This window comes from Python bivittatus, unplaced genomic scaffold (genome assembly GCF_059951505.1).
Source record: "Python bivittatus isolate LINGU-HERP-01145 unplaced genomic scaffold, Pbiv_v1 ctg000020_np1212, whole genome shotgun sequence".
In the NCBI taxonomy this organism is placed as follows: Eukaryota; Metazoa; Chordata; class Lepidosauria; order Squamata; family Pythonidae; genus Python; species Python bivittatus.
In genome coordinates, this window is record NW_028277030.1 from 25844023 (window position 1) to 26121375 (window position 277353).

Consider the following 277353-nt stretch of genomic DNA (forward strand, 5'->3'; position numbering starts at 1 on the left):
TGCATGTCAGTTGACATATTTGGAATTGCAAGTGAACAGCTTTATGATTCCCATATAATGAACAGAAATGTTGTTAGGGAATGTAATTACTGCCCTCTAGTGGGAAATGAGAACTAAAATGCAATTTAATCGTCTTGGATGTAGGATGGCCAACCACTTTTTAGGATATGCTAAATAGCATCTATACACAGCGAGTAGAACTATGCAACTCCTAAAAATTATGAATAAGATACAAGCAGCAGCTATCTATCACAGATTGTCAGTTTGGAATTCTGTAGATCTCATTCCATTACCAATTACTTCGGAACAGATACATCATTATTTTTCTACTAACCTCAGTTGGACGCAGAAATGCAAGATTTCTGAATATTCTAAGAAATCTTCATTTGCTATACATGCTATGCTTTTGTTAATTGGGTGCTAGGAGGATACAAAGCACCATTCTTCGGTGCTACTGCATTAAATAGATATAACATATTGCTGCATAATGAATTTTGAAAATTGTACAATTATGTCAACACTCTTCAAATCTTTGAAAAGATGTCAGACAGAAAATCAAAACATGTTCTTGCTCATTCCAGAGTGCCAGACATGGAATAATGGATTAAAGTCAAAAGAAAGAAAATTATGACTTATTAGGAAAACAAACAAATGTCAGCACTGTAAGAGCAGTTGGTAGTAGGTTCCCTTCACTAGATGTGTTCAGACACAAAGCATCTTTGGATTTCTGCACTAAGCAGGGGTTGGATTCAATAGCTTCTCCTGACTCTATAAGTTTATCACTCCAGAGTCCAGCCAGCCAGCCAAGACAGCAGCTGCATGGACATTCACTCTGAGTTGGTAATTCAGTTCAGCTTTAATGCCACTAACAGCCTAGTAAGGCTGCAGCACACAGAAATAGATGCAAAACTTCAGGCTTGACTTCAAAGTTCCATTCAATTACAGAAGACAAAAGGCTTGGATTTTTTCATATTTACACATTTATTATTATTTTGCTGTACAGATGCAGGAGCGCAGCTCTGCCTCCCAAGTTTTCATTAGTGACCATTTAAACATGATGCATACAAACAACTGGGTCCAAGCAATTTCAATTTCTTCAGGCTTTCATATTAATTTCAACATTCCATACGAAGCTGAACGTATTTCATATGAACATCCACATAATGCAGGGCATACCTTTTTACAGTCTTATTTCTTGTACTCTATTTTTCTTGTACAAAACATTTCCTCTTCCAGATTTTTATGTTTTACTCCGTGTTCAGTGCAACTTTGGGGCAACTGTTGTGCATTTCTAAATACATTTCTTCAATTCCAAAGAGCTATCTTTTGAAAGAGCAGTAAAAGTAACCTAATGCTGAATGCCACTTCTATTCATTGCGCTGCAGAAGAGGACACTTGCACACATGAAATAAATTATGGCAGCTACTACATATGGACTCACAAACCCTACATTAGAAGACAAACCTAAGTCACTTTTGTAAAACCTAACTTAAGTCTGACTTACTTAAATAGAGTTCTTTTTTTATTTTTTGCGTAACTGTCACATTTCCAGGGTGAATAAACCCTGGATCTGATTTAGAGGGATAAGGGAAAGATGTTAATTTATTCTTCACTTCTGTGCCATTGGAAATGCCTGAGACAGGAAACAAGTTCTCAGGTGGAGAATCCACAATTCCATTCTCTTTTCTCTTAAATTTAAGAGGAACACCTGTTATCTCTGCATTGGTCCATAGCGATTTAAATCTTGGAAAATCCATGAAGCTGAAGCTTAGAAATCAAATTCTTCACTTTTATTAGCCCTCTTCATGTGATTCACTGTAAAAGTTAAAATTAACACACACACTATTTTAGAATAGCAACATATACTGAAGAAGCATTTAACCATGATAATGCAATAATCTCAATATACTTATATACATATATATCTATCATACTAGTTCCATTCAGGTGAGCAATGTTATGAAAGTACAGAATAAGGCACGTGATTATAAGGAAAAGCAGGAGATAAAAAATAAAATAAAATAAATGGAAATTTTCTGCTTCTGCTTCTTCTATAATGATTATTATTAATTCGATTTGTATGGCTGCCCATCTCATCTGAGTGACTCTAGGTGGATGATCCAGTCCACATTCATTCTCTCTATATGACCAAACCATCTTTCGTATTGGTCACTCACTTTTGTATCCAATCTCCCTCCCTCCCTCCATCATCCATTCATTTTTGATCTTCTCTGTTTTACTTAAGCATCTCCCTCCCACTGCATTCAACTTTCTCTGAAGTTTCTCCTGATAACCCACTCTCACTTTTTTAAATGGGTAGAAGCTACTCTCATGCACAACCCTCTTTGCCTCTTAATATGTATGCATATATTTAGCCACAGGATATAATATAGAAACTCTTACTTTAGGTGCAACTAAATAATGTGATGTGCATGGATAATGAACATACAATTAAACTGTATCATATGTTTTCAAGCAAACAAATCACTAGTTTTATGACTAAAAGGTTAGATGGGATGACCATATATTCAATAATAAGGATATCGTTCTGTTATGCAATAGAGCAAGTCCATCTGTAGAGTTAATGTCCCATAGAATTTAGCAGTTGGTTTGATTAATGAAAACTCTTTATGAGAGCTCAAGTTTCCTGACCATCCCTTAACAATTGTCAGGCCTAGCCCAAGGAACTCCAAGAGACAATGCAAATTCAGTTCAGCTATGTTTATTAGCTACAACCTCTAGCAAGAATCTTCCCAGACTGAAACCCCATCTCCCAAGTCAGCCAGCCACAACAGTGTGAATTCCTCAGGGAGGTGCCAGTCTCTTCCTCTTGTATCTCCCATGCTCCTCCAGCGAGCTAAGAAAATGTTTATCTCCCTGAGCCTGGCCTTCATAATTCCATTCCATCACAACAATGGACCTTGGGAAGACCTATTGACAATCCAATGATATCATATAAATTATATAGTGTTATCTTCTTTGTAGTAATGGTTATAAGTAGCTAGTACTAGAAAAGTTCAATTCAACCTTTGTTTCCAACTTAGGTTTTTTTTAAACTGACAGAATTATATCACACTACATGTGATTCCAATTCAATCTCAAAAAAAAGCAAAATGGTCTAGTTATGAATAGCTAATATAAGCATTTTTCTCCTTTGTAGGATTTCTGTCAGTGTGAATCACATCTTAACCATTTTACTAGAAAAAAAGTTGCTGGAATATTAACCATTAGAATAAAAGGGGTTGGATTTGGCCTTGGAATTCATGCCTACTCTTTCTTTATACAGCTCAGAAGGCTGTCATTAGTTTAAAATTATCTAATCCCTGAGTCCACCAGGATTCAGGTAGGACACAAACATGAATAAATGAAAAAATCATCACAATAAATATTATGGATGCCATCTTAAACCATGTCTATCAGAAAAGTTCCACTGAACTCAATTCTGACTTACATTATAATAAATATGTTTAAGAATGCACTCCATTTTTCTTTAACTCTTTAGTTCATCATAAATGGCAAAGATTCACACTAGTTTGGAAAGCAAGATTTTCATGTTGCAGAAATTAGGGTGGTTTCTGTTTAAAATGCTTAAATGTTTAAAAACTAACCTGTTTCCCTGAAAATTGACATACATACATACATAAAAAATATAGTATCAAATGATGTTTGCACAATGCAGCAGCACTGAATAGGGAGGATTTGGATAATTTTTTCAATTCCTGATGAGTGAAGATGATTATGACTTTATGCAGATTGTTGGCATAAGCCATAGTACAGAACATAACAATAACAGAACAAGTTAAAGATAAGCATATTCAAGAGAGATGTGTGATCATCCATCAACCACTTCATTTGTTTGTTTGATTCAATGAAAAATCAAAGCTCCAGAGAAATCCAAGGGATTTTAGGTCCCCAAACTTGAAACTGAAATTCCTCAGCAAACATCTGAACTTCAACTCTTCAGAAGGTTTAGCCTAGGGCTCACTTTCTTCTTGGCATAAGGCTCCCTGGTTTGAGCCTATTTCTTTGCACACATCTCTACTGATCACCTCTTTTCAGTTCAGTGCCGATATTCTTCCCTCTCTTTAGTTACCATTTTTTTCTCCCCTACTCCATGTTTAGCATTTTCTACATTATTTAATATGAATCAGTTTTTATTCTGCTTTCAAGTCCTTAACCTTTCTGTCTTCCTGTATGGTATTTACCTCCATCATCAGCAAATCAGCCTATTTGCTTTCGCATGAAAGTTGATCTGTATTTTCTGAAGCTTCAGCATCTGGATTGTCTAACGACACTTCACATAAGTAAACGTCAATGGGGCCTTTTGTGCTTCTTACATGTACTTCTATGCAGTCCTGAAAAATACCATTATTTTTTAATGATTAAAAAACAAACTACAGCATGACAAATATTTAAAGAGATGAAGTGTGTATAGTTTTAATTGTATTTCAAAACTCAAAGGATGCCAGCATATTCACAAGAAAGAGTTAAATTCCCCAGAATGCAATAAGAATTTCCAGGTAACCACTTCAGGAAGAGCCCCAAATATCTTATGTTGCTAATTTATATCCCTCTTTGAACACTGAAACTGGCAATGGGGATGTATGTGTCTCCCAGTTTCTTGTTGCTTAAGATGTGGGACCAAGTCATTTTCATTCACATTCAACCCCAGAAGAATTTCTGAACATTACAGTTTGATCCCAGTGAAAATCATCTCAGATACGTTCCCTTCAAACTTCAGGATAAGGTATTTCAGAGTGAGAGACCAAGAATACATGTAATATCTCTTCATTTCTATGTAGAAGAAAATGGCAGCCTAAACTATAGTTAAATTTTCAACCAGTATCTTAATTTGCTAACATATGTTACAAAATTGTTTAAAAACTTTTGAATAAATCTCCTTCTGTAGCATTTAAAATAAGAATGGAAACGTCACTGTTGATCTTTGGAAGTACATCTTTTGTACAGCTATTCATTCAATCACATCCCAATAATTTCAAATCAAGTCAAGATGTACCTACTTCTTTAGGAGGGGGTACTTCCATTTTGGTTCCTTCTGGAGCCTTGATTGCAATAATAATCTGTTCTTGAAATGTCTGAATATTATGAATATCTTGATAGGTGACATAAGCTAATGTATGCAATAGTTAAGAAATTTTAACAGCAGTAGTAGAAGGTATGGTTTAATTTGAATATAAACAATTACATGACTATTAAAACATTACACTTATTACACAAAACCTAATTATCGATTAATTCTAGCAACTCAGAGTATTGGTCAATGCCAAGGAAAAAGGATATCTTGCATTTTCTTTATTGTCTGTTAAGTCAAACAACTGATGAGCACAATCCTTGATTAATTCATCCAATGCTTCTTCCATTGTTGTCAAATCACAGAGTTCATCTCTTAACTTCTGTTGCTCCGGTGTCCGTTTAGTAATTTGCTTAATATCTGAACCACTAATTAAAAAAAAAAAAGCACAGAAGCTTTAAAGTTTAACCTTTAAAGGTATAGGCAGCATTACATCATTTATCAACACCAAAAGCATTTCTAATGAGACCATAAATAATATTAACTTCTAGAATCAAGTACCTATGGCAGCTATACATTTCACAGGATTAGGAATGCATATTAATAGCCTAATCTTGTGCAGACCTAAGCAGTGTAAACTCACTGACATCCTTATTAGATCAGGTTGTGTAAGTTGTATATACGTTGCTGCGTACACTGTTACATGATACAAGATCTTTGCAAGTATTTTATTAATAGTATTCACATACAAGAAGCTCAGTATCATTAATGGAGATTCTTCCCACTTGAGATTGCATTGCCTAAGAGCTGAAGCAAGGAAGTGTCTCAATAGTTTAATATTCATAATATTATGATGCTTAGCCCAAGCTCAAGATCGTTACATATATTATTGTAGGAATCCTTAGATCAATCCTGTATCCTTGTATCCATGACAGAGGTAGTGAACAAGACTATTAGCTTATAATAAAGAGTTTGTATCCAACAAGACTCCAAGTCGTATCGCATACTCTTAATTTTAATGTTGTTTGAAATAATGTTTTTTTGCCATACGACTCACATAATGTTTAATTACCCAGGATCTCAAGTATGAAAGTTAGAAAAAAGAATCAACTTACACCCACTGTATAAGATTCTTGGATCTTTTCTGAACAAGATGTATTCCATCCAATACATTTGTGATATCATATACTCTTCGTTTCCGTACTCCTAGCAAACGAGATACCTCATTCAAATCAAGGACTCCTTCTGGAGCAGCTTTGACAAGATCCATGAATCTTCTGGTCAGCTGAACCAGAGATCCATCATAACGGGGCTTTCTGCCTTTCATTGATTCTGTATAGGTTTAAATAACGGTTCAGATTAACCCATTGTAACAAGGAAAACTTCTCACATTTGTCATCAAGAGCTCTTAAGCTAATCACCCTAGCTAACACAAGCCAGTTCAGTAATTAAACATATTTGCATTTGATTGCCTTTAAAAAGTCCATTCCTTAAACCAGACACATTATCTTTTAGATTATAAACCAGAAATTCAAAAGGAAACATGCATGCATGCATATGCGTATATATATAAAAAACAATGCTTGCAATTACTGGGAAACATGATCTTGTACTGTGCTGTTTTACCAATAGGTACTGCTCATCTACATTCCTGATCCAGTTCTACCATAATACAACATCATGACCAAGTCCCAAGTTCATTTCCTCCCTTCTTCATATGCAGTTGTAAGGAAGTCAGATCTGCTTTTCAACAAACCACATTTCCCTGTTGAAACATCTCAATGCAAATTGGATTTTAAAGATTAATATACAATTGAGACCAGAAGTCTTCTTCTTAGGACTGAGGGACAAACAGTTGGAAAAAAATCATGGAACATTGTTTTTGTATATAAGCACAGCAAGATTATTGTATGCACAAAGATGGAAAGATTCGGCAATACCTACAGTGGAGGAATGGTTGGTGAAGATGACAGAACTTGCCTAGATGGCCAAACTGACTTGTTTGATCAGAAAAAAGACAGTATCTACATTTATTGCTGACTGAAAACCCCTTATGGACTTTTTGTATCAAACAGAAAAAAATGAACTTATAATTTATGGTTTTCATGATTAAATAAGATAGATTACAGAAAGAAGAGGTCCATGATGTAACTTTAGAGAAAGAGATAAATTTATAATTGTACTTATAACTACTGCAAAAAAGATTGGAAGCCACTTTTTGTATCTTTTGTCTTTCTTTTCTATTTTTCTTTTACTTTTTCTTTCTTGCAAATTTAGCTTTCTTTGATTTCTTTTTTTTCCCTTTCTTACTCTATATTAGTTTGTATTGGTTTTTACCTTTGTTTTAAAAACTTATATATGTATATGTATGTATGTATGTATGTATGTATATATATATATAAACATGTCAGTACAAACTGTGGATTCAGATACTAGCTTACTCTGAAACAATAAACAATAATTATTCAGAATATTTTTTTAAGAAGCGGTTTTAAAAAAAAAGCTTCCCGTTTGAATAACATAGACATGTCTAACATAATATCCCATTTGAACGACTGGAATATGAATCTCTCATTATAAAGATTTTTATCCAAACTTTTCCTAGGTTTACCATTCCCCATCCTGCCTTGCTTTTTCAAGAAACAATTTCATATAGTTTGGACTTCCACCACAGCTCATTCTGTAGTGTGGGGCCACCGAAGAATGCTAATACATGAGAGGTATCAGGGTACTGTCTCTACTGAAGGCCTGAACTGGTGCCACTGGCAATGTTACTATGGGCAAGAGTGGACACCGCTCTCATTATTGGTCCATTCTGCATTTTTCAAATATAAGTTTCCTTTCTTACTCTGGGCTGCCTGAGTGAAGGATAGAGTGGCTGCTGTACAAGCACAGGAGTACTCTCGCATGATTCAACACAAAAGCGACAGCCTAGACACCTCATTCTGCCCTACATCGACAAAAGTGCTCTGCTTCGGACAAAGCAAGGAAAGCTGTTTCTCCACTTCATCAGAACAGTTTTCTCCTGGCAGGAGAAATGGATGATAGCAGACGACAAGGCTTAGCTAACTTGGCATAGAAGCACATCATCCAGCTCCCGTTGCTCAATGTTTAGGGCTGTCCAGCTGCAGCAATATTCACTTCCAGCTCTTTATTTTTTAAATATTTACGATTATGTTCACATGGATACAATTCTGAATATGTTAATGTAACTTATAAGATAACAATTTATCAACTTAAAATATTTTCTCCAGAAAATAAATGTTAATGAGAAAATAAAGAATAACTTTAAATTTTTGTAAAGGATCCACCCTCATTGTTTTATAGCTAGCAGAAACTAACTGTACCTTATCTTCATTTTCAATTTTAGTATGTGCCTATGAAGAGTATAGTATTTAACAGTGAAAAAGAATGATGTAGTATGCAAATTCAATCAACACTACTGATCTTGTGATAGTTTGGTTATGTGAAAACTCTTACAGCACGTGTAATGATGTGTTTGGTAGATATACAGATTTTAAAGAAAGACAGCATAACACTATTTCCCTTGACATAATTGTTCTATTAGAGAAAAATAAGAAGTTTGGTTTTTGATCAAGAAAAACTTGGTTAGGCAGCCAATTATAAATGTCTACATAGGAAGATAAATATCTAGTGTCCCCAAAAAGATTATCACTCCCATTTATACATTTTGCTTTTACCTCCTAACTGGATGACTTCCAGAAAGACAGAAGCAATAAATTGTTGGCTGTACGCCACCCAGAGTCACGTTCAGTGATATGGGCAGTCTTATAAACTTATTAATAAAATAAAATAAGAAAGGCACCACTTTGCAGATCTTGAACTGTCATGTTTCTCACTGGGCTGGAGTATCCAAGCCATTTCATTTCATTAACACAAAATGCTTACCTCTTGCTAGGTAAGAGGTAAACAAAAACTGGGGTTGGGGTAAGAAAAGAGGGTAACTCCTCCCTTAGCATCTCCCACGGTGCTAAAGATTTAAGTGGAGGTTAAAAAAAAAAAAAACATCCACAACCAGGGCCGTCGTTCATTAAAAGGCTCCACAATATCAAGCAAGCAACCTGCGCACTGCAAATACCAAGAACAAACAGAAGCAACACGTCCAACATTTTTCGACGTCTTGGAATCAGACAGGCTAACGCAAACCGATGCGTTTTACAGCAGTATTTTTGTTATGCCGGCCCAAAAGCGCCCGCCCTTTCCCACTGGTCCGAGGACCGCGGAGGCTTGGACGCTACTATGAACCTTCAGACGAACTCGGTAACCTTAAGAAACGGCGAGTGGGGTTAAAGGTGCAGCCCGACCCCGGGACTCCCCCTCCTAACCTCATTCTTGAGTCCTTTAAAAGGGAAGCGGAAGGGTCCCGCCGTTTAAAGCGCCTCGTTCCAGCGAGACGGAGCTGCTCCTTCAGTCCTCTTCTTCCTTCCTTCCTTCTCCAACCTTCCCCCAAGGGGGGGGGGGCTCTATTCTATTGCTTCCTCAGCCCCGCTCCCCCGCCCTCTGCTCCCCCAACTCGCGCGCAGAGCCGGCCATCTTGCTTAGTTATCCCACCCGCGCGAAGCATTTCCCCCAGAAGCCCCGCAGGCCACCAAACTGCTTCGGCCCACCCGCTGCCTCACTCACTTGCGGCAAATCCACGGACCGCGACAGGAACGGGAGCTGCTGCCGCAGCCGCTGCAGCTACTCTGGGTCCCGGCTCCGGCGGAAAGCGAGAGCAGCCATCTTGGCCCAGCCTCTCCCTCCAGTAGCGGCCTGCTAGAAAGAGAGCTGCCGTACTTTCTCCCCGTCAAGAGTGGGAACAGCAAAGCGCCACCCGCGTCTCCACCTTCTCGGTGGAGCCGCCTCGGCTGCCGCTTTAGAACCTTGCTTGTGCCGCGCCGCTTCCCCGGAATCCAGGCGGAAGTCCCGGTTCTCCAGGTAAAAATTCGAAGGGGGCCAATGCGATGCTCCGGGGCGTTAACACCGGCGCAAAGCAGAACCTTCCTCTTTTCAGGGCAAAGCAGGAAGAACTGAAGGCACCTCTGTCAGCATTGATCTTTTGCTCAGGCTGAGTAAAGGAGCCGGAGAGGGCAGAAGGAGGGCGCTCTGTGCGCTCTGCAATCGGGAGGATGGTCTGCTCAGGCCCCTCGGCTGCCGCCGCCTGCAGGACTCTTTAAAGGTCTCAGAGTCGAGGGCGGCTAGTTCTCCGCAATCAGTCAGCGCTGGAGAAGAGAAACTTTGCTCTCGGTACAGGATTGGGAGATTAGAATCGAAGAATAGGCAACAATGGAAAAACAGAAGGTGTATCTTCACAGCAGAGGTTTAGCCAAATTCAGGCAGGAATGGTTCCCTTATATACAACGTATCACACAGCTACTTGACACTTAGAATATGGGGGTTTGCTGACTCAGCTTGTCATGTGAATACAACCAAAGTGGGGCTGCCCAGCTCACATCAGAGCTCCTTTTCCTATGCTGTGTGTGTGTGTGAGAGAGAGATGAAAAGGGGTGTGTGTGTGTAATCCTTAGAACTATTTTTGTTAGTGATTTTTCAAGGTAGAGAAAAGTTTCTCTTGCAAAGCATGTGAAAACCATCAAATCAACCTATACGTGCCACAATACAAATAGCGGGGTGGGCGTGGGGGGCAGAGTCTAAGAATTATTGTTTAAAAGAGCAAGCTGCAGCTAAGTAATGTATTTAGTAGGAGTGCAGTATTACAGCTGAGAAGCTGATAGAACAAGTCTAGGTGTATTTCTTTTTCCACAACAACAAAAAATAAACAGTAAAAATAGAGGTTTTTTGAATGACAAAAATAAAAGTACATAAAGAAAACGTGTGTGTGTGTGTATATATATGGATATGGATAAACGGGAGAAATACCAACATTTTAAACTTCTATATTCAATATTTCTGTTCAGAATGGCATTTATATAATGTTTTAGGAAACATTAATATGATGAATAAAAGTGACAAGGTTTGAGGAAACGTGTCCTTCATTGTAGTTATTCAAACATCTTTCATTTGGGGAGGACATCTAACACAAGGAGCCAGGTTTTTATGGCCTTATAGAAGCTTAATATATATTTGCTCTGTATTAATGATATATAAGTATTAGTTTGGAGAAACATAAAACATAGAAAACCTGACAAACTTCTAACTTTGGTTATGTATGAGTTTATAGACAGAGGAAATAAGACACATGTTCATCTTTAGGAACAAGCAAAACATTGCTTTAGAATAATTTTTCATATTCTTGTGACTTTTGGACGTGAATATTTAAAAAATATGTTTACATCTTCTTGCAGGCCCTTGCTTGGTGAATTGTGTCAATATTTTCCATTTTAAACCTATCCACAGGATAGTGTGTGTCCTGTTCTTATATGCTAAGCTGCATTGGCCATTAGTCATGGTTAAGCTCCATAGAGAGGAAGCATCCAGCAGACCCATAGAGATGAAGCACCCTCCTGGACTCAGAGAAATGATGTTTCCCTGGGTATGGTTACTCCTGAAGATCCAAATGACAACCTTCTCAATAGCCTTTCAGAGGGAATTAAGACTGAATTTTTCTGGAGAACTTTCAGGAATTGAGGAGCCTAGATGCCAGGATTTGGAGTGTGGGTTTGTTTTACTGATAGTTTGGATTTTATGCAGCCTTTTGTCAATGGTCAAGAGTTGATATGGAGACAGCAATATAAAAATACTATTAAATCAATCAGTCTGCGCCAGCTTCTATCCATCTTCCCTCTGATAAGATTCAGGGCTGGTTATTTTAGAAGACATTGCTACATGGTACACTTCTGGTTCCGTTGTTGTGTGTAGTGATATTCTTAAGCTTTTCCTTCCTATCTTGATTTACTCCTGACTACTAGTGATACATTGGAACTGTGAAGGAATGTTTGTTCTCAGATGCAGATCATACTTGTCTCTGTTCTAAATGTGGAATTTAAACCCCACTGGGCATATAAACTATCCTAGGAACCTATGAAGAATCTGGCCTTCTCATTAGACTACATCTTGCACTTAATAAATCTATTTTCAGTTAAAGTATTTTTGCCAACTAATTGTAATTAGGAATTACTAAATTACTAGTAATTATACTAAAAAGTATAATTGCCAACTAATTCCAAACTAATATTTTCTTCATTTTTGTTTGTAATTTCCTTAATAAATAACTTTAGAAAAATTGTGTTTAGAATAAAGTCAATCCCATGCCTAGGAAGTGTTTAAGTATGTAGACATAAAGTGCACTGCCCCCACAATTGTGGTTTAATGTGCCTCAGCACCAAGGCCATTGAGTGGTTCAATCTGTACCGGTTTAATGCAGGACAGTTTCAGGGCAGCAATTAGTGGATTCCCGGGCTTCCTTTCTTCTCTCACCCAGCATGACCTCCTGGTAGGAAAAACAACTACCTATTGTTCTCCATGTTATGTGGTGGGGCAGGATGAGGGGATTCAGAATAAGTGCCTGAGTGGAAGGCTTAGTTACTACTCAAGTTGCTCAAGCCAACATGGGTCTATCAGAGGTTTTGCATGGGAATGCCAATCTCTCAGGTGATAGCTACTCCCACATGCAAAAGAATTCTGGCTGATAGGTTAGTGTGGTAAAGGAGAGTGTGGAGAGAAACAGGAGATCCCCCCAGCTTCATTGTATACCTTTCATATGCTCCACTAACCTGTCAGCTGGGATACTCCTCTCTTCTTCCTCCTCCTTCTCCATGATGATGACATTAATGTTGTCTTCCAGAAGATTGATAGAGCTATGTTCAGGAAAAGCCCAAGGAGAAAGGGCAAACAGGGAAGTCTTCAAGTCTTGTCCATTTTCCCCTGCTCCATTATATCCCAAACCAACTACCGCATAGGATTTGCAATGGTGGCAGTGAGTGTCCATGGCCGGCAGCACTTGGAAGTATCCTGTGCAGTAAATCACCTCCTTCTCCTCCCCCTTCCTCTCCCCTTGAAAGATAAGGACTGCCACTTTTAGAACATAGGTAAAATGTTTGCCACTTTTCTAGAATGCCACTATACAAGTGGAAATAAGGAGCTCACTTAATGCCAGGCTGGCACTTCCCGAAGCATCGGTGAGGCATTAAATGGTCTTGCTTGCATCTCAAGCCAAAATGGCCTTAGTTGGAGCAATGCCTGGTAGTTGGAGGGGGAAAAGTATGCAGTAAATGAGATGGGTGGATCCCAGCCTCTGACCATGTCATCACCAACACTATCTCAGAGGAACTGTAAATTGTTCATACAGCAAGGTTTATATTAGAAGAAGAGTGCTGTTAAAACATCACTTTAACAGCAGAACAACTCAAGACAACTTTAGCTGTCCCTGCAACTGGCTAGGGATGAGATTCAGGTGATGTCATGAAGATTGTTCCTTAACAATGGTTAGTGAGGCTCTTCATGCTGTGGTTGGAGGGACATGAGGATGAATGCTTTGTGTGAGATGGGCAGCTATATAAATGTGATATATAAATAAATAATTTTAAAAAAACTTACACTGCATTGAGCATGTCAAAAGATGGATTGAAATTCTGAGGCAAGGTGAAGGGAGCAGTTTTGCTTGCACCTCTCGGAATAACTGGCATAGCTCACATCTGCAGGCAGAGAGCATAAGTCTGTGGTGGTAAATAATGGGGGAGATACAATGGCTGGCAGACCTACAAAAAGGGAATAAAGAACTGAGAATAGGGAATTCTGACCTTTGCAAAACCATCCAGAGTTCTACAAAGAGATCCCACCCTAGTCATCTCTTTTCTAGGCTTCCACACAGCCACTGTCCTGATCCTCAAAACTCCACCTTTTGAGCTGGTCAGCCTCTCTCCAGATGGCTGAGGAGGGGCTGCAAAAAACAGCCACCAGCTGATACCCCCTCTGCCCTCATTCTGCATGTACCAGTTTGCTTCCTAAAGGGGCCATACATTTATCTTTCCAATGCTGCAATATCAGTCTTTCGGCCATAGTAAGGGCATTGAGAATCCATTTACGTTGTCCAGATGTCAAATTCCATGTACTAGGTATATAGTTCAAAAGAATATTATCCTCTGAAAATTTTAGCTTTTGTCACACAATCCTATTTATATAGCTCACTACTTTCTTCCCAAACTTGGTTAGTATAGGACATTGTAGAAACTTATGTTTTAAAGAAGCATTTTCCTTATTACATCTCCAACAAAATGCTGTTTTTGACAATCCTTTTCTATACAAATGTAATGGAGTTCAATAAATTCTAAATATTATTTTCTGTTGTATAAGTCATAGTTTAACGTTCACTGACAATTGCTATAGAATTAAGACCCTCTCCCATTGTATAGGCAATATAGAAACCTCTAATTCTTTATTCCACTCATCCCTTAGCATCTGCATATCAAATTGATTTATTGATAACAAGTATCTATGAAAACTAATAGTAGGGTTTTTAGTTTTAAAGAATTTAACAAGTTGTTCTAATATCTCAGGTGTCTCAGAAGTTGAAAATGCTGCTGTTCCAAACAGTTGTTAACAAATGTTGTAGTGGTAAATATTGCCATTGGGTTACATCTGGTAGATGCTATTTATCTCTTAACACAGAGTATGTTAAAAATTCATCATCTATCAGTTGATCCAAAGTCAATATCCTGCTTCCCTCCAATTTTTCCATATCATCTTTTTCCCAATTTTTAAAGTTGGGTTTCCTCATAAAGTCAATTTAGGATGGGAAAAAGGGTCGAATCATTTTTTATTAGACATTTCATTCTATAGCTTTCTAACTGACAAAATTGTTTCCGGAGATACTAGAGTTCTAGCGTATTTAGATCCGAATACTGTCCATCCAACCAAAGGTGTTATATATGTATCTCCCAAAGTTGCCCAAATCAGAAAATTAACACCACTTGTTGGCTTCCAGTATTTAATACTTGACAACAGGTAAGCATGATGATATAGCTCCAGATCCAGAAGACCGAATCCTCCCTCATTAATTGATAACTGCATGTTCTGTAAAGATATTCTTGGAATTGAAGAACCCTATAGAAATTTGCTAAACAAAGAATTTACTTTCTGAAAATATTTTCCAGATATAAAAACTGGAATTCTGCTCAGAATATAAATTAACCTGGGAATAATATACATCTCTTAATATCTCCCTGAATTTTTAAGGACTTTTCCAGTGAAGGCAGTACGTTAAAAGCTCTGCCATTACTGAAGGCATTTAGGAACCTGGTAAGGAAATTTCTGAAACGATGACCCAACAGGTCATGGGTTGTCTAGTACATATACAAATGTCAGAGCCCAGGGAGCTGAACCAGGCAAGTGATTCTGGGATTTTCATGCTCACAATATATGTGGTGTTTATACGTACACATATTACTTCTGTCAGTGATAAAACTGAAGAAGAAAATTAGAGCTTTATTTCATTGCCACTTCCCCACTATTACAATTAAAAATTACAATTTACAAAGAGTGAGAAATTACCACTCTGCCTGCAAGTCCACAAAACCTGGTGTATCACCAATTATAATTTTTAATATGAGATCAGTACAACATATTAAAAGCCATGGGGAGCTATATTAGCCCTATTGAGTTTAATTTAAATCAAAATTTAATTTTTGTTCTCGTCTTACTCAGTCTTTGGCTGGTTGCCCACAGAATGGACTGTACACCCTTGATCTATTGCTCTAGCAGCTTGTGATAGGTTTTTGTGAAAGAATGGAGCATTCAGGGAAAGGATGGCATAATTTTGTAAATGCACTGATTTTAGTACTCTTTGCTTTTACCTCGGAATTAGTTCCCCATATGAGAAGTCTGAGAAGACGTAGATAGGCTAAGGTTCTTAATATGCAAAGTAAGACTCTTCAGTGCATCTGATTTAGGAGACTGTTAAAATACTAAGATATTCAGTGTCTGAATCTGGTTTGATTCATTCCAAATATCTAAATAAAATTAGCATATGGGATCCAGTGGAACTTCTGTTCCTGTTAATCTATTTTACATTATTATCTGTAATCATTTTTTTTCCATAACTGGGAAATTCTACCATATGTGTAGAATATTTCTTTTTGATATTTATAGCACCAGCATTCTATTAATATAATGGAATATATTTGTTTAAACCTCTAGGGAGGCATCTACCATCTGGTGAGAATAATGCAATAATTTTCCGTTAAGCTAACATTTGATATTTTCTTACATTTAACTCCATATTCAAGGCCCACTTATGAGAAGGGGAAGGTAGAATTTGCCAGGAGCTGAAAGCCAGGAGGAGTACTGTATTAGGACAACATAAAAAGAAAAGAAGGGAAAAGACTGAACTATAAATAATGCTTAGAGATATTCATGGAAATTGATTTTTCTTTGTTTATACTCCTATTGTATGAGTTCCTGGAGCTAATAAGAAGCAACTGGAGCAGAGCAGGCATGTTATTAATAGTGAGATCTTGGGCAAGCTCTCTTTTAGAGAATGACTGCTTTCACATGTTACCCTAAATCATATTATTTGCATTTGGATAAGTATATTGTGTGAACCTAGTTAGTTTTGTTGTATTTAGTGAACCATGGTTAAACCAACCATGGTTTGGCTAGAGGTATGAACATTAATTCTAGCCTTTGATTGATTGGTTATGTGCCATCAAATAGTTTTTTACTATTAGCAGTCACATAGATAGATTTTCTCCATGACAATCTATGCCTAACCTGTTCTTTCAAGTCTCCAATGGTGCACTCATCGCTATTGTAACTGAGCCCACCCACCTTACTGCTGTCGTCCTCTTCTCCTCTTTCCTTCTAGTATGTAGTTGGAGAGACAGAATGATTTGTGTTTCTCTTTCTAGCATGTTCCTTTTACAATTCAGGGATGCAACTGGAAATACAGGTACACTCGATGTTCTGTAATTATAGAAATTAAATATATCTTTAAATGAATTTGTTTAAAACCTGCTTAGATTGCCATAAGATAAGACTAGACTAGACTTCATTATGGTCACAGTCAGGAAAAAAAAAGCCCATGGCTAAGCATTGCATAACCATTAACTGTTAAGGCTCATACTAGGTGGAGTTTACACACTGTATAACAAAACTCAACAGCACTTAAGGACACTGAATTGTCTTTGCTGCCTAAGAGGTAATGTAAGTAAAATAAGTCAGAATGCCCTGAGAATTTTGAAGAGAGGAGAGATCAGTGGCAAAGGAGTGTCCATGTAGAATTGGCTGTATAACAAAACATGAGTTGTAGTTTTTCCTGCACCTGCATCACAGGGACACAGTGGTTTCATGAAGGGGATTTTCCTGTATTTCCCTCCAATACTGCTGTAGGGAGAGCACTAAAACAAGCCAAGGATAACGCTCTTCTGAATTCTGAACCAGTGATCTTGTCCAGGTAAGTGGCTGATTGGTATTTGAGAAACTGGTTGTTGACGACTCCATCATGGGGACCAGATGCATCATCCAACTGGCCTTCTGTGTCTAGAATCCTTTGTTTCAAAACTGAGTTAGCTTGCTTTGACCCCAATGGCAAAAGGCCATCCCAAGAAAAGCCTTGGAAGTGTAATTTCCCAGAAATGGCTTTTTTCCAGGTAGAGTCAGAATCACCTACTATAATTAAAGGGGCCAACTTAGCTGGACTAGGTAATAATTTCAGCCAAAAATTAAAGATAACAATCCAAAGGCCAGATTCAGTTCTAGTGACTTCTGCTTCTCACCAAAGCATCATACTTGGGACACAGCAAGGGACCTGGAAAATATTTCTCAGAAGTTCAGAATGAACTTTATTTCATGTTGCCATCTCACTGTATGAACCTAATTGAATCCCATGCCATAACTAGAAAAGACTCTTAACTGTAAATAACTTAAGAGCAGCCAGAATGAATTGTGCACCTGAATTAAAATAGAAGGCCGGGCTGGTTTCTGTGCCCTTTGGGATACATAGTCCTGATGGGCATTCTGGGTGCCAGAAGCTTGGAAAACCACCCCTCAGTATTTAAAGGGTGGGACTTGTTGGAGGGTGACCCCTTCTACTTGTCAGTTTGGTGACTTAGGATGTTTGGAAAATATGAGGATCTTAGACTTGGAATAGTACTATAGGTCCTTGATGCAGTGAAGTAGAAGAGTGTGCAAGACTCTTTTATGCATCTTTACTTTTTCTTGGCAATTGTTCTGAGTTCAAAACAAGAAAATAAAGCAACACTGCTAGCATAAAAGAGGAAAAGCTGTTGAAAGGGTTTAATGATTACAAAGTGCAAAAGATTCAGGACTAGCTGCTAACTTTGGACCTGAGTGCTTTATTGATATAGCAAGGAGAAAGAAACTGAAGAAAAAGGGAAAAGTTTCTTCCCTCTCTTTTCTTTCTCCCATTTTGCAAAGAAGGGAGCTTTAAACCTCCAGTTGCATATTCCTCCCAATATGATCCCTACCTTCAAAACAGTATACAGTGGGACAAAAAAGTATTTAGTCAGCCACCAATTGTGCAAGTTCTCCCACTTAAAAAGATGAGAGAGGCCTGTAATTTTCATCATAGGTATACCTCAACTATGAGAGACAAAATGGGGGGAAAAATCCAGAAAATCACTGTCTGATTTTTAAAGAATTTATTTGCAAATCCTGGTGGAAAATAAGTATTTGGTCACCTACAAACAAGCAAGATGTCTGGCTCTCACAGACCTGTAACTACTTCTTTAAGAGGCTCCTCTGTCCTCCACTCGTTACCTGTAGTAATGGCACCTGTTTGACCTTATTATCAGTATAAAAGACACCTGTCCACAACCTCAAACAGTCACACTCCAAACTCCACTATGGCCAAGACGAAAGAGCTGTTGAAGGATGCCAGAAACAAAATTGTAGACCTGCACCAGGCTGGGAAGACGGAATCTGCAATAGGCAAGCAGCTTGGTGTGAAGAAATCAACTGTGGGAGCAATAATTAGAAAATGGAAGACATACAAGACCACTGATAATCTCCCTCGATCTGGGGCTCCATGCAAGATCTCACCCTGTGGAGTCAAAATGATCACAAGAACGGTGAGTAAAAATCCCAGAACCACACGGGGGGACCTAGGGAATGACCTGCAGAGAGCTGGGACCAAAGTAACAAAGGCTACCATCAGTAACACACTACGCTGCCAGGGACTCAAATCCTGCAGTGCCAGACATGTCCCCCTGCTTAAGCCAGTACATGACTGGGCCTGTCTGAAGTTTGCTAGAGAGCATTTGGATGATCCAGAAGAGGATTGGGAGAATGTCATATGGTCAGATGAAACCAAAGTAGAACGTTTTGGTCTAAACTCAACTCGTCGTGTTTGGAGGAGAGAGAATGCTGAGTTGCATCCAAAGAACACCATACCTACTGTGAAGCATGGGGGTGGAAACATCATGCTTTGGGGCTGTTTTTCTGCAAAGGGACCAGGACGACTGATCTGTGTAAAGGAAAGAATGAATGGGGCCATGTATCGTGAGATTTTGAGTGAACACCTCCTTCCATCAGCAAGGGCATTGAAGATGAAACGTGGCTGGGTCTTTCAGCATGACAATGATCCCAAACACACCGCCCGGGCAACAAAGGAGTGGCTTCGTAAGAAGCATTTCAAGGTCCTGGAGTGGCCTAGCCAGTCTCCAGATCTCAACCCCATGGAAAACCTTTGGAGGGAGTTGAAAGTCCGTGTTGCCCAGCCACAGCCCCAAAACATCACTGCTCTAGAGGAGATCTGCATGGAGGAATGGGCCAAAATACCAGCAACAGTGTGTGAAAACCTTGTGAAGACTTACAGAAAACGTTTGACCTGTCATTGCCAACAAAGGATATATAACAAAGTATTGAGATGAACTTTTGATATTGACCAAATACTTATTTTCCACCATGATTTGCAAATAAATTCTTTAAAAATCAGACAATGTGATTTTCTGGATTTTTTTTCCCATTTTGTCTCTCATAGTTGAGGTATACCTATGATGAAAATTACAGGCCTCTCTCATCTTTTTAAGTGGGAGAACTTGCACAATTGGTGGCTGACTAAATACTATTTTGCCCCACTGTAAGTGGTTTGAAGAAGGGTGTATGAAAGCGTACATTTCTTTCTATTCCAGTGGAAAGAACCCCTTCTGACTTTGGCTTGCTTGTGTGCGTGTGAGAGAGAGACAGAGGACACATTACAGTAGAACTCAGGGAACCAAACACTGGAAATTGTTCTAAGCCTGTAATATTTGTATATACAGTGGTACCTCGGGTCACGAACTTAATTTGTTCTGTGACTCTGGTCGCGACCCGAATCAAATTTTCCCATAAGGTTCAATGTAAATATGGTTAATCCGTTCTGACCCCTATGAATTTGGTTGCCAACCGATTTTGGTCGCGACCCGAATTAAATTTTCCCATAAGGTTCAATGTAATTACGGTTAATCCGTTCTGAACCATATGTATTTTTTTTTTAAACCACAAAAATATGAAACAAAATACTGTACGAAGAGAGAGAGCGCTAACCTTGCTCGAGGCGAATTCTGGCATGGAGGACAGGAAGGTGGGTGGGGAGGCGGTTATTGCTTGGAGGGAGAGTCCCCCTCCCTACAGGAAGCCACGACCACATGTCACGGGAGGGAAAATGGCCGCGGATCCTGTTCGTCACCCGATCCAGCGTTCGCGAATGGAAGCAAAATTTTGCGAACGGTGCTGTTCGTGACCCAAACTAGTCGTGAACAGAAGCGTTCGTGACCCGAGGTACCACTGTATTTTCTGTAGCAGTTAAAGACACCAGGCTAGAAACCATGAGATGCTGAGTTTTAGTCCTGCCTTTGTCACGAAGCCAACTGGGTGACTCTGGGCCAGTCCCTCTCTCTCAGCCCTGGGAAGAAAGCAACAGAAAACCACTTCCAAAAATCTTGCCATGAAAACTGCAGAGATTAGTCCAGGTAATTGCAAAGCACTAACTAACTAACTAACTAACTGTCACCTTAGTCACATACCAGTTTATAGAGATTCTGGAAAGAGCATCTCATTCCAGAGAAAGATTATAAGATATTAAAGATACTGATATGAAGGCCAGAAAGTTATTAATTGTCAAGTAGGCCTTGGACTGGGAAAATTCCCAGCTACTGCTTTTATTCCAACAACAATAAATCATTCTTCTGGCTCATTAGTACCCTTATTTCCCCAAGTTTCTAAACATGGTTCTAAACAAGGACACAGAACCGTGTTACACACCCAGAGCTGCATTAAGATCCCTGTATGCACTCTATCAACAAATCATGCATAATAAAGTAGCAATAATGTCTTAAACATTTTTTCATTATAGGATATACAAACTTTGATTTTACTTTTACAGTAATATTTTTATTTTTTAACTTAAAACAACAATGTTGCTCTTCAACTGCAGGTTTTTTTTAATGTGGTAGATGGGGAAATATATTAAGTATATGGGAAGTAATCATATTAATTGTATTAAATTACATTAAAGTACCACTATTCGAAGTATAGTCTATAGCTAGCACACCATTCAAAAGACAACTGTGACTGCTGGGAGAAGAATTCTTGATCCTCATCCTCTGAGCAATTTGTTCTGTCATTTAGTAGATTTAGTAAAAAAAAAAAAAAAAAAAAGGTTATGTTATGAAACACAATTTAAATTGTCCCTCTTTTCTTTCAGGAGTGGGGAATCCGCACCTTTTAGAAGTTGCTTAAGTACACTGCTAAGCAGCCAGCCAGCTTGGCTAATTGTGAGGCATGCTGGGAGTTGTAGTTCACCAACGTCTAGAAGGCCTAGCTGAGCCAGCCTTAGGTGGCTGATTGCTTGCTGAATCCTGAGGCTGACAATCTGCTGGATCAGCCTCAGCCTCCTCTGAATTAGAGGAGACCATGACAGGCAGCAGTGAAGAGTTTGGGTGTTTGTATCTCTTGGCTACCATCTAGCATTCATCTGGATATTTGCAGCTGAGATGCAGAAAATAGGTGTTGAAGAGCTGGAAGTAGAGAAAGGATTATGCTATGGCAGTGTTGTCCAAACTTGGCCACTTTAAGATGAGTGGAGTTTAACTCCCAGAACCAGCCAGCTATGCTTTGCTGGCTGGGGAATTCTGGGAGTTGAAGTCCACTCATCTTAAAGTGGCCAAGTTTGGACAACACTGTGCTATGGAGATTTATGTGGGAGCTATAAACTCTCCTAAGAAATTTCTGTGAGGAGAGGAAGTGAGGGTCCAGGGCCACTGTGAAGAGAATTGCCCACCATGCATGAAAACACAAGAGCTGACTCCTTTAAAATGCATTTTTAATTACAATCTCTAAGCCAGGGATGGGCCAGTCAATTTCTAGGCCACCTGAGAAGGAGTCAACCAACCCAGTTAAAAAGGATGAGACAGCTGCAGAAACCAACCTTCCTTGCAGCCAACCTGTCTTGCAGAACAGGTGCCAAGCCCCAGGACCAGAGAGAAGGGGTGGTCCCACAGCGCACCTGTCTGACCAACTGAGGTCAAGCAGATTGTTATCCCCAACCCTGTTGCGGCAAGCCTTTTCCTCCAGGTGCCATGGATTGTCTGAACAGGAGGTCTTGTGCTGGGATAAGAGGGGAAGAAAACCTTCCAGGGCAGAGCACCTAAAACCATCTTCAGGCTATCTCAGCTGCACATGGACAATGTGATACAGGTGGTTGCATCTGTATTTGGATGGGAGGCCTCCAGAGAATACTAGGGCTTTGTGCTGAGTTGGGGAGTCAAAAAATATCTGAAAGAAAACAGTAGCCAACCACTGACATGTGTTGCCACAAAAACTAATGGAAGCATGCATCCCTATAGTCACTAGGGGGTCTCTCTGTCTCCCTCCATCTCTATTAACCAGTGGCACTAAATTTGGGGAGCCTGGCTTACATATATATCCATCTGATTCTTTTGTGAGTGGAATCTGAATCGAGCACAAGAATAGATTACATTGCCATCCTTCTAGTAGATAAAACTCTGGAAGTGAAATGCAGTTTGAAATTTAATTAGTAAGCCTGATAGACATTCCAGCCAAAAGATTAATGTACTTGTCTCTAATTTACATGTTCTGTGCACAATGTGTTACCACCTGACTTGCTCAAGGTCATATGGGACAGCCAATAAGACTATAATTCCATTCCAGATAAACATTTAAAAAGCAAGCCTTGGCAGGAAAGATTTAAAAAACAATCAAACAAGTACCCAAGCCAAATCGTGCCTTGAAATCTGCCAGTGTTGAGTCACGTGCATCATACGTCCAGGAACAAAACTATCCCCAGACCTGAATCTCTGTTAGGAATGCCCTCCTGATATCCCTGAAGACTTTTGCTCTTCTGTTTCTGTCCATCGGCAGATTGGTCTTTCCTGCTCCTGTTTCAGCAGAATGGTACCAATCTATATCTTCAAAAAAACAAACAAACCCAAAAAAACACACACACCTTTTTCAAATATAGTAATAACAATGATAACAAGTGTAAAATCCCAATTCTACATTAACTTCAGAGATGCCCTAAGGGATTCCAACAGCAGGCCATGTATTTGGGCTAATCTTTTTCTTGCTATTGAGCCCTTTTCATAATGGCTCAAAACAGGTCCAATGTTCACCATCCCAAATGGAAGATGTGAGGAAGCAATAGGGGCTGATTTTACCAAGACTTTTGCTGCTTGAGGGGACATCTGAATATAATTCAGCACGCTAAACTGAGCCCTGTCTTCATCCCCTCTCCCGCTGCATCAATTGCAATGCTATGAATACTTACCCAGGGTTAAGTCCCACTCAGTTCAGGGATATATCTGAGTAGATCAAAATAGAATTGCTTTGCCCTCCACATCTCACTCACCTTTGCTCCTGTACTGATACAATGACTCTGCCTCCTCAAGGAGTAGAGAGAATCCTCAGATTTAAATAAAAACCATTTATCCTTCAATTGGGTGTCACAGATACACCCATGTAGTTTTCATGGGAACAGCAAAGAAATAGTTAGCCACTGCCTTCTGAATTTTTTTCTTCTTTTTTTACTGCTCAGCCAAGCAAACAGCTCTGATATTCCTTGGAAGTTTCTCCTCCAGTTCTGCTTGGTGTTCAGTATAGGTAAGATCAGCCGGGCGCTGCCATGTACCAAGAGAAGACATAAAGATGGACAAAAGAAAAGATTAGAAATGAAGGAAAATAAAAGAGATGTGGCAAAGAGGGCAGGATGAAAAAAGCGAGGAAGAATCAGAGAAAAATAGACTAGTAGCAATAGAAAGGGGGAAAATGCAGAACACCCCACCAGAAAACCAGGCAGAGCCAAAAATGGGAAGGAAAGAACAGAAAACAATTAAAACAATTGTTTTTTGTGCTTTAGTGTACTTTTTCTTTTTCTCATTACCATCCTGGTTTCTCCATAGCAGTCATACAAAAGGAGAAGATGCCCCAAACAAACTGGCAGGCAAGCAAGGGTATCTTTCCATCCAGCTAGATCATGAAATTGGCTAAACTAGGTATGTATGTATGTATGTATGTATGTATGTATGTATGTATGTATGTAGCGTATGGCATACAATGCCAGGGAACCTACAATGTTTTTACACGAGGTAGATGTTCTGGCGCCAGAGTTATGCTATCACAAGGGTGGTCTACAAACCACCTGAAGATTGGTGTAAAACCCTATCCTTAAATCCTTTGCACCATAACTAAATTATGGCTAAACATAAAAGCAGCTGATGGGAGGATAGATGGGGAAAATAATAGAAAGGAAAGCTGAGCTAACTGAAGTAAATACATCTTTGAAAATGTGAGCATAATTCAGGAACCATTCTTAAACCCTCTTCCTTAGGGAATAGGTTTTCATAAGAAAAAGAAAGATTATGGGGGCAATGCTTGGTTTTCTGCCATAGAAATGTTGTGCGATCCTATTGGGCACGAAAGAGGTTGCTTTATGCATCTATGTTATTGTCTTTTCTGCTCAAGCATGTTTCTGATATGACTTTCGGCGGCAGCACTATGGATGTTTCTAAAGAAATGGGATTGGGAGAATACTTAAAATGGCTGCAAGGCCAAACTTCTCATAGCCCACGTTTCGGAAACTGGGCTGCCTATGCATGTTTCGTATTTCCTCAGAAGTACAAGCAAGCTGCAGGATGTGCTCCTAGTTCTGATTGTTCAGTTACATAGACATAGCCTATTATGTTCAAATCTGAAACATTCTATTCTATACAAATGAAAAGTTATGCTGATTTTTAGTCAGTTTGGCTTCTGGAAAGATGGCAAAGCAAGTAAGCAAAATTGTGTAGCCTATGAAAATCTGCTATTTTTCTTTCACTCCCACTTCAACACAGACACACACACCCTGCCCATAAATGAATGAATGAATGTAAAAAATCCCAAGCAAATCCAGTTTTAGCTCCTCTCATATGAGCCTGATTTCTACTTTACAGACAATAATCTATTAAGTGCCGCTGGCTGCAGAGGCAGAGCAGACAAAAATGAATCCTTTTCACTAACTTATATCCAAGCAGTTTTTGCTGACCTGTGCTGGGATTATTTCCAAGCAGCAACGTTTCTGGAAATTTATATATATTTAGAATTCAAGTAAAATTTTAACATAGTTCCTTCCAGATTACAGTTTTGCAATACCATAGTTTCCTAGAATTATGTGGATTATATACAAAGTTAATATTGTTTAAAAAATCTATTTAGAGCTAGAGGATTAAATTTTTACTCTTTTCAGATTTTTACAAATAAAGGGAAGGGCAGCAAAATAATTATTCTCAGCAGCTTCATTTCTAATCGACCTGTTCAAGGATTGCTGCTAAATATCTAAATTCACCATACTTTGTCCCAACTAATAATGTTAACTTTTTGCTTAGAGAGGCCATGTATAAATTCAGTAGAAAACTGGGACATGAAGATGTTACAACATAACATTGATAATAGAGTGATATAGTTAACTTCCTTTTCAAAATTTAGCTTTAGAGTCCAAGCATTTTGCCAGAACTACTTTAGAGCAAACGGGCAGGATGCAGCCCAAGCACACTGCAACTGGGTATGACCCCAACCAAGGATAAAGCTCTCTCCACCATTATCAGTCTCTGCCAAAGTTCTGTGAAGAAGCATTAAAAGTTGGGTACGTGTAGCTTGGAGAAGACTAAGGGAAGACATGAGAGCTGTCTTCAAATATGCAAAAGGATATTAGAAGAAAAAGGAGTAGATTTCCAATGGGCTGGATTATAATTAATGTAATGAGATTGCACAGCTGTTGTTTTTGGCAAAACTTAGGAGAAATTTTCTAACGATAAGAATAGCATAAGAGTGGAATCTCAGAAGGTGGTGAGTTTTCCTTTGTTGGAGTTCTTGAAGTAGATTTGCATCTTTCACTGAGGAACCTGTATTGAGAGAATGTGAACTACATGAATCCAAGGTCCTTTTGGTAGGTAGGCAGGCAGGCAGGGAGGCAGGAGGGCAGATCATGAACTGATAATGATTTTGGCCCAAGAACCACGAACAGCACCAGACAGTAAGTTTGACAGCCATACTTGTGTTCATGCTTTCACATCATACTTATAAATACATACACACCCTCTTTTACAGAAACCTCAGCTGATCTCAGAGGCTTTTGTCTTTTGAAGAAACGGGTCTTGTAGCTTTTGTTTTTAATAGCAGTTTGATCTACAGTTCAAGAATGAGTTTAATTCATCCCAAGAACAAATGGGTAGATTTCTGCAGATCAATTCTCTTTCAAAGGAACAAAAGCTGGCCACATTGTTTATCTGGTCCCTTGGTTATGCTTAGTTTAGAATTATTTCAGTTCTGATAAGAGTTAGCTCTTTTATTGTGCTAAGTGTAGGAGTCGTATTGTATTTTTTTGGCAAATTAATCTATGAGGTAATATGTATAACTCTGTTTTACACTATTATTTTATCTGTGTTAGTTCTAGCTAAATGCTGTTTTTGGGGGGGAAACTTCAGAGTTGTTAGAAAGCTTGCCAGATTTATAGAGCTATTCACTTGGAGGTAAGTCAACACTGCCACCAGACCACCAGGAGGAGACAAAGAAAGATAATTTGGTATTTCAAATTATGCCCTGTAAATATGGAAATTAAATGTTCTTAAGATATTATTCTGAAATCCTAAATGAGACAGTATGGATTGTATCCACGCTACCATTTGTAATACTTAATGAATTCTCCTCCTCTTCCTAGGTGGTTTCCCACTAGCATTCCAATTCAATTGGTCTGCCCTCAGGTGTTCAAAATGTCTTCTTTTGGCAGGTCTGCATCCCAAAACTAAAGGAAAGGAGAAGAAACGAAAGTGAGTAACCAACCATCTTCTTTATGTGAGAACCTGCAGCAGGAATGGGGATAGAAGGGCAATCCTTCCTCTGAACCACACCTGACCTTTCCTGTTTTTAAAAAGCCTCCTTGACATTTTTAGGAAAAGGAAATGGGGAAGAAAAAACTGCAAGATTTGCCTGTTAAGAAATACCCAGGCCAATTCAGAATGACAGCCTTTGGGAGAGATAGCCTCTGAACTCCCTTTACGTTAATGGCGAAAACATGCACAAGAACAAGGTATGGATATATGAGATTTTAGAGCAGACCAACATCAGCATGGAGATGCTTTATACAGCTCTTCTGGGCCTACCACTCTCCTTCCAGCACTGTCTAAAATACAGTGCCATGTAGAGTGTTGTTTTTTAATGAGAAATTTAATTGCAGTGTCATGTAGGTTAAGGAATCAGCTATTCTCTCTTTTTCTTCTCAGATACCCAGGTACAAGTGAGACCTAGTACAAATGAACTTTCATCTCTCAAAAATAAGGTAATATTGCTGTAAGCCACCATAAACCATACATATCTATGACCAGAAGATATCTTCTTTGAGAAACCACAATAGCTTTGGGCAAAGTGTTGCCTGATACCTTACCGCCACACTTGAATTTGCACTCAGAAATAAATCATGGACTGCCTTCAAAACACACCATTCTTCTAACACAGTGTTGTCCAAACTTGGCCACTTTACAAACATGGCTGGCTGGGGAATTCTGGGAGTTGAAGTCCACTCACCTTAAAGTGGCCAGGTTTGGACAACACTGCTCTAACATATTATAAAAGACCCTTTCCACATGCAACAAATCCAGCACTCTGATGTTGGTCCTCAGCTACAAGGCTTGGAAGCTGAGTTGATTAACCATCAGCTCACCTCCTCCTCCAGAAGAAATGCAGTGGTGACAGCTTTGGAACTGCAGAGCAGGTGGTTTTCTCATTGATGGAAACTCCTGTCTTGTTCCGCCTCCTAGCTTTTGGGATTTCCCCCTCCTGTAGTCAATATTTATTTATATTTATTTATAGTTCAAATTTAGTCACCGCCCATCTCACTCAAAGATCGACTCTGGGCAGTTGACAATAAAACAAGAATAAATACGAATTAAAATATAATAAAAAGAATGAATGAATGAATGATTGAATGAATGAATGAATGATTGATTGAATGAATGCATAAATAATTCCAAAGCATAGATGGTAAATAAGATGTTCTTGATCTACGGGAGAATCTTCACAGTGCTAACCATGAAGTTAGCACTGTGTTAGCACCGTGAAGTTGGCAGAGTCAGGTCTTTACCCCTTTCTGGAAGGCTGGGAGAATGGGGCCCCGCCTCACCTCTGGGGGAAGAATGTTCCATAGGGCAGGGGCAACGGCCAAGAAGGCTCTCTTCCTGGGTCCTGCCAGTCGACATTCTTTCATAGATGAGGTCTGTAACATGCCTTCTCTGCCTGACTGGGTGGGACAGGTCGATGTAATGGGGATGAGACAGTCCCTCAGTTAACATGGACCCATGCCAATATGCTGTGGGATCTGGCCACCATCCCCTCACCATCATCCATCTTGACTGTTCCCCCCAGCCTAACTCCCCCACCCATTAAAAAAATTAAGAATCAGGGCAGTGATGGGGTGACATGTGGTTGACCTTTTTTGGGTGCTTTCCCATTGGCCTGATGTAGGAAGTGCTGGCAGCTCAGTAGAATGGAGAGCAGCAGTGATGGTACTTGTGCATTGACACAAAACTGCCACTGAGGGCTTGAGAAGGGAAGCTGGTAGCTTCATAGAATGGCACCCTCAAATAAGTTGCTCCTATAATCTCCTATTTTATCTATTATGTCAATTGTTTTGATTGATGTGCAGTAGACCTTCATCAGATTTGCTTGGTTTGAGCTATTGTTTGGATGCAATCTCCTTCCTGACTAAAGCAAGAACTGGAAGTTCCTCATCCTAGTTGGTCCCAGTCTTAATAGTTTATAGTGAAATCAACACTATACCTTAAACAATATTTAATTTTAATATTTAGGCATGCTTATACCAATAAAACCACCATTTTAGGAGGCTGCTGGGAAAATAGTGCAGGTAGTCCTCACTTGGCGACTGCCTCATTTAGTGACCATTTGAAATTAAGATTTTTTTTCTCTAAAACATTAGCTTAGCATAATAAAATTAGCACTGAGATCATCTCTCTCATTTGATTGTTCCACATTCAGTGCCTTCATGTTTTCCATCAATACAGGTTTCTGAAGATTTAAAATTTAATTTAGATCTCTCTTGGCTTCTGTCAGTCAAATATTTCCCTTTTGTTTCATATAAAAGGTAAAATGATGCAGCTGGTACTTGAGGGGCATTGCAATTTATACTTCTTGATGGGGAATCTTTTTACTGCACTGTTTTAGTTTTCAGGAACTTTAAATGGGAAAACATGTTCTTACATGAAATTAACCCCTTCATGGATCACTGCCTTGTTGTGGTGAAGGGGCTTGCGTAACTCAGTGAAGCCATGAGCTATACCGTGCAGGGCCACCCAAGACGGACAGGTCATGACAGAGAGTTCTGACAAAATGTGGTCCACTGGAGAAGGAAATGGCAACCCACTCCAGTATCCTTGCCAAGAAAACCCCATGGACAATGTTAAAAGGCTAAAAGATATGACGCCGGAAGATGAGCCCCTCAGGTCGGAAGGTGTCCAATATGCTACTGGGGAAGAGCGGAGGGCAATTCCAAGTAGCTCCAGAAAGAGTGAAGCGGCTGGGCCAAAGCCGAAAGGACGTTCAGCTGTGGATGTATCTGGAAGCGAAAAGAAGGTCCGATGCTGTAAAGAACAATATTGTATAGGTACCTGGAATGTAAGATCTATGAACCAAGGCAAGCTGGATGTGGTCAAACATGAGATGACAAGATTGAACATCGACTTCTTGGGAATCAGCGAACTGAAATGGACGGGAATGGGTGAATTTAATTCAGGTGACCATTATATCTACTACTGTGGGCAAGAAACCCTTAGAAGAAATGGAGTTGCACTCATAGTCAATAAGAGAGTGGGAAAGGCAGTAATAGGGGACAACCTCAAAAACGACAGAATGATCTCAGTGCGTATCCAAGGCAAACCATTCAATATCACAGTCATCCAAGTCTATGCCCCAACCACTGATGCTGAAGAAGCTGAAGTTGACCGCTTCTATGAAGACCTACAACACCTTCTAGAACTAGCACCAAAAAAAGATGTCCTTTTCATCATAGGGGATTGGAATGCTAAAGTAGGAAGTCAAGGAGTAATCGGAATAACAGGCAAGTTTGGCCTTGGAGTACAAAATGAAGCAGGGCAAAGGCTAATAGAGTTCTGTCAAGAGAACAAGCTAGTCATAGCAAACACTCTTTTCCAACAACACAAGAGACGACTCTACACATGGACATCACCAGATGGTCAATACCGAAACCAGATTGATTATATACTTTGCAGCCAAAGATGAAGAAGCTCTATACAGACAGCAAAAACAAGACCAGGAGCTGACTGTGGCTCAGATCATGAGCTTCTTACTGCAAAATTTAGGCTTAAATTGAAGAATGTAGGGAAAACCACTAGACCACTCAGGTATGACTTAGATCATATTCCTTGTGAGTACACAGTGAAGGTGATGAATAGATTTAGAGGATTAGATTTGGTAGACAGAGTGCCTGAAGAACTATGGACGGAGGTCCGTAACATTGTACAGGAGGCAGCAACTAAAACCATCCCAAAGAAAAAGAAATGCAAGAAAGCAAAATGGCTGTCTGATGAGGCTTTACAAATAGCTGTGGAAAGAAGGAATGCGAAAAGCAAGGGTGAAAGGGAAAGATATAAGCAACTGAATGCAGATTTCCAGAGAATAGCAAGGAGAGATAAGAAGGCCTTCTTAAATGAACAATGCAAAGAAATCGAGGAAAACAATAGAATGGGGAAGACTAGAGATCTCTACAAGAAAATTGGAGATATGAAAGGAACGTTTAGTGCAAAGATGGGCATGATAAAGGACAAAAAAGGCAGGGACCTAACAGAAGCAGAAGAGATTAAGAAGAGGTGGCAAGAATACACAGAAGAACTATACAAGAAAGATCTTAATGTCCCTGATGTCCACGCTGGTGTGATCACTGACCTTGAGCCAGACATCCTAGAGAGTGAAGTCAAGTGGGCCTTAGGAAGCATTGCTAACAACAAAGCTAGTGGAGATGACAGTATTCCAGCTGAGTTATTTAAAATACTAAAAGATGATGGTGTTAAAGTGCTGCACTCAATATGCCAGCAAGTTTGGAAAACGCAACAGTGGCCATGGGATTGGAAAAGGTCAGTTTATGTTCCAATTCCAAAGAAGGGCAATGCCAAAGAATGCTCAAACTATCGCACAATTGCACTCATTTCACATGCTAGCAAGGTTATGCTCAAAATCCTACAAGCCAGGCTTCAGCAATACATGAACCGAGAACTACCGGATGTACAAGCTGGGTTTCGAAGAGGCAGAGGAACTAGAGATCAAATTGCCAACATTCGCTGGATCATGGAGAAAGCACGAGAGTTCCAGAAAAATATCTACTTCTGCTTCGTTGACTATGCAAAAGCCTTTGATTGTGTGGATCACAACAAACTGTGGCAAATTCTTAAAGAGATGGGAGTACCAGACCACCTTACCTGTCTCCTGAGAAATCTGTATGCGGGACAAGAAGCAACAGTTAGAACCGGTCATGGAACAACCGATTGGTTCAAAATAGGGAAAGGTGTACGAAAAGGCTGTATACTGTCACCCTGCTTATTTAACCTATATGCAGAGTACATCATGAGAAATGCCAGGCTGGAAGAATCACAAGCCGGAATTAAGATTGCAGGGAGAATCATCAACCACCTCAGATATGCAGACGATACCACCCTAATGGCAGAAAGTGAAGAAGAACTAAAGAGCCTCTTGATGAGGGTGAAGGAGGAGAGTGCGAAAGCTGGCTTGAAACTCAACATTAAAAAAACTAAGATCATGGCATCTGAACCCATCAATTCCTGGCAAATAGAAGGGGTAGAAATGGAAGCACTAACAGACTTCATTTATTTGGGCTCCAAGATCACCGCAGAAGGAGACTGCAGCCATGAAATTAAAAGACGCTTGCTCCTTGGGAGGAAAGCTATGGCAAGCCTAGATAGCATATTAAAAAGCAGAGACGTCACCTTGCCGACAAAGATCCACATAGTCAAAGCTATGGTTTTTCCAGTAGTAATGTATGGCTGTGAGAGCTGGACCATAAAGAAGGCTGAGCGCCGAAGAATTGATGCCTTTGAACTGTGGTGCTGGAGAAGACTCTTGAGAGTCCCCTGGACTGCTAGGAGGTCAAACCAGTCAATCTTAAAGGAAATCAACCCTGATTGCTCATTGGAAGGATCGATAATGAAGCTCAAGCTCAGATATTTTGGTCACCTAATGCGAAGAGAGATCTCTTTGGAGAAGACCCTGATGCTGGGAAAGATTGAAGGCAAAAGGAGAAGAGGACGGCAGAGGATGAGATGGTTAGATAGCATCACTGAAGCAATGAGCATGAAAGTGAGCAAACTCAGGGAGGCAGTGAAGGACAGGAAGGCCTGGCGCAATATGGTTCATGGGGTCACGAAGAGTCGGACACGACTTAACGACTAAACAACAACAACAACATGAAATTAAAGATTGTTGCCTTTGAGGTAATCCTAATGATTTTGATAAGGCAGAAGGTTTCTGCTGCTGCTTCATAAAGGTATAGCCACGATAACGAAGGCCACACGCATAGATCAGGATGCCTGGAACGAGCCAAGTTGATGGCCTCACTTCAGCTGAGAGTGGCTTCACCTGGCTGAGAACTGTTTGTTTCATGGGGCTGCTGCACATTAGCTGTTGCTATGACGAACCCAAACGTGCGGGTTTTTTCCCCTTGCATGGCCAAAAAAAGAACGGCGGAGCCGATTCGAGAGAAGCAACCGGGAGTTTTGGGAGACTCCCCCTCCCCTCTCCCTCGCCCTCAAAGCTTTATATGGTCTGCGTGCCATCCTGCCAGCATCACCGGAGGGACCGCCCCTGAGGCTAATCGCTCCACTTCGGCTGCTATCGCGTTGTTTTCCCTCCCTGCCTTTCCTATCAGCCGATTGGAGGCGGAGGGTGGCTGAATGAGAGCGGCACGCAGGGAGTCACCCGGTTATTTTGGATGGCCTGAGGGCAGCTTATATCTGGAGAAAGACACGCACCTATACATACATATATGATGACTTTCGCGCGTGCCGTTCCTGGAGCTCAGTCAACAAGTCCCTTGGGGGGTGGACTAAGGCGAAGCGCACAAACCAATACCAGCCTTTCCCCGCCGGAGCTCGGGGGGTTATAGCTAGTCCGGAGGAGAGCTTGCACAGATACACGAGGGAGGGCGCGAGGCGCGGGACTCCTCTCCCTGCCCCACTGCTCCTCGCCCGCCTGCCTCTTCGTGGGAATCCTACCAGCGAGGGCTTGTGGGTAACGAGGAGGAAGCCATCGCAGTAATAGTAGCCGTGTAGCAGCAGCAGCAGCCGCCGCAGCCAGAATAAATAAGGTTGTAATTGCAAAGAAAGGGGAGCGGGCGGAGAGGCAACAGCGACAGCAGCTTTAGCCACTCGTTCGGCCGAGGAAGCAGCGCCTTGCAGAGGTCAGTGCGGGGCAGCCCGCTCCCTCGCGAGAAACGCCTCCAGAGAGGGACCCAGCGAGGCGGGCCCAGCCGCTCTCCCTCCCCTCCTCCTAGCCACAGAGGAAGAGGAGGAGGGAGGAAGTCGGGCGCCGCCGCCGCCACTGCTTTCCCTCCCTCCCTTGTCTTCTCCCCGACGGGTAGTGACCTGGTGCAAAATGGCCGAGGAAGCGTGGGGGGCCCGGCTGTAACTTGCCTTCCCGCCTTGTCGGTGCAGAGAAGCCCAAGGAGAAACGGGAGGGCAGCGGCGGGAGCATCCCCAGGCGCCTTCCCTTCCCCTTCTCCCTCCAGGCGCCCACCTTCCCCCTTTCTGGGTTGTTCATGCCTGGAAAGCGGGCGGGTGGGGCAGCGGCAGCAGTGCCCGCCCCAATTGGGAGCCGAGGAGGAGGTCGTCCGCTTGCCCCTCTTTGGCTGCTCCTCCGGAGAGAGGCCTGGCCGGGTCAGGCCGGGTCTGAGCCCCTCTTTTCTCCGCCCGGCGGACTGTCTGCTTCCTTCAACCCAAGCTCAACAGGCCCTGAAGCGGAGAGCGATCGGCGGCGCTGGCGACGGCAGAGCGCCTCCGCCTGCTGCCGCTGCCTGTGTTTCCAGCCAGACGGCCGTCTCCGAGTTTGCTTTGCCGCCCGAGAACCCAGAGGGACAAAAAGCAGGCGGTGAGAGATCCGCCGCGAACGTGAGAATGAACCACCAGCGGCAGGCAACGAAAATGTCTGCCTCCCCGCCGCCGGTAGCCGGGGAAGAGCATTTGACGGGCCGGCGAAGGAAGCTGGAGTCCATGATCCGGGACCCCCGATCTCCGGTCAATGTGGAAAGTTTGTTGGTGAGTTCAGCTGATGGCGCGGGCGGGGGTGGTGGTGGCGTGATTAGAGAAAAGTGCAGAAAAAAGATCTGAGATTGAGGGCAAGCAAGGGTTCGGGAAGAACTGTATCTCCTCTGGGTGTTTGGAGCGACGTTACTTAGGAGGATGCAGCTCCCGCGTTTTCAGTGACTTGGGAAAAGAAGAGGGAATGGCTCAGTGCTTGGGTGGGAAGACGGGAGCCTGCTCCCACTTTTGCTTTGGAAGCATTGGGCGGGGAGAGGAAGATGTAACTAACCAGTACAGTTTCTCAATATGGAGAGTTTGAAGACTCTTCTGACTGGATGGCTGGAGAGAGAGTTAACTATTTCATGTACGTTTGTGTCTAAAACACAATGCCCATCCTTTGCTCTGCCCCTTCCCTGCACTTGGAGACTCTCAACACTGAAGGAATTTTTATCTGAGAGACTGGATTGAGTGGACAATAAAGAACACTTTTTTCTCACAGAAGTGTGTTTAAATGATTAAAAGGGGAAGGGGTGGTCCTACTGAAGGATTGTGCCCCTTCTCTCTCCACCCCCTGAAATAAAGTAAAATGCCATTGAGAGTATTGATAAGAGGCTAGGACTAAGAACATTATGTACAGTGAAACAGTGATTTGCACAGTGTGGGGTTGTGGAGAATTTTGGGAGTCAAAACCTAGGAGACTTTCTGAGAGTTCTTAAAATCATGGCAGGTTTTGTTCAATTATTTAGACATTGTCCATTTTAAAGCTGCTTGTATTGAGAGGTCAGTCTTTGGCACTAATTTTTCAGTGTCATCTTTGATCCTTTTTCAGTGATGCTGTAGTGAACTTGATTTCTGTTAATGGGAAACTAATGTTGACTTAACTTTTTGCATGCAGTATGAAGATACTGTTTAGAAATTATGGTCATACTTGATGAAACAGTGTATCTTGGGAAGGTAGATTCAGTAGGAATGAATAACTTTATTAGGTGCACAAAAATGAAGAGAAACTTTCTCTGTGGATTTTTGTGTACAAAGAACACTTGATTTCCACTAGAAATCTTATTAAGGAATACAGGTTTGAGATTTTTCTAGTTCTAAATGTGAAGTAATGAGAGGTAGAGTCAGCATGCTGCCTATAGTTTGAGATAGCAATGACCTCATGCCTACAGTTGCAGAAAGAGGAATGGGATTTTGTTTTTTTCCAAGAGTTTTATCCTGCAGGCATTTTTTTTAAGGGGGGGGAGAGAAGTAGCTGGAGTCATTTGTAAAAATGACTCAGTTCTGCTTGGCCAGAATACAGGAACTGACTAAACAATATGTGTATCTCTGTGCTACAGCAGTGTATGCTTGCTACAGACTCTCCAGGATAGCATTTACCAATCTGGTTCTTTCCTGTAGTGTTGGTATTATAAGGTTCAGAATTCTTACTCAGCATAAGAAGAGCCCCGCTGGGTCAGGGCAGGGCCAGTCCAGCATTTTTTTTTCCACAGTGGCCAGTCAGATGCCTTTGGGGTGCTTGCAAGCAGGAGATGGAGACATACTATTCTCCTCCCATTGTTTCCTTGCAGCTGGTATTTGGAGGCATATTTTCCCCAACTTAGAGTTAACAATGGCTCTAACAGTGGACCAAGCACTTGATTGATTTGTCCTTTATGAATATATCCAATCCTCCTTTAAAATCATCTAGGTTTGTAGCCCTCGCCATGTCTTGTGGCACTGAATTCCACAGGTTAATTACAGTGGGGCAAAAAAGTATTTAGTCAGCCACTAATTGTACAAGTTCTCCCACTTAAAAAGATGAGAGAGGCCTGTAATTTTCATCATAGGTATACCTCAACTATGAGAGACAAAATGAGAAAAAAAATCCAGAAAATCACATTGTCTGATTTTTAAAGAATTTATTTGCAAATCATGGTGGAAAATAAGTATTTGGTCACCTACAAACAAGCAAGATGTCTGGCTCTCACAGACCTGTACCTACTTCTTTAAGAGCCTCCTCTGTCCTCCCCTAGTTACCTGTAGTAATGGCACCTGTTTGACCTTGTTATCAGTATAAAAGACACCTGTCCACAACCTCAAACAGTCACACTCCAAACTCCACTATGGTCAAGATGAAAGAGCTGTTGAAGGACACCAGAAACAAAATTGTAGACCTGCACCAGGCTGGGAAGACTGAATCTGCAATAGGCAAGCAGCTTGGTGTGAAGAAATCAACTGTGGGAGCAATAATTAGAAAATGGAAGACATACAAGACCACTGATAATCTCCCTTGATCTGGGGCTCCATGCAAGATCTCACCCCGTGGGGTCAAAATGATCACAAGAATGGTGAGCAAAAATCCCAGAACCACACGGGAGGACCTAGTGAATGACCTGCAGAGAGCTGGGACCAAAGTAACAAAGGCTACCATCAGTAACACACTATGCTGCCAGGGACTCAAATCCTGCAGTGCCAGATGTGTCCCCCTGCTTAAGCCAGTACATGTCCGGGGCTGTCTGAAGTTTGCTAGAGAGCATTTGGATGATCCAGAAGAGGATTGGGAGAATGTCATATGGTCAGATGAAACCAAAGTAGAACGTTTTGGTCTAAACTCAACTCGTCGTGTTTGGAGGAGAGAGAATGCTGAGTTGCATCCAAAGAACACCATACCTACTGTGAAGCATGGGGGTGGAAACATCATGCTTTGGGGCTGTTTTTCTGCAGAGGGACCAGGACGACTGATCTGTGTAAAGGAAAGAATGAATGGGGCCATGTATCGTGAGATTTTGAGTGAACACCTCCTTCCATCAGCAAGGGCATTGAAGATGAAACGTGGCTGGTCTTTCTGCATGACAATGATCCCAAACACACCGCCCGGGCAACGAAGGAGTGGCTTCGTAAGAAGCATTTCAAGGTCCTGGAGTGGCCTAGCCAGTCTCCAGATCTCAACCCCATGGAAAACCTTTGGAGGGAGTTGAAAGTCCGTGTTGCCCAGCCACAGCCCCAAAACATCACTGCTCTAGAGGAGATCTGCATGGAGGAATGGGCCAAAATACCAGCAACAGTGTGTGAAAATCTTGTGAAGACTTACAGAAAACGTTTGACCTCTGTCATTGCCAACAAAGGATATATAACAAAGTAATGAGATGAACTTTTGATATTGACCAAATACTTATTTTCCACCATGATTTGCAAATAAATTCTTTAAAAATCAGACAATGTGATTTTCTGGATTTTTTTCCCCATTTTGTCTCTCATAGTTGAGGTATACCTATGATGAAAATTACAGGCCTCTCTCATCTTTTTAAGTGGGAGAACTTGAACAATTGGTGGCTGACTAAATACTTTTTTGCCCCACTGTATGTGCTGTATAAAGAAGCATTTTCTTGCCTTTTTAATATCCTTCCAGTCAGCTTCCCTGGATGACACCTGGTCCTAGAATTTTAAGAGAGAAGAAAAAACCTCCATGTGTCCATGCTATATTTCGCTTTATATGCCTTGATCACACACCCCTGTCCAGTCACTCTTTTTCCAAGCTAAACAGCTCCAGATTTTCTGTTTCAAAAGGAAGCTGTTCAAGCCCTCTGCTCATTTTGCATTTTTTAAACTGTTACTTCTTTTTTCAAATACAGCAACCAGAACTGCACACAATATTCTAGATGCGGGTCTAACGTACATTTGTATAAAGACATTGCAGTGTTAGCAGTTTTATTTTCAGTTGCTTTCCTAATGATCCCTAGCATGAAATTTCCCTTTTTCACAGCTGCCACAAAATGAGTTAACACATTCATTGAATTATCCTCTATGACCTTAGGATCCTTTTCCTGAATAGTTACAGACAGTTCAAACTACATCAGTGAATATGTTGAGTTAGGGTTTTGGGTACTGGTATGCATCACTTTACACTTAATCAAATTGAGCTGCATATACCATTTGGTTGACCATTCAGCCAGTTTTAAGAATCTTTCTGGAACTTTTTATAATCACTTTTGGATTTTACCACCTATCTGCAAATTTGGCAGCTAATTTTGCCAAAATCTTGCTTTTATGTCAAGATTACTTGTGGATAATATGAAGCTAAAAAGCATTAATACAAACAAGGTCCTTAAAGGGCTCCTTATTTCCCTCCATTGAGAAAATTACCCATTCTTACTCTTAATTTCTATTTTTTTAACCAGTTATTTTGTTTGTTTATTTACAAGACTTAACTTAGCAATTAGCAATCCATAGATGGACTACATCTGGTTTTCAAACAGCCTTTGACAGTGTCAACAAAGTCACCTCTATCCATTTGCTTGTTGATATTCTGAAAAATCTCTGTAAAGATGGTAAGAATTTACCTATGCAAAATCCATGCTAATTTTCCTTTACCAGAGCATATTCTTTCATATATTTACTTTGTCCTTCGTTTACCATTTCTGTCCATTTGAACAGAACAGATGTTAAGTGGACTGGCCTATAATTTCCCAAATCTCCCTTGGATCACCTTTTAAAAAGTTGTGCGTCATATTGCATACACTTTGGCACTGAGCCTGCTTGAGAGACAGGTCACGTATTTTTGCTAGATGGTCAGCAATTTCGTATTTGAGTTTTTAAGAACTCCCAGGTGGATGCCATCATGACTTGTTGATTTGTTACTATGTAATCTCTCAAAGTATTGTTGACTATTACTAAATTTTTCTCAGTTGAAACAAATTTCTGCAAAGTTAGTACAGAGGTGTCTATTATACATCTTTTTATTATAGAATAGAGACAAAGAATTCATCCAGTTTTTCGTTACCTCCGTATCCTCCTTGAGCATATCTTTCTATCCTTTGATGTCTAACTGCCCAATAACTTCTGTGACTAGTGTTCTGTGTCAATTTAGGATTTTATCATTTCTCTTTAATCTTTTTTGGAGATATGCTCCTCTAATAATAATAGTAATTCTCCTCCTTTCTTATTATCACACCTTTTCTTCCAGAATTTGGCCTCTTTTTTCTTCATTAGGATAGGCTTTCCATTTCCTGAAGGAAGCCATCTTAAATTACACAGTTTCCCAGATAGGACAAGAGAATCATGCTGGCTTCTTCCTAGACTTGGTTTACTCTTTCTTACACTGTAGCCACTTATCATGTTGGTTGGGAAAACTAATTAGGTAGTCTGAGAAAACATCAGATTCGGAGAACTTTGCTAGGGATAGTTGTTAGAAATATTTCAGAACATTTCAGTGGATTATGCTTGTACCCAGAAGAAAACAACCCTGTTACCAGCGCTATTGCATTTTGCTCTTTGAAGGAAGAACATCTACAATAAAGAGTAGATAACCAAAAAAAAAAAAAACCAGGCAAATGTTTAATTCTAAGCTGATGTTTCCTTTCAGTTCTTCTGTAGTTAGAATTGTAATTTTGTTGTGCTAAAGTATAGGGCTGTACATCATTTGAGAATGACTTCTCATTAGCATAGCATCTCTTTGCTGTTCTTTAAAGCAGTCTGATAAAGCAGTCAAACTTGAAAAAGTTGCAGCTGCTTTAAGAGGTGCATTAATGAGTTGGATCTTCAAAGCAGAGGTATCTTTTTCAGACTGGTTTGGAACTCTAAAAAAAGCTGTTTTAATGAATAGCAGAGGTGCGGTACTCATGCAAGGTCTGAAGTGTTTACTTTGAACCATTTCTGAATTGTGCACAGCCATGCTATAGTTTAAATGAGTACTGAACAATTACTTTGAAGTGATTTCACTAAGAAAAGCTGATACTTGTGTGTAAGTTTTTTTGTGCTTTTGTGAAAAATATGATACTCTGTTTACTCCATGCTTTTGAAGCAGAAGACATGATTGCAACAATTCTTGTCTAAATAAAATAGGTTAAATGTTTTTAATGACTGAGATCTTTGGATACACGTAGGGCAGAAGTTTTGATCAACATCAGCTACTTGATATCAATCAATATTTTATTATGGTCACAGACCAGAATTCTATTTGATATAGAACTGCATTGATTTTAAGGAAATTTTCAAGAAGATTCATTTTTATTGCACTCTTGTTCACAAGAGAATGTGTCCTTTAGAACAGTAATTTCATGTTTAATGTACCTTTAGTGAGCATTTAACTCATGGAATTAGAATAGAGATTGAGGAACAGTTCAGCTATGTTCTTATAAAAAGATTGCAGTGTTAGTAATGGTTAGGGAATATAAATTCCCAATCAAAAATTTGAAGTATCTCTAAAGTCACATTTGTAAAAGGAATTCATATTGGCTTTTAAGTCTGATGTTATATTTTTTGTTGCACATTTGTGGGATGTAGAGAATAGTTCAGTTCATGAAATTCTCTTACAGCTGGGAAGAGCGATGTATTACCTTGGAAAAGCTGTGATAACTGCTAAGTAAAATTACTCACTGCTTTTCTGTAAACTCTAGATCATTTAGTTAATTGAAGTCATACAATACTTTCCAGAGATTTCTAAATTTTATTTTAGTTGGTCATTTTGGAAATTGTCTGGCAGATTACAAATATTTAATGTTTGTTGTAATTAACTGGATTTGCATGTTCAAGTTAAGCGCAGAATGCATCATATTCAGCCAATGAATAAATTTTTCATTAACATGGAGCAAACTGAGGTGTTTGCTCCATGTAAATCAATCCTGGTCCAATAATTATCCAGTACTTAAAACATAAATATATTAGAGCTATAACACAGCAGATTATTAATTGTGAAAAGATTAGTTAGCCTCTGTAATGAAACAGATGAATTTATCTGTGATTAATAATACACAAATACATGGTTTGTAGAATTACTGCTTAAAATTTCTACCTTTCCAACTAGAATGCTCATGGTAGTGAGGCAGTTTTTCCAGACACTTGACAACATTATTTAAAGTGGAGAGTCCTCATAGCCTATATAAAATAAATGGATTTCCAGTTAAATATGGATACTGTGATGTGAATAAGTGTATCTTTGTACTCAGACTCCAGAAACAAAGGAGCCTTCATTGTTATTACTTGACAAGTCAATCTGCGAAAGGTTTGTAAAAGTTGATAAACTAGAGTTCAAATTTCATTTTGATTAGCAGTTTTTACAACAATGTGGTAACAGTCATGATTCACAAATATCTTGGCATATTAATAATAGTTGTAAATTATATACAGTTTAGTTCTTATTAATATTAAAACAGCAGAGAATCATTTTATTTAAAGGGAAAGATAGGCTTTTCCCTACATTAGACTGTGCCTATATGTATTTATCCACATTTGTTGAGGAATTAATGAATGAGCTCTATAGCAGTTTCCTTAATGGGAAGATTTTTACCAGTTTTCTCCATATGTTTTAGTAGCAACCAAGTCATCAAATGCTGAAGGGGAACATTTTTCTACTGAGCATTATTAGAGTGCTAGAAATAATTAATAATATTCAGCATTTAGTTGTTTGCACTCTCAAGAATGAATATTAACTCAGTGGAGTAAATTCATGGTGATTATTCTGTATATTTTTAATGATGTAAAATATACATTGAAATTGAATTATAATTATGAATCAGCATCTGCACCTGTCTTATACATATTCATTAAGCTTCTGATTATAAATATTAGGTTTATATCCTGCCTTTTCTCCAGAAGTTTGAAATAATGTACTTAGGATTTCTTGTTCCAGTTTTATCTCCACAACCACAGCCCTGCACAATAGTGAGCCTGAAAAATACTGATGGCCCATAATACAAATACTTATTTCTAGCACTCATGTAAATTGCAATTTATGAGGTGCCTGTCTTATACGCAGAATAAGAATGCACAGAATAAGAACTTGGTTACTTTTTTATGGGAGTAGAACAGTGTTCTACTCAGTATGTTAAGCTATGTTTGCACTATAAGCTGTTTCGTTTCACTGTGACTTACTCAGCCCAATTTTCTAGATTTACATAATACGTTGAACCATAAACTCATCACACAGGCTGATTTGTTAGGCTAAAATGTGTGTTGTGCAACCACAGCCATATTTAAAGTTTTTGTTGTCAGTAACAGGATAGCAACAAAAGAAGGGGGGAAAGTATCTCCATTTGTTTTTTAGATGAGTTCATTTCATGTTTAGCCATAATGTGATATGTTTTATTTTGGGTTAGAATGATACATTAACACAGCCAGTGTGGTTTGTAAGGACTCTTCATTAATCTGGAATGTGGTATTGAATGGGATGCTATAAAGTTCACTCCTGGGTCCAGTGCTTTTTAACATTTTCATTAACAATATACATGAAGGAATAGAAATATTGATTTTCAGATTTGCAAATAACACAAAACTGTGTGGGATAGCTAATAATTGAAAATGATTATTGGAAGTTAGAGAGGTTGACTTTTCAAAAGTCAGTAGATAGCAATGGATAGGAAAAACTAAATTAAATGTGCTAGTGTAGGATGTGGGAGAGTTAGCTTGTGAAAAATATTTTGTAATAATAGTCATTGCAAACTGAATATGAGTCAGCAGTGTGTTATGGCTGCTAAAATGCTAAATACCTTTTTAGAAGGCATTCTTTCAGTGCCTTCTATTCAATATTTTTTCTAATTTTTCTAATGCTACATAGAAAGGAAGTATTAAGACTTTACATTCTATCTAATATTGTCTAGATGTGTTGAACTACAACCTGCTTCTCTGCCAGTCAAGGATAGCTAGCAAGGTCAGGAACAGGCAGGTTGGAATTGATAAAATAATTTAGTCTAAGAAATCAGGAGAACAGCAGGTTGGGGATACAGTATCTATTTTAACATCTACTGGATTATATGGGCATTTTTCCATAACTTTTACTGAAATAATAGGTTAGCAGTTTCTTAAATTATGTATTAGTGCTAGATTGCTGCTGTCCTAGTGCAAAGGCTGAAATTGTGGTCTTGATTTACTTCATGAAAACATAGTACTAGATTTAAAGTTGTTTCAGGATAAATATTTATTTTAGTAAGGCTTGACAGAAGTGTGATTTCTAGTTAGATTTCAGCTAGTAAACCAGTGTTTCTCAACCTTGACAACTTTAAGATTGGCTGGCTGGCTGGGGAATTCTGGGAGTAGAAGTCCACACATCTTAAAGTTGTTAAGGTTGAGAAATACTGTAGTAAACAGTGCATGAAATCTTCAGTCAAATGTATTATGCAGTCAACGTTCAGAATTCAGAAGTCCAATTTTCATAACATTAAGAGCAATAGCTCAGTTTTGAAGCATACAGTTAAGTATCATAGTTGTGTCCCAAACAGTAAAAGGACAACAGCAATTTTGCCTTCTGTTAAAGTTAGGGTTTGATTTGCATGAGTGATTACTATATTAAATGGGAAAGAGCTACTCTAAGCTGAACACAGTAGAGTTACTATTTTGGCTCTGACTTTTAAAACAAGCCTTTATTTAACAATTTGTCTGCTAGCCATAGTTGACAAGGAGTCCCCATGTGAACAGGTAAGCAAACTGAAGGCAAACACCTAGTCTCTAATCAGCCATTCTGCTTGGTTAGTTTCTGATTAGGAAATTTGAAAAGTCTGCCTTTGGATCTGTTAATTCTTTCTTCAGCCTGCTTGGTAAAAAACATTTTTAAAAAGTAGACAACTAGTTCCTCATTCAAATGAAGCATAGCATTGACCGCAATCCTGTATTCACTTATCGGGGACTAAGCTCAAACTGAGAGAAGTGGAGGTGTTTTAAGGGGATATGTATGGATCTGTGTTTATTTACAAGGCCCATGTATATCCTGCTGAGAACTTTGAAGAACTCAATGTACAAAACAGTGCACATTTTGAAGAAACAGTGGCTTTCTAATATATTTTTTTAAAAAATACCTTGGGAATGTACACACATTTAATGGTTTACCTGCTTTATGTTTGAGATAATGAAATGTAACTGCCTTGCGGGTAAGAATCTCAACTTTCAGTTATGGCTTTGGATCACTGACGGGGAAGAAACAAGCATATTAATCTTGAAACATCAGACAAAAACACAGCAAAGTGCACAAAGAATTTAGTAGCAATAGAATGTGGTAGATTTCATATTCCCAGGTGGACTTAGTGCACTACAGTAATTACTTAGTAATTCATAGTGTTTACAAATGCAAAAGAGAGTAACAAGTGCAGTCTGGTATTTGCTAAGGCTTCACCAGGGGGCAACTCTGAATGAAAACCCTATCTTTTAATCTTGTCTTATAGTCACCAAAGCATAAAAGCATGGGCATAAGATGACAGTGGCCTGATGTATACATCACACTATTTTCTAATGTGACATTCAGTTTTGGCTTAGCAGATGATCTGAATGTAGTCATTGTGGTTAGGAAACCGTAGTTTACAGCCTGTATGTAAAGCAGAGCTAGTAGTGGCTCATTTATTATACAATGCTTAATGCTTTTAATTGTGACTTGATGAATACAACATGATGATGAAATAAAATTTCCTTCAAGTTGAGCCTGGCTCCTGGTTATTTCTTGGATAGTTCCATGCAGTTTTCTTGGCAACATTATGGAAGTGTTTTGCCATTGCTTTCTTCAGGGCCATTTTTTTGGCTTCCCAGTCTAGCCTACAGGTCTAGGATTTCCTGGTAGGTTCTCATCCAAGTATTAACCAGACCAACCCTGGTTACCTTCTGAGAATCAACCAAGGTTGGCTTGGTGCTTCCACTTGCTGAGATAATGAGTCACTTTTTGTGAGATGGGTGGTATCTAAATTTGAAATATAAATAAATAAATAATGGAAAAGTCTCCTAATTGTGCTTGACTTCTGATGACTTTTATGCGCTTTTCTTATCAACGATATGGGAAAGGTTTGGTAGTGGCATATTCTGGAATATTGTTCAGCTTCCCACCTTTGACTATAGCCTTGGCATTCCTTGATTCTTTTATCTGAGTACTAACCAGGTCTAACTCTGTTATACTTTTAATGCTCCTAGAATAATGCGAGTCTGCTAAAATGAATATGGCAATAGTGTTGGTACGGTCAGATTAGAGTAAAAGTGTAATTTGTACTGTAATTCAGAATCAAGTTGCCCTCAGAAACCTTTCTTCTCTTTCCTCTGGCTAAGAGTTCTTAAAAGCTTATGTTGCACTGTGCTCCAGTTTTTCTCTGCTCACCCTCCATGGTTAAGCCAGCATCCGTTAATAGTGGGACATAGTAGTAGGAATTAGGCACATGCTAAGTGCTCTGTTCCTGGGGGCTGAATGTCTCATTGCCTTATGAGAAAGAAGTGTTTATAGAATAATGTCCCCTTTCTTTGCTACCTATCCTTACTGTGAGAAAAAAAGAAACGTAATATTCTTACAGTGAGTTAGAATATCCTTCTCAAGGCATTTAGCTTAATGCGTGGAGGGATTCAGATAGGGAAGAGCATGGGAGTGTGCATGCTGCCCTCATCCCTTTGTCTATTTGACTGTAACATAGCCAGAAATCTGAACGTAAGCTATAAGGTTTATGTCAATGGGAATATAGCGCTCCGTGGGATCTAGATTTTGCAGAGATCTGTACTTGAGTTTCAATGCAAGTATAGCTTTCTTTCAAACCTCCAAGTGAATGAATGCATGGAGGTCAGGAAGAGAAAGGAGTGAATGCTGTGCCTTGTCCCCATTCCCTTCCCAGTCTGAAGATTTTGTTAAACAGTGGATGGGGGCTAACTTCATAAGTGTATCCAGCATGCTATCATATTTTGCTTCATTTCAAGGAAAAACAATGAATTTGTCCAGCATTTGATTTTTCTCCCTATTCTCCAGGTGGTTCATGTCAGACTCTCCCTGGCTACCAGATATCTCAGTAACCTTGCTTTCTATCAGCTGATTAAGCAAAGTGCTGTTCACATTCCATAGCATCCACATGGCAGCCTGGACAAGCCGCAGTGACGAGCGAAACAGTTGTTGGCTTAAGTCTCACAATGCTTTTGCCATTCTTTCCAGCAAGACACACTGCCAGAATTAAAGAGCTAGTCGTTGCTACCAGAGAGGGGCTGGGCTGGGGGTGCTGCGTGTGTATTCTTTATGTATTTCTGCTAAAAACAAAGTTGCAATATGAAGCCTGTATGATAATGCAGTTAGTTTTACGCAGAAAACCTGTACATTCAGTCTCAAAGAATGCCTCTGTCCTAAAGGCAGCATAGAATTAAGGCAGCTACAGATGTGTTTTTCAACTTCGGAAACAACAGTTTCTTTATTCAGTTGCATAAAGACGTTTACCACTTGTAACCAGATAACTTGCTCTACAAAGCAAGGTTAAAGATGCCTGTCTTTTTAAAGTTTTATTTTCTATCTGTCTACATCAGAATGAAAAGTGCTCTTCCCCTAGGTGTTGCAGTCACTCAGTTTTATTCGTATATATGAAACACAATTTATTTTATATTCTCTAAGTGCACTTAGGTCAAACACAAACCTACAGATGCAGCTGCTCTGGAAGCGAAATATTTCTAAAGGTAACAACAAGCCTAAAGCCCCAAAATATCATATTTGGAGTAAGGGTAACTTAGATGTTTTTCTTTGAGACGTAGTATTTTTACATGCAAGGAGTTTTTTCCTATTTTCTTTCTCCCCCCCCCCCCCAAATATCTTTAGTGGTAGAATTAGAAAAAAATTACCACTTGAATATGATGAAGATGTAATCAGATAAAAGTTGAAATTCAATTACTTTGTATCACATCAGAAGATAATTATATCGCTGATCCAAGAATACGGTTTGATAATAACCTGTCCTAACTGACCTGTCTTCCTCAATAAAAGAAAGCATAAAACAAAGAAATACTTACTGAGTAATATGGAAACAAAAACTTACCAATAGTTATTCACATGGCAAACCAACTCTCCCCCTTTAAAAAAATTGTGACTGGTGAGAAAGCTTATTTTAATTGGCTTTCTTAGGAATGTGCCATTAGTAACTTAATTAAAAGAATTAATTTGGCATTTATTTTTAAAAGCAATATTTGTGGAAGCACTGTTGGAATCAATTGCTGAAACACTATTTTAACACATAAGTAAACTGAGACTGTTTTAGCATGATGACTTACATAGTTGTAGATTGTTGACATTTGATACTTCTACTGTTTGTATAGTGGGCAAATGAAAATTATTCTGAGACTTCCTTTCTGAAAGGACAGAAGTAGTGACAATTTATACTCCTATCAGCTTCATGTTGGTAGTCTTCTGGGAAATCTGTTGGATCATTATGAACATTAATTCTGAGCTACATTCTCAGCAATATTCAGTCTGTATGAAAATGAATTTAATAGTCCACAAGAGCAATGTGATTAATATTCTAGAATTAGGACAGTTTGCGAGAGTTCATAGGAAATACAAGTAGGAATCACCTTAATTTTGAGGTGTCCTTTCACTCATTAAAATGTCATTCTGTATCCTATGGAAAAGAACAAGAGGTCTTGCTGTAAAATGCTTGATTTATTGCCTTCTGAGATCAGTTTAAGATTAAATACATTTTCCTAATGGAAAAGGAATATAACTGCCACACCACAAAACTCCTCCTCTTTCAAGATACAAGGGAAAGTTGATCTCCCCTTCGAAGTGTTCTATATTTTGGTTTGGCCACTTTGGTTGTGCCAGTTCTTGACTGAACTACCAAACCTAACTATTATTTGAATTTGTCATTTGAATTATTTATTATTCAAAGGATTGGTTAATCGAGGTTTCCGCGTCCTTATACAGGCAAGGGGACCTGCCTGTTTAGTGGCACATTTTGTGTTCAGTGTAATGAGGTAAACCAGCTGATCGTGGACACATCTAGCAATGATTTCCATGGTTTGGGTGTTTTAAAAAGTGGTACTGTGATTGCAGAAATTGTAGCCATCTGTTATCTGTGATTGATTCATATGTTTGACTTTGTACTACCAAATATTTTTTTAAATGTTCAGGAAAACATCTTCTGTGAAATAGCCCTTGAACTTTAATTAATACTCCTTTTAAGTTAAATACTGGGCATTGATTCCTTACCATGACATATTATGCTTATTTCATTCAATTCAGGGTTGGATAAGAAGAATATTGACTTTAAATTTATGTGTAAACTGTTGGACTGCTTCCAGTTGTGATGTGAGGAAGTCTGAGAGACCCAGAAAGCCTTATTTGTTCATTCTGCTTCAGGATGTGACTTTTTTAGTTTTCTCCCTTTGCTTGTTCCTGAGTCTTATGGCAGGAAAACACAAAAATAAACTGCTTGTCTTTCGCTTTCCTCTTGAAAACAGCTCTCCCAGAATTTAAGTAAACCAAATATTGATAGTTGATTACTGAAAGTTTATAGCAGTTCAAACAACGATATCAGTTTGGGGCTTTTTAAAATATGAAATTAATTAACAAGAGTATCAAAGTACTTAAAAACATTTTAAATTTTAGATTTGAACCTTAAAGTGAATTTTCAGTTAGATGTATACGTTCTTGTCTGAAGATCAGATCTCTTTCAAGTCTTTTTTGTTTTTGTTTTTTCCTACTATCTCTCTGCAATTACATAGTGAATGAGATCTTGCATGAACTGGCAGTATGTGGATGTCAATAGTTACAGTCGCCCTGCTGAGTTATTTCTGAAAGTTGCTATGTTCATTGCGCTGGAGAATAATCATTAGGAGGAAAGACGGCTCAAGTGATAACTGGCTCATATTTAGTCAGTAGCTAGATTCATATATTGCATTAAGGTATAGGTTATTCAAGCATAGTTTGTTGACTAAACCAACATTGGTTCAATTCACATGTCATGTTAAATAGGAATCATGGTTTACAAATTACAGTGGCTGAATTTATACAACATGCAAAAAGAAACTATTTTTTTTTAATTGTAGAATATGTATCAAGTTAGTATACTGTTTGCTGTTTTACTAAGAATTAGAAATGTGTGCTTAGGTTAATAGGAGGTGGTACCATTGGCTTCCTGCCTTTGTCTAAATAAAGAAAGAGGTTTTTGCTGTAACCTCTGCCCCCTTTGGGCATGCATGTGAAATCACAATGTGCATGCGAAAGGAGCAAGGCCTAGGATAAGATGCTACTTCCCTTCATTGGAGTGCTGCTGGATGAGCCGATTCAGAGATAAACTGTAAAATATATATTCCATAAATTGTAACTACTGACTGTATTTGTACATCACATGTAACTCTGTATTTTGACTTAATATACTATATAGCCATTCTTAGAAACTATGAATTATGGCTTAATATGTGTAAACTGTACCTTATTGAAATATATGAATCTGGTCACGTTTTTTCCCCATGGCTGGGTTTGTACATCATTTTTTTATTATTAAATTTATTTAGTTAGTTTATGCATGTACAATTAACAAAACAATCTTTAATCTTAAAAAATTATTTAAAAAATAAAAGTGCAAATTAAAAATGCAAACTAAAAAGGAAAAGAAAAAATCTGCCTTATATTTTATACTTATCAATAGTCACTCGTTTACTAATGAATTCACTGCTATAGTATGAACAATACAAGATACCATTATAAGATGCCACAAAATCTCTGCCATAATAACACATATTGCTGCATCCTTTGATTAGTAGAAAATATCGCCTTTTCTAAAACAGATAAATACACATTTCTGACAACCATTTCTTGACATCTGGAATAATATCACTCTTCCAGTTTCTTAATATAATTCTTTTAGCCACCCCCCTCATGCTCAATACAACCATAATGCCTGATAAACAGTCAAATTCCAGATTTTGGCATATAATTCCACATTATATTAACATATTTAACGTTTAAAGGTTTTCCCATAAATCTGCTTATATACATTAATATACTGTCCCAAAAAGATACTAAATGATCACATGATCATATGATATGGGCCAGTTTTTTGCATTTCCAGTATAAAAAATCTGATGTCCATCCTTTCAAATACATTCTTTGGAGACTCTAGTAAACTCTAAATACATCTTCATGTTTGCTATATTAGTACATTTTTGTCCAATCTAGTGGAAAATAAAAAATTGTGAAACAGTGATAATATTAGTATTCTCAAAGTGAAACTGTTTGCATTTAGTTGGGATAAACAGACTAGAAGAATGAAATTAAGATACTTAGGCTGTAGAATTGGAAGAGTACTTTGCACATTCTGTTAATTGATAACAAAAGAAATTCCAGTTTGGTGTAGATATTTGCTGAGTGGATGCCACAGACAGTAAGCCTTTTGAAAAACAAGACAAAGTTTATGTTATCCCTTTTTGATTTGAGTATATCAATGAAAAGCTCTAGTTGGTTACAATAGACTTATCTGCAAACTGTGTAAATTATTCAGCACTTAGAATATTGGGGCAATAGCTTCTGTAAATGTTCTTTAATCATTTAATTTTAACAGATGTAAGGGATTTTATCTCAGCTTGGGAGATGTTTGTTTGTTTATTTATGTATACATTTATATGGCTGCCCAACTCAAATTATGTGACTCTGGGTAGCATACAAAAGATAAAAAACTCATAAATAATAAGTGCAAAATAACAAGTACATAAAAACATACTAAGCAATAAAATGCAAAGAAAACTGAAAATTTCTACAACTCACTCACTTGGGATTCCACTCAACCTGATCCCAAAGCATTAACACTGGTGGGGTAAAATCATGTTACAGCTACCTTTAAAAATCTGGTCCTTCTAACTGTTCTAACAAACCCTGATTTTTATGTTACAGGTTGTACAGATAACTGTTCTAATAGATATCAGTTTTGAAACTCAAATGTCTTATTTTAAAATCTGTGTGCCCCAATCAAATTTTCTACATAACATGGGAATGTGCACAATGGCAGCTTTCTCCAACCATGTGCCTTTCATGTGTGTTGTGGCTACAGTACTAAGAATTCACAGTATTCAAAAGAATACTCTTTTGAGTAATAATTGACAAGAATTGGGGTAGAAGCTCCTAATGGTGCCTATAGGCATGCAAGTGTCAAAGGTCATCTTTCTGGCACCTGCCATACTCTTTATTCCACTTGCACTGACTTAGATATTTGAGATTTTATAATGAAGAAAGATAATTTGGAAGGTGGTATCAAAAGAACCTCAACTCCAGCCCCAAGAAGAGATCTGGGAGCTCATGAAAAGCTGCTGCTGGGGAGCTAGGTGGCCAGTATATCGGCAGCAACCCCAGCTTGTCAGAAGGTGGCAATTCTATGCACAGGTACTTTCATCCAGTCACATGTAGTGCCCCATCCCCACCATGCAAGTCTCATGAACAACCACAATAACCTGTTCGCTCCAGTCTCAGCAATAAAGCTGCAGCAGGCCCTGAAACCCATCCAGGCAGATTTCCAACATGGCTACATGTCCATCACTGCCCAGCCAGGTCTCATGCTGCACATTATTATTCTAGGCCCAGCCCTTTGGAGCTTTCCAAGATTGTGCCACTAAAACTGGGCTGCAAACTACCAGGTCAGAATGGCACTTTTTGTCCAAATAATAAAACATACTCAGTGCATCTTTTTATCTTATCTCTCTCAGCACAAAAAAGGTGGCTCCAGCCTTTGCAGTGACTTTGTTCCAACTACCTTTCCTCTTGGAGCTCTTTAAAAGATGCAACTTATGGCTGCAAAAGATTGCTAGGGCCTGTGATGGTGTCCTGAAAAAGATGGTGTAGTGGTTAAAGCACCAGATTAGAAACCGGGAGATGGTGAGTTCTAGTCCTGCCTAAGTGTGAAGCCCTCTGGGTGCCCTTGGGCTAATCATCTCTCTCAGCCCTAGGAAGGAGGCAAGGGCGAACCACTTCTGGAAATGTTGCCAAGAAAACTTCACGGACTTGTCCAGGCAATCTCCAGGAGTCAACACTGACTCAAAGGTGCTATCTATGTGTGTGTGTGTGTGTGTGTGCGTGCGTGTGTCTGTCTGTCTGTATAATCAAGAAATGTAATCACAACATCATGAGCTATTTTCTTGAGACACTAAAATAAGTGAGGCTTAATTTTGAGAAAAGGTATTAGAATTAGGTACAGTTTTTTGAAGACTTGCTGTGATATAAATAGTTCATCTTTCCAGCCACAAATATTTCTGTTTAAAAAGAAAGGAATAGTTTGCTCTAAAAATGATCAACTTGTGTTAAAAGTATTGGAATGGCAAACTTCCTTTTTGGAATTTAGACTATGAGTTAACTTTGGTATCTAATTCAAAAAATATTTTCCATTACATCTATTATTGAAGCTAAGAACTTCCACCGTGTTTCTCACTATCTTGAATAGGGGGAGGGATGCTGAGGGTGGGGGTAGGAATGTCCATGATTTTATGAGTTTGAAAAATATAGGTTATTTAGTGGCATTTAGCTCTTCGTTTAAGGCAGATTCCATTCCTGAAAGTTTAGATATTTAAAACTTTAGACAGAAGAATACTGTGTCAGGATATTTTTAAATGTTCTATTTGGGATCAGATTACTGATAAAAGCTACATTTTATCCCAAGGATAGAGTATACAGACTTCAGAGCAAGTTCTTTTGGATTGTTCTATTTGATTGAGAAACTTGGAAAATTTGTTAGAGATGAACAGCTAAATGCCTTACTAAGTAAAATCCTAAAGCCCTTTTGATTATCACTATCAAGCAGTATTTAAATTTTTGTTACCTATCAGAACCTTTAAAGCAGGCATTTAATTATCAACAATCACTTGATCACCACCCAAGCAGGTAGAAGATTACTTGGACCTGTTCTATTATGTAGAACAGGGGTCCAGAACCTTTTTGTCTGAGAGAGCCATGAGCGCCACATATTTTAAAATGTAATTCCGTGAGAGCCATACAATATGTTTAAAACTAAATACAAGTAAATTCCTCTGTCCATTCCTGCTGAAAAGTACGATACTCCTCTTTTTTTCTTTTAGGCATCTTCTTCAATAAAAGGGTTTCTGCAATTAGCTAGCTGACTGAGGTGAGGAGGATACCACCCCAGGTAGTGGTCCGTGGGGCAGGGCAGAGGTAATGAAGGCAGGGTAGCCAATTGTGGGTGTAGCTGGTGGGATGGACCCTTACAGGCCGTCAAGGAGGTTAGACCCAAGCCGGGGGCTCGATTTTCGGCCACTGGTGGAAAGTGGCACCGTCCCTGAAATATGTCTCGTACCTCATTGGGGCCACAAACGGGGCCAGCCCAAGATAAGGACTCGCCCAACAGAGCAGGGGCAGCGGAAGCAGGATACAAAGCGGTGCACCCGGATCGCATTCGCGTGGGCCACTGACGGGAGCTAGGCCGAAGCCGGGGCCTCGATTTGCAGCTGCCTGTGGAGGACAATGCAGCTTCAGGCCCGTTCGGCCGCGGATGCTGCGGGGCAAGGTAGGGTGAGTCCCAAGGATGCCGGATGCAGATGTGATGCGGAGGAGGGCGTGGCCTGCGCTCGGCAGATAGACGTGTTCTAAGCCTTACCCCGTTATTTTTTTTATTAAAGATTTGGCAGCGAGCCAGATGCAGCCATCAAAAGAGCCACATCTGTCTCGCGAGCCATAGGTTCCCGACCCCTGATGTAGAAGATGGTATGTTTTCCTTGTAATGTTTTATTTAGGATTATATTTTATTTATGCTTCCTTATAGTGTTCTTCTATATTCTGTCTTGAGTTTTACATATGTACAGATGGGTGAGGTGTATATTCAGATATGAATAAATAAAAGTAATATTATAGTATTTGTTGTGCAAATAAAGCAATAGCTACCGTGTTGCCTCCTCCCACAGAAAGATCTTCAGTTGAGAAATGCTTTCAGAGACTAGTTGCACAAAAGTCAAGTGACCTCTTCTAGACACAAAAAACCCACTTTAAACAAACTGACTATATTTTGAAAGAAAATCCATATATTCAGTGCCATGTCCTGGTGTGGAAACTTGCATGCACTGAACCTGAGATGCAAATCCAGAGACATTTAAACTTTTTTTTATATATATATTTGAGAATTCTGTGTGAGAATCTCTTCTGTGCCTTGCTGTTTGAATTATACCTAAGCAAATAGAGGTTTGGATCTCAGGATTTTCTTATATGAGGTGGCTGGCACTCCTTTTTACACAAAGTCATCTCCATGGCTGCAGGCCACCTGCAGATCAGTAGCAGCTTGCCCCTGAACAGGAGGAGAAGACTCCTGTTAGCATCATGTGCTGTTTGTGGGCTTCCCAGAGACATATTTTTGGTCACTGGAAAATAGGGTGCTGTATAGTGACTTTCTTAAGTTTTGCAGTTTGCTGCTGTTCTGCCACTTCCAAAAACCTCTACTACTGCTGCTTCCAGTATACAATAACTCTGAATGGTTATCGTTTGTGGTATGCTAGGAGGCTGTAGTGAAGAGGAGAGGACAACAAAACTCACTGGATGGGTGTTCTGTTCTTAGGATCCAAGCCATTGGAAATCTCTGGTGAGACACTAACATTAGTAGCATGATCCCAGTTATTCTAGAGTTTTAGCCAGAGACTTGGTGGTTGTATTTTCCCTTCTTAAAAACAGACTGGTATCTATTTGGGGGTATGTGCCCTGGTAGGTCCTCTCCCTACTGTTCTCTAAAGCTTCCTGTACCAGTGGATAGGGGTTTTGTGGTGCTATCTGAGGTAATGGGCCTTTAACAGGACAAGGCAATAGGGTTGGGCCTGTTTAGAACTTGGATGGGAGACCACCAGGAAATCCCACAACTGCACACTGGACTGAGTAGTAGAAAAGACTTGATGATTACATGGGCATATCCATGAAGTCAACAAGAATCAAGCTCAACTCAAAGGAGACATCTCTTTACAGTCTACTCAATAACCCAAGTTGTCTAGATAAAGTATGAACTTATCAAAACTAATGAATCATGGCTTCAATTTATTGATGACCATACATATAATTCTTGTATGCCTTTTCTATTTTTAGTTTTTCTTTTTCTTAATTGTTTTTCTTTTTCTTTTCTTTTTTGTATTTAGTTAATTAAAAAACATTTTTTTTAAAAAGAAAACCAGTGAAACAATAAAAACAATAAAATGCAATTCATAAGTAGCATACAAAAGTTATAAATCATAAAATGTATTATCCTTGTGTAGAAGGAGCATTTATAAAATCAAAGTAATTTATTGCCTTTTGTGTTAGTGAATGATTCTGTTCCGTAGGTGCAAGGGCAGCTGCAGATTTTGTTAGAGCCTTCATGTATAAATCAGGTAGGTAGGTAGATAGGCATCTTATGAGGCCATTAGTTTCCATCTCTCTGTACATAATCTATTCTTCCCTCAGAGGAAAGAAAACTGGATTATTTACTAGGGCTGTGTAGGGCTTCTAATTCAACTCCAGAAGGTGCTTTGGAGAGGGTGGAAGTATAAGCAAAGTACTGAATTGTAGCAACATAAAGTAATTGTGTCTGTCTGTCCTTTGGCAGCTGTACTCTGCAGCCACTATGTAATCCTGGGGAAAGGCACAGAGTGGTGCTACATTCAGCCTCCGGTGTGCTCCAGAGCACATTGTGGAGACTCACAGCAGGTAATGTTCTTGAAATCATAATCTGCAGTCTTACTACATTCCTCACATCTTTAATGCAATCAATTTACATATTTCTAGTGTGCAGAGAATTGAGGGCAAAAGAACTTCCTGTGTGTCTTCTGAAAGCATGAAATTCTCCAAGTCTCCTTTTAAGGGGCATGGCTAGACAGTAGAAAGTTTCCAGTACACAAGCACACAAACAACCCGTATGAGTAAAAACAAGTTGCTTAAAACCAGCAAAGCAACCCCTATGAGAGTAAATAGATACTACAGTTACCTTACACATTTTGATGACTGGAGATGGTGAAGCAGATGTTTTTAAAACAAAATGTTCTGGGTTTTGGATCATGAAAATCAAATTCTTGCATCATGAGTCAGTGATTGATATAGATACGTGCTTTCAAAGAAGTGTGAGTTATATGTTCAGGTTATGAGTCAGTTCAATAATTTATTATTTCTAGAAATCCTATTTAAGGATCCAGGGGAAGGATTTCTAGTAGGGTTATATGATCTAAAATAGTTGATTGCAAATGTACTTTGGATTAAGTATATGCTGCCAAAATAAGATGTGACTTTTTAAGTACTAAGATATGCAACAGAATACTTGTGCTTATATTTTTAGCAAATGATGAGTACGCTAATTTTATATATAGTAGTAAACTCAGCTTTAATTCCACAGGGATAGACGTGTGCCTTCCTGACTGCCAGTCTTTCCCAGTCCAGGATGGTTGAATGTCCATGAAGGTTTTCCGCAGGTTTTAAATGATGTTCTGAATTACAATTCTAAGTAATTCTTTCTCAGTTTGTCACTTTCTTTAAAAGAAAGTGACAGGACAAGGAAGCATTGTAGGAAATAGTTAAATAAGAAATGTTAGCAGGGAAAATGTTATTTTATTTTATTTTCTAAGAACTGCTACTGCCACATCAAATCATAGAGTGATAGTAAATACAGTTGGCAGAATTTCCCTTCTATGTAAGGATACAGGGTGTAGTAGAGTCTAGATCAATGGTAGGGAATCTAAAATTTTTGGCCACCTGTAGCCTCTAGGCCCTTATTGGTCAGATTGTGGTACCACTTATCCCTTTGATAAGCACTTGAATGTATATAACTCTAATTATCAAGGGTATTTATGAATTTAGATGAAATGGGAAAATAAGGATTTTTGAAAGCTTTGAAATAAGTCAGGATCCTGGTTTGTTTCCAATAGTACCTATAGTTTCCTTTGTCACCAGCATTGTGATCAGAATTGACTCATGCAAAGGGAGAGGCAATTCAAAAGGTGGCATCATTTTGTACATTGGAGGCATAGTCTGATGAAGCACAATGAAAAACAACAGAGAAAACTTATACATTGGCATATTTATATCAGAATAGATACAAAGTTTGCTAGTGAGCTAACCATTTGTGTTTGTGTTTATGTGCATGACATGTTCTCTATTTATTGCTTGATAACCATATTTTTGTACTGCAGCTTAAGAACTGAAAACGGAGGGGAACCTTAAGCATTTAAGAGAGTATAATATAGGCTAGATGGGTTCTGCTCACTTCAGTGGCTCGTATCTAGCCAGATCTGAGACACTGGGAAAAAAAAGCATGCAGTCTTGTTAATATCTGAAAGAAACAATCAAATCTGCTCTTCCTTTTCAAATGTTGGATAACTATATAACCAAAGGATATAATGTATAACACTCTCTCTCTATAAACATTGCTTAAAAATTACAGTAATGAAAGGTCAAAAGTTATAAAACAGCATTTCTCCTAAGCTAAAATAAATATCGGGTACAAATCAATGAGCTGAAATTCCGTTCTTTTCTGATGCCCTCCTGCTCTTATGGAAATGGGAATCTGCTTCAATTGATTTTGAAAACCTTGATGCCAGATTTAAACATTAAGTACAACTAATGGTGTTTCCAGAAAAAGAAAGAACATGGATTAATTTCTCGGAAAACATTGTTTTCTGACAGAGCGTTTATGATACAGAGCAGAGATGGACTATGAGTCACGAGCAGCCTTCCCAAGGCCACTTTGGTGTTGCTTCTAGAGGCATCATCATTCCTGCTGAATTTATTTATTACATTTTTCAACCACCCATCTCCCCCCAATGGGGGAACTCTGGGCGATTCACAACAAACATTAGAACATAAAATATATAAACATTCTGGGGGCATCACTGAAAATGTTCCATTGGTGGGCAAGGAGGACCCCTGCCCCCCTTGGCCAGACTTGTCCTGTGCAGCCAACAGTCCAGAAAGGTATTTTGGAGGCAAGCATGAGCAGCCTCTGACAGGTTGCAACTATAAGTAGAAGTAGCCTTCCCACATTGGAGGAGGAAGACTTTTTCATTCTTGCTCCTTGCTGCTTCTTCCATTATGCCCCATCTCGCCATTGCTACCAGGTGCTTACCCCTCCCCCCACTTCCAGCACATACTCTTCCTTCTGCTCACCCACATAACTCCCTAGTCGCACTTTTCCCTTTGTTATTTGTTTACCTCCATTCCTTGGTAGGGTCAGGAAAGAGCAGGGTCTTGCCTGCTTTTAAAGTTCCAGGCTTTGTGGCAGAGTGAAGCAGTTAAATAAACATTTCCCCCTTTCTTCTGAAAGGAAAAGAGAAGCACTCTGATTGCCCCGTGCACAGTCTGCATGAGAAGAGAGGGTGGCTCAGCCCGATGAGAGATAAAGCTCTTTTGGAATTTGAGTTCATTGGCTGCCAGGACATTGTTTGCCTCATAATCTTGATTCCTACTGACTCTTCTGCCAGAATCATTGAAGACTCAGTAGGGTTGCTTGCCGATTCACATTAAATGGAGTTGGATTTGGCACCCTAGATCACGTCTGTAACTTCAGTTGCTGATGTCTTGGTTTTCCATTACAGGAATCCAAGATCTACTAGCAGATTGCTGTTAGCATCTTTTGCAATTCTGTTTTGGAAAAGAGCAAGATAGTATGTTTGTATAGGAAAAGTTGAGGATTACTCTTGCTTGCATATTTCTTAATGTATTTTAAATTTTCTCAGATATATGCTTTGAATAGAAGCTTGGAAAAAAGAACAAGAGATGCTACAGATTGCATGTTTTACAACTTCCAGTGCAATGACAGTCAGAACTGAAGAATCAGACTTTTCTTTTTTTAAAAGAAATCTCTGGTAGATTTTGTTTATATCCCCAAGGAGAGAATTCTGAACCTTGGCTTGGAAATCAAATAATTCTAACTTATTCTAGTCTTGATGAACGTAACCACTTTAGGCATGTTATCTCCCATATTTTACTGAAAAAGAGTGAATACAGATCTGTAGGACTATCCTTACTGAACAAGATGCGGCTTCTTGAGAAATCCAGTAAATGGGGAAAAAATTATCTTTCAAAACCAAAGAAATATAATTTCCATAAACCTACAATTTTTCTTAATCTATTTTGTAAGTGTCAGTAATAGATCTCAAACTTAGGGTAATTAGGGCAATTCTTTTGGAATTATTTCTCTGCTTTTTTCCCTCAGTAAACTGTTTCAAGTATTAAAAGCAGTTAAAGAATCTGTAAATAGTTATTTGCTTCTTGGAACAAATTACTTTAGATAATTAAATCTTTGTGACTACTTCAGCATAGGCAGAAGATAAGTCATCTGCTTCTTGACTGTGAAAAAGAAGACAGCAGATGGACTGTGGGATGTGAGAAATAAAGACGCTTTCAAAATCTGAGTTATTTCACATATATAGTTACATCAAAATTATCATTGGTATTTTTTTTTAAGTTAATAAGTTTGTCTGTTATCCAGTATCTCTCACGCACATAAAAATATTATTCTTTGCTTTTATCACAAGCCTAATTTCAGTGTACATAGGATAGTAAAATGGACCAAAACAAATCCATGCACATGGTGCCTGAATATGTTTGCACATATTTGTTTCCCTATATCACTCTTTGTTTGAAAGCCTGCATGCTTCAGGAATCCCAGTTTTTTACTTAGTGGTAGTGGGAAGGATCTCAGAAGCAAAATGGATACATTTCTTAAAATGTTTTATATCCTATGTAATTGGTTTGTAGAAAGAAAATTATAGATGGAAAATGATTGATTGCTTACTGCTGTGAAGATAACAATGTCCTGATTAGCAATTTGAGGCCCAACGTGGTTTTGAACCAATTTCCATCAGCCCCATCCAGCACAGTTATTGGTAAGAGGTTTATGGAACTCTTTGTTGAACACAGGTTGAGTTATTCCAGTTGCCTACAGGAATAGGAGTATGTTGAAATTCTACTTTTATCTAAATTATGCAACAGGTGCATCGGAAGTGGGATTTTTGCCAACAAATTATGGATTATTTTGAATTAAACATTCTTGCAATATGATTTGAATATTTTCTAATTTATTCATTTCTGAGGTGAGATTGGCCCCATTCTTGTTTACCTTCTGGAAAGCCCTCCAAGCGTGGCTTTTCCATCAACTCTGGGGGTCCCATGGGGAGCTGGCAAGGTGGTTGTGTGATGTCAGGTGATGGTTGTTCTCTTGCTATTTTGGGTTTTTATGTTTTCTGTTTTTCTGTTTTATTTATGTTTGAGTGTTTTATGGGTTTCATTGTTATTATGTGTTGTACGCCACCCAGAGTATAATATAAATTTGTTAAATAAATAAATATTGGACCAACATTTAAATACCATAAATGCATTAATGATTTGTAATGACCATTGTAAGATATCTTCTAATATGAAATAATCTCCAGTTTTAAGCTGTAGCTTCCAACAAGTTCATCCAGGAATTTAATACTTTTGATATATTACAAGTATGGAAGTTGAAACAAATATGCTACGTATTAGGGTGTATGTTTGGGTCGGTGTATATGTCTACCTCAATATAATATAAGGTTAATTAAGTTACATTCAAAATTACAGATGGTCCTGAATGTATTAACACAGCAAGTAAAAGAACCAGCTTAGCTCTGATCATTTTTTACACATGCAGTCGAAACGCTTGACACTCTTTCCATCATATACTGTAGATAGACAGACAGACTTTCAGTTAATTTATTACTAGTTTAACCATCTCCAAAATTTATGTTGAGCCAGGGAGAAGGCTGGGTGCAGGCTTCTCTTCCTAATGTAGCTTTCTAATGACCTGAGGGATTTTTCTGGAAACACTTTTAATATTTAGGGTTGGCCATCTTGGGGCTGTTAAATTGCAGCAAATATTTTTGCACTGTTGTCTAAGCCCAGGAAGATTTCTCTCCCAAGCACAGGGGATTCCAGCAGCATAAATAAACAGAAGAGTGTAGTTCAGACATTGTGGGGACAAAAAAAGACACCTTAGCTGAGAGGTCTAAGGACATTCTTGTACATATAATTGTGCTGACCCTTTGGATGTGTTTTGTTAGATAAAGCTACTTTTAGTTTTGGCGGACTTCAAGCTATTGCAAAAAGAGACGAGAGGAAGTCAATAGTGAAATCACTTTAATAATTTATTTCCTACGTGAAGTGTTTTCTTTCTATCAGGCCTAGACAGAAGACATGTCATTTCTTGGATTAGTTATCTTTAGTATCGATGGCCTGTTGTAGTATATACTCCCTTGACCCCTGATCATTCATCGGGTTCAGAACTGTAGTACAGAAGGAGGCAATAATCCAAAAATCATTGCTTCCTAATCTTAGTGTAACTTTGGAGGTTTTGGCAGTAATTTTAAATACTTTATAACATGCCTACACAACATACAGCTTGCAGGTGGGATGTGGCCTGCCAAACAGCCTTTTGTGGCTCACCAGCGTTTTTTGAAAACTCAACAATCCTTTGCCGCCAAACATCACTGCTGCGAGAATGGATCAGCTGCTACTGCCTAGTTTTTCACAGCTATTTCTCCCCAAAAGACACACTGCTGAGCACTTCCAGCACTTCCCAAAAGTGCCATCTCCATCACCATTGCCAGCTGATCAGCATGCCAACTTTTCCTTTGTGGTCTGCAATTATTTTTAATATACAATATGAGTTGTACAGGCCTGTATTATAATGTGGGACTAAATGTCATGTAAACATGTGAAAAAGTTATATATAACTATGGTTAGGAGTACATACTGGCAATCTTATGTAACAATTATATAAATATAGATTGATCAAATATTTTTCAGGAGGGATTTAGGATTAAATTTAATTTGTTAGTCATATATTCTCCATTGATAATAGAATGTGGGGGGGAAAGTAGCAAATTGGGTTTAATTTTTATTAAGATATGTACATGAAGTTACAGGTAGTCCTTGTTTAGTGACTGCCTCATTTAGCAATGTTTTGCAGTTATGACAGTGATGAAAAAGTAACTTTACAACCATTGCTTAAAAGGTCCATCATTTTTCATAACAGTATTGTTTGAAACAAAAACATCATTCTAGGTAATACATTCATTTTTACCACAGAAATTTTTCCAAACAATGATAGTTGTAGCTCTCCCCATCTTAATAACACTTCATATTAGTCATAATAATACCAGACATTTTACTTTTTTTCTCAATCAGAAAACCAGTTTTTGCAATTAATTCTTTTTGATCTTCCATCCTCATATTTTTGTTAATATCTTCATTTTCTCCTTATTACTTTTAAAACCAGCTAATGCTTTTACTTTTATAAAATGATGTATCATTGATATATGATACCAGAAAAATTATCAAGGATGTATAAAGGTACTTCAAACCAATGTTGGAAATGTGAAAAACATGAAGGGACATTTTACCATGCATGGTAGACTTGTGATTAAACCAGAAAAATTTGGGTATACATAGATACAATGATACAAAGAATTTTAAATATTAATATTGAGAAAAAGGCAGAACTTTTTTTATTGGGACTTATGGATAGCTAATTAGAAAAGATTCATTGAAGACTGATTTTACATGTGGTAATTGCAGCAAGATTATTATATGCACAATGGTGGAGGGATACTGAAATTTCCACAGTGGAAGAATGGATTGTAAAGATGTCAGAAATGGCAGACTGACCTGTCTGGTCAGGGACAAAACAATAAATATTTTTTAAAAGACTAGAAACCTTTTATAGACTTTTTGCTGAAATTAGAAAAAAGTGATTTGATGATTGAAAAAGTATCAAATAAGAGGCTGAAGAAATTTATGTAATACCAAAGATATATGGGCTATATGAGTTTTTTATACCTATTGAAGGTCAGAAGTTGCTCGTTTTTTTCCTTCCTTCCTTCCTTCCTTCCTTCCTTCCCTCCCTCCCTCCCTCCTTCCTTCCTTTTCATTCTTTCATTTCTTGTTTTTGCACTTCCTTTTCCCCCTTTTTTTTCTTTAGGTTTTACTTAGGGAAAAATTATTAATTAAATATTGTGTGTGTGTGTGTGTGTGTAAAGTAACTTTACACCCAATCTTCGCATTTACAACCTTTGCAGGTCTGTAAAGCAAAGGAAAGCTGAAGTAAGATCATAAGCACAGTTGTGATTTCATTTAACGACCACTTCATTTAACGGCTGAGTTACCAGTGCCAATTGTCGCTAAATGAGGACTATGTGTAGTATGCATTTGAATAGGATTTAAGCAAGAGGTATGTTGAAGGAATGGGCATTTCTTTCTCTTAAAGGTGCTATACAATAGTACCAGAGTATGATTGTGTGATCCAATGAAAGAAAGGAAATAAAACCTGGAAATCAAAGGGAAAAATAAACATAATTATTAGGGCTGTGCAAAGTGCTTGCAGGGTCACTTTGCAAAGTATGTTGGTGAGAATGCAGTGTCATTGTTTGAGCCAGCTACATCTGTCAGGTGGCTAGGCATGGTTGCTTCAAGAGTTCTCCTGGGTCATTTCTGTATGCATGTTCCTATATGGCTGCTTCATTTTGTCCTGGCAGAAAGTGTTACCTGCACATCCACAGACATGTGCAAGCAACCTGGGAAAGCCTTTGAGGCGGCAGCCACACTGCCTCTGGAAAAGAATGTGTCTGCTTCACGGAGGAGCAATAGACAGTTTCAATCAGTTTGTATAAAGGCACTTTGCAGAGTGCCTTTTGAACAGTATGAACCACCCAGAACCTTTCACAATTGATATGCAAAGAAGTGGGCTCTAATCCTGACCGCAGTTATAAAATGTCATAGTATTATGAGGTAAAACTCCAAATGTAATGGCTTCCTATTTCTTGTTAATGATGAAGGTTTCTAAGTACCATTTTGAATGTGCTGAACGTTTCATAATTCATTCCTTTATATATTTAAAAGGCTTTTAAACATTTAACTCCCCCCCTAAAAAAAAATCCGAAAATGAAAAACAAAACCCCAAACCCCATCCCACACCAAAAACAAAAAACTGCCAAATGATAGATCAGAGTTGGAAAAAAGAAACAATGTTGTCTTTGTCAAGGTATAATGAATGTTATTCCATAGGGTGAGCTTCCTACTGAAAAGCCGTAGTTGTTGCTGCCCGTCAAGCCTCAGACATCTGAGGAATTTGGAACAGGGCCTTAAATTATGAATAGATCATATGATGATAAATACAGGGAAGAAGATGATCTGTAAGATACTTCAGTCCCGGATCTCCGTCCGTTTATAACTTTGAAGACACCATGCATTGTGCTCTGGAAGCAAAACTGGCAATCAGATCAATCAAATAAGTGCACGTATTTTTTTTCCTGATTACCTTGCTTCATCATTGTTCTGACAACAACACGTTGCTCTATTTACAGTGGGATAGATTTGATTTTCTTACCCTGAAAAAATTAATTATTTAAATCTAATTTTTACTTAATTGTTTAAATCACAATTTATGCACTAGTCAAGAAACTTCTGTAATAATAATTTCTAATAGTGCATTCTTGTTGTTTGTTATAACTACGTATTCTGTATTACTGAAAGAGAAATTTCATTTTTGAAAGGTAAATAACATATAAAGCAATTTATTAGATATCATTTCAGGTTAATTTAATAAAAAGTGGAATGATGATCTTAGTACTAAGCAAACAGATGCTCACTTATGAAATCAGTCCAGTTTAATTAGTTGGTATGGATGGTTGGAAAATATTTTTTCCCATGATGTGTTAGAAGAACAACCACTGCTATTTTTAAATGGTATTAATATTGTTTGTTATGGTAGCTTTCTTCATTAAAAAGTAGTTATTTTTACAAAAACAAGTGCCTGCATTTTCAGTTTTAAAAAATTTTAAATTAAAGATAGGCAATTTCAGTCAAGACAGCACAAAGAAATTAAAACATTGGCTGGCTAGTCAGCTCAATCATCATCATTTTTTTCATAGCTGAAAAGCAAAGAGAAGCTTTCCTCCTTTTTCAATTCCCAAATCCTTAATTTTGAATGAATTCAGTTATTGCAAATAAGAAATACTTTTCCTATACCAGCAGAAGAAGGTATTGCTGTTAAAGGTTGGGGATGATTTCTGCTGTAATTCTCTTTAAAGGTCATCAGAATTATTTCTTGAGTGATTTTTCACCCATGGCTCTGAAATTTGAAGAATATTTCCAAAAACTGCAACTGATAGAAAACACAACAGCCTGATTACTGGCAGGCATGACCTGCCAAGAGCATGTTATATCTGCCTTTCAGGCCCTACGTTAGTTGCCACTTGGTTTCTGGATACAATTCACAGTGCTGGTTTTCACTTACAAAGGCATTATATGGCTTGACAGTTGGGTACTTGCAGGACCTGCTTCTCCTACCTGAATCAGCCTGTTCATTATGTTCATCCCGGAGGGTTGATTGTTGTACACCACTTCCACAAACTGAGAGGAACTAAAGCCAGAAAGTGCTGCTTTTCTGTTGTAGCCCTAGTCCTGTGGAATCGTTTCCCCTTAGAATTAAAGCTTAACTGGTTAAATTTGCTCCATTTGTTTGAATGCCATTGTCCTACACTTTTATTGCGACTTGCATATTACTTATATATAGTGGATACTTTATTGTTGATTGTTGCTGTAAACTGCCTTGGGTCTGTGACTGGGAAGGTGGTATATCAGTGGAATAAAAAGATAGTTAAAAAATAATAGTTGACGTTATTTGAAGAGTGATTGTTGATAGGCCCATTCAGAGCTAACTCCGTTCTTCAGCAGTTAAGGATTGACCGTGACACTGACCATTTAATTTAGAATGTTGGCAAGAAAATAAGCTGGAGACAGTGTTTGCTGCATTTGTTTTGTAGTGTCTGCAGTATAATTTCTGTCATTGCCTTATTTGTCTTTGGTTGAGATCAGTTCCTCCCAAATTGCAACAGCATCAGAACTAAAATAGTTATTTTTCTGTAATTTGTTTAGGCCACTGAAAGAGACTTTAGGATAGTTATCAGATGTTCAGGGTTGCTCTTTACCCCATACTGGTAACCTTCTTTGTAACGGTTCCAACTATTTCTTCATGATTTTGTTTGCAGATTACCAACAGAATAGACTGGTTCTTGTTATGGCACTTCAAATAGTCCGTAGATGTATTATGTTAAACATCTTGTAAGATAATTAATTTGCTTTCTTTACAACAACCGCTCCCAAATGTTTATTACAAAATAAATGGAAGATGCATTAAATGAGCATTTCAACTGTATGCTGTTAAAATGCGGACTTCCTTGCTTTTTTCTAATGATGTTAACCAATCTTAGAGACTCACAAAATGGACAATATGGATAAAAAAGTAACACAAAGGAGTAACTTAGAATGATGCATATATTTTGGAAATAGACATGATTTTAAATATTGTGTTCCTATAATTGTTTGTTTAGAGCCTGAGAGATTCATACCCTAACCAGCTGGGCACTCTTTTGTTATCCGCTAAGGGAATAGTCTTCTCACTAGTTTTCACAGGAGCTTTGAGTAAGGGGCTGGGAAAGTCCGTCTTTCGAACCTGGGAAATAAATTGGATTCTTTCTTTTTTTTTAAGAACTTTATTAAATTTCAGTAAAGAGTAAAATATAGAAAAATCAAGGAAAAAAAAGATTGCAAAAGGAAGAAAATACAGAAGAGAAAAAGTAACTTCCAACTTTATTTGGTACAGGTATAGATATAAAATACATCCACCTCTTACTCTAATATGGAAATAAATTGAATTCTAAAGGAAAATCCAGTTGCTGAGATTTTTGTCACCTTATCCTATTCTCCTTCAATACATTTTATTAGCAAAACTCTGGAAGTATCTTGCTCTCCGTGGAGGTGGGGTGGCTAAGAACTTGAGATTTTCTTTTATGTTATGGCTCATTTGTGAGAAAGAAATACAAGTATTAGACGAATGCACAGTCCAGAGTATTCCAGGGAAGAGGTTTATAAGGTTCCCAAGTATTCATTAAATGTCATGAATGAAAATTTATACTATAATTAATTGATAGTATTTAAGATGCCACAAAAATCTTTTTGTTTGTTTTTTGCTGTGAAAGACTAACATGGCTACCCTTCTGAAACCTGTTTCTGGAAAGTCAGAAAATTCACAAACCTCTGCACAGAGCTTAGCTTTATTGACTTGAGCGATACTTAATTCCATGCTTTTGTGTTACATCAGAATAGTCAATGTATTTACATGAGATTAGAATATTTATTGTGGTTCATGATGAAGATGACCAATGTCATAACTAAAAATACTTTTATAGATTTGTATTGCTTTCACTAATCGTTTTTCTGTAACTTTATATTAGGCAAATCTGCTAGATACTTGGAGGAAAAAACTGTGGACATTGTAGTGGAAAGCATGATTTCACATTTCATATTTGAAGAACTATGATCAACTTCTTGTTGCCTGAGTAGAGAAATAGCACATTGTGGAGGTGCCTAGTAATAGTGATACTGTAGAAAAGGATTTGGAACTTTATTGTCCTTTTGTGAAGGGGAATCTAGAACGTAATGAAGAAAGTTGGTCTCCTATGACACGAGTCTGTGACAGATATTTGGGTGCCCGCTCAGTTAGAATGATCCAGACATCGCGGAGTGCCACAAGGGCTCTAGCCTGAGCCCTGTGGTTTTCCTATTTTTATCAGTGATGCAAATGATGGAGTTGTGGGGATGCTTATAAAGTTTGCAGATGAATAAACCTTGAAAGGTGGTTGATAGTTTAGGTGAAAGTGAGAAGATTCAAAAAGATCTAGACAAGCTTGAGCAGTGTGTCTGAAATAAATAGGATGGAATGTAAGGTTTTCATAACCTGAAATAATCTCATTAACTGGAAATGAGTTGTATTGAAAACACAGCAACAAATTTGCTTATTTATTTATTTATTTATTCATTCATTCATTCATTCATTCATTCATTCAATTTGTATGGCCGCCCATCTCAACAAGTGTCTCTGGCTGGTGAAAAAAATTAAAAATAAAGTAAAAGCAATACAATAATACAAAGATTAAAATACATAGCACCCAAGAATATATCATACACTGTATTCACTAATATATCCAAGAAACGGGTCATGCACACACTTGCGGGCCCAGGCTCGGATACAGAGCCAAGCCTTAAAGGACTTACAAAATCCCAACAGGGTCAGGGCCATCCTGATCTCCAGAGGGAGCGTGTTTCCTAATTACGAGCCTGTATTTACCTTAGAGTAACTCCCATTGAATGTTAAGGGAATTGCTTCTGAGTAGATATGACAGTATAACAGATGGTAACAAAATGACATCCATCAGCAGATTTGATTCCCATTTCCCATTCAACGCCCTTCAAAATCTGTACCAGAGAGCCAGGTAATACATCAGAGCAATATTGAAAAGGTGCAACAGTGGGGATGATAAGAAAGAAAAGTCCTGTTGTCCAAGCAGAAGTTTACTAACCTTGTTTTCAGATGGCTTCAAGTATATATAATATGAAATATAGTATGTGAAATATAGAATATCATACAATACAGTTATGCAAAGTATAAGAAGAAATTCCATTCTGAAAGATCTGTTCATAAAATGGTGTGTAAACATCATATGCAAATAGGTAGCTTGTATGTTTGGCATCACATGATGCTATATATATTCAAGTATTCATGGTGAGGGGAAAGATGATGTTTCTAAAATAATCTTTCTTTTTTTTTTTTTTTCCTAGGATGGTTTAAATTCCTTAGTTCTTGATCTGGATTATCCAGCACTGAGGAAGAACAAAAACATAGATAATTTCCTTAACAGATGTAAGTTTTTCTTATGCATAATGTCCCTATGTAGATGCAGAATATTATCTTGTAAGATATATTATATATTACACATTTTTGTTTGACTTATCCACATAAGCCTGCCCCTAATTTCTAAAAGTTATGCAGTCACCATATTATGATAATTGACTCTATCAGTAGTAATGTAATATTTTCATCATATTCCAGTACCCCTTGTCTGTCTGTCTATCTTGGTTCTAAACAAAATAGGAGAACCAGTTCGGTGTAGTGATTGAAGGCATCATGCTAGACACCGGGAGACTATGAATTTTAGTCCTGCCTTAGGCACAAAACCAGCTGGGTGACTTTGGGCCAGTTACACTCTCTCAGCCCTGGAAAGCAGGCAAGGGCAAACCACTTCTGAAGGAAAATCTTGCCAAGCAAACTCTGGACTTGTCCAGGCAGTTGCCAGGTGTCAGGACTAGCCTGGAGGGGGGAAAACCCCAAAATACTATGATTTGACTTTGGGGGTCAGTGATAAAAAAGTTGAAATACGATTTTTTAAAATATCTTAAAATTTCTTATAACTTTCATTGTTAAAATGTTTCTGCTTTTGGTGGGTAAAATTAACAATGCTGTTTTAATGAATATGGTTTTGTTTTGCTATTTATGTATATTTATGATTTCAGGGCCTGCTTTTCTTATTTTACAAAGGTAGTTCTTTGCACTGCAAAAGGGTCTGTTTCCTGTTTGCATTCTGCTGAGAAGACATCTTGACATTGCAGTTTAAATGGACTGTGCCATTTGTAATCACCAGTCTTAAATTTCTGTATAGTTGGTGGCTTAATATTATTTTAATAACACAAATATTTTTCTTTAAACTTGTTCAGATGAGAAAATTGTAGAAAGAATTCGTGGTCTTCAAATGAAAGTGGAAGATTATGATGTTGTTAAAATAATTGGAAGAGGTGCATTTGGTGAAGTACAGCTGGTAAGAACTTAGAATCAACATAAGGCTATTGGGTTTCCATTATTTTATTTATTTATCTATTTTTTGGAATAATGTTTTTCTTTATGGTCACACTGCTTCATATTAACCTGCCACAAGATCCTCGGCATCATGGGTAGTCTCAAAATAGTGTAAATAAAATGAATGAATGAATAAAGTAAATTAAAACATAAGCAACTATGGCAAATTTCCAGCAAATAAATAGTGGAGCAAAACCTCATTTAATTTATATTGATAAGGTATGAGCTAATTATGAATTACCAAGGGGTTACTAGAAAGCTTAGTGAAGATTATGGAAAAGCAAATGGCCACTTAAAAAAACAGCACATTTCTTGATAATTAGGGAGACAGATAAAAGAAAGTATGACTTCATGCAGTGCATAATTAACATAGAATCCATTACAAGATTTAAGGATGGCCAACAACCTTGCTAGATTGGATAAATTGTGGGGTGATTAGGCAATTAATGGCATCGTGCCATGATGATTGCATATTACCTCCGGTAATGGAAGCATTGATTGTTGATTCCAGTTATGGGGAGTTAGAATATTAGTGTGTCTGTGTGTTCCTGTTTTGCTTTTGGGTTAGTGTTGGCATTTTGTTGGCCATTATGGAAATAAACTGTTGGACAAGAGAGGTCTGTGGTCCAATTCAGCATGGCTGTTTTTATATTTTTATGTAAGGGATTAGTAAGTCAGAGTGGTATTATTAGACATAACAAGTTTTTGAGACATTAATATTACACAGTATATTGCCAGAATTCTTCAGAATGAGGCATATGCGAATGTGTGCTGTTCTGATTGTTTCTGCTTCTTACTCTGGTTTCCCTTGAGAGGAATTCCTCCTTCATACAGAAGAATGGAGCTGTCCAGTCTTTTAGCTTCCCTACTAGTAGGAGGAGGTAACAGGAGACATTAGAGCAACATACATGAGCACATTCCTCAGTCACTGGTAATGATTTTTGATCCATCAGTACGCTAATGAATTGACCACTTCATCACATGGCTGAAAGATGCATATGTATTGAAACTATTTGGGGCTTTAATTTAATGGGTCCATCAAAAAGGGCCAAATTCTGACTATTAAGCATGCAGAAGAGCTCTCTGTTCTAAAGATGGTGCCAACACATACAGTTCTTGTTATTTGGGGATTATAAATTTTATATACATGGTAGTATAGACTGGTGTGAAACATTTAAATGCTATAATAAATGGCTTGAAGAATGGGATTTCTCTAGAAACTCTGTCTGTTTCTCATCTTTTCTCCTTCCCATGGGGGCATAGGGTGGAATGGACACAGAAACAGGTTAAATGGATGCTAGATCTGCCCTCAACTTCTCAGTGATGGCATCAATCCTGATTGTCCACCATGGACTTTTATTTTACTCTGTAATAACTGGTTTAAAAAAGGTGGGGAGAGGGTGGCTGATCATCCTGTGAAACAGTACAAGTGAATTCCCTTTGGCTGTTGACCAAATCATAATTTCTTTCAGAAAGTTCTACCCTTCAGATTTCTACTTCCTTAATCCTATTTCTTGAAGGCTGTTGATTTTCAGCATTCAGATAAACTTAGAGAACTATACTTTGTTATTTATTAATGATTCACTATATCCAAGTTTCTATATTATTCTTTAAATCCTGCTATAAAATAACCTATTATTTTTTTAACAGGTTCGCCATAAAATAACACAGAAAGCTTATGCCATGAAGCTTCTAAGTAAATTTGAAATGCTCAAAAGGTCAGATTCGGCTTTTTTCTGGGAAGAGAGAGATATAATGGCCTTTGCCAACAGTCCATGGGTAGTTCAGGTATGGATATTTCTTGTGTACAGAGTTCAGTGGTAATTTAAGGGAAATGTAAATAAACAGGGAACCTATAAATAGATGAAATAGTCATCCTTATGTGATGATACTTCATGAGTTTAGAATTTGATATAAATATGTAGTAAGTTGCTCATACATTTAATTTATTGATTTTAAATATATACATTTCTCTGTACTGCTAGTTCTTTGAAAAACAATCCTTCCATTAGTTTACCCAAGCTCTGGAATTCAGGAATCTCCTACCCATTCAAAAATCATATCAAGATGAGTTATGGTAGCCCATGCAGTAAACTAACATTTTTACTTAAGAAAGAGGAAAATAAGGCTTGGAACAAGGGAAAATTTAACATTTCCGCTGGTAGGAAGAAACTTGTATTGAAACATAAAGCTCAAAGCTATAATTATGACATGGGTTCTTATCTAATATGCTTCTGAATGGCTGTCACTTTCCATCCTGTCCGGTGATTGATGTAGTTACTGCTTCATAGAAAGGGAAGAAATTTGTTGATAATACTATACTTTATTTTCTGCTGAAATGTTTAGTGACACATAACACATTTATTTCATTGGTGGGTAAACTGAATTATTCTGGAACTCATAAAACCTTTTAACAATGGTCATACCTTACCAAAATTATTCTTTAAAGGTTTAAGAGGAAAAAGCTTCAAATCCACTGTGATTCTTTTGCTGAATATTTAACAGTTTGGCAGTCTTCAGAACTGTTCTTCCTTTTGGAAACAGCTTTTTAGTGCCTTTCAAGATGACCGATACCTATACATGGTAATGGAATACATGCCAGGTGGTGATCTTGTCAACCTCATGAGCAATTATGATGTGCCTGAGAAGTGGGCCAAATTTTTCACAGCTGAAGTGGTCCTTGCTCTCGATGCAATTCATTCCATGGGCTTGATACACAGAGATGTGAAACCTGATAATATGCTTTTGGATAAATATGGACATCTGAAGCTTGCAGATTTTGGTACTTGTATGAAAATGGATGACGTAAGTATCTGGGTCATCGTGTATGTTTCTAAAAAAGTGTATACAGTCCAAAGAATCCCATTGTTATTGGGCAGCATATGAATATTAGTAATGAGATTTTAATTATGCCATAGTTAATACTGAATATAATGTAGTGGCTGAGATACTTGGCTATGAAGATTTGTGATTTAGTCCTTATTACTGTTGTAAATTAACTTGGGTTCCTCAACCAAGCTACTGTCTCTCAGCTGTAGCCTTCTGTCTGTAGTCTGTAACATTAAACTTCCCTATGGGATTGTTGTAAGGGCTGTTGAAATTGCATTTGTCTGTTGCTTGAGTGTGCCTCTAACACATTAAGTATTTTTGATAGGACAAAGCGAGGTATTGGTTTAAGATACTTGCTCAGCATTCCATCTGTTTGTTTGTAACATTGAGACTAAACTGCATGTTTGGAATATCATTCTGTACTGCAAATTGATTCGGTCTCACACCTGCTTTCAAAAGAAGTAGGAAAATGTAAAATGTATTATAATGCAATCATCTGCTTTGAAAACTAAAAGAGAGCTAAAGTTGATGTGCAGATGTATAAAGTTGATGAGTTAGGTCATAATTCTGTGGTTCAAGTTTTTAAAACAGGTGTAACCCAAATCTATTTAAGGAAGGCGGATAACATGTCCCTGCGCTGTAATGTACCATGCTGCAAAGTACTAACTTTGTCTTTGTTGTGCTATCAGTACTGGTTGTAAGGAAAGGCTTATCAAATGCTCTACTTTTTCTGTTATTAGTTTTCAACATGCCCTAAAGAATAACGACATTCAAAACAGGCAGTGTTTCTGTGATGATCCAGTGATTGCACATAGCAGTATTTCTCACTTAGGTTTCTTTCAGAGTTGTTTGATCTGTAGCTGTTTTTCAGATTTTCCTGATTTTCAGAAGGAACCTTTTAAATGTAAGGAGTGTCTATAGTGAGGCAGAAGGAGAGGGTAGGGGAGGAGACTTGAAAATGCTATGTGTGGCCCTTGAAACCATGGTTTATGTTCCTTACCAAACAAGTTTCTGTTTAGGATTGCCAACAGATTGAAATATGTTGAAATGACTAAAAAAACCTATTTACTGTCCAATACCAAGTCATAGAATTTAAAGAAACACAGCACTCTATCTATCTGAGAATCCCTATAAAGCTAACATTGCATAGAAGGGTCCAAATGGTTCCTATAAACTAAGGCTATAAATAAAAATGTTGCTACTACCTTCAAAACACCTGGACATTGGTCATTTAATAAGAATACCTCAGTCTCCTCATCATGAGTGGAGTTTATCAGACTAAAGAGTGGATATATTGGCTGTAATTGCTAATTCGTGTACAGTGGGCACTTTAAAAGGATGTATGCACATGTCATCATTCCCCCATGCTCATGCTCAGTTGTATTTTAACTGCAGAAATAACTTAAAGAAAATAGCTACTGCTGCTCATGATGACAGAAAACCATACTCCTCACTAGAGCAAACCCTTTTCTGTATAAATGAGAAATTGTTACTATGTCAAAGGTCCCCAAACTCTTCAGCTCATCGACACCTTCGTGAAGTTTCAGATTGTTCATCGACCCCCACACATTTGTTATATGAAAATAATTTAATAAATACAACTTTAACTAATAGTACTATGAATAATGATAATGATAATGATGATAATAATAAAGATCAAAGTTTCTAATAGCTGAAAGGCAGTTAACAAGCAATTTCCAAAAGTGATTAGAAGAGGAAGTGTGCAAACTTTGTGTCCTTTCAAAGGCGCCAACCGCGGTTTGAGCAAGATGGCTATTTTGTCGTCTCCCAGCGCTCTAAACCTGCTGGAGACCACTGCCTTGTGGTCACCTCACGAAGAGCAGCTGTCTGGAGCATTTGTGGGCGATCGCAAGTTCTCTCCTTGTCCAGAGAGGAATTATCAAAGAGTTGGTCTACTCACTGGCTCTTCATACCATTGCGGTTGTCAGCTCCGCTTTTCAAAGCCGACTTCAACCCACCATTTCTTCCTCCAGAACGGATATCATCTTGGATGTAAGAACGAAGGATCTTACATGCACATATAGAAGGATAACAGGATGGGGAAGGATCTTGAAAAGTATACATACACAAACTCTGTAACCAAAATAGACCTGATTTCAGTATTTTTAAAATCTCCTTCATAAATGCTTGCTGATTAATAAAAGCAATAACTGTCATGTATTTACTAGTCAGAAGCAACCTTTAGCATCCCCTAGTGGTTTTTCAGTTTACTTTAAAATTAAAATTAACCAAATAGTTCTAGTTGGAATAGAATATTCTTACCATTTGAATTAGTTAGATTGGTAAGTTTTGATTTGTAAATATTGTTCTAAGGTAAAGACATTGTTACTTGCCTGTTATGTTTATTGAAGCAATCAGTGAACTTTATACAGTGGATGGATTTTTGTTTTCTTTTGCTTTTATAAATTATGAAAATATTTAATCATGGCATTTTTGGCAGAAAATTGGGCATAATTTTGGAAAGGCTTAACGTATCTAAAAATCCAAAGACCCCCTCTCCCAAATCAGCAGAAATCCCATCCTTGGTGCTTTGGGTATATCATGATCTCATGATCCTTGGTTGCCAGAAATATGGCTCTCAACTGTGAAAACATTTCCTGCCTAGTGAGAGAATATATTAGATTTTTATCTATATGCTACTAAAACTCTCATGTTTATGTGTAATCTTTAACTGGGCGAAACAGTGCATCGTAGGGCAAAGCAGTGGAATTGAAATTTGACAAATTTTATATAAACATTTGATGACATAAATATTATCATAAAGCATTTTATGACATAAAATGCAATAAAACATTTCCTGTGATCAACTCCTGATGTTTGACTGCTATACAGTTCAACATGGGCTGCTTTCAAGGCAGATACATCTCTGAATATCTCCCTGAATTTTTAAGAACTTTTCAAGTACATTAGACATTCTGCCATGTTGAAGGCATTGAGGAATCTGGGGAGAAAATATCTCTGAAATGATGACCCAACAGGTCATGGGTTGTCTAGTCTCCAATAAATGCTTCAAAGATTTTATAAATTACATAGTTCTTTATGGCTGACCTTGTTAAAAGGAAGTTATGATCCCACAAATCAGAGGGTAGTATGCATCCATTAAAATATAGAAGGAAAAAGATATTTTTATACTTGAACCAATTTTGAAAAGAAGTGAGTACACCAAAACCTCATTGCTAGTACAGATACCGGTTTCCTAAAAAAAATACTACTAGAGCATGTTGAAACTAATAGATAACAAAGATGCTTGTATTATGGGACGAGTAATTGGTTAGGCCTAATTAGAGAAGATCCTCTTTCTAAAAGCTTATTTTAAACTTTCATACTTTTTAAATTGTGGTTCACATTTGGATAGAAATGCAAGCAGTCCCTCTGGCTAGAGCAAAATACATTATACCAATTCCATTGGCTGCATTTCACGGGCTGTGCCATGCTACAGTTCTGTCTTCATTTGCTAGGTGAAAAGTAAAATATAGATATAGAATTGATTGTGTTTAGACTTGTACTTTGTTCTTCCACAGAAAAGCTAGCAATGCTTAAATATATTTTTATAAGCAGGCATCCTCCCAGTAAGTGAGTAAACTTGCTCCATTTAAGGAGTAGAACTTCTTGTCACCTGAGCCTTTCTCTGAACGTAACAATTTTCTTCCTAACAATTCTTTTGCATTCCTTTCATGGCTGACCGTTTAAGCTCCATACCTTCCTAAAGTAGTTTTGCAGAACCCTAAATGCATAAATGGTTACTGTAGTAAGTTTAGATTATAGTCATAATAGTATTTCTTTACAGATTTTTCCCTTGACTCTTCTAAACAGCGTGGTAAAATTATGCAGAATCTTACCCCTCCTTCCACAGCCCAACTCTCCCTCTGTCTAGTCTAACGATATAACATGGGAGCTGGTAATGTGATGTCGATGTGAGCAAATACACCCACACCTCTAGCCTCAACAGAAGCTAAAGGTCAACTTTAAAGCCATCACCATCTTATGCATCCTTAGGGATATCTTTAGCAGAGAAACAATATGAGAAGAGTTTTCACAGTGCATTGGTATACGTGTAGACAGTGCTGACCACTATCGTTAGGATTTGTGAACTACGTTTTGTAAATTAGAATGTATTTCTAGCAACTATATCTTACCTTTTTGCTGTTACATGGGGGTGGGGATGTCTTAATTTATCCCAGAACAACAGACCCAAGGTAGGTTGAACTAAAACAGAACGAGCACTCCAAGTTATCCAGTGAATTCTGAGGACCAATAAATTCACACGCAAGATAGCTAGTAAACATTTTTTAATATGGACACCAAAGTGTTTTAATGAAATATGTATTTAATATAAAATGTATGCTATACAGGTAGTCCTCACTTAATGGCCACAGTTGGGACCAGAATTTAGGTCGCTAAGTGATGTGGTCATTAAGTGAATCCTCACATGACTGGTCCCAATTTTACAACCTTTTTTGCAATGGTCGTTAAGCGAATCACGCGATTGTTAAGTGAATCATGCAGTTCCCCATTGATTTTGCTTGCTGGAAGCCAGCTGGGAAGGTCACGCACGAATGGCAATCGTGTGACCCTGGGACACTGCAACCGTCATAACTATGAGCTGATTGCCAAGCGCCTGGATCACAATCACATTACTGTGGGGGTGCTGCAATGGTCATAACTTCAGGCACAGATTGTAAGTCACTTTTTTAGCATTGTCATAACTTTGAATGGTCACTAAGCACTCACTAAACGAGGACTACTTGTATATGTATAAATTTTGTCCATTTTATGCAGGGGAGGGTAGTCTGTGGGCTCCATTTGAGTCATTCAAGCACCATTGTTCCTGCATTAGAACACCCCCAGAATCTGCCACTGAAATTTAGTAGTAAGTTTTGGTGCCCAGTTATGTGGTTTGCAAAATAGGTGTGCTTAACCACTCAAGGAATTCATCTCACAATTTTGCACTTTAACCCTTCCACGTGAAAAAATACCTGAAATCCCCTCCTTCCAGTGAAATTATGGAGCCATAAGTCATGCTCTTTGAAGATCTTGAAGCCCTTTTTAAAATGAAAGTGTATCCTCAGCCAAAAAAAAAAATTGTCACGCTGCTTTAAGAATTTTGCTTAGAAAGTAATGGTTATGTGTTACTATACACTTAACTGTGGTTTCTTGGAGCAGCACAACTTGTTAAATAAGGTTTATAGTTGACTTAAGTATGCTAAAATTAACCACATTTTAAAGTGGCATTTAATTAGTAGCAGACACAAAAGCATCTTATCTCTAACCCTTGTGGATATGAAGAAAGGAAGGGTAACATATAACCTTCAGGCTTCTGTCTACATAAAGTCATTGTAATGAGCTTAAACTATTTGAATAAGCCAAGCTAAACTAGGGTGTCACTGGGCTTGTTCCAGTGATGTTAAGACAATCAGAATTTCCAATCTGTTAATAAATTATTATTCATTTACAGTGGTGCTTAGAAATTTATGAACCTTTTTGAATTTTCAATGTTTCTGCATCAATGTGCCCTAAAATGTGGTCCATTCTCCACATAAGTCCTAAAACTAGATAAAGAGAACCCAATTAAGCAAACGAGTCTAAAACATTATACTTGTTCATTTATTTATTGAGGCAAATGATCCAAAGTGACATTTGTGTGTGGCAAAAGTAAGTGAACCTCTAGGATTATCAGTTCATTTGAAGGGGAAATTAGAGTCCGGTGTTTCAATCAGTGGGATGATAGTCAGATGTGAGTGTGGGAGGTCCTGCCTTATTTAAAGAACAGAATTCTTGACCTTTAGCTTCAGTTTCATCTGTGGGGAATGGATCGTGTTTTAGGTCAAATGGATGCAGAAGTACTGGAAATTCAAAAGGATTCAAAACCTTTTAAGCACCACTGTAAACTATGAACAAATGTATTCCAGTTTCATCATCTTCTTGCGTGTTGGAGATGGACTGGAGCTTTTGAGGATTTATTTATTTATTATTAAATTTATATGGCTGCCCATCTCATATATGTGACTCTAGGTGGCTGATAGTTAAAACAGGTTAAAAACAGAATAAAAACAAAATACTTAAAAACATAAATAACTTAAAAAGTAACAACCAAGAAACTCCTAGCATTCCACAATCAGTATAACCCAGAAATGGGTTCACCCATGCTGTCAGAGCTCCAGGCTTAACGGCAGAGCCAAGGTTTTAGTGCCTTGCAAAGGCCAGTAGGATCAGAGCAAGTCTGACCTCAAGGGGCAATAATGTTCCAAAGGGTGGGTGCCATGGCAGAAAAGGCCCTCTTCCTGGGACCCAGAGCATGCTTCTCCTGCCGGATCTTAACAGGACGGGTGGAAGCCCCTGGGGAGAGATGGTCCTGCAGGTAGCCTGGCTCCAAGCCGTGAAGGGCTTTAAAGATGTTTAAATTGCACCCAGAAGCATAACGGTAACCATTGCAGCTCGTGAAGTAGAGGTATCACGTGTGCTAAATGACCAGCACCCATGACTGCCCATGCCACCACATTTTGCACCAGATGAAGCTTCCAAATATTCTTCAAGGGCAGCCCCATGTAGAGATTATAGTAGGCTGGTTTGCATAGTTCTGAGTTATGACTTAATGTGGTTTCTAAATCATTCCAGTGTAGACGTAAAGAAGAAACCTGATTTATATACTTCTTGCGTCTCAAACTGTTCAAAGCAACTAATGCACATTATTTGTAGATATTACTATCAGTTATTCTTTAAAAAATATTCCTTTCAGGGTGGAACACTACTCCTATTAACTGGTTACAGTTTCACTGCTAAATATAACAAATATTTATACTTAGTAGTAAGGAAGTAGTAAGGACCTTCTCTGCTGTAGCCCCCGCCCTTTGGAATGTCTTGCCCCCAGAGGTGAGATTGGCCCCCCCACTCCTGGCCTTCCGGAGGGATTTGAAAACCTGGCTCTGCCACTCGGCCTGGGGTGGGGAGGGAGGACATCAAGCGTGGGGATGGCTCGCCCCATAGAGGCCTGTCGTCTGCAGCTCTGGAAACCATCAGCCTCTTGGATTTTTTCTTTTCTTTTAGTAACGTTTTGTACAGTTTTTATGTTTTATGTCATTGTATATATATTTATTGTTTTAATGGGTTATGTGAGCCACCCAGAGTCCCCCATAACGGGAGATGGGCAGAGATAAATTTAATAAATTAAATAAATAAATAAATAAATAAATAAATAATGATTAGGTAAAGATAAGAACTGAACCTGGAACTTCTGCTTCACAGGTTGCATTTTTAGCTATTATACTGCAGTACAATTTAATAGATATACTATCAGCTTATAGAAAAATATGCTTCCTTTATAGATTCATATGGACTATATACTATAACTGGTGTGCTTGCAGCCACTAAGTTACTCACTGTAAATAGAGGTGTGACTATATATTGTTTTCTGTTGTTTTAGGAGCAGCTCCAAAACCCCTTTGCAATTTATTGCAAACCAGTAGATTCTGTGAGCCATGAATTGGACATAGCATGCATGCTCAGCTTTTGTTTACTTTGTCTGACTGTTTAACTTCAAGATTAACTCTTTCACTTCGGTGAACAAGATTTCTTTACACTGAGGCCCTAAGCTTCACAACAAAAAAAGCACAAGGTGTATTGATAGTTTGAAAAAATGGTATCCTGGTTAAAATGAAGAAAAATTTTGTGCTAACTTAGTATCAGTTATCATATCTAAGAGTTGTTTAATTGTCATTGTTTATGTGGTTAAATAGACTGGCATGGTGCGTTGTGATACAGCTGTTGGAACACCAGATTACATATCACCTGAAGTATTAAAATCACAAGGTGGCGATGGATGTTATGGACGGGAATGTGATTGGTGGTCGGTAGGAGTTTTTCTGTTCAAAATGCTTGTTGGTAAGTAGTGATTTTTTCTTTTCCTTGCTTGTGTTTGGATTTTTGTCTTGATAGTACTGTGAGAGATGGTTAAAATATGTTATTATTGACAAAGAAATAGTAGCTTGAGCATGCTAAGAGTGCAGCTGCGTGAGAGATAAGGAAGTAGTGTTAAGTGTTATGGTTATCAAATAGTGGCAGATGGAGAGGAAGTTGTCTCCTTGTGTGGGACAATGTAAATAAAAACTAATTTAACCTGGGGCAGTCTTTATCAGTATAATGCAATTATCTGAAACCTTGAGCAAATTACCATAGACTTGCAATGGATGAGGTGGGAGGGACCAGGAAGAAAACATAGAGCGGCCGGAAAGACTGTACACCCAGAGTACCTTAGCCAATGGGGAAAAGGGGAGGGACTTGCGATCGGGAAGGTATATAATTAGGCCGGAGTGTGTATGTGGGTGTGGCTTCTTATTTGCAATGAAGCCCACCAGCCTTTGCAAACGCTTCCAATAAAACTTTACTTCTGACTAACCCAGAGAAAGATTTGTGCTGCTTGTTTTGCACAGTACTTAACATAGTACATTTAGTAGTGTAACTGCTCCACTTATACAATGCAGATTTGCAGGGTGTGTGTGCTCTTGCCGCTGATGATTCTGGTCCCTAAGTGACTCTGACTTTTAGTAATGCTTTTTACATCATTATAAAATGAACTTGCCCAAAGATCATTGAAAATTGGGTTGGGACTTCCACTTGATATGGCAACATGCTGTTTTTACAACTGTAATTACTTCTCAGTTAAGGAAAAAGAGTTTTATTTTTTGACTCAACTGGTCCAGCCCAAATCCAAAAGAAAAGAAAACTAGGCTTCTCACCACTTTAAAAGCTTGTTCCCATTATATACGAAGTGTTATAATGACTGGTTTATGCAGATAAAAACCTTAATAAATAATTGGAAGGAGAAATTAGAGCTTTTAAATCAGATATTTGGGGCTTTAGATAAAAAAAAAATAGCAGAGACAAAAAGCCTGGTGATTGAGTCACATGAAATAATTAATTACTCAGCTTAAAAATTCTGATAAACAGCTCCTAACAGGAATGGCAAATGTTTCAAAAACAAAGGTCTTCAGATGAAGTGATCTGACTACAAGGCTAATGCAGCAATAATATACATTATTTCTCTGATTACATTTGCTAGACATTATATTTGCAGCCTATAACAACTCTAATGGAAAAATATGTACCTGAGGTTTTGATCACTGCAAAAGATTAAAATGAGGGAGAAGTTAAGGAAACTTTGAACACATATGCAAGATGACTTACACTAGGATATATAAAGCATTTATGAGTGATAAACAGGAACTTTTTAATGAAGCAGAATATTTGCTGAACAGTTTAAAGCAAAGAGAAGAGAAGAAGGTAAAAGATTTGGTAAATTAGTAGTTGAAACCATTGCAGCAATATAATATCTTTCCTATTTAGGATGCCCACTTCAAGATACATAGTGATTCTGACTCAGAAAATCAGCAATCTGTTTATTTTAATTCTTAATTGCATAATCCTGTGACACATTTAACTCAGAAAGAAATGAATCAATTTTTATATTTCCAAGATTCTACATGACCTAGCTGCCCATTTATTTCACTGAGAATCGATACCATTAAATCTATGAAAATAAGAACCTTCTGGTCCAGATGGTAATCTTATTGGTTGGTGTTACATATTGATTTATTTGCCCCACTACTGTTCAGATTTTAGAATGGCACATGCGTTACAGATTATATGACCTTCAATTATACATCATGCACAGTCCAGTTTTTAGAAAAGGCCACCAGGTATCTAGTAATATGAAATTACTAATTGTAATTCTGGATATATACTCAGAAAAACTGTAATTAGCAGTGATTTTTCCAGATGCGGAAAAGGCCTTTGATATGGTGGAAAAATTTGAAATAAGTGTTGCCTGAATTAGGAATTTTTATAGATATTCATAGATAAATTGCACAATAAATTTCTCTCTCTCCCCTACACTTTTTGAGATAGAAGATTCATGATAGCAAATTGTCCATTCTCAGTAGCAGATTCTCTCCTCTCTCTATGCTATAATGTTTTCGCTTTAAATATTTGTGTAAAAGTTGTGGTACTGTAGTTAAATACATAAACCAATATAAGGAATTTTTAATATAGTGAGGGTGATTGTTTTGAAGCACTAGGAAATATAATTTGTGCATATTAAAAATAATAATTGTCATGAGGATTTGAGCATAATATAAATCTTGGTTAGGGTTAAGGCCATACAATTTTCGTGAAGCTAGAGATTGCAGTTTCTTCTCCCAGTTCCTCTTGAAATAAAGTAGTTAAAAACATAATTTCTGCTGTGAACCAAAGTAGGATTCCTTCTTGTGCCCAGACTCAGGGGTACAACTTGGAACCTGATGGTATGAATGTTGCACGAATAGGGGCAGTTTCTGTTGGCAGAATGGAATGCTTTTCTCTCTTCCTCTTTCTTCCATCCACCTACAAGTTCTGCTTTTCTGTTAAGGGCATCTGAGATATGGGGGAGGAGGAGGGGAGGAAAAGAAGTGGAACTACCGTTGTGATAGTACTAACAAAACATTTGATTTCAACCTACAGTGTTGAACAAGCCAGAATTGTAAACCATAGTTTGATTCTGGATTGTTGAAATAGGCGTTGTATAAATTATGGGCTTCCTTGGCAGAGAAAGGGGAGGGGGGGAAGAAGAGTGTAGAAGCCCAGTTTGAGTCTGAAGAGTCCCAGCAAGTTTATGTTTTGAGTCTCTAAGCGTAGGATGCTCAAGTTACCATCTTAAATGCTATTTTGATCTGTAAGATTCAACCACAATAATAATGTCTGTACATTTTTAATTTTTAGGAGATACTCCATTTTATGCTGATTCGTTGGTGGGAACTTACAGTAAAATAATGGATCACAAGAACTCATTACATTTCCCAGAAGATGTAGAAATTTCAAAGCATGCAAAGGACCTTATCTGTGCTTTTTTAACAGACAGGTTTGCTAGCATTTTTTTTTCCTTAATAGGGTAGATTTGTTATTGGAAGCTGTTCTACCCAAAGAGGCATTTAGAAGATCTCACTGATAAAATCATTGGAGCGCAATCATTGAGATTCCATTTGCAGACAAAATCCAACTTAAACTAAATTTTTTCATTAATTCAGGCAGTACTTTTGACTTAGCTTAATTATGAGAAATTCCACGAAATCAAGTCCTGGGAGACCGGTTAGGAGAGGTCCTTTTTCTGTTAGGAAGTACTGATTGGGTTTTCCTAGGAATCAACAGGAATAGTGATCAGCTTTACCATCTTATAAATGTCCCACTGAATTAGAGGAGGGTGAAGGTAAAAAAGAACTCCCACTAACCATGATCTTTCACCAGACACACATCTTACTTCTGCTAGAGGTTGTCTCCTGCTTGTCCTGACCACCCAGGAGCATTCATGAGTATCAAGGCAAATGCAACCCAAATTTAAATATTGGTAATGTAAGAAAAATCAACTTCCTTCAACCCCATTCTCAACTATTACTAATATTCAGAATCAGTTAAATGACCCTGATTTTCTTGATTCTCTTGAGGGCTATATGAAATGATGGAAATTAAACAAACATGTTACTTTAGACCAAATATTGTGCTTAAACCTGCAGTTTAAGACCTTCATTTTGTATAACTTTCTGTCCCCATACAAGGGCAAAGAGAAAAGAAATACAGAGGAAATATTTTGAAGTTTTAAAGAGGACTTTGAATGTAGGCCTTTCTATGTATGTTGATATATTTGAGTGTATATGTATGTATGAGTGCCCAGTGCATTTGTTTACGGTAAATCACCTTTTTCTTTAAGATACACAATTGCCACCAAAGAAATGGAGAGTTAATATTAGTTATACAACTGTAATTTTGATACATAAGGATTTCCTTAGGTGGGGTTAGGAACACAAAAATGTTATGTTGAAAAGAAATGAGTTTGCCCCTTACATAGTGGTTTCATTATTCAGTTTTGGGGAAAATATGCATATGTGTATGGGTGAGTTTAAAGGATGTGATCTTTGAAATACTTATTCCAGTAGAGTTTGAATAACTTTCTGTGTTAGGAAGCCAGGTCTTCTGTCACTTACGTTGAAATGTTTGCACTGTGGTTTGGCAAACTTATAGGCTGGGGTTTTTTTTTTTTTAAGAGCTTTTTTCCAGCATTCCTTTTCTACAGAGTCCATTTGGAATTATGTCTTACTCCACATGTGGCAGATTGAGATTTCCAGTTATTTCATCCTGTATATGTGAGAGTACTGAGAAATTTAGTTGGAAATGCAGTGAGAGAATTCAGGTTGCAATTAATGTTAATGAAGAACAGCTAAGAATGATAGCTTATCTTAAGGATTTAGGCAACTTTGGCATTGGAATAATATCTGTGAACAAGTTGCTTCAAAATAGAAAATTTTAGATCTTACAATAAAATTTGATTTAACTGCTATGTTTAGGGAGGTGTGGCTAGGGAGAAGCGGAGTAGAAGAAATCAAATCTCATCCATTCTTTAAGAATGATCAGTGGGATTGGAATAACATTCGAGACAGTAAGTATCTTTTATAGTTGGAAAAATGCATTTGCCTTGTGTGTGTGTCTAAAACTTGTGTAACATGGATTTAAAATGAAAGATCTTTACAGTGGTATTTATGGAAACTTTAATTTTTAAATTACACTTACATTTTTCCAGCTAAATGCCAAAGTAAAGTTTCTAGAGTGAAAGTTGGTGAAATGCTTCTAAAATAAGCTTCTGTGTTTTGCTGTTCCTTGGGTATTTGTTACACGAAATACATTATTCAGTGCAAATCTCACTTGTAAAAGTCTTATGCACTCCAAAGGGCAAGCTTTTCCATTACCTTCAGAGGCCTTGCCTTTACAAAGTAAGAAAAGACTCACTCCCGTGTTCTCAGCACCTACTAGAAGAGTTGGATTGGGGAAGGGTTCATTGATAGTGGTGGGTGATTATAAAGTGCTTAGCCAGGTTAAAGGTGGAGACTCTGGAATGTGCTGACTCATAAATAAAAAATTAGGACATTTCAAAATGGATTGTAAACCATTGTAGCATCTATGTGATTCACAGAGAGAGAGGAACTATAATGCAGAAATTTGACTCTTTATGAAATTTTTCATTTTCATAGTCTATTGTGATGGGTCTCATTCTTAGAGCAGCCAATTTTCAACTTCTATTTTCGAAAGGGACAGATTATGGGAGCTGAAATGAACCTTAAATCTCATAGATATTTTATGGTACACATGATTATTCTTATTGGACTTAGGCATCTATCATGTCAGCTTTGTATAGTCAGACATGTAATCTTAATATATAATATGGATGAATTTGTTTAATAGAGATTCTCAAATAATTTAATCTTTGCCCCAGTTTGGAATAAGCAAGCTTGCTGATTGATTGTTCTGAGGCAAAATAATGTTAATTAGTAATTGATTTAATTTTTTTATTTTGAAACTATTTTAATCTTATACAATATGAAGCATTGTGGCCTACCAGTTTACCAGTATGGATTAAATTTGCAGAATTGGATCCTAAGAACTGTAATGGGGGCGGGGGGGGAGAACCTCCTAGAAGAAAATCCTGTAGCTTGCAGCTCCCAGCAGTCCCTGGAAGTCCTTTTTGGAGATCCACTTGTGCAAGCTATTTCCTTATTTGGCTATTCTCCTTATTTCCCAGTAGCTATCAGCCACACTGTCAACAAGTTTGGGAACAACTCTAGACCTTCAGAAGAGGCTTTGAGAAAATAGGAGATGGTTTCCATTTACATGAGGTCTCTAGTAGGGTGATGATCAAGACCCTGGTGCTGGGATGTGATACAAAGTTAAAACCTTGCATGGCAGAAGAAAAATTGCTGTTTTAATGTAAGAGCATTGAATTTTGTTCTAATACAGGGATTTACTTTTTTTTTAGCTGCTGCACCAGTTGTACCTGAGCTGAGTAGTGACATAGATAGCAGCAATTTTGATGATATTGAAGATGACAAAGGAGATGTTGAAACCTTTCCAGTTCCTAAGGCATTTGTTGGAAACCAGCTGCCTTTTATAGGATTTACCTACTTCAGAGAGAACCTGTATGTAGCATATGTGTAAAAATATGCATAACAATTAACCTGGCTTTTCAGTGGTTATTTTACTTGTGTGTGTGTGTATTTGTGATATATATATATAGATATATATGTGTATAGAGAGAGATATATAGATATAGATATATATGTTTGTATGTATGTTTGCTTGTGTATGTATGTATGTGTGTCATTGCATTATGTGTTTGTAATTCCCAAAACATTTATTACTGGTTTTTCAGGGGAAGGAGAAGGAAGGATACAGTGCACACAGCATAGAGGCATTGCTTTTATAGCCACTTATACTTACACTGCATTTCATATTTGAATATTACATGAATAGACGTTTTTGAAGCTTTCTATTTTAAATGGGTTTGGGAAGCTCTTAGTCTCCACCCCCATTAACCAAAAAAGCTTCAGGGTCTGTTAAAAGAGCTAATGTTAAATAAATGCCTTCATTCTGAGCACGGGCTAGTGGGATTAGGACTAGAGAGAACTGAATAAAATGAGTTGATTGGCACAGTGGCTGGAGTTTCTGAAAACCTCTGTTTTGAACAGGTTACTAAGTGACTTTCCTGAGCTCTGTAAGGAAATTGAACCCTGTAAGAACAATGGGGCAAAGAAGAATGAAATTAGGAAAAATGAGGTAAGTACTCATATTTTAATGTGCTAAACACTTATTTCATATGTATGGAAAAGGTGTGCATCAGTAGTTAACTGATTGCACAAATCTAGAGCTGCTTGTGAATTATCCATTATAATAAAAGGGTGTTTTGGTCATTATATGATTTAAGCTTTAGATAAGTAGTTTTCTTTTTAAAGATAATTTAAATCAAGCAATACAGATTATTGGGGAAAAAAGGTGGAACAGTATGCTGTTTTTAAGCACGTATCTGATTTCTTCTGTTTTTTACAGGATGGTGAAGAGGTAAGCATGTTATTGTGATGATCTTTTTTTCTCAATATGTATTGCTACTTTAAAAACCTGTTCAACTATTTTTGACACAAATAACCATTTCTAGGGTATAGACTTCAAATTTTTTGGGAAGACTAGGATCCAGTAGGTAGTATTCCTTAAATACTATACACGCACACACATACTACATGCGCACACACACACACACACACACACAATACATACAATATATTGGCATGAAGTATCTAGAATCTCAGTTATAACATTTTTTTAAACTTTGTAAATGGACATTTCATAGCATCTGATGTGTATCTATATGTAATTTTCTGCAAAGTTAGGTTTGTTTTAATTTAGGAGATATGCAAGAGGCTTCACAACTAGTATTGTAAACTTTGTTGCTTTTAAAGTTAAATTTAAATTTAAAATACACAACGTAATCTCTTTTGGAAATTTAAGAACAATGATATGATAAATTTAAGATTTTGATTGAAGTGTTAAATTTACATTCATTATCCTATATTTTAGCAAGTAAAGTATGTTTTGTATATGATCATAAAAACAATTTATTTTCACCTTGGCATATAACTAGTAAAGAAATGGTCAGTATAAATCAGGAATTCCCAAATTTTTAGCCCCATAGCCCCTTTTTGGTATTTTAGAGATCATCATGCCTCCAGATGAATAATGTTAAATTTGTCCTTCATTTTGCATGAGTAAATGTACATATTGATCTCTACCTCCATCTTTCTATCATCCTCCCCAGCACTGATGTTTGCATTACTCGTCCATTGATCTTCAGCATTTCTGTCTCTCTCATCAATCTGCCTATTTCTAACGATCTTCTTGGATTATTAGACTTTAATTTGAAAATTACTGCATTGTTTTCTACAGTGATACTTTTTGTAACAATTTCACATCTTCACTCCACCCCCCACCCCAAAAATTCTTCATGCCCACATCCCAGTTTGGGAACCCCTGATATAAACCAAACGAATAGAAGTATTTGTGTGTGCTAACTTTCTAAATTCTGTTATTTATAAATGCCTAAAAATCAGGGGATTTGTTCTGTCAGTTTATACAATTTCAGGAAAAAATAAACAAATTAGAAGATCAGCTCCGTAATGAAATACAAACCAAAGATGACCTCGAGCAAAAATACAGGTATGACTTTATTTTCTTTATAAAAATTAGAAACTCTTAAAAATATTTTTTCAGCGTATTAAAATATATGGCCATAAACCAAACACACTCTTTAAAAAATACATGTAATATAAATGAAGAATCTATTCCTGTATTAAAAGCTGTAATATCAAAAAGCAGTTTATATCTGGCACATTTCATTTACAGAGGTCCTTACAAGTTTGTGAACCCTTTGGAATTTTTAATATTTCTGCATAAATATTTGTTTATCCAATTTATACAGCTGCCCATCTCAACGACTGACTCTGGGTGGCGAACAGAATTAAAATAGAATAAAAACAATAACATTATAAAAATTAAAAATACAGGCAGCCAAAAACAACTCACTAACAGAACCAAGAAGTAGGTCCCTCCACACACTTGGGACCCCCTGCCCAGGGCCAGAATCAGGTCTTTAGGGCCTTACAGAAGGCCAGGAGGGTCAGGGCCATCCTGATCTTTGGAGGGAGAATGTTCCACAAGGAGGATACTACAGCAGAAAAGGCACACCTTCTAGGCCCTGCCAACCGGCATTGTTTGGCCAATAGGACCCGAAGCATGCCCATCCTGCCTGACCAGATCGGATGGGTAGAAACAACTAGGGAGAGACAGTTAACCCATTCCTAGGCCATGAAGGGCTTTAAAAGTGACAATCACACCTTGAATTGCACCCAGAAGCATCCAGCGCAGCTCATAGAGTAGTGGTGTTACATGCGCTGATCAACCGGCACCATTTACTACCCTGCTGCTGCATTCTGCATCAGTTGAAGCCTCTGAATGCTCTTCAAGGGCAGCCCCATGTAGAGCTCATTGCAGTAATCCAGATGAGAGGTCACAAGGGCATGAATGACAGCTGGACCTCCTGGTCCAGGAATGGGTGCAGCTGGTGCACAACCCAAAGGTATGCAAAGGCCTTCCTAGCCATGGCTGCCACCTGCCCTTTGAGCAGGGGCTGTGAGTCTAGGAGGACCCCCAGATTATATACCAGGTCTGTCTGAGGCAGTGCCACCCCATCCAAGACGAGCAGTGGAAGGTTCCTAGCACCAGAAGGTCCAAACACCCAAAGCCACTCAGTCTTGCTTGGGTTGAGCCGAAGCCTGTTGTACCCCATCCAAGCCCCCACAGCCTCCAGACACTGGGACAGGACGTCCACAGCATCACTCAGGCAGCCTGGGTTGGAGATATAAAGTTGGGTTTCACCATATTGGTGATACCTGTGATGGAATGTATCTACGAGGAGGAGAGTGATGTGGGAGATCAAGGCTATCAGGAAGGAGGGGGTGCAATTCAGGAGGGGGGAGGAGGCAAGAGGCAGCATAATCTGCAGGGGGAGTATGAGAAGAGAAAGATTCAGGATAGCCACTCCCTAGAATCTCCCAGGTTATATCCACTACTTGCTGTAGTATAGTTTTAGTTTGGCAAGCTTTTGTCTGTAAGATATAAGCAGATAAAGGGACTGGACTGGACTGGACTGTTCCATCGTTGTTCTTGGGCTGGGCCTGACAATACCTCACCCCAAACTGTTGGATAACATCACCCAGTGGCCTCATGTAGATGTTAAACAGGGGAAAAAGGACCGAGCCCTGTGGTAACCCACAAAGTAGGGGCTGTGAACTGGACTCTTCCCCCACATCAACACTGACTGGAACCAGCCCCAGAGGAAAGAGGAGAACCAACACAGCACTGTGCTGCCCACCCCCAACTCTCAGAGCTGGTCCAGAAGGATACCATGATCAATGGTATTGAAAGCCGCTGAGAGGTCAAGAGCAATTAAACCTAAAAATATGACCTAAAATGCCATCTGTTCTCTGCACAAGTCCTAGATAAAGAGAACAAATGAATGAAAAACATTATATTGTTCATTTATTCATTGAGGAAAATTATCCAAAGCTACATATTTGTATGTGGCAAAAGTGGGCTTTGCTTTCAGTAACTGGTGTGTGTCCCTTGGGCAGAAATAACTACAATTAAATGTTTCCAATAACTGTTGATTATTCCTGCACATTGGCTTGGAGAAAGTTTAGCCCATTCCTCCTTGCATAACAGCTTCATCTCAGGGATGTTGGTGGGCTTCCTCACATGAACTGCCCACTTCAGGTCTTTCCGCAACATTTCTATAGGATTAAGGGCAGGATTTTGACTTGGCCATTCCAGAACGTTAACTTTCTTCTGCTTTAGCCATTTGATCATACAGCTTGTATGTTTTCGGTCATTGTCTTCCTGCATGACCTACTTTCTCTTGAGCTTCAGTTCACATACAGGTACCCTGACATTTTCCTGTAGAATTTGCTGGTATAATTCAGAATTCATCATCCTATCAATGATGCCAAACTGGCCTGGTCCAGAGGCAGCAAAGCAGGCTCAAACCATGATACTGCCACTACCACGTTTCACAGATGGGACAAGAACCTTATGCTGGAATGCAGGGTTTGCCTTTTGTCAAAGATAACACTTTTCATTCAAGCCAAAAAGTTCTGTTTTGGTCTCATCCATCCACCGAACGTTCTTCCAATAGCTTTTGGCTTACCCATGTGGTATTTTGCAAACTGTAGACAGATGACGATGTTCTTTTTGGAGAGTAGTGCCTTTCTCCTTGCAATCCTGCCATGCACACCATTGTTGTTCAGTGTTCTCCTGATGCTGGTCTCATGAACACTGACATTTGCCAATGCAAGAGAGACCTTTAGTTCCTTAGGTGTTACCCTGTGGTTCTTTGAGACCTCCCGGAGCATTACACTCCTTGCTCTTGGTGTGATCTTGGTTGGATGACCACTCCTTGGGAGGGTAACAATGGTGTTGAATTGCCTCCATATGTATACACTCTGTCTGACATTGGACTGGTGGAGTCCAAATTCTTTGGAAGTAGTTTTGTAACCTTTTCCAACCTGTTGAGCATCAAAATTGTTTTTCAGAGGTCCTTAGAAATCTCCTTTGTTCTAGCCATGATACACTTTCCCAGCCCTGTGTTGTGAAGATCAGACTTTGATGGTGAATACCCAGAGTTCTGTTCTTTAAATAAGGCAGGACCTCCCACACTCACACCTGATTATCATCCCATTGAGTGAAACATCCGACTCTAATTTCCTCTTCAAATGAACTAATAATCCTAGAGGTTCACATACCACACACAAATATGTCACTTTGGATCATTTTCCTCAATAAACAAATGAACAAGTATAATGTTTTAGACTCATTTGTTTAATTGGATTCTCTTTATCTAGTTTTAGGACTTGTGTGGAGAACAGATAACATTTTAGGTCATAATTATGCAGAAATACTGAAAATTCAAAAGGTTCACAAACTTTTAGGCACTACTGTATGTTGGTATGTGGTGATTTTTGAGTTGAAGGATAGAAAGTTTCACACAGGGCAAGGCTAGGCAACTTCCTGGTTGCTGGGGGACAACATAAAATCGGGGAGAGAGATGATGAGAGAGGGGTTACAGTGGATAGGGATATGACACTTGTGTGGGTCTTGGGCTTTCTGTTTATCCAGGGCTGGGGCGGGGAGCATTGAGAGGGATTTTGTGGGGGTTCAACTCTGTTAAGCTTATTTTAGCACACAAAATACAGGAAAATATACTGCAGTGGTCAGAGGGGACTCTGGGACTGAAGAAAATATATCTAAAAGTTGGACATAATCCTCTATTAAGTAAGGTTTAATAGGATCTGGTTTAATTAACAGACACTACTACCTAACCCAAATCTCCAAATTTAACAAAAAGAGGAAGTATTAAGTATGGATGTTTCCTCTTCTTCCAAATCATTTTTCTTCCTTCTGCTGTTCTATAGGTAACATATAGATTGTTGTTAAGTGAATAAATATTAATAAATTAGTGGTAGAGAGCAGAAACGCATCCAAAATAATTTTTCTTCTATAGACCATTTGTTCCCGATGCTTGTTCTTTTAGGTTTTTGCAAGACTTTCATGTCTTATAACTTGGATATTTAAAGTGAAATTTGAGGGGGATTCGAAAAGTTTAGGTCCATCTGTAATTTGGTAGCTGCATATGTATGAGTTGGTTCCGGGAGTAAGAGAGATTCAAGAGACAGTTATTTAAACAGCCATCTGCAAATTACTCCATTATTGTTGAAGAGATGTATCTCCTTGCTGGTTTATTGAAAGGCTGTTAGAAATAGTTAGAATCATCAGTTAGAATTATACAACATGGGTGTATATTGGTTGTAACTTGAAAATAGATCTTCCAAGAATTGCTGGAGATCTTATAACCCCATTCCACTCATCTCAATAAACCTTGCTAAAGAGAATGATTTAAGAATCGTATTTAGAAAAGCATTACTTGCAATTTAGCCTGCCGCCCAGGACCTGACATTATACTTGTGTATAGTTGAATTTTCCTGTGGAAAATCTCTTTTCCATCTATTATTCGGTGCCTCTCTCACACTTACATTAATTGTTCTACAGGGCTATTAATAACCGCCTAGAGAAAATAATGAAGGAATTGGATGAGGAGGTAAATGAATAATTTGTTTTATATTTTGATTGCATATTAAACACGTTGTTTTGAATTTCTGAATTTATCTTTTTAATTTGAGACTCTGTAGGTATATCCTTAGAGACGTTAATGAACTTGTAGCCTAGAAATATCTAATAGTGTTATAATAAAAATAAATATGGAGTTACAGTTATGGAAGATTGTGAAAGGAAAGTAAACTATTTTGTATGTAGTCAGTACTTGAACTTACATACATGAAAATCTTGAGAGGTATGTTTGATTAGTCTCCAAATTAATGCAGAACCAGTTTTGAAGGGGGGAAAATCAGTTCAACTGTTTGGTGGCGCTTTGATGCATCTTGGGTACAGAGTCTTTCCTGAAAACCCCCGAAGTCACACGTCTTATTAGCTAAATCACACTGTTTTTATTTGGCTTTTAATAGATTGTAGGCATAGTATTGTCTTCTGAATATTGGGGGTGTATACTAGATGACTTTTAACTCCCCCCCCCCAAATAGACTAAAAAGTTTAAAAGCATATCTAAAATCAGGTGAGGGAAGAGGCCACCTGATACCATGGGAAGTGTATTGGGGAGGGGAGGGAAATCCCCTCTAGAACTTAGGAGAACCAAATTTAACCTTAGGTATCTATGTGTGTTGTTTACATTTCTACCTTGGCTGGTTTGTTTGTTGGGTTATATTTTGTGATAGTAGCACTGCATCAATGAAAGGGCATGAATGTTTCTCAGTCCCAGCTATGCAAAAAAAAAAAAAAAAAATTCTTTTTAAAGGCACATAAGTTATATGTTGCTTATTCATTGTTTGTTTTGATAAGAAATACACTAAATGCCAGTATTTTATGTGTTATTTAGCTAATGAATGCTTGCTTATTAATGAGATCTAGGCAGAGGTCCTCTTTGCAGTGTGCCATGGGACAGTTCCATCTCTCAGCTGGGTGGCAATACTTAGCTGGCCTTATCTGGGCTCAGAAGCTAAGCAGGGTTGGACCTGGTTAGTGCTTGGATGGGATTCCTCCATGGCTACCCTGGGAAGTTGAAAAACACCCCAGAAGAAGGCAGTGGCAGATATTTTTGCACTCTTGCCAAAAAAGCCTACAGGGGCATGCCTCTAAAGCCTCCTGGAGATAAGGTCAATTTAAAGGAGATATTTTTTATCCTGCCAAATAGCTCTTTTGGCATTAGTGATGTAGCCAGGCCTGCAAATCAAGTGCACTGAATTGATTGCTCTTTATCTTTCATACCTTGAGCCCCCATCAGTCAATGTGTCAATGAACTTAGACCCCAGCAAGTTAGTAGGATTTTGTTTACTAGTGCTAGAGAAGAGCTTGTGCATGTAAACCTCCATCATCTGCAGATTTTTTTTTCATTCAGTATACAGGTTCATACAGCATGCTCTATTATGCTGTAGATTGTTTGGTTTTGGCTTAGTATGTTTTCTGATTCTGGCCTTTGTAGGCTATAAGTCATGGCTTATATTTTAGTATATTTTGCAAACCCAGGCAAATGTGAGAAAATTGAGGCCTTTCCTGATAATCTCTTCTAGAATTCAGTCTCCTGCATCCCCTAAGGGTGGAGCAATAGTTCAGATTGGCAGGAAGTACTATAGTAATAGAATTGCTAGGAGTACTAACACTTACTTAGCGAGCACTCCTTCAGCAACTGTTCGAACTTATGATGGTGCTGAACAAGTGGGATTTACAACCAGTCCTTGTACTTATAATGGTCCTGCATCTCATTTGTGACCTTCACTCCCGGCTTCTGACAAGCAAAGTCAACAGGGAAGCCGGAAAAAGGTCACAAATGGTGATCATGTGATGTTGCGCTTAACAATGTTGTGGGATTCACTTAATGAAGTACCGGAACTGCCGTCGCTAAGCAGTGCTGTCGTGTGATGTCACACTTTACAACCGCGTCGCTTAGCAACAGAACTTCCCGTTCCAGTTACTGTCCTTAAGTGAGTATTGTACTGTATTGTGTGTGTAGATAGAAATCCATTTTGCTTGCTCAAAACACTTTGTTTTCAAACCATAAAGCTCTAACACATGGAACTGTGTGACTGCTCTGCTATTTGGAAGCAATTTGGTATGAACCCATCTGCTGAGCATTATATTGTATATTTGCTGCAGCCAAATGAGAAATGTTTTTGATTTTTGTATTAAGATTTGATGGACTCCTTATTGTAATTTTAGAAAAATGTCCCCATCATATGTTTCTGTTCCTCCATGATCTTTCTAGACCTCTTCAAGGAAACATCTAGAATCTTCCTTCCGACAGCTGGAAAGGGAAAAGGCTCTTCTCCAGCATAAGAACACAGAATACCAACGGAAAGCAGAACACGAAGCAGATAAAAAACGCAATCTAGAAAATGATGGTATGTTCATAACATCATTTGGTATAATAAAGAGAAATTATATTATTTGTGGTATCAGAGTAGTAGGAGAGCAGTAATGAATTCAACTCTTTCTTTGCTGCTTGGAATAACTTGTAACATACTGTTATGAGCCCATGTGGTGGAATTAGTACTTTGTTTTTATTTCAGTGAACAGTTTAAAGGATCAACTTGAGGATTTGAAAAAGAGAAATCAAAACTCCCAAATATCGAATGAAAAAATTATTCAGCTACAAAGACAGGCAAGTTACTTTTTTGTTTTAAGTTAGATACAGTGGTACATAAAATTCTAATTTCTAAGTCTTTATATTTCAAAACTATAGGATGTTATACTTTGCTACAGTAAATAGGAGATAGTATCTGTTATAAAAGCTTGATTTTTTTTTTATTGGTATGTAATGGTGTGATATATTTTTATACCTCAATAGCTGGATGAAGCCAATGCCTTGGTGCGCACAGAGTCTGATACAGCAGCCAGGTTGAGAAAGACCCAGACAGAAAATTCAAAGCAGATTCAACAACTAGAGTCTAACATCAGAGATCTGCAAGATAAAAATTGTGCCCTAGAGAATACTAAGATCAGACTGGAGAAAGAATTCCTCAATCTGCAGACAGCTCTAGAGTCTGAAAAAAGAGATCGGACTCATGGGTCGGAGATTATCCATGATCTACAGGGTATGAAAACCAGTCCCTTAGAAAGTGATTTTCGTATCATTTATCCCATTTTTAATTGGGATTTTACTTGCATGTCTAGTATATAATTTATCAACATACCCACATTCACAGGAACCAGCTAATTATTCTGATGTTCCTTCTGCCCTCAGAACATCTCATAGGTTGTTTGGTTTTGTAATCAGAACGTGTAAAGTGTTACACTTTAATTGATGTGTAGATAATACTCTTTTCCTTGTTGAAATCTTTTAAATATTCCTAGGTCGAGTATTTAATTTGGAGGAAGAACTAAAAAATGGAAAGAATACATTAGGTAAAATGGAGGCAGAGAAAAGGCAATTACAGGACAAGTTAACGGATCTGGAAAAGGTAAACTTAAAAAAAAAAATTACATTGTTCATTTGAGCTAATAAAACAAAGTACCATTCATAGCATTACAAATAGGACTATGCAGCACTCCAGATTTGAAGGGGAAAACATGATTCAGAGTCAGCAACTCCTTTAATCAAGCCACACCAGTCCTGGAAAAGATGCAGCTTCTTTAAAGAGTTATTGGCAGATGCTACATGAATGCCCACATTTTCCCCTTTGAGTCCTAGCCACAAATAGTGAAATGGGTGGTGGTTTCCAGTGAATATTTGGTTCATTTGAACAATAATCTCTTTGCTTGTGATGAAGGGTGTGCACAAAACATGTTTGCTTTGAACTTGGAACAAAATAAAAGCCAAAATGAAACGCAATGCAAAAGAGCATAGAAAGAGCAGAACTCACTAACAATTTCAAAGCAACAATTTTCTGTCTTGGCATTTTTAAATGAAGTTCAAGAACAACAGGGCACAAGACCATGCACACATTCCACATACATCCCAGCCTCGACAGACCAGCCAAGCCTACATTGTGATAGTAATCTTAACATTTATGAAATCTCAATAGCAATAACACTGTGTGCTTGTAAAACACACAGCATGTACACATCTTTGCAGTATCCAACTGCAAAATAAAGTTAGCACAACACACATGCCAATATGAACTCTTAACTGCAGTCTACCCACAGAATCTCTAAATTCTCCATAGCAATTTTAAAAAAACAAACAGTAACTTAAGAGGCAGAATGGCAAACATACAGCTGTAAACAGTCATCTTCTGTTTGGCCATGTGGTTAACTTCTGCGTCCCTGTCAACATTTTACTCTCACATCAACACGTCCTTATTGCTTTACTAGAGAAACTAGGAAACTTGAAATGGCCAAGTTTTATTTTGAGATCCAAATAAAATTTCCAGAATATTTGTAATAGCCATTTTGAGGGCAAAATATTTTGCACATCCATGTTAATGAACTATATCTTGACTGTAAGCTGTAAGGAGCTGCTAGGAGGGATTTAATTGTAATTAGAATAAGCAGAGTTGTGTAGTAGTCTGCACCAGAATACAATTAGGGAAACAAGATTTTATATGTGTTCATTTCTATAGATTTTTTTAAAAGAATCCATACTCTCTTCTCCATGCTACAGAGATGAGGGCACACTGGGTTTGCATAACTTTCACATAACTGATTTGTGCAACTAAAAAATGTCAGCACCAGGCAGAATGGTAACCTCATTCTCTTTACACATGTCACTGTCTCTCTTGATTTCCATCCAATTTAGCTTGCTGCCTTGATCAATAGCTCCTATCATCTCACATTAGGGTTTCCATCATAATTTTAATATCAGCTTGTTTACATGGTAATTAAGGTAACAAACTGGATATCTGAGTCAAAGCCTACAATTTTCCTCTCTACAATCAAGAGTTCCAATAAAACATTTTTTGTGGGGTTTCATATTAATTATATTTATGCTTAACAGGAGAAGAGCAACACGGAAATAGATATGACCTATAAGCTCAAAGTCATGCAACAAAACCTGGAGCAAGAAGAGGTCGAACACAAAGCAACAAAAGCTCGACTAGCAGACAAGAACAAAATATATAAATCAATTGAGGAAGCGAAATCTGAAGCTATGAAAGGTATGCATTTAATATGTGTTCATAAGTTCACTTAACTTATTTATATCCAGTCTTTTATCCAGAAATAGGAGTGTGACAATTTAGCTTCAAGATGACTCCACAGAGAAATGACTTCTTGACTAAGGTTATACAGCCAGCTCAGGAATGGAAGGGAGATTGAAAAAGACCTACCTGTGTATAAATCCCCATATTTCTCTGTTATACCTCAGAAGCTAATTAATTTAATTTTAAACTTTTGATTGATTGAGATTGATTGATTATGTGCCATCAAGTCAGTGTTGACTGTTAGTTACCACACAGTATTTCTCCATGATGATCTGTCCCTAATCCGGTCTTTCAGGTCTTCCAACAGCACACACAGTTGAGTCCATCTACCATGCTGTTGGTCTTCTTCTTCCTCTCTTTCCTTCCACCTTTCCTAGCATTGCAGCCTTCTCCAGGGTCCTAGGTCTTCACATGATGTGTCCAAAGTAGGATAATTTGAGCCTGGTCATTTGTGCCTCAAGTGAGAACTCTGGGTTGTTTTGTTCAATGATCCATTGGTTTGTTTTCTTGGCTGTCTACGATATTCTCAGGAATTTTTTCCAACACCAAAGTTCAAAAGCATCAATACTCTTCCCAGCCTGCTTCTTCAAAGTCCAACTTTCCCTTCATAGTGTTACAGAGAATACCATGGCTTGCACTATTTTAATCTTTGTAGGTATAGACGCATCAGAGCATCTGAATATCTTTTCCAGGGCCTTCATGGCTTCTCTTCCAAGTGCTAATCTGCAACATATTTCTTGACTGCTGAATCCTTTACTGTTATAATCAGTCCCAAAAGACAGAAGCTATCCACCACTTCACTATCTTCATTGTCAGTTCTAAGGCTGGTTCTTCTACCTGTTGTGATTAGTTTGGCCTTTTTTATATTTAATCTTAGTCCCATTTTTTCACTATGCTCTTTGATTTTTATTACTAGAGCTTGCAGATGCTTTGCATTTTGGCTATTAGAGTAGTGTCATCAGCATAGAGCAAATTATTGATGCTTCTTTCTCTAGTTTTAAAACCACTCTCAGCTTCTTCGAAACCAGCTTCCTTTAATATATATTCAGCTTGCTTATTTATTTATTTATTTATTTATTTATTTATTTATTTATTTATTAAATTTTTCAGCCGCCCATCTCCTCCCAATGGGGGTACTCTGGGCGATTCACAACAAACATTAAAAATATAAAATATATAAATACATAAAACCTTAATTAAAAACATTACTAAAAAGGAGAAGGAGAATCCAAGAGGATGAAAAATCTGAGGCTGAAGGCAGAAGGCCTCTATGGGGCTAGCCATCCCCATGCTTGAGGTATTCCCACCCCACCCCAGGCCAGGTGGCAGAACCAGGTCTTCAAAGCCTTACGGAAGGCCAGGAGTGTGGGGGCCAATCGCACCTCTGGGGGCAGGATGTTCCAAAGAGCAGGGGCTACTGCAGAGAAGGCCCACCTTCTGGACCCCGCCAGTCGAAGTTCTTTCACCGAGGGGGTCCGAAGCATGCCCTCTCTGTGTGATCGGGTGGGACAGGTTGAAGTCATAGGGGAGAGGCGGTCCCTTAGATAACCTGGTCCCATGCCATGTAGGGTTTTAAAGGTGATAACCAACACCTTGAATTGGACCCGGAAGCAAACTGGCACCCAATGCAGCTCACAGAGCAGAGGCGTTACATGGGGCTCCAACAATAGCCCGCGCAGCTGCATTCTGGACCAGCTGTAGGCTCCAGATACTCTTCAAGGGTAGCCCCATGTAGACCGCATTGCAGTAGTCTATCTGGGAGATAACAAGGGCGTGAGTGACTGTTCGAAGGGCATCCCAATCCAGGAAAGGGCATAACTGATGCACAACCTGAAGTTGTGCAAAGGCCCTCCTTCCCACGGCTGCCACCTGCTCTTCAAGCAGGAGCCGTGAGTCTAGGAGGACCCCCAGATTACGCACTGGGTCTGTCTGGGGCAGTGCCACCCCATCCCAAGGATGACAAAATCCCAGATACAGAGGAGCCATTAACCCACAGCCACTCCGTCTTACCAGGGTTCAGCCGAAGCCTGTTCCCCATCCAGACCCTTACAGCCTCCAGGCACTGTGAAAGGGTGGCCACGGCATCACTTACCTCACCAGGGATGGAGGTATATAACTGAGTATCATCAGCATACTGATGATACCTCATCTCATGATGACGGATGATCTCACCCAGAAGTTTCATGTAGATGTTGAAAAGGAGCGGAGAGAGAACCGAACCCTGCGGCACCCCACAAAGGAGGGGCCGAGGATGGGACCTCTCGCTCCCTATCACCACCGATTGGGATCGGCCCTGGAGAAAGGAGGCGAACCAGCACAAGACCGTGTATAGGTTATAGGTTGAATAAATAAGGGTAGAGTATACAGCCTTGTCTCACTCATTTGCCAACCTGGAGCCAATTTGTTTCACCATGTTCTGTCCGTACTGTGGCTTCCTGACCTCTATATAGGATTTACATGAGGACAATGAGATACTCTGGGATTCCCATTTTTCTAAGCACATTCCACAGCTTGACATGATCAACACAATCAAAGGCTTTTAATGATTTAAATAGCGGTCCTTTGTTCATGCTCTTGCTCTTTTGTGGAGCACTTCTTTCAGAAAGTTTGCAGAACCCTATCAAATTGTTCTAGCCTAAGTTTGTTTAGTTTCAGATATATGTCAGCAACTAGATTGTGGATTGAGATGGTGAGATACAGGCAAAATATGACCCACTTGGCGGGCTTCATTCCTGTAAGCAGTAAACCAGGCAGTAGAACTGATTTTTGAATGGCTACACAGAGGATTCTGCTGCTGTTTCACAAATTGTATAATACTGCCTCTAAATTTTTATGAGAAATGATATATGAAATCTCTTCTATGGAAATTTGATCGAGTTACACACACACACACACAACTTGTTGGTCAAAAAAAGACTATGGGCTTGCTTAATCAAAGCATGCTCATATATATGTGTGTCCTGTATGTATCTATCCTATGTATTAAAAAGTCAGTCACATTTTAAGGAAATGTTGAAAGTATGTGAAGCAGTGAACAAAATGTTCTTAGAGGGGAAAAAAAGAAAGCTTACAATGAATTGGAAGGTGGGGAGATTTGGATAAATGCCTTAAATAATTGTTCATTTCAAGTTTATTGACCAAAATGGTTTCACAGGACTTTTGTCAGATTCAGTGAATTATTAATATGCAGAACCTTTCTAGATTTCTATCGTTTTCCTCTCAAAGATCCATCTTCAGTGGTGTGTCTGAATGCATTAGCTTAGGTCCCAAATTCTATAAAAGTGTGTATATATTTTAAACAAAGAATCCTGAGTTTGCATATAGTAAAATAGCTGTTTTTTTCCTTCCACAGAAATGGAAAAGAAGCTTTCTGAAGAGAGAGCTTCAAAGCAAAAAGTAGAAAACTGTTTATTGGAGGTTGAAAAACGGTGTTCTATGTTGGACTGTGATCTGAAACAATCCCAGCAGAAAATAAATGAGCTGGTTAAGCAGAAAGATAAACTAAGTGAAGATGTAAGTATAAACTTTAAAAAATCAGTTTTAACATTTGCTTTTCCCCTCTTTTGTTACATATATGGTAAAATAACTCTGTGTAGAGATCTAAATTTTTGTTCCACTTTCATAGTTTATATTTACCTTTTATCAGAACCAAGTATGGACTAAAATGACAGAACCCAATGAATCAGCAGTATCCAAAGGATCATATATGTGATTTTGAGCACATGCGATGCTTCTTTGTCAGGTTGCAGCACTGGGAAGGTTTAAAAACCAGGAATATGTATTCTGGAGTATAACTCAAAGTTACATTGTACTCCTGCATGAAATACTTTGGATTTCAGAATGTCTCTTATTCCCCCTGTTCTATAAGTTATGTGAAACGTGATTTTTTAAATGAAAAACAAAAGCTATTGGTACTTCATGAATATGAATCAAAACATTTGAGTATACATTAAAAAATTACCACCCTCATTCTATAAAGTGCTCAAAAGCTTCATTGAATATTAATGCCTTGTTCTGAATACACATTTTCATTTACTTGTTTTAAAATTCTCCAAGTCAAGGAAGAGAATTTAAAACTAATTATACTAGCTTTAAAATACGTATCATTAGTCCAATTCATAATAATAAAAATGACTTAAAATTGCAGTCATATGCCCACTAATTTGGGAATACGTCCCATTGCAGAATGGCAATTAGTTTTGAGTCAGTATCTATAAAATTGGGCTATAAGACTGTAGTTCTGAAAGGCCACATTTATATGATTGTAAAATTGACAGGAGAATGGGACTGGCTTTCAATTAGGAATATGATATTAGTGTTGTAATGAGATACTTCAAAGTCACCTGGCTAAAGCTTTTGTTTACAGTTTTTGTTTAGATACTGATGTGCTACTCTGCAGCTGGAACAAAAATTAAAAAACTAGGAAGAATTCCTTGACCAAAGCTACTCTTTATATAGGACCATTAAGTTCTACTTCAAAGCAGCTGGGATTTGAAGAGAAAGATTACCCAGTTATTAAAAAAAAATAACATGGGATATGTTATTTTCTATGTATATGGCCGTAAAAGTATGTCTCCAAAGTATCAGTCTCTTTTCTAGGTGGAAATCCTGACCCTGAAAATTGAGCAAGAAACACAAAAGCGTTGCCTCACACAAAATGATCTCAAAATGCAAACCCAGCACGTAAATGCATTGAGGATGACAGAGAAGCAGCTAAAACAAGAAAATAACCATCTTGCTGAAATCAAACTAACCCTGGAAAAACAAAATAATGAACTCCGCAAGTAAGTCCCTTCAGCAATAAATGTTATATTCTATTACAATTGATTGTGACTCGCAACTGAGATATGCAATGCTAAATCATGGTACATTGCCACACAGAGGACAATTGGTTCTACAGCAGTGTTGAATTATACTAGGGAATTCTTGACTTTTACTTGAGTTCACAGCCATAAGCCAAGAAATACAGAAATTGCATTATTAACATTCAGATATTTTGCTTTGGCTCTCTCTGGGGCCCAGTTTACATGTACCTGTAGCATAAATTGCTGGGGGAAAACTACACTTTAAAACCTCATCAACACATGCAGTGCTGTGGCTGTACATCTGATTAGGGAATATAAGCAAACTAAGAGCAGATCTGTTCCCTCACCAGCCTTGCAGGCCAGATAAAGTCAGAGATGGAGCTTTCAGACAGGAAAGGCCTTTTGCTGGACATAGTCCCACCCCTTGAGGTCATTTGTTTCCCCATGTAAGAGCAGGGGAAGGAGGGTCTCCCTGTCTGTTCTTGCTTGGGGAACGTCTATCCAGATATAATGAAGCAGGGAAACAGTGTTTTCTACCCCATCCCATAAAGAGCACTTTTCTTCATGCTGCAGCAGACAGAAAATCTCTCCACCTGATCCTGCCCAGGAAAAACTGAGTTACTGTGCTTGGTAGGCAGGTAGGATTCATTATGTTTCCATCTGTCTTTCAGCCCAATAAGGATTAGGCAGACTCCCAAGATCTACTCGTTCAGCCAAAGTAGCAAGAAAGGGTACAAGAAAAGAACAAGCCAAATAGTCAGCCCTGGGTGAGGGGGAAAGCATTATTTCCAGCACTGGCTTCTGTTCTTCTTCTTTAGGATAATGATGAAGCAACAACATAATAGGCCCCATCAACACTTTCTGCTAAAGGAAACTCTACGTTCAGTTAGTCCAAATAAATCAGAAACTCTAGAATGCGCAAAAATATTCACAAGAGCTATAAAGCAGGTTTTTCACTTACTCTGTCTCTTAAAGAAGGAATTAGAGCACTCAGCACACCTGCAACAGCAAATCTCAAGCAGTCTTGTATAGCAAGGAATCCTAAAGGACATGATTGACAGTTTCTTCCACTCCACAGGCATCAGGCAGTCTCCTTGCCTTCCTTTGAATTCTGATTCCTCCTTTAATGAACTGTGACTTGACAAAGCTTTGAAAAGACTAACTTGTTTTACCTGGCCTTGGCAGTTAAGACCCTGAAAATCATTCCAGTCAGAACAGAAGGAATATCTCCTCCCAGTATGTCCCCATTTCCCCAGTGTCTGCCATTCATGGGCCTGCCAACTGGAATGGATTAAGCCTATGAGTAGTATGTTTTCTCTCCCAAATATAGAAAGATTACATTTTTCTAGTAAATAGCTTCTGAAAGTAAGTCAGTCTTTACTTTGACATTGCTGACTTAGACTAGGTAAAAATATAGGAGGAAGGTAATAATGTATTCCAGCAGTGTTCATTATAGAACTAATGTATATACTACTAAAACTCTCCTGTTTGTCTGTGTGTAACCTTGAACTGGGTGAAACGGTGCATCGTAGGCCAACAATTTTTGAACCAAGGTACCTCAAATGGGCTAACTTACAGAATGCTTCCAAAATCTAGGACCTATGACTCCCATGGAATTGAAATTTGGCAAAATGTCATAAAACATTTCCTGTGGTCAACTCCTGATGTCTGACTGTCCTATGCAGTTCAATATGAATGATGGGCTATTTTCAAGGCAGATACATCTCTGAATATGTCCCTGAATTTTTAAGAACTTTTCCAGTGAAGGCAGTAGTTAGAAGCTCTGCCATTGTTGAAGGCATTGAGGAATCTGGTAAGGAAATATCTTTGAAATGATGACCCAACAGGTCACGGGTTGTCTAGATTATTTTAAAATTGCATTTATCTTATTCTCTGTCAGAGAACGTCAAGATGCAGATGGACAGATGAAAGAAATTCAAGACCAACTTGAAGCAGAACAGTACTTCTCAGTATGTAGAATATGAACATATTCAGTATTATTGTGTTCTTGAGTGAGAGCCAGTTTGGTCTAGTGGTTAAGGCTCCAGGCTAGAAACCAGGAGACGGTGAGTTCTAGTTCCGCCTAAGGCATGAAAACAGGCTGGGTGACTTTGGGCCAGTCTCGCTCTCTCAGCCCACGATGTCAGCATCAATTCCTGTCGCAACCAATAGATTGACATTCAGTCGATCTGAAAAACAAAAGTGGACCCTGTACATGAGGGAAAAATGCTAGGAAAGAAAAAAAAAGTATGATATTCTTTTTAAAAAAGCAACTTTATTTTAAATACACATATGTGCATAGGCAAATTCAGTGTTAAATGTTAGGCCTTATGTATCTTCTGGGTTTATCATACACTTGTAAATATTCTGGTTTTTGTTTTGTTTTTTTAGTGGCAGTTGATTTATTTATCACTGTGCATTAAACTTTTCTAAAAATGTGACCTAGTAGTATATTTCATACTGTTTTATATAAGTGCATAAAGCACCACTAAGAGCATGGGCTTATTGTGGTGTCCAAATGGATCACAGAGTGATTACACACAGTGATTACACAGCCTCCCTCAAGTCACAAGATTCACTTCATATCCAGTTTGTTTCTTTGGCAATAATACAACATTGCCTTTTTTTGTCTAACCTTCTCTGCAGGTACTAGTCAGGTCCAACCCTGATTAACTTCTGAAAATCAGACAAAATCAGCTAAGTGTTGCGACTGGTTATAATATGATTACATGAAAGATGTAACAATCCTATTATTAACATCGTATTATCAGCCCAAATCAATAAGCTGAAGAATGAAGGCTCTTCATTTGAAGGGCTAAGGAAGGACAAGACCACAGCTCTTCCCACTCTTCATCTGGCACTTTAATCACTACATCATACTGGCTGTCATATTCCTAATATAGATTTATTAATTTAGTTGGGTAGAGTATTTCATAGCTTTGACTCTTTATAATGTTGACAACTGATAGCTATTTGGTCATTGTGGATAATGTTGACAAAATCTTGTTTTAAAATATATTGTAATCCTGACTAAAAGTTTATGAAGATTCTTTATTTTAAACTAAAGCAGGGCAATTTTTCTTACACAACTCTTTTCCATTCATGTGGTTGCATCAATGCTATAATCTCTCTCTCTCTCTCTCTCTCTCTCTCTCTCTCTCTCTCTCTCTCTCTCTCTCTCTCTCAAAACATTTCAGACGCTGTATAAAACACAAGTTCGGGAACTTAAAGAAGAATGTGAAGAAAAGACCAAACTTTGCAAAGAAATACAGCAAAAGATACAAGAGTTACAAGAAGAGAGGTGAGAAGATGGTAGCTTGAATAGTAGTGGCCAGTAACAGAACTCTTATATAGCATCTTCAGCCATGATACTAATTTATTGTTGCGTTGCAGAGACTCCTTGGCGGCACAGCTGGAGATAACATTAACAAAGGCAGACTCTGAGCAGCTGGCTCGCTCTATTGCCGAGGAACAATATTCCGACTTAGAAAAAGAGAAGATCATGAAAGAATTGGAAATCAAAGAAATGATGGCAAGGCACAAACAGGAGCTTGCTGAAAAAGATGCCACCATAGGATCTGTAAGTGATTCACATCAGAGTCGAATCGTAGGCTTGTCGATCAGCATAATTTTGTCCCTTGAACATGAAACATTCCTGTATAGTGTTTTTTTTTTTAACAATTGCATGAAAAATGCAGTTAGCAACAGTACTTAAAATCTCCAAGAACTAAACCTATTTGGTCACTATCCAATAAATACACCAAGTATAATGTTATGCTGCAAATGCTGAGGTTTTGGCCCTGAATTTGGCTATATACATTGTGACATTAGAAATGTTACATACCATAACTTTAATTTCTTTGCCTAAGAGTTTGCAGTAGGGACCTTTTATAGATTTTAGTGTTTGTATTACATGATCATCAGAGTGTATAATACTGTTTTGAGAGTACAGTATATTTTTAAGTAGTTTAGAGGGATTTTAGTTTAACATTTTTCCTAGCATACATGTGCTGATATCTGATGTAAGTGACTTTGCTTCCTAAACTCAGCCTGTGTAAAGTTTATTCCACCCTGTCACGTAGTCTTACCTCTGAGCCCTACTTCTGTTTCTCTAATATTTCAGTCCCATTGGTACATTTTCCTTACAATCCTGTTTTTAAGCTTCTATTTTTGTCTACTTCCCACATAGCTGTCATGAATTCCTTTACTGGAAGGGTCTATCTCCTCCCCATCCTCTGTTGCAATCTCAGCTCCTACTTAAACACTTGGTTGGCTTATTTCTATTCTATACCTGACATATGCTTCTTATAATTTCTGTATCTTAGTTGGAAGAAGCAAATAGAACGTTAACTAGTGATGTGGCAAACCTTGCAAATGAAAAAGAAGAGCTGAATAACAAAGTTAAAGAAGTTCAAGAAAGTGAGTATTATTTCAAAAATAAAAAATGATTGATTTCATGTTAAGTTTAACTTCACAAGTACTAGTTATTTTCTTATTTATTGATAGGGCTTGCCCATCTGAATGAAGAGGAAAATGACACAGAATTGCTAAAGACTCAGTATGAGAAACAGCTGGCTTATGAAAGAACAATGAAAACACAGGTAACGTATAAATGAGAAGGTGATGAGAAAGCGACTGCAGTTATCACCACAATATACATAAGGAAGGGGAGAAGGAAATGTATTCCGTTTTAGTCAGGTAGAGAAGCTTCACGTTTATAGCAACTTATTCCTCTCTTACCTTCTTCCAGGCTGTGAATAAGTTAGCAGAAGTTATGAATCGTAAGAATCCAGTCCAACGAGGAGCTGACCCAGATGTCAGAAGAAAAGAAAAGGAGAACAGGAAACTGCATATGGAGTTGAAAACTGAACGGGAAAAATTAACTCAGATGATGATTAAATATCAGAAAGAGATCAATGAAATGCAAGCTGTAAGTATTTTACATGATAGAATTTACTGCATAGTTGTTGAAAAAGAGATTGTGTCTACATGAATGTTTCAGATATTCAGAAGCTTAGTTGAAATTGAAATTCTTTAGCTTAATTTATCTTGTAGTCTTGAAAATCATTAGAGAACTTCCCCAAATCTAGTGTCCCTCCAGTGGCAAGACACCAGTGGCCATGAAGCAGGGGGTGATGAGAATGTTAGTGTTAACACATCTGCGGGGGCACTGTCTCACTTCTTTCTAGTCTTCTACTTTCACTATACCATCCAACTGTACTGAAACAGAAGCTATTTAATTGTCTTTATTTTCTTCAGTTCCCTTGGGACATAGCTTTTAGTGGTTTGAATTAAGAGATTGCTACTAGAACAATCTCTGTAAGCAAGATTTTATAATGCATTAAAGATTAATTTTGATTGTGCTTCATCAATCTTCTTTTATAGCAAATAGCAGAAGAGAGCCAGATACGAATTGAACTACAAATGGCTCTAGACAGCAAAGATAGTGATATAGAACAGCTTCGCTCCCAGCTCCAATCAATACATATTGGCTTAGACAACAGCAGCATTTGTGGCCCTAGTGAAGTAGAAACGGATGATGGTTTCCCTGGTAAGATTCATCCTTCCTTTTTTGGGAGAGAGATAGTTGTTTCAATTGATGACCTTCTACTTTGGGAAGTTACAGTTGGGAATGCCATCTCTTCATCCTTTTGTCGCTAGCATTTTAACCCTTTAGCAGCAAGCTGTCTTTGAATATATCAGAAATAGATTATAGTTCTTGTACACATTCAGATTTGTTGTGTTATTCTATTGCAAAATAAGCAGTTGTGATTTTTTTTTAAAAGCTGTTTTTCATTAATTCTTTCTGCATTTCCCCCCTCTTTCTGTTGGGTGCTCAGTTCGTATCACTCAGTCCCACACTTCAGAGTCTATGTCTTTTACCTACCAACGCTCTTCTACCTCTGTCAGTATTGCCACTAAGCCTTCCAGCTCTTGTATGTTTCTCAATTCTGATTCTGACTCTGAGGAAGAACCATTGTCTTCTGCACAAGTCCCTTCAGAACCTGACAATCCAGGTGACACTCCAGAAAACGTGTAGTGATGAACCGCTGTTGCTTGAAGGAATTATCCTATTTTTCATTACTAACACTGAAGGCAGTAGGTACTCAAGGAGGAATGTCCCGCATGAGGAGAGGCAACTAATTTAATCTTAGATACTGTGGATGTTGCACTGATGTAGGTGCATGCCATATGCATGTTTTCCCTTTATCTGCAGATCCTCCACACACATGACTTGCTGAAAAAAAAATTAGGACTGCAAGCTTTAACTGATCCACTGAAACAGCAGGATCTGATCATTTAGTGAGGGGAAATTACAATTAGAGGTGCAGATTAAATAAGTACATCTAATTGTAGCTTTGTGTTTTTCAAACTCTCTCACGTTCTTCAGTATTTCACTCCCTCCGAACATCCTAAGTCTAAATTGAGACTTTGATTATTAGGAAAACCCTTTAAATATAGTCATTTGAAAGTCAAATGATGAGTAAATTTAAACTTACCCTAAGAGTGATATGATGGAAGTCTTTTCAGATTAAGTTCTGGGGCAAGGGCTGTTCAGATATTGAACAACAACAAAAAATCCCTAACTAGAACTGCTGTATCTCTCCTCGGAGATCAGCCCCTGTATATTTAAGCATGCTGTTGTAATGAATTTAATCTCCTAATTATGCATTCTCACATAAACATTTTTGTGGCAACTTTCCATAGACTGGAGTATATCTTCTTACCATGTCATTTTGTTTCTGTGGTAAGATAGAGAAGAGCCCTTCCTAGTTCCCTTTGCATAAATTAGAAGGAAGGTCACTTTATTAGAGAGAAAATTAATAGATGTATTTATGCTAGCCTGCCAATCATGGCAAGCTTTTCCAGGATTCTGAAAATTCTGTAATGAACCATCAAATATTTATAGATTGCAAAAAAAACTGTGTTACAGAGTTCATTTGCTTCTGTGGTATGAGAAGAAAATGTAGGCAATAAAATCTACAGATAGCTCTAAAATGTTTGAAGCTGTTTCAGTTATTGGCTGCTGTCAGCACTGATGAGTGCTAAATAATCAACAAACGTTCAGTACTAGATTAATTGCTCAGTGGCTGCACTTGCACAGGCATCTAGGTGGAGTTCCACATTTTGTTTGCAAGATATTTTGGAATGTAATAGTGAAGGATAATAAATCATAAATGTGAATATTTGATTGCAAAATAATAATCTGTTGCTAAGCCAGTGAACAAGTATGTTAAACCACACAGAAGACAGATGAAAAAAATACGGCTTGCATCTCCAGTTTAAGGGACTTTTAGGGCTTGAAGAAAATTTTAAAAAGGTATAAATATTTAATCATGTACTGGATGTGTTAGGAAATGATTTGCACCTAAGTACATGTTTACCCAAATCCTCATCAGTGTAGTTTTTGTCCTCCAGCCCCTCAACCTTGACCATATTAAAATCTCTCCAGATAACATTCAATACATTTTAAATTCCAACTTTATTTCCAATGCTGCATGAGAAGCATCTATAAAAGCAGCAGTTCCTTAAATGAAGACAGACGTGCTTATTTGACTTTAATGAGCTTCATCCTAAATAATAATTTTAACAGAAAAATTGGTGTTACTGGTTTTGGAAGGAAACACACTACATGTATTTTAAATATGATGCTTCTCACAATCCTTAAACCTCATTTCACAGGGGGAGTCAAAGAGGAAAGTTTTTTAATTTTCTGTAGTCAACTAATAATCAGGTGGCCCAATTCTAACTCTTGAGCTAAAGGTCAGCCAGATGGTGCACTGAGAACCTCACAGGATATCTTCCAGCACAAAATCTGTACTTTGTTATGTTTTTGCAAAAATGAGTGGAGGGCAGCAATAATGATGCTTTGCGTATTTCTGCTCTTGGACATAATATATTTACTAATAAGAGTGTGACATAATTATGTGATATAACATAACGCTATAAGAAGAACTTTCTTTGTTTTGCTTGTAAATTCCAGCTGCTTTAGTCATTGCTTGTAGGATTATAGGTTAATACAATTCTTGATAAAATGCCATTTTTCTTAATGTGACATAGCATAAAAACAATGGAATATCCATATAGTATTGTTTTAAAATGTTTATTTAACACTTTTCAGAGTCACGACTCGAGGGATGGCTATCATTGCCTGCTAGAAACAACACAAAGAAATTTGGTTGGGTAAAAAAGGTAAATAATACAATTGTTAAGACATTACTTTGACATGATGTGCAGCGACTAATAGCACTAGGTACTTTTCAGAAACAAAAGAAGCAATTCATTGTTTTTGCTGTTGTGCTGCTTTTTGGAAATTATGGGCCTGGCTTCATATTATAGTCAAAAGACTGTTTCACTAATCGCATCGGAAGCTCAACGAGATAAGCATACGCAGTCGCAGAGAGTGTTCATTGGCTTTTTTTTCCTTGGGTCAATTTTCCATGGGGAGTGTTAGGGGTAGGAGCTTAGTAAATTTTCAGGTGTGCAGCAGAAAAGGGTGCACAACAGCCTCCCATCCAGATGTTTTGGACTTCAGTTTTAGTTTGTTCCAGCCAGGAGACCCTTGGTAAGATAATATGCCAGTTTTTGCCCAAAACTTCTGCAAGTATCGAATTGCTTATCCTCCTTCCATTTTTTTCTTTCATTTCCAAGTTGCGTTTTTACCTTTTGTACTGGGTATGTTTCACGTTGTATTCTTACTATGGAAGCCGCTGACAGTTTTTATGGCAATGGCATAGAAATATGTCAATAAGTAACTAGAGACTGAGATGTTTTGTTTGAAGCTACAGATTAAGATGAAGTATGTTTTGTAGGAAGAGAAGCTATACTCACATGTTTTGACTATCCAGCAGGAAGATACCTGGTCTTTAAACTGCTTTATTCAAATAACATTTTGCATACCTTTATTCTGTAAAAAGTTATCATACAAAATGTGGCAGTACGAATAAAATCAATTTTGCAGCACAACTTATACTTACATTTTCATTATTTAATAGTATATAGTTGTCAGCAGCAAGAAGATATTATTCTATCATAATGAACAAGATAAGGAACAATCCAACCCATATATGGTACTGGACATAGAGTAAGTATTTTGATATGTTTTTGTTTCATTCTGGTCAATATTTTTGTGATTCTGGAACATTGTAAACAAATTCCATCTTTCAGTACATTTGTCTATCTTTTGGTCAGTTAGTTAATATAAATTAGGTTGTTTTTGATGAATTTGTAAGTATTCTATATTCTACCACCCTACTGAGAAAAGCAGAGCAGCTTCAGCAAATTTGAAATTCGTGTCGTTAAAACACAACAGTGTTTTTATGGTTTTATGATTTTAAACAGTCATCCCATTAATCAAAGTTAGAGCATTAGTCCAGAATGGATGTATTATTTGAAAAGACCCCAAAATATACAGCAAATGTGTTATAGTCAACAAGTGTCATACTACTAATCTGTAACTCTTGACTTACTAGAAATAAAAGCAATAATTTGTTGAAGCAAAATTATCAACCTGATAAAAGATTAGAAAGTTTCTTTTCTTTTCTGTATTTCTTTTCTGAAAAATTTAGGTACTATCATGGTTTGATAGCCTCTAATCTATAAGAAAACGTTTACCATATATTCACAAGAAATAATAAAGTTTGAGCTATAGAGATCTTTATTAACATGAAATTTAAGCATGTTATTATGGTCACAATATGTACCATATTATGCACTTTTGAGAATATTTAAATATAAACAAAGAGTGATCTTTATATAAAAGTTCTGCTTTCCATAAATATTAAGATAATGTTTCTTGTATTTAAAGGTTAAACTGAGAAATCAAACAGTAATGGAGAAAATAAACCACACTGTATAATTGCCCTTCTTAAAGAAACTGTTCTTAGGTCATTAACTAAGACTTGCAGTAACCTTGGCATTCTGATTTTATATGCCAAGTGTATAATATTTGCTGCTGTTAAAATGAGTGGTCTAAATAGTATGAGTCCTAATACTTCTTTGCCATTTTAAAATAGTCACTGATTTCAGAATGTGTAGGCTACAGCAGTCATATGATCAGATTTGCACTTATACAGTAGGAGTTTTCCTTGATGTTTTGGGGATTGGGGGGAATCCATTCTACTGACAGACAGCTATATTATAAGTAGATGGAACCCTACCTTAAGAAGGCTTTAAAAATAAAATTTGCGTTAAGAGCACAGTTGAAATTCTAATTTAAAATCCAAAATGAGTTCTACTGAAGTAAATGGGAAAACTTCCAGCAATGTTGCTAGATTAAGACTTCATGTTTGAGTGTTTCATGGTTAACTTACATTTTTGTTATATATCTGCATTTCTGCTACGACAGCAAACTCTTCCACGTTCGACCTGTCACACAAACGGATGTGTACAGAGCGGATTCGAAAGATATTCCCAGGATTTTCCAGGTACACCTGTGTGACAACTGCCTCTGGGGCTGGTACATCTCTCTCTGGGTCCTTTCCGTTGCTAGTTGTGTGCAGTGCCAAAAACAACTCAAGAAACAAGTAAATACTTTCCAAAATGAGGCTCTTTACTCACTGCTCAAAAAAAGGATTGAATACAAAAAATTTAAGCTGCAAATTAAATCTTGCTCAGTGAAAGCAAACAGTCCCATAGAAGTAAAAAGCAGATAGATAAGTCCTTTTCCGCCTGAGCAGCCTCACGTAAAGTAGCCTTCCAAGCTTTCTCTCTCGCACAAATGAGATTAAGGCTTGAGATTCGCACAAATGAGATTAAGGCTTGAGATTCGCAGCTTCCTTGAGGAAAGTGGATTCCACAGATCAACAAAGATACAAAGCCAATGTCTTCTTCCAAAGCTCCCTCCATCCTCCTTCTATAGCTCTAGGGCTTATCTTAAGTACTCTTTCCAGGCTGGCCTCCACCCCTCTTCACAGGTGACAACAATTAAGGATACTGCTTTGATTTTAATTAACGAAGGTTTCAATAGTTACAAATCAACATACAACTGGGGTTTCTCCATGAGATCTTATCTGGTTACAACAATTTATAGCTTACTAACATCTAAAGCCTGTCTTCTTTCTCCCCGGTGATAAAAACCTCATTCCCATTACTTCAAAGTGGAATCAGGAAGTTTCTCCATCTACTAATTTGGACAAGGAAACACACATAAAAACAGGTTAGTTCCCACAATCCCGGACCTCCGTCACACCCCCTCCATCAAGAATGGATTCGATCCCTTGTGGACGCCAATCCATTCCTAAACGCGATAGGGCATCTGCAACCAGATTGTCCTTCCCTTTTATATGTTGGACTACAAAATCAAAATCCTGAATCTGCAGCGCCCACCTCATTACACGCATGTTATCGTTCTTCATCCTATGAATAAAGGTAAGGGGTGAATGATCGACTTGGAGCTTAAAGCGGTTACCCGCCAAATAAGGGCATAGTTTCTTTAAAGCCCACACAGTTGCCAAAGCCTCTTGCTCCACCACCGCATATTTCCTTTCCCTTAATAACAATTTCCTACTAATATATAATATTGGCCTCAAACTTCCTTCAACCTCCTGAGCCAGCACTGCCCCCACGCCCACTCCCGAGGCGTCCGTCTGGACGATCAACTCCTTGGAGAAATCTGGGGATATCAGAACTGGAGCACGTGTCAGACTGTTTTTTAAACGTTCAAAAGCATCCTGATGTCTCTTCTCCCAACGCAACACTCTAGGAGCCTTCCGACTACACAAGTCCGTCAAAGGGGATGCTATAGAGCTATATCCAGGAATGAATCACCTATAGAAATTCACAACTCCCAAAAAAGATTGGAGTTCCTTTTTTGTGTTAGGGGCAGCCCATCTATTAATGCTGGCAACTTTAACCTCCTGTGGGCTGATCTTCCCCCCTCCTACCACAAATCCCAATTACTTCGTCTCCCCAAAAGCCATCTTACATTTCTTTGGCCTAACTGTCAGACCAGCATCCCTCAACCTATCGAGTGTCTCTCTCAAATGGACCAAATGTTCCGACCAACTTTCTGATGTCACAGCTACATCATCCTGATAAGCAAAAGAGTGATTCAGCCCTTCCAGAACCCCATCCATGAGTCTCTGGAAACTCTTGCCCGCTGAATTCAACCCAAATGGAAGCCTTAAAAACTCGTAGTGTCCAACCTCACAGGAAAAAGCTGTCTTTTGCCTAGCCTCTTCCGTCAATGGTATTTGATAGTACCCCTTACTACAATCCAGAGTAGTGATAAACCTAGCAGCTGCTAACTTCTCCACCAGGTGCTCAATCCTAGGTAGCGGATATGGATCCAAAGGCGCCATGGAATTTAATTTCCTAAAGTCCACGCACATACAATATTCTGCTGGATCCCCTTCTGCCAATTCCTTCTTTTTAACCATCACTATGGGAGAAGCCCACTTACTATTAGACTTCCGTATAATCCCCCACCTCTCCAATTGCTCTATCTCATCCTTCACCACCTGGAGCATCCTGGGGTTCAGTGTATACGGTCTAGAATGAATGGGCGGTCGATTACCTGTGGGTATATCATGAAACAACCTACTCGTAATACCAGGAACCGAGCTAAATGTATCTTGGTACTCCCCCAATAACTCCCTTAGCTCTCTCTTCTTACCTTTCAGCAATTCAGGGTCAATCTGCACTTGGGAGGAGTCCTCAACCCCCTCTTCTCCCTTAACTTGAACCTGCAACATTAACCCTTCCCTAGAATAATAGGGCTTCAACCTGTTCGCATGCACGACCTGAGGCTTACTCCCCGGTTCCACACCGGTGATGACATAATTATTCAGCCCCTTCTCCTTCAAAACTTTCTTGGGCCCTTCCCATGCCACTTCAAACTTCCTCATGTAATCAGTTTTCAACAACAACACTTCGTGCCCCTCCTTAAATTCCCTATGCCTAGCATGGTGATCATAATTAACCTTCTGCCTCGCTTGCGCCTTTTGCAAGCGGTCCCAAGCTGCCTTACGCACCTGTTTCAACTTATCCTGCAAGCTGGTCAAATATTCCGCCACTCCCTTCGCAGAAACTTCTTGCTGCACTCCTTCCCAATCTGCCCTCATTAATTGCAACATGCTATTAGTCTGTTTTCCAAAAACCAACTCATTGGGCGAAAATCCTGTGGACTCATGCGGGGCGTCCCGGTAAGCGGCCAAACAAAAGGGGAGGAGCTTATCCCAACTGCCTTTATTATCATGGATAAGACTCCGCAACATCTTTCCCAACGTTTGTACGTAATGCTCTGAAATATTGACAGATTGATGGTGCGCCAAAATGGGAGTTCGTTGCACTCCCGCTAATTTACACATACGTTCCACCAACTGACTCATAAAGTTTGTCCCCTGATCCGATATTAACCTCTTGGGCCAGCCATACGTAAGGGCAAGCTCCATTAACGCATTAGCTACCCTCTCGGCCGTAATGCTACTTAAAGCAACTGCCATAGGATACCTAGACACAATATCCACCGCTATTAACACATATTGCTTTCCAGAAGAAGTTCTACTCACGGGACCGAGTATATCCACTGCCCATTCTTGCAGGACCCCATCCTCCAAGGCAGGAATAGGGTGCAACCTCACCCTGGTCTTGTCCTGGGGGTACCCATTAAACTGACATGTGTCACACGACTGGCAATAAGCTTTTATCCCTTTTGCCATATCTGGCCAATAGAACTCCCTTTGCACTTTTGCTAAAGTTTTCTTAAACCCTAAATGTCCCGCCAATGGAGTATCATGGGCTACCAACAAAATATGTTCCCGGAATCTCCTAGGGACTACCAGCTGCCTTAAAGGGTCCCAACCTACATCATTACCCTTTTCCACAGGTTCCCTATAAAGCAGCCCTTTATCCCACAAAAATCTCACCAGGTTATTTTCAGAAATAACTTCCCCTAGGTCAGCCTTTCCCCAGCATACCTGCAACGTTTCACATTGCAACACTGCCTCTTTAAACTCCCATTTATCCCAAAGTTCCGCTTCACCTCCCCCTCCCTTTTACTGGGGGTTGTTCTGATTCCCTTTCTGGCTTTTCGCCTTGCGAGCCTTAGACCTAGTAGTCACCATCCTCACAGAGGCTTTATATTCCAGATCAGCCCCGATGATGAATTGTACATCATCACCTCTATGAACCAAACAGCACAGCGTTCTGTCCCACCCCTGATGCTCAACACGCACCTTCACCAATCTTTTAACCCTTGGCTTGGCCTCATATGGCACGATTTCAATGTACCCAACCAACTCATGGAGAATTTTCTTTAACCAATCCTCATGTAAGGAGCTAACATCAGCCCCTGAATCTGCCAGGGCCCTTATCTTGTACCTCCCATCCAAGGTTACCTCCCCACAGCGATGTCCTCTTACCCATTCCCTCTGCTCTCTTGAGGAGATATCCTTATATGTTAACAATGGTTTTCTCCCGCCTACCTCCTTTTTCCCATTGGATCGGTTTCTTCCCTCCCCTGGCCACGGTGCATGACAACCCACTCGCTTAATGGGTAATTTTGGGGCGTCATCTGAGCTGGAGGAGCTGTATCCCTCACCCCAACTCGAAGACCCGCTGTCATCTGTGTGCAAGATCACCCTCTGCTGCGCCAGCTTATCATCCAGCCGCAACTTGCAGTCCCTTTTCATGTGGCCTTCCTCACCACACCAGTAGCATGTTGGTTTAGCCATTGCTGGTTTAGCAAAACCCAACCTTTGGGGCTTAAATGCACCGCTCTCCTTGCGCTCCTTCTCCTCTCCTTTTCCTCTTCCTTCTCCGTTCTGCTTGTAGTACCAGCTACTTTTGGGTGGCCAACCTTTCTCAGTCACTCTCACCCTTCTCCGTTCATATTGAGGCTCCTGGGCTTTCCATTTGACCAACCGGTCAGCAAACTTAGCAATCTCTGAGGCGTCTTCCACATTCCTAGCGAGCACCAGTTTCATCACTTCCTCTGGTAAATACGAAAGAAACTTTTCCTTCAACATGAGGTGTCTTGCCTCCTCCACAGAACGGACTTCCGCCTTGCTAAATAATTGTCTTAGCAGCCTGTCCAGTCTGTTTACAAACTCCACCCAAGACTCACCGGGTCTCCTCTCTTCCGCCTTCCATTCCTTCCTCACCTGGTCCTCTGTCTTTCCAAATATTCTCAAAGCCAGTTTCTTGAAGGCTAGAAAATCACGGGCCTGCTCAATCAGCACTTCAGAAAGTAATTGTAGCAGCTTTCCCGATGCCACACTTCACAGGTGTTTCATCCTCTTGCAATCTGGTATATCATAATCGAGACACAAGACTTCAAATACTCTGAAGTACATGTTAATGTCTTGATCGTCCTGATACACGGGGAACTTGGGTTGGAACTTGGGTTTCTGCGTAACTCCCATTTCCAGATTTAACACTCTACCTCTCCCCGTTATCGACCGTCTTTTCACTCCCCTGTCCTCCTCCAGGTCTTCATTTCTTTCCTCCCTGGGGTCCACTCCTCCCGTGGGTTTCTTTTCTTCCTCCATTGTGAGGGGTTTATTCTGCCTTACCAGCTTCTCGCTGACCACGATATTCTCCATCTGCTTCTCCAACTCCTTCTCAACGTTTATTTCCTCCCTTTGCAGAAGCCGCATTAACAACAACTCGTGCTTCTTATCCTTTTTACGTGCCATTCTTCTTGCACAAACCAGGTTTATCCCACCGCTACCACCATGTGACAACCTCCCCTGGGGCTGGTACATCTCTCTCTGGGTCCTTTCCGTTCCTCGTTGTGTGCAATGCCAAAAACAACTCAAGAAACAAGTAAATACTTTCCAAAATGAGGCTCTTTACTCACTGCTCAAAAAAAGGATTGAATACAAAAAATTTAAGCTGCAAATTAAAACTTGCTCAATGAAAGCAAACAGTCCCATAGAAGTAAAAAGCAGATAGATAAGTCCTTTTCCGCCTGAGCAGCCTCACGTGAAGTCACAGGAATGAGATTAAGGCTTGAGATCCACAGCTTCCTTGAGGAAAGTGGATTCCACAGATCAACAAAGATACAAAGCCAATGTCTTCTTCCAAAGCTCCCTCCATCCTCCTTCTATAGCTCTAGGGCTTATCTTAAGTACTCTTTCCAGGCTGGCCTCCACCCCTCTTCACAGGTGACAACAATTAAGGATACTGCTTTGATTTTAATTAACAAAGGTTTCAATAGTTACAAATCAACATACAACTGGGGTTTCTCCATGAGATCTTATCTGGTTACAACAATTTATAGCTTACTAACATCTAAAGCCTGTCTTCTTTCTCCCCGGTGATAAAAACCTCATTCCCATTACTTCAAAGTGGAATCAGGAAGTTTCTCCATCTACTAATTTGGACAAGGAAACACACATAAAAACAGGTTAGTTCCCACAATCCCGGACCTCCGTCACAACCTGTTCAAAAACTTTTAACCAAGTATAATGTAGACAAAGATGAGATGTCATGTTTATTAGACAAACATGAAATAAAAACATTGAGAGACAGTTGTTTCTTAAGAGATTTTCTTCTCCAAAAGTCATGGAAGGAAAAAAGTGGAGAAAACATTCTCTCTCTGAATTTTTACAGGTGTTTTCGTGAGGCTTCACATCTCTTATTGAGAACTTTATTTTTTCTTCAGTAGAAATAAGTTATTTTATATTCACGTTATAAAAATTATAATCATATACATGCCATTAATTTAGGTGGTGAAGATCAATGTTTTCCCATATTAATAATAGGAAAAATCATCTTGCTAAGAATTACTGTGGGGAGGAGGAATCTTTAAGAGGCATTTGAAACCTTTTCATAATTGTTCTTTTGTCATTAGAAATATGTTTTCTTTGTCAAGTATTACTGACTTTTTTCCAAATTCCAGATCCTATATGATAATGAAGGAGAAAGTAAAAAAGAACAAGAATTTCCTGCAGAGTCGTCAGGGGAAAAGTCAAATTATATTTGCCACAAGGGACATGAGTTTATACCTACCCTTTATCATTTTCCAACCAACTGTGAAGCTTGCATGAAGCCTTTGTGGAATATGTTCAAACCTCCTCCTGCTCTTGAATGTCGCCGTTGCCATATCAAATGCCATAAAGACCACATGGATAAAAAAGAAGAAATAATAGCACCTTGCAAAGGTAACTTTAAAATAAGTAAAATAAAGTGATTGCAAGTTAGTCCATGGAAAAACTTCAGAGTCCATAGTTAGATTAAGATTTCTTAAGATTAATCAAAAGTGGCACAGAGGAGGAATGTGCAGGTTTTCAAATTTTGCAGAATTCTACACCAGAGACGCAGAAGAACCAAGGAAATCCCCTAATTAGGTCACATCATTCGGCCATAAAACGAGAGATTTTAGACAGAATGCCCTCTCTATTGGCATTAGAGTGTGTAATAGAATTTAGATGGCCTGTCTTGATTATGCTTGGCTGAATTGTTCCAAAAGCTAATGCTATGAAAAATCTTGCTAAAATTCTGCCTGCTAATTTCAGCTGGAAAGTTACGCATCAGCTTAAATTACTGTCTCTTTCAGCTTGGCTAGTTTTGATTGGATAAAAATGCTGTTTAATATATAATTTAATGTGTTAGTTGTTTTTTTATTGAAACATATATTGTTTCAAAATAAGAAGATCTGGTTTCTCTTCAAATACAGTGGATTGAACTAATGTGATTCTGTGATAAACTACTTGTTTTTAATATATTTCAGTGAATTATGATATTTCAACTGCAAAGAATCTTCTACTGTTAGCCAATTCTACAGAGGAACAGCAAAAATGGGTGAGCCGCCTAGGGAAAAAAATTCCCAAAAAGCCTCCAGCACCAGATCCTTTTGCACGATCTTCACCAGGAACTTCCACGAAGGTCCAGCCAAGCCAGTCTGTCAGGCGGCCAAGGAAACAGCTTCCACCAAATGAAAAAGAAGGCTTTCCTCCAAGGTAAAAAGTTGCATAAAGAAAATTGTGATGACTATTGTACAGTGATAACTTTTTAGAACACTGTCCTGGGCACTTGAGGTAGTCATGCTAAGTATTTCTTTGATGAGATGTATCCCGCTGTGAAAGTATTCTTCTACTGCCACTATTCCAGGATACATAGTTAGTCTCTTATGGCTTTGGGTTGGGATCTCAGGGACCATGGATCCTTTGCTTTTCCTATCCTGTCTCTGAGGGCACGAAAAGCTATTGATTTACACAGCTTTCCTTTACAGTAAGATAATTCGATTTAGAAGGTAAAGCTTATGTCTCAAGAAATTATGTGGAGTACATATATTCTAGATGTGCATTTGTACTAAAATAGGATCCAGGGCTATCTGCATGATGCCTTCTTTTACTTTTGAGTCAGAGGAGGGAGTTTTGTGATGTAGGCAAGAAGGCATACATTAAAATCTATCCATAGCAATGGAATGCCATGTTAATGATTATGCTAGGAAAGTTTTTCTAAGGTTGGCAGAAGAATCAGTTTTATTAGCAAAAACCAGGTTGCTTAATTGGACCCTGCGGTGTACAGGTAAATAGGGCTGCACAGTCGATGTGCAATATCTGAAAGGCCTTTGGAGCATGGGAGTGCAAATATGGCACCTGCCTGCAACAATTGAAAACAGCTGCATGTTCTCTAAGACCACGCAGCAGCTGCCCTACAGCCAAACTGGTTTACAATTTGCTTTGGCTTGTTTATTCCTGTTGGATAGGCCACCAGTTCTTCCTCAGGTTTTCACTTCAGGGTAATAGTGAAGAATAAATTGCCAATGGCATTTCACCCGTCTTATGAAGGCATGAGTAGATCTGTAGAACCTGATAGGAAATATTGGACCATTTTCATTTGTTAAAAATTTATCAACACATCATATGTTTTGGGTTCCACTACTTCATCGCAGTTTTATTTTATTTTTTAGTACTGACCCTGTCCTTCGAATTATTCTTCACTGAATTGTGTTTTTTCTGTACTATATTGTTTTATTAATATATCAACAGTAAGTAATAGGGAATTATGGTTGAAGTACAGATGCATGTTAAGTGAGAACTAACTGTGAGAATTTGGCCATAAAGCCTAAATGACAATATTTTTGAAATATATTTGTATAATAATTAGCTCAATAGTTTATGTAAAATATCAAGCAATTTTTAAATGTCTTAAATTTATACATTATCATGCTGCTGTTACCTGTAATGGTCTATGCTCTATTACAGATCTGTAATATAAAACCAAAATATTGTCATTTAACAACAAATCAGTTTTGAGTATGTTTAATGGCGTGAAAAGCATTTTGTGTGCATTTCATGCTTTGCCATGTTTTTTTTTAATTGTTGCATATAAATTATTATTGCAGAACCATAGATAATTCCTCTTGATATCAGGAAAAGACCATTTTTAAAAAAAAAAAATGGAGTAAATGTTCTAGTTTAATCCAGAGAAAGCTATACTTTTAAATCCCTTTGAAATTGCACAGTGGCTTTAAGTGCTACAATTGTTTTCTTGATCACGAACTTTTAGTTTTTCTTAAACTATTAATGCTAAGATCAGTATTCTCCAACTAGTCCTCATTAAAGTTTCAAACAGGAAGTAGAGGTGTGTAAAATCAATCCAGGAACAGAAAGTTCCAGAGAAGTCTGGAAAGTTCCATTTCCCCCTGGACCATGCTATATCTTCTCCTGGATCATGCCATTTTACAGTCAATTTGACTGAAACAGAGCTGGTTTCACCCGCAAAAAGATTTTCAAGGTATTATTCAGTATTTCTTCATCCTGAGGGGAAAAAAAGTCAGGTCAGTGTGTTTGCATGTAAAATAGTAAACATTCCACGTTAAGACCTTAAGTTGGTTCCAGTGTGTCCCCAGCAAGAACACTGGACAGTCTTTCTGCATCTCCAGAAAGCATCTCTGTGGAAGCCAATTGTTTTGCTTCACTGCAGAGTCCTTTGATTTGAGGATTGGGGAGCCCCTTTGAATATCCCACTCTGTGGTATTTTGAGCTGGTATGCCTCTCCACAGGTCCAACTTTAGCTCCTTAGTCAGGGAGCTCAGCTTAAACCAGACTGGAGTGGTTAAATCTATACGCTTGGCAGTTGAGCAGCAGACTCCCTCCAGTCTTTGGGTTATGTTGCAACCTCTGCCCAGACTGTCCTAGCATCTGCAGTGTCTGGAGCCTAGATGTACACTGAGTATGGTCAAGTAGCACGCCTTCTACCAGGGAGTAGGAAAAGGATTTGGTCCCTGCTTTTTTCTCTCAGGTAATCTTTCTTCAGTCTGAACCAAACCAAAGTCTAGGACTTAACACATTGAAGGAGTGAGTGTCAATCCTGTCATTAGTTTTCTCAAGGTCAAGGGATCGTTGAGCTTCTCAGTCTGCTGAAACTCCACGGGGCTTTCATCTAGTGCCAAATCCCTGCTTTCTCAGCTGTTTGAATCCAGCGATTTTCACATTCCTAACCTGAAAGGTGGTTTCCCTAAAACCTGTAATTTCTACCAGATGTGCATCAGAAGTAGCCCCCTGTTGGTTAGAGAAAAAACTGTAAGTTTTCTATGAACAATACACCTTACAGTTAATTTAGTCTTTCACAGAGCATGGGATCTGTATTTGCCCTCCTTTTATCCTCACACAGTTATTCGTCTGGAGAAAACTCACGTTTGCAGAGTAGTCAAGGTCTGCCTCAACCTGAGAACCTATGTTGGTTAGATTATTTCTTGCTTCATAGCAGTAAATCTCTTTAGGTCACAAGTATTTTCTAGTCTCCTAAGGTCACAAGGACAGTCACCTGATGATCCTGGCCTGCATTTCCCAGTCCTCTGAGGCTCAGTCTCATTTTAGGCATCTTAGACTCCCCAGACCATCTTAGGCAATATGTGGCAACATCAGTTGGCCAGTCCATTAATGCTCCCCTGAGCAACACAGGCAAAGCAGCTGCACAAGTCTCCATTTCTTCCTTTTTGAGACAAGCTTAAAAATATGGACTCTGCCAAAACTTTCTTTATCAGAAAGGTCATGTACCTTAATTCTGAGAGATTAAAAATATAGTTCCCACTCAGTGAGGATCAATTCTGGTAAATCCCCGCTATGTTATATTAGAAAAATGAAATATTAGACTTACCATGAAGGCCCTTTTCCTGCAATGGATGACGGTATCAGGCTCTCCTTCCTCATTCAGTATATGTTTTTCCCTGCTTTTCTCTATGTGGGGCTTCTGATTTTGCTTGCTAGTCCCCTAAACTGTCTGGGAAATTGCCCTCTTCCTCCCGCTCAGCTGTGGCTGGCAGAGTGAGTGGGCGGGGAACTCAGCTGTGGATCCTCTTCTCCATTAGAGGAAAAGAAACTTCATGGAAAGTCCAGTATTCCATTTCTGGTCAACATGCCATTTGATTTTTAAAAATAAATGTACTTACTAAATACCTAGGATGCTTAAAAATCAGAGGATAGCTAGGGCTAATTCTGGAAAAATTCCAGAAACAAAAAGTGTGTATCATATAACGATCTGCTGAAAGAGAGAACTGACAGTTAGAGTGAGGAAATAGTAAAGAAGTGAACTAAAACCCAGCAGGTGATAGAAGCTGGATGGATAATGCCAATATAACCAAATTTTGGGGAGAGTAGACAGATTTATTAGCTGTAAAAAGGAACTGGAATGTTCATAGTATTTAAATATAATGCTGCTAGAATTTCAGAGAAGTTTACATTGCCTGTAACTTCAGAACATGTTTGTTTTACATGTAGATTTAACATGGCCATATAAAGTTATGGGAATGTTGGTGGGCAAGCCACAATGTTACCTGAGAACTGAGGTATACAGCTATATTCAGCTAATTGAACAATATTTGTTTTAGAGTTGAGTACCATATTACTGAGAGCAGGACCCAGTTTATGTATATCACTTATTTCAGTGTTAAATTAAAGCAGGTTGCACGATGCTAGCAATAAATGTGCTTTCTGTGTAACTTAAAATTAATATTAAAACAATTCAACTGACATGACTGGTTTGTATTTAATAGTGTTCCTCTTCTGTCACATTCAGTTTTTTTATTTGACAGCAACTTAAGTGGTTGCACCTAACACTTCGCATCAGAGGGCACACTGCCCACAGTGTATCCCGTGGCCCACCCTCATAGGATAAACCTAACTTATATCTGGCTCTCCGGGTAACTGAGATAGCAAACTGCCACCGCAGTGCGTGTGCAAGTGTATGTATGCACAAATATAGAATAATGTGCATGTAGTGTTACACAATTGATACATGGTATGCATACATCTTTATAAATGATATCGACTGCAAATTAAATATCAAGGGTTTTGGGGAGACATATGTTTCTTATTAAGGAAATAGGCTTAGATGTTTAGCTTGTTCCTTCATAGATTAATATGATAAACAGGAATGCAACCTACTCAAACTTTGGACAAAAAGATATTTTTATATTGCTGTAATGGAGATGTTCTTTCATTTTGACAGCCAAATGTATTTTGGTTTACAATTACAGCAGTGAAACTTACAAAGACTGCTGACCCATTTTGACGGTACGGCTCTAATGGTTTAGCAAAATTTTAAAATCTTTTGATTAATAATCAGATCGTTTTGATTAACTAATCAGCATCTGAAGAAGCAAAAACAAAAGCCACATATTTCCTTATAAAAGACAGAAAGGGCAGGCTTTAGTTTTGAAGAGGATGAGATATCTCTTGGAGACTTCATTGCTAGGTTTGCAGAGTCAGGTCATCATGGATGCCCTTGATCCTTGAATAAATTCTTCTGATTTACCAAGATGCACTTGAATTCTCCTTTGTGAACTCTCCATCAAAATCTCAAGAGAGGTTCTTCGGTCTTATTCAGCTCTAGAGCAGACAGAAGTGTGCGTTCATTTTGTTCTGCTTCTCTCTGATGCCCCATATACAGTCGTGTGAAAAAGACAGTACACTCGCCTTTGAGTTCTATGGTTTTACTTATCAGGACATAATAAAAATCATCTGGTCCTTAGCAGTTCTCAAAAGTAGGTAAATACAACCTCAGATGAACAACAACACATGACATAGTATACCATGTCATCATTTATTTTACAAAAAGAAAGCCAAAATGGAGAAGCCATGTGTGAAAAACTAAGTACGCCTTATGATTCAATAGCTTGTAGAACCACCTTTAGCAGCAATAACTTGAAGTAATCATTTTCTGTATGACTTTATCAGTCTCTCACATTGTTGTGGAGGAATTTTGGCCCACTCTTTACAACATTGCTTCAGTTCATTGAGGTTTGCAGGCATTTGTTTATGCACAGCTCTCTTGAGGCCCACCACAACATTTCAATCGGGTTGAGGTCTGGACTTTGATTGGGCCATTGCAACACCTTGATTCTTTTCTTTTTCAGCCATTCTGTTGTAGATTTGCTGGTGTGCTTGGGATCATTGCCCTGTTGCATGACCCAATGTCGGCCAAGCTTTAGCTGTCGGACAGATGGCCTCACATTGGACTCTAGAATACTTTGGTATACAGAGGAGTTCACGGTCAACTCAATGACTGCAAGGTGCCCAGGTCCTGTGGCTGCAAAAGAAGCCCAAATCATCACCCTTCCACCACCGTGCTTGACGGGTGGTATGAGGTGTTTGTGCTGATATGCTGTGTTTGGTTTTCACCAAATGCGGCATTGTGCGTTCTGGCCAAACACCTCCACTTTGGTCTCATCTGTCCAAAGGACAGTGTTCCAGAAGTCTTGTGATTTGTTCAGATGCAACTCTGCAAACCCAAGCTGTGCTGCCATGTCCTTTTTAGAGAAGGAGGCTTTCTCCTGGCCACCCTTCCAAACAAACCATACTTGTTCAGTCTTTTTCTAATTGTACTGTCATGAACTTTAACATTTCACATGCTAATTGAGGCCTGTAGAGTCTGAGATGTAGCTCTTGGATTTTTTGCAATTTCTCTGAGCATTGCGTGGTCTGACCTTGGGGTGAATTTGCTGGGACATCCATTCCTGGGAAGGTTGGCAACTGTCTTGAATGTTTTCCACTTGTGAATTATCTTCCTCGCTGTAGAATGATGGACTTTAAATTGTTTGGAAATGGCCTTATAACCCTTCCCAGATTGATGGGCAGCAACAATTGCTTCTCTAAGATCATTGCTGATGTCTTTACTCTTGGGCATTGTGTTAACACACATCTCAATGCTCAAGACCAGCAAACTCCTAAAACTTTGGCTTTTATAGAGGTAGTCACACTTGCTGATGATCAATTGATCAAGGGCATTTGATTAGCAGCACCTGGCTGCTACTTAGCCTCTTCATACCTATGGAAGCAGTAAGGGTGTACTTAGTTTTTCACACATGGCTTCTCCATTTTGGCTTTCTTATTATAAAATAAATGATGACATGGTGTAATATGTCATGTGTTGTTGTTCGTCTGAGGTTGTATTTACCTATTTTTGAGAACTGCTAAGGACTAGATGATTTTTATTATGCCCTGATACGTAAAGCCATAGAACGCAAAGAGGGTGCACTTTCTTTTTCACACGACTGTAATTTGAGATGCCACCCAGTGATGCCACAGTGGAGACTAGGGACAGAGATAACGTTTATCCAACTGAGCTGTACTCCAGGAAGAAAAACTGTGAGTTGTTCTATATGAGCAGAGAAAATTTGAAGGACAGACAGGAGCAACTGAACTTCAGATTCACTTAGCTAGAGATAAACCATTTAGTGAGAAAATATGCAAGCCTAACATGAAACCCACATAGTTGCTTTAACCACACAAAACTCATCAGTTTTTTACTGCTTCTAGGTTTTCTTTTGACATGTCAAATTGCAATAAGTCTACATTTGCAGAATAAGGTAATTCAGTATGAAGTACATAAACTTACTTGCATGTGCTTCATAACTTAGAATGTGACGCAATGGAGATAAATGCACATGTTGTTAAATTATATTTTTCTGTCAAACTTTTGTCTATAAGTGGTAGTGTCTGTCTAAAGTTTTATGACTAGGAAGTTGTTAGAACGTTCCAAGGAAACTGCTGCTTTTTTCTTATTTCTTCCTCCTTGGAAAATTTCTGAAGCACTGACAAAATGCTTTCAGAAATAGGGTGAGGTGACTCTGTAAGATTTATGAGTGCCACTGCTTCAGCATTCCAGTTTGTAGCCAGACAATAAATGAAAACCCTGGATCATCTGTAGTGAGAAGCATCCGTGCATATGTTTGCACACTTTATGAGACATACTTCGTTATCCAGGAGTCAGTTTTAGGAATGCATACAAGACTTGTGCATATGATTCTTAGATTTTGTGTCACAAATAATAATGCATGCGCAAGAAAAACAATGTTTCAGTAGTTATGATATTCCGAATTGTTTTTAACTTGGCTCATAATAAAACCTCGTTTTCCAGATTGATTGATATGGCATGTAGAGACTGGGATTGGTCATTTGAGGATATTGATTTTGATATTGATTTTAATATTGATGATGCTGAGGACGATCTTGATGATAGCGATGATGATAACAATGTGTTTGTTCTAAAGAGGTAAATGGATGAATATCTATAGGATAATGGATTGGTTTTCTTACAGCATGCATTTTCGATTTTTCCCAGTAGAGGTTTATGTGCTGGCTTAAAATCTAAATAATAATAATAATAATAATTTGATCCACGCATGATTTTTTATTGCCTTGAAATTGTAATATCAAAATGCCTTATATTTACACATGCTTCTTACATGTGTGACTTTTCATGTATGGCTGCCTTTCTGCAAATCCATTTTTGAACATTCAGAACTATTCCTTGTTCTGTCACATGTTGCTACAAGCTCATATGTAGGTAACAACATATTTCTTTTAAAGTGTGATTCAGAGTTTAGCTGGTTACCTGCATATTGCATATATAACTTGATTTTCCATGCATTGGTGTGCCTTCTTGTAATAAACTGTGGTTTAAGTTGCTTTGCAAATGATAATCATATTAGAATAGGAATGATGGAAATTTCTTGTCTCCCCCACCACAGATTATTTTAAATTAGACTGGATTACCTAATTTCCAAATCACCTTTGAGGGGAGTGCAAGCTTCCCTTTGAATCCGATGAAAGCTAAATTTTATTCTGACGGCTACTCACTCACCCACCCCACCATCACCCCAAACCTAAACAACTTGCTTCATTGTAACCTAGAGGTTCATTTGTGTGGACTTTCTGTGGGGCACCTTTGTGACCAGGGGTATCCATTGTTGAGAGTGGTAAATTTTGCCCTGTGCGCACCATTCTCAGATACAATAGTGTAATCCCGATCCTGGAACAACTTTTGTTATTCTCTTCCCTCTAATAACAAAGTGGGTTGTGAAAATCAGTTTGAAATGAGAGTGAGTGGTCTCCCACAAACAAGATGTTGTGTATCTGAAAGGAAAGAAGTGAATGGCTGCTTAAGATAAATACATATACAAAGAGGATAGAGAACTTTTTGCTTTGCTGATGTGAACCAGACTGGTTGAGAGATCCAGCATTTCCTCACTGCCCATTGCTTCTGGCTTGGTATTTCCTTTAGAGCCCACAGACTATGAAGTTGAATCTACTATGTTTAAACTGACTGAGGTCTTTTCTTTTCTCAGCTAACTGCCTTCTGTGAATGCAGTTGACTCTTCATGGTGATCTTCATCCCACTGAAATAAGACAGAAACATTGTACAGGTTGTCCTTGAGTTACGACTGCAACTGGCACCAGGATTGCCCTTGCAAAGTGATGCGGTCGTAAAACGCAACATTATGTGACCACATTGCTTAGCGATGGCAATCCAGGCAGTCCCAGCTGTGGCAATCCAGACAGTCCCAGTTGTCATCGTAACCCAAGACGCACAGGTTGTTAAGGGGGAAGCAGAGGGAGTCCCAGATATAGAGCGTGAAGGTGCCGCGGGGGGTGGGAGAGGCCCTGAGGGCCCTGGTGCAGGCAACACAGGAGTTGGGGGAGGGAGTGCTCAGTGCGGCGCAAGCTCAGAAAGGCGGGGGAATGAGGGTGCTGGGTGTGTGCTTGATGAGGAAACTCTCATACATGCACCCCCCCACACCCTCTTTCCTCCCATGCCTCTGTGGGATCGCAGGGAGGCCATGCACAGGCATGCACCCCTGTGCCCCTTTCCACGGCCTCCCTGTGATCACACATGCACACGCAGCACCGTCTTTCCGCAGCCTCCCTACAGATTGCAAACATGCATGCGCGCGCACACATACATGCAACCTATGCCCTCCTTCCCCAGCCTCCCTGCAATTGCACACACACCCCACACCCTCTTTCCCCAGCCTCTCTGTGATCGCATGCACTCCGCACCCTCATTCCCTGGCCTTTCTGAGCTTGCGTCACACCAAGCGCCCCCTCGCCTGACTCATGTGTGGTCTGCGCTGGGCCTCCCAAGGCCTTCCCCACTCCCCTGCACCCCCCCATGCTCCTTACCTGGGATTCCCTGTGCTTCCCGTTTAAGACCCCATGGAGAACCAGGACTGCCTAGATTGCCATCGCTAAGTAATGTGATCACATGATGTTGCACTTTAAGACCACATCGCTTAGCGACAGCAATCCTGGTCCCAATTGCAGTTGTAACTCAAGGACTACCTGTATTACGAAGATTCTTTTGAAGCTCCGTTCCACAACATCTCTCTTGGAAAGACTCACAACAGGGATTAAAAGCATGGAGAGTCATGAAGAATCTATCCTTATTCAGCTTTTTGTAGAGAAACGCTACCAGCAACTTTGCCAAAAGAAAGCAACGGGTGGGAGGGTCATACCACATTGATGAAGACTGCATCTAAAAAAGTGACCATTATACTGTGTGTTGTATGTATTTTGGTGTGTACATAAATACATTGTATTGTAATGCTGCAAAAGTGTTTTTTAATTTTTTCCATTTTATTTTTATAAAATGGTATTATTCATATTCCATTAATACAGTTGAAACTATGCACTTGTATAAAGCCATAATGTTGACATTTATATAATTCATACTTGTTTATTCAGCATGTCTGCACTCAGCAGTTAAATATAATGAAAAATCCCAGGTATGTACTCAGTTATTACCTAACAAGCAGTCTCAAGTCTTGTTTGATCAGTTGTGAATGCCTTAAATTAATTTTGTTCCCTTAACGTTTATGCTCATTCTTGATATTTAAGAGATAAAAGAATGCCGAGGTTTACCAGCTCTTAAAATGCAATTTTGCTTTCTTGAAGAATAATATAGTGCACTATGTTTACACGTAATAGTTTATACCAAAGTGTCAGTCTATCTGGATGTGTATCTAATAGGTTTGAAAGGGGAGGAGGGATCAGCTAAACATTGCTTCCAGAAGCAATGAACTGGTAGTATTAGAACTACTATATATGTAACTTTCATGCATAGGTATTTTGAAATCAGTCCTTCGTACAATCCTCAGTATTAGTCACTGATTTTGTATTCTCTTTACTAAGTGCTATTTTGCCTTTTTTTTTCTTTTTCTTTTTGGCATACTATCCTAGCTGTGTGTTTTATTTCTGGAAAAATACCTATACCTATTTTTACATTTTCATCGCACAATGTCAAAGGAATTTTACAATAACTGAAAAATACTGTACATGTATTTTAAACCTTTCAGTCCTATTCTCTAAGCACATAGCTTTAGGAACAGGAAAATAATTTCATTTGTGTGTGTTTGAGAACTTATGGAAGGAAAAGACCATGAGGCACTTAATCTATTTTTTTTATTTTGTACAGAATATAATTTGTAAACTCGTTCATGCCATGTCCATAATTTATCCCACAAATGCATGTTTTGTATACAACTACTGGATGCTAGAACGTTTAAACACAATGAAAGGAAAGAAAGAAAGAAAGAAAGAAAGAAAGAAAGAAAGAAAGAAAGAAAGAAAGAAAGAAAGAAAGAAAGAAAGAAAGAAAGAAAGAAAGAAAGAAAGAAAGAAAGAAAGAAAGAAAGAAAGAAAGAAAGAAAGAAAGAAAGAAAGAAAGAAAGATTGGAGCCTTCACTTTGGGTTTTTTTTTTAATGTATGCATAGATATGCACACGTGTTGTATGATAGTAGGCTAATGGGATGCAGAATTGATTATTTGAACGAAGGGACTGATACATTTCACTAGATTTTGTTTTTGTTTCAGTAACAGGAATTGGGTATTTAAAAGGAGAGGACCAGGACTTATTTGATATCCCCATTGGAATGGGTGTAGAATTCACCAAGCAGGACTCCTATGTATTTCTCACTGGCTTTTAGCAGGGCTCATGCACAGTCATACGCAGTTACGTCTGAGCTTATCAGAGGCTGAGATCGTCTCTCATTCTTGCCCCCCTTGTTAGGAGTTCGCTTCAGTAGATCACGCACAAGAGATTTCAATTGGCTTGGACCAATAACATGCCTGTTTCCACTAATACACTGTGATTGAAGATCGTATACCTATAAATTGGTCTAAAAGTGCATATCACCATTTGCACATTTAAATATACCATTATCTTGGTTAATTTTTACAACTTCATGACACAGGGAAAGAATATTGTTTTGTGTGCTTGCTCTGAACAGGAAGTGTACAACAAAATATTTTAAAAAATGCATATTTTGCATATAAAACTGTTTAAACATGTATACAATAAACCTTGTTTCAATTCACTGATGGCATACATATATTATAAATTGTTATTTGTGAGATGATCTGAATTGGAAGAAATATATATTTTTTAAATAAACTATTTGAGTAAGATATTGATGTTAGCAAGTTGATTTTTTTTAAAAAAAAGTATATGAATAACAGCACTGTACTTGAAACTGTCATTGTATAGATTCAGTTGGCTCTTACATAGTTATGTGGAAACCTATTAGAAAAAAGTAATTTTATTTAGTGCCTTTTAGGATTTTAAACACAGATCAGAACTTTGCTTTTAGAAAGAAGCCCAAGCATGATTTCCTCTTCATCCAAGAGGATGAGTTTCTTATCAAGATTTGTATGAAGGGGATTCTGCATGAGTTTTGCTGTCAGAAAAATGTCCCATTAGTTTCAAGATAAGAAAAATATATTTTGCTCATCACGTGCACACTTGTTGGAAACTAATTCAATGGGGTTTAGATCTTAATTCATATAATTCATATAACAATAATTATTATATATTAAACCTGTATGCCGCCCAACTCTCAAGGACTCTGGCAGCTCTCAAAAATCAAATGACCAAAAAATCCATAAAAAATAAAGATACGGGATTGGTCCTTGCTGTCTGCATAACATATCCATTGCTAGCATTTTGAAACTGAACATAGGTTGAACTCTCACATGCGCAATCATTTTTAAACCTTGCTTTGCCGTACCAAGCGTAACGCTGTAGTTCATACGTAGACCTGAGCCATGGAAACCACCCTGGGAAGGTTCACCACATCAGTTAATGTGAAACTGAATAATCTGTGATAAGGGATTAAGACTTCTCTCTTTAAAGCTTCACCCAGGACCAGTTCTCTTGTTTCACAAGACCACGTTTTAGTTCTGCCATTTGAAATTTAACAATCCGATCTAAGGTTCAGTGATCAGATTCAAGCACTAGGATATAATTTCTAAATTCAGTATGAGCCAGCGATCTACCTGAGATGGATGGGTGAAATTCTGCAGATGGAGATGATGTGTATTTTCAGATTTTTTGGTAAAGTAGCATCAACTGTACAGGTAGATCTCACGTACCAACTGCCTCATTCAGTGATCGTTCAGAGTTACAACAGTGCTGAAAAAATAACTCTATGATCAATGCCTGCATTTACAACCTTCACAGCATCCCTCAGCCATGTGATCACCATTACAGTTAGTACACATCCTGTGCCTGACTTGTTTTTCTTTTTTTTCCCCCTCAGAAAGTGAAGGAAGGGATTACAAGTCAGTAAGCAGGCACATCTGATCATATTTATCTACCATTTTTTCAAAAGTTTTCTGAAGTACATCTTGAGTAATTGCAGGTGGTTCTAACAAACCTCTTCTGCCTTCTCTGGCCATTTTTCTAGTAGTCATTTTTAATCAAAAAGCGAAGTCCCAAAGCAAAAAAGTCACAACCTCTCTCCTTCCCCTTATTATCTTATTTCAGCCACTTTCACTTCAGCCAGAGCAGACGTTTCCATAGTAACCAAACATCGCAGTCTAAATTTACCTTATCTTTTGTTATGCCAAATCCGCCAGTTATATGCAGTCTTTAAAGATAATTAGCAAACATTTCCATGTGGGTCTATTCCCTTTAACCGGTTTAGTGAAGAATTATATCAAAGCACTTTTGTCAAAAGCAAAAAATAGTAAAAATAAAAACAGAAAAATAAGAAATAGAGACTGTCCCCTTAGCCATTTAAAAAACTTTATTAGATCTTATCTTAATTAAGCTTTTTGCCAATAAGTCTTGAATCTTTAAATCAAAGTCTCTCATGTATTTTTGATAATCTCAAAAGGAGGTTTAACTCACCACAAGGAGTCTTGTCTTTGCTGCAAAAGGAAATCTCTCTTCATCTGTAATTAATTGCTTCTTAAAGTGGTTAAGAGATGGGGAAAACAAAGCTATAAATGTCCGTAACGGCTCCACTGCAGTTAGGAGCGTAGATAAAAGTCCAGGGTTCCCAGAAGCTCAACTCTTGATCTAGGTGCCACATTTTTTCCATTTCTGTAGTTTCATCAGAAGGAACTCCTGTCCTGAACACACGTGGTTAATCTTACAATCTCCCTTTGATCCAGGGAGATAAAAGCTGGCCAGAAACCACTTCCCAGCCGGCGTTCTCAGCTGTAGCGGCTCTCTGTGCTTTGGAGAGCCACAGAGCATCAGGTCGCCATTCCCCACCGGAAGCAACTTTCTGGGGGGAAAAATGGATGATTTTAAGAAATGAATGGATGAAAGATTTGTAAAATTAAGATGAAAGGAGGCATTGAAAAAATATCTGGAGATGTAAAACAAATTAATAATAGAATGGAGGGTACGTCTGAGGTCCAAGACAGAGAGTTGGAAAGAGAATTGGATAATTTACCTTTACTGGAATTGAGAAAGAGTTCTGCTTGAGATTTAGAGCTATTCCAGAAGTTCCAGATAAAAATATTAGAGGCTTATTAATGTTTTGGCAAATTTTTGGGATCTGGATGAGGAAGATATGGAAACAGGAATGGTAAGATTTATAGAATAAATTCCAGATTTGCTAGTTTGAGAAATGTTCCTAGAGATGTCTTGGTCCATTTTGTTAGAAAGAAGACAAGGGATCAAGTCTTGCAGCAGCATTTTAATATGAGATTAAAAATGGATAATACCGATATAATTGTTTTGAAAGAGATTCCCATCACAATTTTGCATAATAGAAAGGAGTTCCTTTTTGGATGAAAATTTAAAACAGAAAAAGATCCCGTTTCGATGGGACAAATTGGAAGGAGTGATTTTCACTTTCAAACAGCAAAGATTCAGACTTAATTCTGTTAAGAAGGTGAGAGATTTTTTAGAAAGATACAGAGAATTGGAGGAGATGAAAATCCCAGAAGGAACTTCACAGGCTCAACAGGTCCAATGGGAACTGGAAAAAGATGACACTGAATTAGGTGCTACAGGTTTGGACTTTTCTACATTTTTGAACTGACTATGGATTACAAATGTATAACATAGAATATAAATGAAGCAAATGCTCCTCAAAAAAGAAAAAAAATCATCATTTGGAAAAAATAAAGTAAGATATTTGCTTATAAGAGACTCATATCAGAAAAAAAGATCTTTGGGTGAAGAATTGATTTCAGCAGGTATCAAAAAGAGAAATGGAATTGTTTTGTATATTAATCCTCAGTTGAACGCACAACTTGTATTAACTGATGAACATGGTAGATTTGTTGGAGTAGAAGTTATACTATATGGAGTTAAAACAATGGTCCTAGGACTTTATGCCCCAAATGAAGATAACGTGACTTTTTACAAACAACTTATGGAGAGATTGATAGATTTTTCTTAGGAAAGCTGGTGTTTCATGGGAGATTGGAATGGAGTGGTTTCTCTCCAACTGGACAGGACTTCCAAGAAAATTACTCAGGGTAAATTGCCAATTTTTTAAAAAATTTGATGGACAATTTAGGGTTAGTTGATGTATGGAGACAGAAGAATGATAGTTCAAGAGAGTATACTTATTTTTCATAAAAACATAGACCATTTTCAAGAATAGATATGATTTGGATTTCAAGAGATTTGATTACTAAAATTTCTAAGACAGAGATTTTACCAAAGACTTTTTCAGACCATAATCCTGAGTCTGGTTTATAAAAAGATTCATTCTTTCAGATGGAGATTAAATGAAGCTTTGTTATAGAAAGATAAAATTGTCAAGGACTGTAAAAAGTTAAAATAATTTTTTGAAAATAATTTAAATAAAGGTACTGATTTGAGAATGGTTTGGGGTGCAAGTAAAGCCTTTATTAGAGGTCACCTGATGCAATATAATTCTGAACTTAAGAAGAGGCAAGGGAAAATACAAAATGCTTTGGATGAAATAAAAAGAATTAAGAAAATCCCTAGAGAATACAATTATCTTCCAACAAATTAAGATTCTACAGCAACAGTTATCTTTGTTAACAATAAGAGAAATGGAAATTAAATTATGCAAAGCAAAGAAATTTTGAATTTACGAATAAACCAGGGAAATGGTTGGCTTATAAATTGCAAAGAGAAAGAGAGAAGAAAATTATACTGAAACTACAGGAGGGAGATACCATACTAACAGATAATGTTACAAAAAACATTTTATCAATATTATTCTAATTTGTATAAAGGACATGATATTCCATTAGAGAAAATAGATGAATGTCTTGGAAAACAAAATTTACCAAAGATTACAGAAAGACAAAGACAAATTATGAATTGACCTATAATGATAAGGGAAGTTTCAGAAACAATCAAAAAGAGTAAACCAGGAAAAGTGTCCAGACCAGATGGACTATTGAGTCTGTTCTGTAAATGTTTTGAGGATGAACTTTTACAACCTTTACAAAACACAATAAATCCTATTTTACAGAGAGGAAAGATGCCAGAGACCTGGAAAGAGGCTAATATAACAATAACACCTAAAGAAGGACAAGATTTGATTTCAGTCAGAAATAATAGACAAATATCATTATTGAACAATGATTATAAGCTGTTTACATTTTAGTTGGAAGACTGAAAATAATTTTGCAACAATTTATTCATGAAAATCAATATGGGTTTTTACCTAAAAGGCAGTTGAAAGATAATGTTGGAACTGTGTGGGATATCCTGGAATATCTGGAACAAGATAATGAAAAACAAGCTGCATTGATTTTTCTTAGATGCAGAGAAGGCTTTTGATCATATGAACAGGACTTTTTGTTTAAGATTTTGGAAGATATGAATTTTGGAGAGAACTTTATAAAATAGGTGAAATTGATTTATACTTCATGGACTGCAAAAATGATTATTAATGGAGATTTAACCAAACCGTGTGTGATACAAAAAGGTACTAGACAAGGCTGCCCACTGTCTCCTCTTTTATTTTAGTTCTTGAAATATTAAATAGAGATCTACAAAAAATTTGTACAAGTTAAGAGCTTTTGTGGATGATTTGGTTTTGGTTTGGCAGACCCTTTAAAAGGAATTGAACTTTTGATGAGTAAACTAAAAGAATTTGGGTCACTAGCAGTTTTTAAGATTAATAAACAGGTCAAGATGTTAACAAAAAATATGAATCTACAAGATCAAATAAAACTGATGAATAAAATGAGTTTTAAGCTTGAGAAGAAGGTAAAATATTTGGGTATAATTATGACAAATATGAATTGTATGTTATTCCAAAATAAATATGTTAAGATGTGGAATGAAGTTAAAAAAGATATGTTAAGATGGGATAAACTACAATTGTCACTGCTGGGCAATGTTAAGTTTGTTTCAGACAATACCTGTTACGACAACTGACGTACCATTTCAACAATGGCAGAAGGATATATCTAAATTTGTGTGGCAAGGGGAAAAAAAACCCATGAGTTAAATACAAGGTACTACAAGATGCGAAGGAAAGAGGAGGATTGGGCTTACCAGATTTGAAACTATATTTTGCTGCCTGGTGTTTGGTTTGGATGAAAGCGTGAGTGTTGTTAAGAAATAGAAGGTTATTGGACTTGGAAGGTCACGATTTGAGATTCGGATGGAATGAATATCTATGGTACGATAAGGTAAATGTAGACCTCAAAACTCATTATGTTAGGCAGGCTAGTCTTAGAGTATGGAATAAATACAAATTTATACTCTGCCTGAAAACACCTTTGTGGCTTTCAGCACAAGAAGCATTTTATACATGAGAAATGATAAGTAAATATAAATGGTTAACTTATTGTGATGTACTAGAATTCTCTCAAGGAGATTGTAAAATGAAATCAAGAGAAGTTTTGATAACAGAAGAATATTCTTGTCAATGGTTCTCTTATGTGCGATTAACGGAAAAATGTAAAGTGGATAAAAGACTTTATGGTTTTGAAAAAAGACAGAATTGAAATAGAATGATGTACTAATGATGAACATGTTATGCTAAAATGTATAAATTAAATCAAATTATTAAATTTATTAAATTATATAAAATAAAATAAATATTGCTAAAATGTATAAGCTTTTGCTGAAATATGAGACAGAAGAACAAGTGAAAGAATGTATGATAACATGGGCTAAAAGTGTTGGCTATAATATACAAATGGGTCAATGGGAAAATATGTGGTTGAAAGGATTGAAACTGACATTATGTTCTAGCCTTAAAGAGAATTTTTATAAAATGATGCATCGTTGGTATTTGTCACCAGATAAATTGTCTAGAATGTATAAAGGGAAATCTTTGCTGGAAATGGGAATAACATGAAGGGACATTTTATCATGCTTGGTGGACTTGTAAAAAAGCTAAACAATTTTGGATACAAATACATATGTATTCAGAAGATTTTAAAGGTTAAAGTACAAATGAAGCCAGAGACTTTTCTTTTAGAACTAATGTACAGGCAACTAGGAAAAAAGTCACAGAACTTTGTTTTTATATACGATAACTGCAGCAAGACTATTATACAGGTAGCCCTCGCTTAGCTACCACAATAGGGACTGGAAAATTCATTGTTAAGCCGGGCAGTCATTAAGAAAGGCATCATGTGACCGCACCCAATTTTACATGTTTTGCAGCAGTCTTACAATTTTTGTAATTGCACTTATGTTTGCTGAAAAGGAAATTGGAAGCTTCTATTTCTTTTTATTCTTTTCTGCACTTTTTTCTTCTTCTTTTTGGTTCTTCTCTATTAGTTTCTTAGTTTTTATGTTGTCAAACTTTCAATAAAAGTTAATAAAAAAAAAAGTAGGCAAACAACAGGGAATACACATCCAAAGGAGCGTGATGGCATGAGTGCACCATGCAAACAGCTGGTGTATTCCCATTGTGCGCTCGCTCTCATGATCCCTTCCCTGAGTTTATGTGAGGAGGGGGAAGAAAACATGCAATTCTGTAGACAATCTCTTCTGGGCCTGACCCATTTTTATTCCACCCCCACCGCCAGACCAGAGAGAAAGGAAGGGATTACACCATGGAGAATACATCAGGGTGTTTGCATAGCGTGCTCACAGCTCACAGAACCACCGCATTCCTTTCAATGTGTATTCCCTACTCTCATGTAATCCCTTCCTCTCCAATGAAGGTAAATGCAAACAATTCCCTTCTTGCTAATTATCCCAGTGTCGGAAGCAGCATTCCAAAGGGTGGGGGAGTTGAGAAAAGGAAAGCAGTCACAGTCATGTGATTTCACCCTTAGCAACTGCCTTGCTTAATGACAGAGCTACCAGTCCCAATTGTGATTGCTAAACAAGGACTATCTGTATTACCTTAATCTGACCAAACTGATGGCAGATTTAATAGGACTTCAGTAAGTGTAGGATTTGTTGCTGTGGTTTTGGTCATAGTAATTTGGCGAAGTCTTGCCTGTTGGACCCTGGCTTCCTTTCCTTACAGGTGCAGTACCTCCCTAGTGCTGTACTGGGGAAAATGGCAACAGCAAAATAGGTAAGTGACAAAGGGGCTTTCTCCTAAATTTGAGAGGAATCAGTTCTACATTTGAACACAAAGCCACCTGATAATAATAGTCTGCCCTATAATTAGAACTGCACATCCTTAAACTGTGGACCTTCTCTTCATGCTCTGCTCAGTAGTATTCAGGCATCCTGTCCTGGCTCCTTCAAGTAATGAGCACATTCACAGAATCACATACATGTACCCATAAGCTGACAGCCAGTTTGACGTAGTGGTTTAGAAATGGGGAGATTGTGAGTTCTAGTCCCACCTTGGGCATGAAGCCAGCTGGGTGACCTTGGGCCAGTCCCTCTCTTTCAGCCCTAGGAAAGGACAGAGACAATGGCAAACCACTTCCGAAAAACCTGGCCAAGAAAACTGCAGGGACTAGTCCAGGTAGTTGCCAGGAGCCAACACTGACTCGAAGGCGCACATACACATACATAAATTACATTAATTTACATAGCGCCATGATTCAAAACATTTAACCTTTTAAGTCATCGCCGATGGAATGCACATAGATCCTTTTCCCTTTTAATCCTCACAAAAATCCTATGAGAAACCAGGCTAAACAAAATGCAGCTTGCCCCACCCCCATAGTAGCAAAAGCTGTTGCATCTCTAATTTTGACAAAAAGTCCTTCACCAAGACAAACTTAAGTGCTTAATTTCTCTGCTGAGAGTTTCCCACATGGGAAGAGGAGGTCACATACATATATCTTTTTATTCTCATGTGAGATGCACAATTATTCAAAAGAGCTAAAGAACCTTTGGAAAGATAATTATGCTACTGCGTTTAAAATTAAACAAAAACACTTTATTTGATCAATGAAGTTTAATTGTATAAAGTTGCATACCTAATTCCAGGGATAAATGCATACATTTTTAGGTTTACTAATATGTTTGGAAATGCCACCATTCTTTATTGCTGAAATAACTTTCAGAATTAAGTGATGATGAAACATGTATACTTCTTGAAGTCTGGGGCACTAAATCAACTACACAGAACTGCTGAAATATTGCTGATGTTCAACTTTAATGTATTTGTTTATATTTGGATCCAAAGCTATAATTTTGGCATTGTTACAGTTTTAAGAGTTACTCAAAATAATAGTGATACAAATCCTGTTCAGAAAATGTAGAGTATATACTGATTCACAAACCCAAACAGAGAATCAAGTTTAACACTTTTAAGGTGCAGGACCTGAAGTAAAAGAATAGTTTTTCTGTAGTTGAAACTGTTTTGAAATACCCTTAACTAAATAAAGTACACAGGCCTTTTTTTAAGATGAAGATTTAGAGAGCCACTTAGCATGAGGAGATTAGAGAAAGAGATACAGATTAAGGTTCCACAAAATGAAAGCCTACTGCAATTTGTAAAGTCTTGAGTATAACTGAATAGCTGGCGTAGAAATAACTAGTCTATTTAGGCTTCCTATTAAGCATCTGTCTCATAAGGAACCCCAAATCCTCACAGGATAATTTATCTTTATTGAATAAATTTCACCTTAATGAGAAAGCCACCGATTTGGGGGTAATAGAGATGCAACTGCATATGTGATGAGACTTGCCAGAAATGTAGTTCTGAAAAACTGGTAATTCAATCAATAGAAAAGTGCATGTACACACACACACACACACACACACACACACACAAAGAGGGATAGCTCTGAAATGAAATTCCACTCTTTCTGTAAGAGGAACGTTTCTGCCACAAAATAGATCCCCCCAATATGCTTTAGATATGATCAGGGGATGGGGGGGAAAGGAGGACAGCCAGGGGAAGTCTGTTATGCAATCTGCTGATACAAAATATACCTCTGAAACACTTCCTAAGTAACCTAGCGAGTTATTTTTACAAACAGCAAGTATAAATATCCCAATACATCTGAAGAGTTAGTTCTGAATTTTTAGGTATATGTACAGTATGTAAACACCACCTCCCACTTAATGGAACGTTGGTCGGTTTGTTGAAACAAGCTGACATTTTGGTACTGGTTCCGTTTTCATTTTAGTCCATGTCATTTAAAATAGGCAGGATCTCCATCTTAGTCAAACTTCTTAGCCTTCCGGTATTCCAATATAGTAGCTATGACCCAAATGTTAAGAGCCGTCATGACTACGAAACGGATCAGAACTGGAGAGGGGAGGGAAGGATACTTATTAGCAATTCCATACCTTAAAGTGAAACAAGCCAGATAAATCCATTTTAAACTTGGAAATAGATTCAATAGCTTTCAAACAAATAGCACAATGCCTAAGCTAGTAGAAGACAAACTCCTGAACCTTCCCCCTCCTCCAAAGCATCATGTGGTTCCTTCCCCCTACTCCCTCCAAATTGGTAGCTCCCAGGTGTCCTTTGGAAGAAGTGACATTCTGGGGTGTTTTACACAGTAAATTGAGTACCTTAAAGTCCCTTTTGCCTCTGAAGCTCCCCAAATGAAAGAAGTTTCAGCCCTACCTAATCTTGGGTTTCAGGAACAGCACAAAGGCAAAGTGTAGTCACAAACTTGAAACAAGTTCTTCAGTAAGGGGAGGTCTGTTCTTAGAAATAAGCTTCTGCATACAGAACCCTTTGAAAGAGTGGGAATGTGGATTTGACTCAGAGAAGGGAATAGCAATGTCGAACCAATACAGAAAAGATATTTGAGTCCTGGGAAAGTAGAAAGTGTGAGAAAGAAACTCAGAACAACTCCACCGAGAATGGGTTAGAGATAAGTGGAAGTAGAAATAATTTTTAACAGGCTTTCAAGATTCTGTTACAATGCCTTCGCCACACTAAAGTACATGCCAAGATTCCTAGTGATTCCCATTTTATGACCTGATCCACCTCAAAGGGCAGATAGGGGACCACGCAACTCTGAATTAGTTTGTAACTAGGAGCATAGGACATTGTGATAGATGCTTACCCCGCCACCCTTTGGCAGGCTCTAGATTATGACAGGAATTCCCGTGTCTTATGTAGATTCTTATGTCACCCACACAGAATCATTCATAATCACAGGATTCAAAGTCAACTCTCATAAAGCTATATCATCATCATCATCATCTCAGAACACACAGGTAAGTAAATCAATGCTGCCTTGATTAGGTTTTTACAAAATTAATTTTTCTTATTGCTGCTTTCAAAAAGAAGGGATTGTCAATAATAAACTTAAAGTCAGCCTTCTCAGAAAATACACAATTTTTGTCTGCAGGTAAAAATGCATAGTTAAGTCTGCACAGGCAAGGCCCATTTCCAGTTCTGATCACAGCTGCAAACAGAACCCATTCAGCACTCCTACTCCAGCATTCAAAGCTTCGGGGGATTAGACTCATATGAAGGGCAGGCAGATGCACAGACTGGGGTGGAGTCCTCCACCTCTTGAAGGAACCTCCCAGGTTTTACAGAACTCTGTGCAAATCCAGCTGGCTCCTCCACTGCTTTCCAATGAACGAAGGGCGACAGATGACTGAATGGTGAGGGGGAATGAGCACGTTCCCTCATGCCCCTCACTCCCCAAACATGGCCAAGGTTTGCAGTCAAGGATTCCTTGCCTCACACCTGACTTCCTTTTGATTCTGAAGGAGAAAGTGGCCCGTGAATGGGAAAGTTTCTGTCATTCCCCCTAGCCCTTTATTCTAATGAGAACTCTTCCCTATTTATGCTTCTTTTGTCTTCCACAGCCAGTAAGAACATATTAGCGAAATTGGCACCCAGCGGCAACGACTCAGCAAATTTGCCTACTTGTAGAAGCATCCTTCAAAGGAAGGCCAAGTCCGGAGACAGACACTACAAGCACTACAGGTTGATATAATTGGGACTGGAATTTCTGTCACTAAATGATGTGGTCATAAAGCACGCCGTCATGTGACCCTATTGCTTAGCGATAGTAATCCTGGCAGAACCCTGTTGTCATCGTTAAGTGAGGTTCACAGGTCGTTAAGCAAGGACCTTCTCGCAACTTCTTGCTGTCTTCCAACAACCAAATCAGTGGGGAAACCAGCAGGAAGTTGCAAGTCCCAGGCGGTTTGCAAGGAAGCCAGTAGGTAGGTAAGTGGCTGCTGCCAGGTGGAAGAGGGTGCACGAGGGGCTGGCACGGCATGGTGCAAGCGCATCAAGGGTTTGGAGTGGCTGCTGCTGGGTGATTTAGTGGTTGCTTTGCTTAACGACCAAGCTGCCGGTCCCAATTTTGGTCACTAAATGAGGACTACCTGCATTAAACTACAAGTTTTGCAGCAGATCATTTTAAAGAGTTATAGATATAAATTTCAGCAAACAGAAAAAAATCTAGTTCTATGTAGATATTCAGACAGCCAGTCATTGCAAGCTATGCTTAAGATATTGCCTATTGTGCTTTTAATGTTATTCTCTACTTTAAAACTTGGCAAGGAAAACCTACTTTATTTGACGGATTAAGGGTGCATGTGACCCATAGCCCCAGAATCTGAGCCATCCAATCTGCTGAATCTACCAAAACGCTTTCACTCACAATCAGTCATGGACAGCATGGCAACAAAAAAAGAGGAAAACCTCAACATTACAACAGTCAAATATTATTCCTATGTGAATAGAAAGCCATTTAAAGTTCATATACTCTTGTCTGCTTGTAAGCAGCAACAAATACAACGTTTACAAGGGAATGCTTGTTTAAAATTTCAACTCAGGAAATACTGAAAATAAAACATAAACAGGATCTTTTTTGTGGCATGAGTTCCTCAAGAGTTATCCTGCCCATTTTAATGCTAGTAAATACAGAATACCTCTGTTCAAGAAACTTTTCAAAGCCAAATTCTGGAATCTTCATCAGGACCCCATTCCATGTTAATTCTAGAAGAAGCTCTTCCTCAAACTTCACTCCCTGATCCACTCCAGAATTCCAGGAAGTTCAATTCCTAGAATTCCCAGCAAACATGCTGGAGGAGTAGAGTCCCGAGAGGAGGCTGTCCCATGTAATTTAAAGGAAGAAAAGCCATTTTGCTAATCTTGCTCCCAATAGTGCATACCAGAGGCATGCAGAACTTGGACCTGAAGTAGGAAAAAGTACCTCCCATCCTGTAAGGCACCCTTGCTGTACCCATTGGCAGCTACTTAAAGAAGCTGCACCTTCTGCTGAGTTTGCACAAGAGCCAACATGGGCTCAGGAAAATACCTGTTTGAGTTCAGAAGGTCAGGCGGACCTTACGGAGTCACCCCCACCTTAGAAAACTCAAATGTGCTTTCCTGAGTTGCAAAGTTCATATGTGAGACCAGAAGAGGTGGCTCTTTTAAAGAGCTGCCAGTGAGGACAAGACTGCTCACACTGGACCCAAAACACCTTTGTCCGCTTTGCATCTCAGTATGGGTATCTTCACCACATAACTTTCCTGCTTTCCTCAACCATGCACTGCATACGGGTGTTTGCAGCAGGCAAGCATAACCAGCAAGCCTTGGACAGCATCTGAAACTCCAACTGCGGCAGGTTCTAGCTCACATGTAGGGTTCCCTGCTGCAGATGTCAGTGCAAAAGACATGGATGGCAAGAGTAGGGCAGTCGTGGAACACTGAGGACAAGGCAAAGGTGTCCTTTGCAAATGAAAGGCAGTGGTTCAGCCTTCTCTAACCCAGCGCCCTCTGGATCTACAGAGAATTCCCAGAACTTCCAACCAGCAAGGCCAATAATAACGCTGGCTGAGAATTATGGAAGACACAATGCAAGGTATCTGGCGGGCATAGGCCGAGGGAGACTAAACTAATCTACCAACCACCTGGAGATGAAAAAGGAGGGCCCTGGCTGAGCTGGTAAAGCACATCCTCTGAGTGGAAGGAGGAGAACACAAAAAATGACTTGAGACTGAAACAGGCTTTCCTTGGTTAAATCAGTGTAAGGAGTCAACTTTCCCCAAACCAAGTGGCATACAAAAAGTTAAAAGCTTCTCTGACTCGCTGTGGCACAGCAGCACCCAGGAAACTTGGCTTTCTTTCGTTTTGGAGAAGTTTAAATGCCAGTCCCTCAGAGTCACTGACTCACAGGTTTGTAGCTACATTTTTATAAAACTGCAGGAAATAAAGGAAAAGTGCAAGAAGACAGAACAACATTTTATTGTTAGTGAAAGGAACCGGCTCTCTGGCCACACCTACCTGCCTGCCTAGAGAACCCACCCTGCTTTTTTATGGACAGGTATATGGCTCATTTACAGATGGTAACAAGGTATTCAGAAACTGCAGAACTGCCCCCACACTCAACAACTGCCCCAACAAAATGTCACTCTCACTTCCCCAGGGGAAGCTTAGCACACCTATCCATGAAGTGCAACAGCAGAGAAAGAGAGTAACTTTTACAGCCTGCTCTTAGAGTCCCCATGCTTTATTATTCTTATTGTGTGTTTCCGGGCATACAGCTTACGAATCGCAAGGGCCAGGTCAACAGTCGGAAAAGCAACCTTACTCAGCCCAGAGGAATGAAAAAGCGGTTGACACACCTGAAGAGCACCAGGCTGGGAAAAGCTGTAAAAGTCTAGTTCGAAAGAAAAGGCATGGCACTTGTTTCTAAGAACTTCAGTGTTCTTTAAGAGTTCTTAAAGTTGGAGTTCACAGTGCTTTGGCCTGGAACCTCAACCATCTCAGATAGGAAAAGGCTACTAAGGGAAATGCAGCCATGATGCAATCTTTTGTTTCATTTATCTTAAGAACAGCTCCAGAATTGAGCTCTGGCCCAACTTAGGCTCTGTATGTGCTTCCTTTCAGGGGTGCAACTGAGGACTGAACTAGGAGAAGAGTCTTCAAGTTCACCATCAGGCACGGTTGGGGGAGCCCCCCTCTTTTCCTTAAAATCCACCTGAAGGGCTATCTTGCCGGCTTCTCCTCCCTCCTGCCCCTTGGACGTCAAGAAAGACGGGAAAAAGGCCAGGCCAGCCTGGCTTCGCGTGGCGTCCGGGGAGAGCAGAACAGAAGCAGCGCCTGTGGGAAGATGAAAGGAAAGGGAAGCGGCCAGAGAGGGAAGGGAAAAGCGGCAGATGCGGCGCCGAGGGAGGCCTCGGGTCCCAGGCCCGCCGCCCGGGTCTCCTTTTCGAAAACGGCGGCAGGGCTAGCCACCCTCCTCCCCTGGGCAGAATCCGCGCCCGAAGGTGGCGCCATCTGGGGGGAGCGCTGCGCGCGGGCCGGGTTCCTCAGATGCCCGGCATCGCCACGCAGCAGAAACAGCAGCAGAAACAGCCGCAGCCTCCAAGCGGGCTCGCTGGGAAGAGAAGCAGCCCCGCGGAAGGGACTCCTCCGTGGCTGGCCAGGAACAAACGCCCGCCCGTCTTCCCCTTCCCAAAGACCGGGCGGGAGGAAGAGCGCGGAAGCTGCCGCTGCCGCTGCCGCTGCCGCTGCCGGAGAGCTTGGCGGAGAAGCGCCTTACCCGCCGAGCTCCAGCACTAAACTTTCCAGGCTGACCCCGCGGGCGGATCTGGCGGCCAGCAAGGCGGCTCCCTGGGGCAGCTTGAGTATGAAGCACGCCGCGATCGTGCTCCAGTTCGCCGCCTCCAGCAAGAACGAGCCCGGCTCCATCGCGCCCCGGTTCCTCCAGCAAGGCGGCGCCGGCTGCCTCGGCCCGCGGAAATCACAGCCCCGCCTAGTCGAGCTAACGAGGGCGGGGGGTTGGAAATGCCCGGTGGGAGGAGGAGGAGAAGCGAAAGTAGGCTTGTGTTTCGAGTTAACGAAGAAGTTCGGAGTGGGGGATTCAGGCGAACAGATTTATTTGCGGCCTCGGTTAATGAGGACTCTGCTTTAGAGAAATTATTCTTTTCTTCCTCCACTTCCCCCGCCCCCCTTCTTAGTTCTTATTTACTCAAGGCAGAGGCAGCTGTACTTTGCATATGCCCAGGGGCATTTTTTTACCCCTCACTGCACGTGCCAGGACGGGAACTCAAGGCAGGTTCTGGTCTGAGTTCCAACCCCAGGAAGCCTTGCGCTTTTTAAATTGGGGAGTAATAGTTAGATCTATTTTCTTCCAATTCCCTGGCATCATTAGCTTATCTTAAAAGTGCAGCCCTTGAGTGGTTTTGTTAAGAGAGCTACTTCAGTTCCGGAAACTACCAGCTGCGTGCAACGAGGCCCTCTTTTTCCTGTCTCCGGAGTGCTACTAGAACATGCTCAGGAATCACCTGCCATCCGGTGTCTTTGCAGTAAAACTTTTCACATGGCTTCTTAGGAAAACAGCGCACAACCGTGGTGTCTGCTGCATAAAGTGATTGACTTATTCCCTTTCCTGCCCCCAAAACTGATCACAGAACAAAATATAAATCATGCCAAAATTAAAGATTGGAAAAGGTATTTGGAATGCATCTACAGTGGGGCAAAAAAGTATTTAGTCAGCCACCAATTGTGCAAGTTCTCCCACTTAAAAAGATGAGAGAGGCCTGTAATTTTCATCATAGGTATACCTCAACTATGAGAGACAAAATGGGGGGAAAAATCCAGAAAATCACATTGTCTGATTTTTAAAGAATTTATTTGCAAATCCCCTTCATGGATCACTGCCTTGTCGTGGCGAAGGGGCTTGCGTAACTCAGTGAAGCCATGAGCTATACCGTGCAGGGCCACCCAAGACGGACAGGTCATGACAGAGAGTTCTGACAAAATGTGGTCCACTGGAGAAGGAAATGGCAACCCACTCCAGTATCCTTGCCAAGAAAACCCCATGGACAATGTTAAAAGGCTAAAAGATATGACGCCGGAAGATGAGCCCCTCAGGTCGGAAGGTGTCCAATATGCTACTGGGGAAGAGCGGAGGGCATTTCCAAGTAGCTCCAGAAAGAGTGAAGCGGCTGGGCCAAAGCCGAAAGGACGTTCAGCTGTGGATGTATCTGGAAGCGAAAAGAAGGTCCGATGCTGCAAAGAACAATATTGTATAGGTACCTGGAATGTAAGATCTATGAACCAAGGCAAGCTGGATGTGGTCAAGCATGAGATGACAAGACTGAACATCGACTTCTTGGGAATCAGCGAACTGAAATGGACGGGAATGGGTGAATTTAATTCGGGTGACCATTATATCTACTACTGTGGGCAAGAAACCCTTAGAAGAAATGGAGTTGCAATCATAGTCAATAAGAGAGTGGGAAAGGCAGTAATGGGGTACAACCTCAAAAACGACAGAATGATCTCAGTGCGTATCCAAGGCAAACCATTCAATATCACAGTCATCCAAGTCTATGCCCCAACCACTGATGCTGAAGAAGCTGAGGTTGACCGCTTCTATGAAGACCTACAACATCTTCTAGAACTAGCACCTAAAAAAGATGTCCTTTTCATCATAGGGGATTGGAATGCTAAAGTAGGAAGTCAAGGAGTAATCGGAATAACAGGCAAGTTTGGCCTTGGAGTACAAAATGAAGCAGGGCAAAGGCTAATAGAGTTCTGTCAAGAGAACAAGCTAGTCATAGCAAACACTCTTTTCCAACAACACAAGAGACGACTCTACACATGGACATCACCAGATGGTCAATACCGAAACCAGATTGATTACATACTTTGCAGCCAAAGATGGAGAAGCTCTATACAGACAGCAAAAACAAGACCAGGAGCTGACTGTGGCTCAGATCATGAGCTTCTTACTGCAAAATTTAGGCTTAAATTGAAGAATGTAGGGAAAACCACTAGACCACTCAGGTATGACTTAGATCATATTCCTTGTGAGTACACAGTGAAGGTGATGAATAGATTTAGAGGATTAGATTTGGTAGACAGAGTGCCTGAAGAACTATGGACGGAGGTCCGTAACATTGTACAGGAGGCAGCAACTAAAACCATCCCAAAGAAAAAGAAATGCAAGAAAGCAAAATGGCTGTCTGATGAGGCTTTACAAATAGCTGTCGAAAGAAGGAATGCGAAAAGCAAGGGTGAAAGGGAAAGATATAAGCAACTGAATGCAGATTTCCAGAGAATAGCAAGGAGAGATAAGAAAGCCTTCTTAAATGAACAATGCAAAGAAATTGAGGAAAACAATAGAATGGGGAAGACTAGAGATCTCTACAAGAAAATTGGAGATATGAAAGGAACGTTTAGTGCAAAGATGGGCATGATAAAGGACAAAAAAGGCAGGGACCTAACAGAAGCAGAAGAGATTAAGAAGAGGTGGCAAGAATACACAGAAGAACTATACAAGAAAGATCTTAATGTCCCTGATGTCCACGCTGGTGTGATCGCTGACCTTGAGCCAGACATCCTAGAGAGTGAAGTCAAGTGGGCCTTAGGAAGCATTGCTAACAACAAAGCTAGTGGAGATGACAGTATTCCAGCTGAGTTATTTAAAATACTAAAAGACGATGGTGTTAAAGTGCTGCACTCAATATGCCAGCAAGTTTGGAAAACGCAACAGTGGCCACGGGATTGGAAAAGGTCAGTTTACGTTCCAAATCCAAAGAAGGGCAATGCCAAAGAATGCTCAAACTATCGCACAATTGCACTCATTTCACATGCTAGCAAGGTTATGCTCAAAATCCTACAAGCTAGGCTTCAGCAATACATGAACCGAGAACTACCGGATGTACAAGCTGGGTTTCGAAGAGGCAGAGGAACTAGAGATCAAATCGCCAACATTCGCTGGATCATGGAGAAAGCACGAGAGTTCCAGAAAAATATCTACTTCTGCTTCATTGACTATGCAAAAGCCTTTGATTGTGTGGATCACAACAAACTGTGGCAAATTCTTAAAGAGATGGGAGTACCAGACCACCTTACCTGTCTCCTGAGAAATCTGTATGCAGGCCAAGAAGCAACAGTTAGAACCAGTCACGGAACAACCGATTGGTTCAAAATAGGGAAAGGTGTACGACAAGGCTGTATACTGTCACCCTGCTTATTTAACCTATATGCAGAGTACATCATGAGAAATGCCAGGCTGGAAGAATCACAAGCCGGAATTAAGATTGCAGGGAGAATCATCAACCACCTCAGATATGCAGACGATACCACCCTAATGGCAGAAAGTGAAGAAGAACTAAAGAGCCTCTTGATGAGGGTGAAAGAGGAGAGTGCGAAAGCTGGTTTGAAACTCAACATTAAAAAAACTAAGATCATGGCATCTGGACCCATCAATTCCTGGCAAATAGAAGGGGTAGAAATGGAAGCAGTAACAGACTTCATTTATTTGGGCTCCAAGATCACCGCAGATGGAGACTGCAGCCATGAAATTAAAAGACGCTTGCTCCTTGGGAGGAAAGCTATGGCAAGCCTAGATAGCATATTAAAAAGCAGAGACGTCACCTTGCCGACAAAGATCCGCATAGTCAAAGCTATGGTTTTTCCAGTAGTAATGTATGGCTGTGAGAGCTGGACCATAAAGAAGGCGGAGCGCCGAAGAATTGATGCCTTTGAACTGTGGTGCTGGAGAAGACTCTTGAGAGTCCCCTGGACTGCTAGGAGGTCAAACCAGTCAATCTTAAAGGAAATCAACCCTGATTGCTCATTGGAAGGATCAATAATGAAGCTCAAGCTCAGATACTTTGGTCACCTAATGCGAAGAGAGGACTCTTTGGAAAAGACCCTGATGCTGGGAAAGATTGAAGGCAAAAGGAGAAGAGGACGGCAGAGGATGAGATGGTTAGATAGCATCACTGAAGCAATGAGCATGAAAGTGAGCAAACTCAGGGAGGCAGTGAAGGACCGGAAGGCCTGGCGCAGTATGGTTCATGGGGTCACGGAGAGTCGGACACGACTTAACGACTAAACAACAACAACAAATTTGCAAATCATGGTGGGAAATAAGTATTTGGTCACCTACAAACAAGCAAGATGTCTGGCTCTCACAGACCTGTAACTACTTCTTTAAGAGGCTCCTCTGTCCTCCACTCGTTACCTGTATTAATGGCACCTGTTTGACCTTGTTATCAGTATAAAAGACACCTGTCCACGACCTCAAAGAGTCACATTCCAAACTCCACTATGGCCAAGACGAAAGAGCTGTTGAAGGACACCAGAAACAAAATTGTAGACCTGCACCAGGCTGGGAAGACGGAATCTGCAATAGGCAAGCAGCTTGGTGTGAAGAAATCAACTGTGGAAGCAATAATTAGAAAATGGAAGACATACAAGACCACTGATAATCTCCCTCGATCTGGGGCTCCACGCAAGATCTCACCCCGTGGGGTCAAAATGATCACAAGAACGGTGAGCAAAAATCCCAGAACCACACGGGGGGACCTAGGGAATGACCTGCAGAGAGCTGGGACCAAAGTAACAAAGGCTACCATCAGTAACACACTATGCCGCCAGGGACTCAAATCCTGCAGTGCCACACGTGTCTCCCTGCTTAAGCCAGTACACGTCCGGGCCCGTCTGAAGTTTGCTAGAGAGCATTTGGATGATCCAGAAGAGGACTGGGAGAATGTCATATGGTCAGATGAAACCAAAGTAGAATGTTTTGGTCTAAACTCAACTCGTCGTGTTTGGAGGAGAGAGAATGCTGAGTTGCATCCAAAGAACACCATACCTGCTGTGAAGCATGGGGGTGGAAACATCATGCGTTGGGGCTGTTTTTCTGCAAAGGCACCAGGACGACTGATCCATATAAAAGAAAGAATGAATGGGGCCATGTATCGTGAGATTTTGAGTGAACACCTCCTTCCATCAGCAAGGGCATTGGAACACCTCCTTCCATCAGCAAGGGCATTGAAGATGAAATGTGGCTGGGTCTTTCAGCATGACAATGATGCCAAACACACCGCCCGGGCAACAAAGGAGTGGCTTCGTAATAAGCATTTCAGGTCCTGGAGTGGCCTAGCCAGTCTCCAGATCTCAACCCCATGGAAAACCTTTGGAGGGAGTTGAAAGTCCGTGTTGCCCAGCCACAGCCCCAAAACATCACTGCTCTAGAGGAGATCTGCATGGAGGAATGGGCCAAAATACCGGCAACAGTGTGTGAAAACCTTGTGAAGACTTACAAAAAACGTTTGACCTCTGTCATTGCCAATGAAGGATATATAACAAAGTATTGAGATGAACTTTTGATATTGACCAAATACTTATTTTCCACCATGATTTGCAAATAAATTCTTTAAAAATCAGACAATGTGATTTTCTGGATTTTTTTCCCCATTGTGTCTCTCATAGTTGAGGTATACCTATGATGAAAATTACAGGCCTCTCTCATCTTTTTAAGTGAGAGAACTTGCACAATTGTTGGCTGACTAAATACTTTTTTGCCCCACTGTATGGGACACCAGGGATTCATTGCCCAAGAACTGTGGCATTAGAAATTTTCAATAGCAGTATTATCCAAACTGAGACTAACTTACTCAGGAACCAAAACCATTGAAGTATCAGACATTGTTTTATTCTGATGGTGTAGAGGGAAGAGGGAATGGCGGTGAAGGGCAGGAGCAAGAGCCCTACCAAGGCAATGGTCAGATAAGTGGGGCTTGAGCCTGGGCCAAGAAACACATTTGAGAAAATGTCACAGGCGAATGTAAGGTTCACTAGCCTGGATTCCATGATTTCCAAAGAGACTCCAGACCGAGGTTTTTCCAAAGAAAGTACAGCTTTTATTTCTGGCCAGAAGAAAAGCAGGGTGAACCACTCTCTGGCTGGCTGGCAGAGGAAAGACAGAGAACAGCCACACCCAGAACAGTTTACAACAGCTTTTATACCTTTTTGTCATCAGGAAGCATCTAGGGGGAGGGTCACACACACACACACATACACCCGTGTGCCCATCCTCTAAGGTTGGCATAACATTAACTTCAAGTTCCTAGTCCTCACTTGTTTTGGGGGTCATAAAGCATTGCTAAGTTTTTGGCTAAGAAAACTAACTTATTGCAGAGAATGTGGTTACATAATGTGGTTAGAAGCAAGAGTACATGCAAAGGTTCACGCATGCTCAGGAAACGTGTCCAGGAGTTCTGAAGTGAGACATTAGCTTAACCACATCTTTCCATTTCCTTTCATGCCTCTGATGCATAGCTCTAATGTGTAATGTGTTATTCCTACTTGCAAAAGCATTTTTCTTTCCTTAATACCATCTAGTCTGACCCTCAATAGGTTAGCAAAAGCTTGAAATACAGAAGCAAAATAGGCAGTTATTCCAACCATTCCTTACACAACTGTCAGCCCTTTGAGGTACCAGACTAGGAAACCAAAATTATGAATGCTAATACTACTTTTATTATAAGGTTACTGTGACAGAACCTTGCAAGACTGAATGTGATTCCTCCCTCCCTTTATCTTCAAGAGAACTAGGGAGGGTCAAATCTGAGACACTTTCTCAAATTACATTTCTGCCTCGGATACAAATTTCTGTTATCTGACCATTGTCCTTGCAGCTCTTCGTCCTGTCCCTCAAGGTTATTCTCACAGGGCACCACAAGGTTACCACAGGGCTCACAAGCAAGCAGCAAACAATACCCTAATCAAGGAACTACCAGAGGAAAAAACAAAACAAACCCCCCACCAACACTGGCAGGGCAGGCCACAGCAGATAAATAGAGAGCAAACCCCATCCCATTTTAGCACTGAAGATGTTACCTTGCCGGGTAATGAAACGTTTGCAGGAAAAGAACCAAGCTCAGAGAACCCCAAGGACTCCACAGTTCAACCCTGAGCTACACATATTCGCCTCCATTGGTTATTCTCACAGTCCATTACATCAAATCCCTCCCTAGTTCGCCTGAAGGTAAAGTGAGGGAGGAGAAAGCACATTCAGACTTTGAAAATTCTGTTACTATAACAATAAAAGTAGTCCTGACCTACATGGTGTTGGTTTCTTAGTTTGGTCTACCTTGTAGAGCTGGCAGGTGGCAAAAACACCACAGAAGATGCCAGCTTTGTCCTGGATAGCAGAGGACTCAAAAGGGTGCTGGCATTTCAACTGATCTTGAGCCACCTAGGCATCCCAACAGTTGTAGGTGCAATTTGAACATACATACTCTTCATTTGTGCACCTACTGAATGTAGCCTCAATGATATCAAAGGCAAAGTTTATGTAAGGGTTGCCCCGTTCGACAGAGAAACTCCCATGACACGTGTGGTTCACAAAAGAGGTTTACTCATGCGTAACGTAGCAGTTACAAGCAAAGCCAGGACTGGCTTGGTACAATTGCATCACTCGTTATATTCCCCCCTTCCCGCGCTTTTTTCGCCCCGCGATCGCGTTACCGCTGCGGATTATCGCCCCCCCAATAATCCCTCTTAATTGTCCATGATGGCAGGTTCGGTCAGGGTCCATTGTCCTTGATTGGCAGGACTTCTACTATGAAGTCCATGGTGATCTCTTGCCATGGGCCGTCGGGGTCCGCTACCGACTGGAGGAACCCCGTAGGCTTGCCTTTGGCCCCTTTCGCCGTCGCGCACACCGGGCAACCCCTCGAGTATGCCTCCATGTCCTTCCGGAGTGTTGGTCACCAGAACTGCCGCCGAATTAAGTGGAGCCTCTTCACAAAGCCATAATGCCCCGCATTCCGGCTGTCGTGGGCTCTTTCCATGACCCCCCGTCGGCACCCCTCGGGCACGTACAACTTTCCTTCATGCCTCCACAAACCCTCTTGACTGGTTAGCGCTTCTCGGTTTTGCTTGAGCCAAGCATCCCGCTCCGCCGCCTCCACAAACCCTTGCTTTACCTCAGGCGCCGCGTCCCATCGCTCCCCCTTGGTCTGGCTCCGGGTCACCGCCTTTGCAGCCAGCCTGCTGGCAGGGATGATGGAGTCCACGATCTCCTCTCGTAGGCTGGCGTGCTGGGGCATGCGAGACAACCCGTCTGCTAGGAAGTTGCGCTTCCCGGGGATGTGTTTTAGGGTGAACCTGAACCTCCCGAAGTATTGGGACCACCACGCCTGTTTGGGGGATAGCTTATGCGGGGCCTTCAGGGCCTTGAGGTTCTTGTGGTCCGTCCACACCTCGAATGGTTCAGCTGCCCCCTCCAATGGATGCCTCCACGTGGCTAGCGCCCACTTGACCGCGTACGCCTCTTTCTCCCACACCATCCACCTTCTCTCTGTCTCCGTGAATTTGCGGGAGGCGTAGGCGCATGGGTGGATGGCCCCCTCCGGGCTGGGCTGGAGCAGGACCGCCCCCGTTGCTATGTCTGACGCATCTACTTGTATGATAAACCGCCGATCTGGGTCGGGATGGCGCAGGATCGGCTCCACTGTGAACCGTTGTTTTAGCTCCTCAAACGCCCCCTGGCATTCTGCAGTCCACGCGAGTGCCATGCTGGGCTTGGGGGGCTTTCCGCTGCCCTTGGTTTTTAGTAAGTCTGTCAGGGGAAGGGCGATTTGGGCGAAGTTCGGGATGAACTGTCTGTAGAAGTTCGCAAACCCCAAGAAGCTTTGAAGTTGCCTCCGGGTTTGCGGCGCTTCCCAGCCCAGAACATCTTTTACTTTCGCCGGGTCCATCTCAATTCCCCGACTGGATATCCGGTAGCCGAGCTCCCGATGAAACTCGCATTTTGATAGCTTCGCGTACAGCTGCGCCTTCAGCAGTCTCTGGAGCACCGTGCATACCAGGCTCACGTGCTCCGCCAGGGTTTCGGTGTAGATGAGGATGTCATCCAGGTAGACCAGGACGCCCCAGTAGAGTAGGTCGTGCAGTACCTCATTTATTAGCTGCATAAACACCCCCGGGTCCCCTTTTAACCCGAACGGCATCACGGAAAATTGGTAGCTTCCGAGCGGTGTGTTGAACACCGTCTTCCACTCATCTTTTGCGCGGATCCTGACCCTAAAGTAAGCTTCGCACAAGTCCAGTTTTGTGAACACCCTCCCCTTGGATAGGTGCGACATTAGGTCCTTCATCAGGGGGAGGGGGTATTTGTATTCGGTGCTGATTACGTTCAGCCCCCGGTAGTCCACGCATATCCGGAGCGAGCCATCCTTCTTCTCCCGGAATAGTACTGGGGCCGCTAATGGTGACTTCGCGGGTTGGATGAATCCCCGCGCTAGGTTCTTGTCTATGAACTCCCGCAGAGCCCCCATCTCCCTCATTGACAGGGAGTACATTTTCGGTTTCGGTAGCTTTGCCCCTGGCTCTAGCTCGATGGCACAGTCACTGGGTCGGTGTGGAGGGAGCTGGTCGGACTCCTTCTCCCCGAACGCCGCCGTCAGGTCTCGATATTGCCTCGGGATTCCGCCGCTCGTCGTGGGTTCCCCGGACTCTGGCCCTCATTTTGCAGTTGTCCCGCTAGTCGCTGCTGCCTTCCCATGCCTCGGGATCGTTGCGAGTCTTCGGGTCTCCGGCGCTGCTGTTGCTGCTGTCGCCGCCCGGGTCTCAAGCTTCGTCTGCGCTCGCCTCATCTCCCCGTGCCTCGGATCCTCCACTTGCCCGTCTGTGGTTGCGGTCGCATCCGTCGCCACGGACCGGTCTCACCTGCTCTCGCGCTCCGCCAGCCCCTCAACCCCAAATCGCACCACCTCCGCCGTCCACTCAACCCGTGGGTTCCGTCGCCGTAGCCACACCAAGCCAGGTACCACTGCGTAGTCGGCCACCGGGACCACCACAAATCTTAGTTCTTCCCGGTGACTCCCGATCGTCATCTGGACCGGCTTGGTGTAATACTGAGCTGGTCCCCCCCCGCCAGCGAGCCGTCTAGCTGGCTGAATGCAATCGGTTCCCGGAGGTGCCTCAGCTGTAGGCCGAGTCCCGAGACCACAGCTGGGTGCATCAAGCAGTGGGTGCAGCCTGAATCCAGCAGCGCCCGCAGCTGTGCCTCCCCTCTGGATCTCACCCCCCAGATGTGTATCCTCACCCGGAACGGAGGGCAGTCCTCATCCCTGATTGGGTCCGCGCGCCTCGGTTCCCCTGCTCGCACTGGGACGCCGTTCAGTGCGAGTGCGCCTCATTTCCCGCCGGCTCCGAATCCTCTCCGGAGGATGCCGTCTCCGGGGTCGACCACCCCATCTGTCCTCTTTCGGTCACCGCCGCCACTGCACTCTTCCGCGGTCGGTCGCCGGCCCTTTTTCCGGTAGGACGCAGGGGCATGACTTCGGGCCGTGCTAAGGCTCCTTCCCGCTCGGTCGGGCACTGCGCTGCTTGGTGGCCTCTGCCTCCGCACCGGAAGCACAGGTTCGGGGTTTTGGTTGCCTCTCGCCCCCCAGTGAACTGCCGCCGACTGCTCCGCCTCTCCTCTGGGGGTCTCTCCCTCGGCTGGTCCCTCGTCTGGTCCCGTCGCCTCGCGCTTTGTTGAATCTGCCGCCACGCCGATTCCGCCGTTCCGGCCAGCCAGATCCAATCTTTCACTGTGGACGGGTCATCCCGCCCCAGTGCCCGCTCCAGGATCTCCGGATTGAGCCCCCTCTTAAAATACTTCACCCTCAGGGACTCTGGCCAGTCTGTGAGCTTCTCTACTAACCTCCGGAACTCCAGGGCATACTCCGACACCGACTTGTCCCGCTGTCTGAACTGCAGGATGTCGTCCTCAGCCCGCTTGGCACTCAATGTGTCCTCGAATCTATCCCAGAGCGCCTGCATGAAGTCCGGGAAACTCCGCAGTTCCGCCGCGTTGGCGTCGTACAGTCCGATCACCCAGCTAGCCGCTTGGCCGTCTAACAGCTCGGCCACATAGGATACTCTATCCTCATCCCTAGCGAATAGGTGACCACCCCTCTGCATGAAACCCCTGACATGCGTCAAGAAGTGCGGCAGCTGTTCAGGATCCCCTGAGAACTTCCCGGTGATGCCTCGAAGTCTCAGGGCGTCCGCCGCCCGTCAGTCCACAGACCAGGGCATCGTGGGTGGTGCCAGCTGGGGTGCCAGGCTGCCACCCCTGTTGCTCATGCCATCGCTCACCGCCGATGGCCCCGCCCTCTGTAGCAAGGTCTCGAGCATCGCCTCCATGGCGTCTAGGCGCCGCTCGATCCTCTCCCCTAGTCAGGCGAACTTTTCGTCCCTCTCGCGGTTCTGGGCCCCCGAACCCCGGGTCATCATGACTGCTGAGCTGTCTGGCCCTTGGTTCACACACATCGACCACCTCTCCGTTGGAGGGTTCCCGGCCCTGGCCACTGCCCCGTCGCTCCCGGGTGTCCCTGACCGTCCCTCCTCGAGTCCGGGTTCCTCGTGCTCCAGCTGATCCACGGATTCCTCGTCGCTGGTCATGCCTGTATTAGAAAGGGAAACGCTCCTTGGTGGCACCGGGTAGCGCTAACGGTGAGTCCTGGCTTTATGTAAGGGTTGCCCCGTTCGACAGAGAAACTCCCGTGACACGTGTGGTTCACAAAAGAAGTTTACTCATACGTAACGTAGCAGTCACAAGCAAAGCCAGGACTGGCTTGGTACAATTGCATCACTCATTATATTCCCCCATTCCCGCGCTTTTTTCGCCCCGCGATCGCATTACCGCTGCGGATTATCAGCCCCCCAATAATCCCTCTTAATTGTCCATGATGGCAGGTTCGGTCAGGGTCCATTGTCCTTGATTGGCAGTCCCCCCCCGGCTTGGGTTGGTTCCCCCCCCGTTACGTGCAAGCCTGAGGGTTCTGCGTTGCGCAGCGATCTTGTTTCGCTGCCTGCGGCCCCGTCCATTGTTGGCTCGCGCCGTTATCAGTGTAGAGTTAAAACTTCCGCTGCGGTTTTCCTGTTTGGCTGGGTGCAGGTGGCCCATTAATTAGCGGCGCTTTCAGCTCCTCTTTCCCTCGCTAGCTGCCACCGGTGGAGTTCACGTAGTCTGGCTGCGAGCTTCCCCGAAGCCCCGTGCTGACCGAACCTGACAGTTTACACCCAACTTCAAAATGTTTTTGGCACACGTCCAAGGGTGGTGACTTCACTGCCCATGTGCAAGCAGACGGGACAGGCTTGGAAGAAAACCTTGAAAAATGTAGACAGGGCAAAGTAACCAAATTCTAGAGAATGTCCACTTCAGATCATCAATGAAAAATGTATGTGTGACGAGAGGTGCTGAATATGAAGGGCTCATTACTTAGGCTGTGCAAAAATTCTCCTTCAGCTACAGTGTATAAAATGACCGATGGTTCCATCGGCAAAGCAGAACTGGTCAAACGTGGCCGAACTGGGAGGTAAACAAGAATTCTAAATAGCATTAGCAAACCAAAGACTGCTTCATGGTATGGTCATGGAAGAAAAACAAGTTTCTGCAGCACTGAAAACTGAACACATGGATATAAAAATTGTATACCTACTGCAGAAAACTTAACAGCAATTCCAACAGCTGCATACGCTTCCAAAATGAACTTTCAGAGGAATTCCTAATTCAGTGTCACAGTTGATACAATAAGCAAAGTTTCTGATGGCAGGAAGGGGTACAGTATGACGAAACCCTCTATGTAACTGACCTCGTGTTTGCTAATGACAGTGCCATAGTTTCAGACAGTGGTGCAGAGGCACGGTCATCTTGCATGACATCATGAACAGGGCCCATTCATATGGCTTGGAAATGCTGACCAAACAAAGGTTTTGACAGCGGATGAAACACACCCTGCTATTGATCTCAATAGAATCGAAATAAAGAAGGTTACCCGGTTCAAATTCCTTGGGTTGTTGGTGGAAGAACAGAACATAACATCAAAAACAGAAGTACACAGCAAGATTGGATCCATGTGTTTGGATCAATAAACTGGTGCCTGTTGAAGAAACTAAACTTTTCAGTCAAAACAAAGATGCTAATATTTCGGGCACTAATCCTGCTAGTCTTGCTATATGATCCGAGACATGGACATTATGAAAAGGAGACCTAAACAAACATGATGTTTTCTCAATGTGCTGCATCTATTGGGAGTCTCCCTACATGACCATCTCAGGAACGAAACCATCAAAATGAGATGCAGTGAACAACCTACAATTGAGGATGAAATACAAAAACACAGGCTAAGATGGTTCAGACATGTACACAGAATGGGAAAACATTGTCTTCTTTACAGACTAATGTGGGCAAAGTGACCCATACAGTGGAAGTTCCAATGAACAGCACCAAAGAATATATGGGTGAAGGAAAACCGAAGACTCAATTTAAATGATGTGAGACAAGCAGCCCTCAATTGGAAAACCATTATAAGAGATGTCCATACCCACAGCAATCCTGCTCAGAGGCTTTTTGAGGGAATGAGTGCCCATGAAGACCACTTCGAAGCTACAACTGGTCCAGAATGCAGGCTGCAGGTGGTGTTGGGCGTGCCTCGGTATGCCCACGTGACACCACTACTCTGCAAGTTGCAGTGATTACTGGTGAGTTTCCAGGTGCAGTTCAAAAGGCTGGTTAATATCTATAAAGCCGTTTATGGCATCGGGCCAGGTTATTTGGGGGATAACCTATCACCCATAGTTTCTGCCCATCCGGTAAGATGGGGCAGAGTCAGTGCCTTTCGGGTCCCTTCAACCAAACAATGCCTTCCGTCAGCATCCAGGAAGTGTGCCTTCTCTATCACAGCCCTGAAATGATATCTCAAGATCCATGTAGCCTGATGTCTTTTTACAAACATGGCAGGTAGAGTGCTTGTGAAGCCCTGCGGGGGGGTTTTTTGGTGGTGGTGGGGAGCTTGGGATATGGGATATGGTTGTCTAGGTGCTTCAGTGTTCTCTTTATTATTTTAACCAAGGATAAAGCTCTCTCCACCATTATCAGTCTCTGCCAAAGTTCTGTGAAGAAGCATTAAAAGTTGGGGACGTGTAGCTTGGAGAAGACTAAGGGAAGACATGAGAGCTGTCTTCAAATATGCAAAAGGATATTAGAAGAAAAAGGAGTAGATTTCCAATGGGCTGGATTATAATTAATGTAATGAGATTGCACAGCTGTTGTTTTTGGCAAAACTTAGGAGAAATTTTCTAACGATAAGAATAGCATAAGAGTGGAATCTCAGAAGGTGGTGAGTTTTCTTTTGATGGAGTTCTTGAAGTAGATTTGCATCTTTCACTGAGGAACCTGTGTTGAGAGAATGTTAACTACATGAATCCAAGGTCCTTTTGGTAGGCAGGCAGGCAGGCAGGCAGGCAGGAGGGCAGATCATGAACTGATAATGATTTTGGCCCAAGAACCACGAACAGCACCAGACAGTAAGTTTGACAGCCATACTTGTGTTCATGCTTTCACATCATACTTATAAATACATACACACCCTCTTTTACAGAAACCTCAGCTGATCTCGGAGGCTTTTCTCTTTTGAAGAAACGGGTCTTGTAGCTTTTGTCTTTAATAGCAGTTTGATCTACAGTTCAAGAATGAGTTTAATTCATCCCAAGAACAAATGGGTGGATTTCTGCAGATCAATTCTCTTTCAAAGGAACAAAAGCTGGCCACATTGTTTATCTGGTCCCTTGGTTATGCTCTTCCACACTCTCATGTCTGCTGGCTCCCACAAAACAGATACTTTGATTACAGAGTTTATCCTGTACTGAGACATCATGGTCTCAGCCAATTGACTTTCTTCTTGTAAATGTTCTATGATGTCATGCTTGCTCAACAACGGAACTTTCAGATGTGTTCCTTCTGTTACTACAATTGGAAGTTGCCAGTTAGCTTAGCAAACGTTTGTCTTTCTAATATGTATTCTTTTTTTCTTTTATAAATGGATAAGTTTAGAATTATTTCAGTTCTCATAAGAGTTACCTCTTTTATCGTCATAAGTGTAGCAGTCATATTGTATTTTTTTGGCAAATTAATCTATGAGGTAATACGTATAACTCTGTTTTACACTATTATTTTATCTGTGTTAGCTCTAGCTAAATGCTGTTTTTGGGGGGGAAACTTCAGAGTTGTTAGAAAGCTTGCCAGATTTATAAAGAGCTATTCACTTGGAGATAAGTCAACACTGCCACAGACCACCAGGAGGAGAAAAGAAAGATAATTTGGTATTTCAAATTATGCCCTGTAAATATGGAAATTAAATGTTCTTAAGATATTATTCTGAAATCCTAAATGAGTCTTGAGACAGTATGGATTGTATCCACGCTACCATTTGTAATACTTAATGAATTCTCCTCCTCTTCCTAGTTGGTTTCCCACTACCATTCCAATTCAATTGGTCTGCCCTCAGGTGTTCAAAATGTCTTCTTTTGGCAGGTCTGCGTCCCAAAACTAAAGGAAAGGAGAAGAAATGAAAGTGAGTAACCAACCACCTTCTTTATGTGAGAACCTCCAGCAGGGATGGGAATAGAAGGGCAATCCTTCCTCTGAACCACACCTGACCCTTCCTGTTTTTAAAAAGACTCCTTGACATTTTTAGGAAAAGGAAATGGGGAAGAGAAAACTGCAAGATTTGCCTGTTAAGAAATACCCAGGCCACATCAGAATGACAGTCTTTGGGAGAGATAGCCTCTGAACTCCCTTTACGTTAATGGCGAAAACATGCACAAGAACAAGGTATGGATATATGAGATTTTAGAGCAGACCAACATCAGCATGGAGATGCTTTATACAGCTCTTCTGGGCCTACCACTCTCCTTCCAGCACTGTCTAAAATACAGTGCCATGTAGAGTGTTGTTGTTTTTTCATGAGCAATTTAATTGCAGTGTCATGTAGGTTAAGGAATCAGCTGTTCTCTCTTTTTCTTCTCAGATACCCAGGTACAAGTGAGACCTAGTACAAATGAACTTTCATCTCTCAAAAATAAGGTAATATTGCTGTAAGTCACCATAAACCATACATATCTATGACCAGGAGATATCTTCTTTGAGAAACCACATTAGCTTCGGGCAAAGTGTTGCCGGACACCTTACAGCCACACTTGAATTTGCACTCAGAAATAAATCATGGACTGCCTTCAAAACACACCATTCCTCTAACGCAGTGTTGTCCAAACTTGGCCACTTTACAAACATGGCTGGCTGGGGAATTCTGGGAGTTGAAGTCCACTCACTTTAAAGTGGCCAAGTTTGGACAACACTGCTCTAACATATTATAAAAGACCCTTTCCACATGCAACAAATGCAGCACTCTGATGTTGGTCCCCAGCTACGAGGCTTGGAAGCTGATTTGATTAACCATCAGCTCACCTCCTCCTCCAGAAGAAATGCAGTGGTGACAGCTTTGGGACTGCAGAGCAGGTGGTTTTCTCATTGATGGGAACTCCTGTCTTGTTGTGCATCCTAGCTTTTGGGATTTCTCCCTCCTGTAGTCAATATTTATTTATATTTATTTATAGTTCAAATTTAGTCACCGCCCATCTGACTCAAAGATCGACTCTGGGCAGTTGACAATAAAACAAGAATAAATACAAATTAAAATATAATAAAAGGAATGAATGAATGAATGAATGAATGAATGAATGAATGAATGAATACATAAATAATTCCAAAGCATAGATGGTAAATAAGATGTTCTTGATCTACGGGAGGATGTTCACGGTGCTAACCATGAAGTTAGCACTGTGTTAGCACCGTGAAGTTGGCAGAGTCAGGTCTTTACCCCTTTCTGGAAGGCTGGGAGAATGGGGGCCTGCCTCACCTCTGGGGGAAGAATGTTCCATAGGGCAGGGGCAACGGCCAAGAAGGCTCTCTTCCTGGGTCCTGCCAAAGTTAATATTGTTTAAAAAAATCTATTTAGAGCTAGAGGATTAAATTTTTACTCCTTTCAGATTTTTACAAATAGAGGGAAGGGCAGCAAAATAATTATTCTCAGCAGCTTCATGTGTAATCGACCTGTTCAAGGATTGCTGCTAAATATCTAAATTCACCATACTTTGTCCCAACTAAAAATGTTAACTTCTTGCTTAGAGAGGCCATGTATAAATTCAGTAGAAAACTGGGACATGAAGATGTTACAACATAACCTTGATAATAGAGTGATATAGTTAACTTCCTTTTCAAAATCTAGCTTTCGAGTCCAAGCATTTTGCCTGAACTAGTTTAGAGCAAATGGGCAGGATGCAGCCCAAGCACACTGCAACTGGGTATGACCCCAACCAAGGATAAAGCTCTCTCCACCATTATCAGTCTCTGCCAAAGTTCTGTGAAGAAGCATTGAAAGTTGGGGACGTGTAGCTTGGAGAAGACTAAGGGAAAATATGCAAAAGGATATTAGAAGAAAAAGGAGTAGATTTCCAATGGGCTGGATTATAATTAATGTAATGAGATTGCACAGCTGTTGTTTTTGGCAAAACTTAGGAGAAATTTTCTAACGATAAGAATAGCATAAGAGTGGAATCTCAGAAGGTGGTGAGTTTTCCTTTATTGGAGTTCTTGAAGTAGATTTGCATCTTTCACTGAGGAACCTGTATTGAGAGAATGTGAACTACATGAATCCAAGTTCCTTTTGGTAGGCAGGCAGGCAGGCAGGAGGGCAGATCATGAACTGATAACGATTTTGGCCCAAGAACCACGAACAGCACCAGACAGTAACTTTGACAGCCATACTTGTGTTCATGCCTTCACATCATACTTATAAATACATACACACCCTCTTTTACAGAAACCTCAGCTGAACTCGGAGGCTTTTGTCTTTTGAAGAAACGGGTCTTGTAGCTTTTGTCTTTAATAGCAGTTTGATCTACAGTTCAAGAATGAGTTTAATTCATCCCAAGAACAAATGGGTAGATTTCTGCAGATCAATTCTCTTTCAAAGGAACAAAGGCTGGCCACATTGTTTATCTGGTCCCTTGGTTATGCTTAGTTTAGAATTATTTCAGTTCTGATAAGAGTTAGCTCTCTTATTGTGATATGTGTAGGAGTCATATTGTATTTTTTTGGCAAATAAATCTATGAGGTAATACGTATAACTCTGTTTTACACTATTATTTTATCTGTGTTAGCTCTAGCTAAATGCTGTTTTTGGGGGGGAAACTTCAGAGTTGTTAGAAAGCTTGCCAGATTTATAAAGAGCTATTCACTTGGAGATAAGTCAACACTGCCACAGACCACCAGGAGGAGACAAAGAAAGATAATTTGGTATTTCAAATTATGCCCTGTAAATATGGAAATTAAAAGTTCTTAAGATATTATTTTGAAATCCAAAATGAGTCTTGAGACAGTATGGATTGTATCCACGCTACCATTTGTAATACTTAATGAATTCTCCTCCTCTTCCTAGTTCGTTTCCCACTAGCGTTCCAATTCAGTTGGTCTGCCCTCAGGTGTTCAAAATGTCTTCTTTTGGCAGGTCTGCGTCCCAAAAGGAAAGGAAAGGAGAAGCAACGAAAGTGAGTAACCAACCATCTTCTTTATGTGAGAACCTGCAGCAGGAATGGGGATAGAAGGGCAATCCTTCCTCTGAACCACACCTGACCCTTCCTGTTTTTAAAAAGCCTCCTTGACATTTTTAGGAAGAGGAAATGGGGAAGAGAAAACTGCAAGATTTGCCTGTTAAGAAATACCCAGGCCACTTCAGAATGACAGTCTTTGGGAGAGATAGCCTCTGAACTCCCTTTACGTTAATGGCGAAAACATGCACAAGAACTAAGGTATGGATATATGAGATTTTAGAGCAGGCCAACATCAGCATGGAGATGCTTTATACAGCTCTTCTGGGCCTACCACTCTCCTTCCAGCACTGTCTAAAATACAGTGCCATGTAGAGTGTTGTTGTTTTTTAATGAGCAATTTAATTGCAGTGTCATGTAGGTTAAGGAATCAGCTATTCTCTCTTTTTCTTCTCTGATACCCAGGTACAAGTGAGACCTAGTACAAATGAACTTTCATCTCTCAAAAATAAGGTAATATTGCTGTAAGCCACCATAAACCATACATATCTATGACCAGGAGATATCTTCTTTGAGAAACCACAATAGCTTTGGGCAAAGTGTTGCCTGATAACTTACAGCCACACTTGAATTGCACTCAGAAAGAAAACATGGACTGCCTTCAAAACACACCATTCCTCTAACGCAGTGTTGTCCAAACATGGCCACTTTACAAACATGGCTGGCTGGGGAATTCTGGGAGTTGAAGTCCACTCACTTTAAAGTGGCCAAGTTTGGACAACACTGCTCTAACATATTATAAAAGACCCTTTCCACATGCAACAAATGCAGCACTCTGATGTTGGTCCCCAGCTACGAGGCTTGGAAGCTGATTTGATTAACCATCAGCTCACCTCCTCCTCCAGAAGAAATGCAGTGGTGACAGCTTTGGGACTGCAGAGCAGGTGGTTTTCTCATTGATGGGAACTCCTGTCCTATTGTGCATCCTAGCTTTTGGGATTTCCCCCTCCTTTAGTCAATATTTATTTATATTTATTTATAGTTCAAATTTAGTCACCGCCCATCTGACTCAAAGATCGACTCTGGGTAGTTGACAATAAAACAAGAATAAATACAAATTAAAATATAATAAAAAGAATGAATGAATGAATGAATGAATGAATGAATCAATGAATGAATGAATGAATACATGAATAATTCCAAAGCATAGATGGTAAATAAGATGTTCTTGATCTACGGGAGGATGTTCACGGTGCTAACCATGAAGTTAGCACTGTGTTAGCACCGTGAAGTTGGCAGAGTCAGGTCTTTACCCCTTTTTGGAAGGCTGGGAGAATGGGGGCCTGCCTCACCTCTGGGGGAAGAATGTTCCATAGGGCAGGGGCAACGGCCAAGAAGGCTCTCTTCCTGGGTCCTGCCAAAGTTAATATTGTTTAAAAAAATCTATTTAGAGCTAGAGGATTAAATTTTTACTCCTTTCAGATTTTTACAAATAGAGGGAAGGGCAGCAAAATAATTATTCTCAGCAGCTTCATGTCTAATCGACCTGTTCAAGGATTGCTGCTAAATATCTAAATTCACCATATTTTGTCCCAACTAAAAATGTTAACTTTTTGCTTAGAGAGGCCATGTATAAATTCAGTAGAAAACTGGGACATGAAGATGTTACAACATAACCTTGATAATAGAGTGATATAGTTAACTTCCTTTTCAAAATCTAGCTTTCGAGTCCAAGCATTTTGCCTGAACTAGTTTAGAGCAAATGGGCAGGATGCAGCCCAAGCACACTGCAACTGGGTATGACCCCAACCAAGGATAAAGCTCTCTCCACCATTATCAGTCTCTGCCAACGTTCTGTGAAGAAGCATTGAAAGTTGGGGACGTGTAGCTTGGAGAAGACTAAGGGAAAATATGCAAAAGGATATTAGAAGAAAAAGGAGTAGATTTCCAATGGGCTGGATTATAATTAATGTAATGAGATTGCACAGCTGTTGTTTTTGGCAAAACTTAGGAGAAATTTTCTAACGATAAGAATAGCATAAGAGTGGAATCTCAGAAGGTGGTGAGTTTTCCTTTGTTGGAGTTCTTGAAATAGATTTGCATCTTTCACTGAGGAACCTGTATTGAGAGAATGTGAACTACATGAATCTAAGGTCCTTTTGGTAGGCAGGCAGGCAGGCAGGCAGGCAGGAGGGCAGATCATGAACTGATACCGATTTTGGCCCAAGAACCACGAACAGCACCAGACAGTAAGTTTGACAGCCATACTTGTGTTCATGCTTTCACATCATACTTATAAATACATACACACCCTCTTTTACAGAAACCTCAGCTGAACTCGGAGGCTTTTGTCTTTTGAAGAAACGGGTCTTGTAGCTTTTGTCTTTAATAGCAGTTTGATCTACAGTTCAAGAATGAGTTTAATTCATCCCAAGAACAAATGGGTAGATTTCTGCAGATCAATTCTCTTTCAAAGGAACAAAGGCTGGCCACATTGTTTATCTGGTCCCTTGGTTATGCTTAGTTTAGAATTATTTCAGTTCTGATAAGAGTTAGCTCTCTTATTGTGATATGTGTAGGAGTCATATTGTATTTTTTTGGCAAATAAATCTATGAGGTAATACGTATAACTCTGTTTTACACTATTATTTTATCTGTGTTAGCTCTAGCTAAATGCTGTTTTTGGGGGGGAAACTTCAGAGTTGTTAGAAAGCTTGCCAGATTTATAAAGAGCTATTCACTTGGAGATAAGTCAACACTGCCACAGACCACCAGGAGGAGACAAAGAAAGATAATTTGGTATTTCAAATTATGCCCTGTAACTATGGAAATTAAATGTTCTTAAGATATTATTCTGAAATCCTAAATGAGTCTTGAGACAGTATGGATTGTATCCACGCTACCATTAATAATACTTAATGAATTCTCCTCCTCTTCCTAGTTGGTTTCCCACTAGCGTGCCAATTCAGTTGGTCTGCCCTCAGGTGTTCAAAATGTCTTCTTTTGGCAGGTCTGCGTCCCAAAACTAAAGGAAAGGAGAAGAAATGAAAGTGAGTAACCAACCACCTTCTTTATGTGAGAACCTCCAGCAGGGATGGGAATAGAAGGGCAATCCTTCCTCTGAACCACACCTGACCCTTCCTGTTTTTAAAAAGACTCCTTGACATTTTTAGGAAAAGGAAATGGGGAAGAGAAAACTGCAAGATTTGCCTGTTAAGAAATACCCAGGCCACTTCAGAATGACAGTCTTTGGGAGAGATAGCCTCTGAACTCCCTTTACGTTAATGGCGAAAACATGCACAAGAACAAGGTATGGATATATGAGATTTTAGAGCAGACCAACAGCATGGAGATGCTTTATACAGCTCTTCTGGGCCTACCACTCTCCTTCCAGCACTGTCTAAAATACAGTGCCATGTAGAGTGTTGTTGTTTTTTCATGAGCAATTTAATTGCAGTGTCATGTAGGTTAAGGAATCAGCTGTTCTCTCTTTTTCTTCTCAGATACCCAGGTACAAGTGAGACCTAGTACAAATGAACTTTCATCTCTCAAAAATAAGGTAATATTGCTGTAAGTCACCATAAACCATACATATCTATGACCAGGAGATATCTTCTTTGAGAAACCACATTAGCTTCGGGCAAAGTGTTGCCGGACACCTTACAGCCACACTTGAATTTGCACTCAGAAATAAATCATGGACTGCCTTCAAAACACACCATTCCTCTAACGCAGTGTTGTCCAAACTTGGCCACTTTACAAACATGGCTGGCTGGGGAATTCTGGGAGTTGAAGTCCACTCACTTTAAAGTGGCCAAGTTTGGACAACACTGCTCTAACATATTATAAAAGACCCTTTCCACATGCAACAAATGCAGCACTCTGATGTTGGTCCCCAGCTACGAGGCTTGGAAGCTGATTTGATTAACCATCAGCTCACCTCCTCCTCCAGAAGAAATGCAGTGGTGACAGCTTTGGGACTGCAGAGCAGGTGGTTTTCTCATTGATGGGAACTCCTGTCTTGTTGTGCATCCTAGCTTTTGGGATTTCTCCCTCCTGTAGTCAATATTTATTTATATTTATTTATAGTTCAAATTTAGTCACCGCCCATCTGACTCAAAGATCGACTCTGGGCAGTTGACAATAAAACAAGAATAAATACAAATTAAAATATAATAAAAGGAATGAATGAATGAATGAATGAATGAATGAATGAATGAATGAATACATAAATAATTCCAAAGCATAGATGGTAAATAAGATGTTCTTGATCTACGGGAGGATGTTCACGGTGCTAACCATGAAGTTAGCACTGTGGTAGCACCGTGAAGTTGGCAGAGTCAGGTCTTTACCCCTTTCTGGAAGGCTGGGAGAATGGGGGCCTGCCTCACCTCTGGGGGAAGAATGTTCCATAGGGCAGGGGCAACGGCCAAGAAGGCTCTCTTCCTGGGTCCTGCCAAAGTTAATATTGTTTAAAAAAATCTATTTAGAGCTAGAGGATTAAATTTTTACTCCTTTCAGATTTTTACAAATAGAGGGAAGGGCAGCAAAATAATTATTCTCAGCAGCTTCATGTGTAATCGACCTGTTCAAGGATTGCTGCTAAATATCTAAATTCACCATACTTTGTCCCAACTAAAAATGTTAACTTCTTGCTTAGAGAGGCCATGTATAAATTCAGTAGAAAACTGGGACATGAAGATGTTACAACATAACCTTGATAATAGAGTGATATAGTTAACTTCCTTTTCAAAATCTAGCTTTCGAGTCCAAGCATTTTGCCTGAACTAGTTTAGAGCAAATGGGCAGGATGCAGCCCAAGCACACTGCAACTGGGTATGACCCCAACCAAGGATAAAGCTCTCTCCACCATTATCAGTCTCTGCCAACGTTCTGTGAAGAAGCATTGAAAGTTGGGGACGTGTAGCTTGGAGAAGACTAAGGGAAAATATGCAAAAGGATATTAGAAGAAAAAGGAGTAGATTTCCAATGGGCTGGATTATAATTAATGTAATGAGATTGCACAGCTGTTGTTTTTGGCAAAACTTAGGAGAAATTTTCTAACGATAAGAATAGCATAAGAGTGGAATCTCAGAAGGTGGTGAGTTTTCCTTTGTTGGAGTTCTTGAAGTAGATTTGCATCTTTCACTGAGGAACCTGTATTGAGAGAATGTGAACTACATGAATCTAAGGTCCTTTTGGTAGGCAGGCAGGCAGGCAGGCAGGCAGGAGGGCAGATCATGAACTGATACCGATTTTGGCCCAAGAACCACGAACAGCACCAGACAGTAAGTTTGACAGCCATACTTGTGTTCATGCTTTCACATCATACTTATAAATACATACACACCCTCTTTTACAGAAACCTCAGCTGAACTCGGAGGCTTTTGTCTTTTGAAGAAACGGGTCTTGTAGCTTTTGTCTTTAATAGCAGTTTGATCTACAGTTCAAGAATGAGTTTAATTCATCCCAAGAACAAATGGGTAGATTTCTGCAGATCAATTCTCTTTCAAAGGAACAAAGGCTGGCCACATTGTTTATCTGGTCCCTTGGTTATGCTTAGTTTAGAATTATTTCAGTTCTGATAAGAGTTAGCTCTCTTATTGTGATATGTGTAGGAGTCATATTGTATTTTTTTGGCAAATAAATCTATGAGGTAATACGTATAACTCTGTTTTACACTATTATTTTATCTGTGTTAGCTCTAGCTAAATGCTGTTTTTGGGGGGGAAACTTCAGAGTTGTTAGAAAGCTTGCCAGATTTATAAAGAGCTATTCACTTGGAGATAAGTCAACACTGCCACAGACCACCAGGAGGAGACAAAGAAAGATAATTTGGTATTTCAAATTATGCCCTGTAACTATGGAAATTAAATGTTCTTAAGATATTATTCTGAAATCCTAAATGAGTCTTGAGACAGTATGGATTGTATCCACGCTACCATTTGTAATACTTAATGAATTCTCCTCCTCTTCCTAGTTGGTTTCCCACTAGCGTTCCAATTCAGTTGGTCTGCCCTCAGGTGTTCAAAATGTCTTCTTTTGGCAGGTCTGCGTCCCAAAAGGAAAGGAAAGGAGAAGCAACGAAAGTGAGTAACCAACCATCTTCTTTATGTGAGAACCTGCAGCAGGAATGGGGATAGAAGGGCAATCCTTCCTCTGAACCACACCTGACCCTTCCTGTTTTTAAAAAGCCTCCTTGACATTTTTAGGAAGAGGAAATGGGGAAGAGAAAACTGCAAGATTTGCCTGTTAAGAAATACCCAGGCCACTTCAGAATGACAGTCTTTCGGAGAGATAGCCTCTGAACTCCCTTTACGTTAATGGCGAAAACATGCACAAGAACAAGGTATGGATATATGAGATTTTAGAGCAGGCCAACATCAGCATGGAGATGCTTTATACAGCTCTTCTGGGCCTACCACTCTCCTTCCAGCACTGTCTAAAATACAGTGCCATGTAGAGTGTTGTTGTTTTTTAATGAGCAATTTAATTGCAGTGTCATGTAGGTTAAGGAATCAGCTATTCTCTCTTTTTCTTCTCTGATACCCAGGTACAAGTGAGACCTAGTACAAATGAACTTTCATCTCTCAAAAATAAGGTAATATTGCTGTAAGCCACCATAAACCATACATATCTATGACCAGGAGATATCTTCTTTGAGAAACCACAATAGCTTTGGGCAAAGTGTTGCCTGATAACTTACAGCCACACTTGAATTGCACTCAGAAAGAAAACATGGACTGCCTTCAAAACACACCATTCCTCTAACGCAGTGTTGTCCAACCATGGCCACTTTACAAACATGGCTGGCTGGGGAATTCTGGGAGTTGAAGTCCACTCACTTTAAAGTGGCCAAGTTTGGACAACACTGCTCTAACATATTATAAAAGACCCTTTCCACATGCAACAAATGCAGCACTCTGATGTTGGTCCCCAGCTACGAGGCTTGGAAGCTGATTTGATTAACCATCAGCTCACCTCCTCCTCCAGAAGAAATGCAGTGGTGACAGCTTTGGGACTGCAGAGCAGGTGGTTTTCTCATTGATGGGAACTCCTGTCCTATTGTGCATCCTAGCTTTTGGGATTTCCCCTCCTTTAGTCAATATTTATTTATATTTATTTATAGTTCAAATTTAGTCACCGCCCATCTGACTCAAAGATCGACTCTGGGTAGTTGACAATAAAACAAGAATAAATACAAATTAAAATATAATAAAAAGAATGAATGAATGAATGAATGAATGAATGAATCAATGAATGAATGAATGAATACATGAATAATTCCAAAGCATAGATGGTAAATAAGATGTTCTTGATCTACGGGAGGATGTTCACGGTGCTAACCATGAAGTTAGCACTGTGTTAGCACCGTGAAGTTGGCAGAGTCAGGTCTTTACCCCTTTCTGGAAGGCTGGGAGAATGGGGGCCTGCCTCACCTCTGGGGGAAGAATGTTCCATAGGGCAGGGGCAACGGCCAAGAAGGCTCTCTTCCTGGGTCCTGCCAAAGTTAATATTGTTTAAAAAAATCTATTTAGAGCTAGAGGATTAAATTTTTACTCCTTTCAGATTTTTACAAATAGAGGGAAGGGCAGCAAAATAATTATTCTCAGCAGCTTCATGTGTAATCGACCTGTTCAAGGATTGCTGCTAAATATCTAAATTCACCATACTTTGTCCCAACTAAAAATGTTAACTTCTTGCTTAGAGAGGCCATGTATAAATTCAGTAGAAAACTGGGACATGAAGATGTTACAACATAACCTTGATAATAGAGTGATATAGTTAACTTCCTTTTCAAAATCTAGCTTTCGAGTCCAAGCATTTTGCCTGAACTAGTTTAGAGCAAATGGGCAGGATGCAGCCCAAGCACACTGCAACTGGGTATGACCCCAACCAAGGATAAAGCTCTCTCCACCATTATCAGTCTCTGCCAACGTTCTGTGAAGAAGCATTGAAAGTTGGGGACGTGTAGCTTGGAGAAGACTAAGGGAAAATATGCAAAAGGATATTAGAAGAAAAAGGAGTAGATTTCCAATGGGCTGGATTATAATTAATGTAATGAGATTGCACAGCTGTTGTTTTTGGCAAAACTTAGGAGAAATTTTCTAACGATAAGAATAGCATAAGAGTGGAATCTCAGAAGGTGGTGAGTTTTCCTTTGTTGGAGTTCTTGAAGTAGATTTGCATCTTTCACTGAGGAACCTGTATTGAGAGAATGTGAACTACATGAATCTAAGGTCCTTTTGGTAGGCAGGCAGGCAGGCAGGCAGGAGGGCAGATCATGAACTGATACCGATTTTGGCCCAAGAACCACGAACAGCACCAGACAGTAAGTTTGACAGCCATACTTGTGTTCATGCTTTCACATCATACTTATAAATACATACACACCCTCTTTTACAGAAACCTCAGCTGAACTCGGAGGCTTTTGTCTTTTGAAGAAACGGGTCTTGTAGCTTTTGTCTTTAATAGCAGTTTGATCTACAGTTCAAGAATGAGTTTAATTCATCCCAAGAACAAATGGGTAGATTTCTGCAGATCAATTCTCTTTCAAAGGAACAAAGGCTGGCCACATTGTTTATCTGGTCCCTTGGTTATGCTTAGTTTAGAATTATTTCAGTTCTGATAAGAGTTAGCTCTCTTATTGTGATATGTGTAGGAGTCATATTGTATTTTTTTGGCAAATAAATCTATGAGGTAATACGTATAACTCTGTTTTACACTATTATTTTATCTGTGTTAGCTCTAGCTAAATGCTGTTTTTGGGGGGGAAACTTCAGAGTTGTTAGAAAGCTTGCCAGATTTATAAAGAGCTATTCACTTGGAGATAAGTCAACACTGCCACAGACCACCAGGAGGAGACAAAGAAAGATAATTTGGTATTTCAAATTATGCCCTGTAACTATGGAAATTAAATGTTCTTAAGATATTATTCTGAAATCCTAAATGAGTCTTGAGACAGTATGGATTGTATCCACGCTACCATTTGTAATACTTAATGAATTCTCCTCCTCTTCCTAGTTGGTTTCCCACTAGCGTTCCAATTCAGTTGGTCTGCCCTCAGGTGTTCAAAATGTCTTCTTTTGGCAGGTCTGCGTCCCAAAAGGAAAGGAAAGGAGAAGCAACGAAAGTGAGTAACCAACCATCTTCTTTATGTGAGAACCTGCAGCAGGAATGGGGATAGAAGGGCAATCCTTCCTCTGAACCACACCTGACCCTTCCTGTTTTTAAAAAGCCTCCTTGACATTTTTAGGAAGAGGAAATGGGGAAGAGAAAACTGCAAGATTTGCCTGTTAAGAAATACCCAGGCCACTTCAGAATGACAGTCTTTGGGAGAGATAGCCTCTGAACTCCCTTTACGTTAATGGCGAAAACATGCACAAGAACAAGGTATGGATATATGAGATTTTAGAGCAGGCCAACATCAGCATGGAGATGCTTTATACAGCTCTTCTGGGCCTACCACTCTCCTTCCAGCACTGTCTAAAATACAGTGCCATGTAGAGTGTTGTTGTTTTTTAATGAGCAATTTAATTGCAGTGTCATGTAGGTTAAGGAATCAGCTATTCTCTCTTTTTCTTCTCTGATACCCAGGTACAAGTGAGACCTAGTACAAATGAACTTTCATCTCTCAAAAATAAGGTAATATTGCTGTAAGCCACCATAAACCATACATATCTATGACCAGGAGATATCTTCTTTGAGAAACCACAATAGCTTTGGGCAAAGTGTTGCCTGATAACTTACAGCCACACTTGAATTGCACTCAGAAAGAAAACATGGACTGCCTTCAAAACACACCATTCCTCTAACGCAGTGTTGTCCAACCATGGCCACTTTACAAACATGGCTGGCTGGGGAATTCTGGGAGTTGAAGTCCACTCACTTTAAAGTGGCCAAGTTTGGACAACACTGCTCTAACATATTATAAAAGACCCTTTCCACATGCAACAAATGCAGCACTCTGATGTTGGTCCCCAGCTACGAGGCTTGGAAGCTGATTTGATTAACCATCAGCTCACCTCCTCCTCCAGAAGAAATGCAGTGGTGACAGCTTTGGGACTGCAGAGCAGGTGGTTTTCTCATTGATGGGAACTCCTGTCCTATTGTGCATCCTAGCTTTTGGGATTTCCCCCTCCTTTAGTCAATATTTATTTATATTTATTTATAGTTCAAATTTAGTCACCGCCCATCTGACTCAAAGATCGACTCTGGGTAGTTGACAATAAAACAAGAATAAATACAAATTAAAATATAATAAAAAGAATGAATGAATGAATGAATGAATGAATGAATGAATGAATGAATCAATGAATGAATGAATGAATACATGAATAATTCCAAAGCATAGATGGTAAATAAGATGTTCTTGATCTACGGGAGGATGTTCACGGTGCTAACCATGAAGTTAGCACTGTGTTAGCACCGTGAAGTTGGCAGAGTCAGGTCTTTACCCCTTTCTGGAAGGCTGGGAGAATGGGGGCCTGCCTCACCTCTGGGGGAAGAATGTTCCATAGGGCAGGGGCAACGGCCAAGAAGGCTCTCTTCCTGGGTCCTGCCAAAGTTAATATTGTTTAAAAAAATCTATTTAGAGCTAGAGGATTAAATTTTTACTCCTTTCAGATTTTTACAAATAGAGGGAAGGGCAGCAAAATAATTATTCTCAGCAGCTTCATGTGTAATCGACCTGTTCAAGGATTGCTGCTAAATATCTAAATTCACCATACTTTGTCCCAACTAAAAATGTTAACTTCTTGCTTAGAGAGGCCATGTATAAATTCAGTAGAAAACTGGGACATGAAGATGTTACAACATAACCTTGATAATAGAGTGATATAGTTAACTTCCTTTTCAAAATCTAGCTTTCGAGTCCAAGCATTTTGCCTGAACTAGTTTAGAGCAAATGGGCAGGATGCAGCCCAAGCACACTGCAACTGGGTATGACCCCAACCAAGGATAAAGCTCTCTCCACCATTATCAGTCTCTGCCAACGTTCTGTGAAGAAGCATTGAAAGTTGGGGACGTGTAGCTTGGAGAAGACTAAGGGAAAATATGCAAAAGGATATTAGAAGAAAAAGGAGTAGATTTCCAATGGGCTGGATTATAATTAATGTAATGAGATTGCACAGCTGTTGTTTTTGGCAAAACTTAGGAGAAATTTTCTAACGATAAGAATAGCATAAGAGTGGAATCTCAGAAGGTGGTGAGTTTTCCTTTGTTGGAGTTCTTGAAGTAGATTTGCATCTTTCACTGAGGAACCTGTATTGAGAGAATGTGAACTACATGAATCTAAGGTCCTTTTGGTAGGCAGGCAGGCAGGCAGGCAGGAGGGCAGATCATGAACTGATACCGATTTTGGCCCAAGAACCACGAACAGCACCAGACAGTAAGTTTGACAGCCATACTTGTGTTCATGCTTTCACATCATACTTATAAATACATACACACCCTCTTTTACAGAAACCTCAGCTGAACTCGGAGGCTTTTGTCTTTTGAAGAAACGGGTCTTGTAGCTTTTGTCTTTAATAGCAGTTTGATCTACAGTTCAAGAATGAGTTTAATTCATCCCAAGAACAAATGGGTAGATTTCTGCAGATCAATTCTCTTTCAAAGGAACAAAGGCTGGCCACATTGTTTATCTGGTCCCTTGGTTATGCTTAGTTTAGAATTATTTCAGTTCTGATAAGAGTTAGCTCTCTTATTGTGATATGTGTAGGAGTCATATTGTATTTTTTGGCAAATAAATCTATGAGGTAATACGTATAACTCTGTTTTACACTATTATTTTATCTGTGTTAGCTCTAGCTAAATGCTGTTATAGGGGGGGAACCTTCAGAGTTGTTAGAAAGCTTGCCAGATTTATAAAGAGCTATTCACTTGGAGATAAGTCAACACTGCCACAGACCACCAGGAGGAGACAAAGAAAGATAATTTGGTATTTCAAATTATGCCCTGTAACTATGGAAATTAAATGTTCTTAAGATATTATTCTGAAATCCTAAATGAGTCTTGAGACAGTATGGATTGTATCCACGCTACCATTTGTAATACTTAATGAATTCTCCTCCTCTTCCTAGTTGGTTTCCCACTAGCGTTCCAATTCAGTTGGTCTGCCCTCAGGTGTTCAAAATGTCTTCTTTTGGCAGGTCTGCGTCCCAAAAGGAAAGGAAAGGAGAAGCAACGAAAGTGAGTAACCAACCATCTTCTTTATGTGAGAACCTGCAGCAGGAATGGGGATAGAAGGGCAATCCTTCCTCTGAACCACACCTGACCCTTCCTGTTTTTAAAAAGCCTCCTTGACATTTTTAGGAAGAGGAAATGGGGAAGAGAAAACTGCAAGATTTGCCTGTTAAGAAATACCCAGGCCACTTCAGAATGACAGTCTTTGGGAGAGATAGGCTCTGAACTCCCTTTAAGTTAATGGCGAAAACATGCACAAGAACAAGCTATGGATATATGAGATTTTAGAGCAGACCAACATCAGCATGGAGATGCTTTATACAGCTCTTCTGGGCCTACCACTCTCCTTCCAGCACTGTCTAAAATACAGTGCCATGTAGAGTGTTGTTGTTTTTTAATGAGCAATTTAATTGCAGTGTCATGTAGGTTAAGGAATCAGCTATTCTCTCTTTTTCTTCTCTGATACCCAGGTACAAGTGAGACCTAGTACAAATGAACTTTCATCTCTCAAAAATAAGGTAATATTGCTGTAAGCCACCATAAACCATACATATCTATGACCAGGAGATATCTTCTTTGAGAAACCACAATAGCTTTGGGCAAAGTGTTGCCTGATAACTTACAGCCACACTTGAATTGCACTCAGAAAGAAAACATGGACTGCCTTCAAAACACACCATTCCTCTAACGCAGTGTTGTCCAAACTTGGCCACTTTACAAACATGGCTGGCTGGGGAATTCTGGGAGTTGAAGTCCACTCACTTTAAAGTGGCCAACTTTGGACAACACTGCTCTAACATATTATAAAAGACCCTTTCCACATGCAACAAATGCAGCACTCTGATGTTGGTCCCCAGCTACGAGGCTTGGAAGCTGATTTGATTAACCATCAGCTCACCTCCTCCTCCAGAAGAAATGCAGTGGTGACAGCTTTGGGAATGCAGAGCAGGTGGTTTTCTCATTGATGGGAACTCCTGTCCTATTGTGCATCCTAGCTTTTGGGATTTCCCCCTCCTGTAGTCAATATTTATTTATATTTATTTATAGTTCAAATTTAGTCACCGCCCATCTGACTCAAAGATCGACTCTGGGCAGTTGACAATAAAACAAGAATAAATACAAATTAAAATATAATAAAAAGAATGAATGAATGAATGAATGAATGAATGAATGAATGAATGAATGAATGAATGAATGAATACATGAATAATTCCAAAGCATAGATGGTAAATAAGATGTTCTTGATCTACGGGAGGATGTTCACGGTGCTAACCATGAAGTTAGCACTGTGGTAGCACCGTGAAGTTGGCAGAGTCAGGTCTTTACCCCTTTCTGGAAGGCTGGGAGAATGGGGGCCTGCCTCACCTCTGGGGGAAGAATGTTCCATAGGGCAGGGGCAACGGCCAAGAAGGCTCTCTTCCTGGGTCCTGCCAAAGTTAATATTGTTTAAAAAAATCTATTTAGAGCTAGAGGATTAAATTTTTACTCCTTTCAGATTTTTACAAATAGAGGGAAGGGCAGCAAAATAATTATTCTCAGCAGCTTCATGTGTAATCGACCTGTTCAAGGATTGCTGCTAAATATCTAAATTCACCATACTTTGTCCCAACTAAAAATGTTAACTTCTTGCTTAGAGAGGCCATGTATAAATTCAGTAGAAAACTGGGACATGAAGATGTTACAACATAACCTTGATAATAGAGTGATATAGTTAACTTCCTTTTCAAAATCTAGCTTTCGAGTCCAAGCATTTTGCCTGAACTAGTTTAGAGCAAATGGGCAGGATGCAGCCCAAGCACACTGCAACTGGGTATGACCCCAACCAAGGATAAAGCTCTCTCCACCATTATCAGTCTCTGCCAACGTTCTGTGAAGAAGCATTGAAAGTTGGGGACGTGTAGCTTGGAGAAGACTAAGGGAAAATATGCAAAAGGATATTAGAAGAAAAAGGAGTAGATTTCCAATGGGCTGGATTATAATTAATGTAATGAGATTGCACAGCTGTTGTTTTTGGCAAAACTTAGGAGAAATTTTCTAACGATAAGAATAGCATAAGAGTGGAATCTCAGAAGGTGGTGAGTTTTCCTTTGTTGGAGTTCTTGAAGTAGATTTGCATCTTTCACTGAGGAACCTGTATTGAGAGAATGTGAACTACATGAATCTAAGGTCCTTTTGGTAGGCAGGCAGGCAGGCAGGCAGGCAGGCAGGAGGGCAGATCATGAACTGATACCGATTTTGGCCCAAGAACCACGAACAGCACCAGACAGTAAGTTTGACAGCCATACTTGTGTTCATGCTTTCACATCATACTTATAAATACATACACACCCTCTTTTACAGAAACCTCAGCTGAACTCGGAGGCTTTTGTCTTTTGAAGAAACGGGTCTTGTAGCTTTTGTCTTTAATAGCAGTTTGATCTACAGTTCAAGAATGAGTTTAATTCATCCCAAGAACAAATGGGTAGATTTCTGCAGATCAATTCTCTTTCAAAGGAACAAAGGCTGGCCACATTGTTTATCTGGTCCCTTGGTTATGCTTAGTTTAGAATTATTTCAGTTCTGATAAGAGTTAGCTCTCTTATTGTGATATGTGTAGGAGTCATATTGTATTTTTTTGGCAAATAAATCTATGAGGTAATACGTATAACTCTGTTTTACACTATTATTTTATCTGTGTTAGCTCTAGCTAAATGCTGTTTTTGGGGGGGAAACTTCAGAGTTGTTAGAAAGCTTGCCAGATTTATAAAGAGCTATTCACTTGGAGATAAGTCAACACTGCCACAGACCACCAGGAGGAGACAAAGAAAGATAATTTGGTATTTCAAATTATGCCCTGTAACTATGGAAATTAAATGTTCTTAAGATATTATTCTGAAATCCTAAATGAGTCTTGAGACAGTATGGATTGTATCCACGCTACCATTTGTAATACTTAATGAATTCTCCTCCTCTTCCTAGTTGGTTTCCCACTAGCGTTCCAATTCAGTTGGTCTGCCCTCAGGTGTTCAAAATGTCTTCTTTTGGCAGGTCTGCGTCCCAAAAGGAAAGGAAAGGAGAAGCAACGAAAGTGAGTAACCAACCATCTTCTTTATGTGAGAACCTGCAGCAGGAATGGGGATAGAAGGGCAATCCTTCCTCTGAACCACACCTGACCCTTCCTGTTTTTAAAAAGCCTCCTTGACATTTTTAGGAAGAGGAAATGGGGAAGAGAAAACTGCAAGATTTGCCTGTTAAGAAATACCCAGGCCACTTCAGAATGACAGTCTTTGGGAGAGATAGGCTCTGAACTCCCTTTACGTTAATGGCAAAAACATGCACAAGAACAAGCTATGGATATATGAGATTTTAGAGCAGACCAACATCAGCATGGAGATGTTTTATACAGCTCTTCTGGGCCTACCACTCTCCTTCCAGCACTGTCTAAAATACAGTGCCATGTAGAGTGTTGTTGTTTTTTAATGAGCAATTTAATTGCAGTGTCATGTAGGTTAAGGAATCAGCTATTCTCTCTTTTTCTTCTCTGATACCCAGGTACAAGTGAGACCTAGTACAAATGAACTTTCATCTCTCAAAAATAAGGTAATATTGCTGTAAGCCACCATAAACCATACATATCTATGACCAGGAGATATCTTCTTTGAGAAACCACAATAGCTTTGGGCAAAGTGTTGCCTGATAACTTACAGCCACACTTGAATTGCACTCAGAAAGAAAACATGGACTGCCTTCAAAACACACCATTCCTCTAACGCAGTGTTGTCCAAACTTGGCCACTTTACAAACATGGCTGGCTGGGGAATTCTGGGAGTTGAAGTCCACTCACTTTAAAGTGGCCAACTTTGGACAACACTGCTCTAACATATTATAAAAGACCCTTTCCACATGCAACAAATGCAGCACTCTGATGTTGGTCCCCAGCTACGAGGCTTGGAAGCTGATTTGATTAACCATCAGCTCACCTCCTCCTCCAGAAGAAATGCAGTGGTGACAGCTTTGGGAATGCAGAGCAGGTGGTTTTCTCATTGATGGGAACTCCTGTCCTATTGTGCATCCTAGCTTTTGGGATTTCCCCTCCTGTAGTCAATATTTATTTATATTTATTTATAGTTCAAATTTAGTCACCGCCCATCTGACTCAAAGATCGACTCTGGGCAGTTGACAATAAAACAAGAATAAATACAAATTAAAATATAATAAAAAGAATGAATGAATGAATGAATGAATGAATGAATGAATGAATGAATGAATGAATGAATGAATGAATACATGAATAATTCCAAAGCATAGATGGTAAATAAGATGTTCTTGATCTACGGGAGGATGTTCACGGTGCTAACCATGAAGTTAGCACTGTGGTAGCACCGTGAAGTTGGCAGAGTCAGGTCTTTACCCCTTTCTGGAAGGCTGGGAGAATGGGGGCCTGCCTCACCTCTGGGGGAAGAATGTTCCATAGGGCAGGGGCAACGGCCAAGAAGGCTCTCTTCCTGGGTCCTGCCAAAGTTAATATTGTTTAAAAAAATCTATTTAGAGCTAGAGGATTAAATTTTTACTCCTTTCAGATTTTTACAAATAGAGGGAAGGGCAGCAAAATAATTATTCTCAGCAGCTTCATGTGTAATCGACCTGTTCAAGGATTGCTGCTAAATATCTAAATTCACCATACTTTGTCCCAACTAAAAATGTTAACTTCTTGCTTAGAGAGGCCATGTATAAATTCAGTAGAAAACTGGGACATGAAGATGTTACAACATAACCTTGATAATAGAGTGATATAGTTAACTTCCTTTTCAAAATCTAGCTTTCGAGTCCAAGCATTTTGCCTGAACTAGTTTAGAGCAAATGGGCAGGATGCAGCCCAAGCACACTGCAACTGGGTATGACCCCAACCAAGGATAAAGCTCTCTCCACCATTATCAGTCTCTGCCAAAGTTCTGTGAAGAAGCATTGAAAGTTGGGGACGTGTAGCTTGGAGAAGACTAAGGGAAAATATGCAAAAGGATATTAGAAGAAAAAGGAGTAGATTTCCAATGGGCTGGATTATAATTAATGTAATGAGATTGCACAGCTGTTGTTTTTGGCAAAACTTAGGAGAAATTTTCTAACGATAAGAATAGCATAAGAGTGGAATCTCAGAAGGTGGTGAGTTTTCCTTTGTTGGAGTTCTTGAAGTAGATTTGCATCTTTCACTGAGGAACCTGTATTGAGAGAATGTGAACTACATGAATCTAAGGTCCTTTTGGTAGGCAGGCAGGCAGGCAGGCAGGCAGGAGGGCAGATCATGAACTGATACCGATTTTGGCCCAAGAACCACGAACAGCACCAGACAGTAAGTTTGACAGCCATACTTGTGTTCATGCTTTCACATCATACTTATAAATACATACACACCCTCTTTACAGAAACCTCAGCTGAACTCGGAGGCTTTTGTCTTTTGAAGAAACGGGTCTTGTAGCTTTTGTCTTTAATAGCAGTTTGATCTACAGTTCAAGAATGAGTTTAATTCATCCCAAGAACAAATGGGTAGATTTCTGCAGATCAATTCTCTTTCAAAGGAACAAAGGCTGGCCACATTGTTTATCTGGTCCCTTGGTTATGCTTAGTTTAGAATTATTTCAGTTCTGATAAGAGTTAGCTCTCTTATTGTGATATGTGTAGGAGTCATATTGTATTTTTTTGGCAAATAAATCTATGAGGTAATACGTATAACTCTGTTTTACACTATTATTTTATCTGTGTTAGCTCTAGCTAAATGCTGTTTTTGGGGGGGAAACTTCAGAGTTGTTAGAAAGCTTGCCAGATTTATAAAGAGCTATTCACTTGGAGATAAGTCAACACTGCCACAGACCACCAGGAGGAGACAAAGAAAGATAATTTGGTATTTCAAATTATGCCCTGTAACTATGGAAATTAAATGTTCTTAAGATATTATTCTGAAATCCTAAATGAGTCTTGAGACAGTATGGATTGTATCCACGCTACCATTAATAATACTTAATGAATTCTCCTCCTCTTCCTAGTTGGTTTCCCACTAGCGTTCCAATTCAGTTGGTCTGCCCTCAGGTGTTCAAAATGTCTTCTTTTGGCAGGTCTGCGTCCCAAAAGGAAAGGAAAGGAGAAGCAACGAAAGTGAGTAACCAACCATCTTCTTTATGTGAGAACCTGCAGCAGGAATGGGGATAGAAGGGCAATCCTTCCTCTGAACCACACCTGACCCTTCCTGTTTTTAAAAAGCCTCCTTGACATTTTTAGGAAGAGGAAATGGGGAAGAGAAAACTGCAAGATTTGCCTGTTAAGAAATACCCAGGCCACTTCAGAATGACAGTCTTTGGGAGAGATAGGCTCTGAACTCCCTTTACGTTAATGGCAAAAACATGCACAAGAACAAGCTATGGATATATGAGATTTTAGAGCAGACCAACATCAGCATGGAGATGTTTTATACAGCTCTTCTGGGCCTACCACTCTCCTTCCAGCACTGTCTAAAATACAGTGCCATGTAGAGTGTTGTTGTTTTTTAATGAGCAATTTAATTGCAGTGTCATGTAGGTTAAGGAATCAGCTATTCTCTCTTTTTCTTCTCTGATACCCAGGTACAAGTGAGACCTAGTACAAATGAACTTTCATCTCTCAAAAATAAGGTAATATTGCTGTAAGCCACCATAAACCATACATATCTATGACCAGGAGATATCTTCTTTGAGAAACCACAATAGCTTTGGGCAAAGTGTTGCCTGATAACTTACAGCCACACTTGAATTGCACTCAGAAAGAAAACATGGACTGCCTTCAAAACACACCATTCCTCTAACGCAGTGTTGTCCAAACTTGGCCACTTTACAAACATGGCTGGCTGGGGAATTCTGGGAGTTGAAGTCCACTCACTTTAAAGTGGCCAAGTTTGGACAACACTGCTCTAACATATTATAAAAGACCCTTTCCACATGCAACAAATGCAGCACTCTGATGTTGGTCCCCAGCTACGAGGCTTGGAAGCTGATTTGATTAACCATCAGCTCACCTCCTCCTCCAGAAGAAATGCAGTGGTGACAGCTTTGGGAATGCAGAGCAGGTGGTTTTCTCATTGATGGGAACTCCTGTCCTATTGTGCATCCTAGCTTTTGGGATTTCCCCCTCCTGTAGTCAATATTTATTTATATTTATTTATAGTTCAAATTTAGTCACCGCCCATCTGACTCAAAGATCGACTCTGGGCAGTTGACAATAAAACAAGAATAAATACAAATTAAAATATAATAAAAAGAATGAATGAATGAATGAATGAATGAATGAATGAATACATGAATAATTCCAAAGCATAGATGGTAAATAAGATGTTCTTGATCTACGGGAGGATGTTCACGGTGCTAACCATGAAGTTAGCACTGTGGTAGCACCGTGAAGTTGGCAGAGTCAGGTCTTTACCCCTTTCTGGAAGGCTGGGAGAATGGGGGCCTGCCTCACCTCTGGGGGAAGAATGTTCCATAGGGCAGGGCAACGGCCAAGAAGGCTCTCTTCCTGGGTCCTGCCAAAGTTAATATTGTTTAAAAAAATCTATTTAGAGCTAGAGGATTAAATTTTTACTCTTTTCAGATTTTTGCAAATAGAGGGAAGGGCAGCAAAATAATTATTCTCAGCAGCTTCATGTGTAATCGACCTGTTCAAGGATTGCTGCTATATATCTAAATTCACCATACTTTGTCCCAACTAAAAATGTTAACTTTTTGTTTAGAGAGGTCATGTATAAATTCAGTAGAAAACTGGGACATGAAGATGTTACAACATAACCTTGATAATAGAGTGATATAGTTAACTTCCTTTTCAAAATTTAGCTTTCGAGTCCAATAATTTTGCCAGAACTACTTTAGAGCAAACGGGCAGGATGCAGCCCAAGCACAATGCAACTGGGTATGACCCCAACCAAGGATAAAGCTCTCTCCACCATTATCAGTCTCTGCCAAAGTTCTGTGAAGAAGCATTAAAAGTTGGGGACGTGTAGCTTGGAGAAGACTAAGGGAAAATATGCAAAAGGATATTACAAGAAAAAGGAGTAGATTTCCATTGGGCTGGATTATAATTAATGTAATGAGATTGCACAGCTGTTGTTTTTGGCAAAACCTAGGAGAAATTTTCTAACGATAAGAATAGCATAAGAGTGGAATCTCAGAAGGTGGTGAGTTTTCCTTTTTTGGAGTTCTTGAAGTAGATTTGCATCTTTCACTGAGGATCCTGTATTGAGAGAATGTGAACTACATGAATCCAAGGTCCTTTTGGTAGGCAGGCAGGCAGGCAGGCAGGAGGGCAGATCATAAACTGGTAATGATTTTGACCCAAGAACCATGAACAACACCAGACAGTAAGTTTGACAGCCATACTTGTGTTCATGCTTTCACATCATACTTATAAATACATACACACCCTCTTTTACAGAAACCTCAGCTGATCTCTGAGGCTTTTGTCTTTTGAAGAAATGGGTCTTGTAGCTTTTGTCTTTAATAGCAGTTTGATCTACAGTTCAAGAATGAGTTTAATTCATCCCAAGAACAAATGGGTAGATTTCTGCAGATCAATTCTCTTTCAAAGGAACAAAAGCTGGCCACATTGTTTATCTGGTCCCTTGGTTATGCTTAGTTTAGAATTATTTCAGTTCTGATAAGAGTTAGCTCTTTTATTGTGATAAGTGTAGGAGTCATATTGTATTTTTTTGGCAAATAAATCTATGAGGTAATACGTATAATTCTGTTTTACACTATTATTTTATCTGTGTTAGCTCTAGCTAAATGCTGTTTTTGGGGGGGAAACTTCAGAGTTGTTAGAAAGCTTGCCAGATTTATAAAGAGCTATTCACTTGGAGATAAGTCAACACTGCCACAGACCACCAGGAGGAGACAAAAAAGATAATTTGGTATTTCAAATTATGCCCTGTAACTATGGAAATTAAATGTTCTTAAGATATTATTCTGAAATCCAAAATGAGTCTTGAGACAGTATGGATTGTATCCACGCTACCATTTGTAATACTTAATGAATTCTCCTCCTCTTCCTAGTTGGTTTCCCACTAGCGTTCCAATTCAGTTGGTCTGCCCTCAGGTGTTCAAAATGTCTTCTTTTGGCAGGTCTGCGTCCCAAAAGGAAAGGAAAGGAGAAGCAACGAAAGTGAGTAACCAACCATCTTCTTTATGTGAGAACCTGCAGCAGGAATGGGGATAGAAGGGCAATCCTTCCTCTGAACCACACCTGACCCTTCCTGTTTTTAAAAAGCCTCCTTGACATTTTTAGGAAGAGGAAATGGGGAAGAGAAAACTGCAAGATTTGCCTGTTAAGAAATACCCAGGCCACTTCAGAATGACAGTCTTTGGGAGATTTGACAAAATAGTATGATTTGACTTTGGGGGTCAGTGATAAAAAAGTTGAAATACGATTTTTTATGATATCTTAAAATTTCTTATAACTTTCATTGTTAAAATGTTTCTGAGTTTAGTGGGTAAAAGTAACAATGCTGTTTTAATGAATATGGTTTTGTTTTGCCGTTTATGTATATTTATGATTTCAGGGCCTGCTTTTCTTAGTTTACAAAGGTAGTTCTTTGCACTGCAAAAGGGTCTGTTTCCTGTGTGCATTCTGCTGAGAAGACATCTTGACACTGCAGTTTAAATGGACTGTGCCATTTGTAATCACCAGTCTTAAATTTCTGTATAGTTGGTGGCTTAATATTATTTTAATAACACAAATATTTTTCTTTAAACTTGTTCAGATGAGAAAATTGTAGAAGGAATTCGTGGTCTTCAAATGAAAGTGGAAGATTATGATGTTGTTAAAATAATTGGAAGAGGTGCATTTGGTGAAGTACAGCTGGTAAGAACTTAGAATCAACATAAGGCTATTGGGTTTCCATTATTTTATTTATTTGTTTATTTTTTGGAATAATGTTTTTCTTTATGGTCACACTGCTTCATATTAACCTGCCACAAGATCCTCGGCATCATGGGTAGTCTCAAAATAGTGTAAATAAAATGAATGAATGAATAAAGTAAATTGAAACATAAGCAACTATGGCACATTTCCAGCAAATAAATAGTGGAGCAAAACCTCATTTAATTTATATTGATAAGGTATGAGCTAATTATGAATTACCAAGGGGTTACTAGAAAGCTTAGTGAAGATTACGGAAAAGCAAATGGCCACTTAAAAAAACAGCACATTTCTTGATAATTAGGGAGACAGATAAAAGAAAGAATGACTTCATGCAGTGCATAATTAACATAGAATCCCTTACAAGATTTAAGGATGGCCAACAACCTTGCTAGATTGGATAAATTGTGGGGTGAATAGGCAATTAATGGCATCGTGCCATGATGATTGCGTATTACCTCCGGTAATGGAAGCATTGATTGTTGTTTCCAGTTATGGGGAGTTAGAATATTAGTGTGTCTGTGTGTTCCTGTTTTGCTTTTGGGTTAGTGTTGGCATTTTGTTGGCCATTATGGAAATAAACTGTTGGACAAGAGAGGTCTGTGGTCCAATTCAGCATGGCTGTTTTTATATTTTTATGTAAGGGATTAGTAAGTCAGAGTGGTATTATTAGACATAACAAGTTTTTGAGACATTAATATTACACAGTATATTGCCAGAATTCTTCAGAATGAGGCATATGCGAATGTGTGCTGTTCTGATTGTTTCTGCTTCTTACTCTGGTTTCCCTTGAGAGGAATTCCTCCTTCATACAGAAGAATGGAGCTGTCCAGTCTCTTAGCTTCCCTACTAGTAGGAGGAGGTAACAGGAGACATTAGAGCAACATACATGAGCACATTCCTCAGTCACTGGTAATGATTTTTGATCCATCAGTACGCTAATGAATTGACCACTTCATCACATGGCTGAAAGATGCATATGTATTGAAACTATTTGGGGCTTTAATTTAAGGGGTCCATCAAAAAGGGCCAAATTCTGACTATTAAGCATGCAGAAGAGTTCTCTGTTCTAAAGATGGTGCCAACACATACAGTTCTTGTTATTTGGGGATTATAAATTTTATATACATGGTAGTATAGACTGGTGTGAAACATTTAAATGCTATAATAAATGGCTTGAAGAATGGGATTTCTCTAGAAACTCTGTCTGTTTCTCATCTTTTCTCCTTCCCATGGGGGCATAGGGTGGAATGGACACAGAAACAGGTTAAATGGATGCTAGATCTGCCCTCAACTTCTCGGTGATGGCACCAATCCTGATTGTCCACCATGGACTTTTATTTTACTCTGTAATAACTGGTTTAAAAAAGGTGGGGAGGGGGTGGCTGATCATCCTGTGAAACAGTACAAGTGAATTCCCTTTGGCTGTTGACCTAATCATAATTTCTTTCTGAAAGTTCTACCCTTCAGATTTCTAGTTCCTTAATCCTATGTCTTGAAGGCTATTGATTTTCAGCATTCAGATAAACTTAGAGAACTATACTTTGTTATTTATTAATGATCCACTATATCCAAGTTTCTATATTATTCTTTAAATCCTGCTATAAAATAACCTATTATTTTTTTAACAGGTTCGCCATAAAATAACACAGAAAGCTTATGCCATGAAGCTTCTAAGTAAATTTGAAATGCTCAAAAGGTCAGATTCGGCTTTTTTCTGGGAAGAGAGAGATATAATGGCCTTTGCCAACAGTCCATGGGTAGTTCAGGTATGGATATTTCTTGTGTACAGAGGTCAGTGGTAATTTAAGGGAAATGTAAATAAACAGGGAACCTATAAATAGATGAAATAGTCATCCTTATGTGATGATACTTCATGAGTTTAGAATTTGATATAAATATGTAGTAAGTTGCTCATACTGATATAATTTATTGATTTTAAATATATACATTTCTCTGTACTGCTAGTTCTTTGAAAAACAATCCTTCCATTAGTTCTGGAATTCAGGAATCTCCTACCCATTCAAAAATCATATCAAGATGAGTTATGGTAGCCCATGCAGTAAACTAACATTTTTACTTAAGAAAGAGGAAAATAAGGCTTGGAACAAGGGAAAATTTAACATTTCCACTGGTAGGAAGAAACTTGTATTGAAACATAAAGCTCAAAGCTATAATTATGACATGGGTTCTTATCTAATATGCTTCTGAATGGCTGTCACTTTCCATCCTGTCCGGTGATTGATGTAGTTACTGCTTCATACACAGGGAAGAAATTTGTTGATAATACTATACTTTATTTTCTGCTGAAATGTTTAGTGGCACATAACACATTTATTTCATTGGTGGGTAAACTGAATTATTCTGGAACTCATAAAACCTTTTAACAATGGTCATACCTTACCAAAATTATTCTTTAAAGGTTTAAGAGGAAAAAGCTTCAAATCCACTGTGATTCTTTTGCTGAATATTTAACAGTTTGGCAGTCTTCAGAACTGTTCTTCCTTTTGGAAACAGCTTTTTAGTGCCTTTCAAGATGACCGATACCTATACATGGTAATGGAATACATGCCAGGTGGTGATCTTGTCAACCTCATGAGCAATTATGATGTGCCTGAGAAGTGGGCCAAATTTTTCACAGCTGAAGTGGTCCTTGCTCTCGATGCAATTCATTCCATGGGCTTGATACACAGAGATGTGAAACCTGATAATATGCTTTTGGATAAATATGGACATCTGAAGCTTGCAGATTTTGGTACTTGTATGAAAATGGATGACGTACGTATCTGGGTCATCGTGTATGTTTCTAAAAAAGTGTGTACAGTCCAAAGAATCCCATTGTTATTGGGCAGCATATGAATATTAGTAATGAGATTTTAATTATGCCATAGTTAATACTGAATATAATGTAGTGGCTGAGATACTTGGCTATGAAGATTTGTGATTTAGTCCTTATTACTGTTGTAAATTAACTTGGGTTCCTCAACCAAGCTACTGTCTCTCAGCTGTAGCCTTCTGTCTGTAGTCTGTAACATGAAACTTCTCTATGGGATTGTTGTAAGGGCTGTTGAAATTGCATTTGTCTGTTGCTTGAGTGTGCCTCTAACACATTAAGTATTTTTGATAGGACAGAGCGAGGTATTGGTTTAAGATACTTGCTCAGCATTCCATCTGTTTGTTTGTAACATTGAGACTGAACTGCATGTTTGGAATATCATTCTGGACTGCAAATTGATTCAGTCTCACACCTGCTTTCAAAAGAGGTAGGAAAATGTAAAATGTATTATAATGCAATCATCTGCTTTGAAAATTAAAAGAGAGCTAAAGTTGATGTGCAGATGTATAAAGTTGATGAGTTAGGTCATAATTCTGTGGTTCAAGTTTATAGAACAGGTGTAACCCAAATCTGTTTAAGGAAGGCGGATAACATGTCCCTGCGCTGTAATGTACCATGCTGCAAAGTACTAACTTTGTCTTTGTTGTGCTATCAGTACTGGTTGTAAGAAAAGGCTTATCAAATGCTCTACTTTCTCTGTTATTAGTTTTCAACATGCCCTAAAGAATAACGACATTCAAAACAGGCAGTGTTTCTGTGATGATCCAGTGATTGCACATAGCAGTATTTCTCACTTAGGTTTCTTTCAGAGTTGTTTGATCTGTAGCTGTTTTTCAGATTTTCTTGATTTTCAGAAGGAACCTTTTAAACGTAAGGAGTGTCTATAGTGAGGCAGAAGGAGAGGGTAGGGGAGGAGACTTGAAAATGCTATGTGTGGCCCTTGAAACCATGGTTTATGTTCCTTACCGAACAAGTTTCTGTTTAGGATTGCCAACAGATTGAAATATGTTGAAATGACTAAAAAAAATTATTTACTGTCCAATACCAAGTCATAGAATTTAAAGAAACACAGCACTCTATCTATCTGAGAATCCCTATAAAGCTAACATTGCATAGAAGGGTCCAAATGGTTCCTATAAACTAAGGCTATAAATAAAAATGTTGCTACTACCTTCAAAACACCTGGACATTGGTCATTTAATAAGAATACCTCAGTCTCCTCATCATGAGTGGAGTTTATCAGACTAAAGAGTGGATATATTGGCTGTAATCGCTAATTCGTGTGCAGTGGGCACTTTAAAAGGATGCATGCACATGTCATCATTCCCCCATGCTCATGCTCAGTTGTATTTTAACTGCAGAAATAACTTAAAGAAAATAGCTACTGCTGCTCATGATGACAGAAAACCATACTCCTCACTAGAGCAAACCCTTTTCTGTATAAATGAGAAATTGTTACTATGTCAAAGGTCCCCAAACTCTTCAGCTCATCGACACCTTCGTGAAGTTTCAGATTGTTCATCGACCCCCACACATTTGTTATATGAAAATAATTTAATAAATACAACTTTAACTAATAGTACTATGAATAATGATAATGATAATGATAATAATAATAATAAAGATCAAAGTTTCTAATAGCTGAAAGGCAGTTAACAAGCAATTTCCAAAAGTGATTAGAAGAGGAAGTGTGCAAACTTTGTGTCCTTTCAAAGGCGCCAACCGCGGTTTGAGCAAGATGGCTATTTTGTCGTCTCCCAGCGCTCTAAACCTGCTGGAGACCACTGCCTTGTGGTCACCTCACGAAGAGCAGCTGTCTGGAGCATTTGTGGGCGATCGCAAGTTCTCTCCTTGTCCAGAGAGGAATTATCAAAGAGTTGGTCTACTCACTGGCTCTTCATACCATTGCGGTTGTCAGCTCCGCTTTTCAAAGCCGTCTTCAACCCACCATTTCTTCCTCCAGAACGGATATCATCTTGGATGTAAGAACGAAGGATCTTACATGCACATATAGAAGGATAACAGGATGGGGAAGGATCTTGAAAAGTATACATACACAAACTCTGTAATCAAAATAGACCTGATTTCAGTATTTTTAAAATCTCCTTCATAAATGCTTGCTGATTAATAAAAGCAATAACTGTCATATATTTACTAGTCAGAAGCAACCCTTAGCATCCCCTAGTGGTTTTTCAGTTTATTTTAAAATTAAAATTAACCAAATAGTTCTAGTTGGAATAGAATATTCTTACCATTTGAATTAGTTAGACTGGAATATGTAAGTTCTGATTTGTAAATATTGTTCTAAGATAAAGACATTGTTACTTGCCTGTTATGTTTATTGAAGCAATCAGTGAACTTTATACAGTGGATGGATTTTTGTTTTCTTTTGCTTTTATAAATTATGAAAATATTTAATCATGGCACTTTCGGCAGAAAATTGGGCATAATTTTGGAAAGGCTTAACGTATCTAAAAATCCAAAGACCCCCTCTCCCAAATCAGCAGAAATCCCATCCTTGGTGCTCTGGGTATATCATGATCTCATGATCCTTGGTTGCCAGAAATATGGCTCTCAACTGTGAAAACATTTCCTGCCTGGTGAGAGAATATATTAGATTTTTATCTATATGCTACTAAAACTCTCATGTTTATGTGTAACCTTTAACTGGGCGAAACAGTGCATCGTAGGGCAAAGCAGTGGAATTGAAATTTGACAAATTTTATAAAAACATTTTATGACATAAAATGCAATAAAACATTTCCTGTGATCAACTCCTGATGTTTGACTGCTATACAGTTCAACATGGGCTGCTTTCAAGGCAGATACATCTCTGAATATCTCCCTGAATTTTTAAGAACTTTTCAAGTACATTAGACATTCTGCCATGTTGAAGGCATTGAGGAATCTGGGAAGGAAATATCTCTGAAATGATGACCCAACAGGTCATGGGTTGTCTAGTCTCCAATAAATGCTTCAAAGATTTTATAAATTACATAGTTCTTTATGGCTGACCTTGTTAAAAGGAAGTTATGATCCCACAAATCAGAGGGTACTATGCATCCATTAAAATATAGAAGGAAAAAGATATTTTTATACTTGAACCAATTTTGAAAAGAAGTGAGTACACCAAAACTTCATTGCTAGTACAGATACCGGTTTCCCAAAAAAAATACTACTAGAGCATGTTGAAACTAATAGATAACAAAGATGCTTGTTATATGGGACAAGTAATTGGTTAGGCCTAATTAGAGAAGATCCTCTTTCTAAAAGCTTATTTTAAACTTTCATACTTTTTAAATTGTGGTTCACATTTGGATAGAAATGCAAGCAGTCCCTCTGGCTAGAGCAAAATACATTATACCAATTCCATTGGCTCCATTTCACGGGCTGTGCCATGCTACAGTTCTGTCTTCATTTGCTAGGTGAAAAGTAAAATATAGATACAGAATTGATTGTATTTAGACTTGTACTTTGTTCTTCCACAGAAGAGCTAGCAATGCTTAAATATATTTTTATAAGCAGGCATCCTCCCAGTAAGTGAGTAAACTTGCTCCATTTAAGCAGTAGAACTTCTTGTCACCTGAGCCTTTCTCGGAACGTAACAATTTTCTTCCTAACAATTCTTTTGCATCCCTTTCATGGCTGACCGTTTAAGCTCCATACCTTCCTAAAGTAGTTTTGCAGAACCCTAAATGCATAAATGGTTACTGTAGTAAGTTTAGATTATAGTCATAATAGTATTTCTTTACAGATTTTTCCCTTGACTCTTCTAAACAGCGTGGTAAAATTATGCAGAATCCTACCCCTCCTTCCACAGCCCAACTCTCCCTCTGTCTAGTCTAACGATATAACATGGGAGCTGGTAATGTGATGTTGATGTGAGCAAATACACCCACACCTCTAGCCTCAACAGAAGCTAAAGGTCAACTTTAAAGCCATCACCATCTTATGCATCCTTAGGGATATCTTTAGCAGAGAAACAATATGAGAAGAGTTTTCACAGTGCATTGGTATACGTGTAGACAGTGCTGACCACTATCTTTAGGATTTGTGAACTACGTTTTGTAAATTAGAATGTATTTCTAGCAACTATATCTTACCTTTTTGCTGTTACATGGGGGTGGGGATGTCTTAATTTATCCCAGAACAACAGACCCAAGGTAGGTTGAACTAAAACAGAACGAGCACTCCAAGTTATCCAGTGAATTCTGAGGACCAATAAATTCACACGCAAGATAGCTAGTAAACATTTTTTAATATGGACACCAAAGTGTTTTAATGAAATATGTATTTAATATAAAATGTATGCTATACAGGTAGTCCTCACTTAATGGCCACAGTTGGGACCAGAATTTAGGTCGCTAAGTGATGTGGTCATTAAGTGAATCCTCACATGACTGGTCCCAATTTTACAACCTTTTTTGCAATGGTCGTTAAGCGAATCACGCGATTGTTAAGTGAATCATGCAGTTCCCCATTGATTTTGCTTGCTGGAAGCCAGCTGGGAAGGTCACGCACGAATGGCAATCGTGTGACCCTGGGACACTGCAACCGTCATAACTATGAGCTGATTGCCAAGCGCCTGGATCACAATCACATTACTGTGGGGGTGCTGCAATGGTCATAACTTCAGGCACAGATTGTAAGTCACTTTTTTAGCATTGTCATAACTTTGAATGGTCACTAAGCACTCACTAAACGAGGACTACTTGTATATGTATAAATTTTGTCCATTTTATGCAGGGGAGGGTAGTCTGTGGGCTCCATTTGAGTCATTCAAGCACCATTGTTCCTGCATTAGAACACCCCCAGAATCTGCCACTGAAATTTAGTAGTAAGTTTTGGTGCCCAGTTATGTGGTTTGCAAAATAGGTGTGCTTAACCACTCAAGGAATTCATCTCACAATTTTGCACTTTAACCCTTCCACGTGAAAAATACCTGAAATCCCCTCCTTCCAGTGAAATTATGGAGCCATAAGTCATGCTCTTTGAAGATCTTGAAGCCCTTTTTAAAATGAAAGTGTATCCTCAGCCAAAAAAAAAAAATTGTCACGCTGCTTTAAGAATTTTGCTTAGAAAGTAATGGTTATGTGTTACTATACACTTAACTGTGGTTTCTTGGAGCAGCACAACTTGTTAAATAAGGTTTGTAGTTGACTTAAGTATGCTAAAATTAACCACATTTTAAAGTGGCATTTAATTAGTAGCAGACACAAAAGCATCTTATCTCTAACCCTTGTGGATATGAAGAAAGGAAGGGTAACATATAACCTTCAGGCTTCTGTCTACATAAAGTCATTGTAATGAGCTTAAACTATTTGAATAAGCCAAGCTAAACTAGGGTGTCACTGGGCTTGTTCCAGTGATGTTAAGACAATCAGAATTTCCAATCTGTTAATAAATTATTATTCATTTACAGTGGTGCTTAGAAATTTATGAACCTTTTTGAATTTTCAATGTTTCTGCATCAATGTGCCCTAAAATGTGGTCCATTCTCCACATAAGTCCTAAAACTAGATAAAGAGAACCCAATTAAGCAAACGAGTCTAAAACATTATACTTGTTCATTTATTTATTGAGGCAAATGATCCAAAGTGACATTTGTGCGTGGCAAAAGTAAGTGAACCTCTAGGATTATCAGTTCATTTGAAGGGGAAATTAGAGTCCGGTGTTTCAATCAGTGGGATGATAGTCAGATGTGAGTGTGGGAGGTCCTGCCTTATTTAAAGAACAGAATTCTTGACCTTTAGCTTCAATTTCATCTGTGAGGAATGGATCGTGTTTTAGGTCAAATGGATGCAGAAGTACTGGAAATTCAAAAGGGTTCAAAACCTTTTAAGCACCACTGTAAACTATGAACAAATGTATTACAGTTTCATCATCTTCTTGCGTGTTGGAGATGGACTGGAGCTTTTGAGGATTTATTTATTTATTATTAAATTTATATGGCTGCCTATCTCATATATGTGACTCTAGGTGGCTGATAGTTAAAACAGGTTAAAAACAGAATAAAAACAAAATACTTAAAAACATAAATAACTTAAAAAGTAACAACCAAGAAACTCCTAGCATTCCACAATCAATATAACCCAGAAATGGGTTCACCCAGAGCTGCAGAGCTCCAGGCAGAGCCAAGGTTTTAGTGCCTTGCAAAGGCCAGTAGGATCAGAGCAAGTCTGACCTCAAGGGGCAATAATGTTCCAAAGGGTGGGTGCCATGGCAGAAAAGGCCCTCTTCCTGGGACCCAGAGCATGCTTCTCCTGCCGGATCTTAACAGGACGGGTGGAAGCCCCTGGGGAGAGATGGTCCTGCAGGTAGCCTGGCTCCAAGCCGTGAAGGGCTTTAAAGATGTTTAAACTGCACCCAGAAGCATAACGGTAACCATTGCAGCTCGTGAAGTAGAGGTATCACGTGTGCTAAATGACCAGCACCCATGACTGCCCATGCCACCACATTTTGCACCAGATGAAGCTTCCAAATATTCTTCAAGGGCAGCCCCATGTAGAGATTATAGTAGGCTGGTTTGCATAGTTCTGAGTTATGACTTAATGTGGTTTCTAAATCATTCCAGTGTAGACGTAAAGAAGAAACCTGATTTATATACTTCTTGCGTCTCAAACTGTTCAAAGCAACTAATGCACATTATTTGTAGATATTACTATCAGTTATTCTTTAAAAAATATTCCTTTCAGAGTGGAACACTACTCCTATTAACTGGTTACAGTTTCAGTGCTAAATATAACAAATATTTATACTTAGTAGTAAGGAAGTAGTAGTAAGGAAGTAGTAAGGACCTTCTCTGCTGTAGCCCCCGCCCTTTGGAATGTCTTGCCCCCAGAGGTGAGATTGGCCCCCCCACTCCTGGCCTTCCGGAGGGATTTGAAAACCTGGCTCTGCCACTCGGCCTGGGGTGGGGAGGGAGGACATCAAGTGTGGGGATGGCTAGCCCCATAGAGGCCTGTCGTCTGCAGCTCTGGAAACCATCAGCCTCTTGGATTTTTTCTTTTCTTTTAGTAACGTTTTGTACAGTTTTTATGTTTTATGTCATTGTATATATATTTATTGTTTTAATGGGTTATGTGAGCCACCCAGAGTCCCCCATGAGGGGAGATGGGCAGAGATATATTAATAAATAAATAAATAAAATAAATAAATAAATAAATAAATAAAGATTAGGTAAAGATAAGAACTGAACCTGGAACTTCTGCTTCACAGGTTGTATTTTTAGCTATTATACTGCAGTACAATTTAATAGATATACTATCAGCTTATAGAAAAATATGCTTCCTTTATAGATTCATATGGACTATATACTATAACTGGTGTGCTTGCAGCCACTAAGTTACTCACTGTAAATAGAGGTGTGACTATATATTGTTTTCTGTTGTTTTAGGAGCAGCTCCAAAACCCCTTTGCAATTTATTGCAAACCAGTAGATTCTGTGAGCCATGAATTGGACATAGCATGCATGCTCAGCTTTTGGTTACTTTGTCTGACTTTGTTTAACTTCAAGATTAACTCTTTCACTTCGGTGAACAAGATTTCTTTACACTGAGGCCCTAAGCTTCACAACAAAAAAAGCACAAGGTGTATTGATAGTTTGAAAAAATGGTATCCTGGTTAAAATGAAGAAAAATGTTGTGCTAACTTAGTGTCAGTTATCATATCTAAGAGTTGTTTAATTGTCATTGTTTATGGGGTTAAATAGACTGGCATGGTGCGTTGTGATACAGCTGTTGGAACACCAGATTACATATCACCTGAAGTATTAAAATCACAAGGTGGCGATGGATGTTATGGACGGGAATGTGATTGGTGGTCGGTAGGAGTTTTTCTGTTCAAAATGCTTGTTGGTAAGTAGTGATTTTTTCTTTTCCTTGCTTGTGTTTGGATTTTTGTCTTGATAGTACTGTGAGAGATGGTTAAAATATGTTATTATTGACAAAGAAATAGTAGCTTGAGCATGCTAAGAGTGCAGCTGCGTGAGAGATAAGGAAGTAGTGTTAAGTGTTATGGTTATCAAATAGTGGCAGATGGAGAGGAAGTTGTCTCCTTGTGTGGGACAATGTAAATAAAAACTAATTTAACCTGGGGCAGTCTTTATCAGTATAATGCAATTATCTGAAACCTTGAGCAAATTACCATAGACTTGCAATGGATGAGGTGGGAGGGACCAGGAAGAAATCATAGAGCGGCCGGAAAGACTGTACACCCAGAGTACCTTAGCCAATGGGGAAAAGGGGAGGGACTTGCGATCGGGAAGGTATATAATTAGGCCGGAGTGTGTATGTGGGTGTGGCTTCTTATTTGCAATGAAGCCCACCAGCCTTTGCAAACGCTTCCAATAAAACTTTACTTCTGACTAACCCAGAGAAAGATTTGTGCTGCTTGTTTTGCACAGTACTTAACATAGTACATTTAGTAGTGTAACTGCTCCACTTATACAATGCAGATTTGCAGGGTGTGTGTGCTCTTGCCGCTGATGATTCTGGTCCCTAAGTGACTCTGACTTTTAGTAATGCTTTTTACATCATTATAAAATGAACTTGCCCAAAGATCATTGAAAATTGGGTTGGGACTTCCACTTGATATGGCAACATGCTGTTTTTACAAGTGTAATTACTTCTCAGTTAAGGAAAAAGAGTTTTATTTTTTGACTCAACTGGTCCAGCCCAAATCCAAAAGAAAAGAAAACTAGGCTTCTCACCACTTTAAAAGCTTGTTCCCATTATATACGAAGTGTTATAATGACTGGTTTATGCAGATAAAAACCTTAATAAATAATTGGAAGGAGAAATTAGAGCTTTTAAATCAGATATTTGGGGCTTTAGATAAAAAAAAAATAGCAGAGACAAAAAGCCTGGTGATTGAGTCACATGAAATAATTAATTACTCAGCTTAAAAATTCTGATAAACAGCTCCTAACAGGGATGGCAAATGTTTCAAAAACAAAGGTCTTCAGATGAAGTGATCTGACTACAAGGCTAATGCAGCAATAATATACATTATTTCTCTGATTACATTTGCTAGACATTATATTTGCAGCCTATAACAACTCTAATGGAAAAATATGTACCTGAGGTTTTGATCACTGCAAAAGATTAAAATGAGGGAGAAGTTAAGGAAACTTTGAACACATATGCAAGATGACTTACACTAGGATATATAAAGCATTTATGAGTGATAAACAGGAACTTTTTAATGAAGCAGAATATTTGCTGAACAGTTTAAAGCAAAGAGAAGAGAAGAAGGTAAAAGATTTGGTAAATTAGTAGTTGAAACCATGGCAGCAATATAATATCTTTCCTATTTAGGATGCCCACTTCAAGATACATAGTGATTCTGACTCAGTAAATCAGCAATCTGTTTATTTTAATTCTTCATTGCATAATCCTGTGACACATTTAACTCAGAAAGAAATGAATCAATTTTTGTATTTCCAAGATTCTACATGACCTAGCTGCCCATTTATTTCACTGAGAATCGATACCATTAAATCTATGAAAATAAGAACCTTCTGGTCCAGATGGTTATCTTATTGGTTGGTGTTACATATTGATTTATTTGCCCCACTACTGTTCAGATTTTAGAATGGCACATGCGTTACAGATTATATGACCTTCAATTATACATCATGCACAGTCCAGTTTTTAGAAAAGGCCACCAGGTATCTAGTAATATGAAATTACTAATTGTAATTCTGGATATATACTCAGAAAAACTGTAATTAGCAGTGATTTTTCTGGATGCGGAAAAGGCCTTTGATATGGTGGAAAAATTTGAAATAAGTGTTGCCTGAATTAGGAATGTTTATAGATATTCATAGATAAATTGCATAATAAATTTCTCTCTCTCCCCTACACTTTTTGAGATAGAAGATTCATGATAGCAAATTGTCCATTCTCAGTAGCAGATTCTCTCCTCTCTCTATGCTATAATGTTTTCACTTTAAATATTTGTGTAAAAGTTGTGGTACTGTAGTTAAATACATAAACCAATATAAGGAATTTTTAATATAGTGAGGGTGATTGTTTTGAAGCACTAGGAAATATAATTTGTGCATATTAAAAATAATAATTGTCATGAGGATTTGAGCATAATATAAACCTTGGTTAGGGTTAAGGCCATACAATTTTCGTGAAGCTAGAGATTGCAGTTTCTTCTCCCAGTTCCTCTTGAAATAAAGTAGTTAAAAACATAATTTCTGCTGTGAACCAAAGTAGGATTCCTTCTTGTGCCCAGACTCAGGGGTACAACTTGGAACCTGATGGTATGAATGTTGCACGAATAGGGGCAGTTTCTGTTGGCAGAATGGAATGCTTTTCTCTCTTCCTCTTTCTTCCATCCACCTACAAGTTCTGCTTTTCTGTTAAGGGCATCTGAGATATGGGGGAGGAGGAGGGGAGGAAAAGAAGTGGAACTACCGTTGTGATAGTACTAACAAAACATTTGATTTCAACCTACAGTGTTGAACAAGCCAGAATTGTAAACCATAGTTTGATTCTGGATTGTTGAAATAGGCGTTGTATAAATTATGGGCTTCCTTGGCAGAGAAAGGGGAGGGGGGGAAGAAGAGTGTAGAAGCCCAGTTTGAGTCTGAAGAGTCCCAGCAAGTTTATGTTTTGAGTCTCTAAGCGTAGGATGCTCAAGTTACCATCTTAAATGCTATTTTGATCTGTAAGATTCAACCACAATAATAATGTCTGTACATTTTTAATTTTTAGGAGATACTCCATTTTATGCTGATTCGTTGGTGGGAACTTACAGTAAAATAATGGATCACAAGAACTCATTACATTTCCCAGAAGATGTAGAAATTTCAAAGCATGCAAAGGACCTTATCTGTGCTTTTTAACAGACAGGTTTGCAAGCATATTTTTTTTCCTTAATAGGGTAGATTTGTTACTGGAAACTGTTCTACCCAAAGAGGCATTTAGAAGATCTCACTGATAAAATCATTGGAGCGCAATCATTGAGATTCCATTTGCAGACAAAATCCAACTTAAACTAAATTTTTTCATTAATTCAGGCAGTACTTTCGACTTAGCTTAATTATGAGAAATTCCAGGAAATCAAGTCCTGGGAGACCGGTTAGGAGAGGTCCTTTTCTGTTAGGAAGTACTGATTGGGTTTTCCTAGGAATCACATGGAATAGTGATCAGGTTTACCATCTTATAAATGTCCCACTGAATTAGAGGAGGGTGAAGGTAAAAAAGAACTCCCACTAACCATGATCTTTCACCAGACACACATCTTACTTCTGCTAGAGGTTGTCTCCTGCTTGTCCTGACCACCCAGGAGCATTCATGAGTATCAAGGCAAATGCAACCCAAATTTAAATATTGGTAATGTAAGAAAAATCAACTTCCTTCAACCCCATTCTCAACTATTACTAATATTCAGAATCAGTTAAATGACCCTGATTTTCTTGATTCTCTTGAGGGCTATATGAAATGATGGAAATTAAACAAACATGTTACTTTAGACCAAATATTGTGCTTAAACCTGCAGTTTAAGACCTTCATTTTGTATAACTTTCTGTCCCCATACAAGGGCAAAGAGAAAAGAAATACAGAGGAAATATTTTGAAGTTTTAAAGAGGACTTTGAATGTAGGCCTTTCTATGTATGTTGATATATTTGAGTGTATATGTATGTATGAGTGCCCAGTGCATTTGTTTATGGTAAATCACCTTTTTCTTTAAGATACACAATTGCCACCAAAGAAATGGAGAGTTAATATTAGTTATACACCTGTAATTTTGATACATAAGGATTTCCTTAGGTGGGGTTAGGAACACAAAAATGTTACGTTGAAAAGAAATGAGTTTGCCCCTTACATAGTGGTTTCATTTTTCAGTTTTGGGGAAAATATGCATATGTGTATGGGTGAGTTTAAAGGATGTGATCTTTGAAATACTTATTCCAGTAGAGTTTGAATAACTTTCTGTGTTAGGAAGCCAGGTCTTCTGTCACTTACGTTGAAATGTTTGCACTGTGGTTTGGCAAACTTATAGGCTGGGTTTGTTTTTGTTTTTAAGAGCTTTTTTCCAGCATTCCTTTTCTACAGAGTCCATTTGGAATTATGTCTTACTCCACATGTGGCAGATTGAGATTTCCAGTTATTTCATCCTGTATATGTGAGAGTACTGAGAAATTTAGTTGGAAATGCAGTGAGAGAATTCAGGTTGCAATTAATGTTAATGAAGAACAGCTAAGAATGATAGCTTATCTTAAGGATTTAGGCAACTTTGGCATTGGAATAATATCTGTGAACAAGTTGCTTCAAAATAGAAAATTTTAGATCTTACAATAAAATTTGATTTAACTGCTATGTTTAGGGAGGTGTGGCTAGGGAGAAGCGGAGTAGAAGAAATCAAATCTCATCCATTCTTTAAGAATGATCAGTGGGATTGGAATAACATTCGAGACAGTAAGTATCTTTTATAGTTGGAAAAATGCATTTTCCTTGTGTGCGTGTCTAAAACTTGTGTAACATGGATTTAAAATGAAAGATCTTTACAGTGGTATTTATGGTATTTAATTTTTAAATTACACTTACATTTTTCCAGGTAAATGCCAAAGTAAAGTTTCTAGAGTGAAAGTTGGTGAAATGCTTCTAAAATAAGCTTCTGTGTTTTGCTGTTCCTTGGGTATTTGTTACACGAAATACACTATTCAGTGCAAATCTCACTTGTAAAAGTCTTATGCACTCCAAAGGGCAAGCTTTTCCATTACCTTCAGAGGCCTTGCCTTTACAAAGTAAGAAAAGACTCACTCCCGTGTTCTCAGCACCTACTAGAAGAGTTGGATTGGGGAAGGGTTCATTGATAGTGGTGGGTGATTATAAAGTGCTTAGCCAGGTTAAAGGTGGAGACTCTGGAATGTGCTGACTCATAAATAAAAAATTAGGACATTTCAAAATGGATTGTAAACCATTGTAGCATCTATGTGATTCACAGAGAGAGAGGAACTATAATGCAGAAATTTGACTCTTTATGAAATTTTTCATTTTCATAGTCTATTGTGATGGGTCTCATTCTTAGAGCAGCCAATTTTCAACTTCTATTTTCGAAAGGGACAGATTATGGGAGCTGAAATGAACCTTAAATCTCATAGATATTTTATGGTACACATGATTATTCTTATTGGACTTAGGCATCTATCATGTCAGCTTTGTATAGTCAGACATGTAATCTTAATATATAATATGGATGAATTTGTTTAATAGAGATTCTCAAATAATTTAATCTTTGCCCCAGTTTGGAATAAGCAAGCTTGCTGATTGATTGTTCTGAGGCAAAATAATGTTAATTAGTAATTGATTTAATTTTTTTTATTTTGAAACTATTTTAATCTTATACAATATGAAGCATTGTGGCCTACCAGTTTACCAGTATGGATTAAATTTGCAGAATTGGATCCTAAGAACTGTAATGGGGGCGGGGGGGGAGAACCTCCTAGAAGAAAATCCTGTAGCTTGCAGCTCCCAGCAGTCCCTGGAAGTCCTTTTTGGAGATCCACTTGTGCAAGCTATTTCCTTATTTGGCTATTCTCCTTATTTCCCAGTAGCTATCAGCCACACTGTCAACAAGTTTGGGAACAACTCTAGACCTTCAGAAGAGGCTTTGAGAAAATAGGAGATGGTTTCCATTTACATGAGGTCTCTAGTAGGGTGATGATCAAGACCCTGGTGCTGGGATGTGATACAAAGTTAAAACCTTACATGGCAGAAGAAAAATGGCTGTTTTAATGTAAGAGCATTGAATTTTGTTCTAATACAGGGATTTACTTTTTTTTTAGCTGCTGCACCAGTTGTACCTGAGCTGAGTAGTGACATAGATAGCAGCAATTTTGATGATATTGAAGATGACAAAGGAGATGTTGAAACCTTTCCAGTTCCTAAGGCATTTGTTGGAAACCAGCTGCCTTTTATAGGATTTACCTACTTCAGAGAGAACCTGTATGTAGCATATGTGTAAAAATATGCATAACAATTAACCTGGCTTTTCAGTGGTTATTTTATTTGTGTGTGTGTGTATTTGTGATATATATATATATATATATATATATATATATATATGTGTGTGTGTGTGTGTGTGTGTGTGTATATATATATATATATATATATGTTTGTATGTTTGTTTTGTCAGGTTCGGTCAGCACGAGGTTTCAGGGAAGCACGGGGCTGCAGGGAAGCTCGCAACCAGACCACGCGGAATCCACCGGCGGTAGCTAGCGGGGAAAAGAGGAACCGAAAGCGCCGCTAATTAACGAGCCACCTGCGGCCAGCTAAACAGGAAAACCGCAGCGGAAGCTTTTAATTACGAACTGATAACGGCGCGAGCAAGCAAGGAACGGGGCCGCAGGGCAGCGAAACAAGATCGTAACGCAGCACAGAACCCGCGGGTCTGCACGTAGCAGGGAGGGGCCAACCCAGCCGGAGGGGGACTGGCAATCAAGGACAATGGACTCTGACCGACCCTGCCATCATGAACGATCAGGGGGACATTGGGGGCCTAATAGCCCACAGCCGCAACGCGATCACGAGGCGGGAAAAAGCGCGGGAAGGGGGAATATAACAAGTGATGCAATTGTACCAAGCCAGTCCTGGCTTTGCTTGTGACTACTACGTTACGCATGAGTAAACCTTCTTTGTGAACCACACGTGTCACGAGAGTTTCTCTGTCGAACGGGGCAAATCTCACATAAAGCCAGGACTCACCGTCAGCGCTACCCGGTACCACCGAGGAGCGTTTTCTTTCTCAATACAGGCATGACCAGCGACGAGGAATCCGTGGGTCAGCTGGAGCGCGAGGGATCCAGGCTCGCGGAAGGGCGGTCGGAGCCGCCCGGGAGCGACGGGGCAGCGGCCAGGGCCGGGCGCACTCCATCCAAGCGGTGGTCGATGGGCGTGAATCAAGGACCAGACGATTCGGGCGTTACGATGACCCGGGGTTCGGGGTTCCGGAACCGTGAGTGGAGCGAGAAATTCGCCCGACTAGAGGAGAGAGTCGAGCGACGCCTAGACGCCGTGGAGGCGATGCTCCAGACCCTACTACAGAGAGTGGGGCCACCGGCGGTGAACGAGGAGGCGAGCGACAGGGGGGCGGTCCGACACCCCCGCCGGCACCACCCACGGCGCCCCGGTCGGAGGACCAACGGGCGGCAGACGCCCTGAGACTTCGAGGTATCACTGGGAAGTTCTCAGGGGACCCCGAACAGCTGCCGCACTTTCTGACGCACGTCAGGGGGTTCATGCAGAGGGGTGGTCACCTATTCGCCAGAGACGAGGACAGGGTATCCTACGTGGCCGAGCTGCTAGATGGCCAAGCCGCCAGCTGGGTGATCGGGCTGTACGATGCCAACGCGGCGGAACTACGGAGTTTCCCGGACTTCATGCAGGCGCTCCGGGACAGATTCGAGGACACATTGAGCGCCAAGCGGGCGGAGGACGACATCCTACAATTCAGGCAGCGGGGCAAATCGGTATCGGAATATGCCCTGGAGTTCCGGAGGTTGGCCGAGAAGCTCGCGGACTGGCCGGAGTCCCTGAAGGTGAAGTATTTTAAGAGGGGACTCAACCCAGAGATCCTGGAACGGGCACTGGGGCGGGACGACCCGGCCACAGTGAAGGATTGGATCTGGCTGGCCGGAACGGCGGAATCGGCGTGGCGGCAGATCCAACAGAGCACAAGACGACGGGACCAGACGAGGGACCGGCCGAGGGAGAGGACCCCCGAGGAGAGACGGAGCGGTCGACGGCAGTCCACCGGGAGGCGAGAGGCGACCAGAGCCCCAAATCTGTGCTTCCGATGCGGAGGCAGAGGCCACCGAGCGGCGCAGTGCCCGACGGAGCGGGAAGGCGCCCCACCACGGCCCGAAGTCAAAACCCCGCGTGCGAACGGGAAAAGGACCGGTGACCGACCGCGGAAGGGGGCAGTGGCGGCGGTGACCGAGAAAGGACGCGGGGGGTGGTCGACCCCGGAGACAGCATCCTCCGGAGAGGACTCGGGGCCGGCGGGAAACGAGGCGCGCTCGCACTGAACGGCGTCCCAGTGCGAGCAGGGAGTCGAGGCGCGCGGACCCAATAGGAGACGAGGACTGCCCACCGTTCCGGGTGAGGATACACGTCCGGGGGTGAGATCCGGAGGGAGGCGCAGCTACGGGCGCTACTGGACTCGGGCTGCACCCACTGCTTGATGCACCCAGCGGTGGTCTCGGGGCTCGGGCTACAGCTGAGGCGCCTCCGGGAGCCCATTTCATTCAGCCAGTTAGATGGCACGCTGGCAGGGGGGGGGCCAGCTCAGTATTACACCGAGCCGGTCCAGATGACGATCGGGAGTCACCGGGAAGAACTGAGGTTCGTGGTGGTCCCGGTGGCCGACTACGCGGTGGTACTCGGCTTGGCGTGGCTGCGGCGGCGGAACCCACGAGTCGATTGGACGGCGGAGGCAGTGCGGTTCGGGGTCGACAGACCGGCGAGGGGCGAGAGCAGAGGGGACCGAGCCGTGGAGACGGAGGCAGCCGCAACCACCGGCGGACAAGCGGAGGGTCCGGGACACCGGGAGACGGGGCGAGAGCAGTTGGGGCCCGAGACCCGGGCGGCAACAGCAACAGCAGCAGCAGCAGCGCCGGGACCCCGGAGAACCGCCACGATCCCGAGGCGAGGGGAGGCAGCGGCGACTGGCGAGGCAACCGCAAAGCGAGGGGCCGGACCCGGGGAACCCCCGACGGGCGGCGGAATCCCGAGGCAGTATCGAGACCTGGCGGCAGCGCTCGGGGAGAAGGAGTCTGACCAGCTCCCACCACACCGGCCCAGTGATTGCGCCATCGAGCTAGAGCCAGGAGCGACCCTGCCTAAGCCAAAAATGTACTCCCTGTCGAGGAGGGAGATGGGAGCCCTGCGCGAGTTCATAGACAAGAACCTAGCACGGGGATTCATCCAACCCGCGAAGTCACCATTAGCGGCCCCGGTGTTATTCCGGGAGAAGAAGGACGGCTCGCTCCGTATGTGCGTAGACTACCGGGGGCTGAACGCAATCAGCACGGAGTACAAATACCCCTCCCCCTGATGAAGGACTTGATGTCGCATCTGTCGAAGGGGAGGGTGTTCACAAAACTGGACTTGCGCGAAGCCTACTTCAGAGTTAGGATCCGCGCAAAAGATGAGTGGAAGACGGCGTTCAACACCCCGCTCGGAAGCTACCAGTTTTCCGTGATGCCGTTCGGATTAAAAGGGGCCCCGGGGTATTTATGCAGCTAATTAATGAGGTGCTGCACGACCTACTCTACCGGGGCGTCCTGGTCTACCTGGACGACATCCTCATCTACACCGAGACCCTGGCGGAGCACGTGAGCCTGGTGCGCACGGTGCTCCAGAGACTGCTGAAGGCACAGCTGTACGCAAAGCTCTCGAAATGCGAGTTCCATCGAGAGCAACTAGACTACCTCGGCTACCGAATATCCAGCCGGGGAATTGAGATGGACCCGGCGAAAGTAAGGGATGTCCTGGGCTGGGAAGCGCCGCGAACCCGGAGGCAACTCCAAAGCTTCCTAGGGTTTGCGAACTTCTATCGTCAGTTCATCCCGAACTTCGCCCAAATCGCCCTTCCCCTAACCGACCTGCTAAAAACCAAGGGCACTGGGAAACCCCCCAAGCCCAGCATGGCACTTGCGTGGACTGCAGAATGCCAGGGGGCGTTTGAGGAACTAAAACAGCGGTTCACCGCGGAGCCGATCCTGCGCCATCCCGACCCAGACCGGCGGTTTATAATCCAAGTGGATGCATCAGACGTGGCAACGGGAGCAGTCCTGCTCCAACCCAGCCCGGAGGGGGCCATCCACCTGTGCGCCTACGCCTCCCGCAAATTCACCGAGACGGAGAGGAGGTGGATGGTGTGGGAGAAAGAGGCGTACGCGGTCAAGTGGGCGCTGGCCACGTGGAGGCATCTACTGGAGGGGGCAACTGAACCGTTCGAGGTGTGGACGGACCATAAGAACCTCGAGGCCCTGAAGACCCCGCGTAAGCTATCCCCCAAACAGGCACGGTGGTCCCAATACTTCGGGAGGTTCAGGTTCACACTGAAACACATCCCCGGGAAGCGCAACTTCTTAGCGGATGGACTGTCTCGCATGCCCCAACACGCCAGCCTACGGGAGGAGATCGTGGACTCCGTCATCCCCGCCAGCAGGCTGGCTGCAAAGGCGGTGACCCGAAGCCAGACCAAGGGGGAGCGACGGGACGCGGCGTCTGAAGTAAGGCAAGGGTTCGCGGAGGCAGCGGAGCGGGACGGTTGGCTCAAGCAGAACCGAGAGGCGCTAACCGGCCAAGAGGGGTTGTGGTGGCACGAAGGAAAGCTGTACGTGCCCGAGGGTTGCCGACGGGAGGTCATGGAGAGAGCCCACGACAGCCGGAGCGCGGGGCATTACGGCTTTGTAAAGACACTCCACTTAATCCGGCGGCAGTTTTGGTGGCCCACGCTCCGGAAGGACGTGGAGGCGTACTCGGGGGGTTGCCCGGTGTGCGCAACAGCGAAAGGAGCCAAAGGCAAACCTAGAGGCCTACTCCAGCCGGTAGCGGAACCCGACGGCCCTTGGCAAGAGGTCGCCATGGACTTCATAGTGGAGCTCCCGGAGAGTAAGGGGAAGACCGCCATTTGGGTGGTCACGGACTTATTCTCCAAACAAGCGCACTTTGTAGCGTGCCGGCGAGTCCCCATGGCCGAGGGGCTGGCGAAACTGTTCGTGCAACATGTCTACCGACTCCACGGCGCACCTCGACGTATCGTCAGCGATCGGGGCAGCAACTTCATCGCGCGGTTCTGGCGGGAGTTCCTGAAGCGGGTGGGGACGAAACAAGCCCTATCCTCCGCGGCGCACCCGCAGACGGACGGAGCCACGGAACGCCTGAACGGGGGGCTCGAACAGTACCTGCGCTGCTACGTGGGGCACCAACAGGACGATTGGGCGGAGCTACTACCATTCGCGGAGGTGGCATACAACAACGCCGTCCACAAGAGCACCGGGTTCTCTCCGTTCAAAGTAGCCACCGGGAGAGAATTCGTCCCCATGCCGGAGCTGCCTCAGCCGGAATCCCAGATCAACTCCCTGGACGCCTGGTTCGCCCAAATCGACGAGACCCGGCGAGCGGCGCACGCGGCATTGCAAAGAGCCAAAGCCGACTACAAGAAGCACGCGGACCGCAAGAGGCTCCCCGAGGAAAAGTGGAAAGTGGGGGACCAGGTGTATCTGTCAACCAAAAACCTAAAGACGCACCAGGCATCGAAAAAACTCAGCCCGAGGTTTGTGGGGCCGTTCCCCATTTCGGAGATCATCAATCCGGTGACCGTCAGGCTGACGCTCCCGAAAAGCCTCGGGAAGATCCACCCGGTGTTCCATTGCAGCCTGCTAAAGTTGCACCAGCCGGGGAACGCCTGGCACAAGGCGGAGGGAGTACCACCACCCATCATGGTCGGGGGGGGAGCAGCATTTCGAAATCAACCGGATACTGGACGCCCGGAGGCACAAGGGGCAGACCCAGCTCCTAGTGCAATGGAAACATTTCCCCAAGTCCCACAGCGAATGGGTGAGTAAAACCCACATAAGGGCGCCAGACCTAGTGCGGGACTTTTACAGTAAATACCCCGGGAAGCCGAAATAGGACCGAGGGGGGGAGTTGTCGTCAGGGGGGCGGCATGTCAGGTTCGGTCAGCACGAGGTTTCAGGGAAGCACGGGGCTGCAGGGAAGCTCGCAACCAGACCACGCGGAATCCACCGGCGGTAGCTAGCGGGGAAAAGAGGAACCGAAAGCGCCGCTAATTAACGAGCCACCTGCGGCCAGCTAAACAGGAAAACCGCAGCGGAAGCTTTTAATTACGAACTGATAACGGCGCGAGCAAGCAAGGAACGGGGCCGCAGGGCAGCGAAACAAGATCGTAACGCAGCACAGAACCCGCGGGTCTGCACGTAGCAGGGAGGGGCCAACCCAGCCGGAGGGGGACTGGCAATCAAGGACAATGGACTCTGACCGACCCTGCCATCATGAACGATCAGGGGGGACATTGGGGGGCCTAATAGCCCACAGCCGCAACGCGATCACGAGGCGGGAAAAAGCGCGGGAAGGGGGGAATATAACAAGTGATGCAATTGTACCAAGCCAGTCCTGGCTTTGCTTGTGACTACTACGTTACGCATGAGTAAACCTTCTTTGTGAACCACACGTGTCACGAGAGTTTCTCTGTCGAACGGGGCAAATCTCACATGTTTGTGTATGTATGTATGTGTGTCATTGCATTATGTGTTTGTAATTCCCAAAACATTTATTACTGGTTTTTCAGGGGAAGGAGAAGGAAGGATACAGTGCACACAGCATAGAGGCATTACTTTTATAGCCACTTATACTTACACTGCATTTCATATTTGAATATTACATGAATAGACATTTTTGAAGCTTTCTATTTTAAATGGGTTTGGGAAGCTCTTAGTCTCCACCCCCATTAACCAAAAAAGCTTCAGGGTCTGTTAAAAGAGCTAATGTTAAATAAATGCCTTCATTCTGAGCACGGGCTAGTGGGATTAGGACTAGAGAGAACTGAATAAAATGAGTTGATTGGCACAGTGGCTGGAGTTTCTGAAAACCTCTGTTTTGAACAGGTTACTAAGTGACTTTCCTGAGCTCTGTAAGGAAATTGAACCCTGTAAGAACAATGGGGCAAAGAAGAATGAAATTAGGAAAAATGAGGTAAGTACTCATATTTTAATGTGCTAAACACTTATTTCATATGTATGGAAAAGGTGTGCATCAGTAGTTAACTGACTGCACAAATCTAGAGCTGCTTGTGAATTATCCATTATAATAAAAGGGTGTTTTGGTCATTATATGATTTAAGCTTTAGATAAGTAGTTTTTTTTTTTAAAGATACTTTAAATCAAGCAATATAGATTATTGGGGAAAAAAGGTGGAACAGTATGCTGTTTTTAAGCACGTATCTGATTTCTTCTGTTTTTTACAGGATGGTGAAGAGGTAAGCATGTTATTGTGATGATCTTTTTTTCTCAATATGTATTGCTACTTTAAAAACCTGTTCAACTATTTTTGACACAAATAACCATTTCTAGGGTATAGACTTCAAATTTTTTGGGAAGACTAGGATCCAGTAGGTAGTATTCCTTAAATACTATACACGCACACACATACTACATGCGCGCACACACACACACAAACACACACACAATACATACAATATATTGGCATGAAGTATCTAGAATCTCAGTTATAACATTTTTTTAAACTTTGTAAATGGACATTTCATAGCGGCTGATGTGTATCTATATGTAATTTTCTGCAAAGTTAGGTTTGTTTTAATTTAGGAGATATGCAAGAGGCTTCACAACTAGTATTTTAAACTTTGTTGCTTTTAAAGTTAAAGTTAAATTTAAAATACACAATGTAATCTCTTTTGGAAATTTAAGAACAATGATATGATAAATTTAAGATTTTGATTGAAGTGTTAAATTTACATTCATTATCCTATATTTTAGCAAGTAAAGTATGTTTTGTATATGATCATAAAAACAATTTATTTTCACCTTGGCATATAACTAGTAAAGAAATGGTCAGTATAAATCAGGAATTCCCAAATTTTTAGCCCCATAGCCCCTTTTTGGTATTTTAGAGATCATCGTGCCTCCAGATGAATAATGTTAAATTTGTCCTTCATTTTGCATGAGTAAATGTACATATTGATCTCTACCTCCATCTTTCCATCATCCTGCCCAGCACTGATGTTTGCATTACTCGTCCATTGACCTTCAGCATTTCTGTCTCTCTCATCAATCTGCCTATTTCTAACGATCTTCCTGGATTATTAGACTTTAATTTGAAAATTACTGCATTGTTTTCTACAGTGATACTTTTTGTAACAATTTCACATCTTCACCCCACCCCCCACCCCAGAAATTCTTCATGCCCACATCCCAGTTTGGGAACCCCTGATATAAACCAAACGAATAGAAGTATTTGTGTGTGCTAACATTCTAAATTCTGTTATTTATAAACGCCTAAAAATCAGGGGATTTGTTCTGTCAGTTTATACAATTTCAGGAAAAAATAAACAAATTAGAAGATCAGCTCCGTAATGAAATACAAACCAAAGATGACCTCGAGCAAAAATACAGGTATGACTTTATTTTCTTTATAAAAATTAGAAACTCTTAAAAATATTTTTTCAGCATATTAAAATATATGGCCATAAACCAAACACACTCTTTAAAAAATACATGTAATATAAATGAAGAATCTATTCCTGTATTAAAAGCTGTAATATCTAAAAGCAGTTTATATCTGGCACATTTCATTTACAGAGGTCCTTACAAGTTTGTGAACCCTTTGGAATTTTTAATATTTCTGCATAAATATTTGTTTATCCAATTTATACAGCTGCCCATCTCAACAACTGACTCTGGGTGGCGAACAGAATTAAAATAGAATAAAAACAATAACATTATAAAAATTACAAATACAGGCAGCCAAAAACAACTGACTAACACAACCAAGAAGTAGGTCCCTCCACACACTTGGGACCCCCGGCCCAGGGCCAGAATCAGGTCTTTAGGGCCTTACAGAAGGCCAGGAGGGTCAGGGCCATCCTGATCTTTGGAGGGAGAATGTTCCACAAGGAGGATACTACAGCAGAAAAGGCACACCTTCTAGGCCCTGCCAACCGGCATTGTTTGGCCAATGGGACCCGAAGCATGCCCATCCTGCCTGACCAGATCGGATGGGTAGAAACAACTAGGGAGAGACAGTTAACCCATTCCTAGGCCATGAAGGGCTTTAAAAGTGACAATCACACCTTGAATTGCACCCAGAAGCATCCAGCGCAGCTCATAGAGTAGTGGTGTTACATGCGCTGATCAACTGGCACCATTTACTACCCTGCTGCTGCATTCTGCATCAGTTGAAGCCTCTGAATGCTCTTCAAGGGCAGCCCCATGTAGAGCTCATTGCAGTAATCCAGATGAGAGGTCACAAGGGCATGAATGACAGCCGGACCTCCTGGTCCAGGAATGGGTGCAGCTGGTGCACAACCCAAAGGTATGCAAAGGCCCTCCTGGCCATGGCTGCCACCTGCCCTTTGAGCAGGGGCTGTGAGTCTAGGAGGACCCCCAGATTATATACCAGGTCTGTCTGAGGCAATGCCACCCCATCCAAGACGAGCAGTGGAAGGTTCCTAGCACCAGAAGGTCCAAACACCCAAAACCACTCAGTCTTGTTTGGGTTGAGCCGAAGCCTGTTGCACCCCATCCAAGCCCCCACAGCCTCCAGACACTGGGACAGGACGTCCACAGCATCACTCAGGCAGCCTGGGTTGGAGATATAAAGTTGGGTTTCACCATATTGGTGATTCCTGTGATGGAATGTATCTACGAGGAGGAGAGTGATGTGGGAGATCAAGGCTATCAGGAAGGAGGGGGTGCATTCCAGGAGGGGGAGGAGGCAAGAGACAGTATAATCTGCAGGGGGAGTATGAGAAGAGAAAGATTCAGGATAGCCACTCCCTAGAATCTCCCAGGATATATCCACTAGTTCCTGTAGTATAGTTTTAGTTTGGCAAGCTTTTGTCTATAAGATATAAGCAGATAAAGGGACGGGACTGGACTGGACTGGACTGTTTCATTGTTGTTCTTGGGCTGGGCCTGACAATACCTCACCCCAAACTGTTGGATAACCTCACCCAGTGGCCTCATGTAGATGTTAAACAGGGGAAAAAGGACCGAGCCCTGTGGTAACCCACAAAGTAGGGGCTGTGAACTGGACTCTTCCCCCACATCAACACTGACTGGAACCAGCCCCGGAGGAAAGAGGAGAACCAACACAGCACTGTGCTGCCCACCCCCAACTCTCAGAGCTGGTTCAGAAGGATACCATGATCAATGGTATTGAAAGCCGCTGAGAGGTCAAGAGCAATTAAACCTAAAAATATGACCTAAAATGCCATCTGTTCTCTGCACAAGTCCTAGATAAAGAGAACAAATGAATGAAAAACATTATATTGTTCATTTATTCATTGAGGAAAATTATCCAAAGCTACATATTTGTATGTGGCAAAAGTGGGCTTTGCTTTCAGTAACTGGTGTGTGTCCCTTGGGCAGAAATAACTACAATTAAATGTTTCCAATAACTGTTGATTATTCCTGCACATTGGCTTGGAGAAAGTTTAGCCCATTCCTCCTTGCATAACAGCTTCATCTCAGGGATGTTGGTGGGCTTCCTCACATGAACTGCCCACTTCAGGTCTTTCCGCAACATTTCTATAGGATTAAGGGCAGGATTTTGACTTGGCCATTCCAGAACGTTAACTTTCTTCTGCTTTAGCCATTTGATCATACAGCTTGTATGTTTTCAGTCATTGTCTTCCTGCATGACCTACTTTCTCTTGAGCTTCAGTTCACATACAGGTACCCTGACATTTTCCTGTAGAATTTGCTGGTATAATTCAGAATTCATCATCCTATCAATGATGCCAAACTGGCCTGGTCCAGAGGCAGCAAAGCAGGCTCAAACCATGATACCGCCACCACCACGTTTCACAGATGGGACAAGAACCTTATGCTGGAATGCAGGGTTTGCCTTTTGTCAAAGATAACACTTTTCATTCAAGCCAAAAAGTTCTGTTTTGGTCTCATCCATCCACCGAACGTTCTTCCAATAGCTTTTGGCTTACCCATGTGGTATTTTGCAAACTGTAGACAGATGACGATGTTCTTTTTGGAGAGTAGTGCCTTTCTCCTTGCAATCCTGCCATGCACACCATTGTTGTTCAGTGTTCTCCTGATGCTGGTCTCATGAACACTGACATTTGCCAATGCAAGAGAGACCTTTAGTTCCTTAGGTGTTACCCTGTGGTTCTTTGAGACCTCCCGGAGCATTACACTCCTTGCTCTTGGTGTGATCTTGGTTGGATGACCACTCCTTGGGAGGGTAACAATGGTGTTGAATTGCCTCCATATGTATACACTGTCTGACATTGGACTGGTGGAGTCCAAATTCTTTGGAAGTAGTTTTGTAACCTTTTCCAACCTGTTGAGCATCAAAATTGTTTTTCAGAGGTCCTTAGAAATCTCCTTTGTTCTAGCCATGATACACTTTCCCAGCCCTGTGTTGTGAAGATCAGACTTTGATAGTGAATACCCAGAGTTCTGTTCTTTAAATAAGGCAGGACCTCCCACACTCACACCTGATTATCATCCCATTGAGTGAAACATCCGACTCTAATTTCCTCTTCAAATGAACTAATAATCCTAGAGGTTCACATACCACACACAAATATGTCACTTTGGATCATTTTCCTCAGTAAACAAATGAACAAGTATAATGTTTTAGACTCATTTGTTTAATTGGATTCTCTTTATCTAGTTTTAGGACTTGTGTGGAGAACAGATAACATTTTAGGTCATAATTATGCAGAAATACTGAAAATTCAAAAGGTTCACAAACTTTTAGGCACTACTGTATGTTGGTATGTGGTGATTTTTGAGTTGAAGGATAGAAAGTTTCACACAGGGCAAGGCTAGGCAACTTCCTGGTTGCTGGGGGACAACATAAAATCGGGGAGAGAGATGATGAGAGAGGGGTTACAGTGGATAGGGATATGACACTTGTGTGGGTCTTGGGCTTTCTGTTTATCCAGGGCTGGGGCGGGGAGCATTGAGAGGGATTTTGTGGGGGTTCAACTCTGTTAAGCTTATTTTAGCACACAAAATACAGGAAAATATACTGCAGTGGTCAGAGGGGACTCTGGGACTGAAGAAAATATATCTAAAAGTTGGACATAATCCTCTATTAAGTAAAGTTTAATAGGATCTGGTTTAATTAACAGACACTACTACCTAACCCAAATCTCCAAATTTAACAAAAAGAGGAAGTATTAAGTATGGATGTTTCCTCTTCTTCCAAATCATTTTTCTTCCTTCTGCTGTTCTATAGGTAACATATAGATTGTTGTTAAGCGAATAAATATTAATAAATTAGTGGTAGAGAGCAGAAACGCATCCAAAATAATTTTTCTTCTATAGACCATTTGTTCCCGATGCTTGTTCTTTTAGGTTTTTGCAAGACTTTCATGTCTTATAACTTGGATATTTAAAGTGAAATTTGAGGGGGATTCGAAAAGTTTAGGTCCATCTGTAATTTGGTAGCTGCATATGTATGAGTTGGTTCCTGGAGTAAGAGAGATTCAAGAGACAGTTATTTAAACAGCCATCTGCAAATTACTCCATTATTGTTGAAGAGATGTATCTCCTTGCTGGTTTATTGAAAGGCTGTTAGAAATAGTTAGAATCATCAGTTAGAATTATACAACATGGGTGTATATTGGTTGTAACTTGAAAATAGATCTTCCAAGAATTGCTGGAGATCTTATAACCCCATTCCACTCATCTCAATAAACCTTGCTAAAGAAAATTATTTAAGAATCGTATTTAGAAAAGCATTACTTGCAATTTAGCCTGCCGCCCAGGACCTGACATTATACTTGTGTATAGTTGAATTTTCCTGTGGAAAATCTCTTTTCCATCTATTATTCGGTGCCTCTCTCACACTTACATTAATTGTTCTACAGGGCTATTAATAACCGCCTAGAGAAAATAATGAAGGAATTGGATGAGGAGGTAAATGAATAATTTGTTTTATATTTTGATTGCATATTAAACACGTTGTTTTGAATTTCTGAATTTATCTTTTTAATTTGAGACTCTGTAGGTATATCCTTAGAGACGTTAATGAACTTGTAGCCTAGAAATATCTAATAGTGTTATAATAAAAATAAATATGGAGTTGTGCTGTTTTTAAGCACGTATCTGATTTCTTCTGTTTTTTACAGGATGGTGAAGAGGTAAACATGTTATTGTGATGATCTTTTTTTCTCAATATGTATTGCTACTTTAAAAACCTGTTCAACTATTTTTGACACAAATAACCATTTCTAGGGTATAGACTTCAAATTTTTTGGGAAGACTAGGATCCAGTAGGTAGTAATACCTTAAATACTATACACGCACACACATACTACATGCGCGCACACACACACAATATATACAATATATTGGCATGAAGTATCTAGAATCTCAGTTATAACATTTTTTTAAACTTTGTAAATGGACATTTCATAGCATCTGATGTGTATCTATATGTAATTTTCTGCAAAGTTAGGTTTGTTTTAATTTAGGAGATATGCAAGAGGCTTCACAACTAGTATTGTAAACTTTGTTGCTTTTAAAGTTAAATTTAAATTTAAAATACACAACGTAATCTCTTTTGGAAATTTAAGAACAATGATATGATAAATTTAAGATTTTGATTGAAGTGTTAAATTTACATTCATTATCCTATATTTTAGCAAGTTGATTTATTTATCACTGTGCATTAAACTTTTCTAAAAATGTGACCTAGTAGTATATTTCATACTGTTTTATATAAGTGCATAAAGCACCACTAAGAGCATGGGCTTATTGTGGTATCCAAATGGATCACAGAGTTATTACACACAGTGATTACACAGCCTCCCTCAAGTCACAAGATTCACTTCATATCCAGTTTGTTTCTTTGGCAATAATACAACATTGCCTTTTTTTGTCTAACCTTCTCTGCAGGTACTAGTCAGGTCCAACCCTGATTAACTTCTGAAAATCAGACAAAATCAGCTAAGTGTTGCGACTGGTTATAATATGATTACATGAAAGATGTAACAATCCTATTATTAACATCGTATTACCAGCCCAAATCAATAAGCTGAAGAATGAAGGCTCTTCATTTGAAGGGCTAAGGAAGGACAAGACCACAGCTCTTCCCACTCTTCATCTGGCACTTTAATCACTACATCATACTGGCTGTCATATTCCTAATATAGATTTATTAATTTAGTTGGGTAGAGTAATTCATAGCTTTGACTCTTTATAATGTTGACAACTGACAGCTATTTGGTCATTGTGGATAATGTTGACAAAATCTTGTTTTAAAATATATTTTAATCCTGACTAAAAGTTTATGAAGATTCTTTATTTTAAACTAAAGCAGGGCAATTTTTCTTACACAACTCTTTTCCATTCATGTGGTTGCATCAATGCTATAATATCTCTCTCTCTCTCTCTCTCTCTCTCTCTCTCTCTCTCTCTCTCTCTCTCTCAAAACATTTCAGACGCTGTATAAAACACAAGTTCGGGAACTTAAAGAAGAATGTGAAGAAAAGACCAAACTTTGCAAAGAAATACAGCAAAAGATACAAGAGTTACAAGAAGAGAGGTGAGAAGATGGTAGCTTGAATAGTAGTGGCCAGTAACAGAACTCTTATATAGCATCTTCAGCCATGATACTAATTTATTGTTGCGTTGCAGAGACTCCTTGGCGGCACAGCTGGAGATAACATTAACAAAGGCAGACTCTGAGCAGCTGGCTCGCTCTATTGCCGAGGAACAATGTTCCGACTTAGAAAAAGAGAAGATCGTGAAAGAATTGGAGATCAAAGAAATGATGGCAAGGCACAAACAGGAGCTTGCTGAAAAAGATGCCACCATAGGATCTGTAAGTGATTCACATCAGAGTCGAATCGTAGGCTTGTCGATCAGCATAATTTTGTCCCTTGAACATGAAACATTCCTGTATAGTGGTTTTTTTTTTTTTTAACAATTGCCTGAAAAATGAGGTTAGCAACAGTACTTAAAATCTCCAAGAACTAAACCTATTTGGTCACTATCCAATAAATACACCAAGTATAATGTTATGCTGCAAATGCTGAGGTTTTGGCCCTGAATTTGGCTATATACATTGTGACATTAGAAATGTTACATACCATAACTTTAATTTCTTTGCCTAAAAGTTTGCAGTAGGACCTTTTATAGATTTTAGTGTTTGTATTACATGATCATCAGAGTATATAATAATGTTTTGAGAGTACAGTATATTTTTAAGTAGTTTAGAGGGATTTTAGTTTAACATTTTTTCTAGCACACATGTGCTGATATCTGATGTAAGTGACTTTGCTTCCTAAACTCAGCCTGTGTAAAGTTTATTCCACCCTGTCACGTAGTCTTACCTCTGAGCCCTACTTCTGTTTCTCTAATATTTCAGTCCCATTGGTACATTTTCCTTACAATCCTGTTTTTAAGCTTCTATTTTTGTCTACTTCCCACATAGCTGTCATGAATTCCTTTACTGGAAGGGTCTATCTCCTCCCCATCCTCTGTTGCAATCTCAGCTCCTACTTAAACACTTGGTTGGCTTATTTCTATTCTATGCCTGACATATGCTTCTTATAATTTCTGTATCTTAGTTGGAAGAAGCAAATAGAACGTTAACTAGTGATGTGGCAAACCTTGCAAATGAAAAAGAAGAGCTGAATAACAAAGTTCAAGAAGTTCAAGAAAGTGAGTATTATTTCAAAAATAAAAAATGATTGATTTCATGTTAAGTTTAACTTCACAAGTACTAGTTATTTTCTTATTTATTGATAGGGCTTGCCCATCTGAATGAAGAGGAAAATGACACAGAATTGCTAAAGACTCAGTATGAGAAACAGCTGGCTTATGAAAGAACAATGAAAACACAGGTAACGTATAAATGAGAAGGTGATGAGAAAGCGACTGCAGTTATCACCACAATATACATAAGGAAGGGGAGAAGGAAACGTATTCCCTTTTAGTCAGGTAGAGAAGCTTCATGTTTATAGCAACTTATTCCTCTCTTACACTCCCTTCTCCCAGGCTGTGAATAAGTTAGCAGAAGTTATGAATCGTAAGAATCCAGTCCAACGAGGAGCTGACCCAGATGTCAGAAGAAAAGAAAAGGAGAACAGGAAACTGCATATGGAGTTGAAAACTGAACGGGAAAAATTAACTCAGATGATGATTAAATATCAGAAAGAGATCAATGAAATGCAAGCTGTAAGTATTTTACATGATAGAATTTACTGCATAGTTGTTGAAAAAGAGATTGTGTCTACATGAACGTTTCAGATATTCACAAGCTTAGTTGAAATTGAAATTCTTTAGCTTAATTTATCTTGTAGTCTTGAAAATCATTAGAGAACTTCCCCAAATCTAGTGTCCCTCCAGTGGCAAGACACCAGTGGCCATGAAGCAGGGGGTGATGAGAATGTTAGCGTTAACACATCTGCGGGGGCACTGTCTCACTTCTTTCTAGTCTTCTACTTTCACTATACCATCCAACTGTACTAAAACAGAAGCTATTTAATTGTCTTTATTTTCTTCAGTTCCCTTGGGACATAGCTTTTAGTGGTTTGAATTAAGAGATTGCTACTAGAACAATCTCTGTAAGCAAGATTTTATAATGCATTAAAGATTAATTTTGATTGTGCTTCATCAATCTTCTTTTATAGCAAATAGCAGAAGAGAGCCAGATACGAATTGAACTACAAATGGCTCTAGACAGCAAAGATAGTGATATAGAACAGCTTCGCTCCCAGCTCCAATCAATACATATTGGCTTAGACAACAGCAGCATTTGTGGCCCTAGTGAAGTAGAAACGGATGATGGTTTCCCTGGTAAGATTCATCCTTCCTTTTTTGGGAGAGAGATAGTCGTTTCAATTGATGACCTTCTACTTTGGGAAGTTACAGTTGGGAATGTCATCTCTTCATCCTTTTGTCGCTAGCATTTTAACCCTTTAGCAGCAAGCTGTCTTTGAATATATCAGAAATAGATTATAGTTCTTGTACACATTCAGATTTGTTGTGTTATTCTATTGCAAAATAAGCAGTTGTGATTTTTTTTAAAAAGCTGTTTTTCATTAATTCTTTCTGCATTTCCCCCCTCTTTCTGTTGGGTGCTCAGTTCGTATCACTCAGTCCCACACTTCAGAGTCTATGTCTTTTACCTACCAACGCTCTTCTACCTCTGTCAGTATTGCCACTAAGCCTTCCAGCTCTTGTATGTTTCTCAATTCTGATTCTGAGGAAGAACCATTGTCTTCTGCACAAGTCCCTTCAGAACTGACAATCCAGGTGACACTCCAGAAAACGTGTAGTGATGAAACACTGTTGCTTGAAGGAATTATCCTATTTTTCATTACTAACAGTGAAGGCAGTAGGTACTCAAGGAGGAATGTCCCGCATGAGGAGAGGCAACTAATTAAATCTTAGATACTGTGGATGTTGCACTGATGTAGGTGCATGCCAGATGCATGTTTTCCCTTTATCTGCAGATCCTCCACGCACATGACTTGCTGAAAAAAAAATTAGGACTGCAAGCTTTAACTGATCCACTGAAACAGCAGGATCTGATCATTTAGTGAGGGGAAATTACAATTAGAGGTGCAGATTAAATAAGTACATCTAATTGTAGCTTTGTGTTTTTCAAACTCTCTCACGTTCTTCAGTATTTCACTCCCTCCAAACATCCTAAGTCTAAATTGAGACTTTGATTATTAGGAAAACCCTTTAAATATAGTCATTTGAAAGTCAAATAATGAGTAAATTTAAATTTACCCTAAGAGTGATGTGATGGAAGTCTTTTCAGATTAAGTTCTGGGGCAAGGGCTGTTCAGATATTGAACAACAACAAAAAATCCCTAACTAGAACTGCTGTATCTCTCCTCGGAGATCAGCCCCTGTATATTTAAGCATGCTGTTGTAATGAATTTAATCTCCTAATTATGCATTCTCACATAAACATTTTTGTGGCAACTTTCCATAGACTGGAGTATATCTTCTTACCATGTCATTTTGTTTCTGTGGTAAGATAGAGAAGAGCCCTTCCTAGTTCCCTTTGCATAAATTAGAAGGAAGGTCACTTTATTAGAGAGAAAATTAATAGATGTATTTATGCTAGCCTGCCAATCATGGCATGCTTTTCCAGGATTCTGAAAATTCTGTAATGAACCATCAAATATTTATAGATTGCAAAAAAAACTGTGTTACAGAGTTCATTTGCTTCTGTGGTATGAGAAGAAAATGTAGGCAATAAAATCTACAGATAGCTCTAAAATGTTTGAAGCTGTTTCAGTTATTGGCTGCTGTCAGCACCGATGAGTGCTAAATAATCAACAAAAGTTCAGTACTAGATTAATTGTTCAGTGGCTGCACTTGCACAGGCATCTAGGTGGAGTTCCACATTTTGTTTGCAAGATATTTTGGAATGTAATAGTGAAGGATAATAAATCATAAATGTGAATATTTGATTGCAAAATAATAACCTGTTGCTAAGCCAGTGAACAAGTATGTTAAACCACACAGAAGACAGATGAAAAAAATATGGCTTGCATCTCCAGTTTAAGGGACTTTTAGGGCTTGAAGAAAATTTTAAAAAGATATAAATATTTAATCATGTACTGGATGTGTTAGGAAATGATTTGCACCTAAGTACATGTTTACCCAAATCCTCATCAGTGTAGTTTTTGTCCTCCAGCCCCTCAACCTTGACCATATTAAAATCTCTCCAGATAACATTCAATACATTTTAAATTCCAACTTTATTTCCAATGCTGCATGAGAAGCATCTATAAAAGCAGCAGTTCCTTAAATGAAGACAGACGTGCTTATTTGACTTTAATGAGCTTCATCCTAAATAATAATTTTAACAGAAAAATTGGTGTTACTGGTTTTGGAAGGAAACACACTACATGTATTTTAAATATGATGCTTCTCACAATCCTTAAACCTCATTTCACAGGGGGAGTCAAAGAGGAAAGTTTTTTAATTTTCTGTAGTCAACTAATAATCAGGTGGCCCAATTCTAACTCTTGAGCTAAAGGTCAAGCCAGATGGTGCACTGAGAACCTCACAGGATATCTTCCAGCACAAAATCTGTACTTTGTTATGTTTTTGCAAAAATGAGTGGAGGGCAGCAATAATGATGCTTTGCGTATTTCTGCTCTTGGACATAATATATTTACTAATAAGAGTGTGACATAATTATGTGATATAACATAACGCTATAAGAAGAACTTTCTTTGTTTTGCTTGTAAATTCCAGCTGCTTTAGTCATTGCTTGTAGGATTATAGGTTAATACAATTCTTGATAAAATGCCATTTTTCTTAATGTGACATAGCATAAAAACAATGGAATATCCATATAGTATTGTTTTAAAATGTTTATTTAACACTTTTCAGAGTCACGACTCGAGGGATGGCTATCATTGCCTGCTAGAAACAACACAAAGAAATTTGGTTGGGTAAAAAAGGTAAATAATACAATTGTTAAGACATTACTTTGACATGATGTGCAGCGACTAATAGCACTAGGTACTTTTCAGAAACAAAAGAAGCAATTCATTGTTTTTGCTGTTGTGCTGCTTTTTGGAAATTATGGGCCTGGCTTCATATTATAGTCAAAAGACTGTTTCACTAATCGCATCGGAAGCTCAACGAGATAAGCATACGCAGTCGCAGAGAGTGTTCATTGGCTTTCTTTTCCTTGGGTCAATTTTCCATGGGGAGTGTTAGGGGTAGGAGCTTAGTAAATTTTCAGGTGTGCAGCAGAAAAGGGTGCACAACAGCCTCCCATCCAGATGTTTTGGACTTCAGTTTTAGTTTGTTCCAGCCAGGAGACCCTTGGTAAGATAATATGCCAGTTTTTGCCCAAAACTTCTGCAAGTATCGAATTGCTTATCCTCCTTCCATTTTTTTCTTTCATTTCCAAGTTGCGTTTTTACCTTTTGTACTGGGTATGTTTCACGTTGTATTCTTACTATGGAAGCCGCTGACAGTTTTTATTGCAATGGCATAGAAATATGTCAATAAGTAACTAGAGACTGAGATGTTTTGTTTGAAGCTACAGATTAAGATGAAGTATGTTTTGTAGGAAGAGAAGCTATACTCACATGTTTTGACTATCCAGCAGGAAGATACCTGGTCTTTAAACTGCTTTATTCAAATAACATTTTGCATACCTTTATTCTGTAAAAAAGTTATCATACAAAATGTGGCAGTACGAATAAAATCAATTTTGCAGCACAACTTATACTTACATTTTCATTGTTTAATAGTATATAGTTGTCAGCAGCAAGAAGATATTATTCTATCATAATGAACAAGATAAGGAACAATCCAACCCATATATGGTACTGGACATAGAGTAAGTATTTTGATATGTTTTTGTTTCATTCTGAATATGGTCAATATTTTTGTGATTCTGGAACATTGAAAACAAATTCCATCTTTCAGTACATTTGTCTATCTTTTGGTCAGTTAGTTAATATAAATTAGGTTGCTTTTGATGAATTTGTAAGTATTCTATATTCTACCACCCTACTGAGAAAAGCAGAGCAGCTTCAGCAAATTTGAAATTCGTGTCGTTAAAACACAACAGTGTTTTTATGGTTTTATGATTTTAAACAGTCATCCCATTAATCAAAGTTAGAGCATTAGTCCAGAATGGATGTATTATTTGAAAAGACCCCAAAATATACAGCAAATGTGTTATAGTCAACAAGTGTCATACTACTAATCTGTAACTCTTGATTTACTAGAAATAAAAGCAATAATTTGTTGAAGCAAAATTATCAACCTGATAAAAGATTAGAAAGTTTCTTTTCTTTTCTGTATTTCTTTTCTGAAAAATTTAGGTACTATCATGGTTTGATAGCCTCTAATCTGTAAGAAAACCTTTACCATATATTCACAAGAAATAATAAAGTTTGAGCTATAGAGATCTTTATTAACATGAAATTTAAGCATGTTATTATGGTCACAATATGTACCATATTATGCACTTTTGAGAATATTTAAATATAAACAAAGAGTGATCTTTATATAAAAGTTCTGCTTTCCATACATATTAAGATAATGTTTCTTATATTTAAAGGTTAAACTGAGAAATCAAACAGTAATGGAGAAAATAAACCACACTGTATAATTGCCCTTCTTAAAGAAACTGTTCTTAGGTCATTAACTAAGACTTGCAGTAACCTTGGCATTCTGACTTTATATGCCAAGTGTATAATATTTGCTGCTGTTAAAATGAGTGGTCTAAATAGTATGAGTCCTAATACTTTGCCATTTTAAAATAGTCACTGATTTCAAAATGTGTAGGCTACAGCAGTCATATGATCAGATTTGCACTTATACAGTAGGAGTTTTCCTTGATGTTTTGGGGATTGGGGGGAATTCATTCTACTGACAGACAGCTATATTATAAGTAGATGGAACCCTACGTTAAGAAGGCTTTAAAAATAAAATTTGCATTAAGAGCACAGTTGAAATTCTAATTTAAAATCCAAAATGAGTTCTACTGAAGTAAATGGGAAAACTTCCAGCAATGTTGCTAGATTAAGACTTCATGTTTGAGTGTTTCATGGTTAACTTACATTTTTGTTATATATCTGCATTTCTGCTACGACAGCAAACTCTGCCACGTTCGACCTGTCACAAAAACGGATGTGTACCGAACGGATTCAAAATATATTCCCAGGATTTTCCAGGTACACCTGTTCAAAAACTTTTAACCAAGTATAATGTAGACGAAGATGAGATGTCATGTTTATTAGACAAACATGAAATAAACACATTGAGAGGCAGTTGTTTCATAAGAGATTTTTTTCTCCAAAAGTCATGGAAGGAAAAAAGTGGAGAAAACATTCTCTCTCTGAATTTTTACAGGTGTTTTCGTGAGGCTTCACATCTCTTATTGAGAACGTTATTTTTTCTTCAGTCGAAATAAGTTATTTTATAATCACTTTATAAAAATTATAATCATATACATTCCATTAATTTAGGGGGTGAAGATCAATGTTTTCCCATATTAATAATAGGAAAAATCATCTTGCTAAGAATTACTGTGGGGAGGAGGAATCTTTAAGAGGCATTTGAAACCTTTTCATAATTGTTCTTTTGTCATTAGAAATATGTTTTTTTTGTCAAGTATTACTGACTTTTTTCCAAATTCCAGATCCTATATGATAATGAAGGAGAAAGTAAAAAAGAACAAGAATTTCCTGCAGAGTCGTCAGGGGAAAAGTCAAATTATATTTGCCACAAGGGACATGAGTTTATACCTACCCTTTATCATTTTCCAACCAACTGTGAAGCTTGCATGAAGCCTTTGTGGAATATGTTCAAACCTCCTCCTGCCCTTGAATGTCGCCGTTGCCATATCAAATGCCATAAAGACCACATGGATAAAGAAGAAGAAATAATAGCACCTTGCAAAGGTAACTTTAAAATAAGTAAAATAAAGTGATTGCAAGTTAGTCCATGGAAAAACTTCAGAGTCCATAGTTAGATTAAGATTTCTTAAGATTAATCAAAAGTGGCACAGAGGAGGAATGTGCAGGTTTTCAAATTTTGCAGAATTCTACACCAGAGACGCAGAAGAACCAAGGAAATCCCCTAATTAGGTCACATCATTCGGCCATAAAACGAGAGATTTTAGACAGAATGCCCTCTCTATTGGCATTAGAGTGTGTAATAGAATTTAGATGGCCTGTCTTGATTATGCTTGGCTGAATTGTTCCAAAAGCTAATGCTATGAAAAATCTTGCTAAAATTCTGCCTGCTAATTTCAGCTGGAAAGTTACGCATCAGCTTAAATTACTGTCTCTTTCAGCTTGGCTAGTTTTGATTGGATAAAAATGCTGTTTAATATATAGTTTAATATGTTAGTTGTTTTTTTATTGAAACACATATATTGTTTTCAAAATAAGAAGATCTGGTTTCTCTTCAAATACAGTGGATTGAACTAATGTGATTCAGTGATAAACTACTTGTTTTTAATATATTTCAGTGAATTATGATATTTCAATTGCAAAGAAGCTACTACTGTTAGCCAATTCTACAGAGGAACAGCAAAAATGGGTGAGCCGCCTAGGGAAAAAAATTCCCAAAGAGCCTCCAGCACCAGATCCTTTTGCACGATCTTCACCAGGAACTTCCACGAAGGTCCAGCCAAGCCAGTCTGTCAGGCGGCCAAGGAAACAGCTTCCACCAAATGAAAAAGACAGCTTTCCTCCAAGGTAAAAAGTTGCATAAAGAAAATTGTGATGACTATTGTACAGTGATAACTTTTTAGAACACTGTCCTGGGCACTTGAGGTAGTCATGCTAAGTATTTCTTTGATGAGATGTATCCCGCTGTGAAAGTATTCTTCTACTGCCACTATTCCAGGATACATAGTTAGTCTCTTATGGCTTTGGGTTGGGATCTCAGGGACCATGGATCCTTTGCTTTTCCTATCCGGTCTCTGAGGGCACGAAAAGCTATTGATTTACACAGCTTTCCTTTACAGTAAGATAATTCGATTTAGAAGGTAAAGCTTATGTCTCAAGAAATTATGTGGAGTACATATATTCTAGATGTGCATTTGTACTAAAATAGGATCCAGGGCTATCTGCATGATGCCTTCCTTTACTTTTGAGTCAGAGGAGGGAGTTTTGTGATGTAGGCAAGAAGGCATACGTTAAAGTGTATCCATAGCAATGGAATGCCATGTTAATGATTATGCTAGGAAAGTTTTTCTAAGGTTGGCAGAAGAATCAGTTTTATTAGCAAAAACCAGGTTGCTTAATTGGACCCTGCGGTGTACAGGTAAATAGGGCTGCACAGTCGATGTGCAATATCTGAAAGGCCTTTGGAGCATGGGAGTGCAAATATGGCACCTGCCTGCAACAATTGAAAACAGCTGCATGTTCTCTAAGACCACGCAGCAGCTGCCCTACAGCCAGACTGGTTTACAATTTGCTTTGGCTTGTTTATTCCTGTTGGATAGGCCACCAGTTCTTCCTCAGGTTTTTACTTCAGGGTAATAGTGAAGAATAAATTGCCAATGGCATTTCACCGGTCTTATGAAGGCATATGCGAAGAGAGATCTCTTTGGAGAAGACCCTGATGCTGGGAAAGATTGAAGGCAAAAGGAGAAGAGGACGGCAGAGGATGAGATGGTTAGATAGCATCACTGAAGCAATGAGCATGAAAGTGAGCAAACTCAGGGAGGCAGTGAAGGACAGGAAGGCCTGGCGAAATATGGTTCATGGGGTCACGAAGAGTCGGACACGACTTAACGACTAAACAACAACAACAAAGTAGTATAAGTGTATACCAAATTTCTATGGAAGGTAGCCCCCCCGCAGAAAAGAGTGGGCCAGAAGTGATGTCATGGCCACGCCCTCCCAGAATCCCTTGCGCGGGCGTAACCGGAAGGGCCGCCATTTCCCCGTCCTCCCGCCATGCCTCGCGCGGGCGAAACCGGAAGTGCCGCCATTTCCCCGTCCTCCCGCCATGCCTCGCGCAGTCTGCGCCGGAAGCGGCCGTCCTCCCGGCATGCACCGCGGTGTTTTCCAGGAAGCGCCGGGGGGGGTTTAAAAAACAACAAACCGTTTTAGGCAAGCGGTTCAGTGTCGAAAAAAACGACAAAAGACCGCGTGTTTGCAAACGGGGAAGCCCCTCAAGTGCGCCGAGCCCCAAAGCTCCGCCGCCCCGCCGTCTCTCCCGTGCAATAAAGTCAGCCGGCAGCCGGCCGCCCCAAACCCCAAAGCCAATCTCTCGCCGCCCACCGCCCACCCCACCGACTCTCCCGCGTAATAAAGCCAGCCGGTAGCAACCCGCCCCTGAGCCCCAAAGCCAGTCTCTCGCCGCCCCCGCCCGCCCCGCCGACTCTCCCGTGCAATAAAGGCTATCGCCCGCCGTCCCGGGCCCCGAGCCTTTCCCCTCCCCCCGCCGGGGTTTTCCGAAGGCAGGAGGGGACTGCCGGGGTGGGGGGGGCATGTCCGGGCATTTTCCAGACACGCCCGGGGCAGAGTCGTGCCGAGGCCAATGGGGAGCCGCGGGCGGGACACGTGTGGCGGAAGGCGGGGCCGTGAGTGAATTTGGAGCCGGGTACGTCTGTCTCGAAAACAGAACGCCGTGTTTTTAAGATGGCAAGTACGCCGGATTCCTCGTTCACCAGGACCACAGAGCCCCCGAAAAGAAAACCCCGCCCCAGGAAAAAACCCGCCAGATTGGCGCCGTTTGAAAGCGGCCAGGACAAACTCGCCGCTGTATCTGCTGTTGAAAACTTGCAAGCTGAGACCGTAGTTCCTTGTAACTGCAGATTCTGCAGCACAGATGGTGGGTGGCTGTGTAATCTTTAGAAAGCAGAGTTTTTAGTATTTGAAACCCATCGTTTAAACCAATCTTATTTCCTTTTTTTTTTTTTTAAAGAAATATCCTGTCCCTACCATGCCACGGTGATTCAAATTCTAAAGGCCTGTGTGATCAAAATATTACTTCATTGCTCTGCAGGGTGCCTGCAAGACGATGGAGACCAAACGGATGGGTCATCACCCAGCGAAGAAGAAATGATGAAATCCCTGTGTTCCAGAATCTCAAGGCCTGAGACTCTCTGGGTCATTATGACCATCGCCGCCAAACTGGACAATTTCTATGTCTCATGTGACACCCTTGATGAGCTTATGGAATTCATACAATGTATTGAGAAAAACCCCAGCCCCATGGGTGTCATGACAAAAATAGGGTCTGAATTACCGGTGGCTCTAAAGAGGCTTATATGTCAGAATGTGACAGGGGTTGACTACAAGATACTGCTAACCAAAGCCTGACAATAAAGTATTACCGAGATCCTGTTGAACAGAATAATAAAATGTTTTTCAAAAGAAAGCAATGTCTGTGTCTCTTTTGCTAACATCAGCTTGACCGGTTGTGGGGAGGGGGTCAAAAGTGTGATGCAAACAGGGGTGGGCGAGGCGCCTTAAGTGTGCAGGCAACACCTTATCTACACCCCACAGCCCAACCCCTCCGCCTGCAAAGAGTGGGCAGCCTGGCCAAAATTGGGTCTGACTTACCGGTGGCTCTAAAGAGGCTAATATGTCAGAATGTGTTAGGAATTAATTACAAGAAACTGCTAACCAAGGCCTGACAAGAAACTTAATGAAAGCCTGTGGAATGGCATAATAAAATATTTTGCAAATAAAGCGAAGTCTGTGTCTCTTTTGCTAACATGAGCTTGACTGGTTGTGGGGAGGGGGTCAAAGGTGTGATGCAAACGGGTGGGCGAGGCGCCTGCAGTGTCCGGCCGATGCCTTATCTAGTTTCCACAGACCAAGCAGACAGCCTGCAAAGAGGGACAGATCGCGATGGACCCTGCAAATGTAAGTACAGCATGAAAATCTTGAGGCAGAGGGGGGTGCATGGCAGGGGGTGTTCAGCAGTTATAACTTTTATTTCGTTGTTTTATTTTGGGTAGGTGGTCTAGACACTTTACCATGCTTCTCCAGGCACTGAGAGAAGGGTCTTATGTCTCTTTTTGATTTTAGAATGGGAAGAGGATCAGCTGTTTGCAGCCTTTACACTCCCCACAGATCCCCAGGGGTCTCTGCACAGTGGAGAACTAGCAGTTATAACTTTTATTTCATTGTTTTATTTTGGCTTAGGAGGACCCCAGTGATTCACAGTGCATGAGAGCGCTTTTGGGTAGGTGGTCTAGACACTTTATCATGCTTCTCCAGGCCCTGAGAGCAGGGGTCTTATGTCTCTTTTTGATTTTAGAATGGGAAGAGGATCAGCTGTTTGCAACCTTTACGCTCCCCACAGATCCTCAGAGGTCTCTGCACCAGGCCTCCCAGCAAGGTACTGTTTACTGCTCCACACAGCAAGCAAGGGGTGTTAGCTTCAGCAGGTGTAATCTATGGCATGCTTCTTTTTCTTTTTGGTTTTAGAATGGGAAGAGGATCAACTGTTTGCTACTTTTGCGCTCCCCACAGACCCCCAGGGTTCTCTGGACAGGGGAGACCATCAGAAGTCTCAGGAAGGTAATTCTTTTTCTTTTTGGTTTTAGAATGGGAAGAGGATCAACTGTTTGCTACTTTTACGCTCCCCACAGACCCCCAGGGTTCTCTGGACAGGGGAGACCATCAGAAGTCTCAGGAAGGTATGGCTTTAGCCTGTTTACAACCACCCTCTGCAGGCAAGGGTTGTTAGCTTCTGCAGGAGTAAACTATGGTGTGTTTCTTTCCTTTTTTTTTTGGCTTCAGAATGGGGAACCGACCAAGGATTTGCCTCTTTCCCGATGCCATCGCCTGACATGGGGGGTGACAGCGTGAGTTCTACACCACAGCCGTGTACAAGTCATGCAACACGAATGCTGCTAGAAGGTGAAATGGCCTGCTGTTTTACCCAGACACAGACTGCTTTTAGAATGTAAGGAGGGTCATGACATTACTACGACCACCTCTCCTTTGTTTTTTAATCCAGGGCCACCTGGAAAAAAACAAAAGAAGTCTGAAGGGAAGAACCCCACACCCCCAGCAAACATGTCTATGTCAGAATCTCAACCGGAAGAGGAGATAGAGGGTTCTGTGTCGCGGCTACAGACCCCTGACTCTGTAAACTCTGGGAATGTGCGTATGGAGCTGGTGCAGTCGTGGGAGAGGCCCATCCGTCATTATGCGGCCGTAGAGCACTATCGGCGGTATAGGTTTGCTCATCTTGACAACGTATGCTCCTTTGTAGAGGCGGTTGATGCCGTCCATAATGTCATACAGACCTTTTTGAATGAAGCCTCTAGGGATGTAGGTCAAAATGATTTTGCGTAGCTCCGTTTAGAAGCGGACGGTCTGCAGAGACCTTTGTTTTCTGTTAGGAGGCATATGGAGGATTTAAATGCCGATGATTTACTAACACGTGTAGAAAATCTTCTGCAGAGCAAAGCAGAGCTGGTGTGGGCGGGCAATTTACAATTAGTGTTCACTGTCGTGAGGAACAGGGAAGGGGGAGGCCACAGAAAGTTAAGCACGGTCATTTTCACCAGGGTCCTGCAGACAAAAAGGCAGCACCTGATTGATTTCAATGTGGAAGGTGAATTTCTGTGTTTTGCCGGGTGTCTACTGAGCTTGTTAGATAGCAGGGGTGGCGCGAGACGTGAAGACGTTACTAGAGCGGCCAGGGACATTCTTGCCCGCCTGGGCATTTCCACAGAACACAGGGTTGGCTTTTCACAGATACACCTCTTTGAAGAGCATTTAGGGGTCACGATAAAAATTTTGTTTTATACCCACTGCGGTTGGAGGTTTTTTGTCACCGGCAGACAACGCCAAGAAAAACCGGTGTTTATATTGCTGCGTGACGAACATTACTACGGAATCAAAAACATCAAGGGCTTCCTGGGCGAGCGTTACTTCTGTGAATTCTGTCACACGGGCTACCACCACAAATTTAGCCATGGCTGCCAATACCTCTGCAGGGCGTGCCTGAACCAAGACTGTCAGGAGGCGCCGGGGGAGAAGCCAAGATGCTGTAGGTGCAAGCTGGTTTGCCGCTCTAACGCATGTCTTGAAAGACACACGCGGCTGGCGGGGGAAGGAAAGGTGGTCTGTAAGGCCAAGGTGTTTTGTGAGACATGTGGTGTTTACGTTCTCACACCCCACAATAAATGCCAGAAGACGGTGTGCGGGCAGTGCTCCGAGAAGGTTGAAAGCTTGGATGGGCACCTGTGTTTTATGAAGGGGGTGGATCGCCCGCAAAACGGAGAAAGATACATCGTATACGATTTTGAATGTCGCCAAGAGACAGGTTTGCACATCCCGAATTTTGTGTATGCGATGGACATGCTGGAGCCCGGCGATGGCAAAAAGATCATGAGGTGGAGTCGTTATGGAGAGGACTGTCTGGAGCAGTTTGTGAAGAAATTTATAGACCTCACATTTAAAGGATGCACCTTTATAGCCCACAATGCCAAAGGATACGACGGGTACCTAGTGTTGAGACAGCTGATCCGTGAAAAAGTGCGCGTTGACTTGATAAGCCAGGGCGGCAAATTGCTGAGTATCACCCTCCCGGATTATAAGATCCGGTTTATTGACAGCCTCTCCTTTTTGCCGCTTAAATTAAGCAAACTTCCGAAAGCCATGGGGTTTCAGGGGTGCAAAGGGTACTTCCCCCACTTGTTCAATACAACGGATAATCAAGACTACGAGGGGCCTCTCCCCGAAGCCAGATATTACGGCCCCGAGACCATGATGCCCGGCGAGAGAGAAGCCTTCCTGAAGTGGCACGCCGCTAATGCAGGCACCGTGTTTAAACTAAAGAAGGAGTTGGCTTACTACTGCAGACAAGATGTGGAGATACTGAGGGAGGCTTGTCTTCGGTTTAGGGCGCAGGTGATGGAAATGACAGAGCGCGAGTGCCTCACAGGTCGAGACGGGGATATTGTTGAGGAGGTAGAGATTCACTGCACTGACCCCTTCCAATACATAACCCTTGCCTCGGTCTGCATGGCCCAGTACCTGTTCATGTATTTGAAGAGTAAAACCATCGCTTTAGCCCCCCTGGACTCCTATCAGAGGGCACAGAAAAGGTATTCGACCCCCGGTATCCAATGGCTGATGTATATAGAACACACTGAGAATATCAGCATTCAACACGCTCTGCAGGGGTGCGAAAAGCAAGTAGGCAAATGGCTGGTGTGGGTCTTCCGGGCTGTGTGGCCGTGGTCTTGAAGTTGTAAGACCCACACCAGCCATCGTATGCCGGCCGTGAAAGCCTTCGACAATACAAGTAGGCAAATATTCTTTGGACAGCTTCACTGTAATAAACGGGGTCCCCACCGCTTTTGAATTTAACGGCTGTTTTTTTCACAGGTGTCCCGTCTGCTACTCTGAAAAAGACTTCAACAAATTACTTGATTCAACCTACGGAGGGCTGTACAGCCGCACTCTGGCCAAAGAAGAGTACCTCAGGGGTCGGGGTTACGCCGTGCGCAGCATCTGGGAACACGAGTGGCGGGGCATGCTGGAGACAGAACCAGCATTGAAGCAGTTTCTAGTTGAGAAGAAGCTCCCAACCCCTTTGAACCCGCGAGATGCTTTTTTGGGGGGTAGAACAAACGCCACATGTCTGTACTACAAACCAAAGCCCGGCGAAGAAATCCTGTATTATGATTTTACCAGTTTGTATCCGTTTGTGAACAAGAACAAGGAATACCCGGTTGGTCACCCTCAAATCGTCTATCAAAACTTTGGAGACATCAGCCAGTATTTCGGGATAGCCAAAGTCAAGGTGTACCCCCCGAGGAACCTCTATTTCCCGGTCCTACCCCACAAAACAAGGGGCAAACTAATGTTTAGCTTGTGCTCGGCCTGCACAGAAAAGCCACAAGCCACCCCCTGCACGCACACCGATGAAGAAAGAGCACTGACCGGGACGTGGTGCACTGTTGAATTGAAAGTGGCGGTAGAAAAGGGGTACAGAATTGCTGAAATCTACGAGGTCTGGCATTTTGACAAGAAATCAGACGAGCTGTTTTCAGGCTATATGAATACACATCTCAGACAAAAACAGGAGGCCAGCGGCTATCCGGCTTGGTGCAAAACAGAACAGGATAAAGAGCGGTATATCCGGGATTATGAAAAGATGGAAGGCGTCCGCTTACGGCGTGAGCACATTGAGGTCAACCCCGCTAAAAGGCAGATAGCCAAACTCTTTCTAAACTCTCTGTGGGGTAAGTTTGGCCAGAGCACCAATCACCTGACGACATCTGTGGTGACAAAGCCTGAGGAATTATTCAAATATCTTTTTGTGCCCTATTACGACGTTTCTTCCTGCGAGTTTGTGGATGACGAGACAGCTGTCGTGACGTGGAAAACGGCCAAGAACCACCCCACCAAAGCCACGTGTACCAATGTTTTCATCGCCAGCTTTACCACGGCTTACGCCCGGCTGGAACTCTACAAGCTCCTGGACGGGCTGGGCGATAGATGTCTGTACCATGACACCGACTCGGTCATTTTTGTAACTAGAGAGGGAGCGTGGACGCCACCTTTGGGCGACTAGTTAGGTCAGCTGACGAGCGAGATCCCTCCAAACACCGTGATCACCGAGTTTGTGGCGGCCGGCCCCAAAACGTACGCTTACGCCTTGTCAAACGGGGAAGCAGTGCTGAAGGTGAAGGAGGTTACGCTAAACAGCGGAAACTGTGAGAAGATCAATTCTGACAGCTTGAAAGACCTGGTGGATGATTACTGCCTGCCCGGCGTGGAGAGAAAAGAAGAAATCAGGGTAGAACAGCCCGGGATCGTCAGAGTTAAGAAACAGTGGGCCCTAGAAACGAGGGTCCTCAGAAAGACCCTCAAGGTGGTGTATAATAAAAGAGCTCTAAAGAGCGAGGATTAAGTGTTATGGAAAATAGCGCGCAGTTTGTACACCCTTTCTCTTGTATTATAAGCGGGCCGTCCAATTCCGGCAAATCTTATTTTATCAAACAAATGTTAGAAAACGGCCCCGCCGTGATGTCTCAAATGCCTCAAAATATTGTATGGTTTTATAGCTGCTGGCAACCTCTCTACAAAGAACTGCTTAATAAAATCCCCTATATTAAATTTATGGAGGGCCTTCCGGCTTCCTTTGAAGATGATGATTTGTTCCCGCCAAACCAAACCAATCTAGCCGTGGTGGACGATCTTATGGCCTCGGCCGGCGACAGCGACCAAATACAGAAGGCTTTTACGCAGTACGTACATCACAGGAACCTGAGCATTATTCTCATACTTCAAAATCTGTTTTTTCAAGGTAAAAAAATGCACACGATAGCTCTGAATTCAAAATACCTAGTTTTATTCCGCAGCCCGCGTGACCAGGTGCAAATTGCCACGTTGGCCCGACAGATGTACCCCACTAACATCCGTTACTTTTTAGAAGTGTTCCAAGACACCACGAGCGGGCCCTACGGCTATCTTTTGGTCGATTTGGCCGCCAGTACAGCGGAGGACTACAGACTGCGAACCGGTATCTTTCCACCTGATTGGCCGGCCGTTTACACTATGAAAAAGAAGAATAAAAGAGCATAAGCTTGAACGTCTTGGTGTTAGTATATACAGGATGTCGGAGAGGGTGCGCAGAAATTGGGGGATCTTAAAAATCTTAGTAAGGGCCGGTCCAAGACAGAGAAAAGCCATCTTGTGCAATGCAAATAATGACCTAGTGGGGGTGATAGCCGAAATAGCGCTGAACACCTTAAAAGGCAACCTCCCGCTGAAACCCTCACAATATAGAGTTTTAAAGAGAAAGAAAGGCGCCATCAAAACATTGAGTGATAGAAAGGTGTCGCTCAAAAAGAAGAGGCTGCTCATCCACCAGTCGGGGGGCTTCGTTGGATCGTTACTGGGGGCGGCTATACCGCTACTGGCCAGTCTGTTCACCCGTTAATCCATGGAACATGCGGAGAAAATGTTTTTGGTGTCGCGCCGGCAGATGGAGCAGCTACAGGCCAGACCACCGACAATGGGGGTTGTGGCTGCTAACCGTTTGGATGATGAGATGCGGACTATTCTTCAGAGACCTGATCTGCGGGAGGAAGAAAAGATTAAACTCTATAATTCCGTGCTGCAGAGGTTTCTCAGACTGAACAGACAAAACGATTCTGAAAAAGACAGCCTGGCTCTCATTTACCCCTCAGAAGAGATCCGCCAGCCTCAACCCCCACAGACGTCCCCCCAGGACACGGAGCTACACGACATCCTAAGCGGCGTGAGCACGCGTTACAGGAAAAATGCAGAACTTTTGCTTAACAAAATGAAACAGCACCAGGACATCTCATCCTGGGATGACCGTGGCACCTTTTTGTACAAGGGCGTACCTATCCCCGGCACTAACATTTTAGATCTGGTGAAAGGGGCCGCACAACGTCACTCCCTTACTGAGAAGCAGAAACCTAAAGGTTGGGGCGAATTTATGAACGCTATGGCCGAGACAAATGTTCCAACCTCCTTGTTGGGGTCCCTGGTGGTTAAAGAAGAATTAGAAAGGTTGAAAGATCCCCCGTCCGCTAAGGACGAAAGGGCTATTAGCCCCGATTCTGCCACGACGGGGCAAACAGCTCCTCTGGTTACCGATTCGCCCTCTAGATCCTGGTTGCTAAGTCCTAGAAGTAGACCTGGGTTTGGTGACTGGCTAAATTTGTAGAAAATGATGTATGTCGTGTGTTATAAATAAATACACTGTGAAACCAGTAAATCTGTTTAAGTCTTTCTCTTTATTTTACAGAACGCCATGCACGATTGCATACATTGGTGACGGATACAGGTCCCAGGCCCCCTTCCCCCCTTTATGTTTTTAACATGCCGCCGGACCATTTGATCATTTTTAATATTGACATCGCCGTACATCTTTAAAATATCCTCATAGACTACCACTTTGAACCGGTTCTGTAGAAAAAACACACAATGTTGCCCGCAGGTTGTGGCTCCGGGGTGTTGCAGCTGCCGCCGATGAAACGTGTGCGTCTTAGACTGCCGCTCTAAGAACCTCGCTATGGCTCTGGGAAAGTCCGGGCTGCCTGGAGGTCTTCCGTAAGAATCAAAAAATTCCCCATGTCCGGGAGCCGGGAAGTAGAGGGCTAACCAGTGTTCTCCGGGTAAACTCTGAGGGTGGGTGTTTACGATTAATCCGAAAGGTCTTTTGGAGATCGGCGTCTTGGGTAACCGATCGGAGGGGTAAACCCCTAAAAAATGAGGGTTACCAGAGAAGAGACGTAGGATCTGTAGGGTGTCCATTCTCACATATAATCAAAAAGCACATTCTTGGTGTGCCTTATTTCAATAACGTTTTCAAATATGGCGGAGTATCATGTTGATGGTGTGGGCCAGGGGCTGTGCGAATCTAATTTCTGCTCTGAGGTTGCCGTTTCTGATCAAAGAATAGTGCTCGGCACACCCGTCATCGGGGCAAAGATCAAAACAATACAAGTTATACCCTGTCTTAAATTCTCCCTGGTTGATCAAGAGAGGCCTGACTTTCATACCCTTACCGGTCATCTGCACCATCTGCATGTACTCTCTCACATAAAGGTCGTGTTCATAATCAGGCTGAAGAGGCTTAGCGGGGATCTGTTCACCGTCGCAATAGAGGGCACAAAAATTGACATTGAAGTTCTTAAAATTGAACGGGTTACTGTCATATTCGCCACTGAAAGACGCGTTGTCCACAAAACCAATCACTAGTTGTTTAGGTAGCTGGCCCAGAAAAAGGTTTTCCTGATTACACACAAGGCTGCCTGCCGGAATGCTGTAAACCTTCATCCCCACTCGATCAACAGGGTACTTGGCATTGCTGGTCAGCAAAGCTTCCGCGTGGCCCAAACACACTCCGGCTGATGTTTTTACACGTTTCACAAAAAGAGAGGCCGACACCAGCTGCACTTTGTAATTCTCGTTGCCGTCCCTCATTAGACAAAATTCATTTCTGCTTCTTGCGAGTTTGATTTTCACATCAACACCGTTAATTAACAGCTTGTCTTGAAAAAAAAGATCGCTATGCAACGGTCCAATTAGGTCCCATTTACGGCTCCCGGCTGTATGTCTCGCTCTCGCCATGAACCCGGCATTGCCTGCCTGTGACAGTAAAGTGTTCTCCATGCGGCTTGACACGTCTTTGTAAACCCCCCCGGCTGTAAATTGGGTTCCTAGAGTATCAGCACCGTAATTCAGAATCAGTTCGATCATGGCCCTATAAGGATAGCAGTGATGGCTCTGTGTAATAAGACGATCTCCCAGGGTCACATCCAGTTGGTTAAACAGCGATGCTATAGGATAACGCTCTAAAAGTTTCTTCAACGGCCTATTTAAGAACTCTTTACCGGCATCCGTTTGTATTTTCCGGGACGCTCGGCCTGTTTTTGAAGATTCTCTGGAAGGCCGCAGCAACCTCTCTCCCCGTCTTGTCATCCAACGGGCATGCCCAGGCATATTTAGACTATATGTCTATAACTGTTAAAACAAACTTTTTTCCATCGTTTTCCTTATAAAATTTGGAGACATCTATGAGATCCACCTGCCACTGTTGATCTATGCCCGACACCACTGTTTTATTTCTACGAAAATTAATTCTTGCCGGTTTATGTAGCGTGTAAGTCTCTTGCCCCGAGAGCCACGTCTTGACCTGCTTCAAGCTCAGGTCCTTATCATGTTTTCTCCCCTCCTGAAAAAGCGCGTTCACGCCCCCATAACTGCCCGTCCTCCCCGGCGTGTAATAAATGTCCCTTAGAACCTTTTCATACTGCATGCTGACTGGTTCTAACCCCGAATAATGACGCTTTTGTCTTTTATTACAACTTTTTTATTGATCATCTGTGTCATTGGAGAAATAACCCACATCATCATCAACAGTATCACCAGCAGCCTCTTCAGCAGGTAAACCGACGTTCCCATCTGATTTGTCTGTACCCTCCGAGCTACTCCAGCTACCACCGGTAAATACCACGTCATAAACGGGGAAGGGAATGTCGCTGTCCAAGTCAGATGAGTAGCAAGACGGCGGGCTGATGTCGAGTTCTGCCAAGGGCTTTCTTCCACATCTTTGCCCATTAGCCGGCTCTAGGTCAGGTACTGCAAAAATACACGGTGCCCTGTTAGAAAGCGATACGCGGCTCGCCCGTTGTTTATGCTGTGAAAAATATATGCCTATTTACTTACCGTCTACGTTCATTTTGAGGGGTGTAGATGTATCGCTCACCATTTCGCAGATTGCCCGGTAAGTATCGCAACCCCCTTCTTCCTCTTCCTCTTCCTCTTCCTCTTCCTCTTCCTCTTCCTCTTCCTCTTCCTCTTCCTCTTCCTCTTCTTCTCCTGTTTTGCTCATTACTTCGCCGTTAAGATGGCAACAAGTGTTAAAGCAACCAAATAAAATGGGTCTGAATAAAAAGTCTTCTTTGTCAAAACCCCGGCAACAGAGTTTGGTGCAATCTTTCGGCAACGGCCTTGACATAGCCCACGCACTGCCGGAGGCCCCTTTAGAATCTTCTGTAGTCATGTTCCTCTCTCTCGGGCTTGTCAGATGTGTCCAAATATAAACCGTGCAAAAGTCAGAGTCCATATACCTAACCCGGCTGCTGCGGGTTTTGTCTGAACATGCCTGGACACTCCCGCCCCCGCGCATGCACTCGTCTCTACATGTTCCCTAACCCCGCCCCCGTCCTAGGAGGTTTTTGAATAAATAACCAGGCACAAGATGTAGGTATTTTTCCTTTTTTATTATTATTATTATCATTAAACAGTTTCTTGTAATTAAACCGCATCGCGTCCCCCCCTGACGATTTTTTTCAGAGGTTCCAGTAACTCGGCCTCGATTCTTGCCATGGCTGACTGCGGATCAGAGGCCATCTCAATACTTTTTATCAAAGACCAAAGGTTGACTAGGGTGTCTCGTGAAAAATACAGGGCGCCTAGTTTACTGGAGAGACTGCTTAAAATTTTGTCCATTTCCGGCAGTGAATCGGCGCCCTCGACACATTCTCTAAAATCCTCAAGTTGATCCACAGCTTGCTGTGTGAAAAGTAGTTTGTCCAACCTGATGGACATGTTAATAAGGTTCCAAAGCCCCTCAGGTCCGGTTAGGAAGGTGCACACTTTTTGGATGATCTCTGTCTCGCTGCCTTCTTGCTGACTGACCGCTAACCCTCCGTGTAAACATTTTAGGATGCAGACTTTCAGAACAGGAACAACACCGTCAGGCCCTCTCATTTCTGTGACAAAAGGAAAAAAGAACATAAAACTACCCTCCCTGTGAACCGTAGCCGTCGGTTATTCAAAAGCTCGATGGTTCCTTATCCTGTGCAGTCCTGCACTGTGTGCAACGACACGCCACGGCCGGCTTGTCCTGGCCGCTTTCATACGGCCCCAGTCTGATGGTTAGTTGCCTGGGGCAGGGTTTTCTTTTCGGGGGCTCTGTGGTCCCGGTGAACGAGGAATCCGGCGTACTTGCCATCCTAAAAACACGGCGTTCTGTTTTCGAGACAGACATACCCGGCTCCAAATTCACTTACAGCCCCGCCTTCCGCCACACGTGTCCCCCCCGCGGCTCCCCATTGGCCTTGGCGCGACTCTGCCCCAGGCGTGTCTGGAACATGCCCGGACATGGCCCCCCACCCCAGCGGTCCCCTCCTGCCTTCGGAAAACCCCGGCGGGGGGAGGGGAAAGGCTCGGGGCCCCGGGACAATGGGCAATAGCCTTTATTGCACGGGAGAGTTGGCGGGGCGGGCGGGGGTGGCGAGAGATTGGCTTTGGGGCTCGGGATCAGGCGGCTGCCGGCTGGCTTTATTGCGCGGGGGAGACGGCGGGGCAGGCGGCGGGCGGCGAGAGACTGGCTTTGGGGCTCAGGGCGGGCGGCTGCCGGCTGGCTTTATTGCGCGGGGGAGATGGCGGGGCGGCGGAGCTTTGGGACTCGGCGCACTTGAGGGGCTTTCCCATTTGCAAACACGCGGTCTTTTGTCGTTTTTTTTCGACACTGAACCACTCGCCAAAACGGTTTGTTGTTTTTTAACCCCCCCCCGGCGCTTCCTGGAAAACACCACAGCCCATGCCAGGAGGACGGCCGCTTCCGCCGCAGACCGCGCGAGGCATGGCGGGAGGACGGGGAAATGGCGGCACTTCCAGTTTCGCCCGCGCGAGGCATGGCAGGAGGACAGGGAAATGGCGGCACTCCCGGTTCCGCCCGCGTGAGGCATGACGGGAAGAGGGACACTTCCGGGCGGCGTGCAAGGCATGCCGGGAGGAGGGACAATGACGTCACTTCCGGCTACGCCCGCGCAAGGGATTCTGGGAGGCCATGACGTCACTTCCGGCCCACTCTTTTCCGCGGGGGGGGCTACCTTCCATAGAAATTTGGTATACACTCATACTACTCCTGTAGATCTGTAGAACCTGATAGGAAATATTGGCCCATTTTCATTTGTTAAAAATTTATCAACACATCATATGTTTTGGATTCCACTACTTCATCGCAGTTTTATTTTATTTTTTAGGCTATAAAGCCTAAATGACAATATTTTTGAAATATTTTTGCATAATAATTAGCTCAATAGTTTTCAGTCCTATTCTCTAAGCACATAGCTTTAGGAACAGGATGCCTTCCTTTACTTTTGAGTCAGAGGAGGGAGTTTTGTGATGTAGGCAAGAAGGGATACGTTAAAATGTATCCATAGCAATGGAATGCCATGTTAATGATTATGCTAGGAAAGTTTTTCTAAGGTTGGCAGAAGAATCAGTTTTATTAGCAAAAACCAGGTTGCTTAATTGGACCCTGCGGTGTACAGGTAAATAGGGCTGCACAGTCGATGTGCAATATCTGAAAGGCCTTTGGAGCATGGGAGTGCAAATATGGCACCTGCCTGCAACAATTGAAAACAGCTGCATGTTCTCTAAGACCACGCAGCAGCTGCCCTACAGCCAAACTGGTTTACAATTTGCTTTGGCTTGTTTATTCCTGTTGGATAGGCCACCAGTTCTTCCTCAGGTTTTCACTTCAGGGTAATAGTGAAGAATAAATTGCCAATGGCATTTCACCCGTCTTATGAAGGCATGAGTAGATCTGTAGAACCTGATAGGAAATATTGGCCCATTTTCATTTGTTAAAAATTTATCAACACATCATATGTTTTGGTTATGTTTTAATGGCGTGAAAAGCATTTTGTGTGCATTTCATGCTTTGCCATGTTTTTTTTTAATTGTTGCATATAAATTATTATTGCAGAACCATAGATAATTCCTCTTGATATCAGGAAAAGACCATTTACAAAAAATGGAGTAAATGTTCTAGTTTAATCCAGAGAAAGCTATACTTTTAAATCCCTTTGAAATTGCACAGTGGCTTTAAGTGCTACAATTGTTTTCTTGATCACGAACTTTTAGTTTTTCTTAAACTATTAATGCTAAGATCAGTATTCTCCAACTAGTCCTCATTAAAGTTTCAAACAGGAAGTAGAGGTGTGTAAAATCAATCCAGGAACAGAAAGTTCCAGAGAAGTCTGGAAAGTTCCATTTCCCCCTGGACCATGCTATATCTTCTCCTGGATCATGCCATTTTACAGTCAATTTGACTGAAACAGAGCTGGCTTCACCCGCAAAAAGATTTTCAAGGTATTATTCAGTATTTCTTCATCCTGAGGGGGAAAAAAGTCAGGTCAGTGTGTTTGCATGTAAAATAGTAAACATTCCACGTTAAGACCTTAAGTTGGTTCCAGTGTGTCCCCAGCAAGAACACTGGACAGTCTTTCTGCATCTCCAGAAAGCATCTCTGTGGAAGCCAATTGTTTTGCTTCACTGCAGAGTCCTTTGATTTGAGGATTGGGGAGCCCCTTTGAATATCCCACTCTGTGGTATTTTGAGCTGGTATGCCTCTCCACAGGTCCAACTTTAGCTCCTTAGTCAGGGAGCTCAGCTTAAACCAGACTGGAGTGTTAAATCTATACGCTTGGCAGTTGAGCAGCAGACTCCCTCCAGTCTTTGGGTTGTGTTGCAACCTCTGCCCAGACTGTCCTAGCATCTGCAGTGTCTGGAGCCTAGATGTACACTGAGTATGGTCAAGTAGCACGCCTTCTACCAGGGAGTAGGAAAAGGATTTGGTCCCTGCTTTTTTCTCTCAGGTAATCTTTCTTCAGTCTGAACCAAACCAAAGTCTAGGACTTAACACATTGAAGGAGTGAGTGTCAATCCTGTCATTAGTTTTCTCAAGGTCAAGGGATCGTTGAGCTTCTCAGTCTGCTGAAACTCCACGGGGCTTTCATCTAGTGCCAAATCCCTGCTTTCTCAGCTGTTTGAATCCAGCGATTTTCACATTCCTAACCTGAAAGGTGGTTTTCCTAAAACCTGTAATTTCTACCAGATGTGCATCAGAAGTAGCCCCCTGTTGGTTAGAGAAAAAACTAAGTTTTCTATGAACAATACACCTTACAGTTAATTTAGTCTTTCACAGAGCATGGGATCTGTATTTGCCCTCCTTTTATCCTCACAGAGTTATTCGTCTGGAGAAAACTCACGTTTGCAGAGTAGTCAAGGTCTGCCTCAACCTGAGAACCTATGTTGGTTAGATTATTTCTTGCTTCATAGCAGTAAATCTCTTTAGGTCACAAGTATTTTCTAGTCTCCTAAGGTCACAAGGACAGTCACCTGATGATCCTGGCCTGCATTTCCCAGTCCTCTGAGGCTCAGTCTCATTTTAGGCATCTTAGACTCCCCAGACCATCTTAGGCAATATGTGGCAACATCAGTTGGCCAGTCCATTAATGCTCCCCTGAGCAACACAGGCAAAGCAGCTGCACAACTCTCCATTTCTTCCTGTTTGAGACAAGCTTAAAAATATGGACTCTGCCAAAACTTTCTTTATCAGAAAGGCCATGTACCTTAATTCTGAGAGATTAAAAATATAGTATTTATTTATTTATTTATTTATTTATTTATTTATTTTTCAAATTTGTATGCCGCCCATCTCCCCCAGTGGGTGACTCTGGGCAGCTCACAATAATAATAAAAAACACAGGACTCTCCAGGCATAGGCATGTAATCTATAAATAGTTAAAAACATGTATAAAAATGGCTTAAAAACCTCTTGTAATTTGGCCCTAAAAACCTGTAAGATGCTGGGGGGGGACAACCCCTCACCCCACCAGCCATCTCTATAGGTGCGGGCCCCCCTCTGGCCCCCAAGCCTTCTGGCAGAGCCAGGATTTGATCTCTTTCCTGAAGGCCATGAGGGAGGGGGCACACCGCACCTCAGGCAGCAAGATGTTCCATAGGGCGGGCGCTACAGCAGAAAAGGCTCTCTGCCTTGACCCCACCAATCGAAATTCCTTGACGGGTGGGGTCTGCAATCTGCCCCTTCTGCTGGACCGAGTGGGGCGGGCTGAGATGACCGGGGCGAGGCGGTTCCTCAGATAACCTGGTCCCATGCCATGAAGGGCTTTAAAGGTGATGACCAACACCTTGAATTGGACCCGGAAACAAACTGGCAACCAACGCAGCTCACGCAACAGGGGTGTTATACGTGCCCTCCTAGGGGCGTTAAGAACTGTCCGCGCCGCTGCATTCTGTACCAGCTGTAACTTCCGGATACTCTTCAAGGGTAGCCCCATGTAGAGCACATTACAGTAGTCCAACCCGGAGGTGACCAGGGCATGAGTGACTGTGCGGAGGCCCTCCTGATCCAGGAAGGGGCGTAACTGTCGCACAACACGAAGTCGTGCAAAGGCCCTCCTAGCCACGACTGCCACCTGCTCTTTGAGCAGGAGTCATGAGTCCAGGAGAACCCCCAGATTACGCACCGGGTCTGTCTGGGGTAGTGCCACCTCGTCAAGAACCAAAGATGACAAACTCCTAGATCCTGAGGCTCCCCGTATCCACTCCGTCTTACCAGGGTTCAGCTGAAGCCTGTTGTCCCCATCCAGGCCCCCACAGCCTCCAGGCACCGCGAGAGGGCAGTCACAGCGTCACTTAAGGCACCTGGGATGGAGATATATATTTGGGTATCATCCGCATACTGATGATACCTCACCCCATGGTGCTGGATGATCTTACCCAGCGGTTTCATGTAGATATTAAATAGGAGCGGTGAAAGTACTGACCCCTGTGGCACCCCACAAAGTAGGGGCCGGGGGCCAGACCTCTCGCTCCCTATCAACACCGACTGGGTTCGGCCTTGGAGAAAGGAGCTGAACCAGCGCAACATTGTGCCACCCAGCCCCAACTCCTGCAGCCGACCCAAAAGGATACCATGGTCGATGGTATCGAAAGCCGCCGAGAGGTCAAGAAGAGCAAGGATGGATGCACTACCCCCATCCCGCTCTTGCCAGAGATCATCTAAAAGTGTGACCAATGCTGTTTCTGTCCCATAACCGGGCCTCAATCCTGACTGATAGGGGTCCAGATAATCCGTTTCCTCCAGTATCCTCAGAAGCTGCCGCGCAACCACCTTTTCTACCACCTTTCCTAAAAAGGGAAGGTGGGAGACTGGACGAAAATTGTCCAGGAGGGTGGGGTCTAGCAATGGTTTCTTGAGGAGTGGGCGGACCAAAGCCTCTTTAAAAGGCTTCGGGAACACCCCTTCCTGCAAGGATGAATTAACCACCGCCAGAACCCACCCTAAAGTCACCTCCTTGGTAGCTTTAACTAACCAGGAGGGACAAGGGTCTAAACCACAGGTGGTCGCACTGACAGCCCCGAGGATGCTGTCCACTTCCTCAGGGGCAACAGGATCAAACCGTTCCCAGATAACTGGGCAAGAACGCTCCCCGGGCAACTCCACTGGACCTACTCCACACTTGGCTTCCAACTGAGAACGGATCTGAGCGATTTTATCCATCAGGTGTTCAGCAAATTCCTCTGCACGACCCTGCAAGTGGTCCTCCGACCCCCCTTTCCCAGGAGGGCCCGGGTGACCCTAAACAGGGCTGCAGGGCGACACTCTGAGGATGCAATAAGCGCGGACAAATGCTGACGTTTCACCGCCCTTATCGCCACTAGGTAGGCCTTAACAGCAGCTCTAACCCGTGTTCGGTCTGATTCGTCCCGAGTTTTCGGCCAGCGGCGCTCTAGACGTCTCTTAGCCCTTTTCAACTCCCTCAGCTCCTCCGTGAACCACGGGGAGCGCCGGGGGTGATGGGCCAAGAGAGGACGCACAGGCGCGATCCTGTCCAAGGCCCCAGCCGCCTCCTTATTCCAGGCTGCGGCCAGAGCCTCCGCTGGACCGTGCAGCAAGGCCTCAGGAAGAACCCCCAGCTCCCTTTGGAACCCATCCGGGTCCATCAGTCGCCGGGGGTGGACCGTTCGAATAGGTCCCACCTCCCTGCGGAGGGGGGCAGCATAGGAGAATCCCGCCGCCACCAGGGAGTGATCTGACCATGACAGGGGGGATAATATAAAATCCCCCTCCAGATCACGCTGCCACTGCTCTGACAAGAAAATCATATCTGGGGTGTGACCACTGTCCCGGGTCGGGCCATCGATGACCTGGGATAGGCCCATGGCTGCCATGGTAGCCATGAACTCCCGAGCCGCCTCCGAGGCCAACCCCAGGGATGGCAGATTAAAGTCCCCCAAGACCATAAGTCTGGGGAACTCCACTGCCAACCCCGAGATGGCCTCCAGCAGCTCAGGCAGGGAGGCTGCTATGCAGCAGGGAGGCTGGTACAATAGCAGCACTCCCAACTGATCCCGTGTGCCCAACCTCAGGAACAGGATCTCACATCCAGTAACTTCCGGAGCAGGGCCCCTGAAGGCCAATACGGATTCCCTGATGACTACTGCCACTCCCCCTCCCCTGCCCTGGGGTCTCGGCTGGTGCCACACCCTAAACCCGGCTGGACATAATTCCGAGAGGGCTACTCCCCCCTCTTGTGCCAGCCAGGTCTCGGTGATGCATGCCAGGTCAGCCTGCTCCTCCCCGATAAGATCGTGAATAAGGGGGGCCTTATAATTGACTGACCTGGCGTTCAGTAGTGTGAGAAATGCTAAAAAGTAATAGTTATTAGTGACAAAAAGGTAGCTTTTACTCGACCAACATTAACAAGAAAACTTCGATTGTTTTATAAAAAGGTCAGATAGAAAAATTTCTATCTGAGAAAAGGGGGGGGCATTCTGGGAAGGAGCATAATGTAACCTAAACAGACAAAGAAATAATTTTTTTTTTCTGCTGTGTGAGCACATTTAAGATTGGTTGCAACAAAAGCAGGAGGTAGCTGGAACAGAAAGGTCTTCCTTCTAAAATAAAGAAGCCTCTTCTTCTTCTGTGTGAGTTCACGTAGGTTGACGCTAGCTAGAGATAAGGGATGAATAGAGCGCTGTATTAGAACTCACTACAAGTATCTAAATGAAGTTTTTTTTTTTTATATAAATTTTTTATTTTTTACAACAAACACAAACAAACAATAACATAAAAAGCATTAAAAAAACCATCTTCCATTTTAAACCGTGTGTCAGCCAGTTACCAATCATTTGTGCCATCCTTTCATAATCTTCACTCATCATTTATATAGAATCTCATGTCATCTATCTAACACATATTTATATATTTATCAATTATCAATTATTATTCATTTGTTACTAGTCTATAACACCAGCTTTCATAATAGGATTTATATCATTTTTATCCATTGATTATATATATATATATATATAGTAATTTATATCAGTTTGTCAAGTTTCTATTATATAATTTGCTGATCTATTACATTACTATATCTTTTCATCCAACCATTGATAAAACAGATCCCATATCATATAGAATTGTTTATCTTCTTGCTCTCTAATTTCAAATGTTAATTTACTCATCTCTGCACATTCCATAATTTTCTTAATGACTTCCTCCTGCATAGGTACTTTTTCATTTTTCCAATTTTTAGCAAATACAATTCTAGCCGCTGTCAGAACATTTACAATCAAATATTTCAGTTCTTTACTATATGTTTCAGGTATAATTCCTAATAGGAATATCTCTGGTTTAAAGTCTATATGTTGTTTTATCATTTTTTCCAACCATGTGTGGATTTTAATCCAATATCTTTTAGCTTCCGGGCATGTCCACCACATATGGTAGTATGTACCGGGCTTCTGATGACACTTCCAACATTTATCAGACTTGTTCTTGTACATTCTCGCAATCCTTGCTGGAGGTAAATGCCACCTATAAAACATCTTATACAAATTTTCTTTATATGCAGTTGACATTGTCATTTTATAGTTTTGAGACCATAATTTTTGCCACTTCTCTAAATCAATTCCGTATCCAAAATTTTTCCCCCATGCGATCATTGTATCTTTAACCTGTTCTTCCTCCATCTTAAATTCTAGTAAATGTCCATAAAGTTTTTTAATCACCTTTTCATCAGTACCCATCAAAATTTTGTCTAAAACAGTCAGCTCATCATAAATACCTTCTGCTTTAAAATCTTTATCGAATCTAGATTGTATTTGCAAATATGAGAACCAGTTCATTTTTATACCTTGTTCTTCCAACGCTTGCATAGTTTTAAGTTCACCCTTTTCATTCAATATCTCAGTATATCTAACTGTTTGTTCCTTTTTATATGTTATTGAATAAGAAAAGGCTTCAATAGTGGATATCCATCGTGGAACTTTTAAATAATATTGTCTTCTTGTCTTCTCCCAGTTTAAAAACAATGCCTCTCGAATATAATGCCTTCTAAAGTAGCCCTGTGTTTTCGTTCGTTTCGTGGTTTCGCATGCTAAGAAAGCATGCCAGCCCAACAACAGGTCATGTCCCTCTAAGGTCAATAGTCTATTATTTCTTAAAGTTATCCAGTCCTTTACCCACATCAGATTTGTCGCCTGATAGTATAATTCCCAGTTAGGCAAGGCAAACCCACCTCTTACTCTTGCATCTTGTAGTAATTTAAGCTTTATTCTTGCCTTTTTACCCTGCCAGATGTATTTCAATACAATTTTATTTAAATCATCAAAAAACTCTTTCCCTAAACGAATTGGAATTGTCTGGAATAGATATAAGATCCTAGGCAATATATTCATCTTAATAGTGGATATTCTCCCAATCATTGATAATTGTAAATTCTCCCATTTTGTCAGATCTATTGCAATCTGTCGTTTAAGTTTAACATAATTATCCTCCTTCAATGTACTACATCTTGGTGTAATATATATCCCTAGGTATTTAACCCTGTTTGTGACCTGTATTTCCAAGACTTCTTCCAATTCTTTCTTTTGCCTTGCTAACATATTCTTTGTTAATATCTTTGTTTTATCTTTGTTTATTTTTAATCCTGCTACTTTTCCATATTGTTCTATCTTTTCAATTAATTTAGGTGCTGTTTCCAGTGGGTCCTCTAGTATAAATACTAGGTCATCTGCGAAGGCTTGCAATTTGTACTCTTCCTTTTTGATCTTCATTCCTTTTATTTCTTTCTCTTCTCTTATATTCCTCTTCAACACTTCTAATGTTAAGACAAACAACAAGGGCGATAGTGGACAACCTTCTCTCGTCCCTTTTGTTATTTCTATCTGTTCTGTTAAATCTCCATTTATCATAATTTTTGCAGTCTGCTTATGATATATTGTTTCAATGGCTTGGGTAAATTTTCTACCAAAGCCCATTTGTTCCAATTGCAGTAGCATAAATCGCCAATTCACGTTGTCAAAGGCTTTTTGTGCATCTAAAAATATCAAGGCCATTTGCTTTTCAGGGTGTGCCTCATAGTATTCCAATGTGTCGAGAATTACTCTCATGTTGTCTTTAATTTGTCTCTTTGGCAAAAATCCGTTTTGATCAACATGGATAAAGTTATTCAAATATCTTTTTAGTCTTTCTGCCAATATTGAAGCAAAAATTTTATAATCTGAATTTAATAAGGATATAGGTCTATAATTTTTAACCTGTTGTGGGTCAGCGTCCTCCTTTGGTATAAGTGTAATATATGCTTCAGTCCATGTTTGGGGTATCCTCTTCTTTGTCATAACCTCATTCATAACTTCCAATAGTTGAAGGCTCAATATGTCCTGGAAGGTTTTGTAAAATTCCACTGGCAGTCCATCTGGACCCGGGGCTTTCCCGACATTCTGTTTTTTTAGAGCTTCTGTTAATTCCATCATAGTTATATTCCCCTCTAACATTATTTCAATGTCTTTAGGTATCTGAGGCAATTTCGCTTTCTGTAAATATTGTCTTACTTCTTCTTCTTGTACATTCTCTTGATAATACAATTTTCCATAGTAGTCTTGTATAATTTTTTTCTTGTCCTCATTACCAAAGCAGATCTGTCCTTCTTCATTTATCAATTGATTAATCCTTTTTGATTCTCTCTCTTTTCTCAGTTTATAGGCTAGCCATCTACCTGGTTTATTTGCATCTTCAAAGTAATTCTGTTTAGCACTTCTAATTTTTTGTGCCAGTTCCTCCTTTTCCATTAATCCCATTTTATGTTTAATTAGATCCATTTTCGCTTTAATATCTTTTTTTTGCGGGGATTTCTGTAACTCTTCTTCCAATTTTTTATGATCATTCTCCAGTAGTTTAAAAGTCTTTTTCTGCGTTATGTTTCTTTTCCTTGTATAATCAATTATTAAACCTCTTGTATAAGCCTTCATTGTATCCCAAAGATTCTGTAATGATGTATCCTCTTTTTTATTTTCATTAAAAAAGAAGGTAAGTTCTTTCTCTATTTTTTGTTTGAAATCTTTTTCTTTTAGTATCCTATTATTTAAAGTCCATCTAAATCTCTTCCGTTGTCCTTTCCAAATAACTACCATTGGATTGTGGTCGGCCCAAGTACTTGTTTGTATTTCAATTTCTCGAATGTTAGCCGATAAGTCCGCTGACATCCATATCATGTCAATTCTAGACCAAGATGTATGTCTGTCTGAATAAAAAGTATATTGTTTATTTGCTGGATTTCTTTCTCTCCATGCATCTTTCAAGTCTATTTCTTCTATCATTCGAAGGAAGGATTTTGGCAATGTCTTCCTAGTTCTCTTTGTCAATTTCTGTGTTTTATAGTCCAATTGATCATTCATTATTCCATTAAAATCTCCCATCATACAGATGTTAACATAGTCCAATTCAGCTATTTTCATATGTAATTTCCTATAAAATTCTTCTTGATTGTCATTGGGAGCATAAATTGCAATTAAAAGAATTTTAACATTATTATCTATTATTTCAACCATCAAAATCCTTCCATCATCATCCGCATAGATTTGTTCTGCTGGCATTGTATCTCTAATATATAGGACCACTCCTCTTTTTTACATTGTGTCAAGGAAGTAAATAATTTACCCAGTTTTTTTGCTGCAACAAATATTCGTGTTGTTTTTTGATATGTACTTCTTGCAGACAAATTATATCAAACTTTAACTTCTCTAATTTATGAAATACTTTCCTTCTTTTAATAGCCAGATTAAGTCCATTTATATTGATCGTAATCAATTTTCTTTCCTCCATATTAGGCTTTATACGAGGGTTTAATTGCTCTAGTAGATCTTACTTCTCGTTGTTCTCTGGGAACACCATCTCCCCCACTTTCTTCTTTTTCTTTTCCAGTTGCTGCTGCACCTTCTTCTTGAAACTCAATTAACGATTCTTCCTTTTGTGTGTCTTCTTCTTTTCCTTTAAAGAATTCTGAATAGAATAGCTCTGCTTTTTGGACTGTATCAACTCTTTGTCTTTGTTCCTGCCAAGTGAACTGAAGACCTTCTGGAATCAACCATCTGTAGTTTACTCCTCTTCTAAGTAGCTCTTTAGTCAGGAATGAATATTGCCTTCTTATATCTCTTACTTTTCTTGGCACCTGCTTCAGGACTACGATTTCTTTATCTTTGTACTTTAGTGTTTTCTCTCTTGCCACCTGGAGTATCTGTGCCTTAATAGTTTTTTTAGTAAATCTTATGTGTACTTCTCTTGGTAGTTTATTTCTCATTGCATATCTCGTATAGACACGAAAAATTTCATCCATCCCATCTGACATCTTCTCTGTGGTTATCTCCAATGCTTCTGCCAGTATTTCTGTCATTATTTCCGCAAGGTTTTCACCTTTTCCTTCCTCTATGTTTTGAAATCTCAAATAGTATTCTGATTTATCAATTTCCCATCCTAGCAAGTCACTCCTGGCTTTTTCGACTTCACTCAGTCGAGTATCGATATCTCCAATTTTCTTATCTCTTTGTATGTCTTCATCTTCAATTTTCTTAAATCTCTCCTCATATTTTGTCATCATCTGTTGTATACTTTCATCTGCCTTTTCAATTCTATGCTCAATATTCTCCGTCCTCTTTCCAATCTTCTGAATTTCTTGCATAATTGCCTGTAATGTCACTTCCTTCTCTTTTTCATATTGTATCATTGTCTGAATTGAACGTTGTCTCCCAGGAGGTGAAGAGGAAGCTACTGACGTTGATGGGATTGGGGCTGTTATTTTCTTGCTCATCTTGATGCTTAAAGCTGCAGAAAAAAGAAAAGAGGGAGAGATCAAGGCAAGAACCACAGATACTATTCCACAAAATGAGAATGAAAAACAATAGAAAGGAGATAAAAAAAAACCTGGAAATAAAAGGGAGTGGAAAAGGAAAAACCTTCAGGCACTTGTCCGCCTTAATCCAATAGTATACAGTTAAAAAAAATTAAAGGAAGAGGAAAAGAAAGCTAAATTTCTTTTCTTTTTAAAAAAAAAAAAAAAGAAAACCAGCTGAAGAGAAGGTAGAGAGGAAGAAAGGAACAAAAAGAGAAGAAAAAAAAAAAAGGAAAAAAAAAAACGAAAAAAAAAAACCAAGGCTCTAGCAAGAAGTACGCTACTGCCACTAAATGTCCAAGGCTCTTGTGACTAAATCAGGCTTTCCACCTTAAACATTTTCAGAATCCACTCTCCGCTGTCTTGTTTATAGTTATTCAGGTGGCACCTATATAAACAGTTTGTGATGCACTTCGCTATCATTTTAAGAGTCCTTGAATATGAGTAAAACAAGTCACAGTAGAAAAAACAATATATATATATATATCCAAGCCTCTAGGTGGCAGTGCTACTTTCTTTCATTGGCTTTCGCTTCGCTTTTCCTCTTTCCCAGCCGGGGAGAGAGGAGAGAAAAAAAAAGAGAAAAGAAGAGAAAAAGAAATATGCTTCTTAAAACACACAAAAAAAATCTTAGTCCTAATGCTTGAAATCAGAAATTATTGAGTATCAAACAGAGAAGCCAATCCAGTTGAGTTTAAAAATGAAATAAACCACACTCTGCCAGATTCAAGTCCATAAAAAGGGAAAGTTAAATAACTAAAAAGAATTTTCCCAAAGGCTTAATCTCGCCGCTTAGTCCCACTTTTCTTCACTTTTAAAAATTCACTTTGGATTACTTAGGGTGTTCTCTAAGCAAAATTGAATAATAAAGGTCCATCTCACCCGGTTGACACACTTTCTTCTTCCGTTTGGAGCTGTCCCGGCTTTTGCAGTCTCAATGGCTGCCGCTCCGTCGCTGGTTTCAGGGACTTCTCCCGGATCAACCAGAGATTTTGCGATATCCCTGGGATCAACAGGACGTGCCCTATCTAGTCGCCGTCTCTACGGGACGGCTTAGGTCCTTCGGGACCGTCCAGCATCGGAGATATCAGCTGCGAACTTGGGAGCTCCAGATCGCACACCGTACCGCCGCGACGCCAGCTCCGCCTCCCCTAAATGAAGTTTTTATCAACTAACCAAAGCCTTCAGCTGAAGAGTAGAACTGAGCATGAGCACTAAACTAATGAATATTAAATTACATGTCTTGCATATGTAATACTGGACAAGAATGTGAGCCTGACCAATAACAAAACAAGATAGTGATTGAGCGACGGGATAGAAATGTATAAATTATGCTGAGATCTGTAGGTGGGTGTGGCTTCCTACTTTGATGCTGAGGAGTCCACCAGCCTTTGCAAATGCTTGAAATAAAGTTTTACTGCTGATCAACCCAGAAAAAGTTTGTTACACTTTGTTTCGTACAACTGGGGGCTCGTCCGGGATCGCCAATCGGCATCTGGTGGCCTGGGGACGCACTGTAGAGGAGGAAGGCGCGCCCTGCTAAACTTTAGCAGTCCTTTAGTGGAGTTTGGCCTCAGACCCAGTACCCGTGAGGACCCGAGGCTGCAAAATAGAGGCTGGTGAAGCAGTAAAATAAAGAGGGGGACCTGCGTGAGGCGTCAGTTCGTCCTTTGGGTCAAGCATGGGCCGGTGAGGTGTCAGTCCGTGGCCCAGGAAAAAAAGTAGACCGACAATTTCGTGCACGAACCCAGGTAAGAAACGAGCCAAAGGGGGTTCAAAGTACTGCCTCGGCGGTCTGGTGCTTGGGTAGGCCTTGTGTGAGTCTAGGGACCTATGTGAAGCGCACGAGACATGCTTAGGAACTGATAGAGTTCCAAGGATAGTGCGAACTGAGTGTGTGTTCAAACTTGCGTTTCCGGATTCCCGCGAGGGGACCGGCCAGGTGCGAAGGAAGCGAAGTGATGGATTGCTGATGGTCTCTGTAGTCTAGATACGAGGGTTTACGTCTTTAAATTTTTTTGTGAGAAAAAGGCTAACGTGGGTTAGGAGACGTAACTTGCAGGAGCTCTCTTGCCAGGTCAGTCTTTAAAAGGCCAGCGTGTGCTGGGAGACTGGCAGGGAAAGACAGTTTTGTCCTTGGGTCTAGATATTATAGAGAGAGGGGAGACAGGGCTCGAAAACACTGCCTCACGGACGCAGTGCGACTAAAAAGGCTGTTAAACCAATCACTATGGGAGGAGGAAGCTCCAGTAAAGAGAAATGCATTAAAAAGATTCAGAAAAATCCTAGGTTAAAAATCAATCCTGACAGTCCACTAGGCAGACTACTTAGTGGATGGACTAGTCCTCCCTGTTCAGATATTATAGAAAAATTGGATTTGAACAAGGAGGATATGGTTAATTTGTGTTGTTTTGTATGGTGGGAAGATGAAAGGGCTTGCCCGCTTGGCCAAGGGAAGGATCTAATGATTATTTTATGTGCCATGCCCTACATGATTATGTAAAATCTAAAGAACGTAGGGCAGTGGACAATGAATTGGATTATGCCCTGATTTGGACCCCTAATAAATGGCCTCCCCCTAGTAAAAATAAAGAGGGGGAAATTAAAAGATCATTAATGGTCTTAGAAGAAGAAGAGGCAGAGGAAACTAAGAAATTATTACCTCCTCCCTACAATCCCAGGTAGATAGAGGAGGAGACTAAGTATGAGAAACGAAAGAAAGAATTGGAACAATGTAAGCAAGATTTGAAAAACCTGCCCTTTCATCTTCAAGACATAGAGACGGATAGAACCCGTCGGCAGAAAAAGAGAGAGGAAGAATCTGATATGCTTCCCCTGAGGGAAATGACTTCTGGCTTAAATGCTCAGGGACAGCCTGTTATTAGTTACATACAGGAGCCCCTGAGAAGTACAGAGGTCCGGGCATTCAAGAGAGAGTTAAAACCTCTCTTGGAAGATCCTGTGGGGGTAGCTGAACAGTTTGACACCATGCTAGGACCAAATACCTATGTTTGGGAAGAAATGATGGCAATATTGGCTACTCTCTTTTCCGGAGAAGAGAGGCAGCTGATCAGAACAGCAGCCATTAGAGCATGGGACAGAGAACATCCGAATAATGCAATAGGGGACCAGAAATTTCCCCTGAATAAACCAGATTGGGACAACAATAATCCCCTCCACCGAAATTTTATGGAAGATTTGAAAAGTATGATAGTAAAAGGAATTAAGGAGGCAGTGCCAAAATCCCAAAATATGGCCAGAGCATTTGATCTAAGGCAGGAAGGGGATGAGGCCCCTTCGGCTTCCTTGCAAAGATTGAAAGATGCAATGAGGAAATATTCTGGTATGGACCCTGAGGAAGCTACTGCCCAGGCACTATTGAAAGTAAATTTTGTGACCAAGGCCTGGCCTGATATACAAAGGAAGCTTCAGAAGTTAGAGGACTGGGCCGAAAAACCTCTTAATGATTTATTAAAGGAGGCCCAGAGGGTGTATGTGAGAAGAGAGGATGAAAGAGTAAAACAACAGGGAAGGGTCATGATAACTACTGTAAAGGAAATAAATAAACAAGAACCAGTAAAGAAGAAAGTAGAAGCCTGGCCCCGATCTGTAAACCAACCACGGGGACCGCCAATAACAAATAAAAGGGCTAGTAATTACAGAACACCCCCTTCACCACAGGGAGGGCAAAGGGCTCTAAACCCCCAACAGTGCTATGGTTGTGGGCAGAGGGGCCACTTTAAGAGAGATTGCCCCTATGAGACTCGGGAAAGGCAAATATATAACATGGCCGAGTATGAAGAAAAGGGGGATCAGGGGCACTTGATAATGGGATCCCACCAAGAGCCCTTGATAAATTTATTAGTGGGACCCAAAGAAGAAGAAATCACCTTTTTAGTAGACACAGGGGCAGCACGAACCTCGATAGTTTGTTTCCCCCCAGGTCTGCAATTAAGTGGACAAACCATGAAGGTTTCCAGAGTTAAAGGCGAAACCTTCCTGGTCAATAAATTAAAAGAGACAGAAATTGGCATTGAAGGGAAAAATAAAGTAAAATAGGAAATGCTCTTTATCCCTGAAGCAGGTATCAATCTATTGGGAAGAGATGCTTTGAACCTGTTGAACTTAAGTATTAAATTTGAGAATGATTACAATAGTGAAAGGATGTATGTTTTGAGAGAAGAAGATGAAAAGCAAATTAATCCAATAGTATGGGTTAAAGAGGGAAATAGGGGAGGGCTACAGATGCCTCCTCTGTGCGTACAGTTAAAACAACCTACTAAAATAATTAGACAAAAACAATATAACATTTCATTGGAAGGGAGAAGAGGGTTGCAACCAGTTATAGAGGGTCTCCTAAGAGATGGGCTCCTAGAGCCTTCTATGTCCCCCTATAACACCCCCTTTCTCCCTGTTAGGAAACCAGATGGGACCTATAGGATGGTTCAGGACCTGAGATTATTGAATTCGGTGGTACTAGCTAGAACATCCAGTGGTTCCTAATCCGTATACATTATTGGGGAAAATCCCACCTGACCATACCTGGTTTAGTGTGGTAGATCTAAAAGATGCATTTTGGGCTTGCCCCTTGCATGAGGATTCCCGTCCCCTTTTTGCCTTTGAGTGGGAAAATCCTCATACAGGGAGGAAACAACAATATCAATGGACTGTTTTACCACAAGGATTTACAGAATCACCGAATTTATTTGGGCAAGTGCTTGAACAAGTACTAGAGGAATTAATTCTACCTAAAGAAGTTACTTTAATCCAGTGTGTGGATGACTTGTTAGTATCAGGAAAAAAGCAAGATGAAGTGAGGCAGGCTACAAACCGATTGTTAGTTTTTCTTGGTGAAAAAGGACTAAGAGTATCTAAAGGAAAATTGCAGTATGTGGAAAGGGAAGTTAAATACTTGGGACACTTGATCAGTGAGGGAAAAAGGAAAATCTCGCCCAGCAGAATTGAAGGAATCGCAACTCAGCCCGTACCTAAGACAAAGAAAGAGCTGAGGAGGTTTCTGGGCTAGGTAGGATATTGTAGATTATGGATTGACAATTATGCTGTTCTGACCAAGGAATTGTATTCTAAGCTGTTAGAGGAGGAACCTTGGATTTTAGAGTGGCAGAAAAGCGAACTGGAAAACTTTGAAACTTTGAAAAGAACTCTCAGTCAAGCTCCAGTGTTGAACTTACCTAATCTGGAAAACCCATTTCACTTGTATGTAAACACTGAGAATGGCATTGCTCAAGGGGTATTGACTCAGAAGTGGGCAGGGCAAAGAAAACCTGTAGCCTTTTTATCCAAAATAATGGACCCTGTAATCAGAGGTTGGCCTGTCTGTGTGCAAGCTGTAGCAGCAACTGCAATATTGGTGCAGGAAAGCAGGAAACTAACTTTTGGGGGAGCATTGATAGTCAGCACCCCACACCAAGTGAGGGCTATCTTGCACCAAAAAGCAGGACGATGGCTCATGGATTCCAGGGTTCTTAAATATGAGACCATTTTAATGGAAAAGCCTGATTTAATTTTAACAACAGATCCCAATTTAAACCCTGCACAGTTCTTAGCCAATGAAAGGGGAGAACAAGGAGATCTTGAGCATTACTGTATGGATGTAATAGACTTGCAAACTAAAATACGTCCTGATTTACTAGAAACAGCCTTAGAAGGAGAACATCTTTTTATAGACGGGTCCTCCAGGGTCTTAGAAGGAAGGAAACAGAATGGATACGCAGTGATCGATGGTACGAAGAAAGTGGTGCTGGAGGCAGGGAGTTTACCAAAACATTGGTCAGCCCAGACTTGTGAACTGTATGCACTAAAACAGGCGTTTTGCTTGCTGGAAGGGAAAATAGGGACAGTGTACACCGACTCCAAGTACGCATTCGGAGTTGTGCAAATGTCTGGAAAGATCTGGGTGGAGAGGGGGTTAATGACCAGCAAAGGAAAAGGATTGGTGCATGAGAACTTGGTAAAAGAAGTTTTGCAAGCTCTTATGTTACCAGCGGAGATAGCAGTGGTTCATGTCGCTGGTCACCAGAAAGGAGGGAGCTTTGAAGCAGTGGGAAATAACTTGGCAGATGTAGAGGTAAAAGAAGCAGGAGCTGAAGGGGGAAAAGAAATTATGTATCTTGCCCCAACCCTACCAGAAATTGGGGAACAGATGCCGGTGTTTGGGGAAAGAGAAAAAGAGGAATTGAAGAAGGTAGGAGCGGAGGAGGATGAGTTGGGGAAGTGGATGTTGCCAGACGGGAGACAGATGTTGAATAAAACCTTAACCAGGGAAATACTGAACACTTTACACGACAGCAGTCATTGGGGACTTCAAGCTTTAGTAGATCTTTTTCTGAAAAAGTATGGGTGTTTAGGGATTTATACAATAGCCAAGCAAGTAACTGAAAAATGCATGATTTGTAAGAAGGTAAATCGACAAGCCTTACGACAAAAAGCACAAGGGGGGCGATCCCCCGCCTTGAGACCATTTCAATGTATTCAAGTAGATTATACCGAGTTGCCACCTAGTGGCCGAATGAAGTATTTATTAGTTTTTGTAGATCATTTAACTGGATGGATTGAAGCATTTCCTACAACAACAGCTACTGCAGGGATGGTGATAAAAATTATTCTAGAACAGATAATACCTAGATACGGAATAGTCTCAAAGGTGGATAGCGATTCCGGGAGCCATTTTACTGCAAAGGTGTTACAGGGAGTAATGCAAGCCTTGAACATTCCGTGGGAACACCACACACCCTGGCACCCGCCTTCTTCTGGGAGGGTAGAGAGGGCTAATGGCATGCTAAAAGAGGCTCTGAGCAAACTGATGTTAGAATTGCAGTTACCATGGACAAAGTGCTTCCCTCTAGCCCTACTGAGACCTAGAACAAAACCCCGAAGGGACATTGGATTATCACCATACGAAATGATGTTTGGTATTCCATATATGGGGACAAACTGGGAAGAAAATGCTATGGAACTAAAAGGTAAAATCATAAGAAAGTATGTGCTTGATCTGTCCAGATCACTTTCTTTTCTTAGAAAAAAGGTCTGTTGGCGCAAACTCCACCACTCGAATTTGCAGTTCACCGGTTCCAGCCTGGAGATTGGGTCCTGATAAAAAGTTGGAAAGAGGAAAAACTCCAACCGCAGTGGGAAGGGCTTTATCAGGTTCTCCTAACCACAGAGACTGCAGTCCGAACAAAAGAAAAAGGGTGGACCACTATACAAGAGTCAAGGGACCAGTGGATGGAGCAAAAGAGTGGATTTGTGAAGTTACCAACGAACCCCTCAAACTCAAGTTGCGGAAACAATCAAACTTGAAAATACACCCAGTGGACTCATAACTGGATTATATTTGAACTATTATATTTGGATATTTGGACTATTATATTTGGACTACCACTACTCATAACTGGATTACTAAACAGTGGATATAGTGGATTCGATTACATCTGGATTATTACAGAAAGGAGTGGATATTAATACTATTCCCTGAAAGAAGAACTTCAACTGTGGAACTTACTAACTCAAGACTTCACACCCTTCCTGATGTGCTGGTTTTGTGAGTGCAAATGTTGGTGTAGGGGGAGGTTGGAGTAAATGGGGAACTGTACTCATAGTGGGAATACTGGGAATAATATTAATACCCTGTTTTATACCACTACTTATGAAAATAATTACATACACTGTTGAAAGAATGCAATTAGCCATAGTCCCAAGAGAAACACCAGAAGGAAATAGAGTCATGATGGTAAGAATAGTAAAAAGGGAAACAGAAAACCTTAACCTAAAAGAAATCCAATACGCTCTGAAAGAATTTAAGGGGTATCAAAGTGTCACTAATAATTATAAATAAAAGAAAAAGTGTGGATTGTGAGAAATGCTAAAAAGTAATAGTTATTAGTGACAAAAAGGTAGCTTTTACTCGACCAACATTAACAAGGAAACTTCGATTGTTTCATAAAGAGGTCAGATAGAAAAAAAATTTAAAGGAGAAAAGGGGGGGGGGCCTTCTGGGAAGGAGCATAACGTTAACCTAAACAGACAAAGAAATATTTTTTTTTTCTGCTGTGTGAGCACATTTAAGATTGGTTGCAACAAAAGCAGGAGGTAGCTGGAACAGAAAGGTCTTCCTTCTAAAATAAAGAAGCCTCTTCTTCTTCTGTGTGAGTTCACGTAGGTTGACGCTAGCTAGAGATAAGGGATGAATAGAGCGCTGTATTAGAACTCACTACAAGTATCTAAATGAAGTTTTTATCAACTAACCAAAGCCTTCAGCTGAAGAGTAGAACTGAGCATGAGCACTAAACTAATGAATATTAAATTACATGTCTTGCATATGTAATACTGGACAAGAATGTGAGCCTGACCAATAACAAAACAAGATAGTGATTGAGCGACGGGATAGAAATGTATAAATTATGCTGAGATCTGTAGGTGGGTGTGGCTTCCTACTTTGATGCTGAGGAGTCCACCTGCCTTTGCAAACGCTTGAAATAAAGTTTTACTGCTGATCAACCCGGAAAAGGTTTGTTACGCCTTGTTTCGTACAGGACCCAGTTTATGTATATCAGTTGTTTCTGTGTTAAATTAAAGCAGGTTGCACGATGCTAGCAATAAATGTGCTTTCTGTGTAACTTAAAATTAATATTAAAACAATTCAACTGACATGACTGGTTTGTATTTAATAGTGTTCCTCTTCTGTCACATTCAGTTTTTTTATTTGACAGCAACTTAAGTGGTTGCACCTAACACTTCGCATCAGAGGGCACACTGCCCACAGTGTATCCCGTGGCCCACCCTCATAGGATAAACCTAACTTATATCTGGCTCTCCGGGTAACTGAGATAGCAAACTGCCACCGCAGTGCGTGTGCAAGTGTATGTATGCACAAATATAGAATAATGTGCATGTAGTGTTACACAATTGATACATGGTATGCATACATCTTTATAAATGATATCGACTGCAAATTAAATATCAAGGGTTTTGGGGAGACATATGTTTCTTATTAAGGAAATAGGCTTAGATGTTTAGCTTGTTCCTTCATAGATTAATATGATAAACAGGAATGCAACCTACTCAAACTTTGGACAAAAAGATATTTTTATATTGCTGTAATGGAGATGTTCTTTCATTTTGACAGCCAAATGTATTTTGGTTTACAATTACAGCAGTGAAACTTACAAAGACTGCTGACCCATTTTGACGGTACGGCTCTAATGGTTTAGCAAAATTTTAAAATCTTTTGATTAATAATCAGATCGTTTTGATTAACTAATCAGCATCTGAAGAAGCAAAAACAAAAGCCACATATTTCCTTATAAAAGACAGAAAGGGCAGGCTTTAGTTTTGAAGAGGATGAGATATCTCTTGGAGACTTCATTGCTAGGTTTGCAGAGTCAGGTCATCATGGATGCCCTTGATCCTTGAATAAATTCTTCTGATTTACCAAGATGCACTTGAATTCTCCTTTGTGAACTCTCCATCAAAATCTCATGAGAGGTTCTTCGGTCTTATTCAGCTCTAGAGCAGACAGAAGTGTGCGTTCATTTTGTTCTGCTTCTCTCTGATGCCCCATATACAGTCGTGTGAAAAAGACAGTACACTCGCCTTTGAGTTCTATGGTTTTACTTATCAGGACATAATAAAAATCATCTGGTCCTTAGCAGTTCTCAAAAGTAGGTAAATACAACCTCAGATGAACAACAACACATGACATAGTATACCATGTCATCATTTATTTTACAAAAAGAAAGCCAAAATGGAGAAGCCATGTGTGAAAAACTAAGTACGCCTTATGATTCAATAGCTTGTAGAACCACCTTTAGCAGCAATAACTTGAAGTAATCATTTTCTGTATGACTTTATCAGTCTCTCACATTGTTGTGGAGGAATTTTGGCCCACTCTTTACAACATTGCTTCAGTTCATTGAGGTTTGCAGGCATTTGTTTATGCACAGCTCTCTTGAGGCCCACCACAACATTTCAATCGGGTTGAGGTCTGGACTTTGATTGGGCTATTGCAACACCTTGATTCTTTTCTTTTTCAGCCATTCTGTTGTAGATTTGCTGGTGTGCTTGGGATCATTGTCCTGTTGCATGACCCAATGTCGGCCAAGCTTTAGCTGTCGGACAGATGGCCTCACATTGGACTCTAGAATACTTTGGTATACAGAGGAGTTCACGGTCAACTCAATGACTGCAAGGTGCCCAGGTCCTGTGGCTGCAAAACAAGCCCAAATCATCACCCTTCCACCACCGTGCTTGACGGGTGGTATGAGGTGTTTGTGCTGATATGCTGTGTTTGGTTTTCACCAAATGCGGCATTGTGCGTTCTGGCCAAACACCTCCACTTTGGTCTCATCTGCCCAAAGGACAGTGTTCCAGAAGTCTTGTGATTTGTTCAGATGCAACTCTGCAAACCCAAGCTGTGCTGCCATGTCCTTTTTAGAGAAGAGAGGCTTTCTCCTGGCCACCCTTCCAAACAAAGCATACTTGTTCAGTCTTTTTCTAATTGTACTGTCATGAACTTTAACATTTCACATGCTAATTGAGGCCGGTAGAGTCTGAGATGTAGCTCTTGGATTTTTTGCAATTTCTCTGAGCATTGCGTGGTCTGACCTTGGGGTGAATTTGCTGGGACATCCATTCCTGGGAAGGTTGGCAACTGTCTTGAATGTTTTCCACTTGTGAATTATCTTCCTCGCTGTAGAATGATGGACTTTAAATTGTTTGGAAATGGCCTTATAACCCTTCCCAGATTGATGGGCAGCAACAATTGCTTCTCTAAGATCATTGCTGATGTCTTTACTCTTGGGCATTGTGTTAACACACATCTCAATGCTCAAGACCAGCAAACTCCTAAAACTTTGGCTTTTATAGAGGTAGTCACACTTGCTGATGATCAATTGATCAAGGGCATTTGATTAGCAGCACCTGGCTGCTACTTAGCCTCTTCATACCTATGGAAGCAGTAAGGGTGTACTTAGTTTTTCACACATGGCTTCTCCATTTTGGCTTTCTTTTTATAAAATAAATGATGACATGGTGTAATATGTCATGTGTTGTTGTTCGTCTGAGGTTGTATTTACCTATTTTTGAGAACTGCTAAGGACTAGATGATTTTTATTATGCCCTGATACGTAAAGCCATAGAACGCAAAGAGGGTGCACTTTCTTTTTCACACGACTGTAATTTGAGATGCCACCCAGTGATGCCACAGTGGAGACTAGGGACAGAGATAACGTTTATCCAACTGAGCTGTACTCCAGGAAGAAAAACTGTGAGTTGTTCTATATGAGCAGAGAAAATTTGAAGGACAGACAGGAGCAACTGAACTTCAGATTCACTTAGCTAGAGATAAACCATTTAGTGAGAAAATATGCAAGCCTAACATGAAACCCACATAGTTGCTTTAACCACACAAAACTCATCAGTTTTTTACTGCTTCTAGGTTTTCTTTTGACATGTCAAATTGCAATAAGTCTACATTTGCAGAATAAGGTAATTCAGTATGAAGTACATAAACTTACTTGCATGTGCTTCATAACTTAGAATGTGACGCAATGGAGATAAATGCACATGTTGTTAAATTATATTTTTCTGTCAAACTTTTGTCTATAAGTGGTAGTGTCTGTCTAAAGTTTTATGACTAGGAAGTTGTTAGAACGTTCCAAGGAAACTGCTGCTTTTTTCTTATTTCTTCCTCCTTGGAAAATTTCTGAAGCACTGACAAAATGCTTTCAGAAATAGGGTGAGGTGACTCTGTAAGATTTATGAGTGCCACTGCTTCAGCATTCCAGTTTGTAGCCAGACAATAAATGAAAACCCTGGATCATCTGTAGTGAGAAGCATCCGTGCATATGTTTGCACACTTTATGAGACATACTTCGTTATCCAGGAGTCAGTTTTAGGAATGCATACAAGACTTGTGCATATGATTCTTAGATTTTGTGTCACAAATAATAATGCATGCGCAAGAAAAACAATGTTTCAGTAGTTATGATATTCCGAATTGTTTTTAACTTGGCTCATAATAAAACCTTGTTTTCCAGATTGATTGATATGGCATGTTCAGAGTGGTATTGGTCATTTGATGATATTGATTATGATATTGATATTAATATTGATGATGCTGAGGACGATCTTGATGATAGCGATGATGGTAACAATGTGTTTGTTCTAAAGAGGTAAATGGATGAATATCTATAGGATAATGGATTGGTTTTCTTACAGCATACATTTTCGATTTTTCCCAGTAGAGGTTTATGTGCTGGCTTAAAATCTAATTAATAATAATAATAATTTGATCCACGCATGATTTTTTATTGCCTTGAAATTGTAATATCAAAATGCCTTATATTTACACATGCTTCTTACACGTGTGACTTTTCATGTATGGCTGCCTTTCTGCAAATCCATTTTTGAACATTCAGAACTATTCCTTGTTCTGTCACATGTTGCTACAAGCTCATATGTAGGTAACAACATATTTCTTTTAAAGTGTGATTCAGAGTTTAGCTGGTTACCTGCATATTGCATATATAACTTGATTTTCCATGCATTGGTGTGCCTTCTTGTAATAAACTGTGGTTTAAGTTGCTTTGCAAATGATAATCATATTAGAATAGGAATGATGGAAATTTCTTGTCTCCCCCACCACAGATTATTTTAAATTAGACTGGATTACCTAATTTCCAAATCACCTTTGAGGGGAGTGCAAGCTTCCCTTTGAATCCGATGAAAGCTAAATTTTATTCTGACGGCTACTCACTCACCCACCCCACCATCACCCCAAACCTAAACAACTTGCTTCATTGTAACCTAGAGGTTCATTTGTGTGGACTTTCTGTGGGGCACCTTTGTGACCAGGGGTATCCATTGTTGAGAGTGGTAAATTTTGCCCTGTGCGCACCATTCTCAGATACAATAGTGTAATCCCGATCCTGGAACAACTTTTGTTATTCTCTTCCCTCTAATAACAAAGTGGGTTGTGAAAATCAGTTTGAAATGAGAGTGAGTGGTCTCCCACAAACAAGATGTTGTGTATCTGAAAGGAAAGAAGTGAATGGCTGCTTAAGATAAATACATATACAAAGAGGATAGAGAACTTTTTGCTTTGCTGATGTGAACCAGACTGGTTGAGAGATCCAGCATTTCCTCACTGCCCATTGCTTCTGGCTTGGTATTTCCTTTAGAGCCCACAGACTATGAAGTTGAATCTACTATGTTTAAACTGACTGAGGTCTTTTCTTTTCTCAGCTAACTGCCTTCTGTGAATGCAGTTGACTCTTCATGGTGATCTTCATCCCACTGAAATAAGACAGAAACATTGTACAGGTTGTCCTTGAGTTACGACTGCAACTGGCACCAGGATTGCCCTTGCAAAGTGATGCGGTCGTAAAACGCAACATTATGTGACCACATTGCTTAGCGATGGCAATCCAGGCAGTCCCAGCTGTGGCAATCCAGACAGTCCCAGTTGTCATCGTAACCCAAGACGCACAGGTTGTTAAGGGGGAAGCAGAGGGAGTCCCAGATATAGAGCGTGAAGGTGCCGCGGGGGGTGGGAGAGGCCCTGAGGGCCCTGGTGCAGGCAACACAGGAGTTGGGGGAGGGAGTGCTCAGTGCGGCGCAAGCTGAGACAGGCGGGGGAATGAGGGTGCTGGGTGTGTGCTTGATGAGGAAACTCTCATACATGCACCCCCCCACACCCTCTTTCCTCCCATGCCTCTGTGGGATCGCAGGGAGGCCATGCACAGGCATGCACCCCTGTGCCCCTTTCCACGGCCTCCCTGTGATCACACATGCACACGCAGCACCGTCTTTCCGCAGCCTCCCTACAGATTGCAAACATGCATGCGCGCGCACACATACATGCAACCTATGCCCTCCTTCCCCAGCCTCCCTGCAATTGCACACACACCCCACACCCTCTTTCCCCAGCCTCTCTGTGATCGCATGCACTCCGCACCCTCATTCCCTGGCCTTTCTGAGCTTGCGTCACACCAAGCGCCCCCTCGCCTGACTCATGTGTGGTCTGCGCTGGGCCTCCCAGGGCCTTCCCCACTCCCCCACACCCCCCCATGCTCCTTACCTGGGATTCCCTGTGCTTCCCGTTTAAGACCCCATGGAGAACCAGGACTGCCTAGATTGCCATCGCTAAGTAATGTGATCACATGATGTTGCACTTTAAGACCACATCGCTTAGCGACAGCAGTCCTGGTCCCAATTGCAGTTGTAACTCAAGGACTACCTGTATTACGAAGATTCTTTTGAAGCTCCGTTCCACAACATCTCTCTTGGAAAGACTCACAACAGGGATTAAAAGCATGGAGAGTCATGAAGAATCTATCCTTATTCAGCTTTTTGCAGAGAAACGCTCCCAGCAACTTTGCCAAAAGAAAGCAACGGGTGGGAGGGTCATACCACATTGATGAGGACTGCATCTAAAAAAGTGACCATTATACTGTGTGTTGTATGTATTTTGGTGTGTACATAAATACATTGTATTGTAATGCTGCAAAAGTGTTTTTTAATTTTTTCCATTTTGTTTTTATAAAATGGTATTATTCATATTCCATTAATACAGTTGAAACTATGCACTTGTATAAAGCCATAATGTTGACATTTATATCATTCATACTTGTTTATGCAGCATGTCTGCACTCAGCAGTTAAATATAATGAAAAATCCCAGGTATGTACTCAGTTATTACCTAACAAGCAGTCTCAAGTCTTGTTTGGTCAGTTGTGAATGCCTTAAATTAATTTTGTTCCCTTCACGTTTATGCTCATTCTTGATATTTAAGAGATAAAAGAATGCCGAGGTTTACCAGCTCTTAAAATGCAATTTTGCTTTCTTGCAGAATACTATAGTGCACTATGATTACACGTAATAGTTTATACCAATGTGTCAGTCTATCTGGATGTGTATCTAATAGGTTTGAAAGGGGAGGAGGGATCAGCTAAACATTGCTTCCAGAAGCAATGAACTGGTAGTATTAGAACTACTATATATGTAACTTTCATGCATAGGTATTTTGAAATCAGTCCTTCGTACAATCCTCAGTATTAGTCACTGATTTTGTATTCTCTTTACTAAGTGCTATTTTGCCTTTTTTTTTCTTTTTCTTTTTGGCATACTATCCTAGCTGTGTGTTTTATTTCTGGAAAAATACCTATACCTATTTTTACATTTTCATCGCACAATGTCAAAGGAATTTTACAATAACTGAAAAATACTGTACATGTATTTTAAACCTTTCAGTCCTATTCTCTAAGCACATAGCTTTAGGAACAGGAAAATAATTTCATTTGTGTGTGTTTGAGAACTTATGGAAGGAAAAGACCATGAGGCACTTAATCTATTTTTTTTATTTTGTACAGAATATAATTTGTAAACTCGTTCATGCCATGTCCATAATTTATCCCACAAATGCATGTTTTGTATACAACTACTGGATGCTAGAACGTTTAAACACAATGAAAGGAAAGAAAGAAAGAAAGAAAGAAAGAAAGAAAGAAAGAAAGAAAGAAAGAAAGAAAGAAAGAAAGAAAGAAAGAAAGAAAGAAAGAAAGATTGGAGCCTTCACTTTGGGTTTTTTTTTTAATGTATGCATAGATATGCACACGTGTTGTATGATAGTAGGCTAATGGGATGCAGAATTGATTATTTGAACGAAGGGACTGATACATTTCACTAGATTTTGTTTTTGTTTCAGTAACAGGAATTGGGTATTTAAAAGGAGAGGACCAGGACTTATTTGATATCCCCATTGGAATGGGTGTAGAATTCACCAAGCAGGACTCCTATGTATTTCTCGCTGGCTTTTAGCAGGGCTCCTGCACAGTCATACGCAGTTACGTCTGAGCTTATCAGAGGCTGAGATCGTCTCTCATTCTTGCCCCCCTTGTTAGGAGTTCGCTTCAGTAGATCACGCACAAGAGATTTCAATTGGCTTGGACCAATAACATGCCTGTTTCCACTAATACACTGTGATTGAAGATCGTATACCTATAAATTGGTCTAAAAGTGCATATCACCATTTGCACATTTAAATATACCATTATCTTGGTTAATTTTTACAACTTCATGACACAGGGAAAGAATATTGTTTTGTGTGCTTGCTCTGAACAGGAAGTGTACAACAAAATATTTTAAAAAATGCATATTTTGCATATAAAACTGTTTAAACATGTATACAATAAACCTTGTTTCAATTCACTGATGGCATACATATATTATAAATTGTTATTTGTGAGATGATCTGAATTGGAAGAAATATATATTTTTTAAATAAACTATTTGAGTAAGATATTGATGTTAGCAAGTTGATTTTTTTTTAAAAAAAGTATATGAATAACAGCACTGTACTTGAAACTGTCATTGTATAGATTCAGTTGGCTCTTACATAGTTCTGTGGAAACCTATTAGAAAAAAGTAATTTTATTTAGTGCCTTTTAGGATTTTAAACACAGATCAGAACTTTGCTGTTAGAAAGAAGCCCAAGCATGATTTCCTCTTCATCCAAGAGGATGAGTTTCTTATCAAGATTTGTATGAAGGGGATTCTGCATGAGTTTTGCTGTCAGAAAAATGTCCCATTAGTTTCAAGATAAGAAAAATATATTTTGCTCATCACGTGCACACTTGTTGGAAACTAATTCAATGGGGTTTAGATCTTAATTCATATAATTCATATAACAATAATTATTATATATTAAACCTGTATGCCGCCCAACTCTCAAGGACTCTGGCAGCTCTCAAAAATCAAATGACCAAAAAATCCATAAAAAATAAAGATACGGGATTGGTCCTTGCTGTCTGCATAACATATCCATTGCTAGCATTTTGAAACTGAACATAGGTTGAACTCTCACATGCGCAATCATTTTTAAACCTTGCTTTGCCGTACCAAGCGTAACGCTGTAGTTCATACGTAGACCTGAGCCATGGAAACCACCCTGGGAAGGTTCACCACATCAGTTAATGTGAAACTGAATAATCTGTGATAAGGGATTAAGACTTCTCTCTTTAAAGCTTCACCCAGGACCAGTTCTCTTGTTTCACAAGACCACGTTTTAGTTCTGCCATTTGAAATTTAACAATCCGATCTAAGGTTCAGTGATCAGATTCAAGCACTAGGATATAATTTCTAAATTCAGTATGAGCCAGCGATCTACCTGAGATGGATGGGTGAAATTCTGCAGATGGAGATGATGTGTATTTTCAGATTTTTTGGTAAAGTAGCATCAACTGTACAGGTAGATCTCACGTACCAACTGCCTCATTCAGTGATCGTTCAGAGTTACAACAGTGCTGAAAAAATAACTCTATGATCAATGCCTGCATTTACAACCTTCACAGCATCCCTCAGCCATGTGATCACCATTACAGTTAGTACACATCCTGTGCCTGACTTGTTTTTCTTTTTTTTCCCCCTCAGAAAGTGAAGGAAGGGATTACAAGTCAGTAAGCAGGCACATCTGATCATATTTATCTACCATTTTTTCAAAAGTTTTCTGAAGTACATCTTGAGTAATTGCAGGTGGTTCTAACAAACCTCTTCTGCCTTCTCTGGCCATTTTTCTAGTAGTCATTTTTAATCAAAAAGCGAAGTCCCAAAGCAAAAAAGTCACAACCTCTCTCCTTCCCCTTATTATCTTATTTCAGCCACTTTCACTTCAGCCAGAGCAGACGTTTCCATAGTAACCAAACATCGCAGTCTAAATTTACCTTATCTTTTGTTATGCCAAATCCGCCAGTTATATGCAGTCTTTAAAGATAATTAGCAAACATTTCCATGTGGGTCTATTCCCTTTAACCGGTTTAGTGAAGAATTATATCAAAGCACTTTTGTCAAAAGCAAAAAATAGTAAAAATAAAAACAGAAAAATAAGAAATAGAGACTGTCCCCTTAGCCATTTAAAAAACTTTATTAGATCTTATCTTAATTAAGCTTTTTGCCAATAAGTCTTGAATCTTTAAATCAAAGTCTCTCATGTATTTTTGATAATCTCAAAAGGAGGTTTAACTCACCACAAGGAGTCTTGTCTTTGCTGCAAAAGGAAATCTCTCTTCATCTGTAATTAATTGCTTCTTAAAGTGGTTAAGAGATGGGGAAAACAAAGCTATAAATGTCCGTAACGGCTCCACTGCAGTTAGGAGCGTAGATAAAAGTCCAGGGTTCCCAGAAGCTCAACTCTTGATCTAGGTGCCACATTTTTTCCATTTCTGTAGTTTCATCAGAAGGAACTCCTGTCCTGAACACACGTGGTTAATCTTACAATCTCCCTTTGATCCAGGGAGATAAAAGCTGGCCAGAAACCACTTCCCAGCCGGCGTTCTCAGCTGTAGCGGCTCTCTGTGCTTTGGAGAGCCACAGAGCATCAGGTCGCCATTCCCCACCGGAAGCAACTTTCTGGGGGGAAAAATGGATGATTTTAAGAAATGAATGGATGAAAGATTTGTAAAATTAAGATGAAAGGAGGCATTGAAAAAATATCTGGAGATGTAAAACAAATTAATAATAGAATGGAGGGTACGTCTGAGGTCCAAGACAGAGAGTTGGAAAGAGAATTGGATAATTTACCTTTACTGGAATTGAGAAAGAGTTCTGCTTGAGATTTAGAGCTATTCCAGAAGTTCCAGATAAAAATATTAGAGGCTTATTAATGTTTTGGCAAATTTTTGGGATCTGGATGAGGAAGATATGGAAACAGGAATGGTAAGATTTATAGAATAAATTCCAGATTTGCTAGTTTGAGAAATGTTCCTAGAGATGTCTTGGTGCATTTTGTTAGAAAGAAGACAAGGGATCAAGTCTTGCAGCAGCATTTTAATATGAGATTAAAAATGGATAATACCGATATAATTGTTTTGAAAGAGATTCCCATCACAATTTTGCATAATAGAAAAGAGTTCCTTTTTGGATGAAAATTTAAAACAGAAAAAGATCCCGTTTCGATGGGACAAATTGGAAGGAGTGATTTTCACTTTCAAACAGCAAAGATTCAGACTTAATTCTGTTAAGAAGGTGAGAGATCTTTTAGAAAGATACAGAGAATTGGAGGAGATGAAAATCCCAGAAGGAACTTCACAGGCTCAACAGGTCCAATGAGAACTGGAAAAAGATGACACTGAATTAGGTGCTACAGGTTTGGACTTTTCTACATTTTTGAACTGACTATGGATTACAAATGTATAACATAGAATATAAATGAAGCAAATGCTCCTCAAAAAAGAAAAAAAATCATCATTTGGAAAAAATAAAGTAAGATATTTGCTTATAAGAGACTCATATCAGAAAAAAAGATCTTTGGGTGAAGAATTGATTTCAGCAGGTATCAAAAAGAGAAATGGAATTGTTTTGTATATTAATCCTCAGTTGAACGCACAACTTGTATTAACTGATGAACATGGTAGATTTGTTGGAGTAGAAGTTATACTATATGGAGTTAAAACAATGGTCCTAGGACTTTATGCCCCAAATGAAGATAACGTGACTTTTTACAAACAACTTATGGAGAGATTGATAGATTTTTCTTAGGAAAGCTGGTGTTTCATGGGAGATTGGAATGGAGTGGTTTCTCTCCAACTGGACAGGACTTCCAAGAAAATTACTCAGGGTAAATTGCCAATTTTTTAAAAAATTTGATGGACAATTTAGGGTTAGTTGATGTATGGAGACAGAAGAATGATAGTTCAAGAGAGTATACTTATTTTTCATAAAAACATAGACCATTTTCAAGAATAGATATGATTTGGATTTCAAGAGATTTGATTACTAAAATTTCTAAGACAGAGATTTTACCAAAGACTTTTTCAGACCATAATCCTGAGTCTGGTTTATAAAAAGAGTCATTCTTTCAGATGGAGATTAAATGAAGCTTTGTTATAGAAAGATAAAATTGTCAAGGACTGTAAAAAGTTAAAATAATTTTTTGAAAATAATTTAAATAAAGGTACTGATTTGAGAATGGTTTGGGGTGCAAGTAAAGCCTTTATTAGAGGTCACCTGATGCAATATAATTCTGAACTTAAGAAGAGGCAAGGGAAAATACAAAATGTTTTGGATGAAATAAAAAGAATTAAGAAAATCCCTAGAGAATACAATTATCTTCCAACAAATTAAGATTCTACAGCAACAGTTATCTTTGTTAACAATAAGAGAAATGGAAATTAAATTATGCAAAGCAAAGAAATTTTGAATTTACGAATAAACCAGGGAAATGGTTGGCTTATAAATTGCAAAGAGAAAGAGAGAAGAAAATGATACTGAAACTACAGGAGGGAGATACCATACTAACAGATAATGTTACAAAAAACATTTTATCAATATTATTCTAATTTGTATAAAGGACATGATATTCCATTAGAGAAAATAGATGAATATCTTGGAAAACAAAATTTACCAAAGATTACAGAAAGACAAAGACAAATTATGAAATGACCTATAATGATAAGGGAAGTTTCAGAAACAATCAAAAAGAGTAAACCAGGAAAAGTGTCCAGACCAGATGGACTATTGAGTCTGTTCTGTAAATGTTTTGAGGATGAACTTTTACAACCTTTACAAAACACAATAAATCCTATTTTACAGAGAGGAAAGATGCCAGAGACTTGGAAAGAGGCTAATATAACAATAACACCTAAAGAAGGACAAGATTTGATTTCAGTCAGAAATAATAGACAAATATCATTATTGAACAATGATTATAAGCTGTTTACATTTTAGTTGGAAGACTGAAAATAATTTTGCAACAATTTATTCATAAAAATCAATATGGGTTTTTACCTAAAAGGCAGTTGAAAGATAATGTTGGAACTGTGTGGGATATCCTGGAATATCTGGAACAAGATAATGAAAAACAAGCTGCATTGATTTTCTTAGATGCAGAGAAGGCTTTTGATAATTTGAACAGGACTTTTTGTTTAAGATTTTGGAAGATATGAATTTTGGAGAGAACTTTATAAAATAGGTGAAATTGATTTATACTTCATGGACTGCAAAAATGATTATTAATGGAGATTTAACCAAACCGTGTGTGATACAAAAAGGTACTAGACAAGGTTGCCCACTGTCTCCTCTTTTATTTTAGTTCTTGAAATATTAAATAGAGATCTACAAAAAATTTGTACAAGTTAAGAGCTTTTGTGGATGATTTGGTTTTGGTTTGGCAGACCCTTTAAAAGGAATTGAACTTTTGATGAGTAAACTAAAAGAATTTGGGTCACTAGCAGTTTTTAAGATTAATAAACAGGTCAAGATGTTAACAAAAAATATGCATCTACAAGATCAAATAAAACTGATGAATAAAATGAGTTTTAAGCTTGAGAAGAAGGTAAAATATTTGGGTATAATTATGACAAATATGAATTGTATGTTATTCCAAAATAAATATGTTAAGATGTGGAATGAAGTTAAAAAAGATATGTTAAGATGGGATAAACTACAATTGTCACTGCCGGGCAATGTTAATTTTGTTTCAGACAATACCTGTTACGACAACTGACGTACCATTTCAACAATGGCAGAAGGATATATCTAAATTTGTGTGGCAAGGGGAAAAAAAACCCATGAGTTAAATACAAGGTACTACAAGATGTGAAGGAAAGAGGAGGATTGGGCTTACCAGATTTGAAGCTATATTTTGCTGCCTGGTGTTTGGTTTGGATGAAAGCGTGAGTGTTGTTAAGAAATAGAAGGTTATTGGACTTGGAAGGTCACGATTTGAGATTCGGATGGAATGAATATCTATGGTACGATAAGGTAAATGTAGACCTCAAAAATCATTATGTCAGGCAGGCTAGTCTTAGAGTATGGAATAAATACAAATTTATACTCTGCCTGAAAACACCTTTGTGGCTTTCAGCACAAGAAGCATTTTATACATGAGAAATGATAAGTAAATATAAATGGTTAACTTATTGTGATGTACTAGAATTCTCTCAAGGAGATTGTAAAATGAAATCAAGAGAAGTTTTGATAACAGAAGAATATTCTTGTCAATGGTTCTCTTATGTGCGATTAACGGAAAAATGTAAAGTGGATAAAAGACTTTATGGTTTTGAAAAAAGACAGAATTGAAATAGAATGATGTACTAATGATGAACATGTTATGCTAAAATGTATAAATTAAATCAAATTATTAAATTTATTAAATTATATAAAATAAAATAAATATTGCTAAAATGTATAAGCTTTTGCTGAAATATGAGACAGAAGAACAAGTGAAAGAATGTATGATAACATGGGCTAAAAGTGTTGGCTATAATATACAAATGGGTCAATGGGAAAATATGTGGTTGAAAGGATTGAAACTGACATTATGTTCTAGCCTTAAAGAGAATTTTTATAAAATGATGCATCGTTGGTATTTGTCACCAGATAAATTGTCTAGAATGTATAAAGGGAAATCTTTGCTGGAAATGGGAATAACATGAAGGGACATTTTATCATGCTTGGTGGACTTGTAAAAAAGCTAAACAATTTTGGATACAAATACATATGTATTCAGAAGATTTTAAAGGTTAAAGTACAAATGAAGCCAGAGACTTTTCTTTTAGAACTAATGTACAGGCAACTAGGAAAAAAGTCACAGAACTTTGTTTTTATATACGATAACTGCAGCAAGACTATTATACAGGTAGCCCTCGCTTAGCTACCACAATAGGGACTGGAAAATTCATTGTTAAGCCGGGCAGTCATTAAGAAAGGCATCATGTGACCGCACCCAATTTTACATGTTTTGCAGCAGTCTTACAATTTTTGTAATTGCACTTATGTCTGCTGAAAAGGAAATTGGAAGCTTCTATTTCTTTTTATTCTTTTCTGCACTTTTTTCTTCTTCTTTTTGGTTCTTCTCTATTAGTTTCTTAGTTTTTATGTTGTCAAACTTTCAATAAAAGTTAATAAAAAAAAAGTAGGCAAACAACAGGGAATACACATCCAAAGGAGCGTGATGGCATGAGTGCACCATGCAAACAGCTGGTGTATTCCCATTGTGCGCTTGCTCTCATGATCCCTTCCCTGAGTTTATGTGAGGAGGGGGAAGAAAACATGCAATTCTGTAGACAATCTCTTCTGGGCCTGACCCATTTTTATTCCACCCCCACCGCCAGACCAGAGAGAAAGGAAGGGATTACACCATGGAGAATACATCAGGGTGTTTGCATAGCGTGCTCACAGCTCACAGAACCACCGCATTCCTTTCAATGTGTATTCCCTACTCTCATGTAATCCCTTCCTCTCCAATGAAGGTAAATGCAA

General features: G+C 40.2%; 4 protein-coding genes and 3 long non-coding RNA genes across 14 annotated transcripts; 3 read left to right on the forward strand and 4 right to left on the reverse strand.

Annotated features, from left to right (window-relative positions):
- Window positions 1-962: 962 nt before the first annotated feature.
- Window positions 963-12728, reverse strand: E2F6 (E2F transcription factor 6). 3 transcript variants are annotated; one of them, XM_088136072.1, is made up of 6 exons: window positions 12706-12728; window positions 6148-6364; window positions 5300-5460; window positions 5022-5134; window positions 4206-4355; window positions 963-1815 (listed from the first exon to the last, which is right to left on the reverse strand). In XM_088136072.1, the coding sequence occupies exons 2-5, from the start codon at window positions 6357-6359 to the stop codon at window positions 4227-4229; spliced, it is 615 nt and encodes a 204-aa protein (XP_087992198.1). In that variant the 5' UTR covers window positions 6360-6364; window positions 12706-12728; the 3' UTR covers window positions 963-1815; window positions 4206-4226. The 3 variants fall into 3 exon arrangements, with proteins under 3 accessions (XP_087992198.1, XP_087992203.1, XP_087992212.1); XM_088136077.1 differs by lacking the exon at window positions 12706-12728 and adding an exon at window positions 9677-10047; XM_088136086.1 differs by lacking the exon at window positions 12706-12728 and adding an exon at window positions 9379-9513.
- Window positions 12729-13747: 1019 nt separating this feature from the next.
- Window positions 13748-33619, reverse strand: LOC112543141 (uncharacterized). Of its 2 annotated transcripts, none has more exons than XR_015795276.1 (6): window positions 33487-33619; window positions 28137-28252; window positions 27100-27221; window positions 23796-24063; window positions 23158-23355; window positions 13748-16891 (listed from the first exon to the last, which is right to left on the reverse strand). It is a non-coding gene; the product is annotated as an uncharacterized LOC112543141 (long non-coding RNA). The 2 variants fall into 2 exon arrangements; XR_015795278.1 differs by lacking the exon at window positions 13748-16891 and adding an exon at window positions 19976-21945.
- A 151-nt stretch (window positions 33620-33770) lies between these two features.
- ROCK2 (Rho associated coiled-coil containing protein kinase 2) lies at window positions 33771-133089 on the forward strand. 5 transcript variants are annotated; one of them, XM_088136055.1, is made up of 35 exons: window positions 33771-34767; window positions 69062-69143; window positions 69995-70095; window positions 71784-71921; window positions 72678-72938; window positions 80717-80861; window positions 83733-83871; window positions 85349-85440; window positions 86812-86971; window positions 87521-87608; window positions 87879-87890; window positions 88951-89039; window positions 93483-93531; window positions 95767-95902; window positions 96071-96162; window positions 96349-96595; window positions 96855-96961; window positions 98437-98596; window positions 101994-102154; window positions 103241-103425; window positions 105347-105416; window positions 106644-106747; window positions 106840-107026; window positions 107772-107865; window positions 107953-108047; window positions 108197-108376; window positions 108832-108997; window positions 109287-109463; window positions 111569-111639; window positions 112443-112531; window positions 113795-113873; window positions 120293-120554; window positions 121124-121352; window positions 128761-128895; window positions 129971-133089. In XM_088136055.1, the coding sequence occupies exons 1-35, from the start codon at window positions 34627-34629 to the stop codon at window positions 129972-129974; spliced, it is 4527 nt and encodes a 1508-aa protein (XP_087992181.1). In that variant the 5' UTR covers window positions 33771-34626; the 3' UTR covers window positions 129975-133089. The 5 variants fall into 5 exon arrangements, with proteins under 5 accessions (XP_087992181.1, XP_087992169.1, XP_087992174.1 ...); XM_088136043.1 differs by lacking the exon at window positions 128761-128895 and having other exon boundaries at window positions 33928-34767; XM_088136048.1 differs by lacking the exon at window positions 109287-109463 and having other exon boundaries at window positions 33928-34767.
- Window positions 131994-148554, reverse strand: LOC148217009 (uncharacterized). Its single transcript, XR_015795275.1, has 2 exons — window positions 147766-148554; window positions 131994-147323 (listed from the first exon to the last, which is right to left on the reverse strand). It is a non-coding gene; the product is annotated as an uncharacterized LOC148217009 (long non-coding RNA).
- A 39795-nt stretch (window positions 148555-188349) lies between these two features.
- Window positions 188350-228314, forward strand: LOC148217010 (rho-associated protein kinase 2-like). The gene is given in 25 exon segments (XM_088136099.1): window positions 188350-188450; window positions 190139-190276; window positions 191025-191285; window positions 199055-199199; window positions 202071-202208; window positions 202433-202436; window positions 203687-203778; window positions 205149-205308; window positions 212001-212088; window positions 212360-212371; window positions 213436-213524; window positions 217970-218018; window positions 219545-219648; window positions 219741-219927; window positions 220676-220769; window positions 220857-220951; window positions 221106-221285; window positions 221741-221906; window positions 222196-222351; window positions 222354-222365; window positions 224472-224542; window positions 225347-225435; window positions 226702-226780; window positions 227248-227509; window positions 228082-228314. Coding segments are annotated over 25 exon segments (2970 nt in total). The 5' UTR covers window positions 188350-188384.
- A 10574-nt stretch (window positions 228315-238888) lies between these two features.
- LOC148217011 (uncharacterized protein F54H12.2-like) lies at window positions 238889-240025 on the reverse strand. The gene has a single exon (XM_088150076.1). It carries the CDS (start codon window positions 240023-240025, stop codon window positions 238889-238891), a length of 1137 nt encoding a protein of 378 aa, XP_088006202.1.
- Window positions 240026-263758: 23733 nt separating this feature from the next.
- LOC148217012 (uncharacterized) lies at window positions 263759-270397 on the forward strand. The gene is made up of 2 exons (XR_015795282.1): window positions 263759-266270; window positions 267343-270397. It is a non-coding gene; the product is annotated as an uncharacterized LOC148217012 (long non-coding RNA).
- Window positions 270398-277353: the final 6956 nt, after the last annotated feature.

Bases quoted from the DNA above. Each gene is read 5' to 3' on its own strand.
- E2F6 (XM_088136072.1), bottom strand. From the start codon at position 6,359: ATGAAAGGCAGAAAGCCCCGTTATGATGGATCTCTGGTTCAGCTGACC. The intron at 5,135-5,299 runs ATCCTTTTTCCT...TATTGCATACAT, and splicing joins CAATAAAGAAAATGCAAGAT to TAGCTTATGTCACCTATCAA. The intron at 4,356-5,021 runs GTAGGTACATCT...GGTATTTTTCAG, and splicing joins AAGTACCCCCTCCTAAAGAA to GACTGCATAGAAGTACATGT.
- ROCK2 (XM_088136055.1), top strand. From the start codon at position 34,627: ATGAACCACCAGCGGCAGGCAACGAAAATGTCTGCCTCCCCGCCGCCG. The intron at 86,972-87,520 runs GTATGTAGCATA...TGTTTTGAACAG, and splicing joins ACCTACTTCAGAGAGAACCT to GTTACTAAGTGACTTTCCTG. The intron at 121,353-128,760 runs GTAAAAAGTTGC...CTCGTTTTCCAG, and splicing joins AAAGAAGGCTTTCCTCCAAG to ATTGATTGATATGGCATGTA.
- LOC148217011 (XM_088150076.1), bottom strand. From the start codon at position 240,025: ATGCCTGGGCATGCCCGTTGGATGACAAGACGGGGAGAGAGGTTGCTG.